Source organism: Porites lutea, chromosome 2, assembly GCF_958299795.1.
Source record: "Porites lutea chromosome 2, jaPorLute2.1, whole genome shotgun sequence".
Lineage (NCBI taxonomy): Eukaryota > Metazoa > Cnidaria > Anthozoa > Scleractinia > Poritidae > Porites > Porites lutea.
The window spans coordinates 32,409,280-32,667,946 of record NC_133202.1 but is presented as its reverse complement, the minus strand read 5'-3'; the positions used below and the strand labels follow the sequence as shown (position 1 = coordinate 32,667,946).

The following is a 258,667-nucleotide window of genomic DNA, read 5'->3' as shown; positions in this document are numbered from 1 at the left end:
CTCTGCCAGTTCACTTTGCTTCCCCATGCACTATTTTTATATATATAGAGAGAGAGGCTGAAATTTGCGAATTTTTCAAAATGTTTTAAGAATAAATCCAAGGCTGAGATTTTTAAAAGGACTAACTTTTCTGTGGTGAAATCTGTAAGTTCAGTACAATTTTATGTTTTTAACTTATAACCGTATACGTCCTTTCACTGAAGGGTACGTGACACAGACCTAAATAGACACTGGTAATTGAAACCCCAATACCGACATGTCATACATTTTAATGCGGAAATGTTATAAGCTATAATGTAAGAATAATTCAAGAATATTTTCAGCATAAAATGGTCTAAAATCGACAGAAAAATAAGAATATTCACACCTGGGCCGCAAAAAGAACATTCTTATTTTAAAAAAAGAGTGTAACTGTAACCTACATGTAGATTTTATGCTTAGGTTCAAGGTGTTATCAAAATGTATCATTTCATTTCAATTTGTCGGTTTATTTGTTTTCTAAGCCTTCATGAATGTTTTGTCGGTTAGTTTGGGTAATTACATATTCTTAATAATTTCGAAAACACTGTGATCTACGGTGCCGTTTCTGCTTTTGAGACGTTCTACTTTGATTTACAGTTTTAAACGTTATGATCGATTAAACGAGCAACACAAACTGTACAGTGCTAAGAATTCCATTGATTTATGCGTGTGCAAGTGGAACTTTGAACTTTCGCGACACAATCCTTACTGTAAAACAGAAATATTTCAAAAAAAAGTTTATTTTGTAAGTTAATCATTTATCACTATAGTTTCTTAATTGAACATTATACCAGCTATAGAGATAATGGACACTAGAAAGTTGGTTCAAATTAGTATCTCGGGTCTCTATTTCCCCCCCCCCCCCCTCCCCCACCGGGCAGACTACACTAAGATAAATTTTGGAAGTTGGGGAAAGGGAAAAGCAGGGGATTCTTTTTGCAGATCACAGGTTTGTTTTTCACGAGACTGTACTATATAGATTATTTGTAATTCCTCTGTAATGCTGTACATTTTTTCTTTAATTTTTGATCTGCAGAATTTTTTGTTGTTGTTGTTGTTTTTGGATCCTCCCCTTACCTTCACATTTCTAATACCTTGAGAAGAGCATTCGGCATTCGATACCTCACGTGCGCAAATGTCTTGCTCACTTTGTTGTTCCATACCAGGGGTTCCATTGCCACATCGATCTTTCATTTAACTTCAGACCGTTCCACGTAACCATAACAAAAATATAATGCAAATTTGTAAAGAATAATTTCAGTGCTGATTCCACGCATACGCAGTAGAGACTGATACCACAATAAGTAGAACGCTTTCCTCAAATTAAAAGTAGGTTATAAGAAATAATTAACTTTGTATTGGTTATTGACTTTAAATTTCTCCAGAACGGTGGTTTTGCCTATAGCGGCGAAACTTCCCCAAAGTAAATGGTTAAAAAGTAACTTACTAAGCACGCCGCAGTCACCCACAAGGGAATTGAAAGCTTATAGAGGGTGTAGTCTTGAAAGAGGTATGGTACAACTAATGCAGTTAGGTTGTTGCAACTACAGTTACCTCCTTAAATATACAAAGCCAGAAATAATTCCCGATATAATAATAATAATAATAATAATAATAATAATAATAATAATAACAACGGGAATATTTATACAGGATAACCTATTAGTTCTAATAAAAAGAACTGTGGGTCAGGTAATTATCTCATAAATAACTAAAAAATAAAATAAAACTAAGAAATCTAAGATTCAAAAATCAAAATCTGTAAAAATGTTGACTTATAAGACTGAAAAGAGTTGTGAATTATGGAATACTATTGAAAAAACTGTTTTAAATTACTCTTAAAAAGAAACCTATAATTTAAATTTCTTAGACAGTTGAGTAATATTCTGGCGGAAATTACCGAAATAAGTGGAAAAAGCATGATTGAGCAAGTAAATTTGAGAATATGAGGAACTGGTTTTACCAGTTAATTAAAGATTCTCTTGGCGAACTATGAAAGCTTAAGTGCCATCTCTCTCTTTTCTTTTTCTTTCTTTTTCTGACGTTTCTTTAAAAGGTTGTAAGCATAAGCAAGAGAACACAAAGGTCGACCTTTATGTTCTCTTGGCTGTAAGTGCATGTTACAAATTTACAGTGTTTATGGCAGTTAAAGTCAACTAAACCGTTCCAAAACTGCTGATGGATGCGATCCAAAAACGCATGCGGCAAAGATGTAAAACAGCAAAAATTATGTCCCAAAACTGTAGCCTGCGAGCAGGCTCCTAATTGGAGCGGGGCCTCGAGCTGAGCACGGCCTGGGGGAGAAAAACATTCTCGTTCCCAGAACTTCATGTTCCCTTAAACGGCGAGGCTAAGGAACAGGACGCTCTAGGGACGTGAATGCGAAAAAAGGCGTCCCCACCGTTTTTTCTCCCGGTCCAGGCCACGCTCGGTTCGCTTCGCTCGCCGATTTTCTTTTTCGCCCCGCTCTACTTGTGAGCCTGTTCACAGGCTATAATACTGACAAAACTAAAGCTGTTGCAGGAATCAATACAGTTTCCCTTCTGGGTTGACTTACCGTAGCTCTCCTTTCTGTATCTCGACCAATGCTAGTGAACCACCTCCGCGTTGAACCATCATCAACATTCCACTGGGCTGGTTTGTCCGAAACCACATCTTAAATTCTTTACTTTCTCCTTGGTTGTTTACATCAGCTATGCGATAAACTTGGAATCCGTCGCCTTTAAAGCTTACCTCTCCATGTGTACCCGTAAGAGCCAGAGCCATTGTTAGAAAAATAAACAGTTTGTCAATACTGTTTTGCTCAGACATAAGTCTCAAGCGACTCGCCATATCCAAGGCTCAGCATATATTTCTTCAAAAATAAATTATACAGCAGAGATTACACAGTCACAGTGTTGCTATTAATGTCCTCGATCTTTGACATGAAAAAGATATGTCAACAGCCTCTTAATCGAACCGTCTTTCCATACTGCCATATAGTTTAATTAGAACGTTCAAGCGCATTTTAATGTTAACGTTATTCCGGTTTCCATTTCACATTTACGGTAAATTATTAAAAGAGCAGACAATTAAGCGAATAATCATCTCTTAGAAAACTGACAGTGAGGTGTTAACAAACCAGATGTAAACATTTATTATTGCAAAAACAAGCACTTACATTAATCTTCCCTTTCTTTAATTAAGGATTTTATCGCCAAACGAGCCAGGCAACATCACGTACATAATGTTAGTAAATAAAATGTTTTAATTATATTTTATCTTTTTTTTTTTGCTCTAAAGGCTCTAGGCTAGTGCGTTACCATCGACCATCTACATTCCGAAAAACAAAAGCTAATAATTTCTCATTCAGAGCCAGAAGCTTGAGCTTTTCGTATGCTATTAATTTTGGAAATTTGGTCAAGCTATGCTTCTATATAGGTGTTAACAAATTAGAATCTCCACCTCATTTGTAATATACACCTGTCTGTCAGTACCTTTATTGGTTTGTAGTTTTATCATACTCGAACGGTAGTATTATCGTTTAAGTATCTGTGACTCGTTAGCTCGGAAATTTGACTTGATCATTTACTGAAAGCTTATTATCGTAAATTGCTCAAGTTTTTCAATTTTCAGAGTTAAATTCGATGATTTGGTCGCCGACGTGGCCTCTCGTTATTTTCATGATCTGCCTTTTCAGAGTTACATATTGAAGTATTTTATTGACACGAATTGTCGTTTTTAGGCCCACAGTGCACCTAAGCAACTACAGTCCTTGACTGAATACAGTATTGAGGAGTATGTAGTACACTCTTTTTTATGGGAATTGTTTGTTTTCAGCTCAGGCTGAATATTTGTATTTTTTTGCCAGTTTTAGACTGAAAATATTCTTTTATTATTCTTAAATTATCATTTATTACATTTTCGTTTTAGAATGTATTAGGGTATAAATTACAGTTAGTACAAGTTTTTCCGTTCTGTTGGCTAGTTTGCCGTTTAGACAAAGAAACAATTTTATGTGGTTAGGTTAAAACAAGTATTAGTTGTATAACTAGTATAACAGATTTTCAAAATTATCCTTTTCAAAATCTCGTCCTTATGGATTTATTCTTAAAATATTCTTTAAATTCGCAAATTTCAGCCTTGATGTCTCACAAAATATCATTTCTTATGCGAACAAAAAGTGTATTTCAGTAGCTAAAAATCCAGATAAAAGAATAACAATCTTCCGTGCATTATTTCAGAATCGCGATCAATTGAATGCACCCTTAATTGCACAGGAATAACGGAAGACCAATCCCAGCACACACAGCTTAAAAGAGGAGGAGTCGGCAAAGGCGGAACCAATTATGCAAAGACTTGTCACTAATTAAAGATGCTTACAGAAGATGAAGAGGTCGGAAGTTAGAAACGTTTACAAGAGAGATTTTTTTTAATTGCAAATATAAATCTGTTATGCAAACACAAGATTAAGAACTGATATCTTTTTTTCTTATAAAGGCCAGGTAGAATCTCTCAGTCCCTGCTCTCGCACATCGATTCGCCAGTGCAATACGATTTAATAGCGTTCAACAAGTCGGACCAGCTTGCAATTAAATGTACCGGGGCTCGCGGATCAGTGGGGAAACGGCTTGTGTATAATTAAGGTAACACCGGGCAAAAATAAACTAATCACTGCATGACTCGTAGTCGAGACTGAGTGTCAAGGGCAAGAAATCTCCCGCAAGCAATTTGCAATTGGTTTGTTTGGTTGTGAAATTGACGCAAAATAGTATAGAGATTTTGAATCATGGTTACGTCAGTGAAGTTGCGTTCCTTTTAGCCAGCCCCTTTCTCGGATTAATCAATTCAGATTGTTTGGTGTGATTTTCGTGGTAACCAGAGCAAAGCTCTGAAAAGAAAAAATATTCATACAGTAGCTTGGCTGCTACACTGATCCTAGTTCTTGTCATTTTCCTCGCAGTTTTGATTTCTTTGCTCTTAAATAGTGTCTTTAGTTGCAGAGGAGTGGAAGGAAAAGTATCTCTTTAGTCTTTAACTCGTAACGGTTCGTACTCGTCAGGGGCACCCAACGAGAATATAGCCGGTTCAAAACCACTAAACATAGCATTGTTAAACGTATTTTAGTATTTAAACGGTAGATATAGACATTTTTATCCGCTAAAAATTCTTCATCTGTTCGGATTTCCTAGCTAAAGTCTAGTGATCCGAAAATTATAGGGATCAAAACTTACCTTTTTGAAAATTTCAGCCCGAAAAAAGGCTCCTGAAAATTCTAGGTGACCTTTTTAGGGTAAAAATCCGTTAAAACTGGGCAATTATACCATTTTCTAGATGTTCGAAAATCCTAGGAGAGGCTGGCAAGCAAGAAATTTTACAAATGTTTCGAAAATTATAGATCTCAAATCGTCTTCCGAACAGATTTTTTCCGAAAATTGACGTTGGGCCGGCCCCTGACTCAACATAAAATTATCTCGAATTTGAACCGCAACAAATCATCTAGGAAACCGGGCCAGCGCGGTCAACAGGGCTCACGTGAAGTGGCCTTTAGAAGACCACTACCAAGGCTCGAATGCTGTATACCACTCCGGTGAGGGAAATATTTACATGATAATGGAACGACTTTCATTCTGGGACGAGTTCATTCCATCCCCATATATTTCTCTTTGTTTATTTACATGATACAAAAGAGACAGTTCATCACCTTTCAAGTCATGCATTTTTAATTGATTTTCTTCCGGTTTTCAATCCGATTGAAATTCTCGTTCTGGTATGAAGTTTCACTAGTTCTGGCTTTAAGTAAATTGAAAACGAAATTCATTTCGAACTGAAAAGTCGCAAACCGTGTGGTCCAGAAGAGCGGCGCACGCATATCTGGCGCGAAAACTAAGTCAACGAAAAAAGCCTTCCTCGGGTAACCCACTCGATTTTATCACGTGAATGCAGTACTAATTTTATTCTAGAACGAAACCCATACCGAAATAAAGGCCATTCCAGTATCATACATGTAAAGCAGCCCATAATACGTAAATCATTTCACTTTTATCAGAAGGGTATCCAATTTAATCAAACTTAATTAAACAATACTAGGCCGTACATTTATAAAACATTTTAACAAATTTTTTCTCTTGAGTCATGTACTGTACTTGACGTCACCTCCTTTTAAACAATATATCAGTGTCTTTAAAGTTTAGACTGTGGTGTTTATAATGGAATAGTACTTTATTAAAATCTACTTTTTATTTTTACCAGCTCAATATATTTATCTACTTTCTTTTGAAAATTTTTTTCCAATAACGACAAAAAAGGCTAATCTGGAAAGACAGAGTTTTCCACCGTTTTAAATTCATAATAATTGTAAAAATTCAGTATAAGTTTAGAATTTCTTCAGCTGGGCAGCAATGATATAAAAGCTATAGTTCTGTTTCATATTTCTGTGCAAGCGGTTGCTTGAGCGGCATAGCACAAGAGGGCTTCTTATAGCGCTCTTTAATCTGATTTTCTTGACCATTTGGATACTGCTGCTGCTGCTGCTGGTGGTGCGGCTGCTTAGTATGATGAAAAGTATTAGAAACGCCACTACAGCGACTTTCTAAGAGACAATTGCCTCTGCTTGGAATAATATCTCGACTAGCTTGGTTCGAAGACAGCAGTGATTCTTCTTCGCTCTTTTGGCGGGAAAATAGGTGCGAACGCGGAGAGCTATGCCTGTGCGTGTTTTTCTTGAGAGACTTGCCATTGGAGACATTTTGCAGCTCAGCTTGCTTTTGGCGTCGGTGGCTAAAACTATTGTCATATAAAAGTTGTTCATCGTAACAGCAGTTGCCATTTAAATTCGCTACCTTTAATGGCTGTCTTAGAATACCGCTCTCTAGACTATCCACATCTAACGAAAGGTAGTTGTCATGGGGATCGGAGGAAGTCAAACTACCTTTGTCTCTCGCTGATTTGTAAGCGTTCTCTTCGGACGATTCTTTGCTGAAGCTTTTCACATCAATCTCTTCGTTGCAAGGAGAGATGTCTGGAGAGTGTTCAATCGTTGAGCTTATGTCAGATATAGAAGCTGTAGAATCGCTATTTGAATCTCCTAATTGTTTGTCTTCTGTTAACAGTGGCTGGTTACACTGTACGTCAGCTCTGCATTGCGCCACTTCCTGACAGCGTTTAGTAGGGTTAGTAGTGTTTTTGTTTTTGTCGCTGTAGGTGGCAGTGACGTCAGCGGCAGTTAGGACGTCATATAAGACCTCCTTAAGTTTCAGAATTTGCTGCTCCGTGCTGAATTGTTTACAGCCAGGAAAAGGTACAAGGTCAATGAGCCCAAGATCAATATCTTCAAAATCCTTCCGCTTTTCGGATTTTTCTTTTTCCATGTCCGCGTTTTCCGAGTTCCAAGTGGAGCTGCCATTGCTTATATCTAACCTGTCAGTCTCGGCGTCACTGTAAATCTCTAAAGAAGGTGAATCGCGGCCATCGTGAGATACAGTATGGTAATTTCTTGCCGGATAAGGGCTTGCTTCAAGCTGCAGGATCTCGGGTTCGGCAGGACTTGGCGGGCGAAGCTCGATGGTATCTGAATTGGGTACTTCATGACAAAAAGGCACTTTTAGACACTTGCAAGGATAAAACAAGTTCTGTTTCACAATAAGCACAAGGATTGCAATAACGAACACGGCTAGAATAACGCTAAGTATGATAAGCACAAGTTGTTGGTTGGCGTTTTCGCGAATAGTTATGTATCTCCTAGTTGCCTCTATGACAATTACGTGTGGTTGAAGACTTTCTTGGGTGTGTGTTGTTGACCTCTTCTGAGGTTCTGTGGTTGCAGTGCTGTCGTGCAGAGTGCCTGCCAAGTTAGAGGTAACTGTACTGACCCGAATGTTGTTAGTACGACCTTTCCCACCAGATGGTCCAGTGGATGAAGTGCTTGGAGACTTTGCTGTTTGCTTGGTCGATTCTAGGCCTGTTGGATTAGGTGTGGTGAAACTGCCATTTGGTGCAAAGTCGGTCGTGGTTGTTCTAATAGTAGTTGAGCCGTAACATTCAAGACTTCCTAAAACGTAATAAGATTTCGCGCTAGTTCCATCTACGCTAAATAACAACTTTTTTACCGGGAGGTGTTGTAAATTTGTTAGATATCCATCATCCGTATGCCACTTATTGTCAGTGGTGTCGCAATTGCACACCTTGTTTCTTTCGACGCACGTTCCATTCATTCCGCATGCGCACTTCATACTCCCTTCAGATGAACCTGACCAGTAATCCTGCAATTGTCCGTCACGTGATACCCAGCGTGCTCCTCGGCCCGACTCAAGATCAAAAGTTTTAGGCGAATCAAAAATTACTGAGTTATAGCATTTGTACAGAAGATATTGCCTGCAGAGCGTGCTGCTTGCTATTAGGTCCCTAATGTTTTGGTCATTAGAATTCTCATAGATGATCTCGTGCTGATAATATTTACCGTCACGATTGTTTCGAGCTGCGATAACTTTATTTCTATGTCGGGTATGAAAAATCACCGTTGAAGGACCTCTCATGTTTGTCATATTGCAATAGACTGCAAAAGGCTCTGAATGTCGAGGATTTATTCTGTAATATGCATTAGTCCTTTTACCCGCAGCATACCAATCAGCACATGACTGCATAAAAAACGCCGGCTTCTCGCATTTTGTACCCGTAAAATCAGTTCCCGAGCAGTCGCAAACGCTTTGGTTCCATTGCTGTGAGCACCTACCACGGTTTCTACAAGGGTTAGGAACACAGAGGTCTGGGAGCGAACACTCATTCCTGCATACTTGGGTTCGGCATAAATTTCGCAAACTGATATTCTGTCCCTGTACGATAAGATCACGCATACATCCGACAAAACCATTTTTCCCCCATTCATTGCCTCCGGCAAATACCACGGAACTAGTTACAAAAGAACCATCACAGTCAGAAGATGACTCTTTGTTATCCACTGTAAGCGTGACTCTTTTTGAGCTAATATCAACAGTCACAGAATGCCACATTCCATCATCTATCATCAATCCAACTTGAAGTGGAACCGAAGCGAATTCCAGTTTGACTATACCAGAATCTAGGAACAGTTTTATGTTAGCGCCGTTTTTTACCGTTGCTCGCTGATGTAACAAGATTCCTTGCCCGATGTACGTGCGGAACTTGACGCTATAGGAAGCAGTGTTCATTACTGGAACATTCACCTTGATGAAGGATTTGGGTTTTTTAAAAGTTATTGGATTATATCCCTCAGAGGCTATGTTACAGCCAGGAGTTAGTTTTCCAGAAACAGATGCATTTCCCTTTCTTGCCAAATCGAGGAGGTTTATACCATTAATCTTAACGTGTTGGTTATCCAGGCACCCTTCAAATGGAACATAGGGAAGAATCTCTCTTAAATACCAGTGTCTTTTTCTTCTTTGAATAAGGTCAACATCTCCAACGTAGAAAGTCTGATGCGCAAAACGCCTGGAATAAAACCCAGGTATTTCGATGAGCTTTTTGTCGACATCCACGTAGAGAGTGAGCGTGCTGCCGTTTGCCTCCATTTGCTTTATTTCTACTTGGTGCTCACTATTGTCTGCCAGGTCCGTTTGTCCAATGACATAGCCGGTGGTCACGTTTCGCATGTTCCCCGCAAAGAGGGAATACCTGGAGGATGAACAAAACAAAACGTTTAGGCCTGCAAACATCAACAAACTTATAGGGCATGCAATAACGTCATTTCCACGACCTTCAAGTCATGGTAAGTCTTAGAAGGGGTGTCTGAGTGTGAGCATAAACAATTCAAAATTGTATTCGTTTTATTAAATCGCGGTTTGCGAGTGCAAACCGTCCTTTTCTCGGGCTTATTGTCTCGTGGCTAATAAGCATGCAAACGCTCCTTTGTCCCGACTTGCCGTGTTTAATCAGTATCCTAATTCGAATTCGGATACAGAAAAAATATCGTCCTGCCGTTTACGTTCGGCCCTTTGAGAAAGCCAAATTTGCTCATTACTCGTCATAGTTTATAAGCAGGGACGTCAAAGAAATTTACAGAAAAGCGCTGGACTTGCAGAGATATTGTTTTGCTTCATATTAAGAGCTATTGTTCCTTGAAGTTCTCACTGTCGTCTACGTCGTAGTTTCGGGTTCCTAATGACGGTGACTCGTCGTTGTACACTTTCCGAGAGGGCCCCAAAACGTATATCAGACTGAGAAATCAGTGACAAAAAAGTTCTTTAGGAAGAAAGCAACAATCAAGGTCAGACACAATTCACTTCAGTCACGACCTGTCTATTTCCTAAGCATAAATAATATATTTGAAGAAATCAATCGAATCAAACTCTTATTAAACAAACAGAAAATTAAAGCAAAACTGATTCTGTTCACGTAAACCGACATCTCTTTGGAAAGTACTGAAATGGTGTTTGCGGCTGAATGGATCATTAACCGACTCTGCAAGATTTGGGAAATTCACTATGGACATGAGCCGGTTTAGGCATAAGCAAAAACCTAAGCAAAACCGCATAAACTAAAACAATTTGATGAGCCTTGCGTTTGCCCCCGCTACCACTGTTGTTATAGACCCTGCTCCTTAGGGGTTCTTTAGTACTGAATTAGGTTGGTGTGTGCTACCGGGTATAGGAAGAAACCATGTTCATTTGTATTTTGTTCAGTACCCTATTTTAGACTTGAAATCAAATATCCATTCCCTATACCAGATTTAATATTAACGAGAAACTATAACTCCTCAAAGATACCTTATTCTGGAATAAAACTCTCTGTTTTTAACTCTTTTTGTTTATACCCTCTACCCTCAAAGACGGCGAAGGCACAAAGCCATTCAGGTTCTATTATTCATGAGGATACTTCCCAGGCCGTAGAAGTCTGTTTTGAACAAACTTAAAATTTTGTGCTACTTGCATGGCACGAAGAAAAAACAGGCAGAACGTTAAAGCAAAATTGGTCCACAACCGAGTTTCGTTTTTCTTATTGCAAGAATCCAATAAAAGCAATAATCATAGATTAATACCATCAAGGCTACATGTCTAAAGAAATCTGGAAACAAAACCAAGAAATCGTGTCCTTGTACGGTACGTGTAGTAAAAGCACAGAGGCTTTGAAAAATTTTTGTTTTTAATAGTGCTTGCAGTTTAAGGATATATTACTAAGTACAAAAACAGCCGGCGTTCTGTGTGCTGTCTAAATGCGGCTGATCTAGTATTCAAATTCTAGTCTGTGTTTATTCACATCATGAAAGTGAATGCAACATAAAGTGAGAACGAATCTGTTATGATCTACCAATTATTACGCGTTCGATCAAATGAATAGATATCGAAGTGTACAGGTACGTAAGTGTACCATCAGTGACTAAGACGTTTCAGACAGCAAAAAACACCTTCTCTTTTCAGTCAGACTTTTCAAAAAATGTTTATTTTTTATTGTAACATTACTCGATGACTTACATTTCGGGAACAGGACACTCCATATGAATATTTCATGACGGGTCCACCGAAATGGGCATGCGCAAATCTTCGGAGACGCAGGTGCAAACGATGGATTTCTTCGAGAGCACACAATAAACTTTTCTCTGTAATTAGCTTCCTACTGAATCTGTTCCTACAACAATGCCTGTGGATCGACTACGGCGTTTTGTAACTACGGGCCAACTATGCACGGCTTGTTCAATGAGTTGATCGGCGAAAGTAACGGAATGATGGAGGAAAAACCTTATTATAGCTGGATAACTCTCAGAGGGGCGTCCTTGACGCAGAAGCCGCAAAAAACAAATTACGAGAGTTACTATTGAGAAGTTTTTGATTTTGCAGCTTACACATAATCGCAAATAAAGTAAACGGAAATCTTAAACAGCAAATGAATTTCGATTTTACGACCAAATAATCAAAAGTAATGAAAATAATTCTCCTTCCGACAAAAACGTCAAACATTGGACCAGAGCAACGCGCGGTATCCTTGACAGAATTTCAAAACCACTCTCCTTAGACTAAATTTTAGAAGAATGTTAAGGGTCAGAGCTTCCTACAAACACGGAGAGATCATGCAGGGCTCACTAACAATTTAAATGTAGTTCGAACCCATTAAAAAGGAAGATTGATCGATCACGGATGCATTCTCATTTTCTTAAAACTGATATAGTCTACCGGTTTTTGGTAGGGAGGAGTAATAGAATTTTAAACTTAACATTTTTATCCTTTTTCATCTGAATAATTTCAATTTTTGAAATTACACTTTTCCCAGCAGAAGTCTGCACAAATTCAACCAGATATTAAAAAATAATTATAGCGTAATATAAAATTAAGTCTCTTGCTCGGCACCATAAAAAAATGAAAGAATTGTTTCCTTGACAAATAGCTTGGACAGCCGAGAACCCTTCCAGACGATATCGTCTTCGTTTTCTTCTCTCTTTAACAAAAACGCGCTCGAATGAAATAAAACAATTATTCGCCTATGACAGGAGGTGTGTCAGGCTTTCCGAGAACTGTTATTGGCAAAAATGTCGTTGCTTGTTTTTTCTTTTTTGAAAAAGAGGAATCAAAATCGCACTTCACAGCGAACATATGCTTAGATGTAAACTAAGATAAAGAAGCAATAACTGTCCTAAGAAGCTCACCTGATTTTGCCTCGCAGGAGCTCCAGTGTTATGAAGTCGCCTTCGCGGCTTGCAGCGTGAAAAAGTATTCCAGAAGCTTTAATCGTCTTGAAAACGATGACGATATCGTCTGGAAGGGTTCTCGGCTGTCCATTGTAAGAGTAGGTCACGTACGATGCACCGTCAAAGTTCGTGAACACTTCTCCCTGTCCGCACGAAGAAATCACTACAAGAAATAACCAACAGAACGACGATGCGAAGGTAAACATTTTGCGCGGGTGCCTTCCGAAAATCCAACCCTGCTCCTCTTTGCAGTGAACATCCACATCAACAGCTGCTCCGTGGCTGTGTCTAAATTTCGAGCCTTCCTGCCTCCCGACCTCGCATCCTTATTTATATCATCGAGCAGCTTTTCAATGTCCGCGCATAATCGGTGTCCTTTGATTGTTAAGACCGGACCAGCATGTTTTCGGGCTAGAAAAGAAAAGAGATATTATACGGTTCAGTTGTAACAAAGCATATTGTACGTTTAATCTCGCCCAGTTACAAAGAGAAGAACACTGTTCCATTTGTCTATTTCAAATTTAATTATCCCAGTTAGCCGATTTATTGATCTATCCAAAAGCTCAGGCAGCGCTGAGAGCTATTGAAAATTACCATATTCACTGGTCTCTGCTCAGAAGGCGGCGAGTTTACCACTGTAAAAGAATGCACCACAACAGGGACTAAAACAGATTACAAGTCGTGATAAGTTCTCTTTTGGGTATTTTGTCCACCTTTCTCTAAAGCTGACGTTTTGTGAATGAATAATTACCAAATCAATCGGCCAGAAGGACAGGGATTGTGGGCATTCTGGATGCTAATTGGACTAGAATACCCAGTAATTGTCACATTCGAAAACAAGTGTGTGTTTTTTGATACTCGTATATCCGTCCAAAATCTTCAGCGAGGAGACCTAATATCTGGGCTATGACAGCCAAGGGAAATATTGAAACAATTCATCAAACAAGGTCCAAACAACGAACAGGAACACTCTTTTCGTTTATTTTACTAATTATCCAGCCTACAATGTTTCTTGTTAATTTTTCAGGGTATATAGAGGAGAATCGATCCATCCGTCGCTGTTGTGTTCGGCGTTGTTGCCAAATATGCACTTAAAACACAGACACACAAAGACAGAATCTATTTCTGTCATTGGTTTAAAAACAAAATAAAAGAACTTGCTATGTCCATTGTTTCTATGTGTTGGAGATTTTCTATTGCCTAGAGGAGTTTCTCAGTTCTTACTTGACGATTAATTAAAATGAATCCCGTTTCTAACCGAGAAATGCGGTATCATATTGAAAAGTGAATTGTAAAGTTAAAATCTCCACTACTGGGAATAAATCCCGCAAGTTTGAAGTGGCTTAAAAGAATATTAGAAAACTGTAAAGACAAAAAGAATTTTTTCGACAACTTGGTTATCTCGTGGTCTTTGAATCTCGGAGTTGATGTTAATTTTAGTGCACCGTTTGTCTAGTTATAACTGAAGTAACCCACTGGGTATCAACCAGATAATTTAAAACAAATTCCAGTTTCTGGAGCGACAGGTGACAGATCCCCCTCCAATATTTTGACATTCTTGTTTCATCTTCTCTTAGTAATTAAGAAACTACTTTTATTTACCCAAGCGATTCATGGCCTACCAATTAAATCGTTTTTAAGGTATTTTGGAACAATGCCTTAATAACCCATCTCTGTCAGCGTAATAACATTATTCAATAGCGACTCGGGCTTAATTGTCTTGCCCTTCGTTATTCGGTTTATGCGCGTCTCAATGAAAAAATTACTTTTGCAAGAATTGAAATGCAAACTTATTCCACCGATCGGGGTAGCGGTCAACTGCTAATAACTTGCGCTTTAAGTAATGGCGGACAGATGAATTTGGGTACGTGTTAGTTTGTCCGCAACCTGCTCCGACATTAAAAATTTATCCCTCACCACGTGGGTACATAAAACTTGCGAAATACGCTGGTATGTGGTCTGTAACTCCCGGATCAAGGGAACAAGGCTGAACAATCCATGATAAAAGAAGATTACGTGCACTTAATTGTATTTCGAGTGTTTTTGCCACGTGCCACCTTTATTGTACTCACAATCATTGAGCGTTCGAGGGTCTTCTATCTAAACAGTCCATTGTCGAGTCAAACAATGAAGAAAGCTTAGTGAATTTGTGGTTCCACTGTTCAGATCACCAAATCGTACATCACCTTAGTTTGCATTAGATGACATTGGCCTTATTCTGGTTCATTCACCTGTATGATATGTATCTTAACGATCGGGCTCCTTTTCCGTCTTTACAATGCCAAGTCTAGTACTATCGAATGAAATATCGACGATACAGTTCCTCGTATTTACATGAAAAAGTATTCATGATTTTTCAAATTACACTTTATATTGTCGTGAATTTAATCTCGAAGACCGTCTTCACACGCAAAAAAGGTTCTCCTCTCCGAGATTTCATGGGACTTAATGACAGTTGAAAAAAGCTCAAGCAAGAAATCTAAAGTACAAATCTAAATCCTTCCTACAACGCAACGTCTCGACTCAAACTTTTGTCCTGGAGTTTTGTCATCCTGTTGACGTTATCAGGGAACAAGCACTGAAAATATCAAGGATTTAGGACATAGCTGTAAGGAGTATTCAGTTGTTTATACTAAATAAAATGACCTCCCACACGGGACCAAGTAAATATGAATCCCGTTGCTGAATGTTTATATATAACTTTATACTTATTTCACTTTTTGAAGATTGTTTATCAGCTAAGATTAATTGCCGTAATAATAGTAACATTCTGAGGTTTGGTTTGAGCTTAGTCGCTATATAGAAGCAAAAATACCATTTGTCCCGGTTTCAGTACTCCTGAACAGTCAAAAGTTATGCCTTGACTAACCCTATTCTTAGAAAATGCTTTTCTTTGAAAAGAAAAAAAAAGAAAAATTAGAATACAGCACAAATGGGTAAGGGGGGTTAATTCAAGGAAAATGGCCACATGGGGAGCAGACACAACCCTCGCGTGCCAAATATTATCACAGAGATAAGGTTGGCAAAAACCGTTCTCGCTTTGGCGTCGGCGAGGATCATATTTGAAAGCCTTGAAGATAACGGAAGCCTTTCTGTCGGAGTTTTAGGGGAAAAAATACTTTGTCGAAAGAATTCTGGGCCCATACTACAATCACTGAAATTGATCAGATTCTTATCAGGCGATGGAAACCATACTGTATGCTTTGGGAAACAAGAGCAGATTAAATGGACATTGAAATTTTTATTTTGTGTGTAGATGAATTAATAGATGGGATTCTGGCGAGCAAGGTTGTATCTTTTTGTAATCCATTAGCAAACATATACATTTCAGTGTACGGCAAAATTAAAAATTTGATTTCTTGCCGGCTGGTTTTAGCGTAAAAGATAATTAATCTTCTTGTCAGTGATAAGTTGTTTCGTAGTGCCCAGTCTGAAGTACTGTTTTGCCCCTGATCATGTTTAAAATGCTGAGAAAGAAAACGGTCCTTTGAAAAAATGCTTCGACTGGAAATGAAGTGCACCAATGCGCGCTGAAAATGAAAGAGCAACAATAAAATGAATCGAAAGTTACGTTTAAAATTGCGAAAGAAAATAGCACCGTGAAATGAAATGTTAGCTCTAACCGGTTGATCAGAACTGGCGTTACCATCGATGAAGCTGCAGACTTTAATTTCAAAAACTCTTTAAAAGAAAGACAATTTTCTTAGTAGTACAACTGAAGTAGTAATCTTATGAAGGCTGAAGGCCGAGCAAAAACTAATAATAAGTTTATAGTAAATGCATAGTATGAAGGCGTTACGAGAGCCGGAATCACAACAACTGTAAAGCACTTGATTGAACTCGATGAATTAAAAGCTATTATATCATTCGTAATCGGCCTAAACAGCAAGAAAGAGCTAATCCTACAAAAGAGACAAAAGAAAAAATGAAAGCGCCAAATATTTTCTAAATTGCATCCGCATTACAGCGACGTACGAATAGACAAAAGATAGTCAAGAGAAAATTGAACTAAAAGCACCTGTTTTCGCACGAATACCAAAATTCAAGGTCACTGACTTACCGGAACATGAGCGAAACTTCTTGGTAAGAGAAAAGGGAGAAAGACAACATCAGCTTTCCAAACGGGGTAGTTAAAAGGGGCTTTGCATAGCACACAAATTTTTCTCTGTTCGTTATAATCAGAAAGCAGAAGGCGACGCAATGTCTTCGAGATCACTTATTGACAATTAAAGTAGTTCATATTTTACCACTATGATTTTTCCGTGGTCACCTGGCGTTCGATAGGCTATAGTGCCAAGTATCTTGTCACCCAAGAGGCGTCCCCATTTAACAAGTAGCTTATTTCCAATCTGATTCCCTGATTATATGTTTGCAAATGACTGAGAAGTAAGGAATCTTTAAGTTAACACCAAGCCGGAGTAGCTCGCCTTCTAAAGAGATTCAAGCTGTTCAAAAAAGATCAAGATCTGTTAGAACTTTGCGAAACTCTGTAATTCAGAGTTAGCGGTTACAAAGTGCGTGGGCAAAAATTGAAGTATCGGCTTCGGGTTCATTTAGTTGTTTGAGACTACTTACGCTGGGTATTCGGAGATCTCCAAAGACGAAATTTTCAGTTCGGAGCGAGCGCTTGGACAGAAGAGTTTGGATCGTCCACCTGTACTAAAACGCGAACTATTTTCAGTATGGAGCGTTTATGGATTAGAGAGACAAGGAGTCTCTCTCTAAGTGTCAGCAATTACACGAATTAATGGTGAATTGCTCTCACTAAAAGCGTAGGTCAAGAAAAGGAAGGGTCGTGTTTAGAAATTGGAACTAATGTGTTTATTTAAGATGTCAAGTTTTGATCTATGCATATAGATAGTCTGTAGTGCTTGCATGTCGTGAGTTTGGCAAATGACTGATTTTATTTTAGAATTCTTAAATCATTAAAACAATAAAAAACATTGTCTAGAAAATATATTTTAACTTGAGCATTGTTCGTCAAATTGTACTTGTAGAGTGGAATAGTTACTTTGTTAATGTATTCGCTCCTATAATCTTCTTTGTCTTATTTCAAATTAACTTACAGTACTTACAGTCTTCCTATTCATGACTTTACATTCTCCTATTCCGATTATTTGTTTTATTCCGCATTTAGGTATGGCCCCATGTTAGAGAATATAATCCAAGACAGTCTTGGATTCTGGAATCCACACTGGTTTAAGTCTAGCCTCCCCGCAGAAGGGAGAAATGAATGCGTGACGAACGAACTCCAAAGGACGTCTGCGGGGAGGCTACGTTTCAGTCTTTGTCCGTGGAACTTGGAGTGCGGATTTTCCAATCGTTAATGGGATTCCGGATTCCCGAGCGGTATTTCAAGATTCCAAAGGGCTGAATTCCGAATTCCACAAGCAAAAGTTTCCTGGATTCCGAATTCCACAAGCAAAAATTTCCCGGAATCCGCAATCCGGATTTCCGTACATGGGGCGATAGGTAGACTTTTCGAGACTTTCAAAACCTCCGGCGACTTCGTCGCTTGCTTAGTCGCTTTTAAAAAGCTCGCCCCGCTCGCTAAGAAACTCCTGAGGTTGACTTGTAGCAAGTCTAGGCGATGGGTAATTTCAACAGACACCGTATCTTGCTGGTTCAACGCTTTGATTCTTAATTCAGGTCAGACTACCCACATATGAACAGCACATGGGTTAAATAGTCGTCGTCACCGGTACGAGAGGCCTTCATCTTTGTCATCATGATGAGTTGCCAGTTACCGTTACATTGCACTGAGTGATCATGAGACTTAGGAAAATTGCTCATTTCAATTTGTACCACAAATCGCTCTAAACTCCGAAAGTCATATAGCTACAGTTTCAGTTCAGTAGAATTCAAAACCTATTTTCAGATCTAAACATACCATTTCCTGGCTGTTCTCTCATCTAATCTTCAAAAATCGTGCACGTGTTTTTGTCACGTAACTGACTTAGATACTAAAGTAGAGCCAAAACAGCAAAGCAAGACCTACATATACGTATCTTAACAACGTATGTCTAAAAGACCACCCTTGAGAAAAGACCAATATGCGTAACGACATTATAATGTAGAACACATATCTGTGAAAAGGTTACCCCCCTCCCCGCCCCCGCCCCCCCCAGACATTTACTATGCGTAAGATCGCGCACATCGTTCACCGGTTTTCTCTGACTGAGAACATATCTGTGTATATAGTTAACTAAGGAGCAACCTGTGTGGAAAATGATAATACAGGGGCGGATCAAGGATTTTTTTTAGGAGGGGTTGCACTTGTCTCTTGCTCTACTTCAACACCAATAAACCACATAGTTTTTTGTTTTTTGCAGAATAACAATTGTATTAGAAAACCGCAGGTCATGTCAGGGGAGGGTGCGCTCCCCCTGCACCCCTACACCCTCCCCCTAGATCCGCCCTGTAATAGCGAGGTTCCACGGTAATTGGCATGAGGTCACATGCAGGTTTTATTAGACTTAACTTACGTTGCTCTTTGCGGCATCGATAATATTAGATATGCCGGCTGCAAAAAAGTCTGCTTATAGTTATATCAATGAAAAGCTGCATGGAATTTAATAATACTCATGCAAGGCTTAACATTCCCAGGCGAAATATTTGTAGCTCAGGTCTTTTTAGTCTGCAAATCTTTCCTCGAGAGTAAGGTGTCAAAGTAGAGAAAACATCCATGCAGAACTGAATTTTGTGCAGCCTCCTTCGTAAAACGTATACTGAAGTTGGTTGTACTCAGGGGAAACATGTGCTAAGAGGTGATACACTAACAGAATGCGAAATGTCCTTGAGTCTTATGGATAAATTTTCCATCTACGCAACTAAAATAGACAAAACATTGGTATCTGCTCACCAATGGCCCAGGGGTACCGCTTTAAAAAAACGAGAGCGGGTTGAACCCTCCTTGCTAAGATACACCTACCTGTATGTGAGAATACTACGCTGCTGCTTTCTTCTTCATTGTGTTACAACTGTATACCAACACCTGATCATAATTTCCTTGTGCATGCGCTATACATATTAGCTAGTAATTGGTAAAAGTTAAACGCTAAAGGCATTAACAGTTTTTTACTAAATATCCGACAGAACGAAATAATTCTCCTGTTTTACGAAAGAGAGGCATTTACAGTTATGATGAATATCCCGGACGGGGGTAGAAGTCGTAACAAGAAAGAAATACAGTCTGTATATAGGGGTAGAAAAGGAACCGGGGAGGATTACTCAATGCATCAAAAAAAGGTTGAACTAAAGAATTACAACTCTCTGATTGAGTCAAAGTGGAAAAAGTGGATTGCGGTTCTGGATTTTTGCTGAGATTTTTCAAATAATCCACGTAGAAGAAACACAATAGAGGAGCGGTCAGATTAAGATAAATGTTCACTTTGCCTTACTTTGGCTTATGATTGTTCTGTAAGTAACTAACGTCTCAGGTAAAAACTTTTAAAAAAAAGAAACGAGAAAGATGAACGGAACTGAGCAGGGAATGGAAGGAATCTCGACCTCTTTCCTGAGAATATTAGAAAGTTACCATTAGTAACGCTACTTGCTATCTTTTTAAAATGCTTAAAATTGCTTTCGCGCATCGAGTGAATTCCAAAAATAATGGTCCAGTTATGTTTGTTAGGACTATATTTAGGCATTGAAACTGCTCCCTCGGATGCATGGCAAGGAAAGACACGGAATTGAAACTGTGAAAATTGGGCCATTTTTTTTTCTGGTTTTAATGCTATACCTGCAAAAGTCAGCAAAGGAATTATCATGATTAGTGCTCCCTGATGGATTTTTTTTGTATCTTCTTCAAACTGACTCTGCAGAATTTCTTTTTTATGAGTAAAGGCACCTAAAGTCATGACTTTAGCAAAAGAATTGAGCTATAACAACGGAGCTCCTTTAATCTCAGAACCAAAAAACAACAACGACAAACAAACAAACATTTAAACGGGAAAGATCACTGACTTGTTATTATTCTGAAAAATGGTATTAATTATCACTCTTTGCGTAAGAATCCATGATACAGTCATTTATGTATCTTTTTAATCTAGATTTTCGGTAGTATACTGTTGTCTTTTAGTAAAGACGTTCAATCTGCCTTTACTTGCTGGTTTAAAGATAAAAACAATGACACTCTGACTTTTCTGATAAGTGTGGCTACTATCCGACATATCCGATTCGACACGTTTCCTTGAGCACGGGATAGTATTTCGAACGTAAGAAAGCTTCAGAACGAGCTAGAGCTGTGCTTTAGAATGTACCCAAGCGCGCAGAGGCCTAACAGTACCTTGATTTTCCTAGATAAATCTTCCTGACTCACCGTCTAGGCAGATCGAAGGTCCTCTGCTCGTAGGGTCTTGCTAGAATGGAGTACTGAAAAAAGGCCTTTTCCTACATCGGGCGATCATTTTGAATACACATGTAAGTTATTTTTCTGAAAAAGGGACACAATTGTAAAACCTCGGCGTCATGCACATACGCATCTTAAACCTACCTGAGTACCCAACCCGGGCTTTAGATCTCTCACAGTTACATAACTTGCTTTTCTTGTCCCTTTTAAATGCACTTTGACTGATTATCTATCACCTTTGCTATGCTGTAATTGTATCTCTACTTTTGGTTACTTCACAATACCTGTCTAAAAAGATATGTTCTTAATTGTACTTGAAGGATCACGACCGCCCTGTTTTGATTTCCTAAGCTTTAATTAAGAACTGGACTACTATTTTCTTGTTAAGATTGGATTTCGCGTAATAAGAGCACATTTTAAGAAAATAAACAAACAATCTTGTTTCAATATCATATATGGTTTATCGGAATCATAGACGTATGCATCGTACAGTTCATTTTGAGCCTTTGTTGTTTTCGTGCAAATCTCTTGTGGAATTCGGGTTTAAGTGATATGGTATCAGTTTTTGACAAGGACGATTAGACATTGTTTGCAGTGTAGGAAGTGAAAAAAAGAAAGCAATAAAAAAATATAAGCATTTAATATGGCTATTTTTTTTTATAAATTTCTTTGCACAGCCTGTTTGCAACGGTTGCATTTCTCCTTAAAGAAGTGGATACTATAAATTCTAGATGGTTTGAACAGCAAGGTGTCCGCTTTATCGGAAAATGTTTTGAATTTATTTAAACCATCGAGAAGGACCAGCCTTTCAGGGGGGGACTCCCAAATGTGAGGGTAGGGAATGCTTGGAGTAGGGGGAAAACCAATGACCAATCTGGGCGTGACTCGGCAGCGTTTATTGAATTGACCCCATTAAAAAGAGACCACACTAAAACAGACAACCAAATAAGTCGAAGCCGTGCTTGCGACCACTTCTGTAAACTATGAGCTCCACTGAGCTACTAGCTACGACCAGCATCTTGAAATCCTGTTCACACGGTTAAAAGCTCTTGTAAGCGAACGCTCAACGGCCGTAAGCGCCCCTTTTGTGAATCTGCGGTTGGTCTCGTTGCTGTATAAACTTTTGTTTTTAAGTTCTGATAAGCCACCACTGGGTCATGCAACACCTGAATTTCCTCCTTGATCAAATTCAGTGGAAAAATAAATAAATGTATTGATAACATATAAGATACTGTACCAAGCTTTTTGCTAAAAGCTCTCGTAAGCGACCGTCCCCAATAAGTTTAACTCATGGCCTTCTCTTTCGACAGCCCACCCTCGTCAACAACGAGCCCTTTTAGTTGCAACCACTTATCATGCGTACGAAAGCTTTGATTGTATAGCGATTTTAATTTCGCTAAAGCCCTTGACATCTGAAATGCTGTCTTCAACAAACGGCGGCATTATGTTTATTTACACACATATCTCTTTTCTGACGGAAAACCTTATCCATTTCGTCTGACCACCCTTAGTGAGACCAAAATCTAACCACCAACCCTTAGCGAGATGACGAGCATGAGGTTATTTTCATAGGAGAGTCCCCCCCGGAAAACCTTCCCTCATAACAGCCATGTTCAAAAGAGGCAAACGTTTTTGTTTTCATTCAAACAGCTAGAATTCAAGTAGTTGTAACATACAAGAAGAAGGCAGCATGCACAGACTCAAAGTTGTAAAACCACACTCGGCTTCATCAACAGTTTGACCCGGATCACATGAAAAGGTTACAGCTTTTTTTTTTTTAAAAGAAAATGCTACCAGGCCGCACGCTTACTCGTCAAGCCACAACGTGTAGCCGAAGTAGATTCTGCATATGCTAGAACATATTTATGATACTGGGGAACGATCCTTCTTCTCTTTATTTTGTCAGATTTACATCCTAAGAAAGACTTAAGAAATAAGTTACCAGATGTTTTAAATGTATCTACTTAGAAGGCGGAGCAGTGTTTCAGCCGGAACTGCTGTGAACATCACAAGTGAGCTGTGTTATAAAAAATTGTCAAACTTGTGTATGTAGCACTTCTTTTAAGTGGTGAATTAAAGAGTTACTTTAAGAAAAAAAAATGGTTTGAAGTGATCGATTGACTATTCAACCGAGGCTTTCACGCCTATCAACGCTGCATGGAGACATAAAATTAAAGCTATATATTAAAATACCTGCCGTGATTCATTGGTTTTATGTACCGCAAGTTATAATGACTAACTGTGCGTTAAAATCCTTAAAGCTTACCTCCTCTTAATCACAGCACGAAATTGCTGCTATCTTTTCTTCGTCCTTCTTCAAAATACATCACCCTTTTGTTGTCCAGGAGCTTTCTACCGGACCCAAGCGTTTGAAGAGGGTTATAATCTTTCACTATGACTCGGTCTTACAAAAGAATCTTGTTGCTTCAAAGTCTTCGGTTACTAAAACAATTGTCTTAAAGGGTTAAGCTAATATAAACAGAACGTCAACACATTTTCAGCTGTAAATTGTGCAGGAACCTGATGATGCTGAAAGGTTAGCCGCGTGGCGGGGGAAGTCAAGTGGCGGGAAAATTTAGAAGCAAACATACGTGATGCGTCACGTATTTACCTACGCAGTCGTTCTCAGTTATTTCATCATTGAAACTCTTAGATATTAAAAAAAATTGATTAAACAACAGAAAGTATAAGAGCTACAGAGATGTAGTATGATTGATATCGCGAATGTTATTAAAAGAGGACTAGAATTTTGCCACTGTGATCTGTTGACCGATCTAATCATGATAAGTTTTACAGCTGATGACACAAGGTCGCAAATGCATTCTTTGCATATTTTGCACCAACATAACTGTTTTGTCTCACAGTCCTTCATATTTATTTCAAGGCTGACTTATTTGCTTCCGTTTTAACTCGACTTGTCACGAATCGATAGTTTTTTTTTTTTTTTTTTAAGTAAAGTTTGGGAAACATAATCTTCACTACAGTGCATCAGGTGGGTCGGTCCTCTCAAAAAAAATCCCTATAGAAGCAAGAGGAAAGGAAAGCCAAGATATTTTCCAAAGACAACCATGTTGTTAACGGAATTTTCCCAAGAGTTCCGGTCCAGTCTATTCTGTTTTCAATTTTCCGAAATTTACAAACCCTTGGACTCGACTTGATGTCGAGTCTAGAATCAAACATGGCGCCGTGAACCGCGCGAATGCCGAATGTGCCTCCTCCTAAAAGGCTTTTGTTGGACGAATTCTCAATCTATATCCTCCTACCATTAGATTAAATAAGTTGTAAGGTATGTATCTTAATTATGAAGAATCGTAATCAAGATCCCTGCTACAATATTAATGAAAATGGCAGCCGCATTCAAATATGCTCAATGATACACGTGAGAAGTCGAAAGATAAAGGAGCGCAAGTGAAGGCTTGGTAAGTTGCTCTTGAGACAGATCTATAAAGCTCTGTAGCGTTATCCCCAACTTAAGTACACAGATCTTGTTACTGTTTTAAAGGCGTTAGGCCTTAGCTGATCATCTTGGAGTCATAACATGACTCCCGCGGGCCGTTAGTTACATTGTAGGTTACAGTTTAGCCTGAGTATCAGGCGTTTCTGGGGGAAAAGGGGAAAGATGGAAGCGAAAAAGGGAGAGAGCTGGAGAGAAACGCCTGACACAGATGCTTTTACTGGAGCCTTCCAACCCCACACAGCATGATTCGAAACCATCCAATCAAAATCACATCCGGTTATTGGGTTGTCAGCTTCACGTGTCAAAAAACTCGCCGAAAATAAATCTCACCATACGGTCTTGCCGAGCTCCGGTGCTTGTGTTGCAACGATTTCGCTTTTTCTGAAACCTCCAATGAGGAGTTTTCGAATACTTGTGATGGAAAACCTGCCGTTTTTGAGGAATTATAACATGCTTTAGGAATTGTGCTAATGTAAGTTCGCCAATGCTCTGTTTGTGAATAAACGTGTGCCCAGAAAACTGTAAACTGCTTTTGTTTACAGAGTTACAACAGCGGCGCTCATTAATAAGCAGGTTCCTGAGATTCTGGCAGCTAAAAAGCTGCTGTAGATCAGGCCGAAAATCGTCCGAGGGAAAATCTAAAGTCAAGCTAAAGCCTTGGTGCTGTCAGCTATTCTCAATACATGGCTACCTCGCTCTAATTTTATTTACAGTAACAATACCCTTTTAGCGGCAGGATGTTGTAAATCAAAACTTAGATATCTGAAGCACTGATATCGTGTTCTTTGTCCTGGTCAAGCCTGCGAAAACATCCGTGTCTCCTCGCTCTTCGTTTCGCAGGCTAGTCCTGGTCTTGTGAAACCAATACTCGGACATAGTTTCGGCAGAAGCTGGTATATGAGGCTTTTCCATACTCTGAGAACATCTTTCCTTTTAACTACGAGGCTTTGAAAACACATTTCTTGCTCGGGTGTTATGTTTATTCCCGGAAAGAACTTGAGAGCGCCCTCTAGAGTCTCTTTGAATTCCTCTCTGCGTCTCTATCCTTAAAATTAACACATGAAATCAAAACACTCTGCTCGTGTTTACTTGCGGTCGGTGACGTCAGGGCATATTGTGTGTTATCCAATCACTGCCACATCCAGATTCTGGATGTGTCACACGATTTGCTGAATGGTTTTGTGTCAGGCCTTCCTTTCTCTTCTCCCCCCTCCCCCCTCTCCCATCAAAAATCTCCTCTCCCCTATCCCCTTAGGAAGGCCTGATACTCAGGCTAGTTACAGTTGCATGTTGTTTTGTGTCATATCAACAGGTCAGTAAACAGGGATTGCAACAGCTTAGCAACATGGATGCGATTGTGGATATAAATATTTTTAAGGTTTGCACACAGCACCAATGTATTTTTCGTCTTCTAGAGATTTTCTTTCTTCCTTTTTTCTCTCGTGGTGTTTCTAATTTAACAGTGCTTGTCGCTTAGGGTTAAAGCATTGAAATTAATCCTTGCGCTTTCTTGTTATATTTTATAGGTTATTGATGCTGGTCATTTTTGGGCTCAACCAACTGCTCATCCAGACTTCATGGGAAAGCTAAATGACCACTTTAGGGACAGGAAAACCCCAGAAATAACAAATCCTCTGGGTAAGGGTCAGGTGAGTCGATTGTTAGATTGACAGCTGTACCACAGTATCAGAAATGAGCTGGTTTGTAGCAAAAGCTGAAGCAGGCATCATAACTAAATGAAGTAGGCAATGGTCAAAGGCAATTCTTGAAATCAAGTCCAAAATAGGAAACCACTGGAGAAGTTGCACTTCTAATTAAGTTGCCACCAAATGCAGTGAGAGGGTTAGCATACAGATTACCTGAAAAAGTCGAGGGTAAAAGCACAATTTGCCTCAACACAATTTATTTAACTCATTATTCTGCTTGTTTCTTTCAGTTATTTCTTTTTGAAATCAATTAAAATGTACTTTTTCTCCACCAAAATCTCAGTTTCGAGAAAAGCAATGTGATTCATTGGTGGACTGACTCTTGAGTAATACAACTAAGAAAAGGCACAAAATAGGGAGCAGTTATAAAGCATCAATGCATTGTTTTTACTTTGTCCTGTCCCTGCAGTAGGCAAAGGCCAGCATGGGGTATGTTTGTATAGTACTTCTGTCTGTCAAAAACAATGTGGCAAACAGCAGTTTATGAATAATGATAAGCGATTGATGACTTCAGTTGATGACCCCAAATAGGTGACAAAGAACTTTACAATTTACTCACATGTATGTTGTTGTCTATACATAGAATCAAGGCCCATATTTGGGTCCTTTCTGGGAAGGGGGGGAGGGGATTTGGGAAATAGTTCATACCTGTGGAAAGATCCTGGTTACACCCCTGGCTGTCTATAGGATGGTTAGTGTTGAGGTTAGCCCCCATGTGGGTGAAGTAAGTTTTGGTAATTCTCTTTTGTGCATGTAGATGTGTGTTGTAAGAAGGACATCTGACAAATGCTGGTACAGGGCAAGAGTGCAGAATGTGTTGCAGACATTAAGTGGACCTCAAGCCAGGTACATTACTATAGCTACAATAGTAGGCACTCTCTGATTGGCTGTTTTCTTGCAATAACTGGGCATTGCTAGCTATGATCAATTGTTTTCTGTCAAAAGGGTATCCACTGACCAGTGTCACATGACTGTATTGTGGGCTCAATTGTACAACTCATTGAGATGACATGGTTTTTTTAAGTTTGACCAGTTGTTGGTTTTAATTGATTGCAGGCTCAGGACTGGTACATAATGAAAAGACCATGTATAATGTTATAAATGACTTATTAACCTTGTCCGTTTGGTTATTACAGGGAAATCTCAGATTGAGGCCTTGACATATTGACCTCCCTATAGCTCAGTTGATACATCAAGGCCTCGGTCTGAGATTTCCCTGTAATGCCTCAAGGGACAAGGTTAAGTAGTATTAAAATTTGTAGCAAGGCTTTTCGTGGACTATACAGCATAAGACAGATCAGAAAATTCCTTACCGTACAATCCACAAAGACACTGATCCATGCCTTTGTATCTTTGCACCTAAATATCAGCTTGATCGTTTACAGAAAGTCCAGAATGCCGCGGCTAGAGTGACTTTTCAGATTGCGAAATTTGATCATATCACCCCCGCTCTTATCGACCTACATTGGCTTCCAGTAACGTTTAGAGTTCAGTTCAAATTGCTCCTTTTTGTTTACAAGTCACTACACAACCAAAGTCCATCCTACATTAAAGATCTTTTATCCCTGAAACCAGCTGCTAATTATGCTCTTCGTTCGTGTGCACAATCTCTTCTGCTCGTTCCAAAAGTCAACTGCTCTACACTTGGGGATCGGGCCTTTGCTCATGCTGCACCTGTTTTATGGAACTCGCTGCCATTAACTATAAGAACAAGTAGCAGCCTGCCCATTTTTAAAAAGCAACTTAAAGCATTGGTTTTTAAGAAAGCCTTTAATTTGTTGGAATAGTTCTAATGTTTCATTCATTCATTTCATTTTTTTTAGATTTTACCATAGCATAACATATCATTGTTATTATTGTAGCTTTCAGGGATTTTTAATTTTTTTTATTTGTTATTTATTCATTAATTTTAACTTAATGTAAAGCGCTTTTGAATATTCTTCTCTAGTTTTAGTGCTATACAAATTCATTATCATTACATGTAAATTCATAAAATTAAAATTTAATGCAGTTTTAACCCATCTGCAATACATGTAGATGAGCTTGGTGAATGGTGCCTGAAAAAGTAAGTTGGAGCCACAAGCCAAACCAAGCCAAATATGTAAGGAATCCATGTCCACCATTGGCCATTTAGCTGCTATAATCCCAATAAATTACTGAAAATTATGTTGCTGGTTTGTTAATGTGGAAATATGGTGTATTTTTGGGGAAGGTCAGGTGTTTTTCTGAAATAAGTGCCGGCACTTACAGTGTTCTCCTTATCAGGCGGTAACCAGTAAAATTTACCGCCTGAAGCAACACTTCTTACCGCCTGCAACTGCTTAAAGGTTTAGCAAAATTAAATAATTTTTTTTTAAAAAAATATGCAAGATGTGTTCCGATCCGATCCTCACAAGAAAATGAATGAATATATGGAAAAGTATAGCTACCTAAGTACAAAACGTACAGCCCAAAAATAATGCACGTGCAGGAACTTCTTTTTGCGTCCGCAAGCTGCCTACTTCATGCGGCTATTTTCGTTACATTGGCTTCCTGTCAAATTTCGTATTGATTTTAAAATACTTCTTTTTATTTTTAAAGCTATCTACGGTCATGCGCCTGGTTACTTGATCGATTTGATTGCTATTAAAGAACAGTCGCGCTATAATCTCCGTTCAGCTAGCGGTCTTATCTTAAAGTATGCTAGTTTAAAACTGAAAGAGACTTTAGGGGATCGTGCTTTTTCATCTGCTGCCCCTAATTTATGGAACAATCTGCCCCTTCACATCCGTCTTGAGGACAATTTTGAACGTTTTAAATCTTTACTTAAAACGCATCTTTTTAGACTAGCTTTAGATATGTCATTTTTATAACCTACTATGTAATATATTTAGTGTTTTTTATCTTTATTTAATTTTTAGCGTTGTTTATTCTTAGCCTTAATTATTTTGTTCATTTTAGCTTTTATTTTCTTTCATCATTTACGTGTTGTCACGCGCTTTTGATCATATTTGCATGGGAAAGGCGTGTTATAAATTTTTAATTATTATTATTTTTTAGGGCGCTTGCGCTTGAATCCAGCAAGACGCCAAAGAACTTATTTTGCGGTTACAAATTTAACCACAAGAATTTCTTTGCTGTGGGATTTTCGAACCGCAGCGCAACAACTTCTTCCAGTGCGGTAAAATTGCCGTAGACAAGTGAAAATTTATTATGACAATAAAATAGCTGTGCCGCTTTCTGTTTTTGTCAGCGGATCACTAATCTATACTTTAGGCACATAGTTTTGAACATTCAAAACCCTAAAACTGTTTCGTTCGTGCTGGTTTACAATGACAGGGATGTATAGGTAACAAGTATAAAAAAAAGATAAACTAAAAATACTTCATGTTTTTTTTAAAACGCGCACTGCAGCTCGTTTTGCAAAACAATGATCGGTGAATTTTGAAACGGTATATATAAAATTATCTTGTGCAAAGGAAACCTTTTAAGCGAGGAAATGTGTACAATTTTGATTTTAAAAAAAGCAGCGCTTCAAAAAATAAGGAACGATCATAGTATGTTTCGCAAAAGAGCCGTATAATTTGATACCGCACGTGCAACTGTGTCAACTTAAAGCGCTCTTGGAAAAAAAACATGCTAAAGTAAAGTAAGGAATAATTTCACTAAAGGCTCTTTCAAATTAGCGCAATAAAGTAATAAATAATTCCCATGTTTTCTTGTGGCAGAAATTCAACGGCTTTGGTTTGTTTTGCCGAGACTATGGTATTGTACTATGAAATGATCGAAATGTTCGAAACTACAGATCGTTTTGTTAAACAAACGCCTTACACGCTTTATCTAACTTTGGAAAAGCTGAACGATTGAAGTGTTCACTTTGCAGAAAAAGCAGAGAAAGCTGTTCGCTTTTTCAGGCTGCAACTTTTTATGTGTGTCCTTGCATGATTACCTTTTGCTGCCACAGAGTGAATTAGTATCAACGCTACAAAACGGTGTTGTAACAAAAAGGCGACAAACACCACAAACTTCTTTCAGGTTAACACTTATAAAGAAATTCATGCGCCTTCTTGAGGCTTGCGGTAATTTTCTAGCTTCTTGCGGTGAAGATTTTTGACTTCTTTCGTTTCAAAGTTCTTGCGGGTAAACCACAAAGGGTCCGCAAAAATACGGCACTTTCACCTCTTGCGGTGGCTTGCATGTTCTTGCGGCGCAGCAACTTCTGACGCCACTTTTTACTCGTGGATAATTTTGGTTCTGTACTGTATATACAGCTTTCCTTTTTAGGGACATGCATTTTGGAAAGAGAACATTAATGACATAATCAAACGTTTTAATTTGTTTTTTAAAGATAACGACAGCGGATTTGCGTAAAATAGGTCTTAAAATATGGGAAAAAAAAAATTTCCCAGTGAGGGCGGGTCCATGTCCCTCACTCCACTGCCCCCTCTCCCCCCCTCTTAGAAAAGTATATAATTTTTGCCTTACCGTCCATGAATGGTCCCTTACCTGCTGAGCTAAAATTTAGGGAGAACACTGCACTTACTTTAGGAAAACAGTAATGGAACTTGTCTTATAACATAATTATTGTAAGGTTGATTTTAAGCCATTTGTTTTCCTTCAGTGTCTTTCTTGTGGATTTAGCTGAAAGCACTCTTATTCCTTGTTGCTGGTAAGAAGGTTTTGTATGTACACACTCAAACTATGGTAAAGCAATAGTTTTTGGCTCTGTTTTGAGAATCAAACAATCATGTACAGGGTACATGATTGAATGACTTGTCCAGCAAACAAAAGCAAGGAGCTCTGTATTATTTTGCTACAAGATGCAGTAAAATGCACTAGATGCAGTAAGAAAGCACTTTATTCAAATTGTAAAATGTAGTTACTTTGCTGGCGTGGTGCATAAATTATTTTTGTCAACACTGGGAGAGAGAAAACGTTAAGATTAACATGAATACGAAGAAACAAGGGTGATTAGACAGTGATTACAGTTAGAAGAGAACAGTATAGTTTATAATCTATTATTGAAACAGCCTTTCCAGGCTCTCAGTTGAGACGAGGGATTACAGGGACTGTATGAAATGTGAGCCTGAAAAAAATATCATGGACTGGGGCAAGTCAGGTCAGTGAGACAGGTCACCCTTTTCTCCTCCGTGCAGGCGACACCCATTTTTTCTTTTTTGCTTTTCCTTTCACTTGTCATGACAAATTAACTAGGGGTGTTCACGTGGAATACAGTGTAGGCTAACAAGTTGTATTTAAAGTCCCTTTTTTACTGAATCATGTAGTATGCATTAGAGATGAATTTGCCTAAAGGTCAAAGTAGCCTCTTCTGAAATGAATGCTACATTACATTTTACAACTAATATATCAAATAAGGCTGTAGAATAAGTGGTTATTTATAAAGATAAAATTATTAATTCTAAATGGTTCAAAATAGCAATGTACATGAATGCACAATCTTTCTAAGGCTTTCATTTCACACGCTTACATGGGCACCATGGTAGTCACATGTAAGTTACAGCTTGATGTTTTGATGAATGGAAGCTTTTTCTTTATTTATCCAGCTCATATGCCTGCTTGTCTATTTTCTTTTTAGGACCAGAGAGGTTCCAACAGAATACCTAAACATTCCCTTTCAGGCCATGGAATGTTTCCTGACTGGAATTAAACCACTTGGACTTGTAACAGCATATTTTGATCTGAGCACCTCTAAACAGTAAGCGTAAATAATTTGAAGTTAAGCACTCTCAACAAATTACAGTGTACTTATTTTGTACTAAAACAATGAGGGCTGCACTTTTACTGCTTTAAACAAAGAATCAAAATAAATTTGCAGCAAGGATAAAAATGGTGCCATAACATATTGTATAGACTGTGTATGCATACCTGTTCATGTAAACACCCCTATATGGAAGAAGGGGTTTACACTGATGTATTAACCCCTGAGTAATGCAACATGCCAATGAGAGTCAGTGATGCATGCAGATTCAGACACAGATGCATGTCTAAGAACAAGCAGTTCATGCACACCCCAATTACTTGCAAAGTTTTGGATACCCCTCTTAAGCTGCAGTGTAATGCATAGTACATGTAGGTGGGAACATAATGCAACATGTATATGTTACAGGTCAAATTTGATCCCAAGTTAATTTGGATTTAACCTAGGTTGATTCTTAATTTCCATTGTCCTCTAGTCCTATTAGACAAAGGAAATCAAGAATCAACCTAGGAACTATTAATTTGACCTGTAGCATAGACACATGCACGTGTATACTAGGTTGTTTGTGCTCCCCTCTGTTGCGTTGAAAGTTATGAACACCTCTGGATCTAGTGGGTGAGTACCTGAGAGATCCGGGAGCCTCCACTGTTGGCATTCAGCCCTGATGTGCACTACACCATTGCTTGCCAATACATGCAGGCCACACTCAATACACCTATCACACTGAACATATTAGGATATACAGGTGTAAGTGGGAAAAAATCTGCAAAAAGAGTCCCAAAATTACCATTCAACTATGCATTATGCCTGTCCACTCAGTGAACTCTTTGTTCATGGAGATCTTGCAAAAATGAACACCAGAGATGGTGTCAGAAGAATTTGCCAAATGTTATACCCAAAGAACCTCTGCAACAGCAAACTCACCTGATCTGAACATTTGGAGTGCCGCTGATGAGACAGCGAACAAAGATCTAGCCCGCAAAACACTGGACGAGCTGAGAAGGCGACTCAACTTTGCCTGGAAAAATGGGACCTACATGTAAGACTATACACGCTTACGAAGCTTGCACATTCTATACCCTGCCACTTAGAAAATGTCAAATAAATATAAAATAAATAAATAAAGGGAGCCATCCTGTTTACTAATATTTCTTTTATTCAATATAAAATGAATAAGGAAAAACATACCTAATTGTAAAAAAAAATAAGTAGTTTTAGTAACCATTGAAGTTTGAGTGAAAAAAAAATCGGAACAAGCTTTTGAAACACCCTGTGTATGTGTCTCTGTATTGATTTGCAGAGAGACAGATCACTGGGATGAAGCAGCAACTGGTTTGTTCAGAAATCTTACACAAGGTACATTTTACAGTTTACTTGTTACAGTTTTAGAAGAGGCGCTTGTGCATGTAAGTGCTGATTGCTTCTGCAAATCTCTGTATAATTTTGTTTGCGTGTTACAAGGTTGTTGTTCTTCTCCTCAAAAATGAGATAATGGTGCATGTGATCCCTTTTTTAACAATCATGGAATTAATAAATTTTATTATTATCTTTCTTTCAGGCTGTAATCTTCAAGTTTCTATTCAAAAGCAAGATGAAAAAGGAAGATATTTTGTTCTTTTGTTTGCAGACTCTGGACATACACAGGTAAGTCTCTCAATAATACATGTAGCTGGCACCTGTCAACTTCTAAAGTAGGGTCAGTTTAGTCCTGAATTGTGGCATCCTCAGGCCAATTCCTGTGGCCATGATGATAAAATCCTTTACCCTCAAGATATGTAACCTTTTAACACCACCTCTATAACAACAATGTACATGGACAGTGTAGTATACTTTTACTGACTGGAAACACCATTTCGGGACTCTAAATTTCAAAATGTTCCCAGATGACTCGGTCCTCAAGAACTTGTGCCTTTGGTGTGAGTTCCAAAGCCGCCTACTAATGACGTAACACTAACCTGATCTGGGTAGTACTTTTGATTGGTTGAAGCAAATTTTCCCTGTGGCATGACCAATCAGAAGCACTACCCAGACTTGGGTAGTGATGCGTTATCAGTTCGGAATTTCAGCGAGCTTGTTTCTCAGACATCATATCATGGGTAAATCGGTGGTGGCATTAAAATGTCGGCTGCTTTCTCAGGGAACTGTTACTATTAATGATAATTTTTTTTGGCAGGTTTGCATCAATGATGAGTTAGTGATCAATGGATTTGCTACAAACTTCTTTGACACTGTGCAAAACTCAGGCATAAGCCCAGGCAAAGCTGCAAAACTGCGAGCCTTAAATGATGAGTTCCAGAAGCAAGGATCAGAAGTGATAGAAAACCTGAAAGAGTACATCAGCCATGGCAAATTAACCTGCAGTGAGCAGTCATCAAACAGCACAGATGAAGAATCCTCGGATTATCGAAAAAATAGCCGCCTATTCTTAAGTTCTGGGGAATCCCCTGTGAATGTTTTGAGAAGGCAGGTTTCTGGCTCATGTGGTGTTGACGGTGGTACGCTTACTGAGCCTTCAGCAAGAATTCCTAACAGTGCAAGTCATTTGGCTTCTTCACAAAGATTTTCACCACAAGCATCATCTGGTCTTACTACTGGAAGTGAATCACAGTACAGGAGAGCAGATAACTTCTCCAGTGATGAAAACTCTGGACGAGTGCGCTTTCTCTCATCAAGGCTCCCAGCCACTGGTAGTGGCAGCATTAGAGGTTACTCAATCCCATCAAAATCTCCAGAGATTGGAAATCTCAAACCAATTCTCAAGAAAAGAAGTCCCCATTCAGTGTCCTATCAATACAGTGGCTCATCCAGTGAGCCAGAGGACTCACTTCAGAGGAAAAGAGTGCAATTAGACAAAAACAATTCTGGTTACTCTCATGGTGAAATGCCTTTATTGGATTTGCATGATAGTAACACTTCTTCAATAGACACAACAAGGCAAGAGCCCGTATCTTCTTCTGTTATTAGTGTGGATGCACTGTTTAGAAATCAAAGAGATAATTTGTGTTCTAGTTTGCAAACGACCAACTTTGCTCACAGCCCAGAGGCAATCTTGCCCTCCATAGACAGTGATAGTGAACGGCCCCAAGTAGAAAGAATTTCCCATCAACTAAGATCTTTGGCAGATTCTATAAGGAGTGATACTGGAGAGTGGAACAGGCAATTGCAGGACTCTAGTACAGGTTATAATAGGGTCAGTGAACTCTTAACACCATCTTCTAATTCCACAGCTCAGCACCAAGAGTATGAAAGTTTACCTCAGCGATACCAGCCCTCACTATCACAATCTACTGTTTGTGGAGAGAAACAGGCATTTGCAGACCAAACTTCTCCACTGAATGCCATCTTCTCTCCAAGTTCCAATTCTTCCATCAAGTCACCTCTTCCTTCAGAACGGTTTATCTCATGTCAGTCTCCAATTTCACCTGTGGATCCCACTACTGGAAGAAAAATAACATTTTCTGATGGTGTCCTTGTCCAAACAGAGGGTGCTCCTGCTCCTAGACCAGTATTCTCTCTAGAACAAACCCCATATGATTATTATGCACGAAGTTTAGGTATACATAACAAATCTCCAGATATGTTCCAGGCACATGTGTGGCCTGCTTTGAGGAGGGGCCGTGATGTTGTGGGAGTTTGCAGTGCAGTAAACGAACGACAAATCTTTGCTTATATAGTACCTATCATCTATCAGTTACTTGAAGAACAACAAATGTACGCAGATCTTCCATCTGGAAGTGGGGTAAGTGAAATGTTATTATATCTGTAAAACTATCTCCTCCTTCACTGTCGAAAATTAAAGCTACAGCTGTAGTTATTAAGCATTGCCTAGCTTCAGTTGATAAGTTACCAATCTCATAGCATTTTATTTTTTTGCTAACAGAGCAAAAATCTTTGATAATTAATTTTATTTGCTTGTGGCTGCTTCATACCTTGTGTGCAAGTGGCACCAATGTATCTCAAGTTATCATACGCCATATTTCTGGCCTCATAAAAACATTGCATAGCTCTATTACAGATACAGTGTACATTACTATCCAACAGATACATTTAAGTATTAGGGAAACAAACTGTGCTGAATAAGTAGGACTATGATTGCAAGTCCTACTTAGCCCGATTTTTTGGCCAATGTCATTTTTATTTTCCTAATTTTTCTGAGTCTGGTTTGTCACTTGAAATCATGGGGAACCTTTCACTATCATTAATTTGACAACCGCTACAAGAATAGCAGAGGAATTGTTTTTCTGTACATGTATTTTTAAAATGGACAGGGTGAATTAAATCGTGTTAACAATGTAATGATAAATAATTACTAAAGTAAATGTTCATGTATGTTGTATCAATTTTTTTAGCCCAAGCTGCTCATTCTGGTTCCCACCTGGGCTAGGGGAGATAATGTATATTACCACTGTACACGGATGCTTGGACGAAACAGGGTTATTCGTGTACAGCTGATATTTGGAGGAGGTGCAGAAGATGAAAGGATTGTCCAGTTGGTGAATGGATGTGAGATTCTGATTGCTACACCCCCTTGTTTTGTTCGAATGCTCCGAAAAGGCTATATCAATCTCAGCAGGCTGTGCCACATAGTTTTTCAGGATGCGGAAGTCATGGTTGAAGACTTTACATCAGAGATTAAAGACGTTATGAGACATTATGCCAAGCTATTGAAATCCCAACCCAGTCGCTTGGCGCCACGCCAAGCTGTTGTTATGGCAACATCTTGGAGTGTGGGTTTGTCATCTTTGGTGAAGGCTTATCTAGGGAATCCTGTGTTGATTATCTCAGATTTGATAGAAGCTGCTATTTATCGAAGCGTCTTGCAATTTGTAATTGTTTGTTCTGCTTCTCAAAGGAATGACAAACTTCTAGGTAAGGCAAATTTCTTTTTTTTTTTCTCTAGATCAGAGCTGTTTTAAAATGTAAACTTTAGTTAGCCTGTATTTCTCCCAGTCTAGTTTGGAGGTGCATGCAAGGTTACATGTGTAAAATCCACATAGACTGTTATGTCATGACTATTATGCAACACTGATTAGAAGTAGCAAGTGAATCATACAGTGGTCCTCTCCTACACTGAACTAATTCATACAACGTACTTTAACACGTCAGGCTGACACTTATCTGACAGATTGGTTCATCAGGGTTTTCATTATAAGAATTCTAGTAGAAGGAGAAAGGTGTAATGTTATAGGAGAATAACATTTTTGAAAGAGGAACCACGTCTGAATAAAAAAATAGTCAAAGGCTATCGAAAGTTAGCTGAAAATTTTTGCATGATAAACGGGGAATTCTCTGATCTCCGATGCCTTATGAACACCCTGTTCAGCCTAAGTTGCCATTGTTCCATAGTTATTTCAAAGTTGAATTTTGTCAAAATGGGTTTTGCAGTAACAATCATCTACAGAGTGCACCAGGCCCCAGTTGTTTAAAAGGTGGATAACACTGTCCACTGGATAAATCTCTTTCCAGTAGATGAAGCATTTGATTTCCCTGTTACTTATCCACTCAATAGCAATTCATCCAGCGGATAGCACTATCCAACGTTTGAACAATCGTAGGCAGTCCTATACATGTACATTGTATGAGTGGGTAGATTTGAACTAAGCCTACTCTGTGTCTTGTACTTTTTTATATTACATTTACAATGTATGTACCTGTACCTTTATCCAATAATAATGAGTCTTTTGTAGCTCAGTGGTAGAGCATCTGAACTATTAACCAGAAGGTCGTAGGTTCCTTTTCTTTTGTGAGTACTAATAAATGTACTAATTAAACTAATAAATAATATTTTTATAGTTAGTATTTTTGCCTTTCTGTGCTTTTATTTTTCATCACAGGGTACATAGAGTCTTTTAATGACACAAAGGACATCTGTGTTTTCACATCAAAGACTTCAGAGGCAGAGGCTATTGGGGAATTTCTTAAAGCAAATTGCTGTTACACATTAGTGGCAACTGAGTTTTCCAGTGGCCAGGAACTTGCAAATATTAAGAGACAGTGGAACACCCCACATTCTGCTGATGCTATGCCTGTATTAGGTACTGTATAATCATTATATTATTATTATTAAATCATGTATTAACCCATGGGCCCCTGGGAATTTTGCAGAAAAACACATTTTGAAGCAAGTTTTCTGGTTACTGTTTGGCTATAAAGAGCCAAAAAATCCATCTACAGGTGGTGCACTTTGCGGCCCTCTGTTTCAGATGCCAAAAATCAGCTTCCAAAGTTTGGGCATCAGCACAGAATGGAAAATTTTCAGTTTTGGGTGTAAAAGTGATACAGCAGTCTCCACTTTGACCTTTTGCTTTCTCCTCTTTTGCTTTTCTTGCCTCATGATTTTTTTTTTGGTTTGTTTGCTGGGCGTTTACTAGGCTTCATTTTGGCGGAAAAAGCTTTGGGGAAAGCTTTTAGGTTTTTTGATGGAAGGAAGGGTAGTTACACAGTTTTTGCCTTTTTTTCTCCGGACTCCTTGATTAATTCTTGCTCATTCTGGTATTATTAAATTGAAAGGTCTCTTCAACCTGCACAAGTTTGATGACAACATTGTCCTGGACTGTTCATCTTTTGCCTATTTTTTTTTTTCACTCGATTTGGCAATTCAAGGCCAGATTTGGTTGGTTTATTCCCAAAAGTGGAAGTGCCAGAAAATTGTTACTCTCCTTAAAGTCCAAATGTAATACTGTCCAGGATGTCAAGAAAGTTTAAAGAAAAAGGAGAAAAAATAGCTAAAAAAAAATAGGCAGAAACAGTTCAACAGGGAGGAGGTTAGTTTGGAAAGAGGTATCATTAAAATCATTGTTCAAAAGTTTACAAAATCATGAGGTGAAAAGGCTGTTAAGATTCATTAAACTATTGGTGATCTATTTTAAGTTACATGTAGGTCTAACATCAAACTATTTCCTCTTTATGGATTTACTTATTGTAATCGCTTTGGACTTTAACCATTTTTTGCACACATGTACCTCAAGGCAAATTACTGTGTGATTTTATTCCTTATTTTAAATTAATGTTGTAATTTTTACATATTTTTCTCTGTCTGTCTTGCTATAATTTTTAAACTCGGTGACCATACTATAGCTACATGTATTCCTGTTTCCTATCATTCAATCATTGATTATAATTATTTTTTATCTCCCTTAGTTATGACTGATGATGTTATTGAGAGAATGAACATCACAAATGCTTCTTGTGTTATTCACCATACCTTTCCTAGCAAGGAAAAGTTCCGTAGGAGGTTGACTACTCTTGCAGGAAAATTCACATCATCAGAGGTACAGCAAATATGAATATCAGACACAGTAACAAATATACATGTATATTAAATTTAATATCAACCATTTATTAAGATTGTTTATTGTGAGTGGCTGTGAATGATTTTTGGCACCCGCATAAATTCATGGAGGTGGAATGGAGAGTGAAAAGGGAATTCCTACAAACTGACAGCATGATTCTCACTGAAAACTCAGGTTCATTTCTTATTTGCAGCTTTATTTATGAGTTGTCAACTTGATGAACATAATGTACATATTATAATATGCTACTAAAATGACTGAAAAAAATGCCAGTGGTATTTGTAGCCTGTGCCACAGATGGAAATTTGGTCAAGTCCATCTGCATAAACAGCACCTAAATCCTTGTGCTGGACACCCTCCTGTGTACCAGGATTTAAGTGCATGCCATGATTGGCCTGTTAAACAAAAACAATGGCAATTTGCCAGTCAAGTTGAAGGTACATGTAAATAAAATTCGAAATGCATTTCCAGTAAGTTATTCTCTTGTTGGGGGCCCGAACAAGGATATCAGCACTGTTTCGCAGATGTTACTAACTGGGGTTAGATTACGCCTCCTTTCCTTGCTGTTCTTCTCTTGTTCGTCATGTCATTAACCCAAAGCCTGTTTTTATAAATGCATCCAGAAAATTAGTACATTCTTCATCATGCTGTAATCCAGTGGGCAAATCTTCAGTTCCAGCATTAAATTGCAATGAAGTCTACAACTTTGAGAAACCAAACACGATGGCATGACCCACTTTGAGTCTTAAAATGCAGCAATCAACTTTAAGCCATTTTGAAAATTTTGTTCTCATAATATCAATTGAGTATCATAAGCATGAAAAAAGGTATAGTGTAATGATTACAGTCTCTATGCAAACTATAATTACAAAAATAAGTTTAATTTCACTTCACCACTAGTCACCCATGTGTGATCCACACTGAACCTTTGATTTACGTATTATTGTTTCTTTCTTGCAATTGTTCAAGGAGCATGGCTGTGTTTCTCTCTTCATGGTCACTGAAAGATGCAGTTCTGCCAATGGTGCCAACATTGCTCGTTTGTTAAAAAGGTGTGGTCAGGAGGTGCCACACTCATTACAAGAAATTGTGGAAATCACAACTCAGGCAAGTCTGTCATTGAAGATCCTAATATACCAGTCCAAACATGAGTGTACATTGTAAACAGACCACAGAGAGTGTTCACTCATGCGATACTGTAAAAACCCACAAGCAAGAACCTGCATTTTCCCAAGAAAAGTTAGCCTAGACAGGTTCTTACATAAATGGTAATTAGCACAAATTTAGGATATTTGGGTTAAAACTATTAGTTTCTTATTTTTGAAGGAAAAAAGTACATTGTAGTTTACTTCTTATAGGTACAATGTATTTATATAAAATCTGTATTCCAGTTTAGTATAATTTTATATGTAAAAATGACTAAGAAGAAGAACCGAAGCACTGACCACATGAATTTTCAAGTCCTCCAGAACATAACATACTTGTATTGTAATGCCTCATTTTATTTGCGCAAGCAAGGCTGTGGTCTTAAGAAAATTTAAGGGAGCCCAGTGCTCTGAACCTGTAAAATCTGGGGTGCCCAGCATATGATTTCTATGAAATTTCTAGTTGCCCAAGAGCAAAAGTTGGGCATCGGGAGTCAATGGGCACTGCTAAAGCACAGCCCTCCAAGTGTACAGAAATTTTTTTTTTAAATATAGATTTTAGAATCCAACCAATTCCCTTTTTCAAATTTTAAGATAAACAGGTTCTTGTATAGAGGGGGCATAACTGGCTAATTTTAGCCTAACAGGTTCTTGAAAACCAGGTTTTTTACTCGTGGGTTTTTGCTGTACTTTATTTTGTGGCCTGCATACATGTACAGTTTTGCTACAAAAACAAGGTGATGCCAAGTCTGTATTTTTACTGTTATTTCTAACACTACATGTATGTCAGGTTTTAAGGTTTTCTTACTTTGTCTTTCTTTGTTTTATTGCTCAGGAAAGAGATAGGAACAAGGATTTATGTTATTTTCTTAAAGCTTTTGGCACCTGCAGGTACAGTATTACAGAAATTAACTACAATATACCTACCACTGTTAGGAGTTTTGAATATTTTTACTATTATATAGTATTATTAATATATCATTATTATTTTTAAATAGTATAATTTTTTTTAATGCCTGTGCCATGTAAAAAGAAAACTAAAGTACAGAAACAATATGTGTAAGTAACAAAAAATACATACCCATGTAGGATATAAAGATCCTTACAGTGTATATTCGTCCTGTATTCTTTTCCTCATATCAACGGGAATTGGTTTATGTGTAAGGGAATAAAAAAATGAATATGAATATGAATAAAATTCTATCACACTTCCACATAGTGGTTCTCCGTCTGCCATTCGTGGCTGAATTGGAATTTTTGGAAATGTTGGCTTTTAAGGAGAAAAACCTCTTGGAGCAAAGGAGAAGCAACAATGAAGTGAACCCACATATGACATTATTACCACGCAGATTGTCTAGACTAGATTGTGGAGTCTGTATTTGTAGATCAGTATCTTACAGAAGCAATACCAATAATTGCAACAAAATGTTAGTGTTTTAACATACATTGTTCATGATTTTTGCGGGCGACAAGAGGAGCCCTCAATCCTAATCTCCAGGTTGTTATTACGCATGCATCGCATGTATGTAGCCAACATTCGTTTGGACTTCCACTAATATTGAATGGAGTGCACAAAACGCAATTTGATCACGCGCGTTTCTACTTTCTATCCCTCGTAATCTGTTCACGAGTGTTTTGACCATTTGTCACGTGAAACTTACGCAAAGCACAGCGTTGGAGCAAAAGCGTTTGGACCTCCGATCGTTGTCGCCCGCACTCCTTAACCTTTGGTTATTACTAGTCAAGTAGTTCAGTGTTTGAAGTAGGAACTGAAATATGCAAAATATTGCAAAGGCTTCAAGCTTTAATTGTCGATCGGTATAAATGTATTTACATGCCAATTCCATATGTAATATGTAGATTGAAAAGCCCTAGCAGAAGATGCCAAAACAGGCACACAGTGCTGACTGAACGTGATAAGCCTTTGGAGGGCATTCCTACATCAGGCATAGTGAAGGTAACTTTGTAGTTAAGCTATAACTTATAGTGCAATCCACCCTATTAATATTTTGAATTTCCTTAGTTCCTGCTATTTGAGAAAGAAAAACGTTACACAGTCTTGTACCAGAAACCCTGCTTGTACATAATACTATTCTATTATTGTGAAACTTGTTTGAAGTGGAACTCATTTTAAGCGGACCCGGTAAAAAAAAAGGTAAAGGCGCACACGAGCCAAAGGCCCAAACAGCCCGAGCTTATCCCGGTTTTCTTAGCATGTAGCATGCCTAGGAGTATTGTTACTGGACGGGATGCTAGTCCATCGCAGGGTTACCACCGTAGTTAGAAGGCCTATTAGCGCTTAACCTAGGGTTAAATTTAACCCGGGTTTCTTTTTCAACGAGGGGACTTTAACCGAGGTCAAATTGTCGGGAGACCTGTTCTCTCACCACTTTTCCATTCCTGCTCCCCCAAAGAGATGTCTTCAACCATAGCTTTGATGTTTATAGACATCTTCTATGCTAGTAGTTACCGAAGGTTACCGAGCGTGGGTGTCAACGGTCGAAGGTTAAAACGCTTTTGCTCCAATGCTGTGCCTTAGCAAGTTTCACGTGATTTGATTAGATTAATTTACGATTGTTAGAAGGTCCAAATGCGGGCAATCAGATTGCGGTCTACGCATTCCATTTATTTTTTGTGGAAGGACAAACGAAGCTGGGTAGATACCTGCCGTGTATGCGTAATAGCAACTTGGAGATTAGGATTGCGGGCTCCTCTTGACGACCACAGTTAGTTTGGCCATAGTCTCTCCGTGGTTTTCAGCGTATTTCTTCTCCTTTAGGTGCTGGTCCTCTATGTAGAGGACACATCATGTTACTGGGTGAGGATTTTAGAGCACAGACCTGGGAAAGCAGATCAGACCAGTTCCAGCAGCAGCATCCATACCATAGATAGTACTGAGTTTCTGGAACTCACCATGTCGGTTAGTGGGTGGTATGCCAATCCAGCTAACAGGGTCAAACATGAACTAGTTTCCATTGGAGATCTCTGTGCTATGATGTGTGGGAACTCTTTTCAGAGGTACAGCCGTGACTTACTACTTGTTTACATTCACAAAGAAAACTACCTCTAAAAGTGTATGATGATGATGATGATTATGACATAATAAAGCACCGATATCAATATTAGATATTTTCATCAGTGATAAAAAGAAAATGTATTGAACATCAAAAGTATAAAGCTACTTAAAGTACTAATACTAATATTTTGTATTTACAACCCTCCATAAAAATTAATAGCCCTTCCTAAATTGCGGAATGCTAGTGTCTAAGCACATTTTTCCCTTTTTGAATGAATATTGTCTCTTTTGTTGTTGCTACTCATCATGAACTTCATCTACTCTGATCTTAAAAGCTCAAGGTCAGATACTATGGATATAAACAATTTCAATCAAAAACGAAAAGAAAAAATGTCTTCTTTAAGTGGTGTTTGTTGTATTTATCTTCAGAGTAAAGATCTGTAAAATCACAGGTGTGGATGACGCTAGCAAGAAGCCCAAGTATGTCGTGGTAAGCATTTTTTGAACGCTTCCCACCACTGACTTTTTCTGGACTTGTTTAGGCGGGGTGTTCAGCTTTTGAAATAATTCCAGAGACTTTTTTGGGTTGTTAATAAGTGATATAACTGTTAATCTTAGCTTGTCACTATAGAGCGCCCAAATGTCAAATTTTTGGTTATTGACATGTTTCTGCTGCGTTTCCCTATCCTTGCTGGAACAAATAGCTGTATTTTTAGCAGGCGCGCGTCCTTGCGCGATTCCCGCCAGAAAAGTATAAATGGCGCATTACCGTGAAGAGGATGCGCCCCTTATGCTGCATGTACGTATTGTCGTGTAATTGAGTGTGTAAATGGTACAGTTGAACCCCGCCTACGGACACCTGCTCAATCAGAAGGACATCCCGTTAACACGGGCATTTTCTATACCCCCCCCCCCCCCCCCCCCACACACACACACACACACTTTCTGTATTAACGGGGCTCGACTCTACTTGTGATGAACCCCGCCTACGGACACCTGCTCAATCAGACGGACATCCCGTTAACACGGGCATTTTCTATGGCCCCCTCACTTTCTTTGTTAACGGGGTTTGACTCTACTTGTGATGAAAACCAATATTTTATTGATCTAGTAGCCGGTTTGTTGAAAACCGGAAACAAAAAGGGTTTTACATCTCATTTTGTAATTGCAACAGAAATAATGAGATATACATGTAGAGCGAAAATGGTGCGATTTAAAACAGAAATGACGTGATTTAGAACATGAAGTACGCGAATTAGAACAGATGTGATTTAGAGCCTAAAATAGTGTGATTCGTGAATTAATCACACTGCTGAGAGCCAATGAGATTGCAGTGATCACAAGTGATTTCAAAATGTTTATAATAAAGAAAAAATGTACATCAAACATGATACATTACCGCTAAAACGGCAAGAGAAAAACAAATAAAGTTGTTGTTTTTGTTGTTTGGTACCTACATGTAATACGCCTACTCTTTGAATTCTGCGATTTCAAAATGGTTGTAATAAAGTGCTAATTGAACTTCATGTCGTGCAGTTTTGGTCTGAAATCATACTTGTGATTTCAAATCGAACTCGTGCTGTGCGTTTGTCCACGCGTATGATTTCAGACCAACTTGCACTCCACTCAGTTCAATAACATTGTTTATCATTAACTAATTATTATAATTATTATTATTATTGTTGTTTTTGTTGTTGCCTTTGTTTATTCACACGCACGTTACCCTTTCATATGCGTGATAACACATAGTAACCAAGCAGTGGTGGTATTATTCTTAAAGAACAAGCTTCTAAAACTCATTCAGTAGATTATTGTGTCTTGTTCTAGGTTCAATATGTTGATAGAGGAGCTTTTGAAGAGGATGTAGATGTTAATAGACTCCTTCAACTTCCACCACAGTTCCATTCCTGCCCATTTCAGGTATCTTCTTCCTAAGATGTTGGAGTAATGTTAATTCGTCCTAGGGACCTTTAAATACGCCGTTTTCCGGTCTGTCTGTGACATGTCCGTAAATTCGGGTAGACTCCTTTTTACCTCGAGTTTAAAAATACCATCCCAAATGTACGCCTAGCCTCAGTAATAGGCTTTTTCTGAGTTGTCCCATTTTTTTTTCGAAGCGAGGCTAAGTACGAAGCCATTAATATGAAAATTATGCAAATAAAACCCATTTTCACAAGAGAGACTTATGCACTTAACCTCATTTTGAAAGTGAGGGTTTTTGGAATTTGGAAATTGCCAATTGGCTATTGTGCGGTTGTATGTGAGATTTGGTCGGTGTTACCTCGAATTTCATTATGGGCCCGATTAGGGGCTTCTTTTATTAACTATAGCAAAGTTGCGCAGGATTCGTCCCCAAAACAGTCCCGTAGCGTATTTCGACGCAACACCGACCGAGTCTCAAACGGAACTTGTAAACGGCCAATAGATTGTCTTAAACAGGAGGTCTAGAGTTTGAGGAATGGGGAAACGTTCACAATGGAACGCGCGCGGAAGAAAGAAAACAACCTTTGTCCGACTGGTTTCAAACTCTGGAGCTCCACCTGTGGCTGACCCTGCACTCCAACCACTGCTAAGGCTACATGTAAACTGGGTTATGGTTCTTTTGTGGCATGTGACTCCTGTATGATAGGATAAGGAGGAGGAGTAAGGAGTAAGGAGGCAGCATGGCCGAGTGGTCAGCGCGTCGGACTCGCAATGGTCTCGGTGCCCCCCCTCCCCCCCCCCCCTGGCCACTTGCTGGATTTGCGCTCGGTCCTCCAGAGATCAAATCTTTGGCTATGCTTGTAAATAGGCAACTGGTTGCCTTCTGCCAGTTGGGGTTTTTAATCCTGTTATGTTGTATTTGAAGTATATGTTTCTAAGTATTTGAGTGGAGTGCACAAAAACTAGCAGGATAAGCTAAGTGCACTTTCCACTATAAACAAACCTTTAAGCTACTATGTTGAAGCATTTTGTGTAGGGATAGATAATGAAAGATGGAAACATTTTTTAGTCACATCATCTTTATTTTATTTTCAGGCTGTTCAAGTATTTGCATGTAGAGTGCAACCTCTTGACAAAGATGAAGAGTGGACAGTAAAGGTACAGTTTTAAACCACAATAACATAATGATTATTTCTCCATTGTAACCTCGCCAGAGTAGCATAATGCGACTAGTTTACGATGAGACAAACTTAAAGCAAGGGGCACACATTCACCAACTCACGCCCTGGCCAGTACCTCACGCGTGCGCAAAGCCATATCACCCGGGCAGTTGCAGCCGCGGACAACTGTTTCGCCTTTATTGGGGCTCATCAGCAGGGAAATGGTTCTTAGAGACAGACGTTACCGCTATATGTTATTTATTTGTTTATTTACTTATTTATTTTGTCAGAGCAAACTCTTTGTCAAACACCTTATTGAGGGAAAGGAAATGGAAGGAAGAGTGGTATTGAGGTATAGTTGAACTTTAAAAGAATTTTCGTCATTCTTAGCGAAGAAGTGTCGTTTGCATGGTCTCTTTTTACCCTCGAACGAAAGCGCCCTGAGGCCTAGTTTTCATATAATCGCCCAGATCACCTCGATCGCTCAAGGCATCTCAAAATGTGCTAAGGTGATCAAGAAGATAATATGCGACGCCGTCGGGACGATCCGTACTATTAGGGCGATCGTAATTGCCTGTAGGAAACTCAAGTCTGCACATACGCTTGTTTCCATATATTCGTTCGGATTATCATAATCGCCCTAGTCGTCTCAACTATTGTAGTTTCTTGATTTTACGGACGGGTGCGATTACCAACTGATTTAGTACAAAGATTGCAAAACAAACTGAACAGTCCCCACACGTCAAAACAAAAGCGAACCAACGATAATAGGCCATTTCCGAGTTCCCCCGGGCCTCTGTTTCAAAACGAGGGTAGGTTCTCAGCCTTTGATATGGAAATCATTTTTCATTCTCATGCAAAAAAAACTCATTTTCACGAGAAAGGTTTTGCACCTAGCCCCATTTTGAAAGTGAGGGTTTTTGGAACTCGGAAGTGGGCTATTTGCGAAACTGGAAAAATCACCCCAGAATGAGTTCAGGCGATCGAGGCGATCTTAAGGAAAAAGTATTTGATGCGATGCGGGACTTTCCAAAGCGCTTGGCGATCACAATTAACTAGATTTGCAGCCTCGCCCGACTCATTCCGAGAATCAGGCGTAACAACTTAACACTGATTGAAGGTTGGAAGACACAAGGGTCTAGGGACATTACAGGGATAGTTCGTTTTGTGTGCACTAGACCTTTTCTATGCTGGCAGCACAGGTTTGGGGCAAAATTGTCTCCTCAACATGTTGAACGAAGTTCAATTTGTTAGCTTCGTAGGGAATCACGATTTTTCTGCGACGGCGTCGGTCAATATTTGAGCGAGACAACGACCAGGATTCTCTGTGTTGATACACCAGAGAAGACAACAATGAAACATTCCCAAAGCATTTTCTTGGTAATGCGCTCTAACCACCACATTACATCGTCAAGGATTTCAAATGACATGAACTTCTTTGACAATGTCAAAACTTTTCTTTTTAGCTTAGGTAATACAATGTGGCTTGATCCTTTGGTGGAAAGGACTTATTTAGAGACCATCAATGTTACAACTAATAACCTGAACATAAGAATGGAGTTATTGGAAGAGAAACTTGCGGCTGACAACAAGCAGGTACTAATGAGTTGACAACGAGCAGATTCTCGAGTTTTTCCCGTTTTTTTATAGGTAATTTTGAGAACTTATGGTGTTTGATAATTTCTCTTCACAGCATGTGCGACTTCTAAGAAGCTTGTGCGAGGGATTCATTTATCTGCCACCTTTGGAGGGTGGGTCAAGTGGTCTTACAGACAACAGGTATTACTTAACTGTTAATCTCGCTGTTTACTTCCACATGTTAAGTCTCATACAAAGTAGGTAATTTCTTATAGGATTCCATAAAAACCAATATCACTTTCATAATGGTCACATCACAACTTATTGGCTTTAACCCTTTCACTGCCAAATGTGGGCGAAGGCAAATTTCGACCAAATATCCAAATTTCATTTCTTAATATTTTGACAAACAAATAGAGTCATGTGAAAGTACAGGCAGAGAGCTTTCATTTGAATGGTCACATCATAGCATTTCGTCCACAGACTCAAAAGTTAGAGTCACCTTACAAAACTCCATCAAGCACTCTGGCAGTGAAAGGGCTAACTTGGGTATGCTGTGGTGTAACTAACTTTATCTTTTTAATATTGTTGTTTGTGCTATAGTTATGATGGAACTGGTGTTCTAAACTCTGTAATTTTGCCCGAGGAAGGATTCCACTCTGTTTACGTGTCTGCTGTGGAAAATCCAGGTCTCTTTTTCATCCAGTTACAATCGTCGGAAGAAAGGTAATAAGCGGTCAGCGGGTGTTATGAACATTTTGTTTTCATATCACTCATCGCGAGGACAGATGTCCGTAGGTCATAAATCTTCATCCGCAAGCGTAATGCACGTGCAAAGTTGTTGTCTTGCTTATTAAACCTATTCCTCTTTTTGACGTTCTCGTTGCCGTCGCGTCGTTGGATCTTAAAATCCCTACTGAGCAGGTGACACCTCGAATTTGGGATCTGTAGGTCCATGTTCCCTATGTTTCCTTAGGCTGAGTTCACACTGCCCCGGACGAATTTTAGACCTGCTGAAAATTCGTGCGTTTAGAAGTTCCGTTCACACGGAGCCACCTTAACCGTACGAAAATTTACACGTTCAAAGAGGAATATTTAGACGTTTCGAAGTTCCGTGTAAACAAGGCGAGAATAGGTGGTTTTCATGCAATCTCGGGAGACACTAATAACAATGGTGAAATGAAAAAATGCTGGTGGACAAACAAAGCGAGCTAATGAGCGATCTTTTGTTTACCGTCCACCAGCATGGCGGCGATGACGTAACGTGAAAACCACCTATAGGGACCTGAACAGAGGACGACGACGACGGCAGTGTAAACGTCGGTAAAAAAATGAATTTGCGTTGTTTGTCACCTTAATCGCGTCTTTGGACCCGCTCAATATGTCAAAATGCAGGCGACTTTTCCTGAAGTTGAATTCTTAAGGATTTTATTCAGGTTCAAAAAGAGGAAGGAAAATTCGTCGTCGTATGTCCACGTCCTCCATAAAACGACAAATTAGGAAGTTTCACGTCGTAGTCGTGCAATGGACGTCAAAGAAATGTACTAAAAAGCGTGATGCACGTGCAGAGCTGTTGTTTTGATCATTAAACCTATATTTTTTTTTTGAAGTCGTCGTAGTTGCTTAAGCTCCCTAATATTGAACGGTCGCATGTAAACGAAGTGTCCCGTCAAATTTTTCAGCCCGTCGAAAATTCGTCCAGTGCCGTGTGAACTTGGCCGTAGACAAAACCTTTGGTCCAGTTTGTCTCTTTTCACCCAGATGTTTAAAAGAATACTGACGCCAACATACTACTAGGGTATCAGTAATCCATTTTAAAGTTACGGGTGCAAACGTGGCTGGATTTGACCTCGTTTTGATGCAATCCTTCCTGGTTTATTATGTTAGTTCATGTTATTCTTATGCTAACTAGTAAAATTAGCGCTGATTTTCATAAGAAAAGGAAAGAGGTCAAAGGTCAACCTCAGCCTCATGTTCACTCAGAGGCTAGGGTACTAAGCCCATAACTGTAGAATGGTCTATTCGTTGGATTATTAGGGAGGGATCCACTGTAATTGGTTAGGCTGTAGTGGTCTCCCTGCCTAATACTTTTTATGTATTCATGCATAAAGATCGTATTCTTGTTAGGCGAAGCTACATAAATAAATATTAACTTCCAACTTTTGTTTGTTGTTCTTGTAAAGCTTGGAGGATCTAAGGCAGAAGATCAACTCTGGAGTGAGTAGAGTTGATGCTGAAGAAACTGAAGTGTCAGTTGGTTCGTATTGCATCGCAAAGTTTTCAGAGGATGACAAGTAAGTTAAGATAATCAAGTCAGCTGCTTGTGTTGTACTGAAACAGTGTAGGAGTTGTTTGCAACTTGTTAAAAATCAAATTTAAAGACTGAAAAAGAAAGTAAAAAACTATTAAGTACTGTGTTGTCAAATACTGTAAAACGAATAGTAACGCCTGAAAGAACTGTCAATGAGGTTTCGTTTGATTGGTAAAAACACATAATAGACGGCGTGCAATCTCTCCTTTGAGAGTGAGTGGGAGCGAATGTTAATGTGCGAGCCGGAGCAGCGAGTTATGCGTGCGCCAGTACGAGTGAAAAGAGCATTTATGAAGCCCGATACTCCGGTGACAAACTGTATTCGTTCGTACTGGCTCCAACTCGCTGCTCACGGCGACACCACTCGCACACACGCAGTCGCTCTCGCTCTCAGATTTTTGAAGAGAGACTTGCTCTCTCTTATGTGCCACATAAGTTGTAGTACCTTTACTTGGAAAGCTTTGCAAGTATGAAAACACTCATAGAGAATTTAATCAGTGACTTTTTTTCCCTTTGCAAAAATAGGTGGTATAGAGCCCGAGTCATGGGGAGCAGGCCTGATGATGAATATGACGTCTTCTATGTTGACTTCGGTGATCGAGAGTGGGTGACAAGAGATAGGATTGTCCAAGCTTGGAGCGGCATTCTACAGCTCCCTCTTCAGGCGATAGAATGCGCTCTTGTTAACGTCCAACCCATCGGTGAGCATTAATCATCAATGTACTGTACACCGTCAAACAGCATGATAGTGTAGCCGACATTCTTCGACCGCCGATAACTCGAACCTTCAAGGGAAATCGGAAAAAGTTCGAATAAGTTTCGAGTAAGTAAACGGGATTGGAGAGGAATGCAAGTATCATGCACACTTCACAGTACAGCGCTAAACATTTTTTTCATTTTTATTGGACTGCCAAAAAAGTAATTAAGACAAAAACTATACGGTTGTTTTCAAATAAATTTAGTATTTTGGATTGTAGTTAATGCACTGCTATTTTTAGCTAGTTAACGAGGGTAAAATTGTATAGAAATTATCTGAAGGGAAGCAAAAATTGCTTCGAGTTAGCGGAAATTTCGAGTTATCGAGGGTTCTGGCTACCGAGGGTAACATTGCAGTAAAGGTATGAAGGAAATCGAGGGGAAATCGACTTTGGTTTAAGTTAGCGCGAGGTTCGTGTTAGGGAGGGTTCAAGTTATCGGGAGTCGACTGTATAATCAAATTAAAATATTACACTTAGCAATCATAGTACGGGTAGTTCTTTAAATGAACCAATCCGATGACGAAGCTCGCGTCATGCAGGGGTGGAAAACGCATGTGACCAAATCATGGTTGGTTTTGTTTTCTTCACAGAAAATGATTGGAGTGAAAAAAGCAGTGAAGCATTCTGGGAAATGGTAACTGATCAGCTGCTTGTTGCCAAGGTAACCGTCATAGATACTTTATATCTGATAACCTTTATTTTTTAATTGACTTGGATTTTACAAAGGATGACGTGAATGGGTCGCAAAAATTACGTCAGCAGCAATTCAACTGTAATATGGTAAAAATAACTGAATTCAAATTGTAATCGCGCATTTTTGCTGCGGTATAAACGTCTTTTCCCCTGGGAAAAAGTAAAACTGCGTGCGCGTGACGGTGTGACCGCTTCTTCATCCTGTAAGTTTATCCTTGGACACACATCTGTAACCACAGAAACGTCAAAAACGTTCATAGTAAGCGACTGACAGAATAGAAAAGCCAGTCTGTAAAAAGGCTAAAGTTTCACACATAAAAGATGCAACACGTACGACGAATAGCGCGGAAATGATATTGTAACTGCTTTTACCTCTACCTTTGATCGCAGGTTAAATGTAAAAGTGCATCTTTAGTTACCGGAAGTCACAGATTTGAAATTGAGCTTTATGACACCAGTACAGAACATGACGTCATCATCAGTCACGAGATGGTCGCAATAGGGCATGCGCACACAACACCTGAGGCTACCAAGGTTTGTATAGACACCTTAGCATTGTATCATACTGGGAGCCATTTATTTTGGATCGCTCTTGCTATTGTAAAGGTGTTAAATGGTATGACTAATTCGCAGGTTTTGATTTATGTATTTGTTTTCCTAAATCCAGTTTTTGTTTGGAGATGCAACTGACGAGCAGGAATGTTATGATGTAAGTACAGCCTCCTGTGGTTGTATGTACGAGTAATGGTAGGCAAGTCTGTAGCTAGTCACTGCAAATAGTTTCTCTTTCTTGAAAGGACAGGATGCGCGGAGACACGTGATTTGCAGATACACTGATCTCTGCCACATATTCACTGCTATATGTAGTTTCCTCGGTACAACAATTCACTTGCGCTCAAGGAAGATTTAGTTCAGCTGGAAAATGATAGTCTTTTCGATTTTGTCCAGAATTATGTCCGACCACAGTTAAGATTTCGTCGAACATGATTTGCAGATCTGGTATGTTGTATTCTGTTGGAATGGATGTATCAGCAAACGCTATCAACAGGTGGAAGAGAAATAACAGAATTGGCAGCATTTTGAAAACTGATTAATTTTACATCTAAAGCAGTGTAACTCTAAATTTAAAAGGTTAAAAGACTCCTCATTCACTTGGTTTCCAAGCATTTTGGGCTATTGTTTGGGAATTTTTTTTAACCATGAGGAAAATCATTTGTCGCAACATGGTCAACACGCATAATGGACAATAACATTCCGGCGTGCGTTGCTATAGCGACAGACATAGCCACGAACTATTTGAAACGACTACTCTTACCTCGTACAAGAATACCGTATTCTAATTAAGAATTTACTGATCTGGTTTGTTGTTAATTGCACTTAAAATTTTGTCATTGCTTAATTAACTCTCTTCGCTGCTAAGAATGTAAACGGCAACACCGCAGGAAATCTCCGTCGCACGACTTCAGTTCGCTGAGACGGACATGTCTGGCATGTCCCGGTGTTCAAATACTGCGCAGCAGCGAAAAAGGGAGAGCTCTGTCGCTAAATCTCTCCTTGCGGTCTTTCTGCATTGTTTACGGTGCCGTCCCACTATCTGAAAGCCTTTAAAAGTCTCCGTAGACGCACTCTAGCTGTCTATAAGTCTCTCTGAGCGTGAAAGTGTTAATCAATTGAGGACCGCTGTATTTTTTTTAGTAACGTTTATTTCCCTCGTTTTTTAGTTTCCTTACCAGAGAATACCACAAATGTGTCTTCAAGCCCATCAATGCAGGGTAAGGTGCCATACAACTGCACATAAAGACTGAAAAGTAACTCTTATAAAGAACTTTGTTTCTGTTTAACTTTAGTCATTACTGTGCTCGCCATATACATTTGGAAAAACAGCGCCTGGAAGAGAATTTTTTGACCAGCCCGAAAGGGCAATTTGACATGTGTTTTTTCATTGTTTCAGGATGCTACGAGGAAAGTAGACATTATCAAGGAAATACAAAGTGTCGTAATGAACAGCGAAGGGTGAGCGAGCTTTTTCTTCGAGAGATTATCCCAACAGACTGTGACCGAAGCTTTCCTTAACCTTTTAAGCCCTTACGTTTCAACATTTTTAAAAAGGATACCGTTATTTTTTCAAACCATTGCTGTTACATTTCCTATGGTATTGGCGGTGATCGTTTTATTTATTCTCATAACTCTCATGTTTGATTGAGCAGAGAAATCAAAAGGTTCCTGTTTGTAAGTAAGCCTAGTACACGTACGCTATTAGAGTGCAGCAGATACTGTGCGGTGGATTTACTATGTGCTAAGATCTAATTCCTCCTCATAACTTATCATTTTAGACGTAGATAGTGACATTTCCACTGCTCAGTCTTGGTTTTTATTAACCCATAGAACAGTTAAGAGCCAAATCTACAATTCACCAAAAACCAGAGTGATATAAAGTGTATTACATTTCCTACTCCTTCTACCTCCTGATGAAGAGCAAAAGTAAGCGGTAGAAAAGTTCGCTTTCAATAATTTCAATGGAAATCCAGATGGTGGCCACCTAACATCAAATAACATACTCAAGTAGTTAAGTCTGTTTGAAGTTGCTGTATTACTGGAAGGTTTATCCGAGCTTCTAATCCAAATGCATTTATCTTTAGGTATAAGGATGATATACGGGACTGTGGTGGAATCCAAGCGCTATGTCGGCTATTGAGTTTAAACAGAGATCCCCTGGTGCTACAGCACATTCTTACAAGTCTTGCCTCTTTAGCTTTTGGTAACGACAGGTCAGTTTGCTTTACTCTTTCTAGCTTCTATAAGTTTTGACTGAAACGCGCCGTGCATTCAGTACAACTTTAACTGGAGTATGAGTATCACTGTAAAGGACTTGGAAGTAGCGTGACCAAGCGGTTAGAGCGCTGTAAGACTCGTAATTCGAAGGCCTCCGAGGTCAAGTCCCGCTCTGACCGCTATTTGGATTTGATCTCGGTAGTCCCGAATTCGGCTGCACTTGTAAAATAGCCAGCTGGTTCGCCTCCTACCAGTTGGGATTTTTAACCATGTTATGTTAAATCACTTTTAAATTATTCGTTTCATTATCCCTGAAAAGCTTCATAAGGGGAGAGGATAATTAATTATTTATATTTATTATTTATTTCCTCTTAGAGCGGTTTTCATTTGAGTGTCGAAAAGTAGTTGGTTTTGCACTTTCTACACGATGCGATTGGCTTAAAAGATTCGCGCCACCTTTTCATCCAATCAGAAGTAAAACCAAAGCCAATTGTGACGCGCTCGCATGCATTTTCCCGCGCTTTGCGTCAGCCACATGTAATTACTTCGAGTTTTGATTGGTTCAATGTATTGTCTGTGTCCTATGTGATTGGCCAGAGTAATTACTTTGGTTTTGGTTTTACGACACTCAAACGAAAACCACTCTAATGCTTAATCATTTCTAGTCATGGCAGCAATCAACGCACCACGGAAACGGTTTTTGTCTTGTGCAAATCTTTCTTGTCTCTGTGGCTACAGGCTGCTCGCAGTCTCTTAGTTAACTTAAAAGTTGCTGAGGTGGCACGCGTTAACACATGGACGCGAGGTGGTAGAAACTATGGCAGACTTTAAGAGAAAAGGTAGACTGTAAACAGTCCATCGTAGCTGTCATCCACCTTGCTTACTTTGTTCCCTTAATCCATCTTATTCATCTTCTAACTCTCTAGGCTCCCCGCTTGCCCCTGGCATTGCTCCCTCCAAAATCTTCCTTATCAAAGTCCCTCGTGCTGGTTGGTGCGTCAGTAAAACTTCAGACGTTGTTTGGTGATGACGCTCTTCAGCTAATTCTCCTCGACGTCCTGGATGGTTTTGTAAAATGAACTTTTAGTTGCGCTAGGAAAGACATAATCTAAACCTGTAACGCCAAGCCTTCCTTCTCGTATAAAACCAAAGCCGATTTGGCAGTGCTTCAAGGTGTTATTACTTGTTTTTGTATATTATACAAAATAAAATTTGGAACTTTTTGTTTTTCGCAATTTGAAGCGGCAAGGCCACAAGTCCCGGCGAGACAACGCGGGGACGGGTCGCCGCGATGATTTGTTTCGTGAGACATGGAAAATTTTTGCGAAAGTCCTGTTCCTGGCAGCAGAAGTTTTTTGCCCGCGACAGTCACCCTGATAATTAGTATTGCTCACTTGTTTTACCAGTATATCCCTGTGCATTACGTATCTTCGTTGTGTGTTCATTTTCAGTAACTGTGATGAAGTGAGAAAGCAAGGAGGACTTCAAACAATATGCTATCTCTTAGGAAAGGTATCATCATTTAACTCTTAGCGAAACACCCTTTTGTGGCAATGAAAGGTTGGAAGAGGCGAAGGAATGTTTAACTCGATCCGTTATGGGGAACAAAAACAATAAGAACAAGCACAATGCAGTTTTTTTTCCTGCCGGTAACACGATATCAAGATGAAGGAAAAAGTTGAAAAAGACATGAAGTAATACTCACCCCCGGCTCAATGGGAAGATAACACAGCCTTTTGAGATTAGATAACTGGTTCTTTTCATAAGATCACTTCTTCTCGTCGATATCACCTATTTATACCTCAAGCTAGGGACCATGATCAGAAAGCATAACTGCATACACACAAGATTTATAGAGTGGTTTTCGTTTGAGTGTCGTAAAACCAAAACCAAAGTAATTACTCTGGCCAATCACATAGGACATAGACAATACATTGAACCAATCAAAACTCGAAGTAATTACATGTGGCTGACGCAAAGCGCGGGAAAATGCATGCAAGCGCGTCACAATTGGCTTTGGTCTTACTTCTGATTGGATGAAAAGGTGGCGCGAATCTTTTAAGCCAATCGCATCGTGTAGAAAGTGCAAAACCAATTACTTTTCGACACTCAAATGAAAACCGCTCTATGTTGCTCGTAACCAATCATAATTAACAAGATGTATTCAAGGCTCTCTTTGTTGTATCCAGAGTGAAGACAGTACTGTCCAAGAAAGCCTGGCATGGGGGATCAAGAACGTTGCAGCCACAGAAAAGTATGGATTACATTTTTTGAGTTTATTATTATTATCATCATCTTCATCATCATTAATAATTATTATTATTCATTCAAAATATTTCCCCGATTCTGATGGGCTAAAAGCACACGTTTAATTCACCATAACCAGTCACTGATGACCAAATTTGGAAGAATTTTGTGTTTAGCGAGGAAATGACGTCAAAAATGCAGCGTTCTTGCTGGTTAATGCATCGTTAACTGAGAAGACCTGGGGACGAGGTTGACATCATTAGCAAGCATTCCTCGTTTCAAGGGTAAGAACTAGGCGAAAAAATAGCTAAAAACATGGCAAGAACAGCAAGAAGACAACTCGAAGGGCGCCATCTGCTATTTGGAGAATATTTACGGAGCTGAACAACCCTAAACGTGCACTGTCGAAGATGAACTTAACATCGATGGAACGGTAGAGGTAAGAATGTTTTAGCCATGTTTTTAAACTAGGAATTATTTTGAATGAATAATAAAACAATTATTGAATTCGGCTTTCGTATCACATGAAGAATTATTGAGATCTTGGAGGCTGTTATCCGCCTCGGCCGTACCCTCCTCGATCTCCATAATTCTTTATAAGATACTCAGCCTCATTCATTAATTGTTAATTATTATTTACCATACCGTCTATTTAATTTTAGTGTTTACGGCCCGCAATGTTTCTGGCTTCACTGTTTCAGTTTTGCTTGCATCATCATGCCGAACCCTTGAAATTGCTGCACGGAAATGGAACAAACCCGAAGAAAATAGTGGAGCAAATTCAAACGCCCACTGCTTTTAAAAGTACATTGCTATTCTGTCATTCTGTTGTATTTCTTGAACAGAAATCAAAGCGAAGTCAGTAACCGGGGTGGAATCAAAGCTTTGTGCGGACTGCTAAAGACGGCCACCAATGAGAAGGTCAGTCGTGCTCAGCAGTTAAGAGACAAATGTGACAGTTCAAGTAGAATCCATAGTTTTCTGTGGACGTAGTAGACTATAGTGGTTACCTGATAATCGGATCATCAGACATTCATTCTTCAGAGGACGGCTTCCGATACAAGGTTCGAAATGTTGGTCAACTACAAAGATTATGCAAGTATCGTTCAACCGTCTTAAATATGTTTGGTCAAATTACTGCCCCCTTGTTTGGCCCTGGAACAAATCGCTGGTTTTAGGAGACTGGGAAAGAAAGAAGTGAAGGGACGGTTGTTCTTGGAAAGAAAGTATGAGCATGCTCTCAAAACTTACAGAATTTGGTGTTCTTCTATTTTAAGGTTCAAGAGAGAGTTGTGTGGGCCCTCGGTTCTCTTGCTAAAGATCATACTAGGTATGGGCTTTTGAGATTGTTTTATTTGCTTGTGTGCGCGTTATTCTCACTTAATTATTTCGCGATTTTCGCGAAATTTGATACCCGCGAAATCTTAAAATCCCTAACAGTTCTCTAAAAATCCCTAAAAATCGCGAAATTAAATACTCACGAAATATGGCTCATGATTTTTCGCGAAATTAAGCGAGAATAATGTAGTGGGTTGCTCGTACCACTGAGCTGTCTTCATTTTTAGGTGAATACGAATGTCTTGGTTGTTTTACTTCTTTCGGTGGCATCGCCATTTATTTATTTCTTTACTTGTGTACTTTTTACATTATATAAGGGAGTAATGGGGTATCCCCCATCACCCTTCTCCCGGACCCCAGCAAGAAATCGAAATTGTTTGTGACAAAAATAAGATGTAATTAAACGTTTCGCAACAAGTTCAAAACAAACAATTTGCCGTGGCTTAAAAGTCCACCTCTTTCTGTAACTTTTCATAGCAATTGCCAAGCTGTACAAGTGTGTGGAGGTCTTAAAACCATGTGCGAACTGATATCTGTAACGAGTAGTGAAAATGTCCTGGAACGATCTTTGTGGGCATTGGGAATGCTTGCTAATGATGTCAAGTGAGTTTCAAATTTCTTTTGTTGTAGTTGTTATTTTGTTGTTTTCTGACCAATTTAATTATCCCACATTTTAGGACTTCTTGTTCAATGGATCATTTCTAAAGTACTGTATTTTTTTGTTACTGCAAGTTTGGGTAGTGGCTGATGTGAGCCTGATAGTATTCCATAGTCTGCCGTTTTCTTCATATCGTAGACTGCATGCGCATGCGTCAACGTTCCAATAATTCTCTATACTCAGTGCATTCGCATACCACGCACAATGCTAACGTTTGGTTTCAGAGATCTACTTCCCGTTTGTTTGAAAACTGTGCTCTTTCAAAACTGTGTATATAAAAAGCAACGTTCCAGCGCAATTTACCCACACAAGGACCCTACTCTCTTCGGCTGTCCCAAAGTAGACTGGAATGATTACACCTCGATGGTAAGTTTTTATGGAAGAAGCTATGTAGAGCATTCTTGGACTTTCATTTCTGTGATGACCTGGAACTACAGTCATGGACAAAAGTCTGGGGACAAATTTGCAATTGTGGGGCTTTTTTCAACTCACACATGCCTAACCCCTTCCCCCTCCCCACCCCACAAACAACGGTAGACACTTGCATCCAGAATTTTTCCCGATTTTCAACATTGTATAGGGTGGGGGGAGGGAGAACTGCAAGCAATTTTCGAAAAAGGATGCACTGTTTTAAAAGGGTTACCAGAAATTTAAGGAAAATTAATACTGCATTACTGTCCTGGACGTTTGTCGAGGATTGTAGTTAAACAGTGAAGAGTCAGTTTCTGATCTTTTCAGCCTCAACAGGGAGCTAGTTCCAACTCTCTACCAAGTTTTTGCCCGTGGTCCGTTGAAGCAAAGTATTTCCGTGAGAAATTGATTCATTGTGTTTAATTTTAGGAACCGGAATTTTATTCGTCAATATGGAGGCATCGAAAACATTTGTAAAAAGTTAGAGGATTCACCCTCAGAACAGGTATAATAATCTCCTGCAACCGTCATGTAAAAAGGGTAATGAACAAAAAAATACGTAGATGAAACTATTCTTATAAATTTGGTATTGTACAGAGAACAGGAAAGGTTCACTAAGGTTCATGTCTTATGAGTTTTTGCCCAACCCCGGAGTAAAGATTGCCATTTTTTGAGAGACCCGTTTTCCTTTTGGGGCATCACTTAGAGCGCTTGAAATGCTAATGCCCATCAATTTTTGTACTTATAACGGTTGTTACTGGTATCTCGTCAAGTTCAATTCAACCATATATCGCGTCACTGTTCAGTTAGATCATTTGTTTGTTTTGCTTGTTTTGAAGTGAACGTTGTAAGCCTATTCACTTTGTTTTTAACTCGTTGTTCCGAAGATATTGGATTAGCATTCCTTTATTTATTGTCCACCCTCTTTAAAATGTTTGTTTGTTGTTTTTGTAACAGATCCTCTATCAAGGCGCCCTAACTCTGAAGACCCTTGCTAGTAACAATCGTTACAACAAGGAAATTATGGACAAATTCGGTATCATCGGAACACTTCAAAGGTTAGCTCTTGGTCCTCATCTTTTCGAGTGTTTCCTTGTTTTTGATCGTACACATTAAAACATCAAGAAACAACCCATCTTTTTAGCACAGGAGTCTACCCGGGAGGGGTGCGAACACTCTAAATTTTAGTCATACAGGAGCTATGCTCCGCGGGGGTAGGGTGGGCTGTGGCTTGATCTCGAGGTGGTGTAGCTCAGCCCTTAAATAGGGTATCCTTTTTGGGATTGAGGGCCTATACCACTAAAGGCTTCTACCAGGCGTTTCCTGTGCCCGCTTTCCTTCATTCATGTCAACCGAACTCCCTCAAACGGCAGAAAATCAAGCCTTTAGCTGCTGCCGAGAACCTCAACTCCTTTGTTAACTTACTTGCAAAACGACTCAACTACAATCTTGGACAAAATAAATGGAAAACGTAGACTCCCCCTCCCCCCCCCCCCCCCCCCCCAAATCAGGGATGGGAAAATGGCGCGTTTTTGCCCTTCGCGCGCCTTCATCCTTGATTTGGGGGGGGATGGGGGTTTGCTGTTCCATTTTATTTTGTCCAAGATTGTAGGTATCATTTCGATCAGGATGCTGTAAATTCACCATCTGCACATCTCCCATAATACACCCTTGTTTTCTCCCCAAAACTTTGCATGAAAATTGTCTTTAATTTTTCTTGGGTATTACTGTAATATCCAGGAGAAATTAAAAAACAAAGGCAAACAAGGTGTATTGTTGGAGATGTGCAAATTGTGAATGTCATGCCAACGAAAGAAATACAAAGCGACCCGTTTAAAAAACGGTCACTCCTTTTGTCTTCATTTTTCGCTTCTGGGGCTTTAGAAGAGTTACCTTTTTTTTTTTCAATCTTAAATAGATATCTTTTAGCTCATACGTCTTATGATGTCGTGTGGGAATTTGTGCACTAATATCATAGGTGACGAATTACTCCTTAATTTTGGAGCGAAATTTCAGCGTTAATTTGTAATTTCACATGTGAAATTACTAAATTGCCATGGCAACCTGCCGTACGTCTCCGTTTCAAGATGGCGACAAAGTTTTAAAATGTCATGAATGAAGATGTCAGGGCATAAAAAGACGCTTTAGAAAACCTGAACACAAGAAAGAGCACATCAAGAAGGATTCTTAAAGGTATGTTGTCGAAAAACTCCGAAAACTTAAGCCAAAGTTCAGGTCTAAACGTTTGAGAGAGTGGAGTTCACGATCGATCGATACGATCCAGGATAAACAAGTCAAAAACCCTCGATTGCTAAGGTAATTCGTCACCCATGATATTAATAGGTAATCAAATGGTATACTCGTGAAATAAGGGAATAATTTCACTTGCGTTTTGTCCAAATCCTTGTAATTTCCCTCGCCTAAAGGCTCGGGAAATTATAAGGATTTGGACAAAACGCGCGTGAACGTCACCATTTGACTACACATACCTATGCTCGTGAAAGAAACAGTACCTCGAGTAGCGTCACATGACCAATCTGTTGTTTCACTGGGATAAAAACCTCGCCCTCCCAAAACAAACGAACCAAACATTCAAACTTATATCTGTGATATGTGGTAGTTTGAATGTTAGAAGGAACTTATAATTGTCCTTAATCACTTTAGTAAGGCTTAGCATCATATTGTGACACAAGTGCGACTCTTTCCCATCGATAACACCAATATCTTTGGTGGAAATAGTAACTGCGTTCTATTGTAATATCAAGCACTCTTATTGCAGGATTATGACAGACGAGTCACTGATGCTAGGTGTAATTGCACGCCGTGTTTGCCTGGATTTATTACAACGACTCGGCTCAGCGGCCAGCGGTCTCCCAGCAACAAGTCCAACAGCTCACACGTCTGTCACTAGAACCCAGGGAAGCTCGACCTCATCTGTCAGCGTCAAGAAGGAAGAGCCTGAGGTCAAACTAGTCAACGGAGTAAAGGGTAGTGATGAAGATGATGACCTACCCCCTCTCGGAGGAGATGAGGACATTGATAAAGAAAATGCCCCTGCGCGGGGTGTCAGCGTAACCTTGTCATCCAACACATTTGCTAAATCCACTTTAAGACAAATCCCAGCCCCGCAAGTGCCTCTAAGAATTAATGTCGCTTTAGAAACACCGAGGAATCAAGCCGCGCCTGATGAGGATGGAGATGTAGCGCCATATAGGTTGGTTGTGACTTATGTATGCTCGATTGTGAAAACGTCTTACTTGAAAATCATAAACCAGCGAGACCCAAAGGCTTTCTGGGAAGTGTTTACGGCGATAAGTGTATTTGCGTAATTGCGTAGTGAAATTCGTCTTCTGGTAGGGTGATTTTACACATCCTCGTCAAATCTAATCTTGTGACGCCTGGCATTTGTCTGTCCTTACATGTCCTTACAGTTTTTTTTTCTTTAATGTCATCTAGGGTGCATCCTAAAACAGTTTGGTCACAGACCAGGGATCTGGTGCGAGTTTGCGTGAAGTTGCGAGGTGTGAATGAGCGAAAAGTGCAAACCGAGATCACTGACAGCAGACTTAAGTTTAGGTAATTACCCAATTAGATCGTAAATTCAGCGTGTGCTGCCTAGACTCGTGAGCTGTGGCCAGGTTGCCATAGTAACCTTACTTATTAGGAGATTTTTTGCCCTCTTCTGAAAGGAGAGAGGGGAGGTATTCCCGGGAATTTTTGGTAGGGTGTGTGCCGCCCGATTTTCCAATTCCTTGTCCTTTATCAGACTAAAAAAAAATATTATTTTTAACACCCGTTTTCAGACTGAGCCTCTTAAATCCATACCCGTTTCAGACCTTGTGTAGGTAGAAATTAAGTCATCATGATATTTAGACTAGAGCTCAAACAAAAAGATTTCTTAAAATCCATTTCGAAGGATATTACTCTTTGGTTCTAACTCATGTGGAATCGAAACAAACACGTTCATACACTCTGGTAGTTTGCTCGAAACCCAGACCCTATTCCAGACCAAAATGGGCAAAATCTATGCCCGTTTTCAGACCGAAACGGCACGAAAACCCTACCCTTTCGGGCGGCACATACTTATATCGCTTACATAAGGGAGTACATTTTGCCCGCGCTGATTCAGTGTGAATAAACTTTTTACTTCATTCCACCCTGAATACTTCAGTGAGCGCTGAGTTTATTAGCTGGTGTCGCTTTTCTCTTTGTCCCTAGAGCACGTATGGGCCACTCTCTATATGAGCTAGACTTGGAACTGTTCGAGGATGTTAACTCACAGGTAGGAAATAGTTTTGTGATCAGTAGACAAAGATGTGAGTATGAAATACACTGAACTCACGACGTCCCAGCTACAGTTGGGCGCTGTAATCACTGAGCAACCTTAGCCGATCGCTCTTAAGACTCCAATATTAGGGTGGATTTCCACTGTCGCATAATGTTACGTGCGCACTCGCATAAACAGAGTAGAGGCAATGTATGGAAGGCCGCGCGGGAACGTAAATACGCGCGACCTTTCATACATTGCCTCTATTTTGTTTACCAGCGGAAAATTTACGTGCGAACGCGCGTAAAAATTACGCGACAATGGAAATCCACCTTTAGAGTAAAATGGAAAAGCAAAGCCCCATCCCCCTGAGATCAAGGATAACGCCGCGCGAAAGTCAAGACGCTCCATTTGCCCGTCCTTGATTTTGGAGAAAGGGTGGGGGGAGGGGTCTAAATTTTCCATTTATTTTGCCCAAGATTGTGGCACCCAATCATCTGAGGTAACCAGTTCGGCATTACTTCCATTTGTTTTGATCGAAACAACAACAGTCTTCATCGACTCCCTGTTAGAATTATTACACGACAATGTTATATACAAGTTTAAGATAACATAACGAGGCAGTTAAGTAATTTATTGGAGCTTAGAGGCTGAAGGAACCGGAGATTTTTTAGTTGGCCCCTAATACTATTTAAGTTCATTTTTTTAAGAAAAGAGAAGCAGGGACGAGAAAAACTGGGCCCGGAAAATTGTGCATGGTAGTGTTTCAATTAATAAGATGTTTATATTCAGTTCTTTTGGAGTATTGATTCTGACAGCAAATAACGCTTTATTTCTTTGGCAAAATATAATATGCTGATGCGTTTTAAGAGACGCGTAATATAAGGAATATAAAAGATTTACTGCCTGAAATTTTTGGCACAAAAAGTCACTTATCGATTCTTCGAGCTCATTGAAGGTTTTTTTCCTTTTTAGTTCTTCCAGCAAAGAGGGGATGGTGTTACAGTGAAGGGTGCCGAGGTTCAAATTCTGCTGAAGAAGAGAAATCATGCGGTCTGGACGCGGCTGCAGAAGAGCAAAGAAAAGGTAAGTGACAGACCGATTGGTGCTAGGCGAGAAACAAGTAGTATGCGCGAACAGGAACTATCTTGCCACAGCCTCTGCAACATCTGCAGAAACTATTTTGCTGCGGCCTCTACAGCATCTGCAGAAACTATATTGCGGACGCTTTTTTCCTCTTCACTACAGGGTAACGCTAACTTGTTGTCGCCAATAATGTAGCTCCGTCGATATAACCAAATTTTTGTGACTAGCGGACAAACTTTCCGAGTATGCGAGTTTCTAATCCGTCAGCAACAGGCTCGCTCTTCTAAAACCTTTCGAACCCGTCCCGATCCGAAAATTCTTTCTTGACAGCCCTAGCAGTAAACAACTTTAGATTTTGGCGTTGACAAAATTGAAAAAAAAAGCGTAGAACACAGTTTTGTTTGACACTGACTTAACTGTTTTAATAACCAACCCATAAAGACTCAATGTTCTTTGTTAGTAAAACGATAAAGCTCTTTCTTTTAAAATTACATGACTCGGTCTGCTACTTATATGCTACGTTATAATTCACTAAAATGGAGAGGGGTGGAGGGGAGAAGTCTCTGCTACGTTAACGTGAAGTCGCACTTTTCTGGAGTCGTTTTGCTTTTCTTCACTTGGTGCACACAGCGCATGTCAGCTCTCGGCCGGAAACATACGGCAGACATGGCAACGAACCGCATGACCCTTCCACAAGGTACAACAGGGCGCCATCTTTTCCCGCGTGGCTTCCGTGAACGAACTCCGCGTCTGCATCAATGCACACGAAATCACCAGATTTCTTGTGGTTGTAGTGCCATGACATCAAATACCCATGATACTGCTCGGTCCAATCAGAAGGACAGTCATTCCTTGCGGGTATCATAATCTGAGAGGCACGTGTCTTGATGTAACACACTGCACATGGCACGTCGTGATTGTGGAGGCTGCCCTTGAATGGACTAAAAGAGTTAACCTCATATTCAGTACCATACATAAAGGAGGTGGACTGAAAACCTTCCTTGTACTTGTCGTACTTTGGTTTGTTTGGCAGGCAAAGGTACTGACCACCACCACCGTAATGGTTGAAGTAGCCGCTTCCAACAAATCCTGAATGACAGAAAAAAGTTTCAAGTTATGAGAAATTTTAACCTTTCAGGCAGTTGAACAGGCACTTGTTGTTAGGTAAAGGGAACGGGTGCTCAGGGCGACTTTTATCTCTTCGTTGGATCAGTTCCGACTGGAGCAACGGAAATTCGATCGTTTGGAGAAAGAAAATTTGCGAATCATTTACTCTTTTCGGAACGCTTCTCTGGTACTTTAAAAAAAATTACCGTTTTTGTGGTCTTTTGTTGCTAAGCTTTTTTTGAAATAATAGTATGTCTCGTGGTGAACTAAACAACGCTAAAGAAAAACTGTACTTTAGGACACATTATGCCTTTGGTGATAAAGTCTTTTATTAAAAGGGTGCTGTAAATATTTTTCGTTTATCGTATTGGCTACGCTTTTAAAAGTTCCTCCTGTAAAGGTGGATTTCCACGGCGGCGTCATTTTTACGTGCGTGTACGCACGTACATTTTACGCGTGTTAGTAGAATAGTGGCAATGTCTCAATGAAGGTCGCGTGTAAACGAAAAAGTGTCTACGTTCACGCGCGGCCTTTCAAACATCGCTTCTATTTTGTGAACGCGCGTAAAAATTATGCGACCGTGTAAATCCACCCTAAGACGCAAATGCAGCACCCATTCGTGACGAATAACCCAATTAGCTATTGACATTGTATAACTGAAGGAGATTAGTTTTTTTCTTTCAACTTCTTTCATCACTCTTAAATAGTTGTCAAGCTGCTTTGAGCCGGTGGGGTTTTTGCTTTTCGTTTCTAAATGCTTGCTCCCCTTTGATTCTTCTGGAATTCTGGTTATTACCTTCATAAACTGTCTGAGTGTTGTTTGGACAGCTTCGTTTCCCCCAGTGTACATACTTGACCCCGGACCGTCCGTTTCCCTGTTCTCCCTGTTCGCCTTTAGGCCCTTGAGATCCATCCAATCCAGGCCTTCCTACGTCACCTTTGTCACCTTTGGGACCCTGTGGGCCGGGAGAGGGCTTGTTGGTTCCAGGCCTTCCCGGGTCGCCTGTAAGATGCGCCAAGGAATAAGAAAAAGTTTAGCAAAGTGACACCAGGTGGTATACATAACGTGACGTCTTCTGCTAAATGTTTCTCAACTTCTGAAACTTTCATCATTCTCTCTTTCGCCATAACGTATTGCAGTCCAGTTTATTTATTAAATTTATTTATTTTTTTATTTGTGATTTAGGCGGTGTGATTGTATTTTCGACGAATATGACAGACATCTGTGTCTATCAATCTAGATCTTATATCATATATATTGAAATGGGCGGAATACTCTAGTAATAATAAAAGTACGTCAAGCGTTCGCTGTGACTGTAAGGAGGAAGGCACTTTTTTTCCTGGGCGATTATGAGGCTGTGCAATTTTGGAGGGTTTGCCTTGATGTCTTGCACTAGGGCGTGACGGATACCTGTATGTTAAGAATTCGAGTTAATATTCAAGTTGAGCAACTTTAAAATTAGCGTACCTTTAATCCCTTGGCGACCTTGTTTTCCCGGCGTCCCAGGGTCACCTTTTTTTCCGCGTGTTCCCGGGGTGCCTGCTTCACCGTCTTTTCCAGCGGGACCGCGTTCTCCAGGGGATCCAGGAGGCCCAGGTGGCCCGGGCGGTCCTGCGGGGCCTTCTCTACCATCGCGGCCATCCCTTCCTTTGAGTTTAAAGAAGAAATTTAAAGTGGAAATCGTTTTAAATCAAGCAAATGTCATGAATATTATTTGCAGACTTGAACCTCCCGTAAACGTTGCTTAGAATGCTTTAGTGATTTGGCCCACAGGGGCTCTATGCTCTCCATTTCTAACTTAATTAGTGCTTCGTGCTGTAACCTGTGAGCAGAGTCTCCTTTGTCTTCCTGTTGATCAAGAAGGAGTGCCTGAATTGGGTCAAGCCTTTGAAGTCGCTGAAGGTCGAACTTCTGGACTAGCCAATCTTGTTTTTCTCTCGTCAAACTGGTTTTCCGAGTGCGCGCATCCGTTTATTGATAACCGGACGGATCTACAGCTGTTAACTGAGCCCGCCTGACCAAGCACACGGCCATGAGGCCTGGGTTTGAAACTGTATCCTAGCAACATATAGCGCATGCGCAACAAAGATCTTACTCGATTCTTGAAGAGTCTTTCTTCAGTACGCCACAATCGAGCAAGTGAGAGAAAGACTCTGATAGCAGGGTGTTTGTGTCAAAACAGTAACAACTAAATTAAGTCGAAAATTCTCTCGTTTCGTCAAGTTGCTCTAACTTTTGAGCCGAGGACCAAATCCTTCGGTGTGACTACTCAAATGAAATCTCTTCAGTAGTTTTTCACACGGTGCTCCTTTTTTTTTTCATCATTTTACGAACCAAATTGTAAAATTGTTTCTGAATGTTTAGTTTAGCTCTCTTTGGAATAGGAAGGGTTAACGACGTATAGTCGCTGGTAATGTATACCTCGAAGGAACGCTAGGAACCACCAGTCCTTAGGCGGAGTTGGGAGTGAAGTTGGTTCATTAGCTTGGTCGAGCCTGTCAATGAAAATTAAATTGATTCGTTATAGGACAAAGAATGCATGAGACAGTAATAAATATGCGACATTTGCCGATATTGAATTAAGTTAGGTGGTCATGAATTGATGACTGCAATTTATGCAGGGGCAATGTTGGAATGCAAATTTAATCACTTGGTTACTCCTGGATTGTGAGAAAACAGATGCACAAATTCTTCGAGATTTGGGAACTGAGTACCACTACAGGAACTATCCCTTAACGTCTATCTTTAGAGATTCGTCAAGTTAACCCTTTAAACCCTAAGATCAAAATTTGAATTCTCATTTGTTGCCCCTATTCATTTCCTACAGAAGTAGTGGGGAGAAGTTGATGAAATATCAAGCAAATCCATCTTGTGTGATAATGTCCGTAATTCTCATGACCATTCTGTTTTTTCAAAGCATTGATATTACAAGGAGAAATTTGATGCTGATCACTCTTAGGGCTGAAAGGGTTAAGGTTGATTTGGAACTGACTTGTACTGCATTTGCTGTCCTTTAGCCTTCATTGGTAATAATAACCTTTATTTATTACCTTTGGCGATAAGAATTACGGTAATATTACAATAAAAATTCAAAACACTACATATTATATATACATATCAAATTAAGTTAAGTTTAGCACCTCTAGGAATAAATGATTGTTTGTGCCTAACAGTGCGTGATACAGGTATTCTGAGGTGCGCTGGGTTAGTCTTACAAGATCTTAGATTATGGCCATGATCCACTCGCTTTTCTAAAAAACGGTTACAAGGATGTGCTTCAGATTCTAGGATACGTTTAAATTCTTTCCTCGTCAAATTCTGACGCCTAGTTACAAGTGACTCAACAGTGTCCCTAGGGAGACCAATGACATTTAGACATCTATTCTGCACTCTCTGTAGATCTTCTTCGAGGTAAATGGGCAGCCCTCCCCAGACAGGCGAAACATATTCTAAAACAGGTCTCCCCACCTATAGATATATGGTGGTTTCCCCACCTATAGATATATCTCGCAAACTGAACGAAAAACGCGGCAAAAGTATCGCCTTTATGGGCAAAGAAACTCTGTGATAGCTTATTGAAAATATGAAAGTAAAAGACCACCTTTAAAGTTACCTTTCTTTCTCGGCATTGTTCAGACGGTTTTCCAAATCTAAATCTGCCATCTCTAATCGTGTATCATCCTTCAGAGATCTTCTTTCACGGACGTTCCTCTCTAATGGAATGTTAGTGTTTTGCTTTTCATGCCTCTGCAATCTGTCCAACCTCTCTTCCAGCATGGAAAGGCGCTGATTCACGAGAAAGTAGTTGAATAGCAGAAATATGCCACACACCACGCACGCTGTTACACCACACAGGACTGTCATACGAGCACTAGAACCTGTTTGCCTCTTCTGCGCGATTTTGGCGTCCATTGCCGTTTAACTCAAATAAACACGGTTTCGGTGTCTGTACAACTGTGGGCGACGTGATGCAACCCCTTAGTGGGCGCTGTCTTCGATTCCGGTGTGCTTTTACCATTATGCACTTAGCATCTTAAGGACGTTTTTGACGAGATAAAGATTTGTAAGACACCTCAGTTATCTATAGAACCTTATATTTTGTCGTCGATGCCGATATCAACTGAAATATTGATAATTTTCCTCGGTCAATTCTGATAAAGTTGCGTCGATTGCGTTTTGCGGTTAACTTCAGCAAGATGGTTACACGCGAGGGAAATTTTGACAAAAGAAAGGTTTGCCATATAACACGCGAGGTAAATTTTCACGAAACAAAGGCTTGCTATGTAAACACCAATGCCAGTAGCTTAGAAGAGTCTTTGTCTGTTGTTTTCTAAGTATTTTGTCTTGTTTTGGTTCGGTCTGCTCTTTCTCTAGTTTTTTTTTTTAATATATCCGTTTGTAACTTAAAATATCAGTAAGCCTAGATCTTAAGGGGCTACAACAGTGGATCGTTTTCAGGGAAACTGATATTTTGTTTAAAACAAACTTAGAACCGACGTTGCAGCTCTTTTTCATTATGACACTTCTACTAATGAAATGTTGGTAGGGTTTAATGAAGTGAATAGGTACCAATTGATAACAAATTCATTAACACGCTTTTTTTTCACTATTTCACCTTCTGTCAGATTTTTTCAAAAAAATATGTATCAAATTTCTATTTGTAAAATTCTGAAAAACAAAACTCCCTACAAAAGTAGTGCTATAGAGATTTTATTTGAGGGATAACACTCATACGCAGACTTAGCCAATAGAACCAGTTGACAACTTAATAGATCGTACTTGTGAAAGTACTGCTGAATAGGTTTCGTTTGAATGTTCACACCTTAGAATTTCGTCCACAGACTCATAAAGCATATTAAATAGTATTAAAAAGCACTGCTGAAAAGTTTTCATCAAGAACAATAAACAGTACCATGTGAAAGTACTGCTGAAGAGGTTTCTTAAGTGAATGGCCACACCATATTTTTCGCTCTCAGGTTCAAAAGTAAGAACCGCCTAACTCATCTTTCCAGTGAAACGCTTTTAACCGTACGGACTTTCAAAAACAACTGTTTTTCAGTGTTTGTCTGAGCATGAGGTCAGAGGAATAAGATAATGTAAAGAAAAAAAATTTTAAAAAAAACCAAGCAAACAATATTTACTACTGACGTTTGAGTAAGCACCAAGACCATTTCTGTCTCAAAATTTGCATTTCGCTCAGCGTGTATTTGCATCGAGCACTCCTGTGAACACGCGAAGCAACACATTATTATATTTGTTTCTTTGTTAATTCTATTTTCTCCCTTTTTTCGCCTTAGTTGCCTTATGTTAGTATTGATTTTGATCGATGGGAGGTCTGGTCATCATCCGACGAAGACGAGGAGGCTGAAGGCGCTCGCCAAGCACCGACAAACCTGAACAATACCCGACGTCTGTCCAAAGATAAAGAAGAAAGCAAACAAGTGTTCCTTCCCGAGATGCTGGATAGTGATTCTAGTTTAGATTCTGACGAGGAAGAAAGAATTCCTTCTGATGTAGATTGCCTAAACTTCTACTGAAGAGTTTAACAAAGGTGATGGAGGCTTAGAAAGAGAAACAAGGACAAAAGCCGCCTTCTGCAGGCTTGTCATCGAAGCTCGCCAGCAGTAGTAAGGATAAGTTCGCAAGGCTGTTAGTCAAGATGCTTTTATTTTATCAACCTTTGCTCTCTCAGAAGAGCACAAAAACAAGGAAAACACACCACGCAACGTACATGCATTTTACAAGTGTCACCTTGAATTCTCTAGCGTTCTAGACCAGTCGGTTTTTTTAATCTTAATCTTGATATTCGTGCCAGACTGTAGAGAGCCGCAAAAATATGTATATGTTGGGATTTGGTGCGCCTTTGGACACCGCAACAATACGTTTAAATCCCTGTTCAGAACGAATTCGATATACGGAACTGGCATTCTGTCCCTGCTGTCACGAAGCTCTTCGAAAACCGTCTTATGTCATTCGTTCTTCTTGGCACGAAGCTCTGCGGTTTCTGAGGGCTGGGGTTATTGTTTCTATTGTTTATCATCCAATACAGCTCTGTTAACTGTTCAGCAGTTCCTCTGTTCTGGTTAAGATTTATGGGAACAAATGCTGCTGCGGTCTAGGGACTCTCTATGTTAACGTCTGCTTTCCCTGAGTTTAGGTTTAACCCTTTAAGTCCCAATAGTGATCAACATCAATTTTCTCCTAAGGATATCCATACATTGTCAAGAGAAATTGTTATGAGAATTAATAAAATGATCACCAAAGAGAAAATGCCTTGATCTTTTATCAAATTCTCTTAACTAATTCTTAAGGGAAATGTATAGAGACCCGTTTGGAGAATTTGTATGTGGATGTTGGGGCTTAAAGGGTGCATTAGTAGTCGTGAGTCTTACAAGGCCAAATGCCAGTAAGAGTTTTATATGTGGCCACTCGAAAGAATGTTTCTTTTTTGTCAAAAATCAGCAGTCGGTTAAATAATGCTGTCAAAGCTGATAAGAATTGGAATAAGGCAATATATTTAGTTACAGATTTGGTTAGGAGGGAACTGCTGTTTAAACTCTCTTTTATTCTTCAAAATTTTTGGCTCCGGAATTAATGTAAGTAAAGTTAGGTTAATACAATAGCTCATGTTACAGTCAATCTTATTTTGTAAGATTTTAATATTTTGCAAACCAATGTGTAAATAATAAATTAAATTAGTTTTTTGTTGTGGTAATGTATTGCAGTTTGGAGTCGTCCTAACCTTTTCAGGGACTGAGAGCTTGTCACAATGGGGTTTGAACATTCTAAAAGCTGACGGCTCCATGGCTTTGGGTGAGCGATCGCTTTCTATTTTCATGTCAGTCCTTAAGCCCGAGTCCTGTGAACCAGTGCAAGGCCCTAAAAGGCGGTTCTCAACCTCGTTCCCAGGGTTCCCTCCTACCCTGCCAAGAACAATCTATGTATATATCAGTTACTTTTGTATTAAGCATAGATCCAAGTATAACTTAAGGCAGTCTGATTTCTCCGCTGCCAGGTACAACACGGTAATATATGGCAAGCACTCCCTCCGCCACTTGGGGTCCAATCTCTGGGGAAAATTATCCCCAGACTTGAGAGAAGTTACCACCTTAAAATGTTTCAAAAACAAAATACGTACATTAGATATAGTTACACTAATGGATGCAAGTGTTGTCATCTCTGCAATTCGTAGACATATTTGTCATACTGTAAATATTGTTAATGTCATTAATTTTTTTTTATACCTGCGCTTATATGTAAATATTTTTTTACTTTAATTTATATTTATTTATTTTGTGTCCCCTAATTAGCAAAGGTTTTTAACCTAAGCTAGGAGGCTTCTTTAGACACCTTAATAAAGTTTCTTCATCATCATCATCATCATCACCGTAGGAGAGAGAACCTGGGAACGAGGTTGGGCTGTTCTTACGTAATCCGAGGTCTTTCTCAATCAACTCCTTTATAGTGAACTCACGGGATTTCTTTCCCACTTCAGAAAGTCTAGGGAGAATGGGTACAAGCTTTGTGTGCAGGGATTTCTTGGATCCTTTGGGTGGACAAGCGTTAGTTATGATTGGTCAATGGTATTCAAGGCAGCCATTAACCAATCGTAAGGAACGCTTGTCCACCGATCTGATCCCAGAGATCGTTGCGCCGAAAGCTTTTACCCATTCCCGTTATAGTTTTTGGAGTGGGGAATCGTGAACTGTACCAATTTGAAAGTGATGACGCAGAGTCATCGAAACGTCAATCAACATTATACTTTCGCTGAGTTTCACTTTCTGTTCGTTTTGTTTGTTTCTTGTTGTTGTTGTTGTTTTTTCTCTTTTACCTGTCTCCCTATGGAACACCATATTGTGTAAACCTCAGAGGGTGTCCTGGGTGTTTTGGGCTGATAGGATCCTATGCCAAACCCCTCATTCACTTCAAACCCGGCAACAGGCCAGTTTCCCCACTGAAACAGACTGGTAGTCAGTCTGCAATTGAGCAGTTTGTGAACGAGTTTACCTAACTTTTGCTTAAATCTGTTGGAGAGGTTTTTTTTAAGAGAGAAAAAAAAAGTCACAAAAAACCAGCCTCGAGAGTTGACAGATTTATTGAAATTGCATTCAACTGAGACTTCCATATTCTTGAATGAATATTAGATTTACATACACCAATGCTAAGTGATTCACTGGCATTTCACAAGACTCGTGATTCCTTGTCTTATCTGAGAATTCCCTCTGTAGTACAGAACAGGGTTGATACCAGAGCACAGTGTAGCCAGGGTAAAGTACAAGGGCTCTGCAAAGGGACTGAGATCCATGCGAAGAATGCTCGACACAACCACTAACAAACCTACAGGAATAATAATTATGCCTAGTAAAACAACAACATGGCGAGTGAGGATGGTTAGTTTGCGCTCCATGGCGTTTCCGTGGCCGTTTCCTTGGGCGCCTCCTTCAACCATGTTTGCGACTCCATTGTTGTGCTTGCGAAGCACCAGTAGGGTGAACAGCTGAAGGACGATGATCAGGGACGAACAAATCACCATGTAGCATGCCTCAAAGAGCTCGACCACCTTTCGAGGAAAGAGGGCAATTTGTTTTAGGATCACCATTGCCAACGTAATGAGCCACACTCCACAGCAAGCTGTTATAATGTGGCGATTTTTGATAACCACTTTGTACCACATCGGTTTGGAAACAGCCAAATACCGATCTACGCTCATTACGCCAAGAGTTCCCACCGTAGAAAATAGACAGAGAAAGAAAGAAACAACCATGATGGGATTATCCCAGTCACTTTTATTGGCACAAGCTCGGCCAGTAAGGAGCTCTTTGATCCTGAAACTCACGTACAATGGGATCACCAACCCCGACCACAAGACATCGGTCGTGGTCAAACTGCAGAGAGAACAAAGCCCTGCACGTAATTGAAGCTTGCCTTTTATAAACATCAGCAGTACAAACCCGTTTGACAGGAAACACCACAAAGCCAACAATATAGTAATCGGAGTAAGAGCAAAGTTCGAGTAATAAAAGTAGTTAAGCTGCAGTGTCTGTGAAACTCCTTCGAAGAAGCACGGTCGGCCTGTTTCGATGCCCTTTTCGTCGGCAATATTCTCCATCTTCACTCTGCAGAGAGAATGATAAAAGACACCGTTAATTCGTTGGTACCAGCTTCTTCACGCTTTATACTACTACATGAGAAATTTCTGCAATTTTATTGGCTTAGAGCAGTGGTATTTCAGCTTAATTTTAATACCTACATGTGAAAATTACAAACCTTTTGTGGGTAGTAGTATATTAAGCAAATAATAGCATAATTTGTACGTCATATTTGGCATAAATACTACTCGTGATATTTCAAAATTGTCTCAAACTTCACTCGCCTAAGGGCTTGTGAAATTACGTATAACAATTTTGAAATATCACTCGTGGTATTTATGCCAAATATCACTAGAAATCATGCTATTACCTATACTAATGAATTGCAAAAATACCATTGTTAAGGCTCACCATACTAGCCGGGTCTCAAACGGTTTAACTGTCAGCCATGAAACATCTCGCAAAATTCAAGTCAAACTATAAATGGCAAGGCTGATCAAACAGCTATGTAATGATGGGCATGAAGATTGACAGCAAATTTAACTGCCGGCAAGCAGTTAGTGTATTGTATAACCTTGTATTATATATATTGTATTGACACCGTCCAGTACCCCTCTTAAGCTAAGTCGACGACCTATCCTGGATCCTTAGATGCCTTTTAGCAGCGGAAAGTAAAAAAAGTTAAAGCTATTCCATAATCAAAAAAAGAAAGAATTGAAACAAGTGGTTGGTACAGTAAATAAAATGTTTCAGAAATTGTTTAACCATGAGATTTGCAAACTCTGCTGTTATGTGATGAATTTGTTTAGGAATTTTAGGTCGTACGAACAACTCAATCAAAAGCTTGTCTGCATCACATCGATCTTTTTTAGATGAAGATAGATAGTTTATTCAACTTAAAAACTTGCAGCCAAAGGGACGAATTGCGATAAGGTTACAAATGAAATAATTTACAACTGCAATGATTTACAACAAACTAAAGAAAGATAAACCATCATCATTTACAATTTTAAAGCCATTACAAAATCCGAAATTCAAAAGCATGCGTCGTTTTAACCCATTTCTCACTGTTTGAAAATGAACTCAAGGCTCTTTTGTCCGGTTGATGGAAATGTAAATAGCTAAAAACTTCGACACGGTTTTAATGTAACTTCATTTAGCTAGGGATGGCCGATAGTGACGCTCGTATTATATACATTCGACTCCCGATAACTCGAACCTTCAAGGGAAATCGAAAAAAGTTCGATTTATCGGGAGCTCGAAGAAAATAGACGGGAGTAAGGGAAAAAAAAGTTTTTACTGCATAGTGAACATTTTAATCACATTTAATGGTCTTTAATTGTAGAAATGTCAAGTGAAAATTAAAAGATACTTCTAGATTATAATCAGAACGTAATGTAACAAAACATTGCCGAAATAGTGCATGCGTTTTACTGTTTTGAGAAGTAAATCTGTTTCACGTTAGATTTGTGAAAAACAATATCAGCCTCCACTAGTATACTATATGCCTACAACACGTCAATGGGGAAATTCAAAATTCAATGTAGAGCCACTAGACTGTTTTTTCCCGACTTTTAAGGGCTTAAAACATGGTTCGAGTTAGCGAGGGTAAAATTAATTAGAAATGATCTGAGGGGCAACAAAAACTACTTCGAGTTAGCGGGAGGTTCGAGTTATCGAGGGTTCAAGTTACCGAGGATAAAATTACAGTTAAAATTATATGACGGAAATCCAGGGGAAATCGATTTTGGTTTCAGTTGGCGCCAGGTGCGAGTTAGCGAGCTAGGGTTCGAGTTATCGGGAGTCAACTGTAATTTGGCTGTATATCTATAACTTTTTACCCTGAGGGGTCTTGGTATAGGCAAGCATCTGTTTGAAAATGCAACTAAGGAACTTACTAAGAAAAACATCTGAAACAGTAAAAAGCACTAGACGACAATTACCAAGAGGGAAGAGATTACTCCTGCAGGCAGCAAGACGACTTTCAAGGCAATTGGTTACTTCATCGCATCTAAAGAACTTTGAATCCTTCTGGCCAGACTGTACTTACTCCGTTTCTTCTTGCCAAGAAGTATTTCTCTTCACGAGTACCTATTTTGATCAAACCGCACGCCTTAAAAAAAAAAATTACTGACTGGAAACAACACATAATTAATTCCTGACGTTAATCTTCATGCTTTTTACTAGACAATTAGGACCGAAAACCTTAGAATTAATTTCCTGTAATAATGTTTTCAAAAAAATAACACGAAAAAGAGTAAAACGATCGGAAATAAGAATACTGTGAGAAACTTGAACGGGAAACATCGGAGATAAATTAAAAAGGAAGGAATCGAGTCAGGGCTGAGAAATGAAATCGGTAGCGTTAGGAAAAGGCAGAAAAGCAGTGTAAAATATTCTCGAATTATGTATTTCGATTAAAACTGCCAAGAAACAAATCTCTTTCAAATCAGATAATCCGCACCAGTTGTTTTAAGTTTAAGTTTTCCAGGAGTATTAATTTATCAAGTCAAGGAATTAAAACACAGAAAAGTCTTCAAAAATCCAGAAATTACTAGAAAGAGACCAGGAATTTGTCAGAACGAAAACGTATCTGAATCTCTGAATTTAAAATCAGAACCACATTTCTCGAACATAGCCGATGAAAATCCACTCTGCTCGCGCTTAATCTCTTTAAACAATTTTTTTTAGGGGATTAGTGATGAGTTATTTATAGGAAATAGCTGAACAATTTACGTTCAAACCCCAGGTGCATGCATGTGCAATGTTCATGGGATAACACATCCATTAGATAAATCATTACATTCTGCTTAGCTGTCATGCAGATGTTGTTGGTATTGCAATAAACTGGCCTAACCGGTAAAATGATGCTTGACGGTAAGTGGTTCAAAAAAGCGTAACAACTAGTAATAATTGCAAATTTGGGGAGTTCGTTGGATGGGAGGGGGTGGGGTTTGGTTGCGAGTGGTAGTCTAAGTGAGTGCAAAACGCGAGGAGCTTGTAAGTTTGAGAAATGAAAATCAAACACTTTTATCAATATAAATATCAGCAGCTGTCTTTATCGGTGTTATTGTTTATCCTTCCACTTTACGACTCGTTACTATTTAATTTTTCCTAAAAAATGCAAGAGCGTCCTGTACTTTTTACTTTTACTTGGCTTAGCCTCTAGGCATAAAAGTACATGTAAATAACGGCAGATCAAACACTGACTATGATCCTCAAGATATTCTTTTGCACTTTAGAGTGGTCAATAAAATTGGCTAAATATTGGGCTACAGAAAATTAAAGTAATCTGCGCTAACACAACTTACCTACTTAGCATTTTTTTTTTCAAATACAACGCATCCAGAATTAGTGAGATGACAAGGTGAACGTTTCACTGTTCAACTTCTTCTATATATTTTTTCAAAATGGTGACAAAAAATGCGAATACAACGCTGTACATAGCTTTTAAAAGCGAAAAATTAAAGATATATTAAATTTGTAATAGAATTAAATATGGTCCGGATCTAACTTGGTCTTGCTGGAATTGATAAGAACAAACACAGTGTGCTGAAAAAAATGTCAACACAATATCTACATATCCGATTATCTTAGAATAGAGCTTTTTCTATAAAAAAAAATAACAATTGAAAACTGTGAGAAGAACGATAAACAAACCTGTAATAAACAAACTCGCCAATGTTTCATCAGTGAACGAGTCACAAAATAGATACCAGTTCCCGGGCGAGAAAAACTGAGCTCATGAGATAGAGGCAAAATGTGCCAGCCATGCAGCCAGTCCAAGATGGCGCCCAAACCGTGAAATCGCATGGCATTCAGAACGCTACCCGCGGGATCCCTCGCGGGACTCGAATAGTAAGCGTTCTCCTTCGTCGAATTCACTGTCACTTATGCTTAAAAATAAAAAAGGCCAGGGTTAAAATTAATCATATCCCGTATGCAGAATTGAATTTAGTCTCCCAAGTGACGAGAAAAAAACGGCTGCGTGAGAGACTTAATTGAATGCTAATGAGATGGAGAAAATTCTCTTTTTTCGCTAATTTGCATTAGAATCACCACGTGTGAGGCCTTGTCCACGCGAATCCGTATATTTTTGAAGCTGAATTTTTCTAAAAGGAAACTTTACCTTGCGTCCACGAAACCACTGAATCTGCTTTTTCAAAAATGCTCTCTAGAGTGGCGAAGGGCGGCCTGTCCACACGATCGTCCCATGTAAGAGAATCCAACACAATCTTGGATTCTGGATTCCACGCCGTGGACTGATCCGGATTCCTGGTATTGGATTCCAGTCTTTGTTAGAAAAACATGGATTCCGGATTTCTTGAGCTGAATTCCCGATTCCAAAGCCTAGGACTCCAGCTTTTACTAGCCCACATTTCGGATTCCACAAGCCAAAATTGTTCGGATTCCGGAATCCCTTGCATGGGGCGAATACGAATCCGGGAAACAAAATATGCCGTTTCAAAAATGTGAAGATTCGTATGGAGAAGGCTTAAAATGCGACGTTTGAACAGGGCCTAAACGAAACAACTGTTGCCTTGAGTCAGGTATCCTGAAAAAGAAACTGAAACAGGGAAATGTTTTCTCTTAAGAGCCTGTTTCTTGGTTTTATAAATTTTATACCGAAAGGTAGTCAACTTTGATAAGTTCACTGTTAAGCAATCATCAATAACACTAGCAATATGTTTGATAACTTTGAATGTACAAGGTCTACGGCCGGCCAGTGCAAACGAGCCAAAAAAGGTAGAAGAGCAGGGAAAAAAGAGCGAGTGAAAGACGGCGGGAAAAGAAAATAAGAGAGCTTATAGGCATCTTTTAAAACTGATCTCAGTTCGCCCACTACCCGCCGACTTACAGAAGTGTCAAAATGTGCGGTGTAGGAGGGTTTTCAAACGCTTATGCCATGTTTGTTTGACTCTGCGCGCGAAGCCACAAAAAAGTGATTGACTTAAGTGATGACGTAAACTGTCAAATTTAACCAATCGTACTGTATATCAGAATGAAGTGTTGAAAACAATGCTTACGGGCCTGACAGTCTACGGGCCTCACTTCCCCGTCTCTCCCCAGCCCCTACTCGCTCAAGGAGTTTGAGGCTTGAGTCAAAGGTGTGCTCGGAGCATATGACTGATTTGCTATAGAAAGACAGAGTCAAGTTAACGGCGAACGGCAAACGTAATTGAGAATTTCTCAAAACAGAAAATGAACAGACAAAACTGTCCAAAACAGTTCTTATGGATAAGACTAGCGTGAAACTACTAATTTTTGAGAAGAAGTAATGAACAGTAAATGAAAAGTAAAGGCAAAACTTGGTCACCTGGAAAAAAATCACGTTTGCCATTTGCTGTAAACCTGACTCTAAATCTCCTCAATATCTGTCGCTAAAAGACCTAGAACAAAATGAAATTTTCCGCGAAAGTAAATCCATTCTACAACAACGGGCCGGCTTCTCTTACGTATTTCATTTGGCGCATGCATACTTGATTTTTACCCTTTTCCGTGTAATTGATCGTGCTCTCTTGTCTTACCTAATTAATTTTCCTTTTTCTTATAACACTTTTTTTTCTTTACATTCTATTTTTACGAATCTACCTAATAATTTTTATTTATTTATTTCAGCCTTTGCTACTTGCGGGTTGTGTTTTAATTTTATTTTGTTACAAGGATTTTGAAATAAAGTTGTTGTCGTTGTCATTGCTTGAGGTCTTCTTGTGCCTCAACGTTTAATTGTGGTCACGTGACCAAAAATTGAAAATGAATAAAATTGGCGAATTGGCGAAAAAGGTTTGTCCAGGAATCGAACTCAGACCCAGGAAGACACAAAACCGACCTGATATATTTTTTTCCTTTCTTATTTATTATCGGCACGTTAGATTAAGTAGCATTTTATTTCTAGTTTGTCCAAGTCTGTTGCAGAGGGGTCTAACAGCCTGAGAGACACTGAAAATTTTGTTCAAGGGCTTTTATACTCCCTGCTTGAACGACTACTGTGTAGAACCGTTTTTCCTGGGTTTTAATCTTTAATTTTTTCTAACCAGCGGTGAACAAGGTCCAGAATAGATTTGGTTTCAAACTAAGAGTCTTTTTGTGACAATGTTTATTGACACTGCTCTCGAGTAAGATTTGTACATTTTTAAACTGCGGTATTTCGAGATATCTATTTCAGTTACATGAATGTAATGAGAAATTCAGTGGCATTTCACAAGGCTTGTAATTCCTTGTCTTATCTGAGAATTCCCTCTGTAGTACAGCACAGGGTTGATACCAGAGCACAGTGTAGCCAGAGTAAAATACAAGGGCTCTGCAAAGGGGCTGAGGTTCGTTCGAAGAATGTTCGACACAACCACTAATATACACACAGGGATAAGAATTATCCCTAGTAGACCAACAACATGGCGAGTGAGGATGGCCAGCCTGCGCTCCAGGGCGTTTCCGCGGTTGTTCCTTTGGGCGCTTCCTTCAGCCAAGTTTGCCACTCCATTGTTGTGCTTGCGAAGCACCAGTAGGGTGAACAGCTGAAGGACGATGATCAGGGAGGAACAAATCACCATGTAGCATGCCTCAAATAGCTCGACCACCTTTCGAGGAAAGAGGACGATTTGTTTCAGGATCACCATTGCCAACGTAATGAGCCACACTCCACAGCAAGCTGTTATAATGTGGCGATTTTTGATGACCACTTTGTACCACATCGGTTTGGAAACAGCCAAATACCGATCTACGCTCATTACGCCAAGAGTTCCCACCGTAGAAAATACACAAAGAAAGAAAGATGTAACCATAATGGGATTATCCCAGTCGCTTTTATTGGCACAAGCTCGGCCAGTAAGGAGCTCTTTGATCCTGAAACTCGCGTACAATGGGATCACCAACCCCGACCACAAGACATCAGTCGTGGTCAAACTGCAGAGACAATAAAACCCTGCACGCAATTGAAGCTTGCCCCTAATAAACATCAGCAGGACAAACCCGTTTGACAGGAAACACCACGTGGCCAAGAGGATAGTTACTGGAGTAAGAGCAAAGTTAGAATAATAGAAGTAGTTGAGCTGCAGTGTCTCCGAGAATCCTTTGAAGAAACATTGTCGCCCTGTTTCTTTTACTTCCTGGTCTTGAAAAACGTTCAGTATGTCATTTTTGGTGATGTTTTCCATCTTCACACTCCTAGAGAATGATGAATAACAACTGCGTTAATTTGATAGCACCTTTATATGTTATTTTTTATGTATAACTGAATTTTTTTCATGTATGCATTGTCTAATGATTTTTCAGTCTTTATATAGCCTGCGAACAGCAGACGCATTTCCGGTCGTCGCTTCTCTCCCTCCGAAAAATAGGAGGGAGAGAAGCGACGACCGGAAATCCGTCCGCTGTTCGCAGGCTAGTCTTTATACTACTACATGAAAAATTTCTTCGATTTGATTGGCTTAGAGCAGTGGTATTTCAGCTTAATTTGAAATACACACATGTGAAAATTACAAACCTTTTGCGGGTAGTAGTAAACAAATAATAGCATGATTTGTACGTGGTATTTGGCATAGATACCACTCGTGATATTTCAAAATTGTCTCAAATTTCACTCACCTAATGGCTCGTGAAAATACATGTAACAATTTTGAAATATCACTCGTGGCATTTATGTCAAATATAACTACAAATAATGCTATTACCTATACAAATAACGCGCGCAGTATGTATATCTAAACGTCAAAACTACTACGTTAGAAATATTTAATGTGAATCACTATATTTCCTTTCTAAAACCCCTCACCAATAGCCCACGTTCGATATATTAAAATTCTAACATGACTCAGTCCGAGGCTTCGAGGTTAAAATTGCTACTTTTTCAATAGACTCCACTGTCTCGCAATTTCTGGAAGAGACTTGGTCAAAAAGAAAACCAAGCCATATAAAGAAAAATAACCAAAAAGCCTCGGAGCCATGTTAGAATTTTCGCCGTCGAAATTAATTGCCAAAAGCACTCCTTGATCGCCAAAACGGCCGTAAAAACAGTAAAAACAATATAGCGCGCCGTTTGTATCTTTACTACCCGTGATGGAACATTTTCTACCCTGATATCTTCTTTCTACTGTGATGTAACATTTTCTACCTTGATATCTTTTTACTGCCGTGATCAAACATTTTCTCGCCTTGATATCTTTACTTCCGTGATGGAACATTTTCTACCTTGATATCATTTTACTACCGTTATCAAACATTTTCTCGCCTTGATATCTTTACTGCCGTGATGGATCATTTTCTACCTTGATATCATTTTACCGCCGTGATCAAACATTTTCATTGTACTACCTTGATGGAACATATCATTTTACTACCGTGATGGAACATTTCAAGTGTTCTACCTGGATATCTTTTTTACTGCCGTCAATGGTACATTTGCTATCTTGATATCTTTTTTACTTCCTTAAAATGGTATCGAGGTAGAAAATGTTAATCACGGCAGTAACATGATATCAAGGAAGAAAATGTTGCATCACGGTAGTAAAATGATATCAAGGTGAAAATGTTGCATCACGGCAGTAAAATGATATCAAGGTAGAAAATGCTGCATCACGGCAGTAAAATGACGTCAAGGTAGAAAAGGTTGCATCACGGCAGTAAAATGATATCAAGGTAGAAAATGTTGCATCACGGCAGTAAAATGACGTCAAGGCAGAAAATGTTGCATCACGGCAGTAAAAAGATATCAAGGAAGAAAATGTTGCATCACGGCAGTAAAATGATATCAAGGTAGAAAATGTTGCATCACGGCAGTAAAATGACGTCAAGGTAGAAAATGCTGCATCACGGCAGTAAAATGACGTCAAGGTAGAAAAGGTTGCATCACGGCAGTAAAAAGATATCAAGGAAGAAAATGTTGCATCACGGTAGTAAAATGATATCAAGGTAGAAAATGTTGCATCACGGCAGTAAAATGATATCAAGGTAGAAAATGCTGCATCACGGCAGTAAAATGACGTCAAGGTAGAAAAGGTTGCATCACGGCAGTAAAATGATATGAAGGTAGAAAATGCTGCATCACGGCAGTAAAATGACGTCAAGGCAGAAAATGTTGCATCACGGCAGTAAAAAGATATCAAGGTAGAAAATGTTGCATCACGGCAGTAAAATGATATCAAGGTAGAAAATGTTGCATCACGGTAGTAAAATGATATCAAGGTAGAAAATGTTGCATCACGGCAGTAAAATGACGTCAAGGTAGAAAAGGTTGCATCACAACAGTAAAATGATATCAAGGTAGAAAATGTTGCATCACGGCAGTAAAATGATATCAAGGTAGAAAATGTTGCATCACGGCAGTAAAATGACGTCAAGGTAGAAAAGGTTGCATCACGGCAGTAAAATGACGTCAAGGTAGAAAAGGTTGCATCACAACAGTAAAATGATATCAAGGTAGAAAATGTTGCATCACGGCAGTAAAATGATATCAAGGTAGAAAATGTTGCATCACGGCAGTAAAATGACGTCAAGGTAGAAAAGGTTGCATCACGGCAGTAAAATGATATCAAGGAAGAAAATGTTGCCTCACGGCAGTAAAATGACGTCAAGGTAGAAAATGTTGCATCGCGGCAGTAAAATGATATCAAGGTAGAAAATGTTGCATCACGGCAGTAAAATGACGTCAAGGCAGAAAATGTTGCATCACGGCAGTAAAAAGATATCAAGGTAGAAAATGTTGCATCACGGCAGTAAAATGATATCAAGGTAGAAAATGTTGCATCACGGCAGTAAAATGATATCAAGGCGAGAAAATGTTGCATCACGGCAGTTAAATGATATCAAGGCGAGAAAATGTTGCATCACGGCAGTAAAATGATATCAAGGCGAGAAAATGTTGCATCACGGCAGTAAAATAACGTCAAGGCAGAAAATGTTGCATCACGGCAGTAAAAAGATATCAAGGTAGAAAATGTTGCATCACGGCAGTAAAATGATATCAAGGTAGAAAATGTTGCATCACGGTAGTAAAATGATATCAAGGTAGAAAATGTTGCATCACGGCAGTAAAATGATATCAAGGCGAGAAAATGTTGCATCACGGCAGTAAAATGATATCAAGGCGAGAAAATGTTGCATCACGGCAGTAAAATGATATCAAGGCGAGAAAATGTTGCATCACGGCAGTAAAATAACGTCAAGGCAGAAAATGTTGCATCACGGCAGTAAAAAGATATCAAGGTAGAAAATGTTGCATCACGGCAGTAAAATGATATCAAGGTAGAAAATGTTGCATCACGGCAGTAAAATGATATCAAGGTAGAAAATGTTGCATCACGGCAGTAAAATGACGTCAAGGTAGAAAAGGTTGCATCACAACAGTAAAATGATATCAAGGTAGAAAATGTTGCATCACGGCAGTAAAATGATATCAAGGTAGAAAATGTTGCCTCACGGCAGTAAAATGATATCAAGGTAGAAAATGTTGCCTCACGGTACTAAAATGATATCAAGGTAGAAAATGTTGCATCACGGCAGTAAAATGACGTCAAGGCAGAAAATGTTGCATCACGGCAGTAAAAAGATATCAAGGTAGAAAATGTTGCATCACGGCAGTAAAATGATATCAAGGTAGAAAATGTTGCCTCACGGCAGTAAAATGATATCAAGGCGAGAAAATGTTGCCTCACGGTACTAAAATGATATCAAGGTAGAAAATGTTGCATCACGGCAGTAAAATGACGTCAAGGTAGAAAATGTTGCATCACGGCAGTAAAAATGATATCAAGGTAGAAAATGCTGCATCACGGCAGTGAAATGACGTCAAGGTAGAAAATGTTGCATCGCGGCAGTAAAATGATATCAAGGTATAAAATGTTGCATCATGGCAGTAAAATGACGTTAAGGTAGAAAATGTTGCATCATGGCAGTATGATATCAAGATAGAAAATGTTCCATCAAGGTAGTAAAATGATATCAAGGTAGAAAATGTCACATCACGAACCCATTCAACTATAAAAATTACTTTAGCAAATAATTTTGAAACAAAGAGCGCGCCATAAAACAACGCCGACCAAGTTTCTCGCTTGATGACGTCATTAGATTGCTGACACCATTGGATATATACCTTATTCATCCTAATTTTCGCGCGTACTTAACTTCGCGAATATTTAAGAGCCGGATTTTGCGAGTACTAATTTTCGCGATGGGAAAAATGATTAGAGAAAAAGCGTACTAAATTTCGCGATTTTGTCTTTGCTTTTATGTTCGTAAATCCTGAGCATAGGGCACTTGTCACAATCAATAAAAGAACCATAAAACATATATATTTCAAAGCAAGATTGTACACTTACAACTGCCCTACACAGAACCTTATAAACAAGACAAAACATAACTACTTTCTGTGTACGCTCTCTATGCAATGTGACATTCAGTTCAGTGCTTAAAACGCAACTTGAGGTGTTCAGTAAGTGTGCACAGTTCAAAAAACACCCGGACTCAGGACATCTTTTAAATTCTTATTGTTTTGTTTTCGAAAATGGTATTAAATTTCGCGTGTATAAATTTCGCTTAATCTTCTTTTTGCGCGTATCAAATTTCGCGAATTTTTTAAAATCGGGAAAATTAGTAAGAATAAGGTACATTATATGAAATTATGAATGGGCCATCCAAGTTTGCAGGTCGCTTGCGCGCGACAAAATCATAAACCTTCGCACTGCCCTCGCTTCGCGAGGAATAAATAGTAGGTAATGGATAATAAATCCATGCAGGGGAGAAAGACTTAGGGCCTGTTTACATGGAGGTGGGGGACCCCAGGTAGGTGAGGGAACCCGCTAAGGTGGGGTAACCCGCCTGTCCAGATAATCTCTCATTTTAATGTGATCACGTTTACATGTTAGGTGGGGTAACTTGACAAATTTTACCTCACCTACCTGGGGTCCCCCACCTTCATGTAAATAGGCCCGTAAAGGATAAACCAGCGATTTTGTCGAAGGGCCGCGGGCATCTGACCCCGAAAGTTCCGTAAATCTTCCGCTTAGCTTGGCATCTTTATTATATATACATTTTTTTTTCCTTTTTCTTCTATTTTCCTCTTTTTTTCTTTCTTTCTTTTTTATATATATTTTTTTGTCATTTAAGTTCCGATCGCACGCGAATCGGGTTTTATGTGTATAGCCCTTTGGGTTGGGAACTAAATTTTCATAACGTTCAGCGTTTCCTTGACGAATGTCTTAAGTCTTTCATTGACAACTGTCTTCCTTTAAAACCAAGCACGCCATTAAGCCAGAAAACTTGTCAAGGAAGGACTTGACGAGTTTTCCAATTTCCTCAATTTTTTTTCTTGTCAAGGACAGCAATTAAGGAGTTTATAAAAGTCGCATCATGAGAAGGTACTTTGCATACGATTGTGTAAATGAAAAGTAATTACAAGAGTAATTAAAAGTAAATGAGCCTTACAAGGTACTTAACAGAGTATTTAACAAACAATTGTGTAAATGAAAAACTTGACACTAAGTTGTTTTTCTTGCAGACAATGAGAAAATTTGTCAAGTTTTCCCACTTAAACGAGCAACTTGTCTCGACTAGTTTTTTTTTGTCTACACAAGAAATATTGCTCGTGGAAATCCGGCTGCTCAAGACTATTAGTCGGGAACTTCAGTTACAAATAAATACAAATAAGAAAATGCAATTTATTAATGAGAGCTCTCATATGACAAATTGACTAAAATGAAGGTCCAAGCCAAACAGACAACAGCTTCTGCTCTTTTTTGGCAAAATAAAGAAATAAAGTAAAATGAAATGATTATCCGAAAATAGAGCCATTTTTCCACAATTCTTTCGAAGCCGGTTTCCAATAAAAACTCGGGGTCCATATATCATTTACTTGGAGCTATTTCCCTGGTTCTTCTTTTCCTTTCTTCATTGTTTTAAACTGATCAAGGTAGAAAAGGAAAGTTTTATTTCAACATTACATTGTACATAAGTAAGTACATGATATACAGTTTTTTGCTCTAACTCAATCGAATGTTTCTGCGAACTTTTTCGGAGTATTTTGATTCTAGTGTGGAGAGAATGAAGATTTTCACAAAAAAAGAAAAAAATATATATGAACGGAATCTAATCTTCCCAAACCACGCAATCATAAGCTACATCTGCTCAGACACTACACACCAGGAAGCAAGGAACAAGGAACATACAACAGACGTGAGCTAAGCTGTTTTTTATTTTTTCGTTTAAAATGTCTTTTATATTCTCAGGTTTAACAAATATTTCTCTTTCCTCGCGACAGTGAGACGTTTAAGCAAGTATGTTGTTCAAAATGTACCGAAAACAGTTAAATAGGAAAAGGCTAAAAGATTTAAGCAAACTTACCGTTTAGTTTTCTAAGCGGTGATACGAGGACGGAGAGTCACAGAGTCTACAGACTGAATTTCATGCATAAGAAGACTAAATAACAAATTGTCTTTATTAAAAGTGCACACTTGAAAACCAAGAAGAGGTTTCAGAGAGAAGCGCAGCCATTAGGGCCGACATTGTCATTATTACTTTTCCGGTACTTCAATCACCATTCAACCGAATAACCCGCCAGACGCGTCTTATGCTAAGTTCACTCTATACCGAATAGCTACTGCGCCGGCGCGAAAACCATACCGGATAGCGCTTCTGTTCGTATAGGGCGCAGGCGCGGATCTAGGATAAATACTGACCGATTTCCTAAACGAGCCCCGAAGGCGCAACCTTTTAGGGGAGTCCGGACATGCTACCCCGGGAAATGGGGTAAGGTAACCTGAATGTCAGATGATGTCGGAAATTCAGGCTAAAGCGTAAGGTGATTAAGGATAAGAGAAACAGTAAATTTGTTGCGAAGACTACCGTCTTTTCAAAGATTTGTTTATTGTTAGAAATACTTAACAAAATACCCTTGTTCATTTCGGTTCCTTAACATGGGCCTCACCTATATTTCGATAAATTCCCTTGTTGAACCTATTTTTTTATTAGATTATTTCAATAATGAACATCACTGGCTTTTCACTGAAGATATATTATAAATTGTTAGATATTTTGCTTACCAGGTAACATGGCGGTAAACAAACAGTTTTATAAGAGAATCGACCACTTACATTATTAGAGATAAATTTTGATCGAGTTCGAATGACCTGCGTTTTTATATTATAATTACGATTAAGTGTCCCAGATAAGTTGAAAACGAGAAAAAAGAAGTTTCATGATCTTTGCTAAAATATTTAGAGTATTTCGTTTTTCTTAAAATATTCTAACAGCAATGAAATCATTAAAGTTTTTTCAGGTTCCGTCGATTTCGAGAGAATTCTAGAGACTCACTCATTTTCCAGAAAATTAATGACAGCATTGCAGTTCTTTTGAAAAAGAGAATGCTTTAGACAAAATAAAAAAAGTCCGTCACTTTTTATAATTTCCGGGACAATTCACAGCCATACAAACTCAAAACGAAATTCACTTAACGCTTCATAATCAAAAACAGAAACACGCTTTCATAAACTTTTAAGAGAAATGACAGTCACTGCTAATGAAAACTGATGGGAAAGAACAATCGCTCCTTTAGCATTAACATTTGAAATGCTAATTTTGTTCTTTTCATTTGATAATTTTTTTGATTAAAAAACGCCAAGAATAGACCCCTTCATTCACCAAATAAGTTCACAACACGTAATAATTCGGGGATTGGTAGCTCGCCATAATTTTAATTAAAGATATTGACAATTTTATAATCATTAGAACACTTTTCATAAAGAAGGATATTTAAAAGCAACGAAATAAAAATTCGGAGGTTGGTCTTTAAATGTTTATTCCAAAACGCGGTAAAACGTGCCAACCCCTGTTCCAAAAATTCTGTAATCCGGCAGTACAAAAATTATAGCGAATTATAAAAATAATAATAATACTAATAATAGCAATAATAATAATAATTAATAATTCTAATGATAATAATTCTTTCACTTCGAGATAATTTTTGAGACCATTTGCAGCTCGCCATTTTTAGGTTGCAGTTGAAGAAAAAGACTCGGACTGGCCAAGACAGTGTCCCTTGACAGTACCACAGTGGAATTCGACAAAACACCCACCCAGTCAGGTGTGACAGCGTTCTTTTGTAGTCCCAAAATGCACTTCGAGAGAACACCAACCCAGTCATGCGTGACAGCGTCCTTTTAACAGTCCTATAGTGAGACTCGACACAACATCGACCCAGTCATGCGTGACAGCGTCTTTTTAACAGTCTCATAATGTATTTCTAGAAAACACCGACCCAGTCTGCGTGACAGCGTCCTCTTAAGTCTTGCTAAGTCATGCGTGACAGTGTCCTCTTGACGGTCCCATGGTGCAATTCGACAAAAACAGACGCGGTCATGCGCGACATCAAAATCACCAGTGATGGTCCTTCGCATATTATGGTCATTCGAAGTAAGTTTTTGTTTAAAAGCAACTCCGCTTATTGCTTCAACTTGTCAAAATAGACCTTACTTTGCTTATGCTACGAACTTAGTTTTACCAACAAGTTTGTTGGGTGATCGAAGTAAACAATCTCTTCACCGAGATTTTGCTAACAGTCTTAATGTGTTTGTCAAACCTTCTCTCCATCTAACTCTTGAATACTAGGTAGCAGGGATTTTACTTTGTCTATATACCCTGGTGCTTGACAGCAAGGATTTCCACGCAAGTCCATTTTCCTGAGGACTGGACAGTGTTGTAGAGTCTTCAAAACTTCTAAATTAGAAATACCTTTTCATCGCGTCAAGGAAAACAACAAACAACATACAACAAACAACAACAACATGCCGCATAAGGGGTAGATCAGACTTCACATTTACATCATAGTGAGTAATTGACAAAGAGGAAATTGAGCAAACGCAGAGACGATGCGGTTCCTGAGAGCAGGGGGAAGCGACAAGGGAAGGGAACATCTTCTGTCTGTCTCTAATCTTCCCTTCTTTCCTCTAAACAAAACGCAGACTATCAGAGCTGGTAGCGATTTAAATACAGTCAAAGCTCGTGTAAGCGACCGCCTCGGAAATACGAAAAAGTCGTCGTAACTAGACTTGGTCGCTTACGAGAATGAGCTCCCCTGAGCGACCGCATGGTCAAACAATAGAGAGCTTAAAATGGTAATTTTCTTTGTTTGTCTTTTCCCAGTCCAGCATGGTGGTGTGTACCACGTGGAAGGCTAGCTGCAAAGGGACTATCGATTTCGATCAAGGTCGAAAGTCATGCTCTGACTGAGTATGTTTCGCTCCAAAGACCGTCTCGAACACAGAAAATTAAGTGATGAACGCCTTAACTGTTGTTAGACTAATCATGATTCATGCAGGCGTGAACACAGGATTCTTTCTTCTCTTAAAAAAAGGATACTATTATTTGAAAGAGAAAGCTCTTGCAGTTTATGGAGTCTTAACGCATGTCTTTTGGTGATATGTCGCAGTTCATTATTACTGAAGTCCAGGGTAATTACGCATTGTAACATGTTACATTCGTCCAGTGAAGATAAATGATTATGAGAAAGGTTTACTTCCTTCATAAGAACAAGCTGATCCATGTGTGACAAAAATGTCAAGTCCTGTAAGGGAACAAAAAAGGAAAAAAAATAAGAACAAGTGAAAGTAAATCAGTCTAAATTCAAGGTGCCCTGATACCTTCCTACAGCACTGTCTTTTAAGACACAATTGTGTGGACCCTCAATTAAAAGCCATTGAAAACTGCTTTAGGATCATCAACTCTCAAGGTGACGTCGCAATTAATTCACAGATGGCCCAGGATCAGATTTCAACTGGTTTCAGTGGCATAAATCAACTACCTTACTGCGGCCTCTCTCCTTGACTGACTTGGAAACGCATAGTAGGGACCGTTTAGACCGCGTCTATTGCGCAGGAAAACATTAACGCCGATGACGTCATAGCCTTTTGTCTTTATCTCAAAAATAAAATGCGGAGTAATCTCATTAATATTGAGTCATGTGCTATTGTAAGAAGGTTTGACTGGTTTGACAGGTTTTACACTGATGATATCATAGTGTATTTTAAAATAAAACTTTTTTGGTCATGAAGCCACCTGAAACTTTAAATCACTGAACCGTAGTGTAATTATACAAGTTTTATTTCGGGTCGTTTTCATTGTCCATTGCAGACAACTTAGGCTATGCTCACACTATCCTGGATAGCTTTTGTGCTGTTACGAAAACCATGCCGGATAGCACTTCTGTTTACACAAAAGAACGGTTACCTAGGCGCGATTTCTGTGAGGAAGCGAAACTGAGCCGCGACGATCTCTAAAGTCAAGGGTCACATATGAGGAAGAAGGCAAAATAGCTTTTTCTGGCACACAACAAAAAAGGCCTAATCGGTCCTTTCTACACTACTCTCGCAATTCTTGGACGACAAAGGACTGACCATGTTGGAGAGATCAATACTTCTGCTTCCTCCATCCTAAAATACAAGGAGAAAAGTTGTAAAAGAGAAATTAGTGGTCTCTGATATAATTACAGTCGACTCCTGATAAGTCGAATCTTCAAGGAAAATAGAAAAAAGTTCGAGTTATCGGAAGTCCGTTTTATCGAGGGTAAAAATATGTAGAAAACGATCTGAAGGGAAATGTAAATTGCGTCGAGTTAGCGAGAGGTTCGAACTATAGAGGGTTCGAGTTATCGGGATTCGACTGTATAAGAAATTAGTGGTCCCTGATTTTGCTCAAGGAGTGTTCCACAGGCTGTTAAAAAATCTTTATCCTAAATGAGCAACGTCCACTTTTCTCTCACACTTGATTACATCAAACTTAGCCAGTACTGAGTCAGTTCCACACGAGTAACATTTGTCACACTGTAGATAATCACGAAAAACTGTGTTCTTGTGTAGTATTAAAGTTTCCAGCTGAAAAGACGGTTAAGCCCCGTATAGTTTTCTGAAACTTGTGAAAACCAGGTTTTGCAATATCCTTTTGCTTAATCAAACCAATTGCTTCAGAAACCTCTCATGGGTTTTGAATGTAGTAGTAACATACTTACATCTAAACGTTTCCTATCAGCTAAGACTGAAGATGTTATCAATGCCACTATTGCTAAACATTTCTCCTTGCATTAATTCGTTTTTTTATGAACACAACACAATTTGAAGCTGACGTAAGTTGGGTTGGGTAAAACCACATTTGTTGACCAAACTTTAGATCATAAGTTGGATATTGAATAGAAAGTTTAACCATCAAACAAATGAACAAAACTTAACATGGCATTAATAAACCGGGTATTCAGTTCCAAACCTTTATTGAGCGGTGCCTCTCTATGGCGTTTTCTACTCGGAATTTTCGTCCTAACAGAACAACAGACAGAAAAGTTAGCGAATTCGACGGCCAATAATAACTCAGTCGATTTTAATTAACGACTGAGTTGATAAAAATTGGCCCCCGTGACAAGAATTACAAGCTGATGATTCCAACTTTCTTATGAAGGGCTCACTTTCTAATTCCTCAGTGCAACACCACAACTTCTTTAGAAACTAACTAACTAAATAAAATAAATAAATGAAAAATGATTTAGAGGTAGCACATCCACAAAGTGGTTCTTCGTCTACCTGATTTCTGGTCGAACTGGAATTTGGAAATGTTGGTTTTTGAGGAGAGGGGAAAACCGAGCAAAGGAGCAAAGGAGAGAACCAACAAAAAACTCAACCCACATATAGCGTTGACGCCGGGATTTCAGCCCGGGCCACGTTGGTGGGAGGCGAGCGCTCTCACCACTGCGCCATCCCTTTCTAAGCTCGTTAGGGCTCTTTGACTTAAAACGTAAGTTTTTAGATGGCTTTTAGTCATCAACTCAGTAGCATTGCGTCTCTTAGTAGTTCAGGTAGGCATATACAGCCACTTTCTAAGTCTAACAACCTACAAATACATATGTATGTCAATCAGTCAGTCAGTTGGTCAGGCTGTCATATGATCGGTCACCTTATTGATTAGTTGGTCAATCAGTTAGTCAGTAAGTCAGTCAGCCTGTCAATCAGCCAATCAGGCAGTCAGTCAGGACGTTTGTTTCCTTAAAGAGAGCAAATCATTGGAATTTTTTTGTGTGGTTTAGATATTGATGGTCAGTCAGTCAGTCAGTCAGTCAGTCAGTCAGTCAGTCATTATTGAAGTACTTCAAACACAGATAACACGGAGACAGATTAAGATAATATATAAAACATTTTTCTATCTAGTCGACAAACAGCAGTTGATTTAACTAAACCTACTAAGGTCTTCGTAGTAGCCCTGCCTGTAACAGTCAACTTGCGTAAGGCTTTCTAAATACAACTCTGTTTCCTGTTCATGTTTGAGCGGATCTAAAGCACGCATCAGCAGTACCATTGTTAACATTGTCCCTAAAAATTGAAAACAAAGGGGAAATACCAAAATCAATTTACACCAACTCGCATTGCAAGCGTTTCTTGGGGAGCACGCGCAAGATTAGAATTTCTACTGGCTATGTCCACCACTTCTAATTTTCCCACTCTCGACTACTGAGCACGGTACCATTTTTAATATTCACAGTAGTGTAGCCAGAGAAAAAAGCCGGCACTTTGTGAAGGTGTCACTGGTTTCTCCGCGAAATTACGTCTGAGGAACGACCGCAGAACCTCCATACCGATGACGCTACACTACTTCGATCTAAGTAGTGCCTCTGATTGGATGAAGCAAATTTTCAACCAATCAGAACAATACCCAGATCATGCTAGTGACGCGTCATCAGTATGGAATTTCTGCAGTCGTTTCTCAGACGTCATTCTTGAGAAACCCAGTGGTGGAGTCGCGAAATTTCGGCTGTTTTCTCTGGATAACAATAGTGAAAATGATGTGAAGTATATATGAAATAATTCATTTTTGAACTGCGGTTGTAGATGAAAGTGAAGAATGATCATCGCAGTAAATTTTCCAATTTAAGCAATTGGAAAGAAGAAGCCTGAAAAAAATCAGGGCTTTAACTGGATTCGAACCCGTGACCTCCGCGTTACCGGTGTGTTGCTCTACCAAATGAGCTACGAAGCCACACATGGGAGCGAGGTCAATTTATTGAGTTCATATCTCCCGTGAGGAGTGAAATGATGTGAAGTATATATGAAATGATTCATTTTTGAACTGCGGTTGTAGCTGAAAGTGAAGAATGATCATCGCAGTAAATTTTCCAATTTAAGCAATTTCCAATTGCTTAAATTGGATGATCATTCTTCACTTTCAATAGTGGAAATGTCCAGAAATTTGTTTCCAGTCCAGTTCTGGCTGTTGGTTGAGTGATTGACCCTAACCGACAGTATTCCCGGATCTGATTTTATATCCTTTAAGCTGAATGCTAGCCGTTGGCTTACAAGAAGCTCATCCGCCCTTCTTTCTCCAGTCGTCCTCTGCGTTAAAACTCAGAGAAGGCAGGTGCATACACGTGTTCGTTGTTCAAAAGAGGTCGATGGAATGTAAAACCCCTATTGTTGGATCACAAAAAAGAACTACAACGACAATGTATTCAATTAATTGGTCTCACGTTGTACTCTTTCCTCGCAAAAACGCGTAGTGTTAATCGCCAATTGCCCAATTACAAAAAAAACAAACAAACAAACCCAATCGAACGTACTCAGTAAACTGGACTCATGTAGTACTATGCGACCCTTGAAAATAGTACCGACAACAAGTTCTAGGACTTACATTGCACTTACATTTATTGTCAGGTTCCTCTTCCAATAAAAGTCGACAGGAATCTAATTCTTGTTGAAGGACAGAACTTTGTACTGCTGTCAACTCCGCTCTAAGAAAAAATGCCAACAAAAGAATGTTTAAGGATTGTGCAATGCGATCCTTAGAGCGGTACTGAAGTATCGTAATTGCTTTGGCTTTGCGTCATTAAAATCGCACCACGTTCTCAACCAATCAGAGCCGAAGTTGTCTTCCTCTCATGTGACCTTCGAACTTGGAATGAAATTTAACGCAACTGGCCGTAAGAGCTTACCTAAAAAGATGAGAGTCACTTGCTACAAGTGTCCAAGCTTCTTTTTCACCTACATATGCAAAGCAAATCTACGTTTATGGGTCACAATAACTGTTGCGATCAATACTATTAAATGCCATAAGACAACACGAATATAACACAAATAGAAACAGAATCTTAATCGATCAGGAGTTATTTATCCTTTCTTTGGGTGGATTTCCTCTGTCCACGTGCCTACGACGTAAAATTAACGTGCGTAAATACCGTAAAATTCCGAAAATAAGCCCCTCCATGTATAAGCCCCCCAAACCGGTAACGCAAAAAACCCTCCGTTAAATCGCCCCTCTGAACATAGGCCCCCCGGGGACTTGTACTTGGAAAATTGCCCTCAAAGACAAAGTAAAACAAGGCAAAAACGGTAAATTTACTTCCAACTATAAGGCTAGCCCAATCGATTTTGAAACGCAAATTTCCTTCCGTAGATAAGCCCCTCCGAATATAAGCCCCTCCAAAAGGGCTGTTAAAAAATATAAGCCCCGGGGCTTATTTTCGGAGTTTTACGGTATAATAGACGCGATGTACGAAAGGTAGCGCGTAAACGTAAGAGTTGAGCGAGGTTACCTACTTTATTTACGCAAGTAAAATTTTTGCGCGTACGCCCGTAAAAAAAAATAAATAACGCGACAGTCGAAATCCACCTCTACTAGGGCAAACACTCATTGCAAATTTTTCCAAACCATTTATGGTTAAGGGCTTACCTAAACCTACTTTAAATTAACTCATTATCCTCGGCTACAAACTCGACATTTAAGCTCACAGACGAAACCGGCGCATCTGTAAACGACGAGTAACTTGGAAACATAGTTTGACAGTAAAGCGATTTTACATAACAACTCATGCAAACAATGTATCCAGCAATTTGATCATAAACATTACATGTACCGCCAAATATTTCAATAATTTAAATACAAACCTTTTGGTAACACCACAGACTTCTCCAGTTTTCCATTCATAAATGTCACTTTTACAATGGTTTCATCCGGGACATTTGATAAGCAATGTTTGCAGCTATAAATGTGTGAACGGTCAAGGAAAACACTTTCAAAACAAGGAAAAATCCAAGACAATATAGAAACAAATTGTAACAATTGCTAATCTATAAGGGTGCAAAACTACGAAGTGAAATTCCTGATGCGATGTTTTATGGGAAGCGACCAACGACGAAGTGTTTTCTCCTTTCTGTTCATAGCTTACAAAAGACGCCATCCTTAGGTGAGGTAAGTCGACTGTTTCATTTTCAAGTGAGATTAGAAGAGTATTAACCGCCAAAACACGTCGCTTTTTTTAAGACGGCGGGGTTGTAAGATTGCATATAAACGCGGGTTATTTTTTTTTTACCCCACCTAAGCGGGTAACCTCACCTACCCGGGGTCCCCCACCTCCACGTAAACAGGCCCTTTTTCTTGCTCTCTTGTGTGCAACTGAATAAGGGTCATTAATATTGATACATCTGGGAGAGAGAGACCAAGAATAACAACGACTTTTCACAGTTGCTAAAGAGGCATGACCGAACATATATTCCCTATATTCAGACAACCGAAAAGGATATCCACACTGGCGAAGGATGGCTGTTGTGATAAGGATTGTTCCATTCTCCTGTAACTTCTTGTTCATTGACAGAAACAAATGGAACTTCTTTAGGTACCTTGAAAAGAAAAATAAAAGAATAAGAAAAAATTATCTTTCTTAGTCCGTATGCACTATATCAGCCTTTTTAAAGGAGCCACGTGACGAAATTTATCAAAAATATTCTGAGAGTGGGAAGTGCCACCAAATTGAGTGAAACATGAAAAAAAACAAAAGAAAAAAAACGTTCAAAACTTTAAAAGAAGGTATGGACAAACGTGAAGAAGATTAAAACGGATTACAATTGTGGTTTTTCAAAACTTGTTAGCCTAACGCTTTTTCAAAATTCTTTTTTGTTGTTTGTAACATTAGATATTACGCTTGCAGAGACATATTGTTTGACACAAAGTTGTGATTCTGTCAGTTACAAGAAATTTATTTGCTTAAGTCAAGTTCCATAGAGAATGATTAAGGTTGCGCAGTTCAGGGCAATTTATGAGAAAATGAACTTGAGAGCCGTAACACAACGCCTTCAAGGTTGCTTGAGAGATTGGGTCGGTGTTGCGTCGAATTGCACTATGGGACTGTTTCCGGGACGCCATGGCTGCTTGGCTGCTTTCATTGGCTACTACGAGATTGCGCAGGAAACTGGATCCAAATTCGTTCTCCTAAATGCGGGGATACGTGGATACACAGTAGCTGCGCGACCGCGTATCCACTTTGAACATCGTAACAACATGAAGCACATATTACTACTTGTCGTTCGTGAAGCCACTGAAAATGGAAAAGCGTATAAAAGGAATAACTGCGCGTCCATTTTTCCAGCTCTTCTATATGCAGCTTGAACGTTGAAGTGTATTCTGCAGTTACTTTTAGACCGCTGGACTTGCTTCAGCGACAATTGCTGGTTTGCACGTGACGTCACGGCGGCCATGTTGGCCATGTTCTCTCCTCTCTCATGCAAATTCTTCAAGAAAAAATTCTATTGTATTGACCCTCAATATGGCCGCCTTGTCACATGATTGCAAACCAAAAATATGATAACCAGGCTCCTCGAGATGAGAGTGAGTTCAAGAAAAGTGACTGGCGATGAAGCCTACCTCAGCAGATGGTATTGATATGGCTTGTCAGTACAGGAAAGGGTATAATAATTGCAAACGTCTCGAAATTATTGTTCGGAAGAATAAGTTGCCAAATTGCCGATAACACTCACCTGGATTGGTTGACAAAATTGTACAATGATTGTTGCCATGGTTTCATGACAACTCACATACAGGCAGGAAATATCCATTAACGGTCTTGCTAAAAGTAAATAAAACATCAAAAATTATTTTAATGCTATTAATTTGAACCTTACAAGAAGGGAAGGCATATGATATACACTAAATAGTCAATACAGCCCGTTAGCAGCTGTATTTCACCAGAGTCATAGAATCTAGGGTTAAGAGTTTAAGAGATGCTTATGGCTAAAATTATGCAGCAAAACATGCAGAGAAAGAAAAAATTCTCTAAAAAACGATTGCTCGTACGGTAGGCCTATTTTATAGTTTGTCTCAAGACTGTCACTTTGTTATTGATCACCAGGTTTAACCGCGGTCTTAACCAGGCCATTTTTTTTTCAGTTATAAGTAACACTGGTTGCTGGGTGGCAGGTGATGGGGGCATTCTGAACCTCACTTATGGTTGGTGGGTTTTGATCCTAAGCATTGCTACAAGACAAGCACTGCCATCTTATCGACCACCTACAAAACTTATTGCTTTATCAGAAGTTTGACCAGCATTCTAGTATTCAATTTGCACAGGTCAAGTAGGATCAGACCGTGGAGAACTGCAAACTGAATTCTTATCACACTTGTACGTCCATGATGTATGATCACCCCTCAATGAGCACAACTCAATGAAGCGACCACCCTATCCAAATCACTGACCTCTTCCCAGGTTTAAAGCACTGTACTTGGAAAAGACAGCCAAGATACCCCAAGTGGTTTAGTTCATGTAACCATCCATTTCTATGGTAACTATACCACCAAAGGAAAGTCACTGAATGCATTTGGTTTGTATTACAATCATCATAAATCTTTTTTAATTCCACGATAAACGTACATTGTGGCTACTCCTTTAATTATAAAACAAAATTGAAGTTTCTCTTTTTGAATGTTAGATAATAGTTTTCAGCTTTAATTCCTACCTCTTCCCAAAAGCCATCTATGGTAGAACCAAGCACTTTGATCATAAGGGTCCGTAAAAAATGCATTCTGAGCAAGATCAAATTCTGAAACAGAAATAAATGTATCATGACCAAAGTAGGTGCACATTTCAGATCAATTTTCTGGGAAACTGCCTACCCACCCCTCTCCTAAACCAGCATTTTGCCCTAAGTGGGTAGGGATAGGTGGGCAGTTTCCTAAAAAAGTAAATTGATCCCACATGGATCCTAATCATTTTAACAACAAACCTTATATGTGAACAATAATATTACTGGTTCATAAGTTGAAAATTAACTTTAACATAGTCAGAAACAAGCATTTTCTGCTAGAGACCTTTCATTAGTGCATTCTCTTCCACACGTTCTTTATCTCCTGATTGGTCAGGATGAATCAGTGGCAGCAGTTTACTGCGATAATGCCAGGAAGAATAGTTAGAAAAGTTCTCTTTGATCTTCTCTGTGCTGAAGTTGAATTCATCCTCTGGGGATATGTTTGCTTTTTTCACAGTATATCGTCTGTAATCCCAGCAGTGAACTGATGGAAGAAAAGTACACTGTCAAACGTAATAAACCCACTCATTTAGACGTACAGTCGACTCTCTCTTAAAGGACACCACTATAAGATGGACACCTCTGTAAAACGGACACTTAGAGTTGGTCCCTGCCTTTCTTTAATCCCTTTATTTGACTCTCTATAAAACGGACACCTCTCTAAGACAGACACTTAGTGCCGGTCCCAAAGGTGTCCGTCTTAGAGAGAGTTGACTGTATCTAATATCCATCTCGAATTATTTTTATAGTTAAACCTTTACAGTAGTGAAGCATAGAAATTCTGATTACCAGTAATCTTAATATCTTTTCTAAAAGGCCAAAATTCCAAAAAGAAAGCATAAAGGTAAATTGGAATTTCCAGAGGGGTAGGGGGTTCAAACCAATAAACCCTCAGTAGAAGGTGGGCCTGTATTTTGGATATTTTCTGAAAAAAATTCATTGGTGACAAGGTTCAAAAGATAAAATAGGTGAGAAGGCAAGAATAACAACTAAATTTATAATGCTCCAGGGTTTTTTTTTTGCTAATGTTAGAAATTTGGTTTTCTTTGTTTGAATCTGAGAAACATTGCATCCTTGCCTGCGATCTTTATCTCAAAAGTTTACATCAAAATGTTTGAAAATAATAATAAATGAACATACAATTTCTCTCATCATAAGAGAGGAACAAATTGCAAAGCCGCAGTTCTTCATTCCAGTCTGGTTGTGGCATGTATTCCATGATCCACTGTCTATGATGCCACACACTGTAGGACTTTGGGTTCACTTGCAGACAATTCTTGAGGAATGACAGCTCTTTCTGGCAAAGCTTCAGCAATAAATCTGGAGGACTTAAAAAAGAAAACATGATAGCACTTAAAACCATTCCTAGGGTAGCAGGGACCTGCTACATGGCTTAAGAGACAAGATAAGTGGAGAGTGCGCAACACAAGGGCCATGAGTTTGTCACAGTGCACATGTAAACCTCATTCAATGAAGGTTACAATGTATCTATTCATTTTACTTTTTTTTGCAGTCTGTACATTTTTGGCTGAAGGTCTGTACCAGTGACACATCAAAGAGACCTTTTCAAATCCTGACAACTAAATCATTTCTTAACAATTTAGCTGTAATTAAATGCAAATATTAAAGACTTCATTGAAATAAACCAATGAAAACTATTAGCAATATAATAATAATTCATTATAATACATACTTTTCATCTTTCATGTGGAGAAAAATCTCCCTTCTAAAGTTCCAGAGTGTAGAAAAATCTGGGTTTGCTGCAAGAACTTGTTCTGTTAAAGAGAGGGACTCCTTGTCCATCTCTCCATTTTTCCTCTGGAATAAAGAGAAAATAATAATAATCATCATCATCATCATCATCCTCATCATCATCACAGGAACCAATACCATAACTTCTGAAAATGTCAAACCCTCAAGCCCCCATAAAAATTATGATGCAACTCTGTCTGTTCAAAATTGCTGTTGCATCCATTTCTAAATGATGTGCTTAACCCTTGTATTTTTAGACTTATTTTGCATGATGATACCCCATGTTTATGGTGATTTAATAGTGCTAAAGATTTTGGCATTGAATGCTGTATTCACCACAGTACAAAGATATTAGTTTTTTTCTAGATATATGTTTGAGCACAACCTTTATCTCTGGCCTTGTATCCTGAAGACCCTGAGTGAGACTAAATCTGCAATTTACACCACTCACTAAGACAATAAGCGTCATATCCCATTTAGAATAGCTGCCTCACATTCATCAAGGGTATTTTGGATGAAATGATGAGTATATAAATTAATTTTCATATATTTGTACTATGAAATGAAAAAAATAAATCCAGAGAAGATCATCACAGTTAAATATGCAACCTATGCAGCAATGAAAAGAAAGGCTGAAAAAAATTCAGGTTTGCTGGGATTTGAACCCTGACCTCTGTGATACCAGTGCTGCACTCTAGCTAATTTAGCTAGCAAGTGAACTGGGAGCTTTTCATAAAATTGGTTCTTAATATACCTGGCAAGCCTGAATTTTCTTCAGGCTTTCTTTTCGCAACTGCATAAGTTGTGATGAAAGTCTCTGCATTAATACTTCAAAAAATAAAATATACCTTTTCATAGATCCGATTGGTAGTTTGTTGATAAATCTTTAGTTTCTTCTCCCTTTCTTTTCTCTTTGCTTCAGCCTGTTCAGCTGTAGTGCGCACTTTGATCCGCCCATGCTGAGACATGAGTGAAAAAATTAGCAACTCAACCTATATTGGTATTACTAGCTTGTAGCTTCCTTTACTAGGTATATAGGTGAATTCTCTGGTGCTGCCGTCCTTGATGTCCGACATTGGGGGAGTGGGGTGGGGATGGGCGCTTATTCGAAGCTGGGCACTTATTAACTTTTTCTGCCTTTAGGATGGGTGCTTAATTTGGAGGTGGGCGCTAATTCGAGGTTGGGCGCAGATAAATACGGTATATGTTATGAATAGGTTATGAATATGAAAGGATGTTCTTCAAATAATATCAACAGAAATTTGATTCACTAACCAAAAACGTTGATTCACGTTGATAGCTCCCGAGTTTTGCTATGTAATTCTGGCTTGATAAGCAATCAAGAAATGCATGCATGAAATTGAGAACATGCCTTTAAAATGCCCTGTCCTTGACAGATGAGCTAATCTGCTATTTTCAGTAAAATCCTCTTTGTAGTTTTATTCTGATATGAAACCGCGTGCATGTCAAAAGCTCGGGAATAGCCCTGGGGTTGGCAAATGCCCGGCCCCTGGGGAGCGCAAAATTTGCATATGCCCCACCCCTGGGACTGAAAAGGCAGGCAAATGCCAAGGAGCAGCCCCGGGGGGTGGGGGACGGCTGGGCGCAGCTGGAATTGACTGATGCAATATGATATGCACAAACAAACAAACGATTCATAAATCACAACAGGTATCCTGATTTAATCCGTTGTGGACACAGAAACAAAAACCAAACATATAAAACATATGCTTATTTAGGTTTCCAACTGAACAGCTCAATTTTTTTTAGCTTCTTTAAATCGATCGGTACCATACTGCAGTGAAAACTGACAAAAAAAGCTCATTGCATGCGTGCGCCAATTAACCTTCAAGAAGAACCGAAACCCCTCATGATTACGACTGCGATCACTAAGCGCGTGTAATCCTTTAACTCAATGAGAAGAACTTAGTATCAAATAGTTTTAAGCTGTTTAGGGGCTTACCATATTAATGTTCGATGGTGATCTTTGTGAAAGTGACGGCTCACTCCGCCATGTTGTTTTTAGCCGTGAGAGACTAGAGACTAGAAACTGCAGTCATGTTGCACAGCGGGCAGTACGATACGTCATGAGAGGTAAACGGTCGGTTAAGCAGACAAAAGAGCATCAAATCAATTCGCGATCATTCACTCATGTTCTGGACAAATAATTGTGTTTATTTCTTCATTTATATCGAATTTTGCACTAAGGGTACCCCTCAACTTTCTGCTGAAAGCCAAAGGTTCCATCGGCGCCGAATGTTTTGTAATTCGTAAAGAAAGCTAAAGAGGCCAAGGGCCCAAGGGAACATTTATAACGCTCTTTCACGATCGACACGTCACCCTCTGTTGTCAAGAACAATTAAACTTAAGTACAGTTGTTAATTTAACTGCTGGCTCATGGATGAGGACCTAAATGCTCTTCATGACCCCGTGGATACTGCAGCAAACTTTGAGAATATGGGTGTAGTTGCTATGTTCATTCAGCTCGTTTCGTGGATATCATCTGCTGCCATGATTATCGGCGGTGTTGTTCCTTATGTACCGCAGTATTGGGACATTTGGCAGACTCGAGATGCCGAAGGATTCTCAATGCACGTTTGTTTAGCGTTAGTTGTTGCCAACATATTAAGAATATTCTTTTGGTAAGTGTTTTGAGATGACATAATTTTCTCACCGTTGTGCGACAAACGCAGATTGCAGACTTCCAGACTTGCAGGTGAACAAGGTAAACATAATGCTGTGAAATGCTCCTACAGATTCCGTATCCCTAAACTAGACTTTTAGAAGACTTAAAGTTTAGCGATAGGGAATCTGGGAGAGCATTTCACAACGATGTTTACCTTGAATGAGGTTTGTGATGCACCAATCACTAACAACCACGGTGGTACAAATAGTTTGACTCAGTAAATTGACATTATTGCCTGATGAAGACCTGCAGTGTGCAGTCGAAATATAGCAATCAACATCAAAGTGACAATCGTGGGGAAAATGATAAAACTAAGCCCTTCATATACATTATCCTCGAAGATTAATGTCTTTCATGACAATGTTTACCTTGTCTACCAGCCAGTCTACAAGTGTGCATTCTGCTTTTGTCACACACCATTTTCTCACAGCATTGAAAATTAAGCTACTTAATGACTGTGTCCATTGGTTACAACTAAGGAAACCATCATTGCATTTAAACCACCAGATATAGATTTATCTTGCTAGTGGACAGTGTTATCCACTTTTTGAACTGGCAACAGGACTGTTACTCTGCTTGAACTGTAAGTCCCAGCAAGGAAAGAAATCTTGTATGTTCTTTGTTTGTAAAACAAGAACAAATATGGCCCTACCCTGTACACATAGTTATAACACTAATTGGAAGAGATTATGTTAGTGAAACCGTTAAAAAAACATAATATCATTTTTTAAAATAATTTTTGTTAGGTTTGGACGTCATTTTGAACTGCCACTATTAGCTCAAAGCTTTATCATGATTGCTGCTATGATGATGATGCTACAACTTTGCACCAAAATCAGAAGAGAGAATGATTTGAGTGCAAAGAAAAGATCTTTTTTTGGTGAGTAAATTGATGAACAAGTTGCTAGAATGATAATGTTCAATTATAACAATTTTCTTAATTATTAAGAAAATACGTTTGAACAGACACTTGCATAAGCAGACAGTACTACTGTAGCCTTGGCTAGAATAACGAAACCATTTATTTAATTTTTTTGGTGAACTGCTTCTGTAATGGATGCTTTTTCTGTTTCCCAAGGATTTCATCTTACATAAAGTACATAAATTATCTGATTTATGAGGGCCCCACTGAAAACCACCTTGGCGAGTTGGGCGCCCTCTATAAATATTATTATTATTATTATTATTATTATTATTATTATTATTATTTATTATCATTATCATTATTAAATAAATTTTAACATATTAATTTTGTTCCTATTTTTTCTTCAGATTTTCACAGAAGACACTTTTGGGACTGGACGCACTTTTCAGATTATGTGCTCTGTGTACTGATATTCATCGCAGTTGGTGGTTACATCACATACTTGTTCCTGAGCTTTACTGCATTTGTAGAACTAATAGGATTCCTAGCAGTGTTTACAGAGGCTATGCTTGGAGTCCCTCAGTTTTACAGAAATTACATCAATCAGTCAACCATGGGAATGAGGTACTTTTCAATAACTCCAACCATCTTGGTCTCTCTATCATAACAGTTCCTTAGGGGTTGTTCTTTAAAGACCTTCATAATATTTTATAGATTTTAATTTTGTTTTAAGAGGACAAATTTTTACAATAATTTTTAAGGAACTTCATCATCAAAAATGTTTTTAAACTCAATATAATAAATTATATTCCTTTAATATATTCCTATTGTACAGTCGACTCTCTCTTAACGGACACCTCTATAAGATGGACACCTCTGTAAAATGGACACCTAGTGTTGGTCCCTGCCTTTACTTATTCCCTTTATTTGACTCTTTATAAGACAGATATCTCTCGAAGACGGACACTTAGTGCCGGTCCCAAAGGTGTCTGTCTTGGAGAGAGTTGACTGTATATGTTACAGGTCAAAATTAAATTCAGGTTAAAATTTTTTAACTTTGTCTCTTTGTCTCCTAACCCTGTCAGATTATTCATGAATAAGGGCTAGGAGGCAAACCTGGTAGAGTGGGTGGGAGGGGGGGAGGGTTACTAGACCCAATTTTTGTGCAGGAAGGCTCTCCATAGAGGCTTAATCCCTTTCTCTTTCTGACAGAAAAGACACCCGCTGTCATACTCTGAGTTCATTAATATTATTAACATTATACTTATTATTCAATTCATATAAGGATATTTATAAATGGTAATAGGACTGAGTGGAGTCCAGTTCAGTCTGTTATCATATTTAAAGGGTGATTTTAAAACAAAATCGGACGACTGTGTAGAGGGAGTCCAATTTATTTAATCACGAGTATGATTACAGACTGAATTGGACAATATGAAGTTATATTACCAATTAATCATAACTATAACAAATTCTGTGATATTTTAGGTTTTTTAAAACTTAAAACACAAGAAATGCTGTGAGTTTTTTTTTGCTAGCGGTGAAAAAAGCTATTTAAGTGCGCACAATGGTGCATACTGTCCAATTACTTACTAGGCATAACGTGTGCTGTCCGATTACACTGTCTTATTAATGCTGAAATCAGGACAGTTGATGGCCAATAAGATTTGAGAATTTTATTATGGTTATGATTACTAGGATTATATCATATTTCACTTAATGTGCTTCCTAAATCATGTGATGATTTTATTATTATTTTGTATCAACTTGTAGCCACATTTCTGTCTTCCTCTCTTTGTTCACAGTGTAAAGATGGTTGTGATGTGGTTATCAGGAGATATATTCAAAACTTGTTACTTCATTGTCAAAGTTGCTCCAATTCAGTTTTGGATCTGTGGAATGCTCCAGATATCTATTGACATTGCAATACTTTTTCAAGTTCGAAAGTATCGCACACAAGAAAGAACTCATTTAAGATGACCGTAAAAATACTGGTATTTTAGCTAAGGGTAGGGGGATAGACAATCTGAAATGTAATTTATTATTTAAAATTTAGTGTTATTGTATTTGTAAATAAATGGACAGATAAAGAGTTCTCTTGTTCTCATCTTCTGTTTATGAGAAAAACATATAATTTGATGTTGTCCTAAATGGTATATAGATTAAAACAGCTGCAAATTGAGCCTGTTTGTGAACACATCTTAGCCCAGAAAAATGAAAGAACACATCTAAAAAGAATGAAAATCTTGTTAGCTGGAGTATCAGGCATTTCTGGACGAAAGGACTGTGGAGAAGACCTGATACTGAGGCTAAAATCCTGTCAGCTGGAAAGTTGAATGCCAAGGATAGCAGAGCATGAAAGTCCTGTCTGTTTGCTGGGCATATATGTTGTTAACTATACAACCTTCCTAAGTGAAGTTTTTTGGGGAATGTTGAGGAATTTAAACTGCAGAATAGTGGGAAAGACCTGTTGGGTTAATGTGACTAGCTCAAATAGTTGTTAAATTATAGCTGTAATGTGTGTTAACATGGAATCTGCAAATTTCAGTACCTATATATCCATGACAAAAGAATATTAATGCACAAATAGTGGAAATGCAGAGAATTTAGTCCACAAACAAGGTGGTGAAATTAGTAGGTCTGATGTTAACATGCAGCGAGCAACGCAAGTTGTGTCCGATAGCCCAGTGCTAGTGGATTTTGCTATCGGGCTAGTGAGTTTTGTTTTTAACTTGCCCGACGGGTAAGAGCTGTTTTTTAGGAAAACTCAAATTACAGACGGATTATAATCAATCCTGCTAATCAAAAAAGGTTTTGGGGCTAGTTGAAATGACTTGTGGGCTAGTACATGCTAGCCACAGCTTGCCCAAATGGCAGGCTGTAAAACTGACTTTCTTTTGCACCCTGGCATGCTTATGGGATGTGGGAAAATTGGTCATCTTTGAGCCAAAGTCCAGAACTCAACCCCATCTATAATTCTACAAAAGTACACCCTTGTTTGCCAATAAAAGAGTAGACTGCAAAACAGTCTGTATTTTTGCATATTCAAGTACCTACTAGCAGTCAAACAAAAGAGCAAGACCGGGGATAGACTTTCTCTCCCCTCACATGCTCAACAGGCATGTGAGGCTTGTGCGCTTTGCCCAGCCTCATTCCCAGTCGTCCTCGGCGATTTTGGATGCGACGTCACCTGTCAAGCTTGTCGGGAAAATTCGCGCTATCGCACTCGGTTCTAAGCCTCCTCTGGTAACTCGGATAGCACGAACTGGCCTGGGTGCGAGGCTGCACTTTGCCTGTGTGAGACTCTTGCACTTGTCTCTGTCACTTTCCAACCTCAACCCATCTTTGTTGCATTTGACGCCATTTCATCTGTCTTTGTGTCTTTTGACATCATTTCTTCTGTCTTATGTCGCTGCTTCAAGGCATGCTAAAAAAAGGGGGATTTTAGGCTATCAGGTTTTGGTCCAAATTTGAAGCCTAGGCGACGCATGTCTACCACAGGAATACTTACTCAATTGCATCCAATCCCTGCCGGAGGACCATGGATGGTGAGCCTGTGGTACAATTTGCAGCGTGAGGTCTGGGCAGGGGTCTGGGTTTGAATAATCTTGTCAGTGGGATTCGTGAGCTCGCATTTTGAACCACTCGCGCCCTCCACGATAATATATTTTGACTCACCTCACCGCTGAGTTTCTAGGTTCAAAATTTGAACATGTAATGCTTCGAGAATGATGTTGGGTGAAAAAATCGGCCTAAAAACGGCCTCGCTTACTGACGGATTTTCGATAAAGAGATCGATCCACGAGCATGTTTTCGCGGGTAGCTTTTGCACGGACTACGCGTGCGCTTAGGCTGATTTCTCCGCAGTTAGCCAATCAAAGTGCAGCTTTACGGACGTGCGAGGGTTTTCTCTCGTGTTCGAAAATGGCCGATGCCGGCGGTGAAGAGAAGCTGAGCAAGAAGTGAGTATTTTGTTTGATATTTTGTGACGATATTTAGTGTTTACCCCCTATTTTGTCAATTCATTCAACGTTATTGTGTTTTGGGTTATCAGTGAGCTTAAAAGGAGGCTCAAGGCTCAGCAGAAAGCCAAAGAAAAAGAGGCAAAGGAAGCCCTGAAGGTAATTGTTGTCCGCCGTTTCGTGACCGTGAAACACGTGGTTAATGTTGGTTTCACCTTTGCACTTACGAAAGCGTTGATTTTCTCAGGCGCAAAGCGGTGTAGTGGCCCAAAACAAGAAGAAAGATGAAGTAGATGAGGAAACATTGGATCCCAATGTAAGCTTAAGTAACAAGCCCTTTCACGTTTTTGGAGTTCACTCCTTAAGCCGAATACATGTGCATTGCTCTTTTGTGCCTGTATAATTAAAATTGCCAATATTATTGTACCTCACAATTCTCTAAAGCTAATTTTTTGAATGAGTTTTAAACTTTGCTTGGTAAAAGTTGAAATATACGTACTCGCCTTGTTTGTAAAAATTAAAAATTCTTCCGCGCATTGCTAAGCATTGCATCACCCAAAAATTTCCCGGAAAGTGACCCGTGGTGATCTTGTCTCCCTTGTAGGATCCGTTGCCCCGTTTTTTATGTGCTTATCCTCTCCACCTCGTTTTGCTACCCCTTAATTTTGCGATGGCTTTCTGTTTTAAAAAATGATCTTATAACAGTTAAACCCCATTTAACAGCTTGCTTTGTCTTCTTATGTTTTTTCTTGGGGGAGGGGGAGGGGATTTTTGGGGTGGATGGAGAATTTTAGGACGTAGTCTGGTATGTGCATACATTCTCTATTTGAAATTCCTGTTGGCAAATCCTAAAATCATAGTCTCACACCCATCCATTCACTGGTGAGACTCATGGAAATGATTGGAGAGAAATGATATCAAAAGCTCAGGGTGATTAGTGAAATAAAAATCGATATACCATCCCATTAACTCTTACATCATAGTCTGATGCCCCATCTATTCACTGGCAAGACTCAGGGAAATTAAAAGAGAGCGATAACATCTAAATTCAGGGTGACCAGTTTATCAAAATGTTCTCTTTTTGATATCCTCCTCAACAAAGCCTTAAATCAAAGTCTTTCGTACATCCATTCACTGGCAAGACTCGGGAAATGGAGATTAGTAATTTAGAGATTTGGAGTCACTTTTTTTTTGTTTATTATTCATGACTTCTACTCCAAAATTGTTAGTTCCACACTAGTTTTTTTGAGCTGTTTTTACTTGCATATTTTCTGTTTTGGGAAATCCTCAATCTGAATCTGGCATTTGCAGTAAACTTTTCTCTAATATCAAAAGCACAGGGTGATTGGTAAAATAAAAGTAAATGATCCTTGACATAATGGTTATAATCATTATGCCTTGTTGTTTTCTCAGCAATACTACAAAATCCGAAGTCAAGCTGTTGAAGCTTTGAAGGCCACTGATGAATCGCCTTATCCTCATAAGTTCCATGTGTCTATCTCTCTTTCGGAATTCATTGAAAAATACAAAGATGTTGAGAATGGCACATGGCATGATGATCTTGTCTCTGTTAGTGGTGAGTTTAAAATTTTGTTTGTTTGGTTGGTTGGTTATCATTATAATTGAATCATAAGTGAAGGAAAGTATAATTATTGAACCAGCAGCTCTCATTAAGTTCTGCAGACCAGGGATTTTCCAGAGTTATGATAAACATGACTCCTGACTGGTCTCAGAGGAAAAAGGAAAAAAGAAAACCAAAAGAACTACCTAGCTGTTCAATTTTCCACCTACTAACTGCACATACCAGTGCATAGTAATATCCTCATATTTATTTCCCTCTAGGTTGTGCTGTAGGTAGCCCAATTTTTTGAGCTGTCTGTCAAATCCAGGGTGCCCTGACTATTTGATTTTTACCCCCAAAAATCTGGTGACTTCCTGGTAAGGGGCCTCCAAGTGCTGCCAGAGCTCAGCCTTATTCCTGACGTAGTAGGAATCAATAATTATTTTTAGGTCATGCAATAGTATTATTATTGGACTTTTTTTTTTCTAATTTATGCAAACCCTAGGAATGTGAGAAAGCACAAGTGTTGTTTATATAGTCAATTATTATAGCCCTGATAATCAATAAACTTACCTACATGTAGCAGTAATAGAGACCTTTAGCATCAGGTAAACTGCAAACCGCAGACGGCAAACCGCAGTTACGCGTTTGCAGTTTCGTGTTGCCGAGATTTCAAACTTTAGCAAGGCATTCAGTTCTGTTTAATTTAGCCAAAATACAGTACAATACAAGAATACATATAGGAATTGTAAGGTTGCAAGGGAGTCCAGAGGAAACCAGAAGGCTTTAATTTTTATGAAGCCTGGGCTCCCCAGTCTAAAAGAGATAAGCAAAATAAAATGATATTCGCGGAGTGATACGTTAAAAATAGGAACCAAACAGAGACTGAGTTAAGTTATGAATTCAGAAACAAGATAGAAAAAAAAATTTAACTCTGGATTGGAACAGAATACTTTCCTTTGTTAGTACGACAGAAAGGAATATAAAATTGATTAGAACTACGCGTTCATTGTTTAGGGCCGCCATGTTGTTTTCATCAAGTCGAAGTGCATCACTTTAATCGCCCAAAACTCAGCAATAATTCATTGATTCGAGATCAAAAATCCGACAAACACATCGCAAATGGATACAAAAAGCTAGTTCATACCTTAAAACGCGAGGCTGTACAATTTTTTGTGACAAAAAACCTTGCCGTAAATCACTTACTGCTGGAAGCCCTTCCTGCGGTTCAAACGTGAACTGCAAACTGCAAACGTGACCGCAAGGCCTTGGTCACGTAACATTTTGCGGTTTGCGGTTTGCCGTTTCCCACAAAATACCTGATGCTAAAGGTCCCTATTATGGGGTTAGTGCACTAGGTCATTTTAGGCTTTTCTTGTATGGTTAAATCTGTGAGCAGGCAAGCCCGTACGGAACATGCAGATCTGCAGACTGGTCTTTTTTTCGTCTGCTCAACCGTCTTCAGCAGGCCTGCAGATCACTTGCCTGAAATGTCTGCAGTTAGTATGCAGTTGGTCTGTATTAAGTGTGCAGTTCGATTTTATTTAGTCACAGAAAGGTGAACACAAAAAGTGGATCGGTTCTAAAAGTATCCCTTCACTGTCAGTGAGCTGCAAGTGAAAAGGTGAATGACAGACCTTTAGGTCTGCAGATTGACTGCAGCAAAGTGAATGGAGTATTAGATGTCAGCTAAAAATATACGAAGAAAACAACATGCTGCAAGCCAAAAGGTGACCTAAAGGTGACCTTTATTTTAAGAATGGAAAGAGGCATCGAGAGAGTAACTTAAAATTATCTTTTTTAAAAATAAAGAGAATAACAGCGATTTCTCTTATACATAAAGTTTACACGGACAGCAGGCAAATGATATTTTGATTTGTTGCAACGGGCTAAGCTGCACATTGCTCACCTTGACGTTTTGTCCATGATCCACGATCTTCTACACTTTTTTCATGAAAGAAATCAACCCAATTTTACTTTGGTAGTCGTTAAATTTTACAATGGACTAAGGAACGAACATTACCACGAGCGTATAAGAATCTTGTAAGTGCGAATTACCCCATCTGAGATTCTTGTATCTGTGTTGCTTGCTCTGGTTCGATTCGTCGATACTTAACGTAGAAGTCACTGTTCAGTGCGTTGTTTGCAAATACATTTGAGCTGTTCCATCCAAAAACTTCAACAGAACTTCCATCTCGAAACAGAACTAGATGCAAAAACACTTAGAATGTTTGCGCCTTTCATTCAACGGTCGCAAATGTTTAGGATCCCGTGTTTGTCTAGAGATGTAATGGGATCTCATGTAAAAGGACCGACCAATTAGATCACGGCCTAGAATGTCTCCAGGGAATTAGCGATAACATTCCCACACTTGCCGGTCACGGAATAAAATTTATTGAAAGCATAGAATTTGAAGGTTTATTCAATAAGTGATCTTCCTTGAGCACAAGCTTACTCACATTTCTTAGAGGTACAGTCAACGTTTTCGCGTTATAAAAGCCGTAATCTGTGCCAAGGCTTTATCTGGCGATTCATGTTATTGGCGCTCAAGAAAGTCAGATCGACCGCAGCTGAATTGTAGCGACGTTACTCACTTACTGTAGCTACTTCGCAGCGTTTGAAAGTCGGCAACTGCGCTGCAAAACCGCTGCCGAGAGCTTCAAAGAACCTTCAGAGGCTGCACAGCGCTTTTGCAGCCCACTGCAACTTGAATGAAGCTGCTGTTTGGCTTCTAAAAGGCTGCTGAACAGCTGTAATTTAGCTGTACAGCTATTTTGAAGCGATTTTGTGGCGCTGTACAGCGCTGCAAGTTTCGTGCGGGTGGTTGTCTGCACAGCGTCCGCTGCAGATCAAGTGCAGACATAATAATAGATCCTTATTGCATAATCACCAAAAGTCACAAAAGGTCTGCAACAGACTTGCTGCAAACAAGATAAAAGGCAACACACAGGCAAAGAAGAAGTCATTTTCATGAGATGTCTGTCACAGACAGTATGCAGACTTGCAGACTTCAGTTTTGCGTCAAATTGGTCTGCTGTATGACTGAACAGACCTGTGACAGACCTGAGAAAGGCCTGCGGCAGATCTGCAAGTTTCGTACGAGAGTCGACGTGATTCCTCTGTTCTGATTAGCTACCTACGTGGGTCTTGCCTGCTCAGGATTTCCTACATTGGCCCTGCAAGAAAAAAAATTCTCATTTCCTCTACCAGAGTCTTTCTATGAGCTGTAATAAAATGTTTTTAATTCACTGAATCTCTCTTATACAGGTAGAGTCCATGCAAAGCGTTTGTCAGGGGCCAAACTTATATTTTATGATTTAAGAGGAGAAGGAGTGAAAATTCAGGTTATGGCAGATGCCAGGGCTTCAGAGCAGGATTTCTTAGCTGTACATAATAAAATACGACGTGGGGATATCATTGGAATAAAGGGAAAGCCCGGTAAATGAAAAATCATATTAGTTAATAATCTTTTTATTTTTTCCATTTCAACTCCAATTGTGAAGAAGTATAACACTCCTGGGTGGGGTTGTTCAAAGCAGGGGTAAGATAACACAGGGTTAGTACAAAATTTCAATTCAGATTTATGAAAGCTTAAAAAGCAAATTCAGTTTTATTCTTTTTGTCCACTATTTGATGATTTGATGCTCTAAAAAAATTGAGAAAATTATCTGGAAAAATGCTTTTGAACAAAAGAAAAAGAAACCAGGGTTAATATTAATTTTAACCACTGGTCAGCACTAATTGGCCTTCGAATAACTGGGCCCTGAAGAGTAATGAATATAAAATTAATAGTTATAAAATGTCATCACTTTTGGCACCAAGCTTCACAACTGCCATCTGTCATTATTTTATAACCACTCACAATGTCTTCATCACTGCTGACAGACACCCTAGCAGTATGCAGGATGTATCACTTTCAAACCTACATGTAGTAAAGTGGCAACTTCAACTCCTCGGGTTGACTTCACATTGACTTCTAAACATATCCCACAAATTAAAGTCTTGTAACTTTTTTTATTATTTTTCTTTTTTTGCAGGCAAAACAAAGAAAGGTGAACTGAGTATTCTGCCATCTACTGTTTCACTGTTATCACCTTGTCTACACATGCTTCCACATCTCCACTTTGGACTTAAAGACAAGGTATTAATAAATTTGAATTGTTATTTATTATACTGTCTAATACTGTGCCACCATTCTAAGAAAAATATGAACTGACCCATGTAGAGAATGATTAGGATTAGGTTAGGCCACTTTCTGTTTCCAGCTGTATCAATCCCTTTTGTCAGATCTTAAGACCTCAAGCCTGTGTTAGAAGACCACAAGGTCATGTGGGTTACTGTAGTTGTCAATTCTTTGCAATTGTTCAATGCCGTGCAATTGTATAAAGCACCACAAACAGTTACATGTAGTAATTACCTGACAGAAGAACTACTTTATGGCTTAGTTTGGTAAATGTTTGTGAAACCACCCATATTGCTTTGTGGTCTTGTTGTGTCGCCCCTCTGACATCATAAACTTATAAAAGGTGTATAATTTTGCTCAAAATTCAGGTTTGGTTTACAAGCTCCTTTATTATATTCCTCTTAGTCTAAGATTAAGGGGAATAGAATAAAGGAAATGATTTTTGTTACCTTACACTAAAGTGTCGATGTATTTTCTTTTCAGCACCTTAAATGTTTATTATAGTTTTTAATCTTTATCAAAACAGGGCTATTTGAACTGAAACCTATTGATGTTCAACCTTTCTTCAACTCGCACACATTCAGTGAGATCTTATTCTCTTTATGAGCAGACCTTCTTTCAGTGTGTTTCACTTGGTTTTTACAATACTTTTAGTTTCAAACACCTCTCTTGCACTCAAACAGGCTTTAGGAAAATCTATGAAAAGGAGATACAGTACTGCATGTTCCCTCAAGACTGTCACTGGAGGATTTATTGAATGACAGTCTCTAAATGTACAAATGTGTGGAGCAATAAGCAGGATCATTGCGCGCATGTGGATTCTTTTTTTACCCAGGTCTTGAATAATAGTACTATTTCTTTATGGTTAGCTGTATCACATGTTTGTTTGTTTGTTTGTTTCTCAGGAAACAAGGTTTAGACAGCGTTACCTGGATCTCATTCTGAACGACAAAGTTCGGGAAAAATTTGTTGTCAGAGCAAAGATCATCAACTACATCAGAAAGTTTCTTGACAGTTTAGGGTTCTTAGAGGTAAGTTACAAAACCTACTGGAAGCTGTCATCTTACCCTTCTGGGCTTCTGATCACCCCCCCCCCCCCCCAACCTTACCCCACCCACCTGCAATTTCCAATCCCCTTTGTGGGGGAAGCATGGATCATATGTTTTGGAACCACATGTGCAGTCCAATGGGTTATTCCAGAAAAAATCCACACACCCTAGACAGAAAGCATGCTGGAAAATCTCATGGGAGGGGGGGGTTAACGGCTCTGGAAATCCAGATTGGCGGGGGCTCTGAACCTAAAAATACATCCTCGCAGGTAACTTTCAATTTCATCGATGTTCAATAACTTGAACATATCAAGAAAACTCACATAATTCATAAAAAGGCGCTCAATTCAACAAAAGCAAACAATGAATTTTTACCTTGAATCCCCCCAAGTGTCCTTTTTCTTTCTTTCGCAGTCATTTTTTATCGGCAAAGAAGAGAACCATTTATTTGTGAAGATAGTTTTGAGCTTTATTGTAGTATATATTGCTCTATATTTTGCCTGTTCTAGAAAAAAAGAGAAGTTCCCTCAAACGTGAGCTTATTTGCAAAAATTGTAAGCCTGTTTAAGAACACATGAAAATGGAATCTTAACTTTCACAACAAACACAGAATTCACGGAAAATTGAGACTTACTTAATAAAAAGATCATCTAAGTGCCTAAAAGGATTCTTCTACATTGAGTGTAAATTAAAATTATGGTGTCTAACAATTTTATGGAAATCCAGATGGGTGGGGGGGTTTTTGAACTTGGAAATCCTGAGGGAAGGGGGAGTCAAGCAGTTTTGGAAATCCAGGTGGAAGGGGGGGGGGGGGGGTCAAAAAACCATGCCTTCCGTCGTGGACATTTGGATTTTTTCTGAAATAACCCAATTACAGGGTACAGGAAAAACCAGGCAAATAAATGCCTGGAACTTTTCTGGTGTTGTTCTGTTTTAAAATAAATGAGGCAGTGTCATGAACTAACTAAAATGCAGGTAACTTAAAGTTGAGTGATCTAATGTGTTTTATTCATATTGTTAATACAGGTAGAAACACCTCTAATGAACATGATTCCTGGTGGTGCTGCTGCCAAACCTTTCATCACACATCATAATGAGCTGAATATGGATCTTTATATGAGAGTAGCACCAGAACTGTACCACAAGGTAACTGGATTTACTCTGAAACTAGTAATCTCACAAAGTCTGGTACTCAAAGCACATTATTAACAACCATCTTCAGCTGTTCCAGTAGCAAATGTTACTACCTTTTCTACTTCTTTGGTTCTTTTTGTTTCTCCACTGATCAAACCCAAGTTTTTTCTTTCAAATTGACTTATGTTAACAACAACAACATTCTTCATTGTACTCACTCTTGCTTTACAATAAATTGGAAAAATGAAAATAGTATTATATGAAAGTAAAATTAGAGTATTGAATGTTATGGTGAATACTGGCCTCTCTTCAAGAATAGATTAAATTATTCTCATAATCTTTACCTCTCTAAAACAAATTGACAGTATGTACATGTAGGTCACACGTGTGTGTTATAATATCATTATTGTTCAAGTTTTGATAGAGGTCAGGCTGCTGAATGTTGTCCATGGAACATACCGGTAGTTTGTTTTTATTGACTTATTGCTGACTTACTAAGTTGTTAAAACACGTTTTTGTTTTATTTGTAGATGCTTGTAGTTGGAGGTATTGACAGAGTGTATGAAATTGGAAGGCAGTTTAGAAATGAAGGTACACAATATAATGTCATTATTTTCGCAGAACATTCACCTTATTGTCATCCATAATGACTTTAAAACAATTATTATTGAACCACACGAGATACACCTGGCAAAACTACAGCCACTAACTCTTACATGCACATTAAGACTGTGTTTCACTAGCAAGAGAGTCAAAATGTCTTTGGCTTGATGGAGTTAGAGTTGAAAAAAATTATCAGAACAGGTCCACTTTTTTCCTGTATTGCTTACGACTCTGTGGCTTACCAGTAGGTGTAAAGGAAGACCAGATTCTTGGACATGCAAGCAAAATTGAAAGAATAAACTGATCACCATTCTTTTCACCATGCATTGTGCATGGTTGGTGTAGTTATTAGTTCTTTTACCGCTGTCCAACAATCTGGACTTGTAAGTAGAGTCAGATTGCAGTTTTCTCCTCAAGATCGTAAAACTGTGTGCTTCTGATTAAGACTCTGACTCCATTGCTACTGCATTTGTAAGATCATCATGGAACACTAGTTCACATGTTTGTTTTTACCCTAATCTGTCTTGTAGCTGGTAAAATAATTGCTCCTGAGGCTACTGCTTACAAACCAAGCCTATGGCAGGAGCCACCTTTTTTCTGGCCTTATCCTGCCACTCCCTTGCAGCAGTCCCTTGTAGCACTTGGCAAGCTTTTACTTCACATTGTTTTACAGGCATTGACATGACTCATAATCCAGAATTTACCACTTGTGAGTTTTACATGGCCTATGCGGATTATAATGACCTTATGGAGTTAACAGAAGTTATGTTATCAGGTTTGTAACCAGTTGATGCTGCAGTGAAATAAGACCCTAAGTGACTCCTGATGTGATAAGAAAGTCTTCCTTTGATTTGCAAAGATGCACATGGCAAAATGGAAGGAGAATCTGTGGCTTTAATTCAGGCACTCCCTCTAACCCTTTGAGAATTAAAGGGATTATTGTATGCCTTTAGATTTCATGGCAGAATCATGATTTTAACCTTTTCTCCCATCAAGCACTTGAATATTATTATATTATCTTTTTCCTTGGAGGCTCTTCCCATAAATTTAAGAAAAATTTTTCTTTCATTTTTATTCGGTTCAACAGTAGTTTGTGTTGAACATTATTTTTACTACACAGTCTCCACTCTTCTCAAGGGCAGATTTGGGTGCTCCTTCTCTACGCTTCCCCTTTCTCAACCAAAATACCTCTTCTTTACCTAAAAAACCATTGAAAATACAGGAAAACAGATCAAATGTGTCACAGAGTAGTGAATGCTTTGTGCTAGTACAAAAGGTACTTGTATTCACTCAGATGTGGCTCAGCTCACATACAAAATTTCTAAATCGCTCCTAGCTTGCTTCAAGCGTTCTGTGCACCTGTTTCTTATCGTTTCTACATGTGTTACCTTTTTTTTAAGGCATGGTCAAGGCTCTGACAGGTGGTTATGTGGTTACATATCATCCCAATGCAACTGATCCAGAGAACTTGGGTGAACCTCTCACAGTTGACTTTACTCCACCCTTCAGAAGAGTGCGTATGGTCCCTGACCTTGAAAAGGCCATGAATGTCAAGTTACCTCCACCATCAGAATTTGGAACTCCAGGTACTGATTTGTAATTTAATAGCAAACTGTTTAACTGTTGACAAATCAAGCTTTTCAGGATTTGTTATGAGTTGTAGATTTTTTTTTAATAGTGATAAACTCAACTGCCTTTTTTTCATTCCAGAGGCCAGACAAATTTTTGATGACTTGTGTGTCAAGCATAATGTCGATTGCAGTTCTCCTAGAACAACTACAAGACTGTTAGATAAGGTATGTATGTCCTTTTCTTGAGCAGATCTAGGCCAGCAGGCAGCTCTTCTGGAATTACCGTAATACTACAATGATGAGTTATTTTTTTCTGGACATGCACAACCCAGTTACCCCTAAATCCCAGATGCCCCAGATGGATGCGCGTTTTGTGCTTGCATTTTAGGAAAAAGCCCCTCTTTCTTTCAACTTTATCCCTCAGGAGTTATTCTCAACACAAAGAGAAAATTACGTACAGTTGAACCTCGATAAAATGAAGGGCCAATGGACTGACAAAATCTGTTCGCTATAACAAGGTTTTGTTATATCGAGGTTCATTATTGAGGTTCCACTATCTCAGTATTACCGCTTGGTTATGTAATACATCCACTAAGCTCTGTTTATTCACATTGCATTGTTGCGTGGTAGATGCAATTTTTGGAAAAAATAGTTTTTTGTGACCTGTTGTTTCTGCAAATAAAGTTACGTAGTCCCTCGCTCTCTCTGGATGAACATGAAAAATACTTTATTTTATTTCAAACATGTAGCAGCTATGAGAAAGCCAATACATCATGTCATTGGAAAAATAACCTCACTGGGCATGTGGCATAGCCTCTAGGGCCATAACTGTCAACTGAATCACGTGAGGTGAAATCAAGACCCAAGTTAATCACAGCTCTTCCTGTATAATGGATTAAGGCTGTTTCATGCCTTGGGAACATAACATAATGTGTGTTAAGTACTAGACTGCTCAAAATGTAGTCCTCATAAATTTCCCTGACTTGTGTTGATATTTGATCAGCTTGTAGGTGAATTTCTTGAAGAGACTTTTGTCAGTCCAACATTCCTCATTGATCATCCCCAAATCATGAGTCCATTGTCAAAGTGGTGAGTACTGTGTTCCAGTATTTTTCATCCAGTTCTGCTAAAATACCAGTAATACCCATGTTTTTTTGAACCCTGAATACAGTCCCTTATGAAAACACAGGTTGATGTTATTTTGTGTAATAGTGCATTCATTCATTTTTTGTACTTCCTTCCCATCCCAATGCACACATGTATACACACTGACGCACACAAATGGTTAACACTTTGTCAATGATTTTGCTACCTCTCAACCTGTGTCCCTGACGCATAAAAATCCCCAAAGGCGCAAAATATTTCAATACATGCATCCTGTAGGACGGAAAGATCGATCCATCTGAAGATGTTTTTGAAGAAAGTCCTGTCCGTGTGATTTCTGTGGCTGTTAATGTGGTTGTTGTTTAACTTGTTATTTTTTGAACTGGGAATCAATGGTTCTGGACTGGGACTCATGATTTTTCACAAGATCAGTCCAAGGACTCACCATAACTTTTTCTTACAAAAACACTGCTTTGTCTGCTAAAATTTTAAATGTCAATGGATGCAGTTACTTGAGGGAATTATCACTTGCCGTTTTTGTTACTAATAATACGCATTGTAACTTATCACTGTTCTTGTTGTGTCTAAAACATAAATGCATGGTCTGCATAAAACTCCCTTCAGGAACAATACCAGAAACCCCTTATGAGTTTCTGACAATACTAAATATGTTGTCAGCATCACCAGGCAAATTGACTGTAATGTAGTAAGGGGTCGACCATTTGACGTTTGAGGGGTGGGGGGTGGTTTGGGTAAGATTTTTTATTTCCCAAACCTCTGGAGAAGTATTGTTTTTCCCCCGTCATGCCCTGTATAGCAATGTAAGATTTTTTACAGGATTATATGCCACGAGAGATATTTTTTTCAGTCCAGGATTTTTTTTCATCAGGTATTTCCTTGCCAGATTTTTTCTTCCCTCGAAATCAGTCTGCAAGGATATTTTTTTCTGAAATCTCCCATACCCCAAATCACCACTCAACAGTCAAATGGTCGGCCCCTTAGCTCAACTGCTTCTGAGAAACACATAATCATGGTATTAACAAGGCAACCAACACAGAGTCATTTTTTTTGGCTGGTGTGAATGCTATTAGAGAAATAAATAGTTTTTCGTTATGGCCATACAGGTAAATGTAAAAACTCTTTTTTTTTTCAGGCACCGTTCAGTTCCAGGTCTCTCGGAGAGATTTGAGTTGTTCATCTGTCGTAAAGAGGTGTGCAATGCATACACTGAGTTAAATGACCCTGTCATACAACGAGAAATGTTCCGACTTCAGACCAAGGTGAGTGGATAGCCCCCTCACACACCCCATCCTTCCTTGCACCCATATTACTTTCAAGTGCCTGTTACGACGACATTGTAAAATGGCTCATTGTTCCTAGGTCAAATAAAAATGTTTAAGCTGTTTACTGTCACACTCAGAAAACTGAACACCTGAAATATTTCAAAAAAGTTGATTGTGTATTGGTATTTAAACTGTAGGTATGGCAAAGTGTCCTTTTTAAATAATGTTGAGGTTTCAAACTGGTAACATCTAAAGGGTTTTAACTTTAAGTCCCTTGGTGTTGGTTTTCATAGCTCGCTTGTAGTGCATGCAGTTAATGTAACCTCGCTGGGCATGTGACATAGCCTTCAGGGCCATAACTGTCAACTAAATCACGCGGGGTAAAATCCAGACCCAAGTTAATCACAGCTCTTCCTGTATAGTGGATTAAAGCTGTTTCATGCCTTGGCAACATTAGTTTTTCTTCGTGACTGTTAAGTTACGACCTCAAGTATAACAAATAATACATGGTATGATAATGCATTCATCTCTCTCAGACGGACACAGGTGTTCTGGGCCATACGTGGCCATCTTGAAGAGAATTAATGTCTGTCTTATTTATACTGCGTGAGTCAACTAAAAGGATTCAAAGAAGGGGAGGGACCGGTCTCTTAGCAGATACATGTACCTTAATACGAGTTGCACACAGGAGCAACAAATGGCAGAGTGCCTTATTGTCTCTTGTTATTGTCTGTCGTTTTTTGCAGGACAAAGCCGCCGGTGATGATGAAGCCATGTTTGTCGATGAAAACTTCTGTACAGCTCTTGAATATGGTCTTCCACCGACAGCGGGCTGGGGTCTAGGAGTAGACAGGCTTACAATGTTCCTTACTGATTCCAATAACATCAAGGTTTGTCCCTCGGCAGTGTTGAAACGATGTCGGCAGTGTTGAAACTATGTTAGAGGCCTACGAGAACGAGTTTTGACTTAAAGTATTTTCGCGTATTCTCAAAAAAAAAGGACACGCTAGAGAGTTTCATTACTTTTCTTTTTTTCACCACAAAAGTTAACATGGTTATTTTATTGATTGTTTCCTTGTTTCCACCACTATACCCTGGTTACTTCACCGGCGAAAATTGTCTGATTGGTCGACGCGCGACCACGTGACATTGCCAAATTCAAAATGGCGGCAATACATCCATCGTTTGTTTATTCCAGTGGAAAGAAGTGAAATTGCGGCTTAATATGAGTTGCAAATGCATATACGGATATTTTTAGAATAGCCTAGACTTTTTATTATCCTTTTTCATCCATTCCTATGGGATTCGTTCCCTGCGATGCTCGCGTTTTGGCCGGTTTACCGGATTCAACTTTGCACTCTTCACGATCGCGAAGGACAACAATATTTTTGATAAAAGCCGGGTCACTAGAAAGAACGGCCTTTGTTCACAGCTCTATGCAGCGGAGAAATAAGACACTATGGGTCCTTTGAAATTGCTTAGACACCTGGAAGTTATTTTATTACTTTTTTTTACCGAAAAGATAAAGCAAAATTATGTCTTCTCCAGCAAGACTTTCTAATTTATAAAAAAAGCTTGAACATGAGCTAAATGAAATGTAGTGTCTGTATTCATGTTCTTTTCATTGCAATTTTAACATCAAAACTTTAAAGCCGTCTATGACCGAGCAGGTTTTTTTTTCTTTTTTTCTTTTCAATGGTTACTGTGCTTGATCTGAATAAGATAATGAAATTTTTAAAATTAGGGCAATACTATATATAAAAGAAGAGAACTTTGATTGCAAATATGTTAGTTGGAAAAAATACTGATTATACTATATGATCTTTTTACTATATAGGTTAGAAAAGTGATGAGTAGTCAAAAGTGCTACAAAGGAGTAAAAACCCAGATCTTTCCATTAATAAATTTTATTGACACTGTCAGGGACATATATTTTGCTTGAATACACATTTGTTCTTCAAAAATCTTGTTTGTGAAGCTGCACTTTGTTTGATTCAGGATCAATCAATCTTTTCTGAAGAGAAATGAACAATAAAGTATGTTAGCATGTCACTACTTCAACACTGCCTTAGCCAACAACTAAGAAGAAACTGAACTTCATATAAAAAAAAACAAAGTGAAAAATACTTCACTGTAAACCAACAACCGCTTCAAATATATATCACATTAAATTCATGCAAAATGTAGACCTGATGAGAAGTTTATAGGAAAAGAAACAAATGATAATTACAATGAAACTATAATGTTTGAATGAGATCTGTATTTGAGAGTTCTCTCATAATTCTGACAGAAGATCAAAATAGGAAACTGCATATTCTACACAACTGCATTCATCAACATGATCCAACTAAAATTTCGTGAAGACTAAAAGTTTACTCCAAACTTTAAACTCCTGTAAGGTTTTTCCCAGGTTTGAATCACATTGAATGCATATTTAAACAGTAATTAGATCTGTGAAACATTAGAACGGTGCAATGTCGTGGAAGGTCTGGGACATTACTGAGACTCTAACAAAATCCTTTGGTGCGAGTTCCAAAGCCGCCTACTATTATTTTATTATGAGCCTGCTACTTAAAAACTTTTTGACAGCCCTGATATTGCACAGTAAATAAACACTGTTGGATATACACATGGAAGCGGTCCATGACCATCATGCTACCTATCCCTTAATCAAAAAACCTACAAATCGCCTTTTGCTGACTTTTTCACCTGATTTTGCATTAAATAGCCAGATTTGGTTGTTTTATGCCGAAAAGTGGATGTTTCTCAAAAAGCTTGGTACTTTGCTTACAGCTACAGTGTACATTGTAGAGCAGTCCCCTTTTGCTACGGCCTAAAGACTGGACACAGTGAACTCAAATGCTGTATTAGCCAATGGAATAATTCTAAGATGCATTTATGCTGTAGTAGCTAATAACATAAGATGTAAGAACCTGTGTTCCTGTTTCTTTATGATTCGTTTTACAAGGGATTTGAATCAGAGATCATTAACATTGCCAGTGTCAAATGCTTGCTTGTCAGGCGAGTCGGATGAGACAGTTACACCTCAAGATAACTATCTTATAAGCTAATACAGTGTTACTACATGTACATCTAAATTATTATTTCTTCGCTAATACACTGTTTGGGTTCTCTGTGGACAAAGAAAACTGTCTGTAATAATGAGCTGTCCATAAAGTGGTGCTTATAATTTCATTTATCAGCAGTTCTTTTTATCTTAATATTCCAGATGGTATAAAAATTTAATTACGAACAACTTACTATTTGAAACTGGCTACAGTGTTGATGGGATGCTACAGTGTACAATAATACTTTGAAGGGTCTGACTGCACTCTTATCGATCATAGTCATTGCCTCCTGTGAGCCAATTCATGGATGAGTTTGATACATGTACAAAGGAAAATCAAACACTCAACAATCAGAAAGATGTAATACTATGTGACCTCATGATGGAACTTAAAGAAAGGAAATGTATTATTTTTAAGTTACATGTATTTTCTTACCCTTTTTTTAAGTTATGTAAATTGGTCTTTTGTTGAAGAAAATGAAACAATGTCAAAAATTAATGTTTTGCTGTGCATGCATCAATCATGCAACCATGAATTTGACAAAGGTTTGGAATTGAAAACTGGACAAGTTTGTACTTGATGTACCAAATTTCTCACCGGCTGAAACTAACAAGCATGATGTGCCAATTTTTGGCTCTAGCTGACATCGTAAATAAGAAAACCCATATTTTGGAAAGCATTTTTTGGCAAAACAAGAACTGATTATGCGTATACATATTATAAAACTTAAAAGTACTCAATCACAATTAATAAATACACAGTATAGGTAAACCCCCAATGCTAGCAATCTTCTGTGACCCAAAGAGGGCAAGTATGCTGGTGTAAAAAAAAAAATTTAACTCCAAGGATTGCTCTACAGAGATATAACCATCCCTTTTCAGGGCTGTCATTACGTTTTGAAACAGCCATAGCAAATGAAGATTCACCCAATACAGGTCCCAAAAATTTAAATTACCACCTTCAGCTTTCCACTTTGATCACCTGTAACATCAAGTGAGCTCAGCTGTAACAGGTGTTATGGGTTACGGCCCCTAATGACAGCTCTGCCTTTTTATTTTAGACAATTCTCAGTTTATGAAAAGCCAAAACATTTTTATTCAATCATTACATGTAGATCTCATTACACTTTTATCCTTCTTTGGAACATTACCTGCTATTTTTCAAGATTATTTCACAAAAAAAGACTTTACATAATTATCACAAATATACCTGATCAACATCTAATATAAAATTTTATTCTAATATTATAGTCAATTTTTTATTGCAGTTAATTTATAATTTTCTGTTCTTTTTGTGTATGGCAATGTATGCTAAAAATAAAAGAAAAAATAATACTTATGCTGAGATACAAAATTAACTGTGCACAACATACACGTATACATAGATTAACAGCCAAAGAATTCTCAGTGAAATACAGAGGGGCAAATTATTATGGAACAATCCACCTGAAAACATTAATGCCATGGCTGATTAAAAAATATGTCTAAGTACAAGTACAGAATAACTTCCAGCAAACGTTCAGCAAATAGTTTAAATTGTAATATAAGGTGCCAAACATGATAGGGCCATTTTTGTTCTCAGTTAAAAAAACAACTTTGTGCACGCATAATGCATGTACGGTCTCTAGGGAAAATACTATTTTTTTGACTTTCGATCGATCAAAATCGTGTCCCATTTGACACAGATTCTAAAGAGAAAACGCGCTGATTTAGATTTAGCGGTCTTCCCATTAATTATAATTATAATGATTATTATTCTGTTGCTCAAACGGCCCTCCACCAGCTGTACCTTTCAATTTTCTCTTGTGTTGGACTGTGGGGCGAGAAACTTTAACCTGAGCATAAAATGCCAGCGAAGCTTAATAATGAATGTTTGAGGATACACTGAACTAGACCTCCAGAGGGTCCCTGAACTTCAAAGATGCAAGTCGATATTTGGTACGAAAACGGTCCACACGTTTAACACAACTGCCGCTTCCGTGCACAGCGGTACAAGCTAATTTATATACATAACAAAGCCCAACAATTCTTCTTTCACTTCTTTACAATTTCCTGTTGTACCGATGTGCACGAAACTAACAGTAAGCATAGAAAGTCAAAATTACCCACCTTTTTGGCATGCCTTTCGCACCCATGCCGGCGTTGCAAAGCCAATATCTCCGACAAATACCCACCACTGGGTTTGTCCGCCATTTCCAAGGCGCTACATTTTCTAGAGAAAACATTCCACTCAAAACTTTCACCAAAATGTTTTTTGATCTCTTACTATGGCAAGAAAACCACAACGCTATCACTATCAAAAAAACAGCCATTATTTTTTTCATCTCAGCCAGCATTTTTGCCTCAGAGCCAATGACATTGCGCGAAATAGATCACGTGTCATTTTTAGTAGAGCATGCGCAGACATTTTTCGCCGGTGAACCCTGGTTACTAGAGGTTTTTTTCCGCGCCTGGATGGTTCGGTGTCGGCCGCAGGCCGAATTGACCGGAAATCGCGTATGAAAAGTCTCTGGCACCCAGGGTACCGCGACTACGACATATATTAGCTAAGGCCCCGTCCACACTTATCCGGACATTTTTTGAATCCGCGATTTTTTGAATCCGCTCTCCAGAGAGGAAATTTTTGACGGACGCTAAATCCAGATGCTTTTTCATCCGGTGACGTAACAAATCGAGCCCAGTGCTTTACCGTGAATACTGTATTCAAGATGGCAACCTCGTTGTCAGGTTCTCTCAAGGCCGCGCGCTCTTTTTTACAACGCATGCTCTGTTGCCAATTTTCCCAGCGGAGTCCTGGGTACTAGAGTGAAGCCGGATACGTGTCAGATACGTGTGGACGTGGAAACTTTTGAATCCGGAAAGAAAAAGTTGTGGATGCAAAAACATCCGGATGCATGTTGAGGGGGCCTAAAACTCGTAGAAGAATGAGGATGGCTATCACGGTTTCCCACCAAACGCACGGCCACTGCTTGGTATAGAGAAATTCTCATACTCGTTATGTCTTGGGTTTGTTGATAACCTCACTGGGCATGTGACAGCCGTCAGAGCTATAACTGTCAACTTAATCACGTGAGGTAAAATCAACACCCAACTTAATCATAGCCTCCCCGCAGACGTCCTTTGGGATTCGTTAGTCACGCATTCATTTCTCCCCGACGGACGAAATGAATGCGTGACGAACGAATCCCAAAGGACTTCTGCGGGGAGGCTAACTGAACCACAGCACTTCCTGTTTTATGGATTAAAGCTGTTTCGTACATTGGGAACAGACTAAAAGAAGTCAACAGGCTAAAACAATCAAAGTCAGTGAAAACGTGTATCAATTTGCTGTTTGTTTTGTTGCAGGAGGTGCTGTTTTTCCCAGCTATGAAACCTGACGAGGGAGGACCAACAGAACAAAGCGGACCAGGAGCTAATCCAGGAGAAAAAGAGACAAATTCATAGACCTAATTCTACCAACAGGAAGAAAATGTTATGAAAATACAAAAAGAAATTCCACATGATTGGAAATGCATTAATAAGATGGTCCAAGACTTTAGTTGAGAGAATAAGAATTTTTCTGTGGTCCATTAAGGGGCTGTCGACGTGGAGGGAGGAAGACCCTTGAAGGTGGAACAACTTTTCGTTGGGTTTACATGCAACAATTTCTGTCCGTCTGGTGCCCAAGTAGAGAAGGAGTTAAAGATGGCAGGCGAGAAAAAAAATGCAATTTGGGCTCTTCTCCTCTCTTTACTGGCGTTAATAATTACCTTTCAGCAGAATTATCACAATAATCAGCTCCTGACAAAGCCAAACGAAATGGTTGGCCTATTTTTGCCGTGATTACCTACGGAACGAACCCCCGCCATTTTGTCTGCTTTGTTCCTGGTACAAGGATCTTTCTAGCGAAGGCAGTTTACATGGTGCTAGGATCTTCTCCTTACACCATGTACGTCTCAGCTAGGAAGATCTTAGTACTAGGAAGATCTTAGCTCTAAGGACAAGTACAACACTTTGCATGCGAACTGAATACAGAAAACATATGGCGCAAGGATGATCCGCCTTTTAGGATCTTCCTGGTGCTAGGATCTTTCTTCCTCTATGTAAACAGCCCCTAACAGAGAAACAAAGATGGATTAGCTGATCTTTGATCAAGTCCACGAGCCAGTTTATGTTCAAAATAACATTGGAGACTTTTAATTATGAAAATACGGCAAACAATGAGGTATTCCTTGTCATTTTAGTACACATGTAAGAAAATGCTCGGAGCATTAGTCAAGCAAAAAAAAAAGCCACTGGTTAAATGCTTATTTGAAAAACTAATGTATAGCATTTATTTATTGTTATAGCCTAGACTGGTTTCCATATGATCGCTACGATGGTTCATATCGCCGGAAATTTTTCAGCGATTGTGGCGATCATTTTGTAAACCAGGCGATCTTTTTTTTAAATAAATAATTATGTTTAAAATTAAAACGTCCTACAGCTAGCACTGTCAAGTGCGATGGATATGGATCGTTTTTGTTAAGTTCAGTGTTTTGCATATGTGGATGAACACCAAACTGTGCGACTATTTTTAATGAAACCTAGAGCTTTGGCAGCATTTCCACATGGTAGTATTTTTCCAGTCTTTTACTTTTAGACCTTGAAGGAAACCGACTTGAAAAAAAAAAAGTTGTTTACATGGAAACGAGGGTTGACCACAACAAAATTACAATTTCTTACTGAAAACTAGAACACGCCTGAAGCTTATCCAGAGTTTTGATTAGCTTGGACCCCATGGTATTAACATGGTCCATAACATACCCGAGCAGCAATCATGCGCTCTTAACTTTTTAATTTTTTTCGGGGAAGCGCGAAATTCGGCGGTGAGGCAAAGAATAAAGGAAGAAGGACCGCTTGATCGCAGGTTTGGTTTATTCTAGGAATTAGCCAATGAGAGCCTAATGTGCCCCCCTAACTGAAATTGTAGAGGATATTTAGGCCCCGTCCACAAGTATCCAGGTATTTTTGAATCCGCAACTTCTTCTTTCCGCATTCGAAAATTTCCACGTCCACACGTATCCGTACTCAAATCGAATTTGCCCATCTACACGTATCCGACACTCATCCGACACGTATCCGGATTCACTCTAGTACCCAGGACTCCTTTGGGAATATTGGCTACTGAGCATGCGTCGTAAAGCGCACAAAATTTGCATCTTGCTCTGCCTCATTCTCCTCCCCAGAGCCACTCGGCTTAATTTGTGACGTGACCAAGAAACGACGGGCTCTGGGAACGAGGATGGCTCTGCCTTTGACGGTCAAGAAATGGGCTCGATCTCGATCCGGATTTTAACGTCCACACGATTCCGGATTCATAACGTGTTCAAAAATCTCCACTCTGGAGACTTGATTTAAAAAATTGCGGATTCATTTGCCGGATTCACCGGATACGTGTGGACGGAAACCGTATCCGGAAAGAAAAAGTTGCGGATTCAAAAATATCCGGATACAAGTGGACGAGGCCTTATTCACAGGAAAAATTAACAGATTCCCATTTTTGGATATTTTAGGGTATTTAAAGAATACCCACAGGGAACTTGGTTGGCACTCCCTCTTGTTACAGGGTTCGTACAGGTCAAAGAAAACCTGGAAAGTTATGTAATTTAAGCATTTCATTTTCCTGGCCTGAACATTCATGGAACTTAATAATCGGTCCTTGAAAGTCATAAAGTTTTGTTTGATAGCAGTGCCGGATCCAGACCTTGAGATTAGGGGGGCGGGGGGGCACGGTCTAGGTCTCCCCCTAAATTTTTTTTCGGCCCTTCGGGCCTCAGTTTGGTCTAAAAATAAGGGGGGTCGGGCCCATCCCCTGGATCCGCCACTGGATAGCTTTGTTACTGCCGACGACAAGGCAAGGACAATGTGAGGTAAAGAGAAGCGATTGAGCTGCGCGAACGACACGCATTTTGGTGGACACCAGAGTTTGTGTCTGTTGAACTGTGTAACCTCCAAAAATACCATAAAATAAGGAAAGTCCTAAAAATTTTTGAAAGTGAAAGCTAAACCTACGGTCTTGAAAAACTTAAAATGGTCATGGAAAAAGTCATGGAATCTGAAGAGCTCAAAGGAGTACGAACCCTGTGTTAAACCATTTGTTTGAGGAGTCCGCATTCTTGGCCAACAAGAAAATAGGGCAGTTTTGTAGTTAAGCCCTTAGCAAGGTATCAGTATTAATCAACAAGGGCTCGAGATAAGGGGATCAAATAATGATAACTGGATCTGACAGGTAAGGAAAGAAAAATTATCTATTTAACTATAAACCTGGTTCGGCAAAGAAAGTTTTAAACGGAAAAGTATAGGCGTGTATTTTATTGTTTTTCTTCGGTACAATTTAAAAACAAAAAGAGTATTAGCTCTCCTTGTTGTCTTCAGCAGGGACGACCGAGTTATAGTGCTCACCAAGACCATACGCATGATGGTGATACCTGGAAAATAAAAACGTACCTTGTTTTCATCGTCAGTGCTCATCTAACTATGCGCGTGAAAACTAAGGGGAAGTCTCCTTCGCAGCCGCGAACAAAGTCAAGGATTCATGAACAGAGATCGGCTACAAGTTGAGCATAACACTACTAGAAAGAAGATTAAGAATCTATTATAACTTACGACAGTAAGATTGGTTGTGAGGCGTACTCCTCCCCTGTTCTAAGTATTGGTGCGTTCGCTTGGTAAACCTCTACCGGCATTTTTAGCACTTGAGATAAGGCTTGAATCTGTTAAAGATAGAATGAATGAGGTCTAGGAACTCCTAGTTATTGTACTCAATAGCTAGTTTATTTGGTTGGAGGAAGAGAAGACTGGATAGGTAAGGCACGCAGAACACAATAACGAAACTAAATCAAACTTTCAAAGACAATAACAAATCGAAACAAATGTTTTCTTGCCCAGATGTTTTCTTGTTTTCTTGGCTCTCACTCTGAATGGAACCTGGGCAGGAGGTAAAGTACCAGTCTGCATGCTTGTTACGTGATTCAGTTTTTGTGCAACAGCTTTTCCCACCCTCCCGCCCTTTGTAAGTCCAGCAACGTTTCTGTTTGACAGAAATGTACTGGATTCAGGAATTTTTTTCTCCTTTTTGTCTGAGGGCTTTCGATATTTGATCATTGTAAACGTTTGTAATGGTTATGAACAAACTACTGTTGCATAGTCGTGTAAATGAATCGTATTTCAAAATGACATCTATCTGTCTATGAAAAGAGCAAGAACTCGTTAGAAATAATAGCCTTAGGTATAGCCTACCTCTAAATGCCCTCCCCATACAGGCGTGTTAGCAAGCTCTTCACAGTAGTGGACAAATTGATCTGCAAAGGAATGATCCAAATAAGGAAAATCCCGGTCCTTAGATAAGGGAACGCACCGCGGAAAATTATAAACAAAAACGTTAAAACGACACTAACCATCAGAATAGAACAGGTAGTTTGAAAAAACAGTGAACCTTTAAAACTACAGCTCATCAGTGAACTTTGAAGGTCGGGACAGACGATTAGAGTGACCTTTTGGTGAATTCTGATTTCTAGTTCAAGACCTCTTTAATAAGTTTAGTGTTTTTCCATGTATTGTTTTCGTCGAGAAGGGAGAGAGTAATAACGTATAAGGCTCAATTTCAGTGGTTCTTTGAGTCGCCCTGAGGTACCTGCTTTACAGACTAGTATCAATTGAGGAAATCTAAATGTTAAGAGGTCGGTCGACTTTTACTGACTAGTTCAGGCAACTAGACACAACCTCGTTGTTGCTGAAACCCTAGCGAGACTGCCTCATGGACTTGAAAGCAACACAAAGAACACGAAGCAATAGAAAAGACAGATGTTAATCTAACCAAAACGATAAAGGTCATAAGGCACAAGATGGTAGAAAGAGGGTTTCATTGTTTCTAAGCTGCTCAAAGATTGCGTTCGGTGTTGTTTATCACGAGAGTTAGAACAATACATTTGATTACAGTTGTACTGAGTGTCGAAACCCAAAAAAATTGATAGCGGGATTCCGTAGAATCAAGAATTTCTACGTGTCGTACGTTAACGTCTGTATTTTTGTAGCCTACATATAAGGCCTTTCTGGATTATTGGAAAAGGGGGATGGGGAGTGAGGCGAAGTGAATCGAAAAGGCAACTTTTATAATTTTCTCTTGCCCTTGCCAGCTTTACTGATTTTGAGGCGTTCTCAGTTTCCAGCAATGATGACGGATTTTCGCTGTCTGGTCCCAGTCAAAAACTGAAAACGACGTGGAACGGTCTATTTTGCCTAGGATTCAGTTGCCGTTTGTCTTAGCAGGATGACCACAGGGTGTAAGTGGACTGTAGTTTCCAATAGACTCGTCAACGGTTTTTTTTTTTTTTTTCAACTTTCAACATGAACAAGTTAAGAAAAAAAGGTCAACTCAGCTAGAAAGAGCGCGCTAAAATTGCTAAAATTGCCAAGTTTAAAAGTGATTTGTTGAAAACTAACGAAGACATGGTGTCCACGCAAACTTGCTCCTCACCAAACAAACGTCTGTAAATTTTCGTAACGTTGCAGAGCTGTATCCTCGCTCGCTTAAGATGTATCACTTTCAAACTTAGCAAGTTGACCAATTTAAAGGAGCTTTTTCCAGTGGTGTCGACCGATTTTCCCTACCTGGTTCATGTCCAAAGTTGAAAAAACTGTGGAACGGTCTATTTAATGTCAGCGTACCTGGAGTGTAGACCTCGCCGGTCTTTGTATCCGTTAAGAAGGGCAGGAAGTCTTCTTCGTGGTTCAGCATATAATCTGATGCAAGTTTCCTTAATGTTTGCATTTCTGTCTAAAAACGAAATGAATGAAGAAATTTTAAACAAATTATGTTGGAAAATTCCCGGCGGCTTGCTGAACTAAAATGAATTGTACCTGTTGATTTCGTCTGGACAGCTGATCTGCGATGGCATTATATAAACTGGTGAAAAACAAGAAAACAAAGAATTAGAGATGAAAATGTTACTACAGAAGGAAGTTCATGATGATATTCGACCATTTATCTCATGCTAAAAATCATTCAGTCCTTCTCACCAACTGCCGTTCTTCCGATTATCAAACGTGCCACAAGAAACAAAATCAAAAACGCTTGGCTCAAAAAAGCGGTTTATTAAAGAAATATCCGTCTTTACTAAAAACGTTCAACAACAGTTTGGATTTACTGAACTGAACGAATAGAAGTTTTCGGAAACGTTATTGGTCAAAACAAGCTTACCGCTTACATAATTTTTATCAAATACCAAACTTGCCGTTTTTCAGGCTTGTTTAAGCTAATTTATGGAAAGCAAAAAATCTCGTCATTTCATCAATGTGAATCATTGTACCATCAGTCGTATGCACACGTATCCAATCAACAGTACCTAAGTGTGGATTGACAATAAACTCCGCCTTTGCACTATTTTAAGAAACGCAAAGCGTGCGAAAACAGCCGCCTCTCATCACGTTTGGTTGGTGGGACGCTTCCCGAGAGAGAAACGAAACGTTCCCAGCGACAGGAAGCGAGGAGAGGCAGCTGTATTCGCAGATTATGCGATACAAACATGTGAAACAACTATCAAGGGGTTTATGGACAAGTACTTCATCTAAAAGCCCGGCTTACCTACTTCATATCTTAATTTCCAACTTGGTATATAACCTGTGATATAGTTTTAAAGTCTATGTGCTAAGTCCTTGCTGAGTACTAATTGCGGATGCAGATGTGCATACGACTAATGGTGTTAAGATTACAGTTTAATAGGGATATGGTTACAAAACCTTAAGTCACAACTGCACACCTACAAATTAAACCCTCTACAAAAAGTGCTACATTGTGTGACCTTGCACGCGCCCATTCAAAATAAGATGACCTCTGTCTAACCTTCAAAAGTACTTCAAGTAAGAAATAGAAACCCAGACAATTAATTCTTTTATGGAGAGAATTTAGCACTTCTCTTCTTCTAACTTTGTGCTGTAATTTGAATTTCCCAGAATATTTCACTAGCCTGTCAGGCATGTGAAGAACAGAAATCACTGTAGCTTGTGTGCAGGGTATTTCTTCATGTGTGCGGTACTTTCTTGTTGGCAGAGCTCCGAGGAATTTTTGCAGGTGATGAAGCTCCAGGGGGAAAAATTTGACCTGCTCCCAAACTTTTCACAGCAGACAAAAGCACCCCCTGCTTATCTTGGACTATTCGACACAGCTTTTTTGCATGCTGCCTTTATATCCACAACACAAAGCCCATCCTAATGGATTATGTAAGGCAAAAAAATTACATCAATTGGAGTTACATACCAGTTTCCATCTGGGGTGATCTGAAAATAAATTCATTCTGTGAATGAGTAATACAACATGGTCATAATATTATTGAAAACGTTGACAACTGAAAAAATGGGATCAAATAATCAAGATTACCTCTTTGATTGATAAGCCTTTGGCAGTCAAGATTTCTTTTAGTTTTTCGGCTTCTATGTTTCTTGCACTATGTACATTTTCTAGTTCAGCCTCAGCAATTCTTTGTTCTCTTTCCTTTTCTTTAGCAGCCTTTTTGTCCTTATAGCACAACAACAAGAGAAACATAAAATAGTATGCACTGCTAAAAATTTGCAATATGAAGTTAGACTTCCAAGAACACTCTCGTAAGCTGACAGCTCTACTTATGGCCACCTTCACGGTTTTTCTCAACTGCCATACAAACTCTGTATTTTTACATTCCCAAAAGTGGCCAGCTCCAGTTACATACACCTTTTTTGTGTCCTGAGGGTGTCCACTTACAACAGCTTCCACTTTAATATTATTATCATTATCATTTTTTTATATATATTTTTTTACAACAACAGTGTATATCTTTATATTATAACCTACCCTTCTTTTCTGAGTCTTTGAAACTTTTGACTGTGGTTCAGGTTCATTTGTAACAGACACAGCCTCCATTTCCTGGGTAACCAACCCAAGAGTATCTTCATTCTACAAAATTAAACCACATATTTAATTAGCTAAAGAAGAGATTTAAGCAGAGAAAATGAAGCAGCCTTGTTATCTGTGCTTTCATTTTATTACTTATAAACATCCAATAATCAATAACTTGGACACGGATATTGTAATAGGATTTAATCAACAGACTAAAAGTTAGACAAAGGCAGACCACTCTCTGTTTGTGTGGCTGTTCTCTTAAGTCAGAGCATTGATCTATTCTAGAAGAAAACGAATATTGGGGCAGTCATGATTGCTCCACTGAAGTAAACTAATAATCAGTTTCAAATGTGATATAATAACAAAAAATATCTTTCAGTGAAATGTTTATTGAGTGCATTTAAGGGAGTCGTTTTGTGAGTTTGTTTTAGGGTTGCTGGCTGTGATAGTTGTAAAATCTCCTGGTACACGAATTCAAACTGAATAGCCAAGCTATTGAAATTCTCATCTAAAAAACACTAGTATCTGATTTAGTAGATATCATCCTATGTTTATACCCAAAGACAACTTCATCCTTCCAAAGTAAAGAAAACAAAGTTTAAATTCTACAAAAATCTTTCTTAGCACAAACCTTCCAACTCTCATGGTTTGACCATGAGACTTACAGTTTGGGAAGTCAACTTATGGACTCACAATTTAACCTCCAAATCTCACTTAAAATCGTTAGACCATTCCACTAGGAACTGCACAAATTGTAACAATCTTATTTTAGGGGAGACTTGAGTCCAATTCCAACCTCATATGCATAAAACATAGGTTCACTAATGCCTGTAGGAGAGCCTTATAGCAAACTCACTTGGCTACTCGCCATCCCATCAACCTGGATTCTAAAACAGAATCTTGTCATTGCTGCCAAAATAGCAACAAGAGAATACAACAGAGACCACGTGTAGGGTAAAGAATACCATGGCAAAATAAATCTCAGGGTTTGAGGTCCCAGTCTCCGGGATTTTGGGGGCTTTGTTTCAAACACTCCAGATTTGCATGGTTTAGCGGTTTGAGGGTCTGTTAGCATGATCTTTACCAAGCTTGCCACCAGTAAAATCAACCTGCATTAATTTTTTCTCCCTACAGATAGATGTTCAAATTTCATTATAAACAAACACGAACACAGGGTTATATATTCTTTTAGAGTTAGTAGTTAGTTTCCATGATCAAGTTCACGGGAATAAAAGGGTTATTAAAAGACTGATTTGTCTTTCAAGTTACCAAATTTGATTCACGTTCCAATAATTCAAGCTCTTCCTTATGCCTTGTATTTAATTCTTCTTCGAGCTTGGCAATCTCAAGAGTTATTTCTTTCTTCTTTCTTTTGTCGCCTTTGGGAACAGAATGTTTCATCGACTGTATTTGGGCTAGAAACAAAACAGCATGATCATGAGCTTAGTTAAATTATTTGCCAGTTTTTATCGTAACAGTGCATCAGAATCCGACTATTAACTATACTTAGAACCTAAAAGAGTAGCTTAAGGGGAAAGAATACCTTGAAGTTCTTTAGCCTCCATTTTCTGCCTTTGAAGAAGGCGTCCTTTCGGCGATTCTTCCTCTTCGTCCGCCATTTTTCCGAGATGGTTTTATATGGCGTATCCGGTTACCGCTGACCGCTAAACCTTGGATTCACCTTATCACCAGGTCCCACTAGGTCAAACGTTATTCAGACGTTCCGTGTTTGCATTGTTGTTGAACATTCTTTTTGATTGTTTGTAGGGTCCACGTATGGACCGTCAAAAATTGCAAAGCCGGCTGTATTTCAAGCCGTCTTGCGGGGTATTGGGAAAAGTTTTCAATCAGCAATAACCGCGCCTCGGATGAACCTCACTGGCTACGGTAATGCCACTGCGCAAAGCTAACGAAACAGTGATACTCAGTTCATTAAATGCAATATGGGTTTGCATTAATTGTGGGACATGAGACGCATACATCTTCTCCTACTTTGTTATCACAGTGACTTAACATGTTCTCAAAAGCTGACTTCCCTGTTCCCATGCCAGTTTCAGTCGTGTATACATTTGCTAACTCAGTAAAAGGGAAAAATCTTGACAAATCAGTCCACAAAGAAAAAAACTTTCTGTTGCGCCTGCGCATTGCCATTTCCTACTCAGAATTTTGTTATTTCCGGTGAAAGGTCCTGTAGCCTTTTCGTAGGCTCTCTTGGGGGTACAGGATAAAAAGAAAGCTAGAAAGCGCCCATGGACAAGGGATTGGGGAAGGGAAGTTTTTTTAAGAGATGCCCCTCGGTTCAGGAGACGTGACAATCACGGATATCACGCGCACCGAATTCAAAGCGGCCCCTCCCCATTCTCTCAGCACCGCTTTGAAGCTCCTCTGCGAAAACTTTACTTGCGCTAACGGAACCCGCCGGCTAGACAGGCTAACACGCGCCTTCCTAAGAAAAAGGAAAGTAGGACCGCCTGATCGCAGGTTAGTCAAAATACGGTTCCCATGTCGACAAGTTTCCGGAAAAGGTGCGTTCTTGCCTTTCACATCAACAATGATGTGCTAGGTTTTTTTTTAATTTTTTCTCGCTTTCTCTTAGGAGATTTCTCGAATTTGTTTTTGAAGCGTTTGTAGTATTGACTAGTACTGGAAGTCGAACAGCGCTGTACCGCTGAGAAAAGATCAGCACTGTCACTTGTGTAAACATTCGATTAAAAAGACATAAGTTTCAATAAATGCACCAAGAGATGGGGATAGGGGATAACTATCTTAAGCTTTTTATATATTCTCTTGATTTCAACATGGTAATTTCGTTCAACCTCGTCCCCAGGGGTCAAGTCCTGGGACGAGGTTGAATTTCGTTATCACATTTGCGTTCTATTGAAAAATCATTGGCAAGAGGATTCCTGTCGATTGTAATAGTCACTGAACACTGTATAAAAGTTAAACTCTGCCTGTGGCGGCTAATTAAAGTTCAGGGAAAAATGAATTGGAATGAAATGCAGCTCGTGCACACCTCTCGATCGAAGACGGAATAACAAGATCACACAGTGCACGTGAAAAATTAACAGAGAATTTTACATGAATGTTATTTAGCCCTAGTCTAGTTTATTGGCTTTCACCTTCTTTTTTTCACCGGTAACAAATTCTCGGGCTCCAGGGCTCCGGCTATAACTCCCTTCCCAACCCCTCCTCCTTATCATCTGGGTCCTACCCCGGGGGTTACTGCCATATTTGGGCTATATAGGTATGTGCCGCTGTGAAGGGTATGGTTTTCAAGCAGTTTACTCTAGGATAGGGTATATAAATCAGAATGTTTGGGTCTAGAATAGGGTATCATTTTTCAGGAAACTGATCAGTTGGATGAAGATTTTATCTAGACTAGGGAAACAGCTACTCTAGGATAGGGGGGATTTGGGGAGTTTACTCTAGTATAGGGTAGCAAAATTCAGCTGAACTATCTCTGGTATAGGATAAGGGTTCCAGGGTCCCAGCAGCACATCCCCACCCAGAAATTCCTGAAGTACCCCCCCCCCCCGGGGGTCCTAAACGCTCCTTCGCCCACGAACGTGGGGAAGGAACGAGTGGCGAACAACGTGACGTGTGGGAGGGTAGGCGCAGGCCAACACTTTCGCGGCGTACATCTATTCATAAGTGCCCCTCCCATCCCGAAGAAGCTGTCATGAAGAGAAAGAAAAAGAAAAGAAAAGAAAAGAAAAGAAAACGGATCACTATAAGCCACACAGTATACTCCTCCTTCGTCAATACATGTATAGCATCCAGTTTGGCTTGTAATTTTCACGAATTGCTTCGCAAGCTTTAGCCTCCCACGCAGGCGATTTTAGGGGAGTTCGTATTTCTTCCCTCAGAGGGACGAAATACGAGCTCCCTTAAAAACGCCTGCGTGAGAGGCTACGCAAGCTTCTGTAACAAGTAAAAAAAAACGGGATAATAAAACACCGTGAAGCATGACATGGACGTGACAGGTATGCACTGGATCAGGAAAAAGCGAGCTGACTCCTACGAATACTGCCCGCACTTACCACATGTCATTTTTCCTAAACCAATGCATTCTTAGCAAAAAAAAAAAAAAAGAAAGAAAGAAAGAAAGAAAGAAAAGTAAAGTCTGCGTCGAATTTACATGATGTAAAAAAAAAACACTACACTTTATTTTCCTTCCACTGCTTTCAATTTTTCTTGGGACAATTGTAAAACTAGACGTGTAGCTCAAGACCCCACAGCTGGGTGGGCTCCTTGTGAGACGGTGATGACCTGAACTTTGTGCATTCAAGTACATTCTATTTTTAGCTAACATAATGCTGTAATAACATTGGTGAAGCCGCTGACCGAACTATTGGGCCAAATATGGAAGATTACTCAATTGATGACGTCACTTAGGCAAAACACAATAGTCACGTGTTCAAACATTGGAACCATTTTATTTGCGCAGCAGAAATAGAACGGCAAGAGAGTGTTCACGCTAAAACTGAGCGATTTTGCGTTGATTTTAGCTGAAATTTTTGCCCAAAATGAAGTGGACTTTTAAGGAAGAACATTCCCAAGGTACTAACGTCAATAATCCCAACGTTTTCTGCGGTTTTTTGTCCACTCGTTGAACCGAATGTTTTTGCTTTTGCAGAGTCCCGATGCCATGAATCTGCAAAAATAAGGTCGAAGTATCCAGACAGAATTCCCGTAAGTACTGTAAATTTTGGTCGATTTTTATGTTCGCACAAAGCTATGTTACCTTTTTTCTTTTTGTAGGTTGTTGTGGAAAAAGCGCCCAAGTCCTCGATCCAAGATATAGATAAGAGAAAATTCCTCGTCCCTTCCGATCTGACAGGTATTAAAAGCAGGAAATAAAGTCGTTATTATGCGCGTAACTAAAATTTGCTGTTGTGTGCTGTATTTCCTGAATTTTTAGCTGTTCAGCTGATTCGGTAACATGAAATTCTATGAGTCTTCACATAGTTAGAGTACGTTCTAGTATAAGTGGTAGGTATTTTATGTTTAAATGTTTGTCTCTCTTTTACCGTCACTTCACAGTTGCACAGTTCATGTACATCATCCGAAAGAGAATTCAACTTCCTCCCGAAAAAGCGATGTTTCTTTTTGTCAACAAGGTTCTTCCCACAACAAGGTTTGTTTCAAGGCCTTTTTACTTTCTTTTAGGAAATGTTTTTAGCTTACATTAGTCTATATTTGCAACACGTTTGTGTTGAAACTTAATGTTTGATGTGGTGGGCTCTTTCATTTCGCAACGAACGGGTTATCCTGTGAGAAGTTTGTTTACAGTGTCCGCTCGTCGACGTTGGATATTGGAGTGGCGGATCTGTCGGATCTCTCGCTCGTTGTCTAGTTTCATTTAACCTTTTTGCTCAAATTTTGCACAAGTTTAAAAGTTTATAGAACAATGACGCAAGTCATGGGTCTGTTGAGTATTGAAACTGTCTGGAAAGAGAAATTGGCTTTAAATTTTATGCTTAAGTTTCCTTTCAGTTTTGCAATTTCCAAATGCTGGCGGGGTACTACGTGACTCGGGTATAACTGGTAAAGCCACGAAAAATATTTCTCAAAATTAATACTAAATATCGTTAATTGGGAATGAAAGCGACAAGGGCTTGCCCTAAACATATTTAAGCTTATAATATTCTAGCTAAGTTTGTTATAGACATTTATGCCCATGAATGTCAAAATGTCGTTTTGTCGTAACATGCCTTGCCGGCCCGAATTTCGTGACTTTTCTTTAACAAGATTTTACAATAGACATTGACTTTGTGGTCTCCTCGAACAGAGTAAAAGTAAAATAAAGGGAGTGGTTTGTTTCGAGCCAAATATACACAAAATTAACTGGTGACCTATATTTAATTGGGTTTTTAAAGCACTAGTTCAAGCCGACATTGAAATTGACAACACATTTATTCGTGACTTAAGACTTATTGTTAACCCCTTGTGAGGTTCATTGAAAATGGATTTGTGTTTCTTTATGTTCCGTTTTTTTTTTCTTGCATCACGTAAAGGAAAAGTTGTAAGATGTTGATGACATTATTGATTTTGCCTTTAAATGAGGGAGAATTTTCATTGTAAATAAGGCTAGTTAACACTGAATTGTTTGAGTCCTATCGAGCACAAGTGGATCTGTGGTTTTATCTTGCCAATTCGTCATACTATTTAGGGACCCTTTATCACTGACTTGGTATTGTAAAATTACTTCCAAAATGTGTTGCTTAATCTCACCTTTGACTTATTACCCAACAGTTACACTGCTATTGCATTCTAACCGTTCACTCACTTCGTTCATGAAAGTCAATATACTCATTATAATTTAATTATAATGAGAATAGTGACTTTTATGAAAAAAGTAAAATGAATGATAAAAAATTAAATGGTACTGCACTGCAGAAGACTCTATTTCAGTGGCCACATCATGACTTGACTAAACTGAAATTTTACACTGACTCCATGAATCTAAGAGTTAATTAATTAATTATTAATTTTTAATATTATTAATGTCCTTGCTCACAGACATCCTGTTAATTGGTATTCTCCATGTATATAAAAAACTTTAGGTAAAAGGCCACATGGAGATCACAATTTGCAATTTTTTGCACTGAGTCATCCATAATAGTGGGGAAATTTTGAGATCAACCATGCATATCTAGATTGACATCATTAAAACACAAAAGAGTTCATGAGAAGTCATGAGAGTTCTGAAAGTAGTGGCCATGATTAGTTTTGGAATAACCAGTCCAAAGTGTTGCAACTTTCAAGGTTACAACACATGCGTATTATTATTTTAGTATACAGTGGAACCCCACGTTACACCCACCTTGTTATTTTATCCATATTCTTTCAACCCAAACAGAAAAATCACTGAGTCATTTTATTATTTGAAGACCCTGTTAGTAATTTGATGACCTCATTATTATGACCACAATTTTATGGCCCAATAATGGTCACATTGACGGAGTTCCACTATATTGTTAAAATTTACACTTGAGCAAAAGAAATGTCTTATTATTCGTGAATCCCTTAACCTGAAAACTGATTTCTTTTTTTTATTTCCCCAAAGCCTTGGGTTTTAATACATTGAAATTGGTCCTTTGGAAAACACTTATAAGTGGGAAAAATTGAAATTATTAAAGTTCCTGTTCGAATTGCTGAAAGGGAGGCTTGTAGGAAATTTTCCTGTTCCAAATCATTGTACAACCCTGCTCAAAACATTTTGGGACACTTGAGGAAATTAGGCACAAAGATACTCTTTGCTAAATGAAATCATATTCTACAAATGTTGTTTTAAGAGCCGGTATTTACTATCCCCCTCTCCCCCAGGCAGTGTTGATTGGATCTAGGCGGAGGAGGACAAAGGGAAAATGTATCATTTTGATGAACTATTCCATTAGTGTCAGTTTTGACCAGAGTTGTAGATAGAGCTCTCATGAATTGAAACAATGCTAGTCAGAGTGAGCCTCTCTTTGTTTATATTAAGAAATACAGTGTAATAATAACTGTAAAGCTTGTTTAATGTTATGGCACTGCATTTGGTGGTATGCATTGTGTTAGTTGGGTTAGAAAAAAGAAAGGTCCAAAAATTGACGTTAATTCCAGATGGGGAGGGAGAGGAGGTGTGTCGGTTACTAAGAAATTTGTTACTTTCAAGGAACAAGGTCTAGTATGTGAACTGTACAGAATTTAGGCTTTCCTACCATATTCTTAACCTATGTAATCATGTACTGGGATTTTCCTCAGAAATGATATGCCACTGATATGTGGCCTAATTCTGCTCTGTTTATTTCTTAGCTCAACGATGGGTGCTATCTATGAGGAACATAAAGACGAAGATGGCTTCTTGTACATTGCCTACAGTGGAGAGAACACCTTTGGAATGTGATGAAAGATTTTCAAAATGAACTTGTCTTTTACTCAACTGTGTTTTTTTGCTTGAATTTATTTTTTTGGGGGGGAGATAAGGTTGGCCTAGTAAAGTGTTATGCGGTTTTAAGAAAAAAAAAGTTGCACAATCGTGAGCTATGATAGTTAATTAGGTCATTGTTATCTTTGGTCTCGTACAGTATTAGTCAGAGTTAGAAGGCTGACACCTTCTAACTCCAATCTGTATGTTAAAGTATAAAAAAAGGATGAAGTCTGCGTGGTATTATTTCAAAGTATGATATCTGTGCTAAGCTTGGATTTTAAAGCCATATTATTGGAACAAACTGCAGATTTGTGTAAATACATATACACACCCAGGCTGGAGTAGAAAACGAGTGTAGTCAATCCTTACATATTTTGTATAATTTGTTTTTTTAATCTCGAGTTGAAAAACAGGTCATTCAAACATTTAACAGTTTGAAACTAAATGTACTTTTCTGACTACTGTATTTCTTCATTTCTGAACTTTACAAAGGAATATTCATCTGCCATGAAGTAAGGACTTAAAATGAAGAAAATTCTCTTACATGGTGTTTGCTCTTTTTTGATGTAATTTACTGTTCTAAGTCAGATATTTAAAAATCTCTACTCAGTCTTTTCTATCAAGCAAATGTTAGGAGTTCTTCAGGCTTCAGACACCATGTAGGAAATGCTGCATTGAACTTCTGTCTGGCATTGTTGTAGCCAACTGCACCTGTCTTAGCTTCTTTGTAACTTGTTACAAGGTTTTCCCTGGAAACACATCACACAGCGAAATACATGAGGAATTTAGATACATGTACCAATTAAAGGTTTATTACTTACCCTCTACCCAACTTTGTCTCTACAGTCCTATCATAAAATATCAGTCTTATTGCCTGTTTTTTGTTATCTTTGTTTTGTTTTCTATGTTGCCCACAGTTCACGCAAAACATTGTTCAAAGAGTTCAACAAAGTAAAAAAAAAAAACACTAATCATGGCTGTAACACTTCATGTGGACTTAAACTTGTACCCAGTGGCTATTTTAAAATATGTGAATAATAAATAGTGACTGGGTATGATTTTGATGTGGACTGTTCCAGCATGGTTTATTCACCAGATTCACAAATACTGGAATTTGGGATTTAAGGCAGCATGACCTCAGCATGCAAAGAGAGTCAAGTCTGATTGCCCAGGGCTAGCAGATTTTGTTGTTGCGCTGGTGAATTTTGTTCTTAACTTGCCCTACAAGCACATTAAGTTGCAGAAGAACTGTAATCACTCCTGCTCATCAAAAAAGTTGTTCAGTAAAGTTGAAATGGCCCTTGGAGGTCTAGTACCTGCCAGCTACACAGGCAAGCTGTAAAACTGACTTTCCTTGCACCCTGGACCTCCGACTTCATGTTCTTGTGCATTTCCACCTTGTTTCTAGTCCTTTACTAGGGAGCAGTATAGTGCCCTGCCTTGCTAAATTGAATAAGCCACTTCTCACACACATGGGGACTCCTCCGGAAAAGGGAACAGTTGCAATTATTTGAGATCAAATGCAAGGGTGGGCTTTGACCCAGGACTATACGGCAAACGTATGAGTAAAAGTGATCTTTACCACCTGAAACCATTATTAATATTACACAAAGGTGGTAGTTAAAGGCAGCTAAGTTTTCCTTTGTGTAATATCCATTAAGTTTTTTTTTCCCACATTTGGATAAACATATAAGTGCTAGAATGTGTTCAGACTTGTAAGTACCTTAATGTAGGCGGAAGCTTTTCACATGGAATGTCACTAACAAGTGCTTTAAATGTCTCAAATAAACTTGCCTTGCTAATGCATACCCTGAAAAAACATTTAAACAAAAAGTAACTCCTTTCACTTGCACACCTATGAGTTGGATTTCAAAATATTATTATTAAAGGAAATGAGAATTCAAGCCCAACTTGGGAAGGCTCCAACCCCATACCCTTTTATTTACATACCATGAAGTTTTTTGGCAAAAACGTGCCCTCTTTATATACCTTCCAACGACAAATTGTACCCCTTGTCACATACCTAATTTAATACATTGCATCCTTTTCACTGCAGTAAATGCATTGTCTTTTAAAATATAAAAAAAATCACAAAAGTGGGTCCAAATTTTCTCAACTTTTGAATAGCCTTAAATTCTTCTATTAGCCCTTTTAGGTCTCTTTACAGATATACTTCAACTAGTGAAATCCCTACCCTTTTATATACCTGAAGCCTGAAAAAGGTACCCCTTTGGGTGGAGCCTCCCTGTATAGGCCAGCCCCACCCTGGGTCCTTTACTCCATTTTTGTGATATTGTCTCCAAACAACGTGATCTTTGCAATTGTACCACTAATCTGAAGTCCTTACTAGGATGGAAGGTTTAGGTCAAGTCATCTTTAATACCTGAAAAGGTCCTGAGAACTAAAATTTCTCACAGCATGATCCCACATAGACTTCTGGAGGAATGGCAGGGAAATGTTTGACACTTTCTGGGATTTCAGTAAATTCAGAGTTGCTTACCAATAAGAAGGCTAAGAATATTAAAGAATAATAACAATATAATAAAAAGGGAATACCGTGTACCTAGCTTTTGATGAAGAAAGGTTTTTCTTGGTAACTCCCTGTCTCAGGCCGGCAACAGAAACTTCATGCAATAAAGGATCTTTGATCCAAATAACAGCTATACATGGAAAAAATTGCTCTGATGAGGATATCTGAAAACTATTTATTTCCAAGTGAAGTAAGACTGTCTCTTTTCTTTTTGAGAGTGGTAGTTTTTTTCCACTTAAATGCAGCATTATTGTAAACTTTCAACAACTAAGCTTGCCTATTAAGATAAATTAGATAGTGGCTACAGGATTTTGATGGCCCTCCATTCAAGGGACACCCTCAGGACCAAGGCAAGTGTCCCTTGAATGCAGGTTGGGCTGGAGTTTGTTAATAATTAACCAACAAATAAAGTATTTTTCTTTTAATCTTCCTCGGAATCTGCTCAGGCATTATTTCAAGGAGCTAGATAACATATAAAAAATCATGATTAATCTCTGTGATGTTGTGTGTTGAATTCCCACAAGTTCATGTACTTTGATTCATGTTTTGAAAGCTGTTGCCAAGGCAATGTGACTTGTGAACACTTAAATTATACCTTACCAAAAATTTTTGTGGCTAGTCACTTTTTGAGTGTTAAAGTGTCCCCTGAAAGGTTAAAGGTTAAGCTTTTGGTCAATTCACTTATTTTATTTTTGTGGCTTTTTTCTTTCAGGCTTGTCACAACTTGCATACACTTACCCGGTGACTAAGTATAATCTAAACATGTGAACACTTTCATTTCTTTGCATTCATACATATTAAGACATACATACATGTTGCTGAAGGTGATTGTTTACAAGGCTCACTATTATCTTTCACAAAGCTCTTCTCCAATGCTTTTCCTTTGCTGTGCTCAAATAACACATCAGTAAGCCAAATGTTGGGCTGGTTGACAATGAAATTTACTGGCAAATCCAATGCCACGGTTAGGGCACGTTCATAGATGCCACGCCTTAAAGCCAACATGTCACATGGGCACCCGCCAAGCACAACTGATGAGAGGTATATTGGAGACGTCATAAAATGTGACAAGAGAGCCCCTTGGCAACCAAGAATGTTCCACTTCATTATTTTGTCACTGCATGACATTGATAATGTTGGATCACCACGACCTGGTTTAGTACGCAAAACACCAATGGTGTGGTATCCAAGGCCAGGTTTTAGAGGATCCTGTTTTCCGCCTGGTGCACATTTTGCACCAGTTCTGTACAAATCATTGCACAATCTATCGTTTTCATACTTATTTTCATTATTTTGAAGAAACCTTCCAATATTCTTTGACTCAGTAGTATCTAATAGTTTTATGCCATTTTCTCTGTGCTGACTTCCATTGACATTTTTGTTGGTACGTTCTACATGAATGCAGTCTGATTGTCTTGCATGATCTGAGAACTTGGTCAGTAAATTAGCTTCTTTTGAAACATTCTGCCCATCCTTTTCTGCCCCAATGCATAACTTGTCTGTCCTTTCTAATGGCTCCTGCAATAAACTGTCATAAATTGCGTCCTCTTGCAAACACATTTTCTTAGCTGGATGTTCAATAGTTTCTTGACCATCATGACAATGTTTCTTTGAATTTCCAAGATTTTGATTCTTTGGTGGATTAACTATCAAAGTGTCATCATCATCTCCTCTGGGAAATATAGATGCATCACCACCTAAAAACAAACATACATGTACTTACAGTCAGGCACTTACACCTGAGGGTTCTCAAGATTTAAGGAAAATAATATTAAGAAAATATTCAGCCCTCATAGCTAGCAATATTGTCTCGGTGCGCGATGAAAGCTTTGGCGGTAGAGCCATATTCCAAAAATGGAAGTGGAGCTTACGCCACTTGTGAAGGCTTCACTGCCAAATCTCACTCGACTACTACACAATACTGCCAGCTATGCAGGCTAGAAAATATTATACTAAAGTTCAGATATAACACCCACTCTGATTGGTTGAAAAAGTGTGCTTTATGAGAGTATAAACATGGAGCTAAAGCTGTCAAGCTATCTTTCACCCCATGCAGTGGTTTTCAAGACCAAAGTTTCACATTTCAATGTTAAAAATACACCGTTAAAAGACACAAAATGGAAATGGAAAGTTCTAAAGAATGTCCAGTTTTCTTTTTGTGGACTAAGGAAAGCTTTTGGACAGGAAATTTTTCTTTGAAGAATTCAACCTTGTTTTGTTCACGCTGAATCCCCTCCTCAACTTAAAACAGAATATAAATAGTAAAACTCACAAGGTGTATGAGAAGTAAAGAGTTGGAATGACACTCCATCTTTTAATTTGCACAGGTTGCTGTCTTCTTGGTATTCAAAAATACTTTTCTGTAAATTGTATGCATATTGCAACTGCTGATAAAGATACCTTTGGGATGAGATCACAAATATGGGGCTATAAGCCATTCTGTATACTTTTCAAGTCTATTAAACCGCCGACAAAACTTGAGAGAAGAGATTGTAAAATGTACAGTTAAACAGTACTATACAGTCAACATTTGGATAGCTCCTAACACCAAAGTTAAACAATATGGCAAATGGTATAAATACGATGGTGATTTTTTGTTTCTTTGTTTTTGTAAAGTGGCAAATTTGCAACATTCTATTAAATTATCAAGCTTACATAATTCAATCTTTAGTCCCGCATTACTGTAAACAAAGGTTTCATTTCAATGGCCAGCTTGCATTAAAAAAATAAAGTAACTTGTTGGAAATTGTCCACAGCCAATCCTTCATAGCCTGCGCGCAGACCCGTTAAACCTTGTTTATATCCACACTATATGCGATACGTGGGCCGGCTGCACCGCAGGCTAATCCTTCACTCCTCCATATGGTGTGGGCTCTCTAGGGTGGAATGTGGGACAGTTGTCTTGAAATTTATATGACTTGAGCAATGTTTAGTACTTTAAAAATATGATTTAAATGATATTATTTACCTAAGAAAACCTCTCCTAGCAATCACTTCTGCATGACTATCATTTAAAATCGTTCCTGGTAGGAAATAGAAATTAATAATGCAGCAGTTAATAAAAGAAAACAAAAAGCAATAAATAACTTTGGATTGTCAAGTTCCTTTCCTTTGCTTCTCATGCAAGTGCAAGGCACACATTTTCCCCTCAGAAATAAGCTAGTTTTTCTCTCCTAAATGTTTACTGACCAATCTCAAACCCTTTATAACACACCCCTCAATCAGAAAATCTCAAGCACCCTTCTCAGAGGGAGAATCATGATGGGAAATAGTTAAAATAATTTTCATATTTCTTCTGCACATCATAAACTCATTGCCAATCAAACACTATGCATGTTTCTGCCCTTAAATCAGGGGGCATCCAGGGGCAGGTGGGAGTGGGGTGGGGGAAGTGGGATTTGTAAATGTTATCGTGAAATGCCCAAAAGTTCTTTGGGATTACTGCTGATAAGTGTATTATTATTCTTTTTACCTTGATTACTCATTTTGCTTCTCCCAATGCATTTGGAACCAGTCCCCATGGCAACCACATCCATAGAGCATTCATTGAAATCTGATTATAGTAATGACATTATTATTAATTATAATCATCATCATCATCATCATGCAAAATTAGGTCTTACTAGCTAGAATAGCCTTGAGCCAGGCTCCGCAGTGGGGATTCGCTTCTCTCGCCGATTTTTTTTTTCCTTTTTTTAACTGTTTCACCCTGGTTTTGCCTTTTTCACTCACGCATATCAGGGCTACTCCTGGATTGGCTTAAAAGTTACTTGAAGGAAAGACAGCAATACACAGCTGTTAATGGATCAACTTCAGAGATGATACCGATCTCTTTTGGAATTCCTCAAGGGTCTGTCTTGGGGCCGACACTTTTCACTCTCTTCACGAACGATCTTCTGTCCTCAGTATCTTCCGGATCCGTCTATATGTTTGCCGACGACACAACGGTTTACTGCATAAGTGACACGGCAGAGAAAAGTATTGCCAAGTTAAATTCTGCACTTCGTGAATTAAACGAGTGGTGCCTCATTAACAGATTAACACCCCACCCAAGTAAAAGTGAGGCCATGCAAATCTCTAGAAGAAATCCCCCGGTAAACATTCCCCGGATCTTTATTGGAAACTCTACGATTGAATGGGTATCGAAATCACGGTTACTGGGAATGACCGTCGATGAGAAACTGACCTGGACTCAACATATGCTGGAACTCATAAAATTATTTGCTAAAAAACTAGGATTACTTAAGAAGTCGAGATTTCTCCCTAGAAACGTTCGTCAGGACCTCTATTTTAAGGTCATCTTGCCTTCAGTGACCTATGGTCTTATACTATGGGGATCCTGCTGCAATTCCGACCTATTTCAGTCCCTGGAAAGACTTCACTGCAGGGCTGCGAGACTTATCTTTCATTTGCCGAAAGACATGGCATCTGCTGATGTCCTACAACTGGCGCAATGGCCGACTCTGTTTATTTATTATAAATTAGCCATTTTTATCTGTCTTCATAAAGCTTTCCACGATAGGTTACCTGTCACATTAATCGACCTGATTTCTAAGAAACGGGCCACAAACTATTCAACCCGGACTTGCGCTTCTTTAATTGTTCCACGCTTCAACACGCGTTACATGAAAGACTCTGTCGCGTTTAGAGGCTCAGTCCTGTGGAATGCAGTGACCAACAACAACAAAAAACATTCCTTATCGTGATCTCAGGCTAAAGCTTAAATCTCAAGATAATTTTAATGAATTCAGCTTTAAGATAACGTCTGCATCCACTTGTAATTTTAGAAAAGATGACTTTGTATATACTTAAATTTATGTAATTTTAGAAAAGATGACTTTGTATATACTTAAATTTATGCTCATAATTTCATATTTGTAAGCGTTAATTTAGTTCAAACATTTTGTCTGTATATACCCCTAGTTTTTAGCTTTTTTAGTTTACTTGTAATTAGTTAATTGCAAACGACCCCACAAGCTCATGTAGCTTTAATACTCATCGTTTTAAAATAAAGGCTATCTATCTATCTATCACTACTGAGCCTAGCGCCAGGGTGGTGAAAATGCTAAGGGGGCAAACTAACATCAGAGCCATTTATTTTCAAAGAAAGTAGAATATAATCACCAATCAGGGTTTACCTTGTTGCTGTACTTGTACAATGGCGGCCAGCAGTGTCCATTCGTTTTTTGATTGAGGCTTTCCCTTTTTGCTCAATTTCTTGAAATGCTCACAGCACAACTGCGCTAGACTGTTGGCAAACTTTAAATTTTCCTGCCAACTTTCCATGACGTTTAAAAAGAATAAATCACCATGCTAAAGACGATAATTTGTTATAGTTGAAGAATTGAACCAAATTGTATCCGCCATCTTGACGGAGGCAGAACCAACGCGAGGGAGACTGGACTTGACAACAACCACTAGCGAGGGAGGGGTACGTCGCGCATATGAATATTTGATCAAATAACGGTTAACTTGCGAAAAAGAGGAAAACTGACACTCTTTTTTCTATTCTTTAAAATAAGAAAATAATTGAATTTTCTTTTCTTTTCCTTATACAAGGCACAGTCTTTTAGTTTAAAAAATGCCTATACTGATACTTGCCATATCCCGGTTAGGAAATTTTTTCGTCTCTTGGCAACTCTATTCGAGAGATTGCGGGCTCAACTATCGCGAAGAGGAAGAAAGATTTTTGAGCGCGAATATTTGTTTGCAAATGTTTGTATTACTTGAAATGACTATTTTTCAACATGGTGATGTACGAAGTGCATTCTCATCCTGTCAGGCAAAAGTACAAGACTCACATTTGTAGCAGAGCGACTCTCTTTCAATTTTTTGCCATCATTCTTACATTTATACCACCTCTTATCATCGCGTATGTGACTCACGGTAAGAAAAAACTAAACTTGCAGCTGGATTTTAGATCACAGCGACCCCGATGTTAGCTTTACGTATATGCTAACTTATTTTTGCCATGTTAAATCGCAGGTTTTTGGCTTAAGGAAAGTTCTTATAGAGAACAGCCTGATGTAAGATTCAAACATGAAATTCTCCTGATAGTTCAAGGAAATACCCCTGGTTCTTTTCTGGCCTACAGCACCTTTCAAAATTTTAACCAACTTCTTCAGCAAAATCTTAGAATTCCCCTCATAAAGGTAAGAAAAACACTTAAACTGATTATTAATAACAGCAATTTAAACCACCATATTTGCAAATGCGCTAATCCAAATCATTTAGTTCTAAATAACAATATCTCTATCTTTCAAGTCTTGGGAAAAGGATGTGAACCTGGATGGAAAGTATGACAGCCTTCACTTTAATATCGAGGTACCTCTGGCAGACTCTGAGGCAATACACTCCGTACAGTTGTTGCTGATATTTGATTACCAACTTCATGTAAGTGAGGTCTTGAATTTAGAAAGTACAGGGCATCCTCAGGGAGGAGGTGGGGGGTTAATTGGGTTAATTTTTGCTGGGTATGTGCCGCTGGCCTCTCAGAGCCCCTACCCCATTATAGCCTATTCTGTGGCCATATTATAGACCCCATTAGTTTGTAATAGTCACTTTGAGACAAAAGTAATTTTCGCAATCCCAACTTAGTCACTTTCTGTTTATGCATCCACCTTATAAAACCTTTTAACTTGGTCATCCTGAAATGAACTGGCACATTTGTTAAACTTAATGTGGTGTAAATCTTTCTTTTTCCTGCTCCTCAATTTTCTGACCCCAAAATCCTGAAAATATACAACCCCATAGTAGTCTTGCCAGTCATGAAAATGCGACCCCATCCAGCGACACATACCCATTAGCCTACTGAGAAGAAGCCCCCCCCCCCCCTCCCTCCCAAGGTGATCTTCTGTTAGATGAGGGTCCCTAATAGGTTTCTTTACTCCCGTCATCCCAACCCAAGTTTTCCCTCAATCCCGTAACCCTGCATCCTCGGAGACCCAGGGGCAGATAGTGGGGGCGAGGGAAAGTCTAAACGGCGGAAAAATATGGCACGAAGAAAAGTAAAGAACGGCGAGAAGAGCCCCTGGGGACAATGTCTTACCAGACTAGTTCCAAACGGTCGCCACCGTTCTGACTTTTGATTGGTGCCAGAAAACGTTTGTGATTTTCTGGCCAATCAGAAGGCAGAACGGCGGTGACCGTTTGGAACTAGTCTGGTAAGACATTGTCCCCAGGGGTCCTTCTCGCCATTCTTTACTTTAGACTTTCCCTCGCCCCCACTATCTGCCCCTGGGTCTCCGAGGATGGTAACCCTGATGGTTATTAATTTTTTAGTATCCCGCATCCCGTGTATACATGTGTACTTTCAATCCTGAATCTCGCCCCCAGTATCCTTTAAAATCCCGAATTACCGGTGTTCAAATAAGGTGAACCCCAAATCCCAACCAGTTGTGTCTACCTCTAGCCATAAAATGTCAAAGAAAAGGACTGAAGAACGACAGAGTCCAAATCTAAATGTCTGTTTTGGAAGACTTGAATTCAGCGAGTGTGGCTTGTGCTTTGTCTCCTTTTTTTTTATGTCAGTGGGCTGGTAATAGGAAGGGAAATGAAGGGATGATGTAGTTGCATAAACTCAAATCAAATAACTCTGATTGGGAGGGAAAGTTTCTTTCTGGTTCTGTTCACATAATTTGTGGCATTGTCATGGTTATCTGAAAAGAACCAGGTAGGTCAAACTAGCGAAGACATCAACTTTTACATTCTTCAATAGTTACTAGCAATTCTGCTCTGGTCACCAATAGACACATCAAGCCTATTACCAACAAGAATTGTGTGGTTCCAGAAAATATCCTTTCCGTTCAGCCCACTTCAAAGAAAATTGGGGATTCTGGGGAGGTAGGAGGCCCAGGGAATTCTGGAGAGTAGTGATGCATTTTTGACCTTAAATGCCGTAGTCTTTTATTCAGATAATCTAATATTGTTCTCTGTTTTTTTTCCATTGGTCTCTTGCAGATTAGTTTGCATAGTCTGACATTTTAGAAGCAAATGTCTTTTCTGTAACACCCACAACTTTTTTATCTCTTATGAGTTTTTTATGATTATGATTTATGATTATTTTCTTAGAAATATGTTAGCCTGCAGATGGAGAGCATAGCGTACATTTACTACTCATCTCCTTTGGCAGGAGCACAGTTTTCTACAACAGGACAACTCAGATTACAACAATCTTCTCCTTTACCTCATAAAGGAATTCATAATGTCTATAATGTAAGTAAATGGTGCATGATAATGTTGTAATAATGTTCAAATTGTTAAATACAACACTTTTTTGATGTCAATAATATATTGCTGATTACAGATATTGCATGATCTTGTTAAAGCATTTAACAAGAAAAATTAAGCTGAGGAAGGTAAATCAAATGCAATCTAATTTCTTCAAACCTTAACTCTATTAACAACTCTGACACTTTTAATGGTTTTGATTCTTGATGTTACAAAACGTCAAACTGTAGAAAAAGGTTCCTCAGCTTAATCTTTCTTGATTACAGTTTGTTTTATTTCTTAATTAAATCTATGCATTGATAAAGTTAATTTAATTTGCATTATTTTTAAATAAAAGTTCTACTGGGTTAGTAAATAAGTAGATTTTTGTGTAAAACTTGTAAATTTTTATTTATATATAATTTTATTAATCTTTTCAAAGATACTGCTTATAGAAAACTTTGCCTGCTTATTAGGTCTGAATATTAATAATTTGTTAATATACATGTAGTTAGATGAGAGTTAGTTGTTCTTTGTTTGAAAAACCCTAACTTGTATCTTCTCTGAAAGCGAAACATGTGGTTCATGATCCCTCTAGGTCATTGATTGCTTTCACTTTCTTGTTTATTGGTGATTTAAATTTTGATTTTTTGTAGGTCTCAGTTATCAATGGTACAAGCACAAATGCTGAGGCATACAACTTGCATGACATTTTTGCAAGTTATGTTCAGCGAAATGGTATGTCCAAATTGCATTAAATGGTCAAGAACCATTTGGATATTTTTGTATTTGATCTTCTCTCTGTTTTGTTTCTCAGGCAACATATTATTTAGCATTACCTTGGTGTGCTTCATGAAGTTGAACTAGTTTATCGTAAAACTTATGATGAAGATGATCCAGTAATGTTAAAATGTTTTTCAATATTGGCCAAATTTGTACAAGAGATGAATTATCAGTCTAAGGGAAAGTTCATTTAATATGACAAGGGGGGGGGATGAAAATATTGAGGGGGGGCTCCGAAAATTTTTAGACACCCGAAGGGGGGGCTGTGAAAAAATTGTTGCACTAGGAGGGGGGGGGCTCCGAAAATTTGTATACTTCAAAACCAACACATGACATCATCATACAGATCGGATGGTTTTCAACTCAACAATTTAATGACCTGTGCAACTCAGCTATATCACGTGGTTTACAGATATAACAAATGTAGTCTCAGTAATTATTACACTCTTGTTCATCTCAAAAATGCTTTAGAAAATTGTATCACAACTGTATCTCAAGTTTGTCATAGTATAAACCATTGAAGACAATAACGGTAAATATATTTAATACAGTCTAGCGATCTTTTTTCAGGGGAGCAAAGGAATTGAAGGAGGAGGGGGGGGGGGGCTCTGAAATTTTTTCGACTACCAAGGAGGGGGCTCCTAAAAAATTGAACCGCTAGCGAGGGGGGCTGCTAAAATTTAAAGCTTCGAGTTTCAATATCTTCATCCCCCCCCCCCCTTGTCATATTAAATGAACTTTCCCTAAGACGAATTATTCGTCTGAGACAGTCACAGATAAATCGACTACAGTAGATATGAATCCAGTGTTTAGATGAATTTTGGCCCCAAATTTTTCTTCACTTGATTTTTCGACGAGCATGTCACGTAGGCGTACTGATAAAAGAGGTGAATTTGGAGCCAAAATTTGTCTTAACAGCGGATGCACACCGTCGTCACTTGATTCATCTGCCAGCAGTTCTTACAGATGTGTTGTCTGACGAGACGAATTTGGGGCCACAATTTGTCTGAACATGGGACTTATATGTAGATGATTTTATCCTTCTCAGGAAGATAATTATTCATCTTAGATAAATAATTTGTCTCTAGAATAAATTCAGCCATTGTTGCATGGCAGTGTAAGCGACATAATTATTTGCTTGATATCTTGTTTGCGTACAATGTACACTTATTCTGTAACTTTTGGTACTGATAATTTGATCTTTTTGGGGTTTTACTAGTCACCACAGAGTATGCGTCAGATTATCCAGTGTGGACAAGTGGGCGTGCCACAGGGCAACCATTTGCATTACAAGGAACTGTGTTCTATCCAGAAGAGATCATTATGTATCCTTTTGGTACAAACAATAATGGGATTGAATTTCAAAGGAATGAAAGAAGGTGTTTATTTATCAATTTAGCTTTGAAATGGTAGAGAAATCCTGGATATTTTGATTGGTAAGTCTGCTTGTCAAGGGAAAGATAGGGTTCAGAGGTCCTGAAAATCCTGGAAAGTCAGTTAAGCAGGGTATACAAAAATATAATTTATTTTATTATATAGACACAAATATTTTACTGGAAAATATACCACTTATAAAATTCATAAAAGCTACATTTGGCACCCGAGTGGTGTATTTTCCATAATCTCACACGTGAGTTTTTTGATGACGTAATTTTGGTCATTTCGCTCTATTATTTTATTGATGTCTTTTTGTCTATATAATAAAAAGAACATTACACGGCGGCTTGAATATATGAATTTTATTTTCTTGTGGCAAAAACAACATTTTACTCACTCGCTGCACTCGTTCGTGAAATATTGTTTTGCCACTCGAAAATAAATTAAAGTTCATATCTTCATATCTTATCAACAAGCTCAGGGTTTGAAGGCCTTACTGGCACATCTCTGACCAAACTTGCCTTGCGAGTACCCCCCCACCCCCTGGCAGTACACCTCCCTCCCCTCATCATTGTTCATCATTGTTGATCCTTCACTTCAAATCAAGATACCGACCAGGCTTCTGGCAGCTTATCAAGATGGCTTGGATTCAGTACCTCGCAATTTTATTGATTTTCCTCTTTGTGTTTGGTAGAGTTAAGAGATTCGTATTTGAAAACCAGGTGGTGATGACAGTACCTTTGAAGATTGAGAAAGAACATCAAGAATGATATAAAGATAATGGCATCCTTCCTTTTCGAGGTGCAAGTCAGGGCTGAGCTGTTCAAAGCTGGGTTAAGATAACCCAGGGTTAGTTCGAGATTTGAATTCAGATTTGAAAGCTTAAAAAGCATTTCAGTTTTAATTCTTCTTGTCTACAAGTTGATGATTGTAAGCTCTAAAAATAATAGAGAAAATTATCGGAGCAAATTCTTTTGAACAAGAGAAAAAAAAACCGGGATAAATTTAACCCCGGGTTAAGTGTTAATCGGCCTTCGAACAACTCGGCCCTGAAGTCTAAAGAGCAATTGTTGCTCTTGTGTTTTGCTCTTTGCTATTTTATTGCTGGTGCTAAACAGGCCATTGTTAAAGCTTGCGGGGAGGGGTGGGGGTGGCCTACATGGGGAGGCTTCGCCCAAAAGGGGTACCTTTTTCAGGCTTCAGGTACATCAAAAGGGCAGGGATTTCACTCATTTTGGTCTTTAAAAAGGCCCAGACGGGCTGACAGATGCATTTTATGGCTGCGAGAAACTCAGAGTCAAGAAAAAAGTTCTGATTTTGTGACTTATTCCTATTTTACAGTCAGTGCATTTACAGCAGGGATACCATTTGTCAAAAGAAGGTATAAGATAGCAGTACCTTTTTTGCCAAAAGTAGTATAATTATAAAAGGGTAAGGGGTTGGACCTCAGGGCAAAGCCTCCCCGTGTAAAACTTTCTTGAGTACCCGACCCCCCCTCCCAATACCAAGGAGAATATTAAATATTACTAAGACCGTTGTGGTCACAATTCTAATCCCTCCGTAGTATATATTTTTTAAATATAAATGTAAGCTAATTTATTGTCTTGAACAGAACATTGATGGTTTTTATGTTTGAATGTGTAAGATTGGTTTAATGGTGACTTTACCATTCTTTGATTGGTGTAAGCTGTTTCTGGACTTTCTACACCTAGATTGGTCTTAAATTTATCGAATGAGTTTGTTTCAATCTTTTTACAACAATGATAGCTAGAATCAAAATACAGGTACCTTACGTTACTGTACATAGAAATATTGCTAAGCAGCTCTTCCCTGCAAACTTCCATTTCAACCGTGCATTTGTCGGCCTCGTACTGTCGTATTACCTAAATAAACAATCCATAACAATTCATATATAAAGAACATGCAAACAAAGAAAGGCAACAAGAAAGTAATAATACTGTACAAATTTTATTTCATATCCATCAGTTTTGATAGCCTACGTTGCTTTCGGACAAGTACGTTTGATATTAGATCAGGAAGGGCTTCAAAAATGCTTTGGAACTGTTGGAAGAAAGGCACATTTCACCTTCCCACCTCCATACCCCCTCCCTCCCCTCCCTGATTCTCATCACGATTGCCTCTTAAGTAAAGGTTTGCCAGCGCGTTCAATTATTCCATACGCATAACTGAATATATTATTAACGATATATTTTAGCTGTAAACATGTTTGTACAGACTTTTTTAAGCAATTTCTTAGTGTAATTTATTCTTTGGTTGTAAATTTGACGGCATTTGAAAAAAAGTATTAAAATACAGGTATTGAAGTGTAATCGTATCCCGCCTGGCATCAGTCAATAGGACAGTAAGATTAAGTAGATCCTCCAAAACCGTAATACGAAATTCAACAACAGTGGTAAACAAGTTATAATTAAACAATGTTGTGTGTCTGTTTGCCCAAGAACATGTAACACACCCTGCCTAAAATAATTAGGAACCTCTCTCTGATCCAACCTTGACATGAAAATTAAGAATCGGACCTTGCCTTCAGGCAGCTTAACAAGGTGACATTCTACTCAGAACCTAGCAACTAATTCATATTCCACTTATATACGTTGTAATTGTCTAGAGTACATTTCAAGAGTATTTATGTTAATAACCGCTTTAAAACTGAAAAATTACAGAGTCCCCTGGACACCCGATAAGTCTTATAATTACAGATAACAGGTGTTTGTTTCGCAGGTGGCAACGAAGTACCAGCTGTTTGGGCGTTTACTGTTTGGTGTTGTGTTGGAGACTTAAATATAAAGTCCAATGTATCTAAATTAAAACTAGTATATAGTTTACGCCCGGCTCAATTAAAAAAGGATAAACAATCATATACTTTTAGTCGTTTTGTTCAATAATAGGCCTTTCGCGTTTTCTGTTAATAACTAAAGATAAAATCTGGGTATCACTGGTTAGGCCCTTCCTTAGCTCGTTAGCTTTCATAACAAAAAAACACTTAATACTTACCAAATTAAATCAAAGCTATGGAGAACTTATTAAAAAAAAAATAAATTTGTGAAAGAATTAGTGAGATGGCATTAATTTAAATATAAACAGACAAAATTGTTGATAACGAGACTACTATAAGTGAAAGCTTGAGGCTTCCAGTTCTTTCTTTCTTTTTTTTGTGTTATTTTTTGGGGGAGGGTGTCTTAAATCAGATGGTACTTCTTGGTTACAAAACTGCATAAACGGGACCTCACGTTCAATAAAGAAGAAGGGATAATTATTTTGTCCAAAAAAAAGCCGCTTGAGGCGTGCCAAATAGTCGTTGTTTATCTTCTATTGACAAAAAGGAGTTCTAAGGCGTGGTCAAAATATCTGCTGAGTATAGAGCGTTCAATTGTCAGTTATTAGATCATGACATTTCAGGGCGAAGGGAAGCTAAGGGTGCGGCTTACACTGAATTGTTATTTCCAACATACTCCCACAAACAAACTGCATTAGCTTGTGTCCTGCAATTGTCTGTGCTTGGAAACAGTACACCGCCACAGCGAGACGTTTTAAGGCATTTGGAGCACTCTTTGAAAACTGTTCTCCCGTAAAAAAAGAATTTGGAAGTCGACCAGGGAAGGCTTTGTATAATAGTGCCAAGCAAAATTTCTCAGCGACATCTCCGCAAATTAACGCTTGATAGCAGTCGGCAGGCTACAAAAACACAGCAGGGATCAGCAAGAATTTTTGCCGTATGTATGGAAATGAACGGTTGCTAGTTGTCTGGGGGTGATTTTTGCTTCTGCAAAAGCCAAACGGGTAATTGCGACACAAGAAATTACACAGATATGCCGGGATACGAGGTGAAGTTTACATCGCCTTTGGACAAGGCGTTCGAGTGCCCCATTTGCCTGATAGCTCTTCGAGAACCGGTGCAAATAACTCCTTGTGGACATAGAATGTGTAGTACCTGCTTACAACCAATTTTAAAGTAAGTACAGAGACAGCATTTTTCTTATTAGTTGTGCGTGAACCTTCTAATTCTGGTTTAGTAAAATCCGACTAGTGGTCTATTATCAATTCTGCGTTCTGATTGGTTGAGCTACTACTAGGCTATATGTTATAGCCCCCTAGTAGCGAAAAGCGCGGGCTTTTTGGAGGCATTAAAGGATTAAAGGAAAAAGCAAAAGCAAAAGGATTAAAGCCTAGCTTTAACTAGCTAAATTTTTTTTATTTTCGATATTTTTGACCAACTAATTGGATTTTACTAAAACAATTATTCCTCTAGCCCTCATGGCCTCTGAGTCAATAGCCCATTCGGCCTTCAGTCTCATGGGCTATTGACTCAGAGCCCATTCGGGCTCGAGGAATAATTGTTAAATATTCTGAGTGGAAGTCAATAAGTTGCATGATTCCATGACGAGAGCGGTAAGTTACGACTTATGCGCCATTGAAAACTCAGTCTCTGAAGCTCGATGAATGTCTTATACCTAGTTTGCTACGAAAACGGGACACCTGACGCACACAGACAATTTCCAGGAAGATTTTCATACGCGGAAGAAATAAGATTGTCCTACGAGCTGGTTAAAATGTCTTTGCCTTGCGCCGCTCTCTCTCGCCCCGCGTTCTCGAGCTTATTTTCGCAGTTCGTAAGGTTTCTGATAGAGAAAACTCTCCAATGTATGCTATATTCTATATTTTATATATTTCAGTCATGAAAACTAACATTATAATTCCTAGTAGAAATGCACATTCGGAGACTTTCGAACACCTGATTCAATCTTGACTCCGATCTTGATTCGATCTTGATTCTTCAATCTTGTTCCGTATCAGTCTTTCCGACCTGCCAATGCTCAGTGTATGTTCATTTTCCCATAGAAATAAAAGGCCTCGCTGCCCACTCGACAATCTGAACTTTGATCCCGTGAAGGTAAGTTGCTATAAACTCGCTTTTGTAATTATTCTGGAACGGTGCTCTGTACTAAGACTGAAAGGAGTGTTTCGCTAGGCTGCATTGCAGGACTTATCTTTTCAGGAATAGGGCACATTCAGGGCCTGGGTAGGATCCCAGGTAGGATCCTAAGTAGTGTGATCCGTGATAGGATATAGAATCGAGAAAAATTAATCGGTGGTATAAAAAGATGTCTAAGTTTATTATCAGTTTGGTATAGGTCTAAGATTTTTGGTGATCCATGGAATGGAATAGGATTGCAATGCAACTTACAGCTAAGCGTGGTATAATGTAAGGAATCCAGGGTCCCAGGGGCACACCCCCCGCACCCAATTCAAACATTTACAGAGAATTCCCTGGGCGCAGTTGGTCTTAGGGCTTAACGACGCCTACTTCCACTGTCTTCTTGGAGGAGCAAAGCGTGATGAAGCCCTAAGAACGTCTAGGTTAAGAAGGCTAGGCGCTAAGCGCCAGCATGAATGCGTTTTGAAACGCGCTACAGACCTTTTCCGTGATGAATGTAACAGCTAGAATGACAAGAGCAAGCTTCAGGCAGTTCTGGAAGTATTTTCATTTAATCATACACCTCTTTCTAGGTTTTCGAAGATAATGGCTGTCATCGACAGATTCTCAACTTACAAGTTCTTTGTTCAAACCTTGAAAAAGGATGCGAATGGACTGGGCCGCTTAGTGATGTAGAGGTAAACCGTAATCACCCCCTTAAACATATATACTATAGGCAATTAGTAGAACAATGCGACACTGCAGACCTTTTCCACACCATTCCGACTGAATAAACGTGAAAACTTAACTCAGGCCTCAATTCTGTCCATACTGATAGGCAAAAGCGTGAGGGCCACTGTGAGGGGAGGAGGCATTCATAAAAGCAGTTTTGCACTTACCATTTCTCCAAACCCTGTCGCTGATAGGACAATTTTTAATCCCTTCTATTCTCAATTAATCAGTCTCCTGAGCAGCCAGCAAGGTCTCTTAGCAATAGAATAATGGTAGCCTGTTTAGCAGGCGCCGGTTTTTTAACGGCAAAGAGAGAAGTTTCGAGGACGCCCGCGCACACGAGGCCTGTTCCCCTCGCGCGTTCTATAAAAGCCGAAAAAGCCAACCGGCGCCCGCCACGAGGGCAAGAACAATGATGGCAATAATTACCTTTTTCTTTCTTGCTTAGAGTCACCAGGAAGTATGCAACTATGTCGAGGTTGCCTGTCCAAAACACTGTGGAGCATCTTTGGAACGTAGGAATGTGCCAGATCATTCCCTGGAATGTGCAAACAGATTAACGATTTGCACACACTGTGATCAGCAAGTAGTCTTCAGTCACATGAATGTAAGTCTACTACAATTTTTACCAAAAAATGCGGCCCACTAGAGTAACCAATTACTAAGTGAGAGATATACTCGAATGCATAGCGACCTGCTTGAAGCGCGGGAAATTGTATGCATACTCTTTACTACTTTTTCCGATTGGTTCAGAACGTGGTAACAGTTTAATCAGTCATAAGGTATCGATTAATGGGACTTCCTGATACAGTGTGCAAGCGCGGAATATTTTTCACACTTACAGTGCACGTGACTATCTTCAACTCAAATTTTGTCCTCCTGATTTGTGTTGGGGAAGCTAAAACTGGATTCCAGGCATCGTGTTCTTCTAGCCTTACGGTCAAGCAAACGGGCAACATTCAGTGCATGCGTTCAACTTTTCGCGCAAAATTATTACATTGCAAGTTGAAAAGCGTTGTTGCCGGTATTACCACGTGAGCGCTCAAACTTTTCTCGCAACAAATTTCATAGTTGCCCGTATTAATTGACCTTTAGTTCTAGAAACTTCATAATCTTTGATTTTTGTTTTTCTAGTTGCACCTTCAAACTTGTGCCTCGTTCCCTGTGTCCTGTCCTGCCAATTGTGGCGAAATAAATCTCACCAAGGAAAAGGTTTGTTCACATAAATTCACCGAGAAAAAACGATTGTTCTCAGTGCTAGAGTATTTAAATTATTAAGTAACCAGAGAACAAATATACCGGAAGTGCAGCGTTGTGATTCCTGCTAGAAATAAAAAAGTTTAAGTAAGGGTGAGCAATTGTGAGATTTCCGATGAAACTGACCGCAGTCTGATCGATTGGTCTTTTACCTCTTCTGGGTGGTGTTTAATGATAGCAGTAAACAAGTAGACATTTTTAACTAGATAACTAAATACTAGTAAATAAATAAATAAATATATAATCCATACAGATTGCATTTAATTTTTGTATTGAAAGTTGTTTTCTTTGCCTGCTGTTTTTGTGTTGTGGCCTACTAGATAGGTCTGACATCTTTTATCCTGACAGTTATCATCTTTGTCCATTTTCTCATAAAACCTGCCATGAGACCATATAATCAAAAAGTCAGGTGTTGAAAAAAACAATGTTGATCATTCGTTTACCTTACGAAAAGTGCTGTTAGTTGAGATGGACTCATCATTGGAGAGTGATGCTCATTCAGGGCAAAAATGAGAATATGGACCTCGATATATCAAGAAAAATTTCTAAACTATTACTTGTCTCTCTGTCTTGTGTATCTGTCTTAGTTGTTTTGTAGGTGGTGTGTATCCGTCAGTGTTGTTTTGTTGTAAGCTGATTCAGCAGACGTGTCGATCAAGACAGTGACTGTCAGACAAACTCGACTCATCAAGAACAGAGGACCTCACAGAACATCAACTGACGACAGCCATTCCTAGGGTTTTTTTATTAAGCACAGTTGTAACAAAAGAGGGTTTCCGTCCCCTTAACCATGGCCATGGTTGGCCACTCTTATTATAGAAAGAGCGCTCTGCCTACGTGATGTTAACTTGCGATAGAGAAAATAGGGAAAGGGCATGATTTCAGGCAAACCAGATATTGGCCAAAGAGTTAGCAATGCACAATTCTTAATTGAGGCAAAAATAATCATGAGGAGCGAGTAAATTTTTCGTTTGCGTTTGTAATGTAAAAAGAAAAAAATTGGAGAGGATTGGATACGAAAATGAGTGAGGGAGACATGACAAGGGACACTGAGAGGAAAATTTTTGGCAACACTCCCCGGGTTATACGAGCATTGCTGCATTTAAAAATCGCTCCAAAATCTATATTTGTAATAAATAACAACTGCCTCTGAGACAGGTATCAACTTCACTTTGGAATCAGATCAAGAAAAGCCTTTCGAGTCGCATTGCTGTTTCTGAATTGATGACTTCTCACACTGTCTACATATTTTCACCCTGTCGCCAATATTTGGCGCACACAAGAGTCAGGCTAATAACGGTTGAATGCAGTTGAAATAAAAGATTTACAATATAAGGAGAACACCTGTTCCGGGCAGAAGGGTCCCCCTCCCAGCCTAGTCAACTTGAGTGAGCGTCTACATGAGAAAAAAATTGACCTCTTCAGTGCCGAGCCAACAGCACTCGCACCTGCCTTGATTAATAAACCTTGATTGTGTAAAACAGCGCTTGCGCATGCTCTAATTGTCTCGCCTAAACAAAGTTAACCAGAGCACTGGGGTCGAGAATGGGGTAGGCGAGCCCAAGTGTTCATACGGAGAAAAGATGGCCCGGCTAAGATAGTGGCCCTACCATCACAAAAGGGAAAGCTGGCCAGACGGGTCCGCACCCTTCTAGCCAAGCCAACCTTTTTATTTCTCAAGTAAAGGGTTCACCACGTTTTGTAAGGGAATATAGGAAGAGTTGGCTCGCTCAGGGTAGCTCGAGTAGGTGGGTGACACTTCTACTTTCCTCCATATAAAGGGAGCTTTAGTCTAGTCATTACCGTTGTTGATTGAGAGTGCTAAGGGCAAATCAAATGTAGAACTCTTTTAGCTAGTTTGAAAGTATTTGAAATAGTCCTGATTTGGATGTGTTTCTTTTCTCTCTCCTTTTACAGCTCGCTATCCACATGAACTCCGAATGTCGCTTGCTAGTGATACAATGCAAGTTCCATGAAGCTGGATGTGCCTTTAAGGTAACATAAGAAGACGATCCTGTCACGCTTTAAGTCGTCCTCTCCTGATCACTTGCTTTGCCTTTTTATTACCGGGGCCTAGCCGAAGGCTGGCACCGGTCATAAAATGCAACGCGTTTCTGTGTTTTCAAAGTTACATTGTTAGGGATATATCGCTGACTGAGATATATCGCTGGCTCGTTACTTTTGGTAGTGTTCGCTGAGATATATCGCTGGTTCAGAAATTTGAAGTAGGGAGCAACAACTGTAATCATGTAAATATCAATTCGATTAGTTTGCACACGGAATAGTTTAATGCGACTATATTTACCACTTATCAATAAATGAGATCCCTGTCTATTACAAAATATTGTTACAGTATTCATCCTAGCGATGACAAAGATTGGTGGACGTAGAACTGTGTACACTACGACAAAGCAAAAATCTTAACTTATTAAACTTGCATGCGCCAAGCTTTGTTTATGCGTTTCAATACCTTACAATTCGCACTCCCTACAAGAAACTTCGTCAACTTCGTCATTAGGAGGAAGTCTATCACTGCTTTGACTTATGAAGCAACAAAACAAAATATTTTCAAATAACCTTTGTCACGCAATATTTACGTTAGCGAGATGCGCAAATTCTCAACTGTTCAAAATGCGGGATTCCCTAACATTTTGTCTTTTCACATTATTCATTAGACGTTGATGTACAATTTGTATGTTTTTCTCCTTGGTATTCTTAGCTACTTTGGATTCTTGTTGCTAAGAAATATCTTATTATTATGTAATCGATCTGAACACGTGAGAAAAACTGCGTAACTTGACAGCCTAGGATTGGGAGTTGACATTATTCATTACACCTTGTTTTCATCTCTAAAGAATATTTGCAATAAAAAAGATTTTCATGTCGCCCTACAAACTTGTTGATGAAAACGACCCTTCCACGTGGGTTGCCAAGACAAAAGTGGCCCCGGTAAAATTCACGAAGTGATTCTTGTTATATATAGGATAATGCCTGAGCTTCGTCGGTGGCCTTCTTAAGAATAATGACCAAGCGAGGTTATTAGAGAGATTAAGAGTCACGTTTACGACAAACGGCAGATTCAAGCTGACAATTTCTCAGGATAGAAAATAAGTACCTGCGATAAAAACTGTCCAGAACAATTCTTATGGATAAAACTGGCGGAAAACTACTTAATTTTATGTACAAGTAATAAACAGTTAACGAAAATTAACGCGGGAAAACTTGGTCACGTGGTGCAAATTCACGTTTGCCTTTTGGCGTAAGCGTGAATCTTAATCTCTCTATTATTAAAAAGAAGACCGAACCAGCAGGCCATTATTGTGGCTACTGAAGTGGAACAGTAGGTTATTAATCGTAATGACCTCCTGTTCCACTTTAGTGACCTGCTCTTCCACTAATTGAAAATAATAACCTGTTTAAAACAATGGAAAGGTGGATTAAGTTCTTGGCATAGTGATTGACTATACAAGCTTCCCGATTCACTTACTATATTACGATCGATTCAAACGTCGCATTTCACTTTTGTCTAATCTATTGCAAATTAGCGAGAACAACAGATTTGCGTCCTTAGCGTTTAAATTCGGCACACGTGAAATGCGATGTTTGAACCCGGCTTAAGATAATCTTTTGAAATAATTATAGTGAATACCAATAGATAAGGACATAAAAAAGACAACTTTTACCGTTTCGTCTTTTCGTCACGTAGTTTTGTGGTCTCTTACATGCTTCATTTGATCTGCACTTTACTACGATTCACATCACTCTTGCGGCAATTATAACGTTTCAAGCGATTATTTTAAAGAAGTCTTTTGTTACAGGCGGAACGATTTAAGATGAAGGATCACTTATCCAACAGCACTGAAGCCCATCTGAACGCTCTGTGTGATTTAGTGTACACCCAAAAGAAGCAATTGGAAAACCAAAGGGAAAGAATTCAGTTGCAAAAAGAGCACATCCAACTCCAGAAGGAAACACTTCTTCTTCAAAAGCAGGAGATCATAGATGTGAGAAGTCGCGCGGCAAATGGAGAATTTATTTGGAGGATTACGGACTTCACTCGAAAGCTAATGGACGCCAAATCAGGTCGCGCTCCTGAGCCGATGATCAGTGAGCCTTTCTACACCCACCCCCACGGGTATAAAATGTGCGCAGGTCTGTGGCTCAATGGTGTTGGTACAGGAAGAGGAAGGTACATATCCGTGGGACTTCAGGTAAGTTAACCAATATCGTCCCGTTTTGATGGTAAAAACTGAAAACATTTGAAGTGTTCCATAAGAGGATTCAGTTCACTAGGGTTTCATTTCAACGTAAAACCTGAAGGTATACGTTCCTGTGGCTCATCATAGTTAGATTGATCGTAACATTCCTCATTTACCCAAGCCCGCGGTTAATCTTGTACATGTTACCGTGGAATCTCACAGTGTGAGGGGGTAGTTTGGTTAAAAGCATTGTTTTTAGTTCATTTCTGCACTTCTTCTTAACTATCTAGCCAAGATTTTATTCAATCAAAAAATGACTCCATCAGGTTAGATTTCTGGGTTTTATGAGAATTTTTGGATGATTTTTCGAAAGTTATTAGGGGGATTTTCAAAATTTTGAAAAATTGGAAAATACTGGATTTGGGGCTGTTAAAAACTGAAAAATGTAGGGAATAATTAATGGACAAATACCACAAAGTCCACCGCCACAAGCAGGTGCCTCTGAGCTCATAGCGGACAAACTGTTTTATGTATATACCTCTTCTACCCTTATTTATTTCCTTCCCATAATCAACATCATTAACCGGCTTAAAAAACAACCAGACTGTCCCCTTAATTCGCACCCTTCTCGGAACCAGTCATCAAGTGTATGTTTGACTATCAGAGAGGACATTTTTAATGTTATTACCGGAAAACTTTTAATGGATGTATTTTTACATTTGAGACGGCCCACACAACAGTTACCGAACACCTAATTGAACATGTGGTATATCCTGTCAACTTTCCTTAAAGTCAACTGCGCGATATTTTTCCCGAACATATATATTAACAGCAAAAATAATCATTCTTTCGTTGCGTTGTTTTTCTGTTTAAAAACTTCCATTTCTGAATAATTTCTTACGCTCGTCCAGTCACTAAACAGGGTCTATAGTTCATCGTGAATGATAGATCCTGTTTTATGAGTCGGGCGTAAGAAATGGTCCTGTATGACTGTGATGAAACTCTGATTCCCTGGCATGAATCTCACGCAGTTGATTTTACAATTATTCTATAGTTCATACAGGAGCGCACAAGGAGTTAAACATTTTCAAAACGTTTGCATTTTGTCTGTGTTAGGTGCAAGTTGGCGAATACGACTCCATTCATAAGTGGCCAATTTATCCGCGATATACTTTCACTCTGCTTGACCAGCGAGGAGAACACAAAGACCGAAAAGACATCTCTGCCCACTTTGAGCCTCAGTGCATTTCACGGCCCTCTGCCGACCGGCAGCTGGGAAAGGGCGCTCGAAGATTTGTACTTCAAGAAGATATATGTCACGGCAGTTACTGCAAAGATAACATCGTTTATCTCAAGTTCCAAGTAGCATTAAAACAGCCGCCGTCTTGCTTTTTTAGAGTGTAAGAGGCGCCTGAATGTACCAGACTATAATTGTTGTCAACAAATTATGCAGTGATACAATAATATATGAGTCAAATGCAAGAGAATAGAACACAAGTAATTTGCATATCAGGGACTATTCACCCAAAAAAGAGAAAGTAAAATATTATTTTTTAAATGTTAATAACGAATAGTTTATATAGGCGAGAAATTATCAAAGATGACATAAACAGACTTTAAAAAAAGAGGCTTCTTGCGGTAGAGTTCTGGCTAATAAATGAGACTTCCAGACATGCCTCAGAGGAGGCAGACGAGGGGAAACAAGGGAAGCGGGAGGCATGGGAAGGGGAGAAAAGACAGGCGAGTCCCGTCGTCCTTTACGCATAGTGAGCGACACGCCCTGAGTATAAGGCATTTCGATCTCAGTCGTTCCTCAAGAATAAGAAACAGGTTTTGACTATACCAGAAACTTTAATTCTTTCCTGTGGTATCAAATATCAAATTTTGTCAATCCTAATAACACTTTTAGACATTCACCTAAATTATACTTCTTGTCATGCTTGGGTTGCCTGACTACACAGACTCGGTCTCCACAAAGTTAACGTCACGTATATTTAACAATTATTCTTTGAAATCGAGGTAAATATTCCTAAAGCCACTATTCACCGAGATTGAAAAGAATGATTGTTTTAGTATACACACAAGAAGTGATCTCAACAAAATCAGTGAGGAAACCATTAAAAAGTACGATTTGATTGACGGATCAAATCACGCAGAAGTTTAAAAATAGATCTTTGCAGAATTTTCAATCATAGCAATTCACAGGGGTTTATCACTACGCAAACAACGGCGTAATGGCTTAAATGGAAACGTTAAAAGTTTGAATTATTTCCTTATCTGAGAAGAAAAGGTTAGCTTTGTTGTTTTCTGTTGACTCGCCAAGTTTATAGTCAAAAAGGTTTGTTGTGCCGTTCTTCGTATGAAGTGCTGACAAAAATGGCGGCTCGGATGCTCGAGGTAAGACGCTGTCTTCTCAAGTTGTAGCATTCTTTTTCCTATTTACTTGAAACGTAGAATTTCTGCAGACATTTGCTTTCAAATTTCTTTTGTCGTAGATAGACCAACCATTGACATCTCGACCTTGAATGTAAACAACAAGAGCATTCCTGGCCCGCCAATTATCCCCACTTTCGAGAAACGGGCACTTGGATAGAACCTTTTTTATGCGTGTGGACGTCACCAAAGGTTCCAAGGCCTCCTCCGGTTGCTTAATTGGGTTCCTCAGGGAACAGTCTTGGGACCTCTGCTATTCTTGACGTAGGTAAACGACTCAGTCTACTTATGATGCAAAACTAGTCCACTGTTTGCTCAGCTTACTCTTTAAAACTTCAGGATGACATCAAGCTTTAAAGTCTTTTCATGTATCAATTTGATACTTGCAATCTGCGATTTCCCTCGCTTTTTTTCCTGTAAAAACACGGCACCCATTCGCTTTGCGACTAACAGTAGATCTACCTTTTATCTTCCAAAAATTGAAACAAATTGTGGCAAATTTAATGTTTGATGTGATGGACCTAAATTATGGAATGATACTGGTGAAGGATTCCAGAATCTAAAAAAAAAAAAAAAATTCATAAATAAATAAAATAAAATAAACGGTGCCAGCATTCCTCACTTGCAGTAAATTGCGGAGGAACCAGAGAGGCAAGATCGGACGTCAGCATGTAAAGGCGCACTCCTGCAGCCACTTCAGTCCATATTTTGATCACACCTCGTCCACCCAGACCGATGACGGCGCAAGTCAGTTAGATCATGACATCGGGGCCTACTTCCCTTACTCTTTTCGAACAATGTCACGGGTTCTTTTACGTCCCCTTCCAACTGAAATACAGGGATGAAGGCTTAACGTCACCGCCCAATGACGCGATCATCTGAACTGAGAAAGGGGTTTCTCAGCTAGCATGATCTCACCAATTTTTTTTAACCCTTTCACTGCCAAATTTAGCCAAAAGCAAATTCCGACCAAATTTTGAAATTTCATTCTGTGAAATTTTGAAAAATAAATAGAACTATGTTTAAGTACAGGCAGAGAGCTTTCATTTGAATGGTCACATCGTAGGATTTCGTCCACAGACTCAAAAGTTAGAGTCACCTTACAAAGCTCCATCAAGCACTCTGGCGGTGAAAGGGTTAAAGACCTTGGTTGGTTTTCTGCCCGGGGTTTGAACTCACGACCTCCCGCTCAGCAGACCGGCCCTTTTCCCACTGAGCTAACCGGGTGGCGGTTAGCATCCAAAATTAACATCCAAATTATTAAAAATTAACTTTGCATGTTATTAGTGGCTACAGGAGCCGATTACTAATCGGCTCCTGGTGGCTATGGATCTTGACTAATGTTGGAGAGATTTTATGTTACTTTCTGGTTTTCTCCTTAAATTTACTTATGTGTGTTTTAGCGACGAATTTGCTCCGTGATATAGTTGATTTTTAAAGCTGAAGTAAACTATCTAGGACACCTCTCTGAGTTTGTCCTTCTTTTAATGATCAATAATAAACGATGGTCGCCCAACCAGATTAGCTTTGTAGTTTATTTTTAATTTCATACTATTCATGTATTCATGTATGTAACGTTGTTGTTTTTTATAATGTTTTTAGCATTAAGTTCTGGGTGTAACCGTTCTATGCGACAGCCCCTAAACGTAGGTAGACTTGGCTCGAAACAGGATCGTCCTTGAGAATTTATGGCATATAAGTTAAAAAAAACCACAGCCATTAAACGCAATAAACAGCCAAAAAGTGCGCATACTTCATTCGTTGTTAGGTTTGAAACCAGAATACCAATACTTGCTAAAATTAGTACACTTTAGTAGCTCCTATGAGCATAGTTTACTGCTTTATCCAACTTGCGTTAAATTCCCGTACAAATCCTGAACACGTCACTCTTATTTTCACCTCTGGCGTAAATAAACTACATGAAGTTCGTTTTCTACGTATTAGCTACCCTAGTCCCTAGGCGCTCTCTCTTGCCCCGTTGTCCGTGCGAAGTCTGGATAAAAACGGGCGAGGACTCTCTTGGTGACGTCACAGCTCACGGTGGAGTCTAGGATTGACCGAGCCGAGAACGCCATGAGATTTCGCTGCCTATTACTTCGGCGGAGCGCGAAGGTAAGGATTCGCGCAGCTCAGGAATGTTTCAATGTTGCATTCGGAGGCCCGAAGTTGCCTCCGAATGTGCCGAAGTTGTTTCGGAATTAGTTCGAGATATCTTCGAGTTCTTTGATTTATTCTTTCAGGGGAAAGAAATAATCGGTATGAGAAAGCATTACTTCTGGAAGAAATAAAGAATAAATAATTATTATTTCTGGCTTACGTGTGACCTGTCGTATCAGATGAGACTCTAAATTGAGGGATTAGCCGATTGCGCCACTACGAGCCAAGGTAATTTGCGATGTGAAATTAAAAAATAGTCATCAGTCATGCAGGAGGTACGAGAAAGATTCGGCAGTAGGCTTTTGTCGATTGTGCTCGAAAAACGAGCATATTATGCTCCTGGCAGTGCTCAAAGTTTTTGGAAATTATGCCGGAATTGTGCTCGTTTCTCTGAATTATGCTCCTAGCCTTTAAATTATGCTGCTTGGTTTTTAAGCGAAATATAGGCTGAACACCGGGTAAACACAATTGTTCGACGAGGAGGACGCTATCTTTGAGATCCCAGGCAGCTCCCTACCGAGTCATACCAATGGGGCCTGAAACCAAGGAACATGACAACGACCGAACAGGCAAACAAACAAACAAACATCGTTTATTCCACTCTTTGCAGTAAAGACTGAATTGTCAAGTGATAAAATTAACAATAGTGATACTATTATACATATAAAATGCAATGAAACTAATCTAAAAATTTAAAAGAAATAATTAAAAATAATTCGCTCTTATGGTTTTAATGTAAGGGTGTAAACGTGTCTTGGCCAGATCTAAGATTATATGGTACACTAACAGTGCGCAACGCCCATTCAGAGATAAACTTGCGACTTAGAACAAGTCGTCTTTCCTCAGGAAACTTTCTAGAAACACAATTCAGTAAGTAGAAATATATTTAGTACAAAATTACGACAATTTTTCACAACGAGGAAGGAAACAAAAGATTATGCTAAAAGTGCTTTTCTTTAAAAAAAAAAAGCTAAAAATTACGCTCGTTTTGCCAAATTATGCTTAAAATTATGCTAGCACAATCGACAAATGCCTATTCGAGCTATTCGGCAAGCAAGTTTGCCCTTAAAAAGCAAATGCTCTTCGGACATGAACCACAAGGAGAAATTATAAGAAGCAAAATACACAAAATCAGCCAAGATAATAGTAGGCAAAGCAAAATACGATTGTCATCGACGTCTTGAAGCTGTTTGGTTAGTTTTCTTTGGAGATAACTAAAATATTTTAACTCATTCATTGTCATTTTCGTGCACGTTGTATTAAGTTCTTTTGAAATGTTTGTTTTTAATTTATAACCTTGAACTTTTTTCCGAACCCACAGTTTCGTTAGGAATTTCCCTTTTCGTAAACATTTGTTTTCCATGGCCTCTTTTTCTTTCTTGAAAATCGAAAGATCTTCGAAGAAATCAGGACCTTCCTTCATTATCTTCTGCCACAGCGTTTGATTGAACACGTCGTATAGCAGCACGTCGGCTGAATTCCACTTTTTAATCTGCTCTCTCACCTGATTCGAGATATGTTGCTTTTCCTTTTGCACCCGTTCATTAAGTTTAAAGAAAAGAATGTCCTCCATTTTCCAGCACAGTTGTCGTTTTAGCAGAACTAACGACTCGTCAAAGTATTCCATGAGCATCACAAGATCAAACTCTTGCTGCAGACAACGGATGTAATCCTGTACCACAGTCAAGTTTTCGTGGTATTCTCTATCAAGTCCAAGGTCAAATAGAGATGGATTTTTCAATAAGTTTAAGTCAACCCCCAAACCATCTAGTACTCGACTAGACCGATAAAAAGTGATATTTTGGAAAAAGCTCTCCAGTGGTGTCATGGGGGAGCTTTGTGGCTGAAAAGTCTTTCTATATATATCATAATAATTGAAAACAGATTCTAATTGTGCGGATGGATCTCTCAATATTGTGATTTAGCGAGTTGTTTCCTTGGGAAAAAGGAAGTACATTGGAGCCCTATTATACCTTGCGTGATTGCACAGAATATTAGGCGCCCCATCAAATGTAGTTGCGTAACTTACTTCGAATCGACGAGGCCAGTGAAAGCTGTCTTCCGTCGGCACAGCAAATATGAGATCTCTTTTATCGCCATATGGGTTAAAAATGTTAGTCACTGTGCTTGAGCCCGTTTTGTGTACCTTCAAAAATAATATATTGTTTACCGGCTTGCATGGGACTGAAGTTTTCTCTGGTGCCTGGTTGCCGGTGAAGTCGTATGAACTTGTGACTGCGTTTCCCTCAGTATCATTAACCCTTTCTTGTTTAAGTCTATGACTAAAAAAGGGGAAAAAACAGTCACTTAAACTGAATGGTTATTTTGTTGTCTTTCACAAAACCAGATTCAGACATTTTACTCAGAAGCAATTTAAAGATTTCCCTCTCCATTATAAAGATTCCCCGTTCCCTGTTCTTCGTTCCTCGTTCGTCGTTCCCCATTCCACCATTCGCCGTTCCTCCCTTTAAAATAGCTGCGGCGCTCATGATATATCAGGCAATATGACGGGATTACACCCATACTGTTTATTGCCCCACCCGCCAACCGCGGAAGGTAACAGAGCGAATTGACTTTAAAATTCTGCTTGTTGACATGGCCCCTATTTATTTATGTGAGCTTTAATCGACGTATATTCCCTCGAGAACGTAGTGCTCTTCTAGTTAATCTTTTTCAGTTGCTTGTAATTCTATATTGTAAATTAGTTTTAGCGGAACTCTCGTGCGTGGAGCACCATGGGTAAGAAATTTGGTTACCTAGGCACCCGAGAAATTTTGGTAGTCACGCGACCGTACGTCCGCCTGCCTGTCCGTCCACACCACAGGTATTGTAGTCGTGCAAAACAACGGCAAAAATAAAAAGTGTGTGGCACGTGAAAATTTGTTTTTTTGCTGCTTAGATTTATTGATTTTGTTGCCGTTCTCATTGCCGTCGCTGTTTATCACGTTACACGATTCTTTATTTTTTTTTTCAGAAGTATCTAGTTAACGAGAGCTTCGTTTTTAGCCCTGGCTAAATCTATATATAAATCTAAGCCTAAGACATTTTCAATAATTTGTAATTAATATGATACTTTGTTGCTTAGAATCTTTGTAGCTTAGAATGTTTATTGTTACCGTGGTGTTTTCATTTCACTGTAATTATTATTCAATTTCAGCCATTAATTCATAAGTAAGGCCCGTTTCAAATGCCGTGCTACTGCCGAGCCGAACTAAATTGATCGAATTACACTTTAGCGCGGCAGTAACGCGACGTTTGAAACCAAGTCGTGCTATGCAGTAGCTCGACTTGGTTTCAAACGTCGCGCTACTGCCGTGCCGAACACAATTCATAAATTATAAATACATCACAATACATTTAAAAGTTTGCTTAACCGATTTTTGTGTGTGTGCCTTGTTTTCGGCAACAACCGTTCTATTCTACTGAATTAAATTCAACGTCTAAAACCAAGTCAGCGTGCTAGTGTCGTGCTGCAGTCGAGCTACAGGCGAGCCAGCTTAACCTGAGACAGTAACAGGCCTAATAGAATCATCGCTAATTAAACTAATTATTAATTTTTTCAATATGGTTAAAAACTTCAGCGTTTCTTTCTACTTGTAGTAGTATTTCTCAGTTTCTTTTTTTAGAAATAAATGTTTAATTTTGCTTTTGTCTCGTCTTGTCCTGCCTAGATTAGCTTAACAGCTACGTATATGCGGACTGGGGAATCTAATATTGTAAACCGTGAATTGTTGTTTAAATTACACGACATACTAATGATTTAACAGTCGGTTTCATTTGGACCGGTGCTTCCTTGCGAGTTGTAAACGCTCCTAGTAAAGGTATTAGTCGGTCCATTTGTACGAAAAAGCCGTGAAAATTTCTGTTGAAATATCTAATATCATAGTAACTGTTCATACTGGTGAAAAATTTCCTGAAAAGATATTCGTGTTTCCCAGCCCAGTATCCAGGAAATCTCTATAAATTCTATACGAATATCGAGGCTGAGAACTACGAAATTGAAAAGGATAAAACTTTGTGCGTTGAGAATCTGTTTGTGGCAGTTAACTTTTTAATTAACCGTATAAAATTATCCTTCTCTCTAAGCGACAAAACTGGCCAAACACCAAATAAAATCGCACTGACTGATGCCCCAATGACATTCTAAAACCGAAAAGTCATAAGCTATAGTTCAAGAATAATACAAGAATACTTTTTCATCCTAAAATCGGCAAAAAATAAGAATATTTAGCCTGGGCTAGAAAAAAGGCAACATTCTTATAAAAACACTGAAAACAGAGCGTACTTACCGAGGCTCCTTTATCAATGGAAAAGTCAAATTAAATTCGGCAATTCTCATGATGGACATAACAAACCCATAACTCATTACAACTGCCATTAATATTCTACAAAGGACTTGTGGTCTTAAAAACCCCATGACAATCTAAAACAGATTGCTGTCCAGAAAATCACAATGCACTGATGATGAAGTATTTAAACTGAAGGGTATTTGAGACTGATTTTAGGGCACCGAATCGATACTTTCAAAATGAAGGAAAGTTTTATTCCTTTCGTGATATCAAGAGAAAGACGCCGAAAACTGTGGAAACGAAAACTGATTGTAAAAAATGCAATGCAGTGGACAGCGTTCCGCCAGTTAACGTAAGAATTTTTAATTGACGTATTCTGTCTTGAAGCCTTTTTAACGATCAAATCGCACTTCAGTCTTTTTAAAAAGCCTCAAAAATGAAAGTTGACGTGGGGGTATTAAGACCCAATAAGTTTCTAATAAAAGCTATTTTCTTAAAAATTGCAAAAACGGTTTGTGACAATTTGGTTAAGTTTTCTTTCTTTCTTTTTTTTTTAATGAGGGTTACTAGTTGAAAGCTGCGTGCAAATTTATAAGGAATTCTAATGACTGGATTTTTGATAAAGCTAATAAATTAATAAATTCAAAATTATAGGCTTGTTTTCAATCATCCATAACGACATGGCAACGATCGAAATCTTACTTTTAACCTAATACGTGTAATGTCTTATAAATATATATGTATTGTCCGTGCCAAGTTTGAGCTGAGTTGATCCCACTGAATTCAATATTAGCTGTACATGATTCGGCTCATTTGCATTGTAAAAAAAAATTTGCTTTGTAAAAAAAAAATTGTGTGAGTACTTAATATCTTGTAATTTACTACAGCGCGTCTACTAGAGCACAGCTACTACAGCACTAACAGTAATGGGCGGTGGCCCGGGACGTTTTGGGAAGTCTTACACCAAGTACTACCCCTTTTGGAAATCGAACTCCGTACGAAGTTTGTCCTGAGAATAGACGTCGTTTACGAGTTGTAGATTTGGAGTGTTTTACATCGACCACCCTACCAGCACTGCTAAAAGTTTTGCTTGAGGTACATCGTTTGAGGTACGTGGTTTACGTCGCGTTTCACTTCACGTCGAGTGCAATCAGCTGATCACGGTAAGGTAAGAGATGTTCAATAGAAATGTAATGGCCGCTTATATCCTCGTTACCTGAGCTACTGCAGCGAGCTGTGAGACTCTTGTTTATAGCAACTTCTTTCCAATCCATTTTTGTACAGGAGGTCGTGGATTCAGTAATAGGTGCTGCTCTTAAAAAGAAGACGCCATTTTTCTGGGTGACTCTAATCGGTTACCAGAGACCCTGGGGGGCCAGAGATCTGGTTACTCTGGGAGGGGGCTGGGGGAGAAAAATGGACGGGGTTGTTAGCGATATTTGACCTTGTATTATTTGACTCTATATTATGTGCTCATATATTATTTGAACTTATATTAGTTTACCCTACAATTATTTGACCCTATGGCCAAACCACCCCTCAAATCGGTCATTTAGGCTAAATTTACGTATCTTTTACATTTCTTTTCATTTCTTGACCAAACTTGTCATTTAGACTTCGATTGGTGACCAGGTAATTTTAAGTTTATGCCTGAAGAGAAATGTCAAATTATGACGTCATAAGGGCTGACGTCACCAAAGTCGATGAATTTTTTAATTTCAAAGTCAAACTTATATCCGTCTGAAAGGGAGAATTAGAAGGGGAATACAACGCTGAAAACCGTTTTTCGCTACGACGCTTAGAAGTCGAGTTATTGGACTTTAAAAGACATATTAGTGCATCCTTGGAACCATACTTTTCCTTAAAAAAAGAACCCTTTGGTTTTTTTTTGCATATTTTTTTGCAAAATAAGCATGATTTTCAGGTAACGTAAACCTTTTATAGTTGCTCAAAATCGTATCATTTTAGATTTTCGTTTTTTGACTCCAAAACGCTAATTAAATTTAGGAAAAAAAATGATCAGGTGACATTTTGTTTTCGTGCAGTTAGAAATTTCCTTTTTTTTAAGATTTTCTTTTTCCTTCAGCTTTCGACAATAAAAATGTCTTATGTTTATATTAAATAGCAATAGTGACACGACAATGACACGCTTAAATTTAATTTAGACTTATTTTACAAGAGGGTACCCCGTTTTTGTGGTACGAATTTATCATATCTCAGCTCATATTTAAGATATTGTAAAATTTGTAAATTAACCAAAATTTATAAGACACTTTGAAGACCGATTTGGTGGGTTGTTTGGCCCCGGCGTGCATATATACTAGGGTATCTAAAAGGTAGTAATGCTGTGGCACATTCTGTTGATATTAAAAGAATCGAAAATGACATTGAATGTGTCCAATTTGCATGTTGGAAAGTAATAATTACTATCAGTCTACAAAAAAAATCGTGGGAACGTTGTTTAGAGAATGATCAAATGGTTATCAACTTCGGTTTTCCACAGTAAATTGTAGGAAATGATAGAAATTCAGAGTGTTAATCATTCCATATATTTAATATACGGTGTACTATCTTTTCTCGGGAAAAACGATTATCATACTTTTCTTGATGTTTATTGCACTTTATTGAATAACAGTTATTTAGGTATATATTTATAGAATACAACGACACAAAAAACGGGAAAAAAGAAAGAAAAAGGGGGAAGGAAAAAGAAAAAGGTATATAGAGGGCTCGAACCCAGCACCTTATTTATTTATTTATTACAGATTCACCCCACTGCATAACAAGCAAATAATGAAATGAAATAAGCTAACACTACTTTATCAAACAAACAAAAAAGAGAAAAAAAAAAACAGTTGTGGAGACGGAGACAACCAAAAGCACCAATGCGCCATATTAGGGATGCCCCCACTAATTAACATATAAGAAAAATATATACAAATAGAAATATAAATGTTCTAGTTATCCTAAATAAAGCTTAACACATTTCTTTTAAAAGTTGCAATACTGTTTGCTTCTCTAATATGATTGGGTAAACCATTCCATTCATCTACAACACGGTTAAAAAAACTATATTTAAAACCATCAGCTCTACTAAAATTTGGAACAAGGTCCTGTGTGTCATTTTTCCTCAAGTTATAACCTGTATTTCTGTCCTTACAAAATATGAGCTTATTTGAAATGTCAATATCATAATGTCCATTAATTACATTAAAAAAAAATGTAACATCTCTAGTGAACCTCCTATTAGATAATGACAACAATTTTAGCTTAGTCTAGTATCATAATCATCATCAGACCTAGTGATCCATCTGGTAGCTCTTCGCTGAACAGCCTCCAGTTTATCAATGTTACGTTTAGCATGAGGGTTCCAAGTTTCGCATGAATATTCTAATAAAGGTCTCACAAGACTACAATAAAGTGTGTTCATGGTATCAATATCCTTTAAGTCCCTACAAGTCCTCTTAACCAACCCTAAAACCCTAAAACCCTTCGGCTCGATGCGACACCTCACCGCTACACCGAATCCGCACTATACCACAAAGGCTGATTCTGTAACTTTGGGGAAAAGTCTTTAATTTTATTCCGTTTGCTTGGAACTTCCTTAAATCAGATAAAAAGAAACAAAGGGATACGGTCATCCAGAGTAGCAATGTGGTGATGAGTGGTGAACAAAGAGTCGGAAGGCGCAGGTAGAATTTCCTTGATTATAATGGCTTCTGGGCGTCTATCTGAAATAGGAAGTGAGTCCGAGGTGTGTATGTGAAAAAACGACCTATAAGAATTAGCCACGAGTGTTACGGTAGCTCAAACTACCAGAAAGTCGGTGGAACTTGGTGCTCAAAGTTACTGCGCTTAAAAAAAGTGATCAACTTTAATTCATTAGGTATCCGATACTGCGCCCCTTTAAATTGGTCTAAAAGGGACGCTTCAATGTAAAGGCATGCATAACTACGTATTGTTATAAAACCTACCTTCCGTGGACAGGAAGCACGTCTGCCTAGGCGGTAATCACGCGTTGGACAGTACTAGAAGCCTGCGAAGGACGTGATCCATGATAAAAAACAATCATCATGTACTCATGCCTATACTAACAATAGCTGTATTCTTCTGTCCTGACGTTAATTCGGTAATTGCTACAGTTATGGTAATATAATTATGTTACGCCTTCATACATACAGTCATCATTGAGTATTCCGCACTTAAAGACATCTTTGTTTTATTCTTATGCTTATGCTTACCGCAAACAAAAATCCATCCCGTTGATGCAAAAAATAGAAAGTATAAAGGAAAAAAATGCTGCCTTTAACTTAAAAATAGATGGTCTTTCAGAGTTTTAAAAATGTGGTAACTAAGGCACTTGTTTATATTTGTGAGGATCAGTTCGCCACTTTCATTGTTAACTTGACCAAAACGGAACATATATAACCATGAGACAGGAGTACATGTGTGGTAATGTTTATCGAGCTGCCGCTACATACGCATGCATTCGTTCTTCCCTTTGATGTGGGCAGATTCGTGATTAGCAAATAACCGCAATGCAGGATAATATAAGTGATATTCAGCGACTTTCTCAACATTGAGCTGAGACCCAAATATCAACCAATGTTCCCGCCCTTCGTCCGTAGATTGTTTGTTTTACAGTTGATAATTTGCTGTTTAATAGCAGCGACCTCCTTTCCAAGAACAGAAAACAAATCACACCGCTAATGTCTCGTATGGTGTATGATAATCTGTTTACTTTGGGTTGGCTAGCCTGTTCAGAGACCCTCTGTTTTCTCTTTAGAGATAGTCGAGCGCGCGTGTGAAAATATAACCGCGGGGATTTATTGACCGCACAGGGCAAGGGGGTGGGCAAAGGAGTAAATAGACGCTTTCGTGCGCTCTCTTCGCTTGCATGCACACCAAATTGTCGACAAAAGGAAAGGAAAACGTTTTTGAACAGGTTATGGGTTGATTGGCAGGGAACGGTGTTTCTTGAAGGACGATCATCTTATGAACAACACAAATTCAGGGTTAATTTTCATGTGACAACTCATTTGTTTTGTTAACAAGAAGCCCGGCAGCCTGCGGAACGATTTTAAAACAGTCACACTGAAAAAAAAATGCAAAAATGGATATTTCAAAAATACATGGTGAACTTTAGAAGCTAGAACCTGTTTACAAGGAAGAGGATGTTGTGGAACCACATAAAGCAATTCTTTCCCACTAACTCTGTGATCCGGCAAACAGCACGCAACATTTACCGTTCCAGTGCACTCTTTAAGGCCAACTGAATAAGACGTCGAGTTGTCTCATTGCTAACGTGGATTTGAGGACAAAATGTCTCGTTTTTTCATACAAAATGTTTCAGTGATGGTGGCGGCGAAAGTTTTTTTTTTCTCTCTGTCGAGACCTGAGTACTCTGAGACGTCGATCAACTGTTTCGAGTTTCCATATTTTTTCCCGCGCTCTGCCAGAGAAGGTCTTTGCTTATTTCACCCGATGAACATTCCCAATTTCGCTAAGATTTGAGGATTTGAATGTTGAAACAATATGAGCTAACATGGTCCGGCTGAATAAAATGCCCGAGACACTCGCTGTATAATTATGTAAGCTAAAGTTAGTACGAAAACACGGAAGACGTGAGCGATCTGTCAAGGAGAAAGTCAAAGAAACGAAATATATCAGGTATCTACAGAGAAAAACATAATCAATCTGAAATAAGAATCCTTTCTGAAAGAGAATATTGTGTGAATGTGGATTTTTAAAAGCTGCGGATCTAAATTCATATCGCTTGTCATACTATTCAAAAGAATCCGGAGCTCTGTCTCAATTGACGATCGACTCTGTTGGGAGCAAGTGTAAACTATGTCTAACTCAAACCCTGTTTAACCCTTTAACTTCTTGGAGTTATCAATATTTAATTTTCTCCTTACCGTAACACTGCTCAAACAAACATGTAGGCAACGAGAAAAAAGGAAAAGATCAACAGATTCCCAGGTTCTCAAGTTTTTAGGTAAACAAATTTTCTTATCCAGTATGATAAGAAATGTAAGAAAAGCAGTTCGGAGATATTAGGGTTTAAATTAATCCTATCCGGGCGTGACCATTTAAACCATGAATCAAACTTTGGCAGCGGCACTTCACTAGACACTGCTCGTTTTCAGTATATTTTACAAAATAACATTTGAGCATCCTTTTGAATATTGACTGTCGTTACCTTTGGAGAGAAACATTTTAAATAGACTGGTCTGGGCAATTTTTTTTCCTTTTTGGCATTGCTCAAAATCAAAAGACGTTTAGAGTTCGACTTGGTTTTGCTAATTAACACCTGCTATGTTTTAATACTGACCAGCCCAAAGGTTTGCTGTAGGCTCTGAAATTTCCAAGTCAATGAAGATAATTGAATCATATAATTTATGCAAAGGGCAAGTCTATGAAAATACTTTAGTATCAAAATAAAAACGCGTGTACGGGGATTTAATACATAAAGACTATAGCTTCAACTAAGTACGGTTTAACATGGATGACGCTTCCTAAGTGTACTAGTAAAACTTAATGAGATTGGCAACTAAGGAACTTCGAATGAGTTCATTAAATTGATGATGAAATCCCACGAATGTCTGTCAGAACCTCATAAGAGAAAAAGGGAGTTGAAATTACTGTAGTTTAATTCTAGTAATCTCATCGGTAAATTCTAAACCAGTGGAGATGCTCTTTGCCAACTGGTCAACTTTGAATTAGCTGCGTAAAAATCGAGAGAAACATCTTTTTTACCTCAAAAGTATCCAAAAATGGACATGTTACTCAGCGAGTACAAAACCAGTCAGTTGTGAAGCCTCTTAAAGCACTGTTTGCCACTTAAATTGTATTCTAACACACAGTCACTGACACAGTACGCAATATTGATCGTTCCACCCGGCACTCTTTAAGGCTCTCCGAATAAGGCGCCGGGTCGTCCCATTGCTTTAATCTTATGATAGACAGTCCTTAGCAGAGGTGGATTTGAACACGATAAACGTCTTAGCTTTCAGATGAATTGTCCCAATGTCTATTAGTACCAAGGGTGCTGCGAACGAGCTGAAGGTCAAATCTTGCCATTGTCGAGTAGGCAGCAGGGGAAACTTACTTCATCCCTTATCCTCTTTTCCTTGAACTTATTCTGTTGTATTGTTACCCTACTAATCAGAACCCCCCCCCCCAACCCCATAGTACGCAATTCCAGCTACGCAGAAACTCAGCTTGCGTTTGCGCGAACATTGGGTTTAAATTCCCGATATGTTTTCATCGGCCAACACTTCTCAAGATAAAAGAGTAAACAGAACCTTGCCTCACAAGGGTTAAAATCTACCCAACCAAAATGCTATTAAAAACTTTACTGCAAATGCTTATAGATAGCTCAACCACGTAAAAGGGAGTACCCCCCTCACACGACACCACTCCCTCCCCTGCTGCCCTCCCTTAGGACGGCCCTAATGTACTGGACGAAGAAATATCTCCTATGGCTATTTTTCTGAAATACAACGGGAGCAAAATCTTGCCCAACAGATAAAAACTTTCCATTCGCAAACAGGCATGTCGATGGCAAATTCATGGATCTCTAGCCTTCAGGGTCTTTATGTATGAAGCCGATAAATATTGTTTACATTTTATTGAACCTTATTGATTTATCACGGTGTGATTTTCGATTAAGTAATAAAGCTGTTATGCAATTAGGGTGTTCACGTGTATTGTGAGTAGAGCAAAGTGCTTTTGTAAAACTGTGTAACGTGTGACAGGCTCAAGAAAGCGCTGATGCAGGAAAGTAGGTTTGAGCCTCCGTTTCCGCTTAAATAAAATATGCCGGTCCATAGTACATCGATGTAATTAGTCATACATCGACAAGCAACATAAAATTTTTGAAGGACCGTTTATGCTAGGAAAGTCAATCAGGTACTGTAAGGAGAGGTTTTTGCGGCAGATATCAAATTGAGAACAACCGCGTTAGGACCATTCTCGTACAACTTTTAGTTACTATAGATTGCATTATCATACACGGTTTCTAATGTATTGGATATCCGAGTTTTTGGCATTACTAATTAAAAAGTATTTCTTGGGCTTTCGATGGCCAGGATGGAAACTGATGCAGCGTAAAAATGTTCAAGTTAGAGTTTTTCCCATCTAGTCGAGGCAGCCCCCTCCCTCTCCCTCTTTCTGTTTTTCAACTTTTCAGCTATAACTTTTATATTTATTTCTTTACTTTTCTACCTATAGCCTGAGAACAATTTAACCTGAATAATAGTGACCATCCGATTTAACTTTCTCACTCTGCTGTAGTGTTGGAAAGGACATTCTTTTCAAATATATGTGTTTTTATTGTAACAAAATAATTACAGAATGTGGTAATTGCATAATGAATCAAAATATCACAATTTAGCTTGAAAAAATAGTAAATAGAAAATGATTGTCTCGATATCTTTCGTACAAAATTCCAGTGGGGAAATATAATTTGAATTGTGAATGTTATAACCAACGCATTCAGTACATGGAGTCTTTGCTTAAGACGGAAAGGAGGACTGTTCGTTGCAAACAGTTGCCTAGTCCTATATTTGATCTATTAAGTGGTGACAGGCACCCACTGCCCGCTAATTTGCATGACGAGGCTGTTACCTCGTTGTAAGAGAAAAGTATCCCAATGACCAATGATACAAGATTCCTGCCTGAAAATCTGAGATTTTAGTGCTCCTTGATGCAGCCCTTAGAATTAAAGGAAGCCTTGTAACGTTTCAGAAAAACTCTAAAATTGTCCTACTTGGTAAATCGACACTATCACGTCAGCGATGAAGACCTGCAGTACGCGGTTGAAACGTCGCGATCAATATCTAAGTGCCAACCATGAGTCAGATGATAAACGAAACCCTTTAAACTGGAAAATAATTTAAAATGTCTATAATCTTGTTTAGAGTACATTTATAGATTAAGTAGCTGAAAGAGAAGACGGTCTTTAACATCAAAACTAAACGTACCGCTTGTCTTTTAACGATCTTTAAACACTTTTTGACGCTGATGCCAAAATTCTACTCTGAATTTATAAAAAAGCACGACATCAAGCTAATTCAACACTCAAATAACCAACGATAAGTTTCTAATAAGTGTTTGTTTGCCAGAGTTCTTTTCAATTTCGTTCTTCTATTTTCACGTAAAACTTCTGTGGCACCAAGGTAAGACCAAATTCACCCTGAAGATTAATGCCCTTATAGTCGGCTGGCAAACCATCCTGAGTGAAGCGGAAGCTGTGAAGCAATGCGGCAAGCAGGACAGAAACTTGTTTGGTGGCCAGAACATCACCAGGACATTTGCGACGACCGCAGGAGAACGGCATAAATCCTCGGAAGAACTTGGGATCGATCACTTGTCCTGCTCCATCCAGGAAACGCCTAGGATCGAAGACATCTGGATCTTTACAGATTTCTGGATCGCGATGCACTGACCACAGATTGACCATGACGACCGTATCTTTAGGGATGGTGAAATCCCGGATGTTTGTTTCAACGGTCGTGGAGCGTAGAACGGAAAGAGGAGCGACAGAAGTCACTCTAAACAGTTCGTAGACTGCTGCTTGAAAGAAGGGAAGTGATGGCATGTCTTGGAGAGTGGGCAGGCGTTCTCGGCCGATCACGAGGTCTAATTCTTCCTGTATCTGGGTCTGGATCTCGGGATATTTAGTGAGGTATGCCAAACTCCAGCGAAGAGTAATGGCCGAAGTGTCAAACCCACCACCAAATAAATCTCCCAACACACGGATAATCTGTTCGTCACTAAGCAGAGGAGCCATACTTAACGTGTCCTCTCCTTGTGGACGATTTTCTCTTTGTTTTTCAGTTTCCTTTTCGACGACGTTGATAATACTGTCTGCGATGTTACGAACCTGTCCCCCAACATAAGTCTCTGTATTTTTGGCATACAACTGGGAAATGACATCCAACACAGATTTGACTGCAGCGGTAAGATCTGAAAGCGCTTTACTAGGCAAATGTTTTAGCAATGGCAGGAAATCAACATGACTGCAACCTGTTATAGCAACTCGGAAGTTATCGGCCAGTTGAAGCATGTTATGGACAGCTTTGTTGCTGTATGACCAGCTGACTCCGAACAGTGCATCGGTTATTATGTTGGAGGTAGCGCACTGCAGAGGTAGGTGAACATCTACGGGTTTTCCTTTCTGCTGCTTGAGACAGTGAACCAGGCGTTGAGATTCCTGAAGCAGTTTCTGTCCCAGGGTATCTTTGTCCTTTACGAAGTTCTGGATCGCACTAACACCGATCTTTCGAGAAAGACGCCAACGAGGTGAGTAATCCGTGAACGTGATGCTGCTATCTGTTCGATTGGCCAGCTTGAAGGTGTGCAATTGTGGCCGTCCGGCAAAGGCAGTCGACTGCTTGATCAAGGCTTCTTCGATGGCGTTGAATCCGTTCAGCACTACCACCAAACGATTTCCAAGCATTAGACTGAATACATCGCCATATTTCTGGGCCATTTTTGTGAAGTCAAGATGTGGGTTCTTTCCTAAGCGGAAACATGACCCTAAGAATAATAATAAGAGTGTATTAATTGAAATACCGAAAATGTCGAAAGCTGACTTATTACAACTGTGAAATTGTTGAATATAGCCTGGAGGGATCTCATGATATTTATGACAAACGTGTCGTTGTTGTGTGAAACTGTTGGGAAAGCGTTTTTTATCTGAATCAACAAAAGAGTGTGAAAAACTAGCTTGCTGGCTAGTTGTAGGACACAATTAGTTTAACCGGTAAGCGGTGTTGAGAATGTCTCATCGGAGTGTGGAGCTAGAGAAAAACAGGAAGTAGTAGAAATACAAAATTGAGAAAAGGAAAGAGACGACATTGTGACGCTATTGCGAATATCTTGAAATTTTAACATCATGTCAAAAGAGAACCTGTCCCAGGAATGAACACAGAATGATATATCCCAGAGTTAGTCAAGGAATCGCTTATTGTGCGACGTCTGTATGTGCTATTTTGCCTATCTCAGAGCTGTTTAACCTTCCTTTTTGTGTTTCGGCTGATTACATAACATTACCTCTACCCTTTTTTTCATTTTTAAAAAAAGGCCCTCCGGGGTGGATATAAATAGACGTTGTTTTCTTTCCTTTGGCAAAAGTCACGCGTTGAAGCTGTTAAGAAATCTTAGGAAAGGGGCTAAGCCAAAGCAAATCACTTTTTTATTGATTGCATAATATTTGCTTTTCCTTTAATTTTTTTCTTTTTCAAACCGGTACTTCGGGGCCGACTTGAGTAGATGTTGTTTTCTTTGCTAAGGCAAAAGTCACGCGTTGTATTCATAAAGGAACTGCTTATGAAAGGGGCCAAGTCGTGGTCAATCATATTCTTTAACAGCAAAGCCGTAATGCAAACAACAATTTTCAGTATCGATATCGTTCATGCTATACGATAAGAGAGTATGAAAAGGAACGCCCTTGAAAAAAGGCGCCGTAAGCAACCCGTGAGTTTCGTTCAAAAGGCTTAAAAAGAACACCTCTTTTTCAGGAACGCCAATCTGTGGTGACAATATAGCCTACACAAAAATTCAGGAAACCCATTGTCTGGAGCCTATTGATACTAGAATGCACGATTTTTTTTCTAGTTTCATATAGGAAGCGGTTTTGGTCGATGTCGCTTCGTAATCTCCCTGAACTTAAGGAAACTGGCACGATATGCCCTTGACGTCTCTGAAATTAGTAACGGCTTAAGCGATGCGTGCAATATAAATAAGGTTGCCACTATACATTGACAATTGTTCTTTTGTTGTGGGTATGTTTGATAATATGCAATAAACGTAAAGATAATAGACCATTGATATCAGCTTCTCTTGTTTAAGGTCAACCAGCAGGGCTTACAAAATTTTGTAACTCAGGATTGAACTAATTACTGCAGATGTGTGGTAGCCACTTAATTGCTCGGTTTCCCACATTTTGTTCAGCTGAGGTTTGCACCGTCATGTTTACTAATCTTTGTGGTTGGTAAGTTCGATGATGTCGCAAAAGCTGTCACACACGATGCAACGTTATTGGAGAAACTTGTGTTAGTTTGCAAAACGAAATCCGATGAACTACAAACGTTTTAAAATCGGTCATTCTTCACAGTCTGTTGATTTCTTTGGATTACTTCGTAGTAGTCAGCAAATAGTGCTTTATTAGAGAGACTTTCTAAAGCACCATTTAAAAGCGCTACGCTAAGTTAGTATTGCGTCTAATTTAATTTTAATGTCAATAAAGTGCCCACTATCCTTTATTTCTTTTAAGCTTCCTTTTTTATTGGCTTTTCAAATCTCTATAGTGTTCGCCACAATTAGAGTTCTTAAGGAAAATTGAAGGTCAAGTCTCCTGAACCGTCTTGCACACTACGCAGGTCTTAGTGGGCGGCATTCCGTAGCCTCTCAGTTCCTTCAGAAATCCGCTGAAATGGCGATGTATAGACTCAAATAAATCTTTTTCAACCCCAGCGGTTAAATCTCTGGTAAGATTTCCTCATATTTTAAACAGACTCAGCTGGACCGGTGCGTCGTGTGCGTTCTTTTCCCGTGTTAAGAAATCATGGAACAAAACACAGGTGCAATAACTGTTCGAAAAAGTAAATCTTACGTAGAAATTTCTATAATTCGTGAAGGGCTTATTAATAAACTTTCTAGATGACTGTTCCATTCATTGTCGTCGTGTGAAGCACGGAATTTGAGTCGCATTTCACGATTTTGTTCGTTACAGAGGACCCCTAAAAAATATTTGGCTTGGAACATGACGAACATAGTGACGGAAGGTATGAGAATATCTCACATTTTCGTGACCCTTAAACTGCATCTATGATGTTTAGGAGAACAACGAGAAGGCTCTCAGTAATAAATTCGTAAAGAGCTGTTCAGTAAAAGTGGGTGACAATTACGGTGAGAAGTGACGCTTTTAATATAAAGAGCAATGTCACGGGAAATGGACAAACTCAAAGGTGTATTTATTATAAATGGCTGCAACAACTTAGGATCATTTCTTTTCAGTAACTATATGAGGCGAAGATGACGGAAATAAGTTTTTCGAAAGGTCAGCCGACAACTGAGTCTACAAGACAAATAAGTAATTTTTTTACGCAGCACGGGCGTGCGCCCCGCATGAGTGTGCCTATTGAGACTCCGAGATCCCAGGCTTTAAAAACTGTAGCAAATGGATTAATATACTACTCAGCGAGGGATCTCATTTTTTCTTAGACGAATACATCAACGGGAGTAGACTAAATAAGAGAAAAAAACAGCAGCATGGTGCCCTAATGTTGTTTTTTGTTACGGTCATTTTTCCGCTGGAGCGTTAAAATAGTTATCAGTTATGAAAATCCTTTCTTGGCTCTTGCAGACTCCTGTGCTTTTAAATAAATTTGTTCATGCGGAAGCACTCTTGTGTTAACGAGTTTAATCTCCTATATTTACAAAGTTTAACTAGCTCGTCTTGTTTCTAAGTAAAAAACATCTGTCTCAAGGGGCTCAAGTCAATTTTCTTATTTTTTTTTTAGCTTTTGTTTGCAAATTTGCTAGCTTTGTGAATGTGGCGTCCAGAGCAGCTGCTTCTACCTAACTTGGATTCCCTTCGTACCCTTAATCTTTTTGCTCCCCAACGGAACCTTATTAGGTAGATGTAACTTTCAAACCTGTGAACGGATCTTAAAGTATGACTATCCAAATAAAACTTCAGCGGTACTTTCAGTTTGTAAAGCTGTTATGAGTAAAAGATTTGAATGTCTCTTTAACTGGCCCTTCCCCTTGCCTGGCTGGCTATTTCCACGTATACGTCTTTAGTTAAAATGATTACTTGCTTCTCGATCGGACGAACATCTTATAGTTCTAGCGTGTTTATTATGTTGATGTTGAACTAGAGAAAATGTGTAAGGGAAATTGTTTTAGTTTTCAAGCACTCATGAGACTTGCTATGCGGATTGAAACTATTCGAGTGGGCGCGGGTGCATATTTTAAGGAAGATCATTGCTCATTTACTTTACACCCACTTTTTCCACTAGAAGTTGAGAGTTGTTTAAGCTCAAAGCATTTCAGTGTTGCACACAAGCAAAGCGGAAAGTTCTGTTGGTCTTAATTTCATTCTCAGTACCTTTACAAAGAATTCACAGATTTTTTTACTCTTATTTTTTGTCAATGGGTCTTCTTTGTAAAATGGATATATCGCTCATTTCTTCTTCTAAAATAATATACGAACCAGTTCTCAGAGAACAACCTGCTAAGTAATAATGGGATGATGGCATACTGTTCCATCTCTTCAAAATAAAAATCATACGTCAGGCATATTTGGTCAATCCTCGCTGTTAAAAAAAAAACTGTCACTGAAAATAAAGGATGCCTCGTCACTATTGTACTTCGCTGAGAGCACGCAATATTCACCTTACTTGTACGCTCGTGTCATGCAATGGACTGGCCTCCTAATTATACATTCATTATCCAGTTTTATCAGTTGAGAACAAAGACCCTTTCTTGCCGACAATTTTTTCTTCAGAACAATGTTAGAGTTTTCATGTTTTACAATTTTATCGAACTCAGGAATAAATTTAATTTGGAAGGTTTGTTCAGAGAGCGGGACGTTGGTGTGAGCTTAACAAAACCACAGAGTTTGTGGAGAACCTGCTCAGAAACAAATCTGACTGCAAACTTGGTATTTTAGATAAACTACAGACGTGACATTTTTTTAACAGCTTACAAGTACATGAAAATCAAAACGTTAATTTCTCAGTTGTTTCTCGGGAATTGCTTTCAGTGTCTTTGTGCCGATGTCGTTAAGTTAACTATATTCGGCCTCTAGTTTTCATGTTACGGAATTTAAACTTTTGAAAGGAGCGCTAGTAGTGACTTTAAAACTTGTGAATAGTCCTTTTGTCGATTTGGTTATTATTGATGATTCTCTAAAGCATAAAGCCAGGAATTTGACGATTTAAGGAAGAAATCTCAGTTCTTACCTATCAAAGGCAGACCCCAGGGCCCGGGAGGAAGCTTTGAAAAAGAATGTTCCCAAATGGCTTTTCCAGAGAGAGACACACAAATCAGCAAGCAAAGTAGCAAAATCTGCCCAAAAGTGGAAAAATCTTCAGTAGCAAACAGAAGGCTCATCCTGACAGCTTGAACGGGAGAAAAGTGAACAATTGTATACAGTGTTCGTGTTAACACCCTGTATCGCCGGCGTCCAAGGTTCATATGGTCTCAAGAGGAATTGAGATTGAGTATAAATATGCGACAAATTGTTTACACACCTGATTGACCCACTAGTTATTGATGGCTATTATCACGCTTTTATTTTCGGGTCAATAAGAAGACGGTAATTTATTAGCGCACGTTTTGAGTGAGTGCTCTTTGTATTCTCCGGTGTATGCTACCTCGGGACGTGCTTCTAATAAAGTACACTTAACTTTATCGGCACTTCACATAGTTAGCTCGCTTCTTCTGGAAAGCAATTAATAGAGTTTAAACGAGGTTACCAAATCAAATGAAAAAGAATTCAGAAATAATTCAGTTGCGCAAAGTAATGTTACTCTTTTCACCTTATGATAGTTTGAATCTTCAAAGACATACCAATAATTTCTACAAAAGACCACAATGGTCTGTGCTATTTTTGAAGTATTCGTGCTGAGAAATTCGATTAGACAGCCCTAGGGTCACAGGGAAATACACAAAAATAACCCAGCTTATCTGCCCGACTGAATATCAATTTTGGTCAACAGCCTTGGCTATTTTTTTGCAAAGTTATTTGAAGTGAAGATAATTGGAGTAAGCGATGTGGTAGCTCTGCTTATGTGACGAGTGAAGTGATTGGTTGAGAAGTTTGTTAGTTGCAGTGAAGGTTGAAGGTTATTCGGGCTGACTTCACGCACACGTGCCATCCATGTGACACGGATTACCAACTATTAAGACCTACAAATCTTTGGGCAGGCTTTGGCCATGCAAGTGAACGTTAAATAATGAGACGGAATAAATTCGTTGGTCGCTCCAAATGATTTGTTGGAAAATCTTGGACCCAAAAGTCCAACTTAAACACCAGCTGTCCTATGTCGTTCTGTACCCCTGTAGTCGAGTACTTGTAGCCTATGTAGTGGTACCATTTGTGCCTGCAGTTTTAAGATGTCAAAACTTTCCTGAATTATTCCCTCAAGGGCAATATTTGCCAGTTATCGTATTGTAAATAGTAACCCAGACTATGAATTTAAAAACATCTGTCGATTCAATTGAAAGCTAGCTTGAATGAATTTTTTTCCTTTCTTAAAAACAATGGTGATAAAAGGTGGTCCTTCACCCAATTTGGGTCTCTACGATAAACTCTTTGCCACGCGCTTTTTCACAAGAAGGTCAAAAGCAGCAATTTGTCTGTCGCATAATGACAAAGAGGTGAACGCGCTTTTGTGTACCAAAAGACTGTTACTACTGGACTTGCCTCAAAGCTGACTGGAAAGCCTCAATAACAAGTCCAATTGAAGTCAATAAAGTTGTTTCCTTGTTGAAGCACTGCAAGGGTGGGCTGCAGGGAATATAAAGGCGCAAAGAGGGTCATTAGCTAAACACTAGATAAGCCGGAAAGATCATTCTAGAACGAAAGGATCAAAATATAACCTTTACTCTTTCCAAAAAAGATTTCTGAAATGTGTCTGGAATTTTAAGTTTGGTTCAAGTCACGGTGACATCTAGATCTGTTGCTTCGAAACGTCTTTATTTGGGAAATGATTTGGCAAATGTTAAGGAAAAACTGGTTTATTTGTGATGACGTTTTTCGTACTTGGGTGGGTTTTACTCCAACTGTAATTCTTAGCTGGCACAATGCATACTAGATATCTCTTTTTCTTCCAATAATCATCAAAATGAGTTAATTGACTTGACTGTTGAGCTATCTGTTATTGTGCAGAAGGACAAAACAAAAATCAATGATCCAAGCATGATAGTTAACGTTAACCCTGCACTTTCAATTGTTATCGATTTTCCCATTACCGGACGTGTTTCGATTGTCTACATACAGCCTCCAATAGTGCGAGTCATTTAGGCTCTATTCTTTAATTTGTAGACAGTCGAGTGCCGTCACATCTATCGCTTTATATTTAATATCCTCATGGGCAAGCGGAGTTTAGACCCAGTTATTTGAATCATTTTAAAATATATGCTAGCAACAATTTGATGAATCAGAGTGCGCTAGGTAGCATCTGTAATCTTATAGGTTATGATTTGCTGAAACTATCATTTATCTTTGTCAGACAACAAGTAATTGCTTCTTCTCATGTAAGTTAAATTCAAGCTGGCTACTCCTGCCTGACTGTAATCCCTCTAACCCGCTTTAAGATGTCAACCATGCAATAAAAACTCTACTTGAGCCTCGTGATTTCGTGCTTCACGTTTGCAAGGCTACCAGAGGAACTGCGCCGAGCAAAGTTTGGAAAGAAAAGGGCATCCGGCTCGACCCATGCAATTTAACCAAGTTTCGATTCTGCGCCCGACGTGATGCAACGGCTTCCTAGAAGAGGAAGGTACATATCCGTGGGACTTCAGGTAAGTTAACCAATATCGTCCCGTTTTGATGGTAAAAACTGAAAACATTTGAAGTGTTCCATAAGAGGATTCAGTTCACTAGGGTTTCATTTCAACGTAAAACCTGAAGGTATACGTTCCTGTGGCTCATCATAGTTAGATTGATCGTAACATTCCTCATTTACCCAAGCCCGCGGTTAATCTTGTACATGTTACCGTGGAATCTCACAGTGTGAGGGGGTAGTTTGGTTAAAAGCATTGTTTTTAGTTCATTTCTGCACTTCTTCTTAACTATCTAGCCAAGATTTTATTCAATCAAAAAATGACTCCATTAGGTTAGATTTCTGGGTTTTATGAGAATTTTTGGATGATTTTTCGAAAGTTATTAGGGGATTTTTAAAATAATGGACAAAAACCACAAAGTCCACCGCCACAAACAGGTGCCTCTGAGCTCATAGCGGACAAACTGTTTTATGTATATACCTCTTCTGCCCTTATTTATTTCCTTCCCATAATCAACATCATTAACCGGCTTAAAAAACAACCAGACTGTCCCCTTAATTCGCACCCTTCTCGGAACCAGTCATCAAGTGTATGTTTGACTATCAGAGAGGGCATTTTTAATGTTATTACCGGAAAACTGTTAATGGATTTATTTTTGCATTTGAGGCAGCCCACACAACAGTTACCAAACACCTAATTGAACGTGTGGTATATCCTGTCAACTTTCCTTAAAGTCAACTGCGCGATATTTTTCCCGAACATATATATTAACAGCAAAAATAATCATTCTTTGGTTGCGTTGTTTTTCTGTTTAAAAACTTCCATTTCTGAATAATTTCTTACGCCCGTCCAGTCATAAAACAGGGTCTATAGTTCATCATGAATGATAGATCCTGTTTTATGAGTCGGGCGTAAGAAATTGTCCTGTATGACTGTGATGAAACTCTGATTCCCTGGCGTGAATCTCACGCATAAGTTGATTTTACAATTATTCTATAGGTCATACAGGAGCGCACAAGCAGTTAAACATTTTTAAAACGTTTGCATTTTGTCTGTGTTAGGTGCAAGTTGGCGAATACGACTCCATTCATAAGTGGCCAATTTATCCGCGATATACTTTCACTCTGCTTGACCAGCGAGGAGAACACAAAGACCGAAAAGACATCTCTGCCCACTTTGAGCCTCAGTGCATTTCACGGCCCTCTGCCGACCGGCAGCTGGGAAAGGGCGCTCGAAGATTTGTACTTCAAGAAGATATATGTCACGGCAGTTACTGCAAAGATAACATCGTTTATCTCAAGTTCCAAGTAGCATTAAAACAGCCGCCGTCTTGCTTTTTTAGAGTGTAAGAGGCGCCTGAATGCACCAGACTATCACTGTTGTCAACAAATTATGCAGTGATACAATAATATATGAGTCAAATGCAAGAGAATAGAACACAAGTAATTTGCATATCAGGGGCTATTCACCCAAAAAAGAGAAAGTAAAATATTATTTTTTAAATGTTAATAACGAATAGTTTATATCAAAGATGACATAAACAGACTTTAAAAAAAGAGGCTTCTTGCGGTAGAGTTCTAGCTTATAAATGAGACTTCCAGACATGCCTGAAATGAGGCAGACGAGTGAAACAAGCGAAGCGGGAGGAATGGGAAGGGGAGAAAAGACAGGCGAGTCCCGTCATCCTTTGCGCATAGTGAGCGACACGCCCTGAGTATAAGGCATTTCGATCTTAGTCGTTCCTCAAGAATAAGAAACAGGTTTTGACTATACCAGAAACTTTAATTCTTTCTGTGGTATCAAATATCAAATTTTGTCAATCCTAATAACACTTTTAGACATTCACCTAAATTATACTTCTTGTCATGCTTGGGTTGCCTGACTACACAGACTCGGTCTCCACAACGTTAACGTCACGTATATTTAACAATTATTCTTCGAAATCGAGGTAAATATTCCTAAAGCCAATATTCACCGAGATTGAAAAGAATGATTGTTTAGTATATAGACAAGAAGTGATCTCAACAAAATCAGAGAGGAAACCATTAAAAAGTACGATTTGATTGACGGATCAAATCACGGAAAAGTTTAAAAATAGATCTTTGCAGAATTTTCAAACATGGCAATCCACAAGTTTATCACTTCGCTAACAACAGCGTAATGGCTTAAATGGAACCGTTAAAAGTTTGAATTGTTTCCTTACCTGAGAAGAAAAGTGAGCTTTGTTCTGTTGACTCGCCAAGTTTATAGTCAAAAGGGTTTGTTGTGTCGTTCTTCGCATAAAGTGCTGACAAAAATGGCGGCTCGGATGCTCGAGGTAAGACGTCGTCTTCTTGTAGCATTCTTTTTCCCATTTACTTGAAACGTAGAATTTCTGTAGACATTTGCTTTCAAATTTGTTTGTCATAAATAGACCAACCATTGACATCTCGACCTTGAATGTAAACAACAAGAGCATTCGTGGCCCGCCAATTATCTCTACTTTCGAGAAACGGGCATCAAAGGCTCCAAGGCCTCCTCCGGTTCCTTAAGTGGGTTCCTCAGGGAACAGTCTTGGGACCTCTGCTATTCTTGACGTGGGTAAACGACTCAGCCTACTTATGATGCACAACTAGTCCATTGTTTGCTCAGTTTTACTCTCTAAAACTTCAGGATGACGCCAAGCTTTAAAGTGTTTTCATGTATCAATTTGATAATTGCAATCTGCGAATTTTATTCGCTTTTTTTCCTATAAAAACATGGCACCCATTCGCTTTGCGACTAACAGTAGATCTACCTTTTATCTTCCAAAAATAAAAACAAATTGTGGCAAATTTAATGTTTGATATGATGAACCTAAATTATGGAATGATATTGGTGAAGGATTCCAGAATCTAAAAAATAAAAAAATAAATAAAATAAACGGTGCCAGCTTTCCTCACTTGCAGTCAATTGCGGAGGAATTAACCAGAGAGGTGAGATCGGACGTCAGCATGTAAAGGCGCACCCCTGCTGCCACTTCAGTCCATATTTTGATCACACCTCGTCCACCCAGACCGATGACGGCACAAATCAATTAGATCATGACATCGGGGCCTACTTCCCCCACTCTTTTCGAACAATGTCACGGGTTCTTTTACGTCCCCTTCCAACTGAAATACAAGGATGAAGGAGACAAGGCCAACGGCTTAACGTCACCGCCCAATGACGCGATCATCTGAACTGAGAAAGGGGTTTCTCAGCTAGTATGATCTCACCGGTTCTTTTAAAGACCTTGGTTGATGGTCCGCCCGGGGTTTGAACTCACGACCTCCCGCTCAGCAGACCGGCGCTCTTCCAACTGAGCTAACCGGGTGGCGGTTAGCATCCAAAATTAACATCCAAATTATTAAAAATTAACTTTGCATGTTATTAGTGGTTACAGGAGCCGATAACTAATCAGCTCCTGCTCGCTATGGATCTTGACTAATGTTGGAGAGATTTTATGTTACTTTCTGGTTTTCTCCTTATATTTACGTATGTGTGTTTTAGCGACGAATTTGCTCCGTGATATACTTGATTTTTAAAGCTGAAGTAAACTATCTAGGACACCTCTCTGGGTTTATCCTTCTTTTAATGATCAATAATAAACGATGGTCACCCAACCAGATTAGCTTTGTAGTTTATTTTTAATTTCATACTATTCATGTATTCATGTATGTAACGTTGTTGTTGTTTATAATGTTTTTAGCATTAAGTTCTGGGTGTAACCGTTCTATGCGACAGCCCCTAAACGCAGGTAGACTTGGCTCGGAACAGGATCCTCCTTGAGAATTTATGGCACATAAGTTAAAAAAAAAACCACAGCCATTAAACGCAATAAACAGCCAAAAAGTGCGCATACTTCATTCGTTGTTAGGTTTGAAACCAGAATACCAATACTTGCTAAAATTATGTACACTTTAGTAGCTCCTATGAGCATAATTTACTGCTTTATCCACCTTGCGTTAAATTCCCATACAAATCCTAAACACGCCACTCTTATTTTCACCTCTGGCGTAAATAAACTACATGAAGTTCGTTTCTACGTATTAGCTACCCTAGTCCCTAGGCGCTCTCTCTTGCTCCGTTGTCCGTGCGAAGTCTGGAAAAAAACGAGCGAGGACTCTCTTGGTGACGTCACAGCTCACGGTGTAGTCTAGGATTGACCGAGCCGAAAAACGCCATGAGATTTCGCTGCCTATTACTTCGGCGGAGCGCGAAGTTAAGGATTCGCGCAGCTCAGGAATGTTTCAAAGTTGCATTCGGAGGTCCGAAGTTGCCTCCGAATGTCCCGAAGTTGTTTCGGAATTAGTTCGAGATATCTTCGAGTTCTTTGATTTATTCTTTCAGGGGAAAGAAATAATCGGTATGAGAAAGCATTACTTCTGGAAGAAATAAAGAATAAATAATTATTATTTCTGGCTTACGTGTGACCCGTCATATCAGATGAGACTCTAAATTGAGGGATTAGCCGATTGCGCCACTACGACCCAAGGTAATTTGCGATGTGAAATTAAAAAATAGTCATAAGTTATGCACGAGGTACGAGAAAGATTCGGCAGTAGGCTTTTGTCGATTGTGCTCAAAAAACGAGCATATTATGCTCCTGGCAATGCTCAAAGTTTTTGGAAATTATGCCGGAATTGTGCTCGTTTATCTGAATTATGCTCCTAGCCTTTAAATTATGCTGCTTGGTTTTTAAGCGAAATATAGGCTGAACACCGGGTAAACACAAGTGTTCGACGAGGAGGACGCTATCTTTGAGATCCCAGGCAGCTCCCTACCGAGTCATACCAATGGGGCCTGAAACCAAGGAACATGACAACGACCGAACAGGCAAACAAACAAACAAACATCGTTTATTCCACTCTTTGCAGTAAAGACTGAATTGTCAAGTGATAAAATTAACAATAGTGATACTATAATACATATAAAATGCAATGAAACTAATCTAAAAATTTAAAAGTAATAATTAAAAATAATTCGCTCTTATGGTTTTAATGTAAGGGTGTAAACGTTTCTTGGCCAGATCTAAGATTATATGGTACACTAACAGTGCGCAACGCCCATTCAGGGATAAACTTGCGACTTAGAACAAGTCGTCTTTCCTCAGGAAACTTTCTAGAAACACAATTTAGTAAGTAGAAATATATTTAGTACAAAATTACGACAATTTTTCACAACGAGGAAGGAAACAAAAGATTATGCTAACAGTGCTTTTCTTTAAAAAAAAGCTAAAAATTATGCTCGTTTTGCCAAATTATGCTTATGCTAGCACAATCGACAAATACCTATTCGAGCTATTCAGCAGGCAAGTTTGCCCTTAAAAAGCAAATGCCTCTTCGGACATGAACCACAAGGAGAAATTATAAGACGCAAAATACATAAAATCAGCCAAGATAATAGTAGGCAAAGCACAATACGATTGTCATCGACGTCTTGAAGCTGTTTGGTTAGTTTTCTTTGGAGGTAACTCAAATATTTTAACTCATTCATTGTCATTTTCGTGCACGTTGTATTAAGTTCTTTTGAAATGTTTGTTTTTAATTTATAACCTTGAACTTTTTTCCGAACCCACAGTTTCGTTAGGAATTTCCCTTTTCGTAAACATTTGTTTTTCATGGCCTCTTTTTCTTTCTTGAAAATCGAAAGATCGTCGAAGAAATCAGGACCTTCCTTCATTATCTTCTGCCACAGCGTTTGATTGAACACGTCGTATAGCAGCACGTCGGCTGAATTCCACTTTTTAATCTACTCTCTCACCTGATTCGAGATATGTTGCTTTTCCTTTTGCACCCGTTCATTAAGTTTAAAGAAAAGAATGTCCTCCATTTTCCAGCACAGTTGTCGTTTTAGCAGAACTAACGACTCGTCAAAGTATTCCATGAGCATCACAAGATCAAACTCTTGCTGCAGACAACGGATGTAATCCTGTACCACAGTCAAGTTTTCGTGGTATTCTCTATCAAGTCCAAGGTCAAATAGAGATGGATTTTTCAATAAGTTTAAGTCAACCCCCAAACCATCTAGTACTCGACTAGACCGATAAAAAGTGATATTTTGGAAAAAGCTCTCCAGTGGTGTCGTGGGGGAGCTTTGTGGCTGAAAAGTCTTTCTATATATATCATAATAATTGAAAACAGATTCTAATTGTGCGGGTGGATCTCTCAATATTGTGATGTAGCGAGTTGTTTCCTTGGGAAAAAGGAAGTACATTGGAGCCCTGTTATACCTTGCGTGATTGCACAGAATATTAGGCGCCCCATCAAATGTAGTTGCGTAACTTACTTCGAATCGAAGAGGCCAGTGAAAGCTGTCTTCCGTCGGCAATGCAAATATGAGATCTCTTTTATCGCCATATCGGTTAAAAATGTTAGTCACTGTGCTGGAGCCCGTTTTGTGTACCTTCAAAAATAAAATATTGTTTACCGGCTTGCATGGGACTGAAGTTTTCTCTGGTGCCTGGTTGCCGGTGAAGTCGTATGAACTTGTGACTGCGTTTCCCTCTGTATCATTAAACCTTTCTTGTTTAAGTCTATGACTAAGAAAGGGGAAAAACAGTCACTTAAACTGAATGGTTATTTTGTTGTCTTTCACAAAACCAGATTCAGACATTTTACTCAGAAGCAATTTAAAGATTTCCCTCTCCATTATAAAGATTCCCCGTTCCCTGTTCTTCGTTTCTCGTTCGTCGTTCCCCATTCCACCATTCGCCGTTCCTCCCTTTAAAATAGCTACGGCGCTCATGATATATCAGGCAATATGACGGGATTACACCCATACTGTTTATTGCCCCACCCGCCAACCGCGGAAGGTAACAGAGCGAATTGACTTTAAAATTCTGCTTGTTGACATGGCCCCTATTTATTTATGTGAGCTTTAATCGACGTATATTCCCTCGAGAACGTAGTGCTCTTCTAGTTAATCTTTTTCAGTTGCTTGTAATTCTATATTGTAAATTAGTTTTAGCGGAACTCTCGCGTGCGTGGAGCACCATGGGTAAGAAATTTGGTTACCTAGGCACCCGAGAAATTTTGGTAGTCACGCGACCGTACGTCCGCCCGCCTGTCCGTCCACACCACAGGTATTGTAGTCGTGCAAAACAACGGCAAAAATAAAAAGTGTGTTGCACGTGAAAATTTGTTTTTTTGCTGCTTAGATTTATTGATTTTGTTGCCGTTCTCATTGCCGTCGCTGTTTATCACGTTACACGATTCTTTATTTTTTTTTTTCAGAAGTATCTAGTTAACGAGAGCTTCGTTTTTAGCCCTGGCTAAATCTATATATTAAATCTAAGCCTAAGACATTTTCAATAATTTGTAATTAATATGATACTTTGTTGCTTAGAATCTTTGTAGCTTAGAATGTTTATTGTTACCGTGGTGTTTTCATTTCACTGTAATTATTATTCAATTTCAGCCATTAATTCATAAGTAAGGCCCGTTTCAAATGCCGTGCTACTGCCGAGCCGAACTAAATTGATCGAATTACACTTTAGCGCGGCAGTAACGCGACGTTTGAAACCAAGTCGTGCTATGCAGTAGCTCGACTTGGTTTCAAACGTCGCGCTACTGCCGTGCCGAACACAATTCATAAATTATAAATACATCACAATACATTTAAAAGTTTGCTTAACCGATTTTTGTGTGTGTGCCTTGTTTTCGGCAACAACCGTTCTATTCTACTGAATTAAATTCAACGTCTAAAACCGAGTCAGCGTGCTAGTGTCGTGCTGCAGTCGAGCTACAGGCGAGCCAGCTTAACCTGAGACAGTAACAGGCCTAATAGAATCATCGCTAATTAAACTAATTATTAATTTTTTCAATATGGTTAAAAACTTCAGCGTTTCTTTCTACTTGTAGTAGTATTTCTCAGTTTCTTTTTTTAGAAATAAATGTTTAATTTTGCTTTTGTCTCGTCTTGTCCTGCCTAGATTAGCTTAACAGCTACGTATATGCGGACTGGGGAATCTAATATTGTAAACCGTGAATTGTTGTTTAAATTACACGACATACTAATGATTTAACAGTCGGTTTCATTTGGACCGGTGCTTCCTTGCGAGTTGTAAACGCTCCTAGTAAAGGTATTAGTCGGTCCATTTGTACGAAAACGCCGTGAAAATTTCTGTTGAAATATCTAATATCATAGTAACTGTTCATACTGGTGAAAAATTTCCTGAAAAGATATTCGTGTTTCCCAGCCCAGTATCCAGGAAATCTCTATAAATTCTATACGAATATCGAGGCTGAGAACTACGAAATTGAAAAGGATAAAACTTTGTGCGTTGAGAATCTGTTTGTGGCAGTTAACTTTTTAATTAACCGTATAAAATTATCCTTCTCTCTAAGCGACAAAACTGGCCAAACACCAAATAAAATCGCACTGACTGATGCCCCAATGGCATTCTAAAACCGAAAAGTCATAAGCTATAGTTCAAGAATAATACAAGAATACTTTTTCATCCTAAAATCGGCAAAAAATAAGAATATTTAGCCTGGGCTAGAAAAAAGGCAACATTCTTATAAAAACACTGAAAACAGAGCGTACTTACCGAGGCTCCTTTATCAATGGAAAAGTCAAATTAAATTCGGCAATTCTCATGATGGACATAACAAACCCATAACTCATTACAACTGCCATTAATATTCTACAAAGGACTTGTGGTCTTAAAAACCCCATGACAATCTAAAACAGATTGCTGTCCAGAAAATCACAATGCACTGATGATGAAGTATTTAAACTGAAGGGTATTTGAGACTGATTTTAGGGCACCGAATCGATACTTTCAAAATGAAGGAAAGTTTTATTCCTTTCGTGATATCAAGAGAAAGACGCCGAAAACTGTGGAAACGAAAACTGATTGTAAAAAATGCAATGCAGTGGACAGCGTTCCGGCAGTTAACGTAAGAATTTTTAATTGACGTATTCTGTCTTGAAGCCTTTTTAACGATCAAATCGCACTTCAGTCTTTTTAAAAAGCCTCAAAAATGAAAGTTGAACAAGGGGGTATTAAGACCCAATAAGTTTTTAATAAAAGCTTTTTTCTTAAAAATTGCAAAAACGGTTTGTGACAATTTGGTTAAGTTTTCTTTCTTTCTTCTTTTTTTTTTTTAATGAAGGTTACTAGTTGAAAGCTGCGTGCAAATTTATAAGGAATTCTAATGACTGGATTTTTGATAAAGCTAATAAATTAATAAAATCAAAATTATAGGCTTGTTTTCAATCATCCATAACGACATGGCAACGATCGAAATCTTACTTTTAACCTAATACGTGTAATGTCTTATAAATATATATGTATTGTTCGTGCCAAGTTTGAGCTGAGTTGATCCCACTGAATTCAATATTAGCTGTACATGATTCGACTCATTTGCATTGTAAAAAAAATTTGCTTTGTAAAAAAAAAAAAATGTTTGAGTACTTAATATCTTGTAATTTACTACAGCGCGTCTACTAGAGCACAGCTACTACAGCACTAACAGTAATGGGCGGTGGCCTGGGACGTTTTGGGCAGTCTTACACCAAGTACTACCCCTTTTGGAAATCGAACTCCGTACGAAGTTTGTCCTGAGAATAGACGTCGTTTACGAGTTGTAGATTTGGAGTGTTTTACATCGACCACCCTACCAGCACTGCTAAAAGTTTTGCTTGAGGTACATCGTTTGAGGTACGTGGTTTACGTCGCGTTTCACTTCACGTCGAGTGCAATCAGCTGATCACGGTAAGGTAAGAGATGTTCAATAGAAATGTAATGGCCGCTTATATCCTCGTTACCTGAGCTACTGCAGCGAGCTGTGAGACTCTTGTTTATAGCAACTTCTTTCCAATCCATTTTTGTACAGGAGGTCGTGGATTCAGTAATAGGTGCTGCTCTTAAAAAGAAGACGCCATTTTTGTGGGTGACTCTATAGCTAATCGGTTACCAGAGACCCTGGGGGGCCAGAGATCTGGTTACTCTGGTGTCATATCCCATGAATCCTTATGCGCTTCGTACATGCGCAGTAGGTTCTTCTTCCCATGTGCTTACCGACCTGAAGTAAAATATTGTTGAGTTCTCCGCGTTCGTTTATGCAATTTCCTGCTACATTACAAACTACAAATTCCTGGTACATTACAAACTGGCGACGAGGATGAAGACTTAAGGTGCCAGCGATGACTACACAGCAATTTGGCACTTTGGAACCGTTAGATGGAGCTGACTTTACGGATTACAGTGAGCGCTTGAATGCCTACTTCATCGCACATAACATCGGTCAAGTTGCAGCAGACGCCAGCGAAGCAGCTAAACGAGAGGCAGACAAGAAAAAGGTCGCCGTTACAATCTCCTTGATCGGTAAAACCGCTTACAGTACGCTCAAAGATCTCTGTCTTCCTGATTTACCCGCTGATAAAACTTACGATCAGCTTACACAAATTCTGAAAGACTACTACAAACCTAAGGTACTTGAAGTTGCCGAGACTTACCGCTTCCATCACACTGTACAAAGTGAAACTGAAAGCGTAGCGGAGTATGCAAACAAGCTAAAACGCTTAGCTGTCCACTGCAATTTTGGTCCTTACCTTACAAGAGCCCTCAGAGATCAATTTGTTGGGGGAGTGAGAAGTCAGACCACTAAAAAGAAACTACTTTCAGAAGACGGGACATTCGTTCAAGCTCTCAAAGTCGCTCAGGCCGATGAACTGGCTGAGAAGGAATCTAAGTTACTCCAGGGCAACTCCGACACTTCCAGTGCTGGAATTCTGCCTGTAAATGCTGTTCACAAGAAATCTTTTTCTGCTCAAGAAAGCCAAAAGCAAACAGATCCTAAGTCAAAAATGGGAGGAAAGCAGTGTTTTCGGTGTGGCTCTCCACAACATTTGGCTGACAAGTGCAGTCATGTCGAATCTACATGTAATTACTGTGGGAAGCCTGGGCATTTGGCTAAGGCATGCTTCAAGAAAAAGAAAGAATTTGGTGGTAACAACACCACTCACCAAGTAATAGCTGCTCCAGCATCAGGAACATGTACCAAGGAGGAGCACGAGAATTCAGTCCCTTCCTGTACAGTTTATATGAAAAGTGTGAAATCTTCTGAAAATTCGTCATTTACACCGCCCTTATACAAACTTACCGTTACCATTGAAGACCAGGAAGTTCCTATGGAAGTTGATACAGGCAGTTCTGTGACATTGTTGAGTTCTGCTGATTTTATCAAAATCGGAGGACAAGTAACTACACTCAAAACCCCTACAGTGCTTTTGAAAAGCTATACGGGGGACATTATCCAGTGTCTAGGTGAGAAGGAAATGGATGTCAAAGTTGGAGACCAGGTGGGTACCCTGTTAATTCGTGTAGTTCAGGGACCATCACTACTGGGGCGGGACATGATGTCCAAGTTTACATTACCTTGGCAGAACATTTTTAGTACGATTTCAACTGCAGCTGAGGATGTAGTTCAGCAGTACTCTGATTTGTTTGACACTAGTTCAGTGGGGAAACTTAAAGGAATCCAAGTGTCATTGCGAGTAAGTGATGAAAGCCCTGTGTTTACCAAAGCACGAGTAGTACCATTTGCAATTCGGTCTAAGTACGAAAAGGCCTTGGAGAAATTGGTGGCAGAGGATATCATTGAGAAAGTAGAGCATTCCGAGTGGGCATCACCTACAGTCCCTATTGTTAAAGCAAATGGGGACCTGAGAATTTGTGGGGACTACTCTGTCACCATCAACAAATTTTCAGTCTTAGAGCAATAACCCATACCCACTCTGGAGGAACTACTGAGTACATTATCGGGGGGAAAAAAATTCACTAAGATCGACCTTTCTCAAGCTTACCATCAACTAGAGCTTACGCCAGAAAGCAGGAAATACACCACAATTAACACTCATTTGGGCTTATACCAATACAAGCGCCTGACTTTTGGAGTGAGTAGTGCTGTGTCAATCTTCCAACGCACTATAGAAAATGTCCTTAAGGACCTTCCAGGTTGCTGTGTCCGTATTGATGACATCCTTATTTCCGGAGAATCAGATGAAGTCCATTTGGAAAACCTTCATCGTGTACTAACTCGATTACAGGACTGCGGTCTTAAGCTTAACCCTGATAAATTCTTTTTCATGCTGGATAAAGTAGAGTATCTTGGTACGACCATTTCTGCTGCGGGGATTTCACCGACTGCAGAGAAAGTGCAGGCAATAAAGGATGCAGCACCTCCAACAAATGTTTCTGAATTACAGTCGTTCCTTGGATCAGCCAATTTTCTACGTAAATTTGTGCCGGATTTTGCAAAGTTGGCTTCACCTTTGTACGGATTACTTCGCAAGGAGGTACCATGGAGTTGGTCAAAACTGGAACAGGACGCTTTTGATAACATCAAGGCTGCTCTGTGCTCTGATTCGGTTTTACGTCACTATGATCCTATGGCTGAATTAGTTCTTCAGTGTGATGCTTCTTCAGTGGGTGTGGGAGCTGCATTACTGCAACCTGGACCTGATGGTACATTACAACCTGTTGCCTATGCGTCGAGGATATTGAACAATGCAGAACAAAATTACTCCCAAATTGAACGTGAGTCATTAGCAATTGTTTTTGGCGTAACCAAATATCGCCAGTACCTGTTAGGTAGACACTTCAAACTTCTAACAGATCATAAACCTTTGATTACTTTACTTGGGGAACACAAGCCCGTACCCCTGTTGGCAGCAGCAAGGATCAAAAGATGGGCATTACTTTTAGCTGCTTATGACTATACAATTGAATTCATAAGCGGCAAAGACAATGTGTTTGCAGATTTTTTGTCTAGGAAGCCTATTGAATACAAGCAGTCGGCTGCAGAACAGGTAACTGTAAATGTGATGTTTATCGAAGAAGACCAGTTTTTAAATGCGTCCGTGGTTGCTATGGAAACCATGAGAGACCCTGTTCTTGGAAAGGTGTTACAGTTTACTCAGCAGGGTTGGCCCAATAATCTGGAACCAGTGTTCCAACCTTACTACAGCAAAAGGCTTGAACTCTCTCATGAAGATGGTATCCTCCTGTGGAACTCGCGAGTTGTTGTACCAGAGTCGTTACAGGCTCTCTTATTGGCCGATTTGCATGCAGAACACCTGGGTATGGTCAAAATGAAATAATTAGCTCGAAAGTACTTTTGGTGGCCTGGACTTGATAAGCAAATTGAGGAGACAGTTAAATTATGTCCTGCTTGTCAAGAATCTGCTAAATCGCCAGCATCCGCCCCAACTGCTTCCTGGTCCTGGCCAGGCGGACCATGGAAACGATTACATGTAGATTTTGCTGGGCCTTATCTTGGCAAGATGTTTTTGGTCGTGGTGGATGCTTATTCCAAATTTTTGGAGATAGTACCAATGACTCATGCCACCAGCACCAACACTATTACTGCTTTGAGACACATTTTTAGTTACTTTGGTTTACCAGAACATCTGGTAACGGACAATGGGGCTCAGTTTACGAGTGATGAATTCCAGAAATTTCTAAGAGAGAACGACATCCTTCATACTCTCACTGCTCCAGGACATCCTGCTACAAATGGGTTAGCAGAACGCTATGTGGGTGAATTTAAGGATAAATTGGGCAAGATTGGAGATACAGGCGAGTCTGTGCAAACAAAATTAGACAGGTTTTTGTTGACTTACAGGGCTACACCCACCACGTTAGGGAAATCACCTTCAGAATTACTTATGAACAGACAGCCTAGAATTAGATTCAGTGCACTGAGAGCCAAAAGTTCTAAACAGGAAGTTAAGGTTTTTCAAGACAACCTTGATAACAAACCCCAATTTACACCAAACCAAGCAGTTTTTGTGCGTAATTTTGGCAAAGGAGCCAAATGGATTCCAGGAACCATTGTTGGAACAGTCAGTCCCCGGAATTTTGAGGTTCAGGTCGGAGACATTATCTGGAAACGACATCAAGAACAATTACGTCCACGATTCATACCTTCAACACTAGGGTCAGAGTTAGTTCGTGCGCCCCAGCTACCTGAGCAAACTGAAGGGTTGACCCCAGTAGTGAGGGAAAGGCCTGTTACAACACCAACCCTTTCACAGCCTAAAGAGGCTACACCTGTACTTGACACTCCAGCCTTAGATAGCATGGCTGATGCTTTTTCTTCACCGCAGGACTCATCTGTGCGAGATTCAGCACTTCAAGCATCAGCGCCTGAGCAACCAGAACGGAGATACCCTCTCAGAGAGCGTAAACCGCCTCAGAGGTTCTACTAGTCTTTAGTAAACTTAAGAGTTCGTGACTTTGGGACTTGTCCCTGCCAGTACATTACTTTGTATTATTATCAGGTTCAGTTTTTCTTTCCTTTGCTTTAAGAGGGGGCATTTGTCATATCCCATGAATCCTTATGCGCTTCGTACATGCGCAGTAGGTTCTTCTTCCCATGTGCTTACCGACCTGAAGTAAAATATTGTTGAGTTCTCCGCGTTCGTTTATGCAATTTCCTGCTACATTACAAACTACAAATTCCTGGTACATTACATCTGGGAAGGGGCTGGAGGAAAAAAATGGACGGGGTTGTTCGCGATATTTGACCTTGTATTATTTGACTCTATATTATGTGCTCATATATTATTTGAACTTATATTAGTTTACCCTACAATTATTTGACCCTATGGCCAAACCACCCCTCAAATCGGTCATTTAGGCTAAGTTTACGTATCTTTTACATTTCTTTTCATTTCTTGACCAAACTTGTCATTTAGACTTCAATTGGTGACCAGGTAATTTTAAGTGTATGCCTGAAGAAAAATGTCAAATTATGACGTCATAAGGGCTGACGTCACCAAAGTCGATGAATTTTTAATTTCAAAGTCAAACTTATATCCGTCTGAAAGGGAGAATTAGAAGGGGAATACAACCCCTAAAACCGTTTTTCGCTACGACGCTTAGAAGTCGAGTTATTAGACTTTAAAAGACATATTAATGCACCCCCGGAACCATACTTTTCCTTAAAAAAAGAACCCTTTGGTTTTTTTTTTTGCATATTTTTTTGCAAAATAAGCATGATTTTCAGGTAACGTAAACCTTTTATAGTTGGTCAAAATCATATCATTTTAGATTTTCGTTTTTTGACTCCAAAACGCTAATTAAATTTAGGAAAAAAAATGATCAGGTGACATTTTGTTTTCGTGCAGTTAGAAATTTCCTTTTTTTTAAGATTTTCTTTTTCCTTCAGCTTTCGACAATAAAAATGTGTTATGTTTATATTAAATAGTAATAGTGACACGACAATAACACGCTTAAATTTAGACTTATTTTACAAGAGGGTACCCCGTTTTTGTGGTACGAATTTATCATATCTCAGCTCATATTTAAGATATTGTAAAATTTGTAAATTAACCAAAATTTATAAGACACTTTGAAGACCGATTTGGTGGGTTGTTTGGCCCCGGCGTGCATATATACTAGGGTATCTAAAAGGTAGTAATGCTGTGGCACATTCTGTTGATATTAAAAGAATCGAAAATGACATTGAATGTGTCCAATTTGCATGTTGGAAAGTAATAATTACTATCAGTCTACAAAAAGAATCGTGGGAACGTTGTTTAGAGAATGATCAAATGGTTATCAACTTCGGTTTTCCACAGTAAATTGTAGGAAATGATAGAAATTCAGAGTGTTAATCATTCCATATATTTAATATACGGTGTACTATCTTTTCTCTGGAAAAACGATTATCATACTTTTCTTGATGTTTATTGCACTTTATTGAATAACAGTTATTTAGGTATATATTTATAGAATACAACGACACAAAAAACGGGAAAAAAGAAAGAAAAAGGGGGAAGGAAAAAGAAAAAGGTATATAGAGGGCTCGAACCCAGCACCTTATTTATTTATTTATTACAGATTCACCCCACTGCATAACAAGCAAATAATGAAATGAAATAAGCTAACACTACTTTATCAAACAAACAAAAAAGAGAAAAAAAAAAACCGTTGTGGAGACGGAGACAACCAAAAGCACCAATGCGCCATATTAGGGATGCCCCCACTAATTAACATATAAGAAAAATATATACAAATAGAAATATAAATGTTCTAGTTATCCTTAATAAAGCTTAACACATTTCTCTTAAAAGTTGCAATACTGTTTGCTTCTCTAATATGATTGGGTAAACCATTCCATTCATCTACAACACGGTTAAAAAAACTATATTTAAAACCATCAGCTCTACTAAAATTTGGAACAAGGTCCTGTGTGTCATTTTTCCTCAAGTTATAACCTGTATTTCTGTCCTTACAAAATATGAGCTTATTTGAAATGTCAATATCATAATGTCCATTAATTACATTAAAAAAAAATGTATCATCTTTAGTGAACCTCCTATTAGATAATGACAGCAATTTTAGCTTAGACAGTCTAGTATCATAATCATCATCAGACCTAGTGATGGTAGCTCTTCGCTGAACAGCCTCCAGTTTATCAATGTTACGTTTAGCATGAGGGTTCCAAGTTTCGCATGAATATTCTAATAAAGGTCTCACAAGACTACAATAAAGTGTGTTCATGGTATCAATATCCTTTAAGTCCCTACAAGTCCTCTTAACCAACCCTAAAACCCTAAAACCCTAAAACCCTTCGGCTCGATGCGACACCTCACCGCTACACCGAATCCGCACTACACCACAAAGGCTGATTCTGTAACTTTGGGGAAAAGTCTTTAATTTTATTCCGTTTGCTTGGAACTTCCTTAAATCAGATAAAAAGAAACAAAGGGATACGGTCATCCAGAGTAGCAATGTGGTGATGAGTGGTGAACAAAAAGTCGGAAGGCGCTGGTAGAATTTCCTTGATTATAATGGCTTCTGGGCGTCTATCTGAAATAGGAAGTGAGTCCGAGGTGTGTATGTGAAAAAACGACCTATAAGAATTAGCCACGAGTGTTACGGTAGCTCAAACTACCAGAAAGTCGGTGGAACTTGGTGCTCAAAGTTACTGCGCTTAAAAAAAGTGATCAACTTTAATTCATTAGGTATCCGATACTGCGCCCCTTTAAATTGGTCTAAAAGGGACGCTTCAATGTAAAGGCATGCATAACTACGTATTGTTATAAAACCTACCCTCCGTGGACAGGAAGCACGTCTGCCTAGGCGGTAATCACGCGTTGGACAGTACTAGAAGCCTGCGAAGGACGTGATCCATGATAAAAAACAATCATCATGTACTCATGCCTATACTAACAATAGCTGTATTCTTCTGTCCTGACGTTAATTCGGTAATTGCTACAGTTATGGTAATATAATTATGTTACGCCTTCATACATACAGTCATCATTGAGTATTCCGCACTTAAAGACATCTTTGTTTTATTCTTATGCTTATGCTTACCACAAACAAAAATCCATCCCGTTGATGCAAAAAATAGAAAGTATAAAGGAAAAAAAATGCTGCCTTTAACTTAAAAATAGATGGTCTCTCAGAGTTTTAAAAATGTGGTAACTAAGGTACTTGTTTATATTTGTGAGGATCAGTTCGCCACTTTCATTGTTAACTTGACCAAAACGGAACATATATAACCATGAGACAGGAGTACATGTGTGGTAATGTTTATCGAGCTGCCGCTACATACGCATGCATTCGTTCTTCCCTTTGACGTGGGCAGATTCGTGATTAGCAAATAACCGCAATGCAGGATAATATAAGTGATATTCAGCGACTTTCTCAACATTGAGCTGAGACCCAAATATCAACCAATGTTCCCGCCCTTCGTCCGTAGATTGTTTGTTTTACAGTTGATAATTTGCTGTTTAATAGCAGCGACCTCCTTTCCAAGAACAGAAAACAAATCACACCGCTAATGTCTCGTATGGTGTATGATAATCTGTTTACTTTGGGTTGGCTAGCCTGTTCAGAGACCCTCTGTTTTCTCTTTAGAGATAGTCGAGCGCGCGTGTGAAAATATAACCGCGGGGATTTATTGACCGCACAGGGCAAGGGGGTGGGCAAAGGAGTAAATAGACGCTTTCGTGCGCTCTCTTCGCTTGCATGCACACCAAATTGTCGAAATAGGAAAGGAAAACGTTTTTGAACAGGTTATGGGTTGATTGGCAGCGAACGGTGATTCTTGAAGGACGATCATCTTATGAACAACACAAATTCAGGGTTAATTTTCATGTGACAACTCATTTGTTTTGTTAACAAGAAGCCCGGCAGCCTGCGGAACGATTTTAAAACAGTCACACTGAAAAAAAAAAATGCAAAAATGGATATTTAAAAAATATATGGTGAACTTTAGAAGCTAGAACCTGTTTACAAGGAAGAGGATGTTGTGGAACCACATAAAGCAATTCTTTCCCACTAACTCTGTGATCCGGCAAACAGCACGCAACATTTACCGTTCCAGTGGACTCTTTAAGGCCACCTGACTAAGACGTCGAGTTGTCTCACTGCTAACGTGGATTTGAGGACAAAATGTTTCGTTTTTTCATACAAAATGTTTCAGTGATGGTGGCGGCGAAAGTTTTTTTTTTCTGTCTGTCGAGACCTGAGTACTCTGAGACGTCGATCAACTGTTTCGAGTTTCCATATTTTTTCCCGCGCTCTGCCAGAGAAGGTCTTTGCTTATTTCACCCGATGAACATTCCCAATTTCGCTAAGATTTGAGGATTTGAATGTTGAAACAATATGAGCTAACATGGTCTGGCTGAATGAAATGCCCGAGACACTCGCTGTATAATTATGTAAGCTAAAGTTAGTACGAAAACACGGAAGACGTGAGCGATCTGTCAAGGAGAAAGTCAAAGAAACGAAATATATCAGGTATCTACAGAGAAAAACATAATCAATCTGAAATAAGAATCCTTTCTGAAAGAGAATATTGTGTGAATGTGGATTTTTAAAAGCTGCAGATCTAAATTCATATCGCTTGTCATACTATTCAAAAGAATCCGGAGCTCTGTCTCAATTGACGATCGACTCTGTTGCGAGCAAGTGTAAACTATGTCTAACTCAAACCCTGTTTAACCCTTTAACTTCTTGGAGTTATCAATATTTAATTTTCTCCTTACCGTAACACTGCTCAAACAAACATGTAGGTCACGAGAAAAAAGGAAAAGATCAACAGATTCCCAGGTTCTCAAGTTTTTAGGTAAACAAATTTTCTTAACCAGTATGATAAGAAATGTAAGAAAAGCAGTTCGGAGATATTAGGGTTTAAATTAATCCTATCCGGGCGTGACCATTTAAACCATGAATCAAACTTTGGCAGCGGCACTTCACTAGACACTGCTCGTTTTCAGTATATTTTACAAAATAACATTTGAACATCCTTTTGAATATTGACTGTCGTTACCTTTGGAGAGAAACATTTTAAATAGACTGGTCTGGGCAATTGTTTTTCCTTTTTGGCATTGCTCAAAATCAAAGGACGTTTAGAGTTCGACTTGGTTTTGCTAATTAACACCTGCTATGTTTTAATACTGACCAGCCCAAAGGTTTGCTGTAGGCTCTGAAATTTCCAAGTCAATGAAGATAATTGAATCATATAATTTATGCAAAGGCTAAGTCTATGAAAATACTTTAGTATCAAAATAAAAACGCTTGTACGGGGATTTAATACATACAGACTATAGCTTCAACTAAGTACGGTTTAACATGGATGACGCTTCCTAAGTGTACTGGTAAAACTTAATGAGATTGGCAACTAAGGAACTTCGAATGAGTTCATTAAATTGATGATGAAATCCCACGAATGTTTGTCAGAACCTCATAAGAGAAAAAGGGAGTTGAAATTACTGTAGTTTAATTTTAGTCATCTCATCGATAAATTCTAAACCAATGGAGATGCTCTTTGCCAACTGGTCAACTTTGAATTAGCTGCGTAAAAATCGAGAGAAACATCTTTTTTACCCCAAAAGTATCCAAAAATGGACATGTTACTCAGCGAGTACAAAACCAGTCAGTTGTGAAGCCTCTTAAAGCACTGTTTGCCACTTAAATTGTATTCTAACACACAGTCACTGACACAGTGCGCAATATTGATCGTTCCAGCCGGCACTCTTTAAGGCTGTCCGAATGAGGCGCCGGGTCGTCTCATTGCTTTAATCTTATGATAGACAGTCCTTAGCAGAGGTGGATTTGAACACGATAAACGTCTTAGTTTTCAGATGAATTGTCCCAATGTCTATTAGTACCAAGGGTGCTGCGAACGAGCTGAAGGTCAAATCTTGCCATTGTCGAGTAGGCAGCAGGGGAAACTTACTTCATCCCTTATCCTCTTTTCCTTGAACTTATTCCGTTGTATTGTTACCCTACTAATCAGACCCCCCCCCCTAACCCCATAGTACGCAATTCCAGCTACGCAGAAACTCAGCTTGCGTTTGCGCGAACATTGGGTTTAAATTCCCGATATGTTTTCATCGGCCAACACTTCTCAAGATAAAAGAGTAAACAGAACCTTGCCTCACAAGGGTTAAAATCTACCCAACCAAAATGCTATTAAAAACTTTACTGCAAATGCTTATAGATAGCTCAACCACGTAAAGGGAGTACCCCCCTCACACGACACCACTCCCTCCCCTGCTGCCCTCCCTTAGGACGGCCCCAATGTACTGGACGAAGAAATTTCTCCTATGGCTATTTTTCTGAAATACAACGGGAGCAAAATCTTGCCCAACAGATAAAAACTTTCCATTCGCAAACAGGCATGTCGATGGCAAATTCATGGATCACTGGCCTTCAGGGTCTTCAGGGTCTTTATGTATGAAGCCGATAAATATTGTTTACATTTTATTGAACCTTATTGATTTATCACGGTGTGATTTTCGATTAAGTAATAAAGCTGTTATGCAATTAGGGTGTTCACGTGTATTGTGAGTAGAGCAAAGTGCTTTTGTAAAACTGTGTAACGTGTGACAGGCTCAAGAAAGCGCTGATGCAGGAAAGTAGGTTTGAGCCTCCGTTTCCGCTTAAATAAAATATGCCGGTCTATAGTACATCGATGTAATTAGTCATACATCGACAAGCAACATAAAATTTTTGAAGGACCGTTTATGCTAGGAAAGTCAATCAGGTAGTGTAAGGAGAGGTTTTTACGGCAGATATCAAATTGACAACAACCGCGTTAGGACCATTCTCGTACAACTTTTATTTACTATAGATTGCATTATCATACACGGTTTCTAATGTATTGGATATCCGAGTTTTTGGCATTACTAATTAAAAAGTATTTCTTGGGCTTTCGATGGCCAGGATGGAAACTGATGCGGCGTAAAAATGTTCAAGTTAGAGTTTTTCCCGTCTAGTCGAGGCAGCCCCCTCCCTCTCCCTCTTTCTGTTTTTTCAACTTTTCAGTTATAACTTTTATATTTATTTCTTTACTTTTCTACCTATAGCCTGAGAACAATTTAACCTGAATAATAGTGACCATCCGATTTAACTTTCTCACTCTGCTGTAGTGTTGGAAAGGACATTCTTTTAAAATATATGTGTTTTTATTGTAACAAAATAATTACAGAATGTGGTAATTGCATAATGAATCAAAATATCACAATTTAGCTTGAAAAAATAGTAAATAGAAAATGATTGTCTCGATATCTTTCGTACAAAATTCCAGTGGGGAAATATAATTTAAATTGTGAATGTTATAACCAACGCATTCAGTACATGGGGTCTTTGCTTAAGACGGAAAGGAGGACTGTTCGTTGCAAACAGTTGCCTAGTCCTATATTTGATCTATTAAGTGGTGACAGGCACCCACTGCCCGCTAATTTGCATGACGAGGCTGTTACCTTGTTGTAAGAGAAAAGTATCCCAATGACCAATGATACAAGATTCCTGCCTGAAAATCTGAGATTTTAGTGCTCCTTGATGCAGCCCTTAGAATTAAAGGAAGCCTTGTAACGTGTCAGAAAAACTCTAAAATTGTCCTACTTGGTAAATCGACACTATCACGTCAGCGATGAAGACCTGCAGTACGCGGTTGAAACGTCGCGATCAATATCTAAGTGCCAACCATGAGTCAGATGATAAACGAAACACTTTAAACTGGAAAATAATTTAAAATGTCTATAATCTTGTTTAGAGTACATTTATAGATTAAGTAGCTGAAAGAGAAGACGGTCTTTAACATCAAAACTAAACGTACCGCTTGTCTTTTAACGATCTTTAAACACTTTTTGACGCTGATGCCAAAATTCTACTCTGAATTTATAAAAAAGCACCACATCAAGCTAATTCAACACTCAAATAACCAACGATAAGTTTCTAATAAGTGTTTGTTTGCCAGAGTTCTTTTCAATTTCGTTCTTCTATTTTCACGTAAAACTTCTGTGGCACCAAGGTAAGACCAAATTCACCCTGAAGATTAATGCCCTTATAGTCGGCTGGCAAACCATCCTGAGTGAAGCGGAAGCTGTGAAGCAATGCGGCAAGCAGGACAGAAACTTGTTTGGTGGCCAGAACATCACCAGGACATTTGCGACGACCGCAGGAGAACGGCATAAATCCTCGGAAGAACTTGGGATCGATCACTTGTCCTGCTCCATCCAGGAAACGTCTAGGATCGAAGACATCTGGATCTTTCCAGATTTCTGGATCGCGATGCACTGACCACAGATTGACCATGACGACCGTATCTTTAGGGATGGTGAAATCCCGGATGTTTGTTTCAACGGTCGTGGAGCGTAGAACGGAAAGAGGAGCGATAGAAGTCACTCTAAACAGTTCGTAGACTGCTGCTTGAAAGAAGGGAAGTGATGGCATGTCTTGGAGAGTGGGCAGGCGTTCTCGGCCGATCACGAGGTCTAATTCTTCCTGTATCTGGGTCTGGATCTCGGGATATTTAGTGAGGTATGCCAAACTCCAGTGAAGAGTAATGGCCGAAGTGTCAAACCCAGCACCAAATAAATCTCCCAACACACGGATAATCTGTTCGTCACTAAGCAGAGGAGCCATACTTAACGTGTCCTCTCCTTGTGGACGATTTTCTCTTTCTTTTTCAGTTTCCTTTTCGACGACGTTGATAATACTGTCTGCGATGTTACGAACTTGTCCCTCAACATAAGTCTCTGTATTTTTGGCATACAACTGGGAAATGACATCCAACACAGATTTGACTGCAGCGGTAAGATCTGAAAGCGCTTTACTAGGCAAATGTTTTAGCAATGGCAGGAAATCAACATGACTGCAACCTGTTATAGCAACTCGGAAGTTATCGGCCAGTTGAAGCATGTTATGGACAGCTTTGTTGCTGTATGACCAGCTGACTCCGAACAGTGCATCGGTTATTATGTTGGAGGTAGCGCACTGCAGAGGTAGGTGAACATCTACGGGTTTTCCTTTCTGCTGCTTGAGACAGTGAACCAGGCGTTGAGATTCCTGAAGCAGTTTCTGTCCCAGGGTATCTTTGTCCTTCACGAAGTTCTGGATCGCACTAACACCGATCTTTCGAGAAAGACGCCAACGAGGTGAGTAATCCGTGAGCGTGATGCTGCTATCTGTTCGATTGGCCAGCTTGAAGGTGTGCAATTGTGGCCGTCCAGCAAAGGCAGTCGACTGCTTGATCAAGGCTTCTTCGATGGCGTTGAATCCGTTCAGCACTACCACCAAACGATTTCCAAGCATTAGACTGAATACATCGCCATATTTCTGGGCCATTTTTGTGAAGTCAAGATGTGGGTTCTTTCCTAAGCGGAAACATGACCCTAAGAATAATAATAAGAGTGTATTAATTGAAATACCGAAAATGTCGAAAGCTGACTTATTGCAACTGTGAAATTGTTGAATATAGCCTGGAGGGATCTCATGATATTTATGACAAACGTGTCGTTGTTGTGTGAAACTGTTGGGAAAGCGTTTTTTATCTGAATCAACAAAAGAGCGTGAAAAACTAGCTTGCTGGCTAGTTGTAGGACACAATTAGTTTAACCGGTAAGCGGTATTGAGAATGTCTCATCGGAGTGTGGAGCTAGAGAAAAACAGGAAGTAGTAGAAATACAAAATTGAGAAAAGGAAAGAGACGACATTGTGACGCTATTGCGAATATCTTGAAATTTTAACATCATGTCAAAAGAGAACCTGTCCCAGGAATGAACACAGAATGATATATCCCAGAGTTAGTCAAGGAATCGCTTATTGTGCGACGTCTGTATGTGCTATTTTGCCTATCTCAGAGCTGTTTAACCTTCCTTTTTGTGTTTCGGCTGATTACATAACATTACCTCTACCCTTTTTTTTCATTTTTAAAAAAAGGCCCTCCGGGGTGGATATAAATAGACGTTGTTTTCTTTCCTTTGGCAAAAGTCACGCGTTGAAGCTGTTAAGAAATCTTAGGAAAGGGGCTAAGCCAAAGCAAATCACTTTTTTATTGATTGCATAATATTTGCTTTTCCTTTAATTTTTTTCTTTTTCAAACCGGTACTTCGGGGCCGACTTGAGTAGATGTTGTTTTCTTTGCTAAGGCAAAAGTCACGCGTTGTATTCATAAAGGAACTGCTTATGAAAGGGGCCAAGTCGTGGTCAATCATATTCTTTAACAGCAAAGCCGTAATGCAAACAACAATTTTCAGTATCGATATCTTTCATGCTATACGATAAGAGAGTATGAAAAGGAACGCCCTTGAAAAAAGGCGCCGTAAGCAACCCGTGAGTTTCGTTCAAAAGGCTTAAAAAGAACACCTCTTTTTCAGGAACGCCAATCTGTGGTGACAATATAACCTACACAAAAATTCAGGAAACCCATTGTCTGGAGCCTATTGATACTAGAATGCACGATTTTTTTTCTAGTTTCATATAGGAAGCGGTTTTGGTCGATGTCGCTTCGTAATCTCCCTGAACTTAAGGAAACTGGCACGATATGCCCTTGACGTCTCTGAAATTAGTAACGGCTTAAGCGATGCGTGCAATATAAATAAGGTTGCCACTATACATTGACAATTGTTCTTTTGTTGTGGGTATGTTTGATAATATGCAATAAACGTAAAGATAATAGACCATTGATATCAGCTTCTCTTGTTTAAGGTCAACCAGCAGGGCTTACAAAATTTTGTAACTCAGGATTGAACTAATTACTACAGATGTGTGGTAGCCACTTAATTGCTCGGTTTCCCACATTTTGTTCAGCTGAGGTTTGCACCGTCATGTTTACTAATCTTTGCGGTTGGTAAGTTCGATGATGTCGCAAAAGCTGTCACACACGATACAACGTTATTGGAGAAACTTGTGTTAGTTTGCAAAACGAAATCCGATGAACAACAAACGTTTTAAAATCGGTCATTCTTCACAGTCTGTTGATTTCTTTGGATTACTTCGTAGTAGTCAGCAAATAGTGCTTTATTAGAGAGACTTTCTAAAGCACAGTTTAAAAGCGCTACGCTAAGTTAGTATTGCGTCTAATTTAATTTTAATGTCAATAAAGTGCCCACTATCCTTTATTTCTTTTAAGCTTCCTTTTTTATTGGCTTTTCAAATCTCTATAGTGTTCGCCACAATTAGAGTTCTTAAGGAAAATTGAAGGTCAAGTCTCCTGAACCGTCTTGCAAACTACGCAGGTCTTAGTGGGCGGCATTCCGTAGCCTCTCAGTTCCTTCAGAAATCCGCTGAAATGGCGATGTATAGACTCAAATAAATCTTTTTCAACCCCAGCGGTTAAATCTCTGGTAAGATTTCCTCATATTTTAAACAGACTCAGCTGGACCGGTGCGTCGTGTGCGTTCTTTTCCCGTGTTAAGAAATCATGGAACAAAACACAGGTGCAATAACTGTTCGAAAAAGTAAATCTTCCGTAGAAATTTCTATAATTCGTGAAGGGCTTATTAATAAACTTTCTAGATGACTGTCCCATTCAGTGTCGTCGTGTGAAGCACGGAATTTGAGTCGCATTTCACGATTTTGTTCGTTACAGGGGACCCCTAAAATATTTGGCTTGGAACATGACGAACATAGTGACGGAAGGTATGAGAATATCTCACATTTTCGTGACCCTTAAACTGCATCTATGATGTTTAGGAGAACAACGAGAAGGCTCTCAGTAATAAATTCGTAAAGAGCTGTTCAGTAAAAGTGGGTGACAATTACGGTGAGAAGTGACGCTTTTAATATAAAGAGCAATGTCACGGGAAATGGACAAACTCAAAGGTGTATTTATTATAAATGGCTGCAACAACTATATGAGGTAACTATATGAGGCGAAGATGACGGAAATAAGTTTTTCGAAAGGTCAGCCGACAACTGAGTCTTCAAGACAAATAAGTAATTTTTTTACGCAGCACGGGCGTGCGCCCCGCTTGAGTGTGCCTATTGAGACTCCGAGATCCCAGGCTTTAAAAACTGTAGCAAATGGATTAATATACTACTCAGCGAGGGATCTCGTGGAAGCGTTTTTCACAAAAGAAAAAAAGAACCTTTTTTTCTTAGACGAATACATCAACGGGAGTAGACTAAATAAGAGAAAAAACAGCAGCATGGTGCCCTAATGTTGTTTTTTGTTACGGTCATTTTTCCGCTGGAGCGTTAAAATAGTTATCAGTTATGAAAATTCTTTCTTGGCTCTTGCAGACTCCTGTGTTTTTAAATAAATTTGTTCATGCGGAAGCACTCTTGTGTTAACGAGTTTAATCTCCTATATTTACAAAGTTTAACTAGCTCGTCTTGTTTTTCTAAGTAAATAACATCTGTCTCAAGGGGCTCAAGTCAATTTTCTTATTTTTTTTTTTGCTTTTGTTTGCAAATTTGCTAGCTTTGTGAATGTGGCGTCCGGACCAGCTGCTTCTACCTAACTTGGATTCCCTTCGTACCCTTAATCTTTTTGCTCCCCAACGGAACCTTATTAGGTAGATGTAACTTTCAAACCTGTGTGCAAAGCGGAAAGTTCTGTTGGTCTTAATTTCATTCTCAGTACCTTTACAAAGAATTCACGGATTTTTTTACTCTTATTTTTTGTCAATGGGTCTTCTTTGTAAAACGGATATATCGCTCATTTCTTCTTCTAAAATAATATACGAACCAGTTCTCAGAGAACAACTTGCTAAGTAATAATGGGATGATGGCATATTGTTCCATCTCTTCAAAATAAAAATAATACGTCAGGCATATTTGGTCAATTCTAGCTGCTGAAAAAAAAACTGTCACTGAAAATAAAGGATGCCTCGTCACTATTGTACTTCGCTGAGAGCACGCAATATTCACCTTACTTGTACGCTCGTGTCATGCAATGGACCGGCCTCCTAATTATACATTCATTATGCAGTTTTATCAGTTGAGAACAAAGACCCTTTCTTGCCGACAATTTTTTCTTCAGAACAATGTTAGAGTTTTCATGTTTTACAATTTTATCGAACTCAGGAATAAATTTAATTTGGAAGGTTTGTTCAGAGAGCGGGACGTTGGTGTGAGCTTAACAAAACCACAGAGTTTGTGAAGAACCTGCTCAGAAACAAATCTGACTGCAAACTTGGTATTTTAGATAAACTACAGACGTGACATTTTTTTAACAGCTTACAAGTACATGAAAATCAAAACGTTAGTTTCTCAGTTGTTTCTCGGGAATTGCTTTCAGTGTCTTTGTGCCGATGTCGTTAAGTTAACTATATTCGGCCTCTAGTTTTCATGTTACGGAATTTAAACTTTTGAAAGGAGCGCTAGTAGTGACTTTAAAACTTGTGAATAGTCCTTTTGTCGATTTGGTTATTATTGATGATTCTCTAAAGCATAAAGCCAGGAATTTGACGATTTAAGGAAGAAATCTCAGTTCTTACCTATCAAAGGCAGACCCCAGGGCCCGGGAGGAAGCTTTGAAAAAGAATGTTCCCAAATGGCTTTTCCAGAGAGAAACACACAAATCAGCAAGCAAAGTAGCAAAATCTGCCCAAAAGTGGAAAAATCTTCAGTGGCAAACAGAAGGCTCATCCTGACAGCTTGAACGGGAGAAAAGTGAACAATTGTATACAGTGTTCGTGTTAACACCCTGTATCGCCGGCGTCCAAGGTTCATATGGTCTCAAGAGGAATTGAGATTGAGTATAAATATGCGACAAATTGTTTACACACCTGATTGACCCACTAGTTATTGATGGCTATTATCACGCTTTTATTTTCGGGTCAATAAGAAGACGGTAATTTATTAGCGCACGTTTTGAGTGAGTGCTCTTTGTATTCTCCGGTGTATGCTACCTCGGGACGTGCTTCTAATAAAGTACACTTAACTTTATCGGCACTTCACATAGTTAGCTCGCTTCTTCTGAAAAGCAATTAATAGAGTTTAAACGAGGTTACCAAATCAAATGAAAAAGAATTCAGAAATAATTCAGTTGCGCAAAGTAATGTTACTCTTTTCACCTTATGATAGTTTGAATCTTCAAAGACATACCAATAATTTCTACAAAAGATCACAATGGTCTGTGCTATTTTTGAAGTATTCGTGCTGAGAAATTTGATTAGACAGCCCTAGGGTCACAGGGAAATACACAAAAATAACCCAGCTTATCTGCCCGACTGAATATCAATTTTGGTCAACAGCCTTGGCTATTTTTTTGCAAAGTTATTTGAAGTGAAGATAATTGGAGTAAGCGATGTGGTAGCACTGCTTATGTGACGAGTGAAGTGATTGGTTGAGAAGTTTGTTAGTTGCAGTGAAGGTTGAAGGTTATTCGGGCTGACTTCACGCACACGTGCCATCCATGTGACACGGATTACCAACTATTAAGACCTACAAATCTTTGGGCAGGCTTTGGTCATGCAAGTAAGTGAACGTTAAATAATGAGACGGAATAAATTCGTTGGTCGCTCCAAATGATTTGTTGGAAAATCTTGGACGCAAAAGTCCAACTTAAACACCAGCTGTCCTATGTCGTTCTGGACCCCTGTAGTCGAGTACTTGTAGCCTATGTAGTGGTACCATTTGTGCCTGCAGTTTTAAGATGTCAAAACTTTCCTGAATTATTCCCTCAAGGGCAATATTTGCCAGTTATCATATTGTAAATAGTAACCCAGACTATGAATTTAAAAACATCTGTCGATTCAATTGAAAGCTAGCTTGAATGAATTTTTTTCCTTTCTTAAAAACAATGGTGATAAAAGGTGGTCCTTTACCCAATTTGGGTCTCTACGATAAACTCTTTGCCACGCGCTTGTTCACAAGAAGGTCAAAAGCAGCAATTTGTCTGTCGCATAATGACAAAGAGGTGAACGCGCTTTTGTGTACCAAAAGACTGTTACTACTGGACTTGCCTCAAAGCTGACTGGAAAGCCTCAATAACAAGTCCAATTGAGGTCAATAAAGTTGTTTCCTTGTTGAAGCACTGCAAGGGTGGGCTGCAGGGAATATAAAGGCGCAAAGAGGATCATTAGCTAAACACTAGATAAGCCGGAAAGATCATTCTAGAACGAAAAGATCAAAAGATAACCTTTACTCTTTCCAAAAAAGATTTCTGAAATGTGTCTGGAATTTTAAGTTTGGTTCAAGTCACGGTGACATCTAGATCTGTTGCTTCGAAACGTCTTCATTTGGGAAATGATTTGGCAAATGTTAAGGAAAAACTGGTTTATTTGTGATGACGTTTTTCGTACTTGGGTGGGTTTTACCCCAACTGTAATTCTTAGCTGGCACAATGCGTACTAGATATCTCTTTTTCTTCCAATAATCATCAAAATGAGTTAATTGACTTGACTGTTGAGCTATCTGTTATTGTGCAGAAGGACAAAGCAAAAATCAATGATCCAAACATGATAGTTAACGTTAACCCTGCACTTTCAATTGTTATCGATTTTCCCATTACCGGACGTGTTTCGATTGTCTACATACAGCCTCCAATAGTGCGAGTCATTGAGGCTCTATTCTTTAATTTGTAGACGGTCGAGTGCCGTCACATCCATCGCTTTATATTTAATATCCTCATGGGCAAGCGGAGTTTAGACCCAGTTATTTGAATCATTTTAAAATATATGCTAGCAACAATTTGATGAATCAGAGTGCGCTAGGTAGCATCTGTAATCTTATAAGTTATGATTTGCTGAAACTATCATTTATCTTTGTCAGACAACAAGTAATTGCTTCTTCTCATGTAAGTTAAATTCAAGCTGGCTACTCCTGCCTGACTGTAATCCCTCTAACCCGCTTTAAGATGTCAACCATGCAATAAAAACTCTACTTGAGCCTCGTGATTTCGTGCTTCACGTTTGCAAGGCTACCAGAGGAACTGAGCCGAGCAAAGTTTGGAAAGAAAAGGGCATCCGGCTCGACCCATGCAATTTAACCAAGTTTCAATTCTGCGCCCGACGTGATGCAACGGCTATTTTTGTTAATTTGTAGGTCTATGATATTTTTAAGCTTGATTATGTAATGTTATACACTTCAACTAGATTTGGGTGTGGTCGTGATTTGAGGTCCTTACAAATGTACGTACTCGTCATTGATCATTGTGAAGTAGGAGTTTTTCATAAGTTTAAAAACAAGTCCTTATGGCATTTAATTATTAGTTCTCGTCGCCGGGCCTTCATATAAAATCGCCCGAACCTGAAAACGACTTGAAGGTGCTTGGTTCTCACGCTCCACTAGGGTCGTTAGCGTTTCACTGTGATCTAAAATTCTGGAACATGATATTGTCCTTGTCTAAAAACTCAAACTCTCCCCCAAGAATTTCAGTTTCCAGTTACAAGTGATTGATAGCTTTTTGTTTGGGCCTAAGGCTGTAGGATGTTTTCTTTCAGGTCCCTTCAAATTTTGCTTTTCTTTGTCCTTTCTCTGTTTCTCTTTGCACACCATACCTTTTCATACAATTAGTTTTCACCTTTACTGCGTGATATTTTATACAAAAAATGACCTCGGATCTTGTACAGAAGAAGTTGCAGACTTAAAAAAATGACTGATAGTTAATTAGGAAGTCTTTCACCTTTGAAACAATGGCACTATTACGCAATGCAAAAGTATTTTTTTCCCATGATCGGAATAAAAAGGGCTATTTTGGGATCTACCTTGCACCAGGTCACAGCATGTTCAACATTTATAGTCACCTGAGTCAAAAAATAGATATTTACTCTCAGCGGGGTTCTTTCCATTTTGTAAATGAGCAACAAAGTTAATTGAATTTTCAGTGTAAAATAATAACGACCTAATAATACAATGGACCCATGTCTAAACTGCGAGCAAGATTTTCTTTTATGAATAGAATCGAGGCTCGGCAAGATAGGAGAGAGTTTATCCTCGCAATTTTTTTTGTGTTTGTCTCGATGGACGTCCTCCCTCGGGCAACCATCCTGAGGGTCTTCGCCTTGTATAAAGCGTGTTATAATGAAAAGCCAAGGCAGAGGAAAAATCGTTCGCCGCTATCAGCGAGGGTACGTCATAATTCTCTTAAGCTCGCTACACCTGTTACTAGCTACGAGTCACCAAATTCTGAGTGCATGCAAGACAACCTTCACACTTGGCGCCCTGGAACAGTGGCCCAGTACGGTAATACCATTTTATGCTGGTTCCCAGTCACTAGTACTGGTGCGCCAGGGAGTTTAAGCAGCGACGTTTTTGAGCGACGCACGTTGACGGGTAGTGGACTTTTTGCACTCTTGAGCCGTGATTTTGAGCACATTTTCGGGCAGACCGTCTCTATAAGAGTAAACACAGTTATCAATAAAAATTTAGTACCGCAAGGCATATTATAAGAGAAAAAGGCTCACTTCCGGTTGACGTACGTCGCTCAAAAACGTCGTTGCTTAAAGCCCCTCCCCAGAGTAAATAGAGAGCTGACGCAACTACGACGACGACAACAACGACGACTTCAAAAAAGCAAAAAGTTTAATGATCAAAACAACAGCTCTGCGCGTGCATCACGCTTTTTAGTACATTTCTTTGACGTCCACTGCACGATTACGAAGTGAAACCTCCTAATTTGACGTTTTATAGAGGACATGGACATACGACGACGAATTTCCCTTCATCTTTTTGAACCTGAATGAAATCCTTAAGAATATAACTCCCGGAAAAGTCGCCTGCATTTGATATATTAAGCGGGTCCAAATAGACACGATTAAGTTTGAAAGAACGCAAATTCATCTTTTTTACCGACGTTTTCACTGCCGTCGTCGTCGTCCTTGCTTCTGGTCCCTAATGATCAAGTCCTTCTTTCTAACTCTCGAGTCTGTAATAAATCCGATCATGTGACCATTTAAATGACGCCTCTTTGGTATTACTTTGACATTGTCTACTTAGTTTTTAGTGTTCATCTCGTTAGTATAGGTAATAGCATGATTTTTTGTGATAGTTGGCATAAATACCACGAGTGATATTTCGAAATTGTTATACGTAATTTTAAGAGCCGTTAGGCGAGTGAAATTTGAGAAAATTTTGAAATAGCAGGAGTAGTATTTATGCCAAATATCACGTATCATGATATTATTTGTTTACACTACTACCTGCAAAAGGTTTGTAATTTTCACTTGTAGATATTTCAAATTAAGCTGAAAAACCAATACTCTAGGCAGAACAAATTGCAAAAATTTTTCATGTAGTAGTATAAAATTTGGAATTTTGTCCATTTTGGCATTGGCCACTCCTGGAAGTGAATTAAGGTTAAGATTTCTGGGGATGATCTGTATTTTTTTTAAACCCTCGACGATTATTTTTCTGGAACAACCGGCGGAAAGCTTTTTTTTTTGTTTGGCTTATAGGTGAATTGAAAAGCTTTAAAAGTAGCTGACGTGCTAAAGATAAAGAGATTTGGAATCTCTGATCTGTTTAATAGACTGTTCTATATTTTCTGTTACGAAGATTTTGCTCTGGACCCGACAATTTTTTTCTCTTAACGGCCTCCTAGCTTATTAAAATACATAGACACCCTCTTCTCCTTCTTCCTTTTTTCCAGAAAGCTAAACGATTTTCATACAGCAGTAGGTTTTGTCTATTTATTTATTTATTTATTTATTTATTTATTTTTATTAAATTATTTGTTTCTTTTCAAGAAGATTTATCCGTTTCTGATTGGTTTTAATCCTATTGCTAATTCTTCATAGCCAGCTCAGTCGCGTTGACCAGGTTTGGACGATGTTTGCCCATATAAATACACTTGACGTCAATTGTACTGATAACAGATGCTATAATTCTTCATATCAGGGATAGCCGTGTACAATAATTGCCAAATATCCATTGAAACAGAAATATTTTTTAGTGGACGAAAGGACCCTGGAAAATGATGCTCTATTATATTATTTCGCCAATTTTCTACCGAATATTTGCCATCAAGTTCTAAAACTATTTTTCAAGTTCAGATATTCTGGAATGCTATCACGATATATTTTACTTTTTATCAAGACACGTTATCAAAAAGATAAACTGGGGGCCGAATTGAACTAAGCTAAATATGACGTGACGTAACCTGGATATTTTTTTCGCAGTTGAGTCAAACCAGTACAACACAAATGGAATATTTTTAACGCATTTGGGGCTAGTCAGCTCATTTGTGCTACTCAGTACAGTGCATATTTTCAGCACAATTAAAGGGACTGTGTCATGGCAGTCCAGTTCATTCGCTATGGAACTTAAAGTAAGCGAAGAAATCACACGTAAATGACAAAATCAGAGATCCGAGACAAACAAATATGTCTCCTGAGCATTATGTTTGAAGTTGCAAGCAGCAGGGATCAACTTTGAAAAACTGTTAGGCTGAACAGTTTTCAAAAATCCTAGTTTTCAGTCGGTTTCAATCTTCTTCCGTTTTGCCCATCCGTGGCATCTGTTGTTTCTGTTATGTTATTTTAACCTTTCTTTAAAGTTTTGAGCGGTTATTTTTATGTTTCTCTTAATCTAATGGGCATTTTGTAATTTCCTAACTTGGCTGAATTTTGTGACACAGCTCCTTTAAAAGGAAGCATAAATAAGGAATCCGGTCCGCATGAAGCTCATAATAAAGAACAATTTACTAATTTCGTTTATCGTGATTTACATTGATGTAATATGTTAGTATTGTATAGCTCTGAGGACAATTAATGGATTGGCTCTATGTAAATAAAGTTGTTGTTTCTATTTAAAAGAGTAAAGAATGAAATCCTTTTGCTGCTTAGAGTATGTAAAAACTATATAACCAACATAGGAAAATGATTTACAAAATCCTGAATTTAGAAATAGGCAGATTATTAAAGATTGTGTTAAGATGTTCAAAATACTTGAATGCTTATTCCATATCGATCCATATGTGATTCGTAACGAACTCTTTAGGTACAAAAAACTCGCCTAAATACTCGAAAGAGCGCCGTCCCAAACAAGCGCTGCATAGTAAATCAAGAGAATGGATCGATTAAATTACTTTTAACACTACGTGTACTTTGCTATCGATCAGTCCTGTAAGTAAGTGCATCAAATACAATCATATTGAAGAATGACAAAAGCGGACCTTTGAAGTGGGTTTCGGTGGACCAGATTGATAGATAGGAGACGTCTGAAAAAAAAATCTTGTCGGATATCGCAATGAGTGTCCAATGTTTTGACATTATTTCACGGATACCGTCACAGACCTTTTTTAACAACGGAAACTTATTCATTTTTAAGGGACACTAGATCAGACTCATTTTACACCTTTTCAAGAGTAAAGTTGCAAAGTTCTGCCTGCTTGTCATTTATTAAACTAACTCTGACGTGCAGCAATTCATATAACTGCTGTCAAAGGACGGTTTGTTTTGTAAACAGCCACAGATCCCAAGACAATGCAGGAGACTGTTGCGTAATAAGTCAAATTTTTTAGTTGTTAAATACAACTTGGGCTATACAGGCTCAGAATATTCTTGAAATGTCACTGATCAATACTATTCTTAGATTTTCTTAATTTAGGCCTGGTTTTCGGCGTTTTTAAATAGTCTGAACAGTTCTTTAGGTCATTAATTGCCCCTCTGTCGCATCAAGTTAGTTTCAATTGATAGTTTGGTCGGTTTTTTTAAATTCAGCTCATTCAGTATTTTCTTAAAAGCTCTAATTTCAGTTTACAGGCATTTCTTACAAAATGATTTAGCCTTCTCTTAACTGATCGGAACATTTTAACAGATTAACTTCTAAGTAGACGGCAAAGATTTGAACCACTGAAATGCAGTCGATATTAATATTAAGATAGTTAATAAACCAATGAAAGCAACTGAAAACCCTTTGTGCCGTTTTTCAGAGAAAAACGAAGCGTTTTTTTCTTAACTTATCATCTACTGATTGCAGAAGTAACGGAGCAGTCTTGGAACGCGTACTTATATGATTTTTTTCATATGAGTTTCCCGATACAAAAATGCATAAATGTCAGCCTGAAACAAGTACAAAATGGTTGGATTCGTAAAACAGTGAGGCCGAGGAAAATAATACTATATAGGAAATACACGAGAGAAATGTTCCACTAAAAAAATTAAGCAAGCTCTTACCTACGACAGGTAAACCCCAGGGACCAGGAGGAAGCTTGGGAAAGAAATGCTTCCGAGCTGCTTTTCCAGAGAGGAGCACGCAAATCAGCAGACAAAGAAACAAAAGCACCGGCTCAAAAGAAGAAACATCAAGAGACAAAGAGCTCATGTTGATCATTTTGAGGGCAGAGCCTAGCTTAGAAACTTCCTCTTGTTCACGAGAACCTCTTGCTGTTTTTCGATCAAGTTTCAAATGGTCTCAAATTGGCTAACTGGAAATAATTATTATGCAGACAATTTTTTTACACCTCAGTGAAACGGCTCTATGTATCTTAGTAAAAACCGCAGAAATTTTATACGGTAATTATTCCAGGGGTGATACCTCAGTATAATCTCATTGGCTAGACTTGAGGGCTGAAGGGCGTAATTACTGAGGGCCTTAAACATTGGAGTATTTCGTTTATAATTATGAATCCACAGGCATCCCAAGCTCGAACCAACATGCAGAGTACACGTGGCGCATAAATTACGGGTCTCCTGTTCGGTGCTGTGCATAATAATACCAGTTAGATACAAAATGGTTAGTTTTTCGTCATTATTGCCCTTGGGCTGGTTTGGAAAGCTTTTTGGGCAGGCAATCTCGTTCTTTTGGCTCTTAATGACGGTAAACTTAAGTAACTGGCTAGCAAAACTCCACCTTGCATCTCATTGTGAGGTCAATGGGCCACGGCAAGGTCGCTTTGAATGTTCTTTTGTGAGAGAAAAATCCGTTTTTGTTTGTTAATCCCTTCAAAAAAACTCTTTAAAACAAAATTGATCTCCTCTTCCTGTTATGGACTTCAATTGAACCACAATGGTCCTTGCGCGTTTTAAAGAACCATCTGCAGAAACGTGGAGGAGATGTGTTGGACAATCCTCAACCTTAATGGGTTCCTCTTAGCGAAGAGATCTGGTGGTTGGTTTGAGGGGTACGCGTCGAGCGATAGGCGAACAGGCCAGAGAATTCTTCTGCAAAATCAATCGAGGCGGTAGAAAGGCCGCAGGTATGGTTAAATATCTGCTCATTTTACCAATACATTCACAAAGAAGTCCTTAAGATGGCGTAGTTAAAAAATAAAAAAAGATTCAATAACGTTTCTCATCTTTACGAGACCCGCGTTATCTGCCTAGTTGCAGAGCCAGCCTCTTTATTGAGCTATTCATTGAAAAGGCTAGACAATTAGGCGGGTTTAGAGCAAATAAAGTGTAAACTCGAGTAAGGCCACAATGCCCTCTTTTCTTCCACTAATTAGCATTCATACCTTTTCTAATAAGGAATAAAGAATTTTAAAAGACGGCTCAGTGACAGCTTAATGAATAAAGGTCAATGAAGTCTTTTTGTCGGATTCTGAAAGTGTTCTAATTTTACCCTATCATACAAGTGTATAATGTACCTAATATTCTTTATTGTCATGTCTTGTTCTACATTCTAGAACAAAGCAGTGAACAGAGAAGAAACTTCGAAAACAATTTCACAACGGGACCGTAACACTGAAAAATAAAGAAATATAAGACTCGATTATTCTAGAACGCTTTTCTAATTCAATATTTGTAAAGACATCTTATCCTTAGTAAACAATTTCTCCCAAGCGGAAAAGCTCAGAAGTGACAATGCACTTAGCACTGTAAACACAATAGACTGAAACATATTTCGCAATAATGATAAACTTTACCTTGTAATAAATACCTCCGTTCGAGAACAATCTTTCTAGAGTGGCAAGCTGATGTACTCACGCTCTAATTTACTGCCAACCACAACACTCTTCAAAGAGATTAACAGGGAAATAATATGTCAGGGGAATAATGCCTTGACGATACTAAATTTGCCATGCTAATATATTGACTCTTAGAGACGATTTACTTGAAAATTTGTAGTCTGCTACACAGCTGTTTTAAGTGTAGTCACTTAACGCTCCTCCCCCCAAAAATTTGGCCAAAAGGGTGACAAAAAATGCAAGAAGTTGACGTGTGTCGCTCAAAAACACTTTTACTTAAGCCCGCTAATGTGTGGTATTTTACTTGTATGGCTTTCAGTTTTAGCCCGTTTCAGGCTCTCAGATAGTGGGGAAGACGCGAAATTAGAAGGCACGCTAAAAGTTAGCGAGGCGAGAAAATGGAAAAAAGGAAGGGATTTCCTCCCGTTTTATTTTCGTGATCGCGCATTCTCAATTCAGTATCTCGGAACCTGGAACAGGCTATTTATTATCCGCTACAGTGCATTTTTCCCCAGACGGTCTACACTTGTTCCCAAACCGATTCTCTCATGGCTAGAGACTGCTCGCGCTAGCTAGTATAAACTCCAAGTGGAGTTGAGCATGCGAACTCGAACAGTCAAGACTGTTAAGAAATTCGCGTTTGACCGGGTTTAACTCTATTCTTTTCACGCACCACCTCTCAGTCTTGATAAAAATATAAACAAACAAATAATAAATAAATAAGTAATTGCGTCACCTAAAGCAACATTTTCGTTTTTTCAGACCTTCATTGAATATTTTATATAATGGGTTAAATAAGGCCCTGTCCACACATATTCATTTTCATTTGAAAGCGCACCTTTTTCTTTACGGATACGGCCTCCGTCTACACGTCTCCGATGAAAACGATCAATGAAAACGGAACTTTTCGAAAACGCTCTCCAGAGTGAAACTTTTTGAGAACGTTGTTTACGCATGTACGTGTGGACAGAAGAAAACGGAACTTTTCGAAAACGCTAAGGACACACTAGCCACTATCAATCCCAATCCACTCCGCGCAATATTAGAAAATTATTCAAGATGGCGGACAGGTGCTTCCCTTTCTTGTGTTTTATACTTGGGCTTATTTTTAACCTACTTGCTTGTTTTTAAGAAAATTTAGCTTTGCTGATTCTTCAAGCTGATTATTGCAGGAGGTGGCAGAATCGATTATCAGGTTACTTTCGCTACGGTGTCAAGAAGCGGAAGGTTGGATCTCCCTTTAGTTTGACTTGGGCTCTTAATAGCGAACGGTTAAGAACTCTTTAACAGGTAGCTTTCAATAATGAACCGATCAATGTCACATAAATTGCGTTAAAACTAACCGAAATCGGTAGTTAACCCTTGATGGTGTAGTGGATACGGATGAGGATCAAACTTCAGATGGTGCGGGTAAGTCAACTCCTACATATATACTACCTACTGTTTTCTTCCGTTTTCTTTATTCTCTTATTAACCAGTACTTTAAGTCATAAGACTCCTATCATGTATTTTGAGTAAAGATGACAATTTGATTTTAGGGTATCCATGCATTCTAGTCACCGCCTATTTGCTGTACTCAGCCATGAAGTTAACTTAAACTGGTAAATGAATTCCGCGTGAAATATTCTTCGCCTTTTTAAGAAATCTTTTTTTGAAAGCAAGGTATTTTTCACCTTATTAGCACAAATTGCATGTTTTCTTGCAGTTTGCTTGTACCCATGAGTGAGAACTGCAGTAACCCTCCCAGGAAGGGCAGTTTTGATGGTTGTCATTGCAAGCTGAAAGGAAAACAATGATAAATTAAATAAAGAATTGCCCTTGAGAAAGATTAAATCTTTCTCATGTATTCACCAGGCTTAAAATTCATCAATAAAGCTGTTTTGACGGTTTTATGGGATCTTATCGGTAATTGTAAGCATGAGTTATGCTCCTAATTTTTTTAAAAGAATGACCGTTGCTTCATTTGTTTCTATTTGTTTTAAAATCTTAGACCCGATTAACAAAGACCAAGCGATGAATTGAAAAACAGAAGTATCGATCAAATGATTATTAATAATTAATTGAAGACGATGTCGCCAGAGCATGGACTTGTGCTAAACTGGCTTATAAGAGTAGACTGTAACCCATCTGATTCCTTTCAGTAAGCATGGAGTATAGATGAGTACTTAATAAGTATATAAACGAGAGCTCCGCCTTTAGGTTTGGCTTATATTAGCTTAATGAACGCCACTCATTTGATATCTTCCAGGTCCCTAACTGGAGATAGGGTTGTCATTTCCCAATATTTTTAAATGGTAAAGAAAAGTTTTATAAAAAATAATTAAAAATTAAAATAAGACATTCCAAGTGATTTTTTTTCAAACATTGGTCCTAAAGTCTCATTCTTGGTAAAACATATTCCTCTATAATAAAAATATCCCTGCTGTTAATACTTGAGTTTGTTGCAGACAATATATTGTTATGGCGTAGTTTTCAATTTGATGTTTCGCCGCATCTATGGGTGACAGTTACTTATATATTAGCATTAAGAACTAATAGCTGAGTGAGTATATTAGCACTTAATAGTTAATTGGGAGAACTCCGCTTTTAGTCTTTGCAAATATCCGGCTGGGTAACGACGCCTATGCCTGTACGTTCGTAGCCAGAGATAGGGTTACCATTTCTACATGTTCGGCCCTAGGCAAAAGAAGGTCTAACAGTTGGTAGGATAAAGGAAGAAAATTTTTCCCTAGTAATTTAAGGAACCTCAATATTGTCACAGCATGCAAGGAATCAAACACGCGACCTCCACATTCCCAAACCGTCGCTTTATCACTGCGACTAACGCTGCAATCATTAAAGGAGGAGTTAATTAATGCTTGGTAACTTGCCTCCATTTCCGCCTGATCCTGATTTGCCTGAAATAATAAAACAAAAATACACATTTTTTTTATTTGTTATCCATTCATTAAAGGTCGGTGACACCGATTAAATTAAATATTATTTTTAAGTGGGTATTCTCTTCATAGATTATTTCAGCATGAACAACTTCTTTTTACAATTCAATTCAGAAAGAAAATCATTTTACCACCCACCGTACAAAGATTGAATGGCTCCAATATCATCGTTCTGAAGTCCGAAACCAGGTTTATAGCCAGTGTAGTAAGGGTACATTACGGCGTGCCTTACGTCTGAGTGATGGATTCCAAGAGCGTGACCAAATTCATGAGTTGCAACCCACAAATGGTTTGTACCACTGGGTGTACCATCGGTGTAAGTTTCATCTTCATCAAAATGGCAAAGGCTGTTTGAAGGAAAAAATGCATGTGCCAGAACCTTTCCTCGGCCATCGAATGGAAAGGCACATCTACTCTCAGACGATCCGCCGTGAGTTCTGCTTCCAAAGCTGAGCAATTAAAAACGCGTACGAATAAGTTTGTGGTTTTACTTTCGGAAAGAATGGGAAGAGGAAACATAGGTAGTGGAGGGGGCAGTTGTGAAAAGCGACAAATATCAGAGATAAGAACCGTTGCAATGCAATTTATGTTGGGAGCTCCCGTCACGGTGCACAATGATTTATTTGTTTCATTTTTTTCACTAGCCTTTAAGGCAATTAAGTAATGCCTAATTAGACAGTAAGATCAAAATGATAGTAGTCCTATCGAAGGAAAAACGAGTCTGACGGGCCTCATAACCGTTCCCCTTTTAATGCAAAAAAGGGCGACTAATTCGTCAAAGGAAAAGTACTCATAATTAATGTATTCATTGGCTGAAAAAACTTGATTTTCAGAATTGTTGTCTTGGACACTCTGGACGGCTTAACGGCCGGTCGATTCAGACGTTGCTGAGAGGAGAAAACGACTTGAAGCAATCTGATGAAATTCAGGCAAGGCATGAATATGTTAATACCAGATGTAAACCTGGATGTAAACCTTTTTTTAGCAGCAGCAGTTACCTTTTGCATTTTTTGATAAACATTTACAACTTTGATATGAAGACTCGAAACCATTAAAACCACAACTATATACATTTACAATGGTAATTTCTGTTACTGATAACGATTTTGGACGTTTTGCTGAGGTTTTTCTTAGTTGGTCTTACTAGCGTCTTAACTTAATTTGCAAGCCCGAAAGGGTTGTGGAAAATTGTCACAGGATAGTCTTGAGCATCGAGCAATCGTTAAATCGGCCCGAAAGTATTGATCAAGGAAGAATCTTTGACAGACGAGAGCGACTCAGTTAAGACCCCAGTTTCAATATATTACCCAATGGTTAAAACCTATTGAGGTCGATTAGTAAAATTGCTTAGTTTGAAAGTGATTTGTTGAAAACTAATGAAGATATGGCTCCTTAAAGTCGCGAAATTTTACAGACGTTTGTATGGTGGTGGGCACAAACTTGTCCCCTCCCCCATCATACAAACGCTTGTAAATTTTCGCAACTTTGCGGAGCTATATCTGCGCTCGCTTAAAACGTATCGCTTTCAAATTTGGCAATTTTTCCAATATTAAGGCGCTCTTTCCAGTGGTGTGGAAGGATTTTCCCTAACTTGTCCATGTCAAAAGTTGAAAAAACCTTGAACAGGTCTATTATTTCCGCCAACTTGGACACAAAATCACGATTTCCCAATTTGGTAAAACGGTGGCTTAAAGCATCACCGTAAAGCACCATCTACCAAATAAAAAACGACCCTCCTGAACTTCCATCATTTCATAATGTCTCTGTAAAATTTTATCTAAATCGCCTCAAAAACAGCCGAGATATAAGCGTTTTAAAAGATGGAGCACAAGAAAAGTTTTGCCTTATGAATTTATTCATACATAGGTGTACCTCGAGGTCTTTATAAGAAATGTTGCACGAAATGCGCAAATGCCGTGCACTGATAGTCGAGCTTAAAAGAAATAGAACTTAAGAAAGTCCCACTGACTGATTCCTTATAATCATTTTGCATTGTCTCACAGTCTTCTTTAAACATTTGCTGCCAATTTTATACTTGATACGTGATATGTCAGTTTTTATATTTCATTAAATGGAATGGAATGGTATTCATGTTTTAATGTATTGAATGTTGTCCATGAATGTTGATAGAATTAATACAGAATGTTTATACCATTAATTGCGCTCAAAAGAGAGAATTATAGGGAAAAGAGAATTTTTAAAAGGCCCTTACCAAAGCCATAGTTTCGTCATCGTCTTCAGCAAAGACGAATGTAAGGGACAGAAATACAGCGAATAAAACGGACAGAGCGTCATCTTGAAAGCCACATTAAAAACCAAGTAGAATCGCACTCTTTTATAGGAGATAATATTTGTCTTTTACACACTATGTACCCGTCGTCTGACAGGTGAAATTTTATGAGAAAGTGGTCAACAAACAGAAACTGTTGTTATCTCGAAAACACCTTTCAGTGTTGTTTAGGTTTGTAGCCATTGTGGCCTCTTTCGCTCTTTCAATGGTCGTTGAAACAACTGCCAAAGTTTAAACTGAAACAACAAGCCGGTGGCTGCAAATAATAGGATGAAGCCCTGTACCATCTTATTTTCCGGCGCGGCTTTCGCAGTTTTATTTACTTGTCAGCTTGCTTTGCATAAATACATTTTAAATCTTTATTTTGACTTTTTTTTGTTTCAAGTTTCTGGATGTTTTGTAGATAATTTTTGAAATTTATTTCAACTTCTAGATTGGTTAACTTAGCGAGGTTGGCTGACCGAAAAAAGTAATCAATTAACACTGAGTTCAGTTGATATTTAATATCTCTTTTTGGTGTTGCAAATGGTGTGATCACGGTGAACTATAATAGCTACACTTCTAGCAAACAACAACACCCAGAATTTTGCGCATCTGTTGTGTTTTCTAGTAAATGCCGACGAGTATTTCGAACTTTAGGCAAACCTAAAGGATTGGCCAACATTTGCGGCAATTTGAGACAAAGAAAAGAAGCAAAATTTCGTTTTGGCTGGACGGTAAAATTCGCCGTGTGATAAAAGAAAAGCTATAACAGTAGTAAAAACAATATTTTGTCTCTACGAGACTAAACTTTTTCAGTCATTTCTGGAGTCAAAAGAATGATTCAACAATTTTTACGCAATTTGGTGCGTGACAAATTAGGTAAAGTTTAATTAACCATTAATGAATGAGGCTGAGTGTCTTATGAAGAATTATGGAGATCTCGGAGGGTGTTATCCGTCGAGGCCGTGGTCGAGGCGGATAACACGCTCCGAGATCTCCATAATTCTTCATATGATACGAAAGCCGAATTCATTAATTGTTTTATTATTCATTCAAAATAATTCCTAGTTTAAAAACATAGCTAAAACATGCTCACCTGCATCGATGTTAAGGTCATCTTCGAAAGTGCACGTTTAGGGTTGTTCAGCTCCGGAAATATTCTCCAAATAGCAGAAGCCGCCCTTCGAGTTGTCTTCTTGCTGCTCCTGCCATGTTTTTAGCTATTATTTCGCCTAGTTCTTACTCTTGAAACGAGTGAAATGTCTGCCATTTTTGTTTTCACAACCAAGACAACTCAACCTCGTCCTCAGGTCTTCTTGGTTAACACTGCATTAACCTGCAAGAAGGCTGCACTTTTGACGTCATCGGTTCATCAATAGCAAAATTCTTCCAAATTTGGTCATCAGTAGCTGGTTATGGTAAATTAAGCGTGTGCTTTTAGCCAATCAGAATCGGGGAAATATTTTGAATGAATAATAATACATGTTTTAACGTCTCTGAAAACGTACTTAATGCTGTATATTTTTAAACAACAAGTCAGGGCAGTTTTTGGCTGACATTCAATGTAAACACCTGCAATAAAACAAACTCAGAAACGTCAACATAATGGAGCGTAGAAAAGTTAATAAACAAAAGATAAAAGGTACATTAAACAATTATACGTGCCATACACTGAGGTATAAACCATATTTTTGTTCTCTTTCTCCGAAGTAAATAGCAACAATTACAGCAACAGTACAAAACTGTTCTGTTGGGATGGCAACAGTAAAGACTCAAAAGACAAGACTTGAAGCTTAAGATTACATGTTATCTCAAAATTTAAGCCCATATGTATACATGTGAAGTTGCGTTGTAGTCTATATTTACGGGACGTTATCGCTTCTTTTCTTTGCAACCTTAATTCACTATAGTATACGCACCTGTTAGTTACGCTGCGCCAAAGAGGGGCACAGAAACCTATACGAAATGTGACTCTCCACTTCCAAGATTGGTGCATAGCAGCTTCTCCCCGTTACAGAAACCGCGCCAAAATCTGCAAAATCACTGTCAGATCTCATGAGTGAATAGAATCCTATACCCCATATGGTTTGCGTGCCGGCTGAAGAGCTATCCGATTTGGTGTAGAAATATTACTAGGTGAAAAAATGGATTTGCACAAATTTGCTCTCGGCAAATCTGTAGCAAAATTGAGAAAACTGAGGAGTGAATCAAAGGCAAAGATGGTAAATGCTACATTTGCCTCCTTATTTACAACCCCGTAGTGTTTTTTGGTATGCAAATGTGGCATTTACCATCTTTGCCTCAGATTTACATCCCAGTTTTTACATTTGTACAACATATTTGCAAGGAGCAATTTGAAATCCATTTTTTTCGTCCAAAGCCTTGTTGGCTAGATGCCTTGCGAGCCTTGATCAAAGCCTCCCTTTCAATAATTGCTTCCTACTTAGTAGAATATACTAGGCTCAAGTGGATCTTTTCCCCTCAAAAGGTTTTTTCTTGGAGAAGTGGTCATGTTTGTATCACCTTTCAAAATATTTGCGTTCTCTAACAATAGAATAAAAACAAAAATGAACAAACGCCCAAGTTCGGAACACTATGATCTGCGGCAGAGAATTTCATAACCTTTAGTTGGTCGAGGGTGACTACCAAAATTTAATTCCATTTTAATCCAAATTACGCATACTGGCTTGGTTTCAATACTTCACTTATTTTCTGTATTTGAAGATATTATGGTTACCATGGCTTTTTTTTAACTAGCCTACAATTTGTCATCTTTGAGACTATCACCACCGTGTTTGCCTCCTTAATAAAAAGTGAAATAGGAAATATTCACCTCTTATTTTTTTGCTCGGCTTATTGAATTTACTTCTTTCTTTGACGTCCTCGTTGATGTCGTCTGTCGTCTTGCTCGCTTTTAGGCTCCCTTAATGGCCATGTTCGCACTACCATTTTAAGTTGTAATCTTGTAGTAATAAATGGGTCAAGTGTACTAGAGCGGTTTTCATTTGAGTGTCGAAAAGTAATTGGTTTTGCACTTTCTACACGATGCGATTGGCTTAAAAGATTCGCGCCACCTTTTCATCCAATCAGAAGTAAAACCAAAGCCAATTGTGACGCGCTCGCATGCATTTTCCCGCGCTTTGCGTCAGCCACATGTAATTACTTCGAGTTTTGATTGGTTCAATGTATTGTCTGTGTCCTACGTGATTGGCCAGAGTAATTACTTTGGTTTTGGTTTTACGACACTCAAACGAAAACCACTCTATTATCTCATTATAGCAATACTAAAGTCATTTGCAAAACGGTATTTTCAGCAAACCGACCTAAGCGACGTTGACTCAAAATCTTGATGTTACTGATATGAGAAAGAATAAGGCAATTGACCTTTAATACAAAAACAGAATCAATCCATTCAAAGGTAACACTGAAATTACCCTATTTGCTTTTCCAAAGATGAAAACAACAATATACACTGAAATCACGTTTGTTCAAGTATTCAAGAAGACTTTATTTTCATGTTCACTTAGTTAATACATTCTCTTTACTGGTTTATTAATGGCAACATAGAACTACCATCAAGAACGGACTGAAAGCTTTCCTTTCATTCTCCTGCTAGCAGCAAGTGTTTAAGGCCAGCAACCGCGGACTGGAAACCCGCGTTGTAGTCAGTAGCCACCTCGTTCTTAATAAAATCCTTTCTGTTGTCCACGTACTCGTCATTCTTGCCCGGGCCTCCCACTAGCGCGCCGTACAAAGTCTGCGGATTGGGAGCTGGGCTATTGAAGTTGTCCCATGTGCAAGGGGCCGGGGAGAGAGGGCATGAACTGCTGCGGTGATGTGGTCTCTCTGGTGGATTGTTACCGAAGCCCACCATGAAACTGCGCCCACTGTCACCCAACATATAGTGAATTTGCTTCCTGGCAAACTCACGGAATGCGGCAGTTTTAATGCCATTATCAGCAGCAACCAGTGCTAGGAAAGCTGTGTTGGCCGCGTAACGGTTTGGACCCCATTGATCGCGCCACGCAAGGCCTTTTGGTGTGTAATGAACCTCGTGATTTGGAAGCCAACTTGTTATGAAGGTGTCCACGGCCTGTTTGTATGAAGCTTTCTGAGTGATTTCTGCCAAAAGAAGCTGTACTCCCGCTTTCTTGTCATCCCAAGAAAATGTCCAGGGTTTTCCACTCATTCCAAAACTTGAATAATACTGTTCTGCTTTCGTGAGGTACTTTGCATCGTTAGTAGCTCTGGATTTCAATGTAAGAAGCATAAGTTGCTAACAGTAGAGAGGGTTACTTTTGTTATAAGTGGAAGAGTCTTAACCTTTGCTTCCGGCCTTAGATATCTGGTACAGGTCAAAGTAATTAAAGTGTTTGAAACAGGACCCCTATTCCTTGGCACTTAATTAAATCTGATAACTGCATGTTGCATTGTATGTTTTTTTTTTGTGAGGCAATTTATTTAGGGCCTCGTTATGTTATCGTTTCATTATAAAGGGTCGGGCTACATACCAGTAACATCAGGTGACCACTGCTGTTTAAATTAAAAATATTTCGCCTTAACCATTTTTTAATGATATATGCATATGCTTTGGACAGACACTGAAAGCTTGATCTTTTATATGACTTTTTGAAAATGAGCAGGGCAAGGAAACTTTTCAAAATGTTATTTGTGTCTGGGGATAGGCAATATCAGTCCGAATAAGAGGGAGGGCGGTAAAAATACTAGAAACGATGCAAAAAAACATCAAGCTCAGAATCAGGTCCCAGTTGTTTTTAAAATTGGTGGATAACGCTATCCACTGGATAACGCAATTGGTTTCCCTAATACGTTTCCACTGGACAGTGATTTATCGGGTGGATAACCTGACTATCCATCGTTTGAACAACTGGGGCCAGATGTTTAAGTGCTACGATAGTGGACGACTAATCACGTCAAGGCTAGTCTTTATCTTTAAATCTGGAGGGAAATATTGTATTTTGCGTTGACCTGAAGGCTCACCTGTACAACCAAGCAGCTGCCCAAACCAGTTCGTCCTTGTAACCACTGAACGAGCGGTAGAAACTGGCAGCATTTGGAATGGAGTCACTGTACACTCCGCGATTGGTATCAGCAAAGTCGTACAAATCTGCAGCGTGTTGTAGAAGATTCATGGAATATCCGATATTTGTAGATCGAAAGGCAATAGAGGCTGCCGCCATGGCAGCGGCCGTTTCCGCAGCCAGCTCCGAGCCTGGTTTCTGTGGAGTGATTTTGAAGGCGGGTCGAGCCATAGTCATATCCTCGGGTCTGCCCCAGTATGCGTGGTCAGCATTTCCATCACCAACCTGATCACAGAAGCAGTTAAATTAATACTTCAAATTAGCCTGGCGTCAGTGGCGCCTTCCTTCTTTTTCACACGAACAACGTTCCATTGTAAAATAAGAATATGACTAACTACGTTAGATTTCAAATTCTGCGATTCTTGCATTTAAGGCATCAAAACGTCTTGCCCCTTTATAAAATATCGAAAGCCTATTGACTAAATTCACATCTACTCGAACAATCTAATGTCAGCTTAAGGCTTGCTTACACAGGTTTAAAGTGAACAAGCAAGTAAGTCAGTACAGGGTGTTTCAAAAGTTCGTTCCGATTGTAAATTGTATTTTGAGCAAAGCATTTGATACTTCCTTCGGCAAATGTAAACTGATTCAGGTAAGAAATTATCCAAATAACCGTTCAAAGCAATTTCAAACTAAAATTTGAAGAAATTATAATTTTTCTAAATTTTTGCCCGAACTGTACACGTACGCGCGGCTTTTTCCCCCCATACTTTTCCTGCCATTTTGTAGGTTATCTATTTTGGTATTTTTATCGTTTTCTTTTATTTTCTCTATTCCTTCATGAAAATGAAGGCCTACACTGTTCAGTGCTAGAGATCAGGCATCTATTTTTATGGTCTTCTGGCCATTCAGTCGGAAAAAAAAAAGCCAAATTGTTGAAGAAGTCTGAACGATGACCAAAGAAGTGGTCAAAAGTAAAGACCTTAGAAAACAAACCAAGCATGAGTGGATGGCCGTTTTTTCTCAAATTGTGTGAGAAATACTATCGAAAAAGCTGTAAGGATATGCGTAATAATTCCTCAAAACAGAAAGGTAAAAAAAATTCAACTTCACATTATCGATCAAAGTTTCGAGCACAACGGTATGGGGATAAGTTACAAAAAAAAGTTGGAGAGCCTTGAAGAGAAAAAAGCGGTGCACACTTTATGCAAGCATGGTGTCAGAAGGATTTGCCAACTTTATACCAAAGGAGGACCGGCCGGCAAACTCACGTGATGTGAACCCCCTAGGGACCATCTGGATTATCGTAGACGAGACAACATACAAAGATCCAGCCCCCAAAACACTGGATGAGCTAAGACGGTGACTACGCTTCGCCTGGAAGAATGTGGCTTTGGACACGCTTCGGAAGCTCGTACATTTTATACCTCACCGCTTAGAAATTGTCAGAAAACATACAGGAAGACATTCTGGTTACTAATATTTTAGTTATTCAATGTTACATGAATAATGAATAACATGCTAAGTTTTAGAAAAGGTATTTTTTAATTAATTAGTGAAATTTAAGCGAATAAAAAATCGGAACGAATTTTTGAAACACCCTGTATATATTAAATAAACTCATTTATGCTTCAACGTAACAAACTATCAGCAAATATAGATATGACTATCATTTACGACCCACCTGACCATAGAACTCATTCTTTTTGGTGTGTGCTTTGATGAAGTAGTCCAAGGGCCATTTAATGCAGTCTAACATGTAATTAAGCTCACCAGCATCTTCGTAAGCATCCTTATACTCCACTAAACCCCAAGATAACATGGTAACACTAAAAGCCATTGGAAAACCGAACTTTACATGATCTCCTGCATCGTACCACCCACCGGTCAGATCCTCACCGCTATATCCGCGATCATTCAGCGCGGAGTCTTTCCGCCAAGGAACACGGTTGGAAGGGGGAAGCTTACCTGATCTCTGAGCTTCATAGAACAAAATGGAGTTGTGAAGGACTTCGTCATAGTTGTATAAAGGAGGAGAACTTGTGGTTGGTGACTCCGTGGTTGTAGGTGGTTCTGTAGTGGTTGGTGCCTCTGTGGTTGTTGGTGGCTCTGTGGTAGTGGGTGGCTCTGTTGTTGTTGGTGGCTCTGTGGTTGTTGGTGGTTCTGTTGTAGTCGGCGTTTCCGTGGTTGTTGGTGGCTCTGTGGTAGTCGGTGGCTCTGTAGTGGTTGGTGGTTCTGTGTTTGTGGGTGGCTCTGTGGTGGACGGTGATTCTGTGGTAGTGGGTGGCTCTGTGGTGGTTGGTGGCTCCGTGGTTGTTGATGGCTCTGTTGTAGTGGGTGACTCTGTTGTAGTTGGTGGCTCTGTTGTATTGGGTGGCTCTGTGGTTGTGGGTGGTTGAGTAGTAGTAGAAAGACATTCCCCTTCGCCTCCGCCAGCTTCCCAGTTTTCTTTACGACGAAATTCTATTTCAGCTTCTTTTGGTGCTTCAGAGTTCATTCTCTTCCTCCCTATGATAATCATCTCGAGCTTTGAACATCTGTCAATGAACGCGTTGTGTTGTCGATTTTCCAATATGTAGATCATGCGGTCCTTAGATCGCCACTTTCTTTTTGCTTTTGGCGTCTGCAACACCCTGACAGGTTTAGGAAAAGTTAGGGTCATTGTCCATCCACCTTCGACCTTTTGCTTCATAGTAATGCTGATATTCATTTTAAAGCCATTTGGCCACTCTTCAAACAGAACGGCCTTGGATATTTCTTGCACGGGAGGGGTGGCTCCTGGAGGGTGGATCGTCGGGGGTGGAGTCATGTCACATTTGGCATTTCTTCCCGGGTGTAATTCCAGGGTAACTGATGGAGCCGCTTCGTTGGCTTTCGCTTTTTCACCGATAAAATCCATTTCCAGCATTTGCCCAGCATTGAGGTTCGCATTGTACTGACGATTTCTCAGGCAAAAGACCTTGTTCACTTTATCTGAAGAAATTTCTTCAGCATTCGGGAATTGCAGCCGACCAACTGGTTTCGAAAACTTCAGCGTCATTTTCCAGCCTCCCCTTACTTCTTGTGTCATCACATGCTTAAACTTCATTTTGAATCCGTTCGGCCACTGATGATCCAATTTCACTTTTATTTCCTCACCCAGTCCAAGGGTGAGAAAGCTCAGCAGCGTAAAAACCCCCTTCATGACTTGTAACGTGTAAGTCTAGAGTCAGAAAGACAACCAATTCAGATTTCAAACAATATGCAGTTTAAGCTAGAGCAGATTAGTAATCTAAGACTGGTTCACTTTTGAAGACCTCGTTGGTGTTCAATAGAAAAGAGGGGACGAAAAAATTGTAAGTTGCTAAAGGTTTCAATGGAATTCTATGCAAACTATGGCCGGATTTCTTAGCAGATTAGCTTAAGTGTCCGTAGTGCTCGTATGCCGAACAAAAAGTGCCAGCAAGATTTACATAAGCCTTACGTACTATGATTTCAATCGAGGTCTCGTACCATTTGAAGATTGAAAATTGAAAAATGAGGTGATGTAGGAGAGTCTGTACAAAAAAATGTTTAGTAAAAGTTGAATTTAGCTATGACACAATCCCAGTCCCAAAAAAATGATCACATTTAAATGATTATATCAAACTGCTGCGTTTCTGTCGGAAGCATTGTATTGTAAAAGTACAATACTTCAGTTACATGTAGGATTCCTTAACAGAAGTTGCAATGTATGATCTGGTAATTGAAACAATATTTTGCCGTGGCCTAACTAAGAATAGTTACCTTCTAAAATGTAGAAGTTCTTCTACGATTTTCCCACACTTCCCGTATTTATGAAACAGAGTTCTTATTGTCCATAAAACCACTGCAGATCAATTAGCAAGTGTGGGGCATATGGGAGAATACACTTTTAATACCAGTCTCTGTTTGAACAGGCGTAGCCCATGTCAGTTCTAGGAAACAATGAGTATTTGAATAAGAAAAATTGCGCTGATTGACGTAGCGGCAAGTATTGTCTTGGTCATAAAAACTGCTGTCTTGTCGCTTCGTTTTGTAAACTCCTGTGTTTCAAAAGGAATGAAAGAAAACCTTTAAACCGTTTGTCTTTTTTCCTTTTATTTCTATAGGTCATTACGTTAACCACGTACGTTGTTCACAGTTTTTAAAGTACCTGCAATTAAAGAGGTTTAGAGGGCTAATTTTAATATTATTGGGGAAAAAAATAATCTTCTCTTTGTCTTATCTTTCATTCATCATATAACACCAAAGTTAATCTGAGTCTTTTCAAGATTCTTCTTAACTTAAGGTGTGTACATTAGATAAGTCCGTATTTTAATAACACGAACAAATTACTTTTTTCAAAAATCTACCAAGTTTTAAAAAGCTTCACTTTAAGCAATTATAATTATTGTTATTTGCCGTTACATTACTAAGTAAAGGAAGATCTCGGCACCAAGTATGTGCTAAGGACTATAAAGTAAACAGCATAACTATATTCTTATTCCGGGCAATAAGTTTTTTTTGTTATTTAAAAACAATTGTTTTAATAACTTAATACTATATTTTTCAACTCATGTAAGCTAGTGACATGAAACTGATATTATAAGGCAGTTTGTCTTTGAACAAAATAAGGCCTATAATGGGAGCTTAAGCTCTTTCTGTAATGATTATTGCGACAAAATAGCCACTCCGGTATGCTTAAGGAGATCAGTGGAGATAATTTCTATTTTTTCTGCTAATTCAAACAAGTGCTAAAGGAAGATCCGTTAGGTTCCTTACCTTGGACACTGGTCTAACGAAAGTATAAGGAATAAAAACTGAAACAATCAGTTCCTTCGAGACCCTTCTGTCAAGTGTTTAGCATGATCGTGCGGGTGAACGTAGTCCTAATTGTGTGTTGTTTACAGTGACTGACGTTTCGAGAACCTATGGAGTGGTCATCTTCAGAGTCCACGTCATTTGATGGTCTTAAACTCCCTAACCTGACCTTAGCCCATTTACAGACGAACATCAAATCGAATGGGACTCTGCGACATGTGTTACGTATTCTACAGACTACTATCAACGACTCATTTAAGATGGTTTTAACTTGGAAAAAACACCACTGAATCGTAGTCTACTCTTACCGGCACTGTACAAACAACTTATTGACGAAATGAAATACAACTAAATGGGCAACCGACAATCTGACTAACAATAAACGACTGTTAAACTGTGACTAGGGACAGATCGAGACACACCAATGACATGTCGAGTCTTCACAGCCAATGACATCAAGTGCCGCTTGATTCAACTGAAATTCTACTTGATTCATGTAAGTTTGAAGAAGTAAGATATATGACCATGTCACCAGGTCCCAGTATTTCTTCATTTATGACGCTATTAAAGATCTGCTTCTGTTTCAAATGTCACTTATACGTCATTTTCCATTCCTTGAAAAAACTATCACTATACATGACCCAGGATGTGCAGTTATGACTAACTCACGCTAAACGTTCTTCGTCTCAGATTCCAGCTCTGGGACAAAACGTGCATTACCAGTAAAACGATACAGTGAAATAATACAGGTAAGGAAACACTACTGAAATGTCGAGGAGAGCGTGAAAAAAGAAAGAACAATGAGAGAAGATAACGACAAAGAAAACTAAGAGTTCTTAAACCATACGACGAAACTATGTTTTTATATGCACCTGGCCTTAGACGACTTGCTGTTTTTCAGATTGATTGCCTCACTTGTCTTCGCCAGACTTTTCAATGGTCGTTTAACACCAGTGGTAAAACTTTCCTGAAGCTCAAAACGTAACTATATAACTATACTGAGGCGGTAAGGGCGCGACTCTTAATGAAAGGCCTCCTAGCGTTTCAAATCCAGAGTTGAAACGTACTCATTAACCTAATTTTGTGTCATGATATCATAACTGAACCACACAGTAAAGGTTCAACTTCATATTGTAAGCTTCGGTTATTTTTCTAGACAAAGACTGAAAACCTTAACTTAACCCAGGCTTAATTTCTTAGTCTTTCTAGTTACCAGGCCCCAGAGCTGGTCGTGGCCGGAAGTTCAGGGGAACCTCGATATAACGAAGCCAAGGGATCTGAAAATTTGTTAGCTATAACGAGGTTTCTTTATATCGAGTTGTTCTCAATAAGTTGTATTATTACTGGGGTAAAAAAAAAAACGTTCGTTGTAGAGAGGCTCGTTTTATCGAGGTTCCACTGTATGTTTACACGGGTACGTCAGTATTACCTCACGGCTCTGCAGACCGTATACTTCTGATACAAAATTTGGATTTAGGATCGTTCACATTAAGACAAAAGCCAAAGAGGTTACATACGTTTTCTAATATAATTCCTTATGCGAACGCTTCATTCCAATATTTAATCAGCCTACTTTTAAAACGCTTTTTCTTGGTTCTCAAGGTGAAATTAAACTGGTCGCTCAGAAAACTTATTCCTTCCCTATGGGATGAAACAATATAATTGACACATGGAGCTAAGTGCAAGCGCCAAAAAAATTAAGACAGCATACACTTACATCGAATTTGTCAATTATTGCAAAATGATCAGTCAATGAGGCCCATTCTTTGCTAAGGTACCAGTTCAATATGGCGGTGTGTCAATGAGAATAACGTCTTTCTTTCAGAGGACCAAAGGCTAATTTGAAACAAAGTCGATGGTCTCTTTTTACCTATTGGCTACGGCCAGCTAGCAGCAGAAAAGACCGTCAGATAGTGCATGCAATTGGACGCAACATCGGTCTCACCCGCAACATCGGTCTCACACTCAATCTCAAAATGATCAATAGCCATAACGCATTAGTAATAATGCAATCCTACAAAGTTGCCAGCTACCATTCCAAAAGATACAAACAAGTAATAACACATGATAAATGGACAGGCATTTTGTTTAAAGCCGTTGAATTCCCGCGTTATTTTTACATCATATCGCATCACTGAGACTACACTGAGTTACATTTATTTATTTCCTTTTTCGCGAGACTTAAGACTCGGTAAGACCCAAGACCACACGGACTAGTGCTGTTCCCCGATTAAACCCGCCCACCACCTCAGCCTACTCAAACAGGTCAACGCTAAAAGATTAACACTAGACGAAAAAAAAAAAAGGATTTGTAAAAATTTGCTGCTTGCAAATATGTCGTAAAAATGTGAAACTGAAGAGTAAATAATTATGGGGCAAAGATGGTAAATGCCACATTTGCATACCAAAAGAAAGGGGGTGTAAATAACTAGCTATGGTAAATGTGGTATTTACTATCTTTGCCCTAGATTTACCCCTTTGTTTTCTGCAATTTTGCGACATATTTGCACGTAGCAGACTTGTGCAAATCCATTTTTTTCGTCCAATGAAAGGTTCTTGTTAACCGTGATACATGTACATGCCTTAATTTTCAAAAAAAGCACCGCAGCTCGTCAATGTTTGGACAAATATATCAGACAAGAATTTAGGGAAATTGCAGCCTGTTCATAACTTGACTTGCTTAACCGTCAGCGATGCAAAATGATGACACCTGAAGCCAGCTTCCAGGCAAAGAACCTTTTGATAATAAAACTATTAAATAGGTTCTGGAATACTTAGAACCTTCTTAAAAATTGAGCCATTCTGTTCAATTAAACGCATGGAATTATCGTAGCTGCCAAGAGTTTTAAACTTTGCGTGTTTATTATTTTCTTTCAAGACAAAACAGGAGGATGATTTAGACAAAAAATTCACTCCGCAATTTAATGTCAAGAATCGAAGTTTTAACAATCTTTCTTTCCCTGATACAATTATCAGAAACTAATCTGAGAAGAAAACAACAAAGACAGCATCCATATTGGTTCTCACGCCAGCTGCCATTACTCCGTGCATGATATCATCATCTCCAAGGTAAAATAGCGCCACCTGAAACCACATAACAAAGTTCTTTCCGCCAAAAGAAAACTTAAGATTTAAATAATATTGTTGTCTATAGTTAAGGCAGCTATTTTTTTTGCCCTTATTTACTGGTTCTTTAGGGGTCGGCTATTTATGCTCTTACGCGCTAGGTCGCGCCCTTGAAGAAACACTCAGTTTAATCTTCAATCTAATATTGAAACTACGGATAACGTTTAATTCATTTTCAGCGTAACGGTTTCAGACGAGAGAAGAGAATCGAAGAAGAAAGGAAACAAGGGCGTTTTCACCTGTGCGAAAGAATTTTAATTTCCTTTTCCTCTTTCTCCTCTGCCGATTTTGCCCCTTTTAGTTCTTTCCGCTTCCTTTATTTTCTACTCGTCAGTAAACCTCTGATCACTTTTCTTTACCCGAGTACCCTCTCTTCTTCCCCACAGAACAAAGGCGTCAAGGAATAGCCTTCCATTCTGATCTGTAGACAGTTACCTCCAACAAATAAAAAGCATTACTCACTCTTTGGCTGTCCTTTGACACAAACGCCTCGATGTATGCATCACTCGCCTCCTTGGCATCATCACGATTTGTCAGCATATCCTCAATGTACAACGACGTCTTTTGTTACAAAAACAAAGGTAGCAATAAATAACAGTTTTGATGGAAACTTACAGTGCGACTACTCGAACAGGGGCACTTGGAAAAGATTATCCAATAGCAAAGTTTTTTTTCGAAAACGAAAGATTGTCAAGTTTTAAACAAACGGACCGCACCAATAACATTTAAGAAATTTGTGGGTTGTTTCCTGAGAGGTCTGGGAACTTCAAACAGTATTAAAGTTTTCAAGGGTTGCATAGGTAAAAATAATCTTGGGATTCTTTTGTTTTCAAAAAACGTTGAGATTGGATAATTTTCTTCCAAGTGCCACGGTTCGACTGTTCCTACTGTAAGTAATTTTTTTTTAGTGAATTAACAAATTTAAACTTCAGTTCAAAACTAATCTAAATATTATTAATTTATCATTAAATATATTATATATCTAGCTACTTCCGAGTCGTTTGTGACGCTCTTTAGTATGTGCTAATGATCGAACTAAGTAACAACTGATTTTAAAAAAAATAATTACAAAAAAAATCACAACGACGATAGTTCAAGATAAACAGCTACCTTTGACCAAATTTGGAAGATGTATGCCTGTTAGATATTACGATTAATTATTCAGAAAAAGAGATAGCAGAAGGCGCGGTAGCTTAGCTTTTTTCATAGAGCTAGAGAAAATGGCTGAAAATTCCACACTTTTAGCAAAGTAAAAATAGCCAAAGTACTGGCTAAAAATATAGCAACAACAGCTTGCATATCACTCAACTGCATAGTGATTACGGCTATCTGAAAAACATCTGCAGGACTCAACGTCCCCTTACGTCCAAAATTTTCCGGGTTGTGAATCGACCGGAACTAAAATAACGTCGATCGAGGCAGGCATATTTTGAAGTTGAAAATGTTTTAAATGAACAAACAACAATAATTGGATTCGCCTCTCGTGTGATATGGAGAATTATTCAGATCTCCAGGGTGCTTTTGTTCAGTAAAACACCCTTCTTCAATCTGCAACAGCCTCATCTGAGCGTAACAGCTAATTAACTCTCATAAACGCTCGTTGGTTAAGCAGCATGCAGATTAAGCCGCAATACTAAGCCTGCAGTCTAAAGCCGGTTAAAAACCATCAGTTATTTTAATTCACTCGTCTGACCGTTTCTGGACTGGAATGGATGATTTTTGGCACAGGCTAATTACTATTCGCACGCTGGTACTTATTTCGAAAAAATAAGCCTCAGCTTGCGGGGTATACTTAAGAGTCACGCCTAATTGTGCACCCTTTCGGACTGAGCGCACTCTATATTTCGTCGAAATTCTAAAAAGTGAGCACGTATTTGAGGAAGCACGATTCTTCATACCTGGAAATCGTCAGGATGTGTCATTTTGTCGTTTATGTTGGCACGATCGTGTTCGGTTTCAAACGGCCCCTGGCTTGTGTAGGTCATTTTCCATTCGTTGAAGAAGCTTTCAAAACGATCTGACCAATCTGGATATACAGTCCCGAGGAACTCACGAAAAGCATCCTTTGCTTCAGATTCAAGCTCTGGAACAAAACGAATTTTTTGAAGAATCACCAATATATATTGTAAAAAGTAAAATAAAGAATTTTTTTTTGAGAATTAATTGCCTAAAGTAGACCTACAAAGTACTCTTCATGAATGAGCACAGCTAGACAAATGCTTTAGCACGGATTGAATCCACCTTTGAATGTGCAAACGGATTCAATCCGTGCTAAAGTCTTTGTCTAGCTGTGTTCATTCATGCAAATTTAGAGTAATTTAACTTCTTTTTAACTCGCCATCCCTTGATAATGGCGTCATGATGTCGCCGAAGCGTAGGAACATTATTTCGTTAGCCTTCGCAAGTGGTGTAAATTTGAATCAATATAAATATCAAAAAATGGGTGCGACAAGTCACGTGACCAAGAAAATCCACCATTCAAAATGAATCTGAAGAGGGTGAGGCCTACAAAGTGTTAAGTGAAAAGTTTTCCTCTTTGAACTAGACCACCCCCCTACAATTTCCCGACACCCATTCCTTAATTCACCCCAACAGGTTAGGGCCTTACTGTACCGGCAAAATATCGTGGGTGATAAACTATTCATGACTATTGGTAAAGATAACAGAGAGGAAAAACGAAAACCACTCTTGCATGTTACTATACTTACGCATCACTTACGTTCTTTGGAGGTTATTTTCTTGTAATAAGTACCAGTGTTGTGTAGGTCATTAAAGTATTTCTTCAAGTTAGCGACGTAGTCAGGCTCACAGGACATTTCTGGAAGAGTAAAAAAGATCATAGTTCTCATTCAGTTTATCTTTACACCACGGACGCCATAGAAATGTTGCCTGTACTAGTTCTTTTAGTTACTGAGTTTAAAAATTGCCACTGAATGAAAACATCGATGACGCACTCAGTACCATGCTAATTTTAATCTTTAAATGAAGATGATCATAGGTTCCTGGGCCCAGTTACAGCTAAAAGGCCTCTGAATAAGCAACGATGAATCCGGATCCAGATACTTGATGAAAAGGGATTTTAAAACCCTGAGCTAGTCCAGTCTATCTAAATAACAGAGCACACTTGTTCTTCGTGGACCCGTGAGATCAAAGTAAGATTATACCGCCTAGATTCGAAACACACTGTCATTTCAACTCGTTTTTATGCTAATACATGTTCAGAGCTTTTGAAACGTACCTTGCAGAAGAAATGCTGCAACAAGCAGGAAGAAAACTTTTTTTCATTTTGGTTTTGTTTTGTTTTGTTCGGTTTCGTACAGGTTCGTACAGGGCATTTCAACTACTGTGCGAGCGATGCCACGTCAATGAAATGGAATGAGGAGTAGTAGTCAAATATATTTAGTTAGGAAGAAGAGAAGGGAAGGAAAAACAAGAAAAAAAGAAAAAAAGAAAAAAAAACGAATAGACGGACAAAAGGAGGTGGTGGTGCACGTGCTTGCTTTACCAGCAGATTAATTGCGGGCTCCTCTTGTCGCCCGCAATCCTAATCTGCAGGTTGTTATTACGCATGCGTCGCATATATGTTGCCATCGTTAAGCCATCATTTGAATGAATGGAATGCACAGAACACAATTTGATCACGCGTGTTTCGACCTTCTAGCCCTCGTAATCTGATCACGTGCGTTTTGACCATCTGTTACGTGAAACCGCCTAGCGGTAAAGCACTGCGTTGGAGCAAAAGTATTTTGACTTCGATCGTTGTCGCCCGCACTCCGTAACCTTTGGTTATTACTAGTTATTATAGCTATATAAAAAAATAAACTTAAGATGTTATTCATGGGGGGCGGTTTTTTGTTTCATGGGCTTAACCATTTCTTAGTCTTTTAGTTTCCACGTCAACAAGCAGTGTTAATGGGAATTTTGTCTTTTCTTCAGAGGACGTTTCATCGAATGGTCTCACTTCGTTTAATTCTCTGAATGGCTTTAGACTGATGACATTTATTGGTACTATGTTGGAAGGCTAGATTCAAGCTACGAAAGTTTCAAGCTAAGAGTAGTAAAACCTGTGCTTAAAATCACTTACGAACGATAATTTATAAAGTGCTCTACGGTCCAGCTCCGAACTCCATTTTAGAATTGAATGCTTTTTATATGCCGTATACAGTGATAATAAAAATTATGTTGAAGAGGAAGAAAGGATCTTTTAAGTTCACCAAAAGATCACGAATTAAATCGTTCTAAATATAGTTGTTTAAAACTAAAAAATGAGGGACAGCAGTGTGCGATTGTCTAATTATCAAGCTCGAAGTTCACTTTTAAAGTAAAGGGATCAAAATGAAAAGAGTATTGAGATAGTACGTCTAATACTTGTTCTGTAGGGCCGTGAGTTTACGTTAGGGTCGTACATTCTAGTTTGAAATATGCTGTCATTTCAATGCGTTTTTATGCTGATGTATCTTCGGCTGTTACCTACTATCGCAGACGCCTCTTTTAATGCCCTGGATATTTGGCGTTATACATTCTGGATTTGAAATACATGGTTACACTATAAGTTCAACGTTTTTTTTTAGCTGATGCATTAGGTCTTCTACTTTTGAAACGTACCTTGAAGAAGAAATTCTGCAACAAGCAGGAAGAAAACTTTTTTCATTTTGCTGGTCTTGTTTTGGCCGATTGGGGCGTGCGCGGGACACTAACTATGTGAGCGGCGTGTCACGTCAATGAAATAGAATGAGGCTTAGTTGTCGAATATATTTAGTTTTGTGGCACCTCAAAAAATATCATGACACATAAAAGCCATGACTCCATTAATGTATGTATTCAGGCGATATAATTATGAGACATTTTTGCAAGCTTGTATTCAAAGTTGGTTGTTCAGGTGATTCGTGTTTAAGTCAGCTGAGATACTTTGTTTCTATAATTCAACCTCGTCAATAAACATCTTTAAAAACATTGAAGCGTTTAAAAAATCATTGCTGCTGTTTCGTTACAAATAAGATCACCGTGATTGCAATTACAGAGTATTTCAGTAATTTTTCGAATCAAGGAAGAGGAAAATTAATTGTTTCAAACTATCACCAGCAGGCGGTTCGAAAAATCCAGAGTTAAATTGCAGGTTTTGACTGGGAAAGAGAACTCAAGTTTGCCCTGAATTATCAGAAAGTTTAACTGAATCTCTAGTAGAGAGCAGGTATAACAAATAAGTATAATTCTCCGGTATGCAGTATAAATGCTTCTTTGGATGAGAGAAAAGAGCCCGCAGTGTAATGTGGACAAGGCAGACTAGAATCAAAACGCGTGAAAATACATAAGTCACGTATCACCTGTGTTTATCTAAAAGTTCAATATTTGTCAACCGAAAAAAAAAACCAAATGCCCAATTAGTAGATATTATGTGAACTGTGAACTGTCAAACCCCAAGCCTTTCAACTCTTTAAGAAAATATGAAGCGCGCTTTTAAGTTTAATGATGAAAGACGAAAATGCATGCATGATGTTGCAGCCACAATACAAGTTCAATAATCTTCTTTGAATGTATACATTATAGAGTGTGATTGCCTTTTAGATAGGGCAAAAACCAGTGTGATAGTAGATGATAATTAACGCCTAGGAGCACAAAAACAAAACAGAACAATATCTAACAAAATTGTGAAATATTGTGCATCATTCGCGGAGATCAAAGAACATGCATGCCTATTTTCGATTAGACTATTCACAGTCCTCTATTTTTCCGTAACATCATCGAGATCGAGAGCTTTGCGTTACGGGCTGCCATCTTGCATGAGTGTCAAAACTACTTAGGGGGCGGGAGAGGTTTAGGAGGAAGCGGGAAAAGGAAAGGAACGAGAGAAAAGGAGGAACACACGTGAGAGGCATGTTATGTGTATACCATTTATTCTACCAACTCGGCAGATTTTGGGCATTCGGCATGGAAGATACAGACATAGAGGACGACGAGTAGCAGGGTATATTTGAAGTGAACCTTGTGTTCTATTGATTTATTGTTGTTCAGTGAGATGCATATTCGCCAGAAGTTTTAATGAACAAGTTTGTGTACCTTGATTTGCAATACTGTCGATAGAAGGTCATCCAAATTTCCTGCAGAACATCTTTCTTTGTTGTTGGAATGATTTACTCCCTTTTTATCGCCATTATTCCTTCTGTTGAGTATTTTGGTCAGCAGCTTTTATTTAAGCGTAAATATCGTCGTGTTGTACAAATTCATGGTCACGTGTATTGAAATTTGAAGCGTGAGGTCTCTCGGTCGGGTAAAGAGTTCAAGATTGCGATTATTTTTCGAAGACGTTCCAGAGAGGATAGCCTGTTCCAGGCCCTTCACTATCTGAAAGCCTGGAGGAACAGGCCACAATGAAGAAGGGAATGGATTTGTGAAAGCAAATGTTAAGCAAATTAAGTGATCGTTTACATTTTCTTGCGGAATATTCTAACCTAAACCCGTACCCTTTCGCGACTACAGTTTATGCTCGGTCTACATTTTGCACCGTGCCTGCGTTTTACTCCCAGTCTGCAGTCTGCATTTTACACTCAGTCTGCATTTTACCCCTGGTCCGCAGTCCCCTGGTGCGCAGTCCGCAGTCTGCGTTTTACACTGACCGATTAAAATACATAAACGGTTACAACTGATGAAGCGCTGGTGAGCTTTGGGGGAGCCTTTATATCCAGGGCGAGACGTAAGATCAAAGAAGCTATTTATTAATAAGCCTTTTTACGCGTTCCAACGGACAGGGAAAGCAAATTCTAAGTTCAAAAGAAACAGTGTCAAATTTAACAGTGGATAAGCGTGTATTTGAAAGGCTATCAAAAAACATAAATTGATCAGTTCCAACCAAAAGCCATATTTTTACTTTCTGGGGAAATTTAAGACAAATTTCGTTAAAAAAATGAAAATGAAACAGCCTTTGGTTTGTAAGAAGTTCATACAGATACTCACCAACACTGACCAACTCACCACACGTTCGCCGCCATATTGGAAATATCACTACCAAACTGCAATGCGATCCGAGTGTTTACAAGGCCTGGCCACGGAGTTCCCGTCTTAATTCATATTCAGGTAAATATTACATGGCCGCCTGGAGATAGGAAATGTCTCTTCTATCCTTTTAAAAAAAGTCCCTCTGCACATTGATAAACTTACTACGCTAACCCTAAAAATCGGCTTTGCAACTTTTCAGTCCAAATCAGGAGGTCCAAATATATGTAGGAGGAGGTCAATTAGACATCGTGGGGGAGGGGGGGGGGGTACCCCGTTATATGGCCTATACGAGGATGTGCCGCTGGACAGGGTATGGTTTTCGTCCTCTCTGTCCTAAACAGGGCGTATCATTTCGCACGAGTCTGTCCTAAACAGGGTATGTATTTTCGCGCAAGTCTGTACTAAACAGTGTGCATGATTTGTGCGAGTCTGTTCTAGTAATAAAATTGAGGGAGATGTCCTAAACAGGGTACTAAAATTGAGGATGTCTTCCTAAACAGGGTATGTAATTTAGGAATTTTTTGTCCTATTAACAGGGTCAGGGTTTCAAACCCTCAGCGGCTCACCCATACCCAAATATTGGTCGAGTACCCCCCCCCCCCGGTTAGACATGTGTCATTTTTCAATTCTGCAAAACTGCAATACGCGCAGCTGATCCAGTTTGAAAGAATTAAATAGGGAGATTAGTGTTATGTTTTTTCTTCTTTTAGAATCACTTTTCTCTATCCTTTGATCGGTTTTTTATTTTTCCTCCTCAAAAAAATAATTCCGGTTACACGTAATTAAGATTCATCGAACTATCTGTTTTCGGTCGTGAATAAGCTTAATTGAGACCATGAAATATTGCATCATTACAGAAAATAGCACATAAATTAAATACGATAATATCAAGATTATCTGTAATGAAAAAACAAAGACGAAAGCAGTCAGCAAGTCTGCCCTATTATTTTCTTTCTCTAATTGTTTGTTGACAACACAAAGAGGTCCGATCCAGTACTGGGTGGTGGTGGGGTGGGGTTGTACGTTCGTCGAAGTAAATTTTCAGTCCTACCCCTCCCCCTACCCCACCGGTAAAGCCGTTTTTCTTTCCTTGATCCTATTGTGCTACTTTATTTCTTTTAAATTTAATTTCATGGACTTTCAGGGCAATTCATCTGTTCACTAATTGAAGGAGCATGTAATTAATCCATTAAGTGAATTGAACAATTTGCTATAATTACAATTTAGTCGGGGAAATTTGGTGTTTATGCCGAAAGAGAAGTCGGAGTCGATGAAACCCATTCTTGAAGGATTCAGAACTGACTGGCCCTAAAACGATGTCTGTGCACGCTGTGAAACAAAGACATCGTGTGGCTTCATTAACACTTGAATCATCAGATAAGAAAGGAATATTCAAGATCGCTGGCATTTACAGTTTTGGAAGCCTACCGCGACGTTTAAGTCTGGATTCAAAACTCCAGCAAGTTTCACTCTTGGAGTTGCTTGCCATGATAGATGATAATCTCTTGATTCAGGAAATTAAGGCTCGTCTTATATTTTCCGAAGTTGAAACAAAGAGACAACGATCTAGGTCTGTACAGGACCTGGTTAAAACATTCGAAAGCTCGAGGTGCAGTGGGTTTGCAAACCTTGGAGATAAAAGTAGTCTTCGCTTCCGTCTAGGTCAATTTACATTGAATGAGTTGTGGGAAGAGCTGAGGAAAAGAGGAGAGGTCAACGGATCCCTTGATTCCTTGGAAGGAAGAATCTCCCACTGGGATGCATTACGTGGTATTTTGATTTCTAAACACTGTAAACCAAGTAAACATTCGATTGGTAAAATGCTTTTATCTGATTTATCAGAAGGCGACGAAAGCGTCGATAGTTTTGGAACTAATATCAATAGTCTTAAAGGTAGAGATGTAGAAGACAAACTATCATCGGAAATCAAGTTTAATACTATGTTAATAGGCTCTTCCAGGCTCCAAGATAGCGCGGACAATGGATTGAAAAAGAGCGCGAAAAACGAGACCCTGGCACAGGCTACTACGTTGACGGAATCGTGGCTACCGGACAATGGCAAAGCTAACAATGATGATGAAAAGTTGATGGGTGTTTTAGATGAGGTTCATGTTCTGAATCAGAGGCTATTGAAAGTTAGAAAAGATGTGGAGGAATTATGTACGAGGGCGACAAAAGTGAGATGCGAGCTTGCTAAAATGCGCCAATTGAGAAGTACCGAGAAAAACTATCGATCATAAGGAACGGAAACGCTGTCAGTGCTTTTATTAAGAAGCGCTAGCAAAGGAAAAATTTATTTGCAAACAACTTATCTTACTTTCTTTGCTCAGTCTAGGAAGTGAGATAAACATTTAAAGGATATGCCATTATTAAAAACTTGTTGTGCACGTACCCATTTTTGGTTGAGCGCTTCAGTCGGGCCTACACGTTTAATGCGAAAACTTGTGCTGTCAAAACCGCAAGCAAGCCCCTTTATTTTTTATCATTTCAAAGTCACAAGGATACGTTTATGCCACCACTACGACGACAGCAGCGAAAATAAATAAATAAATAATATAATGTACAATCAAGGGCTGATCCAGGATTTTTTTTGCGGGGGATGGCTGATACCAATCGTCCGGCAAACTACACTTATTTTAAGTTTTCCCAAGCGTGTCCCAGTTGAAAACACAGTGATTTAGAAAGGACGAATTGGAGACTGTAACACTGCAAACTCTTGAAAAGCCACAAAAAGAAAAAAATTAGAAGGTAATAGAAAAACCTTACTAGCCTTGTCAGCCAAAAGTGTAGGCACCCTCATTAGTCTATACTAGGACGCAGCGCCACGAATTTCTCAAAAACTACACTTCTGTCGATGGTTCTGCAT

The 258,667-nt window shown here is 38.9% G+C and overlaps 19 protein-coding genes, 1 non-coding gene and 2 pseudogenes across 24 annotated transcripts; 8 read left to right on the top strand and 14 right to left on the bottom strand.

The window, feature by feature from the left end:
* Window positions 1-6,021: 6,021 nt before the first annotated feature.
* Window positions 6,022-23,449, bottom strand: LOC140928363 (contactin-associated protein-like 5). 2 transcript variants are annotated; one of them, XM_073378103.1, is made up of 3 exons: window positions 23,269-23,449; window positions 12,611-13,063; window positions 6,022-9,648 (listed from the first exon to the last, which is right to left on the bottom strand). In XM_073378103.1, the coding sequence occupies exons 2-3, from the start codon at window positions 12,856-12,858 to the stop codon at window positions 6,414-6,416; spliced, it is 3,483 nt and encodes a 1,160-aa protein (XP_073234204.1). In that variant the 5' UTR covers window positions 12,859-13,063; window positions 23,269-23,449; the 3' UTR covers window positions 6,022-6,413. The 2 variants fall into 2 exon arrangements, with proteins under 2 accessions (XP_073234204.1, XP_073234205.1); XM_073378104.1 differs by lacking the exon at window positions 23,269-23,449 and adding an exon at window positions 16,713-16,826.
* Window positions 23,450-24,166: 717 nt separating this feature from the next.
* Window positions 24,167-72,914, top strand: LOC140928362 (uncharacterized). Its single transcript, XM_073378102.1, has 43 exons — window positions 24,167-24,288; window positions 25,772-25,837; window positions 25,986-26,108; window positions 26,923-27,011; window positions 30,766-30,813; window positions 31,741-31,860; window positions 33,164-33,219; window positions 33,422-33,507; window positions 34,037-35,602; window positions 36,213-36,732; window positions 37,698-37,898; window positions 39,004-39,134; window positions 40,125-40,262; window positions 41,136-41,191; window positions 42,161-42,257; window positions 43,080-43,318; window positions 43,746-43,806; window positions 45,144-45,236; window positions 46,335-46,397; window positions 46,690-46,751; window positions 47,866-47,995; window positions 48,093-48,178; window positions 48,581-48,703; window positions 50,161-50,271; window positions 50,814-50,989; window positions 51,637-51,707; window positions 52,130-52,273; window positions 52,407-52,448; window positions 53,461-53,511; window positions 53,691-53,752; window positions 54,379-54,507; window positions 55,963-56,023; window positions 56,701-56,765; window positions 57,604-57,679; window positions 58,036-58,088; window positions 58,574-58,699; window positions 59,595-59,670; window positions 60,123-60,223; window positions 61,945-62,379; window positions 62,622-62,741; window positions 63,384-63,447; window positions 64,408-64,518; window positions 70,924-72,914. Exons 2-43 carry the CDS (start codon window positions 25,805-25,807, stop codon window positions 71,161-71,163), a joined length of 6,435 nt encoding a protein of 2,144 aa, XP_073234203.1. The 5' UTR covers window positions 24,167-24,288; window positions 25,772-25,804; the 3' UTR covers window positions 71,164-72,914.
* On the bottom strand, window positions 64,034-67,694 carry LOC140928192 (uncharacterized). The gene is made up of 4 exons (XM_073377905.1): window positions 67,646-67,694; window positions 67,094-67,273; window positions 66,422-66,628; window positions 64,034-65,607 (listed from the first exon to the last, which is right to left on the bottom strand). Exons 1-4 carry the CDS (start codon window positions 67,692-67,694, stop codon window positions 65,132-65,134), a joined length of 912 nt encoding a protein of 303 aa, XP_073234006.1. The 3' UTR covers window positions 64,034-65,131.
* Window positions 72,915-73,796: 882 nt separating the features above from the next.
* LOC140926076 (cannabinoid receptor 1-like) lies at window positions 73,797-74,735 on the bottom strand. Its single transcript, XM_073375874.1, has one exon. The coding sequence runs from the start codon at window positions 74,733-74,735 to the stop codon at window positions 73,797-73,799; it is 939 nt and encodes a 312-aa protein (XP_073231975.1).
* A 6,168-nt stretch (window positions 74,736-80,903) lies between these two features.
* LOC140926075 (cannabinoid receptor 1-like) lies at window positions 80,904-81,869 on the bottom strand. The gene has a single exon (XM_073375873.1). It carries the CDS (start codon window positions 81,867-81,869, stop codon window positions 80,904-80,906), a length of 966 nt encoding a protein of 321 aa, XP_073231974.1.
* A 6,681-nt stretch (window positions 81,870-88,550) lies between these two features.
* On the bottom strand, window positions 88,551-103,298 carry LOC140928361 (geranylgeranyl transferase type-2 subunit alpha-like). The gene is made up of 16 exons (XM_073378101.1): window positions 103,240-103,298; window positions 102,125-102,235; window positions 101,218-101,342; window positions 100,665-100,852; window positions 99,808-100,008; window positions 99,456-99,539; window positions 98,481-98,569; window positions 97,251-97,346; window positions 96,615-96,717; window positions 95,663-95,711; window positions 95,373-95,461; window positions 93,921-94,049; window positions 92,956-93,005; window positions 92,094-92,129; window positions 91,060-91,264; window positions 88,551-90,432 (listed from the first exon to the last, which is right to left on the bottom strand). The coding sequence occupies exons 1-16, from the start codon at window positions 103,240-103,242 to the stop codon at window positions 90,275-90,277; spliced, it is 1,716 nt and encodes a 571-aa protein (XP_073234202.1). The 5' UTR covers window positions 103,243-103,298; the 3' UTR covers window positions 88,551-90,274.
* A 60-nt stretch (window positions 103,299-103,358) lies between these two features.
* Window positions 103,359-106,919, top strand: LOC140926873 (solute carrier family 66 member 2-like). The gene is made up of 4 exons (XM_073376556.1): window positions 103,359-103,918; window positions 104,709-104,842; window positions 105,235-105,451; window positions 106,633-106,919. Exons 1-4 carry the CDS (start codon window positions 103,674-103,676, stop codon window positions 106,805-106,807), a joined length of 771 nt encoding a protein of 256 aa, XP_073232657.1. The 5' UTR covers window positions 103,359-103,673; the 3' UTR covers window positions 106,808-106,919.
* Window positions 106,920-108,432: 1,513 nt separating this feature from the next.
* Window positions 108,433-128,959, top strand: LOC140928360 (lysine--tRNA ligase-like). Its single transcript, XM_073378100.1, has 16 exons — window positions 108,433-108,789; window positions 108,882-108,948; window positions 109,037-109,105; window positions 110,203-110,365; window positions 113,618-113,788; window positions 114,388-114,491; window positions 115,439-115,564; window positions 116,609-116,728; window positions 117,247-117,307; window positions 117,993-118,094; window positions 118,720-118,905; window positions 119,030-119,115; window positions 119,894-119,979; window positions 121,148-121,274; window positions 122,024-122,167; window positions 127,690-128,959. Exons 1-16 carry the CDS (start codon window positions 108,635-108,637, stop codon window positions 127,786-127,788), a joined length of 1,866 nt encoding a protein of 621 aa, XP_073234201.1. The 5' UTR covers window positions 108,433-108,634; the 3' UTR covers window positions 127,789-128,959.
* A 1,701-nt stretch (window positions 128,960-130,660) lies between these two features.
* LOC140926872 (deubiquitinase OTUD6B-like) lies at window positions 130,661-137,130 on the bottom strand. 2 transcript variants are annotated; one of them, XM_073376554.1, is made up of 10 exons: window positions 136,782-136,884; window positions 136,508-136,653; window positions 135,191-135,292; window positions 134,741-134,878; window positions 134,621-134,640; window positions 133,225-133,270; window positions 133,033-133,141; window positions 131,605-131,666; window positions 130,972-131,078; window positions 130,661-130,793 (listed from the first exon to the last, which is right to left on the bottom strand). In XM_073376554.1, exons 1-10 carry the CDS (start codon window positions 136,855-136,857, stop codon window positions 130,718-130,720), a joined length of 882 nt encoding a protein of 293 aa, XP_073232655.1. In that variant the 5' UTR covers window positions 136,858-136,884; the 3' UTR covers window positions 130,661-130,717. The 2 variants fall into 2 exon arrangements, with proteins under 2 accessions (XP_073232655.1, XP_073232656.1); XM_073376555.1 differs by lacking the exons at window positions 133,225-133,270; window positions 134,621-134,640 and having other exon boundaries at window positions 136,782-137,130.
* LOC140929188 (U4 spliceosomal RNA) lies at window positions 137,008-137,146 on the bottom strand. Its single transcript, XR_012164706.1, has one exon. It is a non-coding gene; the product is annotated as a U4 spliceosomal RNA (small nuclear RNA).
* A 2,500-nt stretch (window positions 137,147-139,646) lies between these two features.
* LOC140928358 (gamma-aminobutyric acid receptor-associated protein-like 2) lies at window positions 139,647-143,977 on the top strand. Its single transcript, XM_073378098.1, has 5 exons — window positions 139,647-139,798; window positions 139,875-139,930; window positions 140,000-140,078; window positions 140,282-140,375; window positions 143,036-143,977. The coding sequence occupies exons 1-5, from the start codon at window positions 139,765-139,767 to the stop codon at window positions 143,124-143,126; spliced, it is 354 nt and encodes a 117-aa protein (XP_073234199.1). The 5' UTR covers window positions 139,647-139,764; the 3' UTR covers window positions 143,127-143,977.
* Window positions 143,720-151,049, bottom strand: LOC140928359 (tRNA-specific adenosine deaminase 1-like). Its single transcript, XM_073378099.1, has 8 exons — window positions 150,819-151,049; window positions 149,153-149,233; window positions 148,649-148,703; window positions 147,953-148,080; window positions 146,493-147,377; window positions 145,714-145,810; window positions 144,874-144,960; window positions 143,720-143,899 (listed from the first exon to the last, which is right to left on the bottom strand). Exons 1-8 carry the CDS (start codon window positions 150,964-150,966, stop codon window positions 143,770-143,772), a joined length of 1,611 nt encoding a protein of 536 aa, XP_073234200.1. The 5' UTR covers window positions 150,967-151,049; the 3' UTR covers window positions 143,720-143,769.
* Window positions 151,050-151,358: 309 nt separating this feature from the next.
* Window positions 151,359-156,925, top strand: LOC140926871 (transmembrane protein 231-like). The gene is made up of 7 exons (XM_073376553.1): window positions 151,359-151,566; window positions 151,666-151,832; window positions 151,945-152,073; window positions 153,751-153,894; window positions 154,545-154,626; window positions 155,891-155,996; window positions 156,656-156,925. The coding sequence occupies exons 1-7, from the start codon at window positions 151,428-151,430 to the stop codon at window positions 156,816-156,818; spliced, it is 930 nt and encodes a 309-aa protein (XP_073232654.1). The 5' UTR covers window positions 151,359-151,427; the 3' UTR covers window positions 156,819-156,925.
* Window positions 156,926-159,337: 2,412 nt separating this feature from the next.
* On the top strand, window positions 159,338-168,646 carry LOC140926870 (TNF receptor-associated factor 4-like). The gene is made up of 8 exons (XM_073376552.1): window positions 159,338-160,018; window positions 160,906-160,957; window positions 161,575-161,679; window positions 162,162-162,320; window positions 162,848-162,925; window positions 164,888-164,965; window positions 166,789-167,181; window positions 168,286-168,646. Exons 1-8 carry the CDS (start codon window positions 159,876-159,878, stop codon window positions 168,571-168,573), a joined length of 1,296 nt encoding a protein of 431 aa, XP_073232653.1. The 5' UTR covers window positions 159,338-159,875; the 3' UTR covers window positions 168,574-168,646.
* Window positions 168,647-172,801: 4,155 nt separating this feature from the next.
* On the bottom strand, window positions 172,802-176,137 carry LOC140926074 (galactosylceramide sulfotransferase-like; annotated as a pseudogene).
* An 8,223-nt stretch (window positions 176,138-184,360) lies between these two features.
* Window positions 184,361-191,733, bottom strand: LOC140928357 (cytochrome P450 1A1-like). Its single transcript, XM_073378096.1, has 2 exons — window positions 191,027-191,733; window positions 184,361-186,593 (listed from the first exon to the last, which is right to left on the bottom strand). Exons 1-2 carry the CDS (start codon window positions 191,259-191,261, stop codon window positions 185,185-185,187), a joined length of 1,644 nt encoding a protein of 547 aa, XP_073234197.1. The 5' UTR covers window positions 191,262-191,733; the 3' UTR covers window positions 184,361-185,184.
* Window positions 191,734-193,544: 1,811 nt separating this feature from the next.
* On the top strand, window positions 193,545-194,923 carry LOC140926073 (TNF receptor-associated factor 5-like). The gene is made up of 2 exons (XM_073375872.1): window positions 193,545-193,592; window positions 194,636-194,923. The coding sequence occupies exons 1-2, from the start codon at window positions 193,545-193,547 to the stop codon at window positions 194,921-194,923; spliced, it is 336 nt and encodes a 111-aa protein (XP_073231973.1).
* A 3,955-nt stretch (window positions 194,924-198,878) lies between these two features.
* Window positions 198,879-202,214, bottom strand: LOC140926072 (galactose-3-O-sulfotransferase 2-like; annotated as a pseudogene).
* Window positions 202,215-203,726: 1,512 nt separating this feature from the next.
* Window positions 203,727-205,307, top strand: LOC140926070 (uncharacterized). The gene has a single exon (XM_073375871.1). The coding sequence runs from the start codon at window positions 203,727-203,729 to the stop codon at window positions 205,305-205,307; it is 1,581 nt and encodes a 526-aa protein (XP_073231972.1).
* A 9,455-nt stretch (window positions 205,308-214,762) lies between these two features.
* LOC140928356 (cytochrome P450 1A1-like) lies at window positions 214,763-229,105 on the bottom strand. 2 transcript variants are annotated; one of them, XM_073378095.1, is made up of 2 exons: window positions 228,900-229,105; window positions 214,763-217,226 (listed from the first exon to the last, which is right to left on the bottom strand). In XM_073378095.1, the coding sequence occupies exons 1-2, from the start codon at window positions 229,054-229,056 to the stop codon at window positions 215,818-215,820; spliced, it is 1,566 nt and encodes a 521-aa protein (XP_073234196.1). In that variant the 5' UTR covers window positions 229,057-229,105; the 3' UTR covers window positions 214,763-215,817. The 2 variants fall into 2 exon arrangements, with proteins under 2 accessions (XP_073234196.1, XP_073234195.1); XM_073378094.1 differs by lacking the exon at window positions 228,900-229,105 and adding an exon at window positions 221,277-221,526.
* A 10,249-nt stretch (window positions 229,106-239,354) lies between these two features.
* Window positions 239,355-244,746, bottom strand: LOC140928354 (uncharacterized). The gene is made up of 4 exons (XM_073378093.1): window positions 244,648-244,746; window positions 242,567-244,084; window positions 240,842-241,167; window positions 239,355-240,087 (listed from the first exon to the last, which is right to left on the bottom strand). Exons 2-4 carry the CDS (start codon window positions 244,064-244,066, stop codon window positions 239,442-239,444), a joined length of 2,472 nt encoding a protein of 823 aa, XP_073234194.1. The 5' UTR covers window positions 244,067-244,084; window positions 244,648-244,746; the 3' UTR covers window positions 239,355-239,441.
* Window positions 244,747-248,577: 3,831 nt separating this feature from the next.
* On the bottom strand, window positions 248,578-255,866 carry LOC140926869 (uncharacterized). 2 transcript variants are annotated; one of them, XM_073376549.1, is made up of 5 exons: window positions 255,760-255,866; window positions 251,528-251,626; window positions 250,707-250,891; window positions 249,271-249,369; window positions 248,578-248,766 (listed from the first exon to the last, which is right to left on the bottom strand). In XM_073376549.1, the coding sequence occupies exons 2-5, from the start codon at window positions 251,622-251,624 to the stop codon at window positions 248,662-248,664; spliced, it is 486 nt and encodes a 161-aa protein (XP_073232650.1). In that variant the 5' UTR covers window positions 251,625-251,626; window positions 255,760-255,866; the 3' UTR covers window positions 248,578-248,661. The 2 variants fall into 2 exon arrangements, with proteins under 2 accessions (XP_073232650.1, XP_073232652.1); XM_073376551.1 differs by having other exon boundaries at window positions 251,517-251,626; window positions 255,760-255,778.
* Between the last annotated feature and the right edge of the window lie 2,801 nt (window positions 255,867-258,667).

Coding starts and splice junctions, on each gene's coding strand:
- LOC140928361 (XM_073378101.1), bottom strand. Junction 100,009..100,664: donor CTCTTATGATGAGAGAAATT/GTATGTTCATTT, acceptor TTCTTCCATCAG/TTCACTGCTGGGATTACAGA. Junction 98,570..99,455: donor TAGATGGCTTTTGGGAAGAG/GTAGGAATTAAA, acceptor ATTTACTTTTAG/CAAGACCGTTAATGGATATT.
- LOC140926873 (XM_073376556.1), top strand. CDS start 103,674: ATGGATGAGGACCTAAATGCTCTTCATGACCCCGTGGATACTGCAGCA. Junction 103,919..104,708: donor ATATTAAGAATATTCTTTTG/GTAAGTGTTTTG, acceptor AATTTTTGTTAG/GTTTGGACGTCATTTTGAAC. Junction 104,843..105,234: donor AAAGAAAAGATCTTTTTTTG/GTGAGTAAATTG, acceptor TTTTTTCTTCAG/ATTTTCACAGAAGACACTTT.
- LOC140926871 (XM_073376553.1), top strand. CDS start 151,428: ATGGTGATGTACGAAGTGCATTCTCATCCTGTCAGGCAAAAGTACAAG. Junction 151,567..151,665: donor CATCGCGTATGTGACTCACG/GTAAGAAAAAAC, acceptor GTTAAATCGCAG/GTTTTTGGCTTAAGGAAAGT. Junction 153,895..154,544: donor GAATTCATAATGTCTATAAT/GTAAGTAAATGG, acceptor GATTTTTTGTAG/GTCTCAGTTATCAATGGTAC.
- LOC140926070 (XM_073375871.1), top strand. CDS start 203,727: ATGACTACACAGCAATTTGGCACTTTGGAACCGTTAGATGGAGCTGAC.
- LOC140928356 (XM_073378094.1), bottom strand. CDS start 221,511: ATGAACCTTGGACGCCGGCGATACAGGGTGTTAACACGAACACTGTAT. Junction 217,227..221,276: donor CTGGGGTCTGCCTTTGATAG/GTAAGAACTGAG, acceptor TATTATTCTTAG/GGTCATGTTTCCGCTTAGGA.
- LOC140928359 (XM_073378099.1), bottom strand. CDS start 150,966: ATGGAAAGTTGGCAGGAAAATTTAAAGTTTGCCAACAGTCTAGCGCAG. Junction 149,234..150,818: donor TGTACAAGTACAGCAACAAG/GTAAACCCTGAT, acceptor TACTATAATCAG/ATTTCAATGAATGCTCTATG. Junction 147,378..147,952: donor CTTTACTTCTCATACACCTT/GTGAGTTTTACT, acceptor GTTTGTTTTTAG/GTGGTGATGCATCTATATTT.
- LOC140928358 (XM_073378098.1), top strand. CDS start 139,765: ATGAAGTGGACTTTTAAGGAAGAACATTCCCAAG. Junction 139,799..139,874: donor TAAGGAAGAACATTCCCAAG/GTACTAACGTCA, acceptor TTGCTTTTGCAG/AGTCCCGATGCCATGAATCT. Junction 140,079..140,281: donor CGTCCCTTCCGATCTGACAG/GTATTAAAAGCA, acceptor GTCACTTCACAG/TTGCACAGTTCATGTACATC.
- LOC140928192 (XM_073377905.1), bottom strand. CDS start 67,694: ATGTTGCTAGGATACAGTTTCAAACCCAGGCCTCATGGCCGTGTGCTT. Junction 66,629..67,093: donor AGGTCGCCAAGGGATTAAAG/GTACGCTAATTT, acceptor CGCATCTTACAG/GCGACCCGGGAAGGCCTGGA. Junction 65,608..66,421: donor CACTCAGACAGTTTATGAAG/GTAATAACCAGA, acceptor TCTGTCATTCAG/GATTTGTTGGAAGCGGCTAC.
- LOC140928354 (XM_073378093.1), bottom strand. CDS start 244,066: ATGAAGGGGGTTTTTACGCTGCTGAGCTTTCTCACCCTTGGACTGGGT. Junction 241,168..242,566: donor AGAATGAGTTCTATGGTCAG/GTGGGTCGTAAA, acceptor TTCTGTGATCAG/GTTGGTGATGGAAATGCTGA. Junction 240,088..240,841: donor GCAGCTGCTTGGTTGTACAG/GTGAGCCTTCAG, acceptor ATTGAAATCCAG/AGCTACTAACGATGCAAAGT.
- LOC140926075 (XM_073375873.1), bottom strand. CDS start 81,869: ATGGAAAACATCACCAAAAATGACATACTGAACGTTTTTCAAGACCAG.
- LOC140926076 (XM_073375874.1), bottom strand. CDS start 74,735: ATGGAGAATATTGCCGACGAAAAGGGCATCGAAACAGGCCGACCGTGC.
- LOC140928362 (XM_073378102.1), top strand. CDS start 25,805: ATGGATGCGATTGTGGATATAAATATTTTTAAG. Junction 42,258..43,079: donor CTACATCAGGCATAGTGAAG/GTAACTTTGTAG, acceptor CTTCTCCTTTAG/GTGCTGGTCCTCTATGTAGA. Junction 57,680..58,035: donor AGACGGCCACCAATGAGAAG/GTCAGTCGTGCT, acceptor TTCTATTTTAAG/GTTCAAGAGAGAGTTGTGTG.
- LOC140926869 (XM_073376549.1), bottom strand. CDS start 251,624: ATGTCCTGTGAGCCTGACTACGTCGCTAACTTGAAGAAATACTTTAAT. Junction 249,370..250,706: donor CACATCCTGACGATTTCCAG/GTATGAAGAATC, acceptor TTGTAACAAAAG/ACGTCGTTGTACATTGAGGA. Junction 248,767..249,270: donor TGTCAAAGGACAGCCAAAGA/GTGAGTAATGCT, acceptor ATGTGGTTTCAG/GTGGCGCTATTTTACCTTGG.
- LOC140926872 (XM_073376554.1), bottom strand. CDS start 136,857: ATGGCGGACGAAGAGGAAGAATCGCCGAAAGGACGCCTTCTTCAAAGG. Junction 133,142..133,224: donor TGTCCAGACGAAATCAACAG/GTACAATTCATT, acceptor TTTCGTTTTTAG/ACAGAAATGCAAACATTAAG. Junction 131,079..131,604: donor TATGGGGAGGGCATTTAGAG/GTAGGCTATACC, acceptor TATCTTTAACAG/ATTCAAGCCTTATCTCAAGT.
- LOC140928363 (XM_073378103.1), bottom strand. CDS start 12,858: ATGTTTACCTTCGCATCGTCGTTCTGTTGGTTATTTCTTGTAGTGATT. Junction 9,649..12,610: donor CTCCTGCGAGGCAAAATCAG/GTGAGCTTCTTA, acceptor TTCATCCTCCAG/GTATTCCCTCTTTGCGGGGA.
- LOC140928360 (XM_073378100.1), top strand. CDS start 108,635: ATGTTTTCGCGGGTAGCTTTTGCACGGACTACGCGTGCGCTTAGGCTG. Junction 115,565..116,608: donor ACAGTTTAGGGTTCTTAGAG/GTAAGTTACAAA, acceptor TTGTTAATACAG/GTAGAAACACCTCTAATGAA. Junction 119,116..119,893: donor CTACAAGACTGTTAGATAAG/GTATGTATGTCC, acceptor ATATTTGATCAG/CTTGTAGGTGAATTTCTTGA.
- LOC140926870 (XM_073376552.1), top strand. CDS start 159,876: ATGCCGGGATACGAGGTGAAGTTTACATCGCCTTTGGACAAGGCGTTC. Junction 160,958..161,574: donor TGAACTTTGATCCCGTGAAG/GTAAGTTGCTAT, acceptor ACCTCTTTCTAG/GTTTTCGAAGATAATGGCTG. Junction 164,966..166,788: donor AAGCTGGATGTGCCTTTAAG/GTAACATAAGAA, acceptor CTTTTGTTACAG/GCGGAACGATTTAAGATGAA.
- LOC140926073 (XM_073375872.1), top strand. CDS start 193,545: ATGCAACGGCTTCCTAGAAGAGGAAGGTACATATCCGTGGGACTTCAG. Junction 193,593..194,635: donor ACATATCCGTGGGACTTCAG/GTAAGTTAACCA, acceptor TGTCTGTGTTAG/GTGCAAGTTGGCGAATACGA.
- LOC140928357 (XM_073378096.1), bottom strand. CDS start 191,261: ATGAACCTTGGACGCCGGCGATACAGGGTGTTAACACGAACACTGTAT. Junction 186,594..191,026: donor CTGGGGTCTGCCTTTGATAG/GTAAGAACTGAG, acceptor TATTATTCTTAG/GGTCATGTTTCCGCTTAGGA.